The 259,587-nt window shown below is 43.6% G+C and overlaps 9 protein-coding genes, 1 long non-coding RNA gene and 1 pseudogene across 13 annotated transcripts; 5 read left to right on the forward strand and 6 right to left on the reverse strand.

Moving 5' to 3' along the window:
* The first annotated feature begins 4,742 nt into the window (after window positions 1–4,742).
* kcnc3a (potassium voltage-gated channel, Shaw-related subfamily, member 3a) lies at window positions 4,743–107,188 on the forward strand. Of its 3 annotated transcripts, XM_031827110.1 has the most exons (5): window positions 4,743–5,360; window positions 46,779–47,739; window positions 67,773–67,976; window positions 93,346–99,498; window positions 101,658–107,188. In XM_031827110.1, exons 1-4 carry the CDS (start codon window positions 4,743–4,745, stop codon window positions 93,489–93,491), a joined length of 1,929 nt encoding a protein of 642 aa, XP_031682970.1. In that variant the 3' UTR covers window positions 93,492–99,498; window positions 101,658–107,188. The 3 variants fall into 3 exon arrangements, with proteins under 3 accessions (XP_031682970.1, XP_031682971.1, XP_031682972.1); XM_031827111.1 differs by lacking the exon at window positions 93,346–99,498; XM_031827112.1 differs by lacking the exons at window positions 93,346–99,498; window positions 101,658–107,188 and adding an exon at window positions 70,778–71,060.
* Window positions 103,130–117,384, reverse strand: LOC109893143 (apoptosis regulator BAX). 2 transcript variants are annotated; one of them, XM_031827113.1, is made up of 7 exons: window positions 117,078–117,357; window positions 116,883–116,913; window positions 115,526–115,669; window positions 112,636–112,800; window positions 110,478–110,616; window positions 110,271–110,375; window positions 107,174–109,777 (listed from the first exon to the last, which is right to left on the reverse strand). In XM_031827113.1, exons 4-7 carry the CDS (start codon window positions 112,794–112,796, stop codon window positions 109,634–109,636), a joined length of 549 nt encoding a protein of 182 aa, XP_031682973.1. In that variant the 5' UTR covers window positions 112,797–112,800; window positions 115,526–115,669; window positions 116,883–116,913; window positions 117,078–117,357; the 3' UTR covers window positions 107,174–109,633. The 2 variants fall into 2 exon arrangements, with proteins under 2 accessions (XP_020341801.1, XP_031682973.1); XM_020486212.2 differs by lacking the exon at window positions 115,526–115,669 and having other exon boundaries at window positions 103,130–109,777; window positions 117,078–117,384.
* Window positions 117,385–117,411: 27 nt separating this feature from the next.
* aldh16a1 (aldehyde dehydrogenase 16 family, member A1) lies at window positions 117,412–131,657 on the forward strand. The gene is made up of 17 exons (XM_020486210.2): window positions 117,412–117,838; window positions 121,876–121,975; window positions 122,110–122,236; window positions 125,116–125,273; window positions 125,415–125,492; window positions 126,161–126,348; window positions 126,787–126,945; window positions 127,240–127,398; window positions 128,188–128,344; window positions 128,446–128,521; window positions 128,719–128,824; window positions 129,006–129,136; window positions 129,272–129,439; window positions 129,810–130,014; window positions 130,202–130,387; window positions 130,511–130,636; window positions 130,771–131,657. Exons 1-17 carry the CDS (start codon window positions 117,752–117,754, stop codon window positions 130,936–130,938), a joined length of 2,379 nt encoding a protein of 792 aa, XP_020341799.1. The 5' UTR covers window positions 117,412–117,751; the 3' UTR covers window positions 130,939–131,657.
* Window positions 131,658–146,302: 14,645 nt separating this feature from the next.
* Window positions 146,303–150,370, reverse strand: LOC109893145 (ferritin, middle subunit-like). The gene is made up of 4 exons (XM_020486214.2): window positions 150,029–150,370; window positions 149,590–149,736; window positions 146,926–147,051; window positions 146,303–146,673 (listed from the first exon to the last, which is right to left on the reverse strand). The coding sequence occupies exons 1-4, from the start codon at window positions 150,134–150,136 to the stop codon at window positions 146,518–146,520; spliced, it is 537 nt and encodes a 178-aa protein (XP_020341803.1). The 5' UTR covers window positions 150,137–150,370; the 3' UTR covers window positions 146,303–146,517.
* Window positions 150,371–158,526: 8,156 nt separating this feature from the next.
* Window positions 158,527–169,764, forward strand: LOC109893144 (ferritin, middle subunit-like; annotated as a pseudogene).
* Window positions 169,765–201,009: 31,245 nt separating this feature from the next.
* LOC109893147 (ferritin, middle subunit-like) lies at window positions 201,010–203,695 on the forward strand. Its single transcript, XM_020486216.2, has 4 exons — window positions 201,010–202,011; window positions 202,393–202,539; window positions 202,768–202,893; window positions 203,337–203,695. Exons 1-4 carry the CDS (start codon window positions 201,910–201,912, stop codon window positions 203,490–203,492), a joined length of 531 nt encoding a protein of 176 aa, XP_020341805.2. The 5' UTR covers window positions 201,010–201,909; the 3' UTR covers window positions 203,493–203,695.
* A 6,470-nt stretch (window positions 203,696–210,165) lies between these two features.
* Window positions 210,166–213,195, reverse strand: LOC116374429 (ferritin, middle subunit-like). The gene is made up of 4 exons (XM_031827115.1): window positions 212,703–213,195; window positions 212,207–212,353; window positions 210,935–211,060; window positions 210,166–210,490 (listed from the first exon to the last, which is right to left on the reverse strand). The coding sequence occupies exons 1-4, from the start codon at window positions 212,802–212,804 to the stop codon at window positions 210,335–210,337; spliced, it is 531 nt and encodes a 176-aa protein (XP_031682975.1). The 5' UTR covers window positions 212,805–213,195; the 3' UTR covers window positions 210,166–210,334.
* A 3,359-nt stretch (window positions 213,196–216,554) lies between these two features.
* Window positions 216,555–219,584, reverse strand: LOC109884797 (ferritin, middle subunit-like). Its single transcript, XM_031827116.1, has 4 exons — window positions 219,092–219,584; window positions 218,596–218,742; window positions 217,325–217,450; window positions 216,555–216,879 (listed from the first exon to the last, which is right to left on the reverse strand). The coding sequence occupies exons 1-4, from the start codon at window positions 219,191–219,193 to the stop codon at window positions 216,724–216,726; spliced, it is 531 nt and encodes a 176-aa protein (XP_031682976.1). The 5' UTR covers window positions 219,194–219,584; the 3' UTR covers window positions 216,555–216,723.
* Window positions 219,585–235,679: 16,095 nt separating this feature from the next.
* Window positions 235,680–238,228, reverse strand: LOC109884795 (ferritin, middle subunit-like). Its single transcript, XM_020476712.2, has 4 exons — window positions 237,705–238,228; window positions 237,207–237,353; window positions 236,851–236,976; window positions 235,680–236,383 (listed from the first exon to the last, which is right to left on the reverse strand). Exons 1-4 carry the CDS (start codon window positions 237,804–237,806, stop codon window positions 236,228–236,230), a joined length of 531 nt encoding a protein of 176 aa, XP_020332301.2. The 5' UTR covers window positions 237,807–238,228; the 3' UTR covers window positions 235,680–236,227.
* A 5,959-nt stretch (window positions 238,229–244,187) lies between these two features.
* LOC116374430 (uncharacterized) lies at window positions 244,188–246,792 on the forward strand. The gene is made up of 2 exons (XR_004210363.1): window positions 244,188–245,356; window positions 245,425–246,792. It is a non-coding gene; the product is annotated as an uncharacterized LOC116374430 (long non-coding RNA).
* A 6,968-nt stretch (window positions 246,793–253,760) lies between these two features.
* On the reverse strand, window positions 253,761–255,739 carry LOC116374428 (ferritin, middle subunit-like). Its single transcript, XM_031827114.1, has 4 exons — window positions 255,438–255,739; window positions 254,909–255,055; window positions 254,558–254,683; window positions 253,761–254,139 (listed from the first exon to the last, which is right to left on the reverse strand). Exons 1-4 carry the CDS (start codon window positions 255,537–255,539, stop codon window positions 253,984–253,986), a joined length of 531 nt encoding a protein of 176 aa, XP_031682974.1. The 5' UTR covers window positions 255,540–255,739; the 3' UTR covers window positions 253,761–253,983.
* Between the last annotated feature and the right edge of the window lie 3,848 nt (window positions 255,740–259,587).

The following is a 259,587-nucleotide window of genomic DNA, read 5'->3' on the forward strand; positions in this document are numbered from 1 at the left end:
GTGTGTGTGGGGGGGGGGGGCTTTCAACTCAGAGATGGAGAGAGGAGAGGAGGAGGGGGGTTTCAAACAGCACCGCCAGCAAAGTAACAGTCCTGCAGAAGCCAAAAGACAAAAGAACAGAAAGGGAGAGAGAGAGAGACAGAGAGAGAGAGAGAGGGAGACAGAGAGGGAGAGAGAGAGAGAGAGGCAGGGATGGAGGAGAAGGACATACAGAGGGGAGAGGAGGAAAGGAGAGATATGGGTGTGTGAAAGAGATAGGGAGGGAGGTAGTAAATGTGATGAGTGCAGTACCTTTACTGAGATGGTGGAAACAGAGATGGAATGATAGAGAGAGAGGGGGGGAGGGGGGAGAGAGAGAGGGAGAGAGCATGGGAAGGGCAGGAACATAAAGGAATGGTAAGAGGAGAAAGTGAGGGAGGAAGGAAAGCAGAGAACGGTTAAGAAGACTGGTTCTAATTCACCCAGTGAAATCTGATTATTTTATGCGGAACACGAGTGAGCCAGGGAGGGAAGGAAGGAAGAGAGAAAGAGGGAGAGGGGAAGAGGAGTAGGAGAGAAGAGAGCAGAGCTGAAGTGGATGGATTACTTTGAGTAGGTAAAGGACAAAATGTGACTACGGTAGAGTGACAGGGCCATTCAGAAAGCGCGGGAGAGAGAGAGAGTAGAGCGAGATTGGAGAGATAGAGAGAGAGAGAGAGAGCCTCATTCTTGTTTTCACTGCAGCAAAAGATCATTCACTTTTCCAGCATGGACCCGGTCCCCGCTCGCAGTGCGGCTCTACGACTGTGTGTGCGTGTGTGAGAGAGAGAGAGTGTGTGTGTGTATGTGCAGATCCAGATCCACGTAGTTGTGTGTTAACCCTCCATGTGTGTTATTAACTCCCTCCTCTGAATCTCTCTCTCCATCCAGACTAATATCACTCCATACTCTCTGTAGCATATCATCGTTCAGTAAAGGGCACATACACTGTATAGTGGGATAATGCCTAGACGAATTTCTGCAACTCAAAGTCATTAGCTTCTTTCTCGCGTCTTCTTTCGTCGACCCCTGTCTCTCGTCTCCTATTCTCATCTCCTACTCTCGTCTCTTTTCTTCATCTTCTCTCCTTCATCTCCTCTGATCTGCAAGAGCAGGAATAGTGAAAGACGGTTCTCCTGTAGGCTTTACTAGTGTGCTTCCCTTCATCCTCTCGTTACAGATCAGTGCAGATGAAGGAAGGAAGGGAGACTATTGAGATGCACCCCTCGTTGTACAAGGGCACTGCATAGCCTACTACAGTACACACACACACACACACACACACACACACACTGACTCTGCAAACACAGCGACGATATGAATAGGGCTCTGCTTACATACTACAACAGCAGTGTATCAGCTATATGAAGAGTTGCAGTAAGGAGACCCTGTGCTTGCATGTGAAGGTGCTGTAATAGCTACACACCAACGACTACACCAACGGAGGAATGTAGCCACATGATAAGCTAATCCAGTGTAATCAATGGCATTGCATCGCCACAGTAAGGGTTAATACAGTATCATCAGAATGTACTCAATCGACGACACGGCACGTTAGCCTTGCACTGAGCATGAGAGAGGGAGAGAAGAACAGAGGAGTGAAGAACAGAGGAGAGAGAGGGGAGGGAGAGGAGAGTGAAGAGGAAGAGGGAGAGAGATGGGTGAGAAAGAGGGAGAGAGGGGAAGAGTGAGTGCGTGAGAGAGAGGAGAGTGAGAGAGAGGAGAGCGAGAGAGATGAGAGAGAGAAGAGCGAGAGAGAGAGGAGAGCGAGAGAGAGAGGAGAGCGAGAGAGAGAGGAGAGCGAGAGAGAGGAGAGCGAGAGAGAGCGAGAGAGAGGAGAGAGAGGAGAGCGAGAGAGAGGAGAGCGAGAGAGAGAGGAGAGCGAGAGAGAGAGGAGAGCGAGAGAGAGGAGAGCGAGAGAGAGAGGAGAGCGCGAGATAGGAGAGAGAGAGGAGAGCGAGATAGAGAGGAGAGCGAGAGAGAGAGAGAGGAGAGCGAGAGAGAGGAGAGCGAGAGTGAGATGAGAGAAAGAGGTAGAGAGAACAGGGTGCATTAACTGTCTGCAGTCTTTTCTCCCCATTTTGTGCAGCTCAGCAAATAATCGTTCTGCCTCTAGCTCTCCTCTCCCCATCCTCGCACTCTCCCTCTCTCTTTCTCACTCCACTCTCCCCTCTCTCCCATTGGATAAGCCTGAAACTTGGAGAGAGCGAGAGAAGGAGGGATGGAGAGAGAGAGAGACGGAGGGAGGGGGCGTGAAACACTGTCATATTCATCTCACTCCTCTCTAATTGAAGAAAGTGTTTTAGTGAAATGGAAGGCAGGAGGACGGGAAGAGTGGGTCCATGCAGGGGGGAGAGAAAGAGGGGGGGGGGGGGAAGAGAGAAGAGAGGGTCCCATTCGTTATGTAATATCACATTAAAACGTTACCTCTCCCCAATTCAACATTGCCCTACCGGTGTGTCTGTGTCACTATTCCTCACCTTGTCCACTACAGACCGAGCACTAACGATAACACAAGGTTTCTCATGCAGTGCCCCTTATGTCATGCTCCATCTCATCAGTATCTAGTCACCTGCTGTCACTATAGTAACCTGCACCTCCTAACCTCCCCTCACCTGTCTCAGGTTCATTTGCTGTTGTCAAGTAGCCTATAGAATTGGTGAATTGGCCTGTTAATTAGCTGTGGTTTCAGTCACTATTGGGTGAATTATTTCTCTAACTAGCTTGTAGGTTTAGGTGTATTTACAGTTCCAGTCAAAAGTTTGGACACACCTACTCATTAAAGGGTTTCTTTATTTTTACTATTTTCTACATTGTAGAATAATAGGGAAGACATCACAACTATGAAATAACACATATGGAATCATGTAGTAATCCAAAAAGTGCTGAACAAATCAAAATATATTTTATATTTGAGATTCTTCAAAGTAGCCACCATTTGCCTTGATGACAGCTGTGCACACTCTTGGCATTCTCTCAACCAGCTTCATGAGGTAGTCACCTGGAATGCATTTTAATTAACAGGTGTGCCTTGTTAAAAGTTCATTTGTGGAATTTCATTCCTTCTTAATGCGTTTGATCCAATCAGTTGTGTTGTGACAAGGTAGGGGTGGTATACAGAAGATAGCCCTATTAGGTAAAAGACCAAGTCCATATTATGGCAAGAACAGCTCAAATATGCAAAGAGAAATGACAGTCCATCATTACTTTAAGACATGAAGGTCAGTCAATCTGGAAGATTTCAAGCAGTTTGAATGTTTCTTCAAGTGCATTTGCAAAAACCATCAAGCGCTATGATGAAACTGGCTCTCATGAGGACCGCCACAGGAAGGGAAGACCCAGAGTTACCTCTACTGCAGAGGATAAGTTCATTAGAGTTACCAGCCTCAGAAATTGCAGCCCCAAAAAAATGGTTCACAGAGTTCACATCGCAGACAAACCTCAACATCAACTGTTCAGAGGAGACTGCGTGAATCAGGCCTTCGTGGTCAAATTGCTGCAAAGAAACCACTACTAAAGGACACCAATAATAAGAAGAGACTTGCTAAGGCCAAGAAACACGTGCAATGGACAGTAGACTGGTGGAAATGTGTCCATTGGTCTGATGAGTCCTATTTTGAGATTTTTGGTTCCAACGGCAAGTCTTTGTGAGACGCAGAGTAGGTGAACGGATGATCTCTGCATGTGTGGTTCCCACCATGAAGCATGGAGGAAGAGATGTGATGATGTGGCGGTGCTTTGCTGGAGACACGGCCGTGATTTATTTACAATTCAAGGCACACTTAACCAGCATGGCCACCACAGCATTCTGCAACAATACGCCATCACATCTGGTTTGTGGGAGTATCATTTTTTTTTTCAACAGGACAATGGCCCAATGCACCTCGAGGCTGGGCGGCAGGCAGCCTAGTGGTTAGAGCGTTGGGCCAGTAACCGAAAGGTTACCTGAGCTGACAAGGTAAAAATATGTTGTTGTGCCCATGAACATGACAGTTAACCCACTGTTCCCCAGTAGGCCATCATTGTAAAGAAGAATTTGTTCTAAACTGAGTTGCCTAGTTAAAGAAAGTTTACATTTTAAAAAAATATTAAAAGGGGCTATTTTACTAAGAAGGAGGGTGATGGAGTGCTGCATCAGAGGACCTGGCCTCCACAATCATCTGACCTCAACCCAATTGAGATGATTTGGGATTAGTTGGACCACAGAGTGAAGGAAAGGCAGTCAACAAGTGCTCAGCATATGTGGGAACTCTTTCAAGACTGTTGGAAAAGGATTCCAGGTGAAGCTGGTTAAGAGTGTGCAAAGCTGTCATCAAGGCAAAGGGTTTTTCTTTATTTTTATTTTGAAGAATCTCTAATATTTTGATTTGTTTAACACTTGTTTGGTTACTACATGATTCCATGTGTGTTATTTCATAGTTTTGATGTCTTCACTATTATTCTACAATGTAGAAAACAGTCTAAATAAAGAAAAACCCTTGAATGAGTAGGTGTGTCAACTTTTGGACTGGTACTGTATGTATGGGGCACAAATGGTCTATGATCTATTTATATTTCAAAGATTTGACCCTTATCTGTAGATTTGACCGTCATGTTAAAAAATCAACACCATACTCAACCCTTTTCCACTCAATATTCGACCCCTCTCTATTTCCCTCTCCACAGACTCCTCCCCCCCCTCCCCTTGTGTTCTCTCTCTTTTCCTCTCCCTCCCCCTTTCCCCTATGCTCAGTTCGGTGTCAGTCTCCTCTTTCAAAGGACGCAAGGGTGGGAACAAGTCGCCCAACAAAGCATGTTACAGTGCAGACATGACTTGTCCGCCAGACAGCGAGAAAATCGTAATAAACTGCGGAGGGGTGCGACACGAGACTTACCGCAGCACCCTCAAAACTTTGCCCGGTACCCGCTTATCTTGGCTTACCGATCCGGACGCGTTTAGCAACTTCGACTATGACCCCAAAATCGACGAGTTCTTCTTCGACCGCCACCCCGGCACATTCACATTCATCCTCAACTACTACCGCACCGGCAAGCTTCACTGTCCCAACGATGTGTGTGGGCCATTGTTCGAGGAGGAGCTCGCCTTCTGGGGCATCGACGAGACGGACGTGGAGGCGTGCTGCTGGATGAACTACCGTCAACACAGGGATGCCGAAGAGGCGCTGGACAGCTTCGAGCAGCCCGAGCCAGAGGAGCCGGAAGACGACCTGGAGCTGACTGCGGACGGAGAGCTCAAGAGGCTGTGCCTGCATGAAGACGGGCGCAAGAGGAGCTGGTGGAGTGTGTGGCAACCCTATTTCTGGAATCTTTTTGAGGATCCATATTCTTCCAAGAATGCCAAGGTGAGTCCTCCTTCCAGCACGATACATGCTGTTGCGATGCTTGTATTGCGCTCTCTCTCTCTCGCGCGCGCTCTCTCTCTATCACACTCGTTATGTCATTTCCTCTTTAAAAAATGTTGCGGTCCCACAGAAGTCTATTGCAGGTGCACAGGAATATCAAAGTGTATTTAGAAGAGGGAGATCCCGCATAGTCTAATGCTTATTTAGGCTGTATATTCAATATCCCTGACCTATTTTATAATGGACGTCATGTGTACAGACTGCAGTCAATGAAAGTTAGCTGCTATGTCCAAAGTTAATACGATGATGAGGGAGGGTGTGTTCATTGTGTTTCTGTCAGAATGATTGTGATGTTCGCTTTGATAGTGAAGGAAAATTAGTTCGAAGAAAAACAAACTGACTGTCATAAACATCGGTTAGGGATTTCCAACAAGCAGCCAACTCAGACAAGTGCTGGTGTACTTAGAAATTGTTACTGGTTGGATATTGACTGATGTCGGCCAGAGTGTGTTATTTTCTCTATTTTTGTATAAATTATTCTATGTAGCACCACAGTACGTTATTACAGTTGTGTGGGGAGACCCTCTCCCATGCACCTCGTTCCCTCTCACGCAGTCACTTGGTCGGTCCTCCATTCCTATACGCTTCTCACCTCGTCCCTCTATCCTTCTCCATTTTTACGCATTATTTCCCCGTTACCACTGCGTCTCGAGCGTACTGCATCCCCCCCCCCCCCCCCCCCCCCCCACACACACACACAACACACACACACGCGCACACACTTTCCCACGCTTGATTAAATTGTCGTTCTTTGTGGACCTCTAGTGCCGACTCCGTCGTTGTCGTCGAGTGCATCACTCAATCTCGATTAGCGCATTGTCTCCTCGCGCACTCTCTCGTATTCCACACTGTTCACTCCCCTGTTGCGCATCTCTCTCTTTCTCCTTGCCTTTCACTCTCTCCATCCCACTTTCCCCCCTCTTGATCTCATCTTCATTTATCTCCTCACATCAATAACTTTTTCGCTTTAACAAGCCTTCTCGTGCTGCGTCCCTCCCCAGTCTATAGGCTACCTGCGTTTTGCGCACCCTGGCCGCGATTTTGGCGCATTTTAAGCAGCTAGTTTTGTAAACTACACTAGTGTCCACTTAGCTAACACCAGTAAAGTTAAAACCTAAATAAATGGATCATTAATGAATGGAACCATTGTCATGTTTGTGCCCACCACAGAAATTACTTCACTAACTCACCACTTTTCATTCTAATCTAGACCTAAACCTTTGACCATCCTCTCCTGCTGTTTAACCAACCTACCTGTTTGACCAACCTACCTGTTTGACCAACCTACCTGTTTGACAAACCAACCTATTTGACCAACCTACCTGTTTGACCAACCTACCTGTTTGACAAACCAACCTATTTGACCAACCTACCTGTTTGACCAACCAACCTGTTTGACCAACCTACCTGTTTGACCAACCTACCCGTCACCAACCTACCTGTAACCATTGAACTTGTCCTTCCTGCCAATCAACGTCTCCGCCTTGTCTACCGCAGTCTCAATCTATACAAGTGAATGGTTATTTTAGGCTTAGTTAGTTTAGGGTTTTTGTTGCCAACCAACATTATGAATGAAAGATTTCCTTGCCTCTATATGTTGATTGACCAATTGTCAACAGTTGCCTATCTCATTTTGCTTGTGGTGACATACACTAATGGAAAATTGTAAATGTGTACAGTAATTGTGTATTATCAACAGTAAAATACTTGAAAATGTTTTACTGCAGCACACTGTAAATTATGGGCATTGTGGGAAATGTATTTAGAATGGCACTGTAATTCCAATTTGTTGAGGATATATTTGTTGCACCCGTGAGTGAGAATGCTGTACCAATTTCACTTGTATGTAGTTATAGTGCCCCTTCAACTTAAAGTGTATAAGGGAGTGGCAGCAAGTCTTAAACCCTAATGGTTGAGTATTTTGCCATGTCCTGTAGTCACTGACAGTTTGGAAGCCTCTAGAAGTGCAAGTGATATAAAACACAATATTCATTAATATACTGTAATGTTTGTAAACACTTTACCTAGCAGCCAAACTGCTTGCACCAATCCCTTGTAATTACAGTTGGTGATTACAGTAAATGTAATTACAGTAAAATACTGTGAAATACAAACCCTTAAACTCGTTTAATTTTTTCATTCATTTATTCACTCTGATTACAGTAGCATTACCTTTTTAAAAGTACAAGACAGTGAATTTTACGGTATTGTACTGTGTGTCATTACACAGTACTTACTTTGATACTGACAAACCATATAGCCCATTTATCTTCAGTATGGTGGCCTTTGTATTGAAGGCTACCCACTTTTTTTCCCCTTCGAGGTGATAGGCTATCTGTGTGTGAAAACAGGGACATCAACAGGCCTGCACCTGTGACAAATGAACAAAGACACATCTGCATGAGTATTCAGGTAGGACCATACATCTGCGGAGATGAGAGAACATTCATAACCAGGAACTGTTGGCTGAAATGTGTTGACTGTTGAGGATGTGCAGGCCAGGCCTGTAACGTTACCTGTTACAACGGCTCACTTGTGGACACCTGCACCCAAACACAAATTAACACCTTCACGCAGGTAACACTGAACGCATGTGGTTCCCTTGGCAACAGGATGTATGCTATGCTGTATTCTGGCCCAGGCTACAGTAGGCTATTACAGGTATAGGCTTGACATATAAATATAATTAGTAGAACCAAGGTCGTTCCATAGAGAACACACAGACCTATTTAAGGTGTAAGGTGTCAAGAGAAGGCAACTAAGGGGTTCCGCTCTTGATTAAAAATGGGATAATCATCAATGGTCTGTATAGGGCTGATTGCTTCAGTTTAAGCCTGAGAGCTTCGTACATGGAGTGACGTTAGAATATTCACGGTCACACAACAGGCGTAATTTATACCAGAAGTTGTCCTGCGGGGGCGGCTATAGCTCCTTGTCCTTCTAAACGCAAGTCCTTGGTAGAATGGACATTCTAATCTATCCAATGGGGTGGGTATTTCGAGTTGTGTATCTGTTCTACAAAGTCTAACTATATGAGATGAACTTACCTGATGTTCTCTTCCTGGTGTGGTGGCCCTCTACCTGACCTCCAAGGATGCTGTCTTCATGGGAACACAATACTGCAGGCTTTTGTTTCCCGGAAGTTCGTTTTAGAGGGCGCATCGGACTTAGAGTCAGAGTTTACGTCCTAAAAGGCACCCTATTCCCTATAAGAGTGCACTTATTTTGGCCAGAGTCCTATTGACCCTGGACAAAAGTAGTGCACTATCGGGAATAGGGTGCCATTTGGGACGTAAACAGCGTGGCAGCTCCAGGTATAGAAGTTGCCCTCAGAAGCAGATCTGGGATCAGTTTACTGTCCTCCAATCCTAACCTTACCCAATAGGAGGAGGGAATGCAGATATAACCTTAGATCAGTGTCTAGGGCCAATGTCACCCTACCCCAGAGATAAATTACAGCTAGGTCTCTTCCCAGGCTTACTCAGCAGGTAGAGCTGCCAAGATAACCCTCCTGGTTTGGGCGTTGAATTTTCCACATTTGTCATTTATCCCCTCCGACTATAAAGTGAAGTTATTTCAGCATGGATTACTTTTACATTTACTTGAGTCATTTTCTATTAAGGGCATCTTTACTTTTACTCAAGTATGACAATCTAGTACTTTCCCCACCACTGTTTATAACACAACAGAAGTAAACCAATCACAGATGACTGTGTTGTTTACAAGACATTGTGAAGAGAATAAAGAGTGTTAGCCCAAGTGGGACGTGACTTTACACCACCACACACTTTGGAGGGAAGCGGAAGCACACCGTCACCTGTGCCAATATGATTAATCCACCCGGTAGTGGCTGTACTAAATGTAACTATAGCAGGGTCGCTACCACAATAAACCTCTTTCTCTCCTTCTCTCTCTCTCTTTCTCCCCCTCCTCATGCTTAATTGTCTCTAAAAATCCATATCCATTTACGGAGACAAAGCTGTGCCGTGACCCAGATTATTGTGTGTTAAAAGAGCATTTTCTGTCGACTGGGCACATCAAGACAGCGTATTGCCCGGGCTGCGCCTGTATGACTGGTCTCTGGTTTGGCCTGGTTGTTGAGACTGCATGCAGGGGAAAAAGCATTCGAATCCGTTCATAGCCCTAAATATCTCAGATAAACCACCCCCCCTGTCCTCCTACTGTCATTCAGTGACTGGATGTTGTAGATGCTTGTGTTGCTGTCTCTTTCAGGCTTCCTTTGTAACAGAGATGTTAACAGAGACGGGAATTAATGACTGAAGAATGAAAGCATGGTGAATCCTTGGTTTCAAGTGGAGTGAAATCTAGTTGAAAGGCGTGGTTTGCGGGTTTATAAATTAGCGAGTGCAAAAGTGACCTTGCCTGCATATTCCTAAAGGTTTGGAGTATAGTAAGATACCAGGGACCTCATTTATCAAAAGTGCACAAAACTACTCTAAAACTTTGCGCGCGCCAGTATTCCGGCTAAGGATGGTATTGATATATACATTTTTTTTTACTTGATGGGAAAGTGTGCATACTGTATCTCCACGCTAATCTCAGACCATGCGTATGCACACCTAGTGGTTGATCAACTGTACTGCAAGCAACAAGGTGTTTGATGCAGGGGAATTATAATAATGGTAGGCTCATAAAAGCATTCAAACCTAGGCGTAATGATAAAACAGATGCATTTCCTGTTACAAAGATCATATAGCAGCAAGTCGCCTAATATGTTTATTTTACTTGTATTATATAGGCCTGAATCATAATTATATTGCAGTGCATGTCTCTCTCTTTCTGACATGACTGGTTTATACCCGCTACACAACAAATATTCATCTTCTATTTAGTCATCGTTATTAGTAAGTAGACCGTGGGCCTATGACAGTCTTAGTAGGCTACAGTAGTGTTGTGCGATAGGAGCGCAACACCTGTTTAATCTCAGACCCTATAACATGTATTGATCATGTATTGATAAACAAAATATTGCACAACAATTCGTATTTTGTGTGGGCTGTAGGCAGCATTTATTTTTAAATTGTTCAATAGACAATCAGTCGAGCAGAATGCGCAGCCAGTGTTCCGCACTTGCTATAGGCGAAATTTTTTTAAATTAAAAAAAGAAGTCTTTGCAAAATATCAAAACATTCTGCCCACACCTCTACAAAAATGCACCTCTATTAAAATTGCCATTGCGCTGTGGAAACTATCATAGCCCAGTTCCAACATATCATAATCCCGCAGCAAATGAGGGAGTTTTTGTTACCATAAAAGGTGAATGAGGGGCGCTTTCCAGGCGGGTTTGTAGCGCTAGTTCATGAGCGCGCAAATATAGTATGACTGATTTGTCAATGATAGTAATGAGACCTCTTAACTTTTTCTACATTTTGTTACGTTACAGCCTTATTCTAAAATTGATTTTTTTTTTTATCCTCAGTAATCTACACACAATACCCCATAATGACAAAGCGAAAACAAGTTTTTAAGAAATGTTTGCAAACGTATTAAATATAAAAAACGGAAATAACTTATTTACATAAGTATTCAGACCCTTTGTTATGAGACTCGAAATTGAGCTCAGGTGCGTCCTGTTTCCGTTGATAATCCTTGAGATGTTTCTACAGTTTAATTGGGAGTCCACCTGTGGTCATTTCAATTGATTGGACATGAGGTGCTTCAACAAAGTACTGAGTAATGGGTCTGAACACTTATGTAAATGTGATAATTCTGTTTTTTATTTAAAATACATTTGTAAAAAATGCTCAAAACCTGTTTTTGCTTTGTCATTATGGGGTATTGTGTGTAGATTGATGAGGGGAAAAAACGATGTAATCCATTTTAGAATAAGGCTGTAACGTAACAACATGTGGAACAAGTGCAGGGGCCTGCATACTTTCCGAATGCACACGGTGTGTTTGATAAATCCCAATAATTTGTTGCACATGCAAATTGGTTGATACATGAGGCCCCTGACTTGTTTGTAACATAATACATGTTGTGGTCCTATATGGCTCAGTTGGTTAAAGCAACGCTAGGATTGGGGTTTTCAAATCCCGGCGCCACCCATGCGTAACATGTGTGCACACTTGACTGTAAATCGCTTTGGATAATAAACGTCTGTATTATATTATTATTATATGTTCTGAAAATGAAAGAAATAAAGGAAAACGGTGTGGAACGGAGAGGACAAAAGGGCTCTAGCACAGCATTGATTAGGCTACAAAATTGACTACAGAGTCCTCGATTCGGTTTGATAGTGAAAAACAGCATATCAGTTGGGGATGGCTTATTCTTTGCACAGCGGGTGAATGTCGTCATCGCTCTGCGGCGCCGACAGTGTATCCCACAACTCTTTATCATATACAACACACGACTTGTTTTATTATCACGGATGCAGGGCTGTGCGCTGGGTGGCTTATTTTCACCTTCTAGCCCACCGGAGCCCCCCCCCCCCCTCTCCTACTCTCTCTCTCTCTCTCTCTCTCTCTCTCTATCTCTCTCGTTGTGCTATAGCGTAGCACTGCGGTGCTGATAGTAGCTGACTTCGCGCCGATTTCTGCTGCAGCGCAGCACACGAAGCAGCGGTCTAAAAGGAGAGGAGAGGGGGAGGCGGAGAGATCGGGGGCTGTTTGTGCTAGCCCTTTTAAGACTTCGATCGAGAGTAAAAGCACTAAAACTATTGTATGGGGTCGCTTTTCCCCTCTTTCGCGTATTTGTTTTTTGCTTAGCCTTGCAATCTTGGATGTGCGTATCCGCTTATTGATTAATCCATATGTCTCCGTGGCTGTCTCCACCAAATGGTGTTATTTGCAAAGCGAAGCCCCCACTTTACGCAGCGAGTTGAGCTGCCCCCCCACACACACACAGACACGGAGAGAGGGGAGGGGGGTAATGCGGGTAGACGATAGCCGAGTACCCGCTGTTAGTGGCGATACCTGTCAAGCTCTAGAATGGTTGACTAGTCTCCTCTTTCACATCATGCCCGTAGAGGTTACCTCCTTTCGTGTACTACGCTTGCGCTGTTTAGTCAGTTTGAAGTATTCTGTCATATTTGTGTGTGTGTGTGTGTGCGCGCGCGCGCGCAGACTGACGGGCGTTCAATATCACACCTCTAGAGAGAAATTAACCCTCGTCCACCTTGTAAACTTCCCGAACGACCCTGGTCCAGTTTCACTCTTGTTACAATTACGACACACACACACTGTGCTTTTGAGAATGTGCTGCTACAGAGGTTACCCCAGATATCAGAGGGAGCGCTTGATATTTGATGACATGTCAGGAAAGAAAATCTGTTTAACCTCTGTGTGATCCAGCTCTGTTCATGTCACGCGCATCCTCACGCCTCTTGGCTGAAGACACGGTCGGTAGGTCATAGCTATGTTCCCCTCCCAGATATACCTGCGCTCGTGAGGAAAAATAAATAACATAACAAAAAAAAAAGTTAATTACTCTCTTTTAGTACTAGGCCTAACATACAGCGGAGCTGCGTATAGACCTGCTTGCTTGGTGTCACACTTTTGCCCCCAGCCCCAGTTAACACACCGGACTCCAATAATCAACGAATCATGATTTCCAGTTTCTAATGCAATTAGTTTAATCAGCTGTGTTTGCGAAGGATGGAGAAAAAGTTTGGCACAACACAGACCCCTGCGGCCTGGCTTTTTCATCCCTGCTCTAGTACCGGACAGCTCCACCCACACCTTCTGTATTTCAGCACTGGACAGCGATAGTCTGTTGGCCTATTTCAGCACTAGACAGCGCCTAGACCTCTCCATTTTACTACTTTACTCGCCTTTCTACTCGTGTGAACTAAAGTATCTGACTACATAATGGCTGCTCTTGCAATCTATTATGTTACAGCAATGCGACCAGACAAGTTGGTGTCACTTATAGCCTAGGTCTACTCAGTGTGTCGATTGTCGAGGACGCGTTTAGGTCACTGAGTTATATCATTCAGTTCACGCTGCCGGTCTCGAACACGTGTTCGAACTTCTCTGACTGACTCAAGTCTCCCAGGTCTCATTGTCTCCGTAAGACACGTCACTGAGGATCAGGGGAACATCTCAGCAAAGTTTATTCTCGAAACATATTGATCACTTTGTGTTATCCAACTCCAGTCCTCGAGTATCCCCAACAAACTATTAGCCTAAAATAAACAGTATAGTCTATTATACGTTTAGGGGCATCCGTTCTCCTAATGTTAATGGGCACACCCCCGGAAACCGCATAGCTTGCGAAATCTGTATTTTCTTTCTATCCATAGTGTAAAAAAAATGGCTAGCCTACTGCATGGCACATGCACAATACTATTCACCCAGGAATCAACTCATTGGTGACGTGGCCGTAGAGATCAAGAGCAAACACGTATTTGAGGACTTTGATGTGACGTGTTCCACTTTTTTTTTAAATGGGGCTAAATCATTCTTGTCTCGGTGTGTCGGTTGTCTCTTTCTCTCCCCAGGTGTTTGTAAACAATCTGTGAATAGGGGACCCGGGTGCCGAAAATAAACCGGCGTGTGTGAACTAGATTCCTTTGTACTGTATACGTCAAATGTGTGTCGTGCGCACTCCGACAGACTTACTCGCGCGCATGCTCGTGCCGGAAGGGATCTCACCTTTCTCCCGTCGGCAGATTTATTTATCACCAGTCCTCTGTGGAGGCATTGACCACTGGGAAACCTTTCATTCCCAGGCCGTATTGGTCTGTCTGTGGCCGACTTAAATGCTGCTTCTGCTGCGGATTGCCATTTCTGTGTTGTTCTTTAGTAAATGTAATGGGAAACGCATGTGACAGAGTCGCCTATTTGGAGGCTTGTTGACATTGCGTGAAAAACACGATCTCAAATTTCCTTGGGCATACAAATGTTGCACTCCACTCCTTTTACACCACCTTGCCGTTTTTCTGCTAAGGTTTCTGTTTGGCTGGATCCTATTTGTGATTCTGTCCCTCTACCGCCCCCCCTCCTCTTCTACCTCTAAATATAGATAGAAAAAGGGGAGATGGGCTGCATCTTTCCTCCTCTTTCCCATACTGACACGCACACCCCTCTTCCCCATACTGACACGCACACCTCCCCCGGTGGTTTTCGCTGGACGTTACTGCACCTCCATTGCACATTCCCATGCAGCAGAGTGCTTTGCAGAAGCAACCGGCCACCGTGTGCATCAAAACCGCCCGTGGTTCTCTCCCCTTTCTCTTTTCTTTTACCGATGTGCGTGCTGCCCGCCCTCAGCGGCCGGTTACTTGGCTTCCCTTACACAGTGCTGGCTGGTTTGCAGCGTGTACCCCAGCCACATTGTTTTCGCCCTTGTCGTCGTCGATTGTACCTGCTCGGAGTGTTTCGTGTGAATTGCATCCACTGCGGTGGCAGTGGGGCCCCTCCGCGGGGAGAGATGCGACAAACGTCGGGGGAACTGAAAGCTTTCAGCGCCGGTGTTCTCACATAGGGCCCAATCAAGGGGGCTTTTGAAGAAGAAAAAAATCGTTATTTGAGGGAACACTAACTAATTTAACTGTTTTTTTTTATGCATGGGAGGTAATCTACCTACTGGTCACTTTATGTGTAACCTGTTTTTGAAGTAATCTAATAAATAAAATAAAAAAAGTAATTTATTTACAGGCAAAATGCAGACCATTGACTGTATGTAGGTTTATGTTTGAGGTAGGAATCATATAGGGTTTTGGCCCTGTGTTTGCCATAACAATATTCTGTTGTATAGAAAACAGGCTATGGTGCTGCACCACAAAACGTAGATTTTTTTATCCTCCAGAATTGAGTAGCGGCAGGGACCACCTCCTATAGCCTTTCTGTCACACGCACACACACACACGCACGCACACACACACACACACACACACACACACACACACACACACACACACACACACACACCACACACACACACACACACACACACACACACACACACACACACACACACACACACACACACACACACACACACACACACACACATACACAGCAATGCACACACTCCCTATGCACATATGCACACACTTATAGTAACACATGCATACTGTACCTTTACATAATTGCATATTGTACATGCACACTCTCTCTCTCACTCACACACACACACACACACACACACACACACACACACACACACACACACACACACACACACACACACACACACACACACACACACACACACACACACACACACACACACACACACACACACACACTTTCTCTCTGTGTCAAGCCTTGCATCATCTAAATTTCTACCTCCCCTTATGTACATCCTGTTCCTCAGTGTCCTTTCAGTTCATAGAGGACTGTCCCCATTCAAATACTTTGAACATGCATACTTCCATCCTTCTTTCAGTTAGTCAGGGACTGGCCCTGTTCAAATATTTAAAATTTGTATCCTTCCAACCATCCTTCCTTCAGTAAGTCAGTATCTGGCCCCGTTCAAAAACTCTAAACATGCATCCTTTCTTCCTTCGTTCAGTTAGTCAGGGACTGGCTCCATTCTTAAACTTTAAACATGCACCCTTCTGTCATCCAATCATGCACTTCAGTAATAACCTCGAGAAACAGCTGAAAGGAAGGAGGCAGTCTGAAAGTATTGGAACCGTGCCCTGGAGTCAATGTCATGATAGCCGCGCTAGCCCACTGAGCTAAAGACTTGGTGTTTGCCTCTGGGAGCGAACACAAGTCTCCAAGTCCCAGGCAAGGTGACTTGTGTCACTAGAGTTTAGTTTGGCAAAATACCACCTCTCCATTCACCTGATAGGGGACAGACAGAGGAGAGCAGAGAGCCACGGGGTGCTGCAGTGCAGATGGATCTTCCCACTGAGCACACACTGGATGAATCAAAGTTGTTTGAACGTCATTTGTCAATTCATTGTGATGTGGAATTAACGTGAAACATACATTGGATTTGAAAAAAGTAATCAACCAGTATTGTTTTCATCTCATTTCAACCAGTGTTGTAAACCTTGAAATTAAGGTCAACTTCAACTTAAATACATTGACTTAACTTGACTAACAGGTTGTTACATCAATCTAATATCAACATAATTAGAACTGTATACGTTGAAATTGCGTTGAAAATTCCACGTAGAAATATATTCAATATGGTGGTTGAAGTAATGTTGAATTTCATATTTGATAAGACATATGTTATTTGACCTTGTTTCAATGTTGATAGTAAAATGCTATGTTTGAATCAACGTCATTGTTTCAATATTATGCCATCATCCAAAATAGAGGTGTATTGAAATAAAGACGTGAAGCCGCAGTCCAACAATTCCTGCCCGAACAGTGACTCCTACTGGTCAATGAGGTGTAAATGCATTTCAGTGAGAACAAGTATACCATCTGAATGCCTACCTCTATGAACCCTACTTAGCTTTGGCAACAAGCTGTGTTTGATTCAGCTGAGCTGTCATGTCAACACATTTCGACATTGATTAGCTTCCATACTCACTTGCGTAGACGACCTAAATAACATTGAATAGTTGAAAGTAACCCCTCTAACCTTTCTGACACCAAGCTGTATGTGAAAGTAAACTGGTGTGAGGTTGGGTTTACGTAGGATACATTAACATCTGATTTGCCCAAAGGACACCGTCATTTAAATACAAGTCAATGTATTTCAGAAGACGTTTGACCCCCATTTCAATGTTTACAACGCTTGTTGAAACGAGATGAAAACAGCACCGGTTGATGACTTTTTTTTTCAAATCGAATGTATTTTCCATGTTGATTCGATATCACAATTCGTTGACACATTACGTTGGAACAATGTTGATTCAACCAGTGTGTGCTCAGTGGGTTGGCTCTGGTCACTTTATGTGCTTAAACAGCTGATTTATGATCAGATCTAACCAGAACCAGTTAGAGAAAAAAAATACTATAAGTGGCCTGGGATCAGTTGAGGTATAATGTAAAGCGTAAAAGATAAGCCACAATAAGTTGTTACAAAAGGATTTCAGGTGAAGGGTCAAGCCAGTCATACAGGCTAGAGCTAAGGTATAGTGCTAGAGTTATAGCTTGTTAGAGAGACACTCAAACAACCTCTGAATTAACTTGATCCATTATACTGAAACGTGAGATGATACGTTGTAGTGTTTGACCTGAAAAAAAAACACCTCGGACAGCAACATTTGTCACATAAAAGGCAGTTTGGGCGTTTTTAATGTGTGCAAATGTTTTGTTCTTGTTCCTTCTATACTGCCTTTAATTCTATTCATAGGAACCATTATAGAGATAGTTTTTTCAATGAAAAGCACATTATCAATTCAATGTATTATTATCGAAAGGAGAGGTAGCAGTCAGGGCGTGTGTTCATGTGACACAGGGCTTGTGTCCCGCTGGTCTACATCCCCTGGGGGAAGGGGTAGAGGTAGGGTTGGGAGGGTGCCTTTCCTGTTGACCCTGAGGGAACACTCTTTCCCCTTTTCCTTCTCCTATTTCTCTTCTCTCTTCCTCTCCCCTCCTCCACTTCCCTTCCCTTCCCCTCCCCTCTTTCTCCCCCCTCTTCCGAACCAGTCTTCCCCTCTACCACTCAGTTCCCCATTTTCCCCCTCTTCCATTCTTTCCCTCCTCTCCTCCACTTCCCTCTTGCTCTCCTCTCCTCCCCTTTTCTCCCATCCTCCACTCTCGCCTTCCCCTCTTCTCCTTCTGGTTATAGGATGGTGGGATGATTCTCATCCTCTGGGGAGAGAGAGAACTGGAAGCTTTTGGAGATTTGTGGGATTTGTCAGGCAGATGTCAAATTCTCCTTACTTACTTACGGCCCTGTATTAGCCTCTTCAAATAGCCCTACAGGGCCCAGTTCAATCAAAACTGCTAACCAGGTTTCCGCGGTCAAGCAATGATGTGGCAAGAATACTTGAATTGTAATTGATTTGACACTTGAATTGTATATGTGTATTGATAAACTCAGTAAAACCATGTTTAGGCCTACATTAGAAACAAAATCAATCTTTAGAACGTATCAATGAACGTCAATAGGCCATATCAAACACAACTGCCTCCCATTTACCACAAAATGGTGGAAAGTAATTACCCCAGTTTCCCCTATACAATGTAAAGCACCTTGAGTTTGAGGAAACTGTTGTGTAATCTGTACTGTAAACACAAACCATGACCATTATAATGCAGCTGTAATTTCCCAGAAGTGTACCATGTGAGGTACTGCTGAAAAGGCCAGGCCTTGCATCCTTGATGAGTATTTATGGATCAGTGGAGATAAGTGAATGGCATTTGGATTACCAGTGGAGAAATTACACAGGAGTAGAGAATAGTTATTGTGGCCAAGCCCTTTGGCTGTGAGGCACACCTAGTCGAATCGAACATTGCCTAAGGCACAATGAATTGACAAGTAATACATTGCGCGCGCACACACACACACACACACACACACACACACACACACACACACACACACACACACACACACACACACACACACACACACACACACACACACACACACACACACACACACACACACACACACACACACACACACACACACACACACACACACACACACACCAAGTGATGGTTTATAGCATACAGCAATTCCCTTGCACCAACCTGCTCCGGATTCTCTCTCCCACAAGATTTCATTTTTGAACAGGGCAGGAGAAACTGATCTGAGGGAGGGAAAGAGAGATGGAGAGAGAGAGAGAGAGAGAGAGAGAGGAAGCAAAGGAAAGATGGAGACATCCTGCCTTTAAAACAGAACACAGACACACACACCACACACACATACACGTAATAAACCTCTCCGGCAATCTTTGTGCACCACGTCGATAACGTGATGATTTCCGTAAACCCTCTGTGTGTTCACGATATTGAAATCCCTCGTGGCACATTCCAGGCAAGAACAGAGTGTATCGATATGTGTGCATGTATGTGTGAAAATGTGTGTGTTTTGTATGTGAGAGTGTGTGTGTGTGTGTGCGTGCGCGTGCGCACTGCAGAGAAGAGGTCTGTGAGAGGAGGGAGACTCATGAAATGATGATGACGGTAATGCTGCAGAGCTCCGTATAGGGGAGGGAGAATGCGAGAGAGAGGGGGGGGGGGGGTGAGAGTGGAGAGAGGCTGGCGGGAAGGAGGAAGAGAGAGAGAGAGATGCGGCGGAGCAAGAAGGAAGAGGAGGAGGCGGCGAGGGGCTGACACTGCCTGGTAATGAAAGAGGGATGATTTGAGAGAGGAATGAAGGAGAGAGTAGCAATGGAGGGACGATCCTGAGCTTAGCAGTATCAAAGCACCTCAGGCCACAAACTGCTGGGGAAAAAGCCTACACGTGCAGAATTAAGGTGAATGGACAGACAGGGATACAAGACGAGAGAGAGAGAGAGAGAGAGAGAGAGAGAGAGAGAGAGAGAGAGAGAGAGAGAGAGAGAGAGAGAGAGAGAGAGAGAGAGAGAGAGAGAGAGAGAGAGAGAGAGAGAGAGAGAGAGAGAGAGAGAGAGAGAGAGAGAGAGAGAGAGAGAGAGAGAGAGAGAGAGAGAGAGAGAGAGAGAGAGAGAGAGAGAGAGAGAGAGAGAGAGAGAGAGAGAGAGAGAGAGAGAGAGAGAGAGAGAGAGAGAGAGAGAGAGAGAGAGAGAGAGAGTTGCCAAGAGGGATGGAAAGAGATGAATAGCAAAGTTCTGCATTTTAATATCTCTCTCGCTCCCTCTCTTTCTCTGTCAAAGTGTGGAGCGTGGGTACATTTACCAGCCAACCCAGTCAATCTCTGGGTGGCCCTGTCTCTGACAGTTTGGACACAGTTGGCCCGTGTGTGTGTCTGTGTTGTATTTAATGATGGAGAAGATTCCAGTGTGTCTTTGTGGAATATCGGCTGCTCCGCTCTCTGCTGACTGTTCCTGTACAAATACAGACGCTATGACTCAGTGCCCAGATCCTGTGTGTGTTCATTCTCTAGGACAATTATGCTTTTCCCCCATGCAGTGTGTGTACTTTACTACAGAACATATGTGTGTGGAGTGGTTGATCAAGTGTTGGAGATGAACAAGGAGAGAGAGAGAGAGATATATACAATAAGGGAGAAAACTGTAAAATACTGAGTGATGTGAGGGCACAGAGAGAGAAGAGAGACTGACAGAGGGAGGGAGAGCAGGAGAGGAGAGGCACATTTGCAAGGACAAACATGCATAGTGCACTGCAGTGATCAGGATTGAATACTAAGCAGAAAAAATGCAATGCCTTCTCTTTTCCTGGTTTCACCTCAATGGACAGGGTGTGTGTGTGTGTCCCGGCCAAAGAGAAAGGGAGTGTGTGTGGGTGTCTGAGTCCGTCTGCATGTGTGTGCGCAAGAGTAAGACCAGTTGGTGTGTGTGTGTATTCCTGTGTGTTTATGGCTTCCTATTGCACTTACTGTACTTTCCACAGTCTAATCCACTGGAATACAATGTACACGATAAGCACTCTCCAAGACATAGGGGTTAGTGCTCTACTTACCTGAAGCTAACATTACCCTCTATACTTCACTGTTCTTCAAGAGTTTAGCTACCTGAGGCTAACATTACTTCACTGTTCTTCAAGAGTTTAGCTACCTGAGGCTAACATTACTTCACTGTTCTTCAAGAGTTTAGCTACCTGAGGCTAACATTACTTCACTGTTCCACTTTGTTTTCAATCAAATTCCTATGGTGTTCCCGTCCCTCCGTCCTTCCAAATCTCCATCTTTAAGATGTCCTAATTTCCATGATTATTCCCAAGGCTGCTGGGCTTTATCTGTTCCCAGTCCCACGTGGGAGCATCTCCCTTCTCTTTCTGTCCTCCTCTTTCTGTGATTCTCATTCTGTCCTTCTCTTTCTGTCCGTCTCTTTCTGTCCGTCTCTTTCTGTCCGTCTCTTTCTGTCCTTCTCTTTCTGTCCTTCTCTTTCTGTCCTCCTCTTTCTGTCCGTCTCTTTCTGTCCGTCTCTTTCTGTCCGTCTCTTTCTGTCCTTCTCTTTCTGTCTTTCTCTTTCTGTCCGTCTCTTTCTGTCCGTCTCTTTCTGTCCGTCTCTTTCTGTCCGTCTCTTTCTGTCTTTCTCTTTCTGTCCTTCTCTTTCTGTCCGTCTCTTTCTGTCCGTCTCTTTCTGTCCGTCTCTTTCTGTCCGTCTCTTTCTGTCCGTCTCTTTCTGTCCTTCTCTTTCTGTCCTTCTCTTTCTGTCCTCCTCTTTCTGTGATTCTCATTCTGTCCTTCTCTTTCTGTCCGTCTCTGTCTGTCCGTCTCTTTCTGTCCGTCTCTTTCTGTCCTTCTCTTTCTGTCCGTCTCTTTCTGTCCTTCTCTTTCTGTCCTTCTCTTTCTGTCCTCCTCTTTCTGTCCGTCTCTTTCTGTCCGTCTCTTTCTGTCCGTCTCTTTCTGTCCTTCTCTTTCTGTCCTTCTCTTTCTGTCCTCCTCTTTCTGTGATTCTCATTCTGTCCGTCTCTTTCTGTCCGTCTCTTTATATCCTTCTCTTTCTGTCCTTCTCTTTCTGTCCTCCTCTTTCTGTGATTCTCATTCTGTCCTTCTCTTTCTGTCCGTCTCTTTCTGTCCGTCTCTTTCTGTCCTTCTCTTTCTGTCCGTCTCTTTCTGTCCTTCTCTTTCTGTATTTCTCTTTCTGTCCTCCTCTTTCTGTGATTCTCATTCTGTCCTTCTCTTTCTGTCTGTCTCTTTCTGTCCGTCTCTTTCTATCCTCCTCTTTCTGTCCTCCTCTTTCTGTCCTTCTCTTTCGGTCCTTCTCTTTCTGTCCTTCTCTTTCTGTCCTTCTCTTTCGGTCCTTCTCTTTCTGTCCTTCTCGCTCTCTTTCTTCATTTGTCTGCTCTTCCTCTTCGCTCCCTCGTCGTCCTCCTGCCCTTTCTTCTTATTCTCTCTTTCTTTCTGTCTGTCTTCATCTCCCTATCTGTCACTCAGACTCTCTCTCCCAGGGGAAACGCGTGTCCACTTCTAAGGGCTCATAATGTTCCCTCCTTAGGGACGACAGGAAGTAATGTCCACTCGGCTGCTAAGATGTCTCCACTGACTTCTCTCCAGGAATGAAGTCCTTTTAGGACACAGGGACACTCAGACCCAACGGGATATGTGAGAGTTCATTCCACTCTTTGGTAGCATCAATGCACACTCCTCGGGGCATGGGGATGTTCCCTCCCTATGTAGGGTACACTTTAGTCCCTGGTTAGTGAGGACTGAGCAGTAGTGTCATTACTGTTGAATGAGCTGGTTATATAAAAAATGGCCTGGATGTGTGGGACTGTCTCAACATCTATATGTCTCAATGGGCATGGACAAAACACAGTATATGGATCAGGGAGGGGGGGAGAAAGAGAATGGGGTGGGGGGGAGAAGAGAGAGGCGGGAGGGAGAGAGGTAGAACAGAGAGGGGGATAAAAGAGAGAGCTGGAAGAGAGAGAGTGGGAAGAGGGTTTGCTTGGATGGTTCGAAACGAACAGAATGGGGACCAGGAGGAAAATGTGGGAGTGTCATGATTTTTCAATTTCATTCAAGAGGAGGGTTTAGTATTTAAAAAAAAAAATCTAGTCCAGGGGAGGGGCATGTAATTTGTAATTGATGAAATTTCAATATTTCTCAGTGTTTTAGAATTAGTTGCGTAGCAGGCTTTTATCGATGTGTGCCTGATGCCGCCCCGAATCTCTGACTCTTTGCTGGGCGCGCAACATCAAGTGCACCTGTAGGCTATTTAGTGTGGTCTCAATCAAATGCTCCACAGGCTAAGGCCTAGGCTGCAGGAGCACAGAGCAAAGTTATATTCGTGAGAAAATGTACTTCCTTCTTTTGCACTGCGGGGAACGGCGTAATTAAAACTAGGCTGCCATGCTCTTGCTGATCGAAACCTGTTGGCTGTGTAGCTTTTAAAGTGGCAGTTCAGGAGGAGAGTCAAAGGCTTCTTTCCGAAATGGGTATATATTTATACTCCCCCAAAATGTTTATACAGTGCACGCAGACTAGCCTATTCTGTTCAGTTTGAGAGGGAAAGTACGACGATGAGAAGGAGGACCGGAAGTCAACTTTAACAGCTTGCTGCTACTATAATTGATTTGATAAAAAATAGGTTTCTCGCCCATGGTGGAACTACACTGAACAAAAGTATAAACGCAAACATGCAACAATTTCAACGGTTTTACTGAGTTTACAGTTCGTATAAGGGAAATCAGTCAACTTAAATGAATTCATTAGGCCCTAATCTATGGATTTCACATGACTGGGAATGCAGGTGTGCATCTGTTGGTCACAGGTACCAAAACAAAAAAAGTAGGAGCGTGGATCAGAAAACCAGTCAGTATCTGATGATCACCGCTTGCCTCATGCAAATGATGGTCACACCAGAGCTGATCAGGCTGTCGATTGTGGCCTACGGAATGTTGTCCCACTCCTCTTCGATGGCTGTGCAAAGTTGCAGGGTATTGGCCGGAACTGGAACACACGGCGGATGAATGGCACGACAATGGGCATTCAAATTGCCATCGATAAAATTCAATTGTGTTCGTTGTCCGTAGCTTATGCCTGCCCATACCATAACCCCACCTCCACCATGGGGCACTCTGTTCACAACGTTGACATCGGCAAACCGCTCACCCACACGACGCCATACACGCGGTCTGCGGTTGTGAGGCTGGTTAGACGTACAGCCAAATTGGAGGCGGCTTATGGTAGAGAAACGATCATTCAATTATCTGGCAACAGCTCTGGTGGACATTCCTGCAGTCAGCATGCCAATTATACGCACCCTCAACACTTGAGACATCTGTGACATTGTGTTTTGCAACAAAACTGCATATTTTAGAGTGGCCTTTTATTGTCCCCAGCACAAGGCGCACCTCTGTAATGATCATGCTGTTTAATCAGCTTCGTGACATGCCACATCTGTCAGGAGGATGGATTATCTTGGCAAAGGAGAAATGCTCACTAACAGGGATGTAAACACATTTGCGCACAAAATCTGAGCGAAATAAGCTTTTTTGTGCGTAAAGTATGGGACATTTCTTTTATCTCAGCTCATGAAACATGGGACAAACACGTTACATGTTCTATACTTTTTTGTTGTAAATTCATCAGAGCTACTGAGATATCGACCTCACAATAATCGCTAATTTGACTAACTTGCACTGTGTTGTTGAAACCATGAAGCGGATATCCGCGGCACAGTCAATCAGGCAGCTCATGGTGCTGCATCATGCACTCTAAATAGCCTACCTCCGTGTCTGTGAAGTTAGAACCAGGACTCGAATTGAGGGCGTATGAGTGTGCCATAGGCCTACCTTTTGGTTAAGAATATTGTTTTGTTCAATAAAAGCATAGGCATATCCCTTTATTAGCTTAAAGGGATCCTTCAAGGATTTGTACAATGAGGCCCTTTATCCTTTATCAGATGAAGTTGTGCGTACCATTTGCATGTCTCTGTGTCCAGTAGGAAGGAAGTTAGAGTTTTACCAACTAATGCTAGCGCTGGTTTAACAACTTCCTTCAAACGGCACACAGAGACATAAAAATGGTTCTCTACGTGTTCATCTGACTCTGGGGAAGTAGATACATGGCTTCATTCCCAAAATCCCGAAGTATCCCTTTAAGATTTTGAAGAGAATAAAACGATGATATGAATGGATCTATATTAGCGCTTTGGTCCTTGATGCTTTATGCCAGAAACAAGCTGTAAAAAAAAAAATAACTGGGAAAGAAGTGACTTTGAATGCGGACGTCTTTGTTTGGTTTCTATGACGTTCCTTGGCTGAGCTACAACTTTCTATAGCAGAAGGAGACCGAAATAGACTTTGCTTGGGAAGTAATCTAATTCTGTCGCTATCAATTGATTAAGCTATTCACTTTCTGTGCGGTAGAAGACGTTTAAACCCAGACAGCTTTTAGGGAAACACTTGTGACCTTCTCTCGTTGGTTTAAGCCAATGGAAGAAGAGTAGCCAGCAGTTAAAGCTTTACATTTTTCTGCGTCTGCAGGCCCTACTCTGTCTGGGGTGGAAAGGTAGGCCTACTCTGTCTGGGGTGGAAAGGTAGGCCTACTCTGTCTGGGGTGGAAAGGTAGGCCTACTCTGTCTGGGGTGGAAAGGTAGGCCTACTCTGTCTGGGGTGGAAAGGTAGGCCTACTCTGTCTGGGGTGGAAAGGTAGGCCTACTCTGTCTGGGGTGGAAAGGTAGGCCTACTCTGTCTGGGGTGGAAAGGTAGGCCTACTCTGTCTGGGGTGGAAAGGTAGGCCTACTCTGTCTGGAGGGGAAAGGTAGGCCTACTCTGTCTGGGGTGGAAAGGTAGGCCTACTCTGTCTGGGGTGGAAAGGTAGGCCTACTCTGTCTGGGTTGGAAAGGTAGGCCTACTCTGTCTGGGGTGGAAAGGTAGGCCTACTCTGTCTGGAGGGGAAAGGTAGGCCTACTCTGTCTGGGGTGGAAAGGTAGGCCTACTCTGTCTGGGGTGGAAAGGTAGGCCTACTCTGTCTGGGGTGGAAAGGTAGGCCTACTCTGTCTGGGGTGGAAAGGTAGGCCTACTCTGTCTGGAGGGGAAAGGTAGGCCTACTCTGTCTGGGGTGGAAAGGTAGGCCTACTCTGTCTGGGGTGGAAAGGTAGGCCTACTCTGTCTGGGGTGGAAAGGTAGGCCTACTCTGTCTGGGGTGGAAAGGTAGACCTACTCTGTCTGGAGGGGAAAGGTAGGCCTACTCTGTCTGGGGTGGAAAGGTAGGCCTACTCTGTCTGGGGTGGAAAGGTAGGCCTACTCTGTCTGGGTTGGAAAGGTAGGCCTACTCTGTCTGGGGTGGAAAGGTAGGCCTACTCTGTCTGGGGTGGAAAGGTAGGCCTACTCTGTCTGGAGGGGAAAGGTAGGCCTACTCTGTCTGGGGTGGAAAGGTAGGCCTACTCTGTCTGGGGTGGAAAGGTAGGCCTACTCTGTCTGGGGTGGAAAGGTAGGCCTACTCTGTCTGGGGTGGAAAGGTAGGCCTACTCTGTCTGGAGGGGAAAGGTAGGCCTACTCTGTCTGGGGTGGAAAGGTAGGCCTACTCTGTCTGGGGTGGAAAGGTAGGCCTACTCTGTCTGGGGTGGAAAGGTAGGCCTACTCTGTCTGGGGTGGAAAGGTAGGCCTACTCTGTCTGGGGTGGAAAGGTAGACCTACTCTGTCTGGAGGGGAAAGGTAGGCCTACTCTGTCTGGGGGTGGAAAGGTAGGCCTACTCTGTCTGGGGTGGAAAGGTAGGCCTACTCTGTCTGGGGTGGAAAGGTAGGCCTACTCTGTCTGGGGTGGAACGGTAGGCCTACTCTGTCTGGGGTGGAAAGGTAGGCCTACTCTGTCTGGAGGGGAAAGGTAGACCTACTCTGTCTGGAGGGGAAAGGTAGGCCTACTCTGTCTGGGGTGGAAAGGTAGGCCTACTCTGTCTGGGGTGGAAAGGTAGGCCTACTCTGTCTGGGGTGGAAAGGTAGGCCTACTCTGTCTGGGGTGGAACGGTAGGCCTACTCTGTCTGGGGTGGAAAGGTAGGCCTACTCTGTCTGGAGGGGAAAGGTAGGCCTACTCTGTCTGGGGTGGAAAGGTAGGCCTACTCTGTCTGGGGTGGAAAGGTAGGCCTACTCTGTCTGGGGTGGAAAGGTAGGCCTACTCTGTCTGGGGTGGAAAGGTAGGCCTACTCTGTCTGGGGTGGAAAGGTAGGCCTACTCTGTCTGGGGTGGAAAGGTAGACCTACTCTGTCTGGGGTGGAAAGGTAGGCCTACTCTGTCTGGGGTGGAAAGGTAGGCCTACTCTGTCTGGGTTGGAAAGGTATGCCTAACTTTTGGAAGTACCATGCTCAGCTTCATAATGAAGCCTCAGATTTATTTAGTTGCAAACAGGGACGGTTTCATTACAAACAAGACACGATGATTTGGCATTGGAGAAATATGATGCGATGAACACATAGGCCTTTCTCTCTGTCCATTCTTAGCCTTTCATTTTTGTCATTTGTGTGGTATTAAATAAAAAAAGATTCTGCTCAGGTCTCCAGTCATGTGAAATGACGTAGAATTGCATGACTTTTTTTACAAAAGGCGTATTCTTCTCAGACCTGCAAATACGATGATATAATAAAAGCATTGCATGAATCTAAAGAAGGTATTTCCCGCCCTCATCTATTTCCACAACCTTCTGGCCCCGGGACCCTGTGCTTATCAAAACTCCTTCATTGCCATGTGATGCTTACAGGACGAGGATCCATTTCTAAAACGGCACATTTAGTCTCTGGTCCATCCAAGAAGTGAGGGTAAACGGTAGGCATGTTTTCTGTTATCCAATTTCTGTTTTAATTATTACTTTGGGTATAGGGGATAGTCACTTGTTTTGTTTTTCAGGGAAGGTTTGGTTAAAGTATATTTTGCCGAAGGGAGAGCCTGTTGTCAAGCTATTGTCTTCAACGTTATGTATTGGACATTCACTTAGATAATTCAAGTTTATCCGTATTTGCTTTTGACGGAAAGAGAGGGAGAAAGTAATAGAGAGGGAAGAGAAGGGAGGGAGTGAGAGAGGGGTAGAGAGAGAAATAGAGAGATATACAAAGAGAGGTGGGAGAGGAATATATACATATATATAACACATCCTAGATCTGAATGAATGAAATATTCTTATTAAATACTTTTTTCTTTACATAGTTGAATGTGCTGACAACAAAATCACACAAACATTATCAATGGAAATCAAATTTATCAACCCATGGAGGTCTGGATTTGGAGTCACACTCAAAATTAAAGTGGAAAACCACACTACAGGCTGATCCAACTTTGATGTAATGTCCTTAAAACAAGTCAAAATGAGGCTCAGTAGTGTGTGTGGCCTCCACGTGCCTGTATGACCTCCCTACAACGCCTGGGCATGCTCCTGATGAGGTGGCGGATGGTCTCCTGAGGGATCTCCTCCCAGACCTGGACTAAAGCATCCGCCAACTCCTGGACAGTCTGGTGCAACGTGGCGTTGGTGGATGGAGCGAGACATGATGTCCCAGATGTGCTCAATTGGATTCAGGTCTGGGGAACGGGCGATCCAGTCCATATCATCAATGCCTTCCTCTTGCAGGAACTGCTGACACACTCCAGCCACATGAGGTCTAGCATTGTCTTGCATTAGGAGGAACCCAGGGCCAACCGCACCAGCATATGGTCTCACAAGGGGTCTGAGGATCTCATCTCGGTACCTAATGGCAGTCAGGCTACCTCTGGCGAGCACATGGAGGGCTGTGCGGCCCCCCAAAGAAATGCCACCCCACACCATGACTGACCCACCGCCAAACCGGTCATGCTGGAGGATGTTGCAGGCAGCAGAACGTTCTCCACGGCGTCTCCAGACTCTGTCACGTCTGTCACATGCTCAGTGTGAACCTGCTTTCATCTGTGAAGAGCACAGGGTGCCAGTGGCGAATTTGCCAATCTTGGTATTCTCTGGCAAATGCCAAACGTCCTGCGCGGTGTTGGGCTGTAAGCACAACCCCCACCTGTGGACGTCGGGTCCTCATACCACCCTCATGGAGTCTGTTTCTGACCGTTTGAGCAGACACATGCACATTTGTGGCCTGCTGGAGGGCTCTGGCTGTGCTCCTCCTGCTCCTCCTTGCACAAAGGCGGAGGTAGCGGTCCTGCTGCTGGGTTGTTGCCCTCCTACGGCCTCCTCCACGTCTCCTGATGTACTGGCCTGTCTCCTGGTAGCGCCTCCATGCTCTGGACACTACGCTTACAGACACAGCAAACTTTCTTGCCACAGCTCGCATTGATGTGCCATCCTGGATGAGCTGCACTACCTGAGCCACTTGTGTGGGTTGTAGACTCTACCACTAGAGTGAAAGCACCGCCAGCATTCAAAAGTGACCAAAACATCAGCCAGGAAGCATAGGAACTGAGAAGTGGTCTGTGGTCACCACCTGCAGAACCACTCCTTTATTGGGGGTGTCTTGCTAATTGCCTATAATTTCCACCTGTTGTCTATTCCATTTGCACAACATCATGTGAAATTTGTTGTCAATCAGTGTTGCTTCCTAAGTGGACAGTTTGTTTTCACAGAAGCGTGACTTACTTTAGTTACATTGTGTTGCTTAAGAGATTGCGTTAGAAGGCTCTCAAGTTCTTGAGGAGAACGAGGCTCAGCTCCTATGGAAGATGTTTTTATCAATGTGAGGTGATCTAACCATTCACAAGTACTGTTCAAAACCCACAACTATGACACACATTCTCTTCTCTCTCTCCCCGCTCCAGCCCACTCATTCTCTCCCTCCCTATGCACATATGCACACACGTATAGTAACACATGCATACTGTACCTTTACATAATTGCATATTGTACATGCACACTCTCTCTCTCACTCACACACACACACACACACACACACACACACACACACACACACACACACACACACACACACACACACACACACACACACACACACACACACACACACACACACACACACACACACACACACACACTATCCCCATACTATTAGTTATGAAAGTTTAGACACTTTAATGATCCATGCAAGGTTGATGTGTGCAGAGCAAAGTGTGTAGTGCACAATACATATTGCATAGTGTGCAGTCTGTAATGGAAAGTGGTGTATCGCAGACCAATGAGATGCTATACTTTTAACAGCACCAACAACAGGGGAGTGTATTGTGTTCATGATCATGGTAGCTCATCAGAATGGTTGTAGTGTTAAAAACATGTTAATGTGCTGAATCTGACTGGGCTGGATGGGAGTACACCCTGTGGTCTCTAGAATGACACCTATTTCCTTATTTAAAAATGTGTGCACTACTAAGGGAATAGGCACCCCACTGGCACCCTATACCCAAATGGCACTCACTGTGGAATAGGGTAGAGAGAGGTCATCACTGGGGCTCCAACTAATAAGACTATTAAGACTCATTCAGCTACAATTTCTGGGCTCTGAGTTTTCCCTGGACCTAGCCTCATTTGCTCCATCCATCCACCCCCTCCTCCACTCTTTCTCTGGCCCAGGACAGGGACCAGCTGCTGGGCCGCTGGGGTTCTCCTGGCCCCCGGCCCCTGTGGCTCCACCGCTCTGTGGCTTTGTAGCTCTGGCCAGTTCCCACTCCCTCTGGTTTGCTGAGAGAGAGAGAGAGATTTTTTTTTAAATTAACCAGCTTTTATTGGCACTATTCAAATCACACAGGAAACGGAATGAGCAAGATGCTGAGAGAGAGTCAAATGGGAGATTTTGAGAGGGAATGAGAGAAAGAGAAAAAGAGAGAGAGCGAGACGGAGAGAAAGCGAGAGAGATAAATGTATAGTCAGAGGGAGAGAGAAAAATAGAGAGACAGAGAGAGAGGGAGGGAGAGCTGGCTGGTATGGTGCACAGTATGTTTGTTCTAACCTCCTCCCTCCCCCAGATGGCTCTGATGCTGCTACTGATGATGCTGCGACTGGTCCCTGCGTCTACCGCTTCACCCCTCTCTCTCTCTCTCTCTCTCTCTCTCTTACCCTGCTCTCTCTCTCTCCCTCTTACCCTGCTCTCTCTCTCTCTCCTTCTCCCTCTTACCCTGCTCTCTCTCTCTCTCTCTCTCTCTCTCTCTCTCTCTCAAATTCAAAGGTCATTATTGGCATGGGAAACATATGTTTACAAAGCAAGTGAAGTAGATAATAAACATGAAACAAATGCAAAAGTTCCACCAATCTCATTCTCTCCTTCTCTTCCTCACGCACTCCCTATCACAGTTCTCACTCTCTGTTCCTCTCACACGTTGATGCTATTCACATTATCCCCCCTCCCCCCTCTTTCTCTTACACACTCTGGCTCTCGTTCCTCGCCCCTCCCCTCCTCTTGCAGGGTCTTTGTATTTCACACTAGTGGGATTCTCTCTCACGTAAAACCCCACTCAAACACACACGTCTCTGCTTGGTGTGGTGGATTCAATAGAGAATGCGTTGATGACCTCATGCACATTAAAGTGTCAGTAAGAGGTGGGCAGAGCCTTGCTGTCAATAATCAGTCACATCCCACACTAACACAGCCACTCCCACCACATAGACCTATACCTCACAGCACGTGGAAGTTACCCTGGGTCAGATATTCTTACATCTCTCTTGTAGTTGAGGTTAGCGTTAGTGGTCAAGAAATCTGATGTTAGATCTGTGTTTCTTTTGTTAGATAAACTTAGAATCCAATACTGTCCAAAAATATATTGTTTTAAAACTAGTACCACATGGATATCCCTCTACACATACTGGACACGGAGCTGTGCTGCTTTCATATTATAATGGGCAAAATAAAGCAGATGATGTCACAGTGGTTGAAGCAGAACAGACGATGTCACAGTGGTTGAAGCAGAACAGACGATGTCACAGTGGTTGAAGCAGAACAGACGATGTCACAGTGGTTGAAGCAGAACAGACGATGTCACAGTGGTTGAAGCAGAACAGACGATGTCACAGTGGTTGAAGCAGAACAGACGATGTCACAGTGGTTGAAGCAGAACAGACGATGTCACAGTGGTTGAAGCAGAACAGACGATGTCACAGTGGTTGAAGCAGAACAGACGATGTCACAGTGGTTGAAGCAGAACAGACGATGTCACAGTGGTTGAAGCAGAACAGACGATGTCACAGTGGTTGAAGCAGAACAGACGATGTCACAGTGGTTGAAGCAGAACAGACAATGTCACAGTGGTTTACAACCCACACCTCTCTCTCTCTCCCCCACAATGCATGGTTTATACCCCTCTCTCTCTCTCTCTCTCTCTCTCTCTCTCTCTCTGTCTCTGTGTGTGTGTGCATAGCCCTTTGTACTGGGGCGTTATTCAAGTCGTGACTGATACAGCTCCCTATGGTATTCTCCATTCATGCAGCTCTAAAGACCTGTAGCGATCTCTTTCTGGCAGGGCCTCCTTTCGGTTATGACTGTGATGTGCAGGAGCCCGGAGCAGGATTTGGCAGCTGGCTGTTCTGGCCGTTCAGAACAGAGCAGTAGTCATTGCACCAATCTCTATCCACTAGCAGAGCTGGAGTGAGCACATTTTCCCTCTATCTCCTTTCCTTTTTGCCTCCTCTTCTCCGATCTCCATCCTCCTCTCTTATCCTTCTTTCCTGTTTTAGCACAATGGCTCTGCTCGCAAGGTTCCTTTTGTTAGCCGCTGTCAATATCCTCAGACACGACACACACATGCACACGGTGTCACGTTCACACACGTTATGCAGTTTTGCACCGTGGCTTTGGGGTTGTTTGCACTCCTATGTACTGTAGCTACTGTACAGATGGATACTCTTTGTGCTATAGCCCTGTGACTATGCCACTGCTTCTCTCTCATTTCTCTCTCCTGCCTCTCCTCCCTCCCTGTTCCTCCTTGGGTATCCATTGGGTCCGTGTCATGAGAGAGAGAGAGAGAGAGAGAGAGAGAGAGAGAGAGAGAGAGAGAGAGAGAGAGAGAGAGAGAGAGAGAGAGAGAGAGAGAGAGAGAGAGAGAGAGAGAGAGAGAGAGAGAGAGAGAGAGAGAGAGAGAGAGAGAGAGAGAGAGAGAGAGAGAGAGAGAGAGAGAGAGAGAGAGAGAGAGAGAGAGAGAGAGAGAGAGAGAGAGAGAGAGAGAGGCAATACATTAGCGTGAAGCTCAAGTGCTCTGTCGCCCTCCTCCCCTCCCAATATTTTAGAGATATTACATCAAAAATCGTACTTTTACCCCAACAAACCCGAGGTTTTCTGCTTTGTCTTGTATGATCTGTGGATGCTTTTAGTTGATGGCTTCAATCGATTGATGTCTCATGAAAGACTTCTCCGCCACTCTTTGTTTTTCATCCTATCGATTTTGTGATGTGCTGATTCAGTGCAGCGATCCCGCTTACGCGCTGCTTACGGCCCAAAGCAATTAAATGTCCGGGCTAGTGATGGTTGTCGGTCTTTCTTCTGCTTTAGTATTTACTTGTCCCTCTGAGGTTTTGAAGGATGGATGCGTCGCTAACAGAGACAAATTCCTTTCCGGATTTTGCGCAGTTGGGTGGGAAACCTTGACATTTGACTGGTGTGAATGTGTAAGTATAGACTGCATCAGTGGTGGCTGGTGGCACTTTAAATCGTAGGATGGGCTCATATAATGTCTGGATTCCATATGTTTGATACGCTTCTGTTCATTCCATTCGAGCCATTACTATTGGCCGTCCTCCCCTTACCAGCCTCCGTTTGACCATATAGGCCTATATAGGCTACTATAGCATTATGGCAGTTTTCCCTTCATTTGCGAGCACAGTTGAAGCTTTTGGATATCTGTTCTAACCCAGATGTTAACTTCTCCCTGTCAGAAGCCTCTTTGTCAGGTAAAGGCCCAATGTAGTCGTTTTTATATCAAATCATATCTGGGTAACAATTAAGTACCTTACTGTAATAGATTTCCATTAAAATGTTCTTAACTATTTCTCAATCAAGACTTGTGCTAGGACTGTCTGGGAGTGGTCTGAGGGGAAAACTGAAAACTAGCTGTTATTGGCAGAGAGGTTTGGTCTATTAACCAATTTACCACATGGCGAAAGCCGAAACTCCTACCCATGCAAACCTGCTGATTTAAGAACGTCCTGTGTAGATTGTATTTTCAACCAATTCACTATCAGGAAATAACACTGATCAAATTTCTTCACACTTTTACATTGTTAGTTTCATCAGCTGTTATCATGCAATATGATACGAAACACAGGGGAAACTGAATTTTGACTACACTGGGCCTTTTAAAGGCCATCATCATACTTAATGCTTTATAACAATAACAATTACAATTCATAAATTCAATTCTGCCCAGACTGCTGCTATTGGTTCTTCATTTGATACCTCCCTTGAGACGGCCACACTGGGAAGAGCCAATCACGGCACTCTTGTCTGTTTTGAATTGTATGTCTTTTTGATCTAAGTGATCAAGGGTATTTGGATTGTAGATGGGGTGCATTCAGAAAGTATTCAGACCCCTTTACATTTTCCAAATTTTGTTACGTTACAGCCTTTTTATAAAATATATGAAATAAAAAATGTTCCTCATCAATCTACACACAATACCACATAATGACAAAGTGAAAACAGGTTTTTAGAAATACCTTATTTACATAAGTATTCAGACCCTTTGCTATGAGACTCGAAATTGAGCTCAGGTGTATCCTGTTTCCACTGATCGTCCTTGAGATGTTTCTACAACTTGATTGGAGTCCACTTGTGGTAAATTCAATTGATTGGACATGATTTGGAAAGGCACACAACTGAATATATAAGGTCCCACAGTTGACAGTGCATGTCAGAGCAAAAACCAAGCCATGAGATTAAAGGAATTATCCATAGAGCTCCGAGACAGGATTGGGTCAAGGCACAGATCGTGGGAAGGGTACCAAAACATTTCTGTAGCATTAAAGGTCCCCAAAAAACAGTGTTGGAACCACCAAGGCTCTTCCTAGAAGAGCTGCACAATCGGGGGAGAAGGGCCTTGGTCAGGGAGGTGACCAAGAACCTGACAGCGCTCCAGAGTTCCACTGTGGTGATGGGAGAACTTTCCAGAAGGACAACCATCTCTGCAGCACTCCACTAATTAGGCCTTTATAGGAGAGTGGCCAGACGGAAACCACTCTTCAGTAAAAGGCACATGACAGCCGCTTGGAGTTTGCCAAAAGGCACCTAAATGACTCACAGACCATTCATCTGGTCTAATGAAACCAAGATTGAACTCTTTGGCCTGAATGCCAAGCGTCACGTCTGGAGGAAACTTGGCACCATCCCTTTGGAGAAGCATGGAGGTGGCAGTATCATGCTGTGGGGATGTTTTTCAGCGGCAGGGACTGGGAGACTAGTCCGGATCGAGGGAAAGATGAACAGAGCAAAGTACAGAGAGATCCTTGATGAAAACCTACTCCAGAGCACTCAGGACCTTAGACTGGGGCGAAGGTTCCCCTTCCAACCGGATAATGACTCTATGAGTCCCATAGGGCGGCACACAATTGGCCCAGCACTGTCCGGGTTAGGGGAGGGTTTTGCTGGAGTAGGCCATCATTGTAAATAAGAATTTGTTCTTAACTGACTTGCCTAGTTAAATAAAGGTTCAAATTAAATCTTGTAAAGTCCGTGCACCCAAAGAATTGAGGCTGTCCAGAGGTCAAAAGGGGGTGCAACTCAATATTAGGGATGTGGTCCTAATGTTTTGTACACTCAGTGTATAGTGCTAATAGTATATATTAGTATTGGCTAGGTTTGGGTTACAGTATATTACATCACACTTATAGCTTAAAATTATTCAGCAGAATAGTGGGTCTAATGTACAGTATGTCAGCGTCCCCTCCCCAACTCAAAAGAAGCTGACGTCATGACCGTGTCCTTACAGTGACGAGAGTGTGTGTGTCCTTACGGTGTTGTGTGTGTGTGTGTGCGCCAGCGTGTGTGTGCATGTCCTTACAGTGGGGTGAGGCTGACCGGAGCGTCATGGAGGTGACCGGACTACAAATAGCTCCTCTTTACATTTGCATCACTTATTCCCCATGAGGTGTCAATAAACGCTGTGCCCTGCCTGGATGCTGCCTGCCTGGATGCTGCCTGCCTGGATGCTGCCTGCCTGGGCCTGGCTGTCTTCTGTCCTCTAGTCTACACTCTATGTTTTATGCTTTGGCCTCAACTGCACACCGGCAGTTGGGTTCGGTCAAGGTGTGTGTGTGTGTATTATGATTTGGTTCGATTTTTGTCTGTTTGTGTCTCTACACTCTTAGAACAAAAGTGCTATCTAGAACTTAAGCGTTCTTTGACTGTCCCCATAGGAAAACATTTTGAAGAACCCTTGTTGGTTCAAGGTAGAACCCTTTTGGTTCCAAGTAGAATATTTTTGTAGACCATGTGGAACCCTCGGAGGAAAGGGTTCTTTGCCTGTCCCCACAGGGGAACCTAAAATGGTTGTACCTGGAACCAAAAAGGGCTCTCCTATGGGGACAGGCAAATAACCCTTTTTTCTAAGAGTGTACTTAATCTCTTCACATTAAGACTTTCCGTGTGTGTATGTGCGTGCGTGTGTGTGTGTGTTTGTTTTACCCTGCCTCCACTTCTTACTCATGAACTGTACTTGCGTGCTGTGTTGTCTATTCAGACTGGAGGTGGTGGTGCAGTGCATTAGTGTTTAGCAGGCTGGGTTGTTTTAGGTAGCAACTCTAGTATCTCTCTCTCTCTCCCCCATCTCTCCTCTCTCGCTCTCTCTCCCCCTTCTTTCTCTCTCTCTCTCTCCGACTCAGTGCTACCACTCTGGTGAGTCCCTCCACAGCTCTGGGGCTGTCTAAGGTCTGGGGTATGAATAGAGCGCAGTGCTAATGCATGGCACACTGAAAAAAGGTAGGGGAGAGAGATGGATGGGGAGAGATGTGCCTCCTATGCACCCCACACTACCGTAGCACCCTAGGAACATGACAGGACTAGTTCCACCATACACAGATAGATGGTATTGTTTCTAGGTATCTTACTTTTGCCGTTCAGTTATAAGAATAACTAATGCACATGTGTTTAGATGAGCACACACACACACACACACACACACACATTCCTTCTCTCTCTCTACGCCTCTTCCCCCTGTACTCGGGCTCTGGTCTAGCCCATGTGTTGTGTTGTACTGCAATATTTATACAACTGCAATATTAATCCCATGTTCTTTCTTTGTATACGCAGAGAGTAAAGTTTTCAGCTCCTCTGTACTGTGGTGTACAGGAGTGTTGGTGACCAGTGGCTCGTCAGCACTCTTCATTTGGGACACTTCGGCCAGCTACAATGACATGGCGTTGGAAACCCCACCCCAGCTTGTTATTAGACAGTTTCATGGCACACCCTTCTATATGACAGTGCACCCTATATGACCGGTATTCACACCTAGGGTGCACTTAAACCCTGCGTCTCTCTTGCTACCTCTCTTGACTTTCTCTCTCTAGTCTAACCTGATTCCCCCCTCTCTCTCTCTCTCTCTCTCTCTGTCTCGCTCTCGGTTTCCCTCCCCCTCAGGGATGTTAGATCTGTGTTGTGCTGTATGCTCTGACTGTGATGACTTGTGAGCGGGGCTTGTCTTCATACAGCCTAATTGATGCTAATAGTCTGTTGTGATCTGCTGTCCCAAGCTCTCTTTCTCTCCCCCTTTACACCTCACTACCTCTTCTTCTTCTTCTCCCCCTCTCCTTCCCTTCTCTCATCACTCCCCCTTTCCTGCCACCTCTCTTTTCCTTTATCCTGTATATCGCTCTCTCTCTCTCCCTCTTTCACTCTGCCTATTTTTCCGTCTCCCCCTCTCGTTCACTCGCTCTCGCTGACCCTCCCTCTCTCGAGATTCCTCTCTCAAATGTTCTTTCTTTCTCCCACTATCTCTTTTTCTCTCTCCATTTTTCTCTCCCCCCCTTTTATCAGTACTCTGAAGTTTTTAACTGAGAGACCATTAATGAGAATGTTGATAATATCCACTTTTATGTGTTATTTTATGCACAAGCAGACGTGTGTGTGTGTGTGTGTGTGTGTGTGTGTGTGTGTGTGTGTGTGTGTGCGCGCGCGTGTGTTTTTGTGTGTATGAACTTCTTGATCCTGAGGCCACTTAGTTGCTTTCAAGAAGCCATGATGGCTTGTATTTTTGTTAAAAGGCATTTTTTAGGGGTGAACTCCAGATTGCCTAATGGCCAGTGTGCATGTCAGCGAACTGTGGAATGTTTCCAAGCGCATGTATTATTCAAACTAAACAATGGAAGGGTTAGAGAGGAGAAAGGGAGGAATGAGAGGAGTAAGACAGAAAGAAAGAGGAGTAAATTAAGGTGAAGGCACTAAGAGATAAAAAGGAGAGATAGTTACAACGATGAGGGAAGAGAGAAAAATAAAAGAGAGAGGAAGAGATGGCCGTCTTACTTTAAACAAACAACTTTGAAGCTCATTACTTTTTCTTTATAAATGATTGAAGCATCTATGGAGGTTTAAAGGTTTTATGAAGGGTTCCTAAAGTTTTTCTTTGATTAAAGTGGGCCAGAGATGGCAAAACAGAAAGGAAAATGTGTGAGGAAGAGAAGGAGAGGAGAGGAAGAATAGAGGAGAGGAAACTATAGGAGATCTGTGAGATTTGAGGAGGCATTAATGAAAATTAGGTCACTGACTTGAGTGAGTGAGGGAGAGGGCTAGATTGGAGGGGAAAGGAGAGAAAAGAAAAGAGAGCGAGAGATTAACTTTGAGGGAGTAGAGGGAGTAGAGGGAGGGAGGGAGTAGAGGGAGGGAGGGAGGGAGGGAGTAGAGGGAGGGAGTAGAGGGAGGGAGGGAGGGAGTAGAGGGAGGGAGTAGAGGGAGGGAGGGAGGGAGGGAGGGAGGGAGGGAGGGAGGGAGGGAGGGAGGGAGGGAGGGAGGGAGGGAGGGAGGGAGGGAGGGAGGGCAAAACAGAGAGAGCTATGGGGATGATGATGAAGCCTGTGCTTGTTTCAGATTTTGATTAGAAATAGTTTAGATAATAATGTGGGTACAATTAGACAGTCGGGGTAGGCTTGGGTGGTATACCGTATATAACATATTATTTATGTATTTGGAAATAGTCACGGGATGTTTTTTCAATACCGTTGAAACTATTTCTTCTATGTTTTTTTTTATACATTTGAATATTTGTAGCTACTTTTTAAGTAAATACCTCTGCAGTCAACATGTGCAATACATTCGGGGATAAAGCACACCGCGTTCTTCATTTCACCTGTCACATTATTTTTCATTAGGAAGTTTACCGGTAGTCCCCAGTCACATGGTGTTTGTTTACAAGCACACAATGATGAGAGACCGGAGCCCTGTGAGTCAATCACTGTTGTGCAGTAAGCGCCAGCTGATCTAGTTACAGTATGGAATTCACAACTAAATGTTTGCTAGATACAGTATCTTAATAGTTATAAGTTAACTGTCTAAAATGTGCTAAATTCTCTGCCGTTGTGAATTTGGTTTGCTAATTTAGTAGCTAGTTATCTAGATAAGTGGTGAGCTTCTTGCAAAAACAAGCTTCTCCCGGTAACGGCGGAGAATCCCCTCCTGTAACAAGAGCCTTGCAGTGTAATATTTGTTTTGTGCGTGCAGCAAACTGTGAGTAGCATTTTTTGTGTTAATTGTATAACGTTATGGCCTGGGATGTCTATCCTGCAAATAGTTTTGTCTGAGACTGTATAAAATGTGCTCGTTAGCATTTAGTTAGCATTTGCTATGGGAATTTACCTGTACTTGTTAGCATTGCTAACCTTCGGGTTTACTTGTGTTCAGTGCCAGTATTACGGAATATCCTGGGACGGTACAAGGTCAGTATGAAGCACAGGAGGTTTGTGGCACCTTAATTAGGAAGAATGGTGGAATGGTATCAAACACCCGGTGTCTCCAGGTGTTTGATACCATGCCATTTGCTTCGTTCTGGGCCATTATTATGATCCATTTTCTCCTCAGCAGCCTCATGTGGTATGAAGGTATGACAATCTGGATACCACCCAAACCTGATAAGGGGTGTCTTAGGAAGGATCACATTGTCTTTTCAAATACTCCTACCTGTCTCGCCTCTTCTGATAAGGTCTTTCTCAGCAGTTAGTGATTTTGATATGATTCAAATCAATAACTGTTTAGAAACACCACCGTCATGTCCATTGACAAACCTAAGACCTTTCAAATGTCATCTCTCATTCTTAAGTAATCCTGCTGGTCACTTTTCCAGGCAGACAGATCTATTGAGATCACACATTTATTTAGAAGACGTAACCACTGTAAATAATCACTTATTTATGAAGACAACAATTTATTCATCAGTGCCACCTTCATCTTATGTTTTAATTGAATCAGTCATTTCTCTCTCTCTCTCTCTCTCTCTCTCTCTCTCTCTCTCTCGCTCTCGCTCTCTCTGTGTGTGTTCTCTTCCCCCTCCTCCTCTACTCTGCTGCAATGTCGAGGGTTTCCATATTGGTGCAGTGTTTAAAGATGTCCTCAGACCATTGCAGTGTTCAGTATGATGCTCAGATCATCGTTCATAATGCTATGTGTGTAGTACTAAAGCACTGTTTCGGAAGTAGGATGAAATGTCTGTCTGTCATAGTGTGCTGTCTGTATGGAGATGTGCTCTGTATTCTGATTTGGAAGCAGAAGAGGTTTGTCTGTGTGTGTCTGCATCTGTCTGTGTGTGTGTGTGTGAGACTGACAGACTCACTGACTCACTGCTTGTGTGCGTGCGTGTGTGTGTGTGTGTGTATTAGAGCTCAGAACAATATAGTCTTGAAGACAACCCCATCACTTCAGTGTGACTGAAAACCCACTACTAAGTGTTCTCCTCCCAGCACTACCCTCGTCACTGTCACGTTTACATCCGGGTGCGGTAGACCAGGGCTGTGTCTGAAATGGAACCCCGTTTCCTATGTAGTGCACTACGTTTAACCAGGGCCCATGCATCCCCATTCTCCACCCTTCTCCCCAAGTGCGCATGTGCCCACTTCCCTGCATGCATTTAAAAGCATTGGATTGGTGTAAGCACTGGCTGGAGGAGTTTCCACCATTTTAAAACCCATACACTTCAGGAGAAGGGCGGAGGTAGAGATTTGGCCATCCCTCTGACTTGACCTTTACCAGAAGGGCTGTCTACCTGTCCATCAGTAGGTGTGTTGTTAGTCTGACTGGGTCCCACATGGCACCATTTTCCCTATATAGTGCACTACCTTTGACAGGACCCTGCACCCTAGTCCCCTACATAGTGCACTACTTTTGACCAGAGCCTAATGAGTCCTGGTCAACAGTAGTGCACTGTGTAGAGAATAGGATGGCATTTGGAACACAGGCGTACTGTATCATCTCAGGGACTCCCTAGGGAGCTTTAAGACACAATGTGCTCAATGAACCTACAGGGCTCGTTCAGCACACTCTCCTCCTGTGTCTGAAAATGTCACTAGCCATCAAATTCTTGCTTCCTTTATCATTGTTTCATCCGTTCTTCGCCTCCCTCTCAAAGCTTATTCCGGGAGGTCAGGGGGGCGGGACCTTTGATCCGTTCCTCTAATGAGGGGAAGGTGAAGAATTGAGGGAACAAAGATTTAGGAAATAAGGACTCAGGAAGTAAGGATTTGACGGCACAGTCATGGACTCAAGGTTAGGAGGATAGTAGGAGGCGTGTGAGCTACTAGAAGAGGGGAACATCTCACCCTGCAACTGCAAGGGCCAGGGGAATGGCAGGCTTTTGCTTCAGCCAAGGTTACATACACACACATACTCACACCATCTATCATAAAACATGCATGTCAAGGGAGGGAACCGTTAAATGTTTGATAAAGCAACAGAAAGAGAAAGATCCAATGGAAAGAGAAGCGAGATTTGCACACACAGACGAAAAAGAAAAAAAAAGTGTCCCCAAAAGTGGAGCTTGAGTGCAGGTGACATCACAGGCGACGGGCGGCGGTGTCTCTAGTCGGCACGGAAACGGGTCTCCTCATCATCAGCGTTTCCAGGCCACAGTGAGATGAGATGAGGCTCGTTAAATGAGTTCATGTTAATAGGCTGGGGGAATTAAGCAGCTCTCCCAGGAGTATCCAGACCACTCATTTGGGCTGTGTTTTGTTTGATTCTATTCCTCTGTTATGAGAAGATTGACCCGACTGCTGCTATTTGAGACACATCCTCAAAGACATCTATAATATAATGTACTGCATTAAGGGTAGATATACACTGGAGCCACTTGTCATTTTTGGCTGGGTTGGTTTGATAATGTCGGTTGAGCGTGTGTAGGCTTTTGTATTTTTGGAAATTAGAGTGATTTTGTTGTGTGTGTGTGTACCTGCGTGCCTGTATGTTTCAAGTTTGTGTTGTATGAAATGCAAGCTCCCTATCCAGATGTACGTGTTTCTCTCTACTGAGATCTGAGCAGGCATTTTGCAAGACGACTGTACTCTGCAGCCAGGGCTCTGGAAGGACCCCGATACGTTCAGGCAGCTTACTGCATAGACCAGAGAGAGAGGGAAGGTGAGAGAGAGAGAGAGAGAGAGAGAGAGAGAGAGAGGGAGACAGAGGAGGAGTGTGAAGGTATGGGAGAGCTAAAGATCTAGAAGTAGAGAGCGAGAGAGAGAGGGATTTTTGTGAGAAAGAAAGGGGAGGAGGAAGAGGATAGCGAGGGAACAGAGAGGGGAGGGCAACACTGCAGAGGGGGAAACAGCAGCAGCACCACACACACACACACACACACACGTATATAAGTGACTGTAATGACGTGTTACATAAAGGGAATTCATTGGGTGGCAGAGAGGGAGGCAGAGAGAGAGAGAGGCAGAGAGAGAGGCATATAGAGACAGAGGCTGGGCGATATGGCCTAAAAACAAAATCAAAGTTATGGGCGATTCACAATATATATATATATATATATCTTGATTTTTAAAACTGTTTTCTCTAAATAAGCTTTGTTGTACTATTAAAGGTAAAACACGCTGCATTTGAAACAGTGAGCAATACTTTAATGAATTCAGGGCTTGTGAACGTATACATTGGCTTCCTAGGCCTTCCACAATAATAAGACCCACTAATAATGTCATTATTTTATCAAAATATGTTAACTGTCTATGAAAATGCCCTTTTCATTGACACATTTTTACCAGAACCATGCACAATGCACATTCACTAATAATGATAAACCTGTTGTTGCAGGCACTATAGAGAATGAACACAGGTCTCATAAACAATCTCTGAAGCACAAGCCCACGTGTTAGTGAGTAGCCAGCTCATCTTTATATTTAACGTCTAGCCAACTTGGATCTATTTGCTTAACAAACAAGGTAGAACAGTTGAATTTTCATTAACACACCATTCTGTCTGTCTCCCCACGGTTTGAACAGCAGGCCAGCCTGTCCACTTTGTTCTTACGGTTTTGCTTTTGCATAATTTACTTTAGGTTTTGTACACCAGCTTCAAACAGCTTAATATGCTATATTTTTTTTGTTAATCGAAAAATATATTTGCACAGCTGTTTAAAATGGTACAATGATTACCTACACTATACTTGCTTGTTTTGTCACATGAACCGAAATTAGGCAAACTATTCGAATTTTAGCAACCAGGAAATGGAGGAGCGATTTCTGCATAATGCACCTTTTAAGTTTCCCTCTATTATTGGGTCCATATGAGCGATTCTGTTGGACCAAACCGCAAATGCAAATGGCGAGTAGAAACCGTATGTTGTCAGAGAGGAAGAAGTACATTTTCCTATTTGTTGTTCTCAGTGGCAGGGGGAGGAGTTTGGTGTTTGTGTGTAAATTGGAAAGTGCACAGTCACAGCAGAAGGAGTGAGACCAAAAAGACAACACGAGAACAAGTGGACATAAACCCCCCCATAAAGAAATACAGGCATTTGGAATATCGTGCTAAAACATACATTTGAATGATTCAAATTAATTTAATATATCGCTGAGCCATAGTTGAGGCTGGGTTGTGGATTGGTTAGGTTGAGCCTTGGTTGAGTTAATTTGGGTTGAGGTTGTGTTAGGTTTGGTTGAGGCTGGGCAGAATTTGGGTGAGGTTATGTTGAGTTGAAGCTGGGTTGAGGTTGGGTTGGGCTGGGTTGAGGTTGAAGCTGAATGGGTTTAGGTCAGTTTTGTGAGAGCGTGAGGTTCCGTGTGCCTGAGATGAACAGATACTGTTGGGCTCCTGAGTGGCGCAGAGGTCTAAGGCATTGCAGTGCAAGAGGTGTCACCGCGGTTGCTGGTTCGAATCCAGGCTGCATCACATAGGGCGGCGCGCAATTGGACAGGGTTTGGCTGTCATCATTATAAATAAGAATTTGTTCTTAACCGATTTGACAAGTTAAATAAAGGTTCAATTAAAAATACTATTGATCCAGAGGGGCTGATAGGAGAAAAGGCCTGGTACTTTAAACAGGCACGCCGGCTCAATCAATAGACATTTATCTATGTGAGAGCGAACATGACATATCTGTTTTCTTAAGGGTGGCCGTCCATTGCCCACAGCGTCGTAACTCACGAACCCCCATCTCTCTCTTTCTCTCTTCGTCTCCCTCTTCCTCTTTCCGCCACTCTCTGTCTCTACTGTACAGTCGCACTCCATCTTGAACCCACCGTTTTCTGCCTCCGCCTCTCTTTTCCCCTAGCTCTCTCCCTCCCTCTCTCCCTCTTTCTGTCTCAGTGCAGCTTCAATGAGATTGCAGCAGAATGCCCATACTGTATTAGCTGCATCTCTCTCTCATTTATGGTCTGTTGTTCATGGTGTCTGGCGCCACCTGTCTTCCGTCTCTTATCAGAAGCACAGTACCACTGCAATGACCCAAAACGCAGCACAGCCACCCTGTTTATTTACATTCACTGTCAGCTGATAGGCCAAATCTATGGGTCTATTCTCATTGACGAGAATTAAGGAGAATTTCGAGAGATTCTAGGAGGTATCTATTCTCGAGAGACATTATTATAATATTGCGTATTTCTCACGTCTGGAATGCAACCTCAGCACGACACTCGTTTTACAGTTGCTCCCCTCTAAGCAGGGGAGTGTAAACAGAATTACCCTTGAACCCAACATGCACATAGTAAAAATACTAATAGCAGAGCAATGTTTCTGAAACAGCTGAAATGTACAGACATTTTCATATTTTAAAAACTCGTTTTATTGAGTGTTCACCTGATATTGCATTAACCTGTCATATTCTAAAATTGTCGCCGTAGCTTTTACAAAGGGAAGCTCAACGGTGTCGACTTACATGATATAAAGAAAAATTTACTTTTATTTTCGTATGAGGAGGGGTGAACGTTCATGTTTGATATGCTAACATTACTCAGGAGCCAAGGACCTTACATGTTCTGTTTAAAGGTGAATCAGCACTGGAAGGCTCAAACTCCCATCTCAATTGCGGTACGGTTCTAGAAACATAAATCTCTCTTACTTTCACACCAAAAATAATTTCACAAATGTAAAATACACACTGGTTTTAACAGTTGCAGCAGACAGTATTTTTTCAGTGACAACACGTTTGTGGCGTCCAACTTCCGTTTGCACAGGGTATTCGGAGACGCATATAAATAATTGGCACAGGTAGTCCACTCTTTCTCCCGTAAACATGCGCTGTAACATGGACATATGGCTGTGTGTGAACCTTAACCCTTTTAAAGATGTCTAGTAACTTAACTTATTTTGTTATTTGTATTATTTCTCGCTGATTTGAAGTATACGTTACTTGTTTCCAAAACCGTACTACAAGCGATGCATGTTCATTTTTTAGAGGAAGCGCCGGACCTCTTAATAACAAAACTCCCCTGGTCAGAATATAACGTTACTATCGTCAGAAGGTGATAAGAGCAGTTACCGTCTATGAATGGGGTATTAGCCAACTAGCTGTGTTATTGTCATGCAAACGACATTTTAATGTGTGTACGCACGAGAAAATAAACCCTTTAATCGTCTGCACATGCGTGTGAATATGTTTGACAATTTAGCCTCAAAGTCATAAAATCGAAACCCACACTGCTAACCCTAATGCCGAAACCCAAACCTTAAATGAAGACCAAAAAGTTTTTTTTGAAGATCAATGGGTATTAAATTAATTGGAGTGACAAAATGTCTGACAAGACTGTTGTTTTTTTATGTAAAGATATAGCCTAATTGTATTCTTATCTGTAGTAGAAGCCTACATCCATACATGGCCAGTTATGTAAACTCGAGCATTGATTTATGCTGCAGATGTTCAATTGGTAATATAAATGTTTGTCTTCTTCTAATGCCTCTTAAGCAGGTGTACATTTATGAGTCTTGTCCTTGAGGCAGAACTGAGTGATTTCAGCTAATTTGGTGTGTCATCATATTGGTCTCTGACTTGTGGTCAGACTCGCTCAGGCGGAAACAAACAGAAATTTGCACCCATGCTAATTTGAATGTCATTGAAAAAACAGAAAGGTGTCAAATACATTTTGCGCAAACGTCTTTTCTGAATGTAAAAGTAATCCTAGAAGTAACCATCTAGTTTTTCAAAAGTATCTGTAATCGGATTACAATATTTTTGCTGGTAACGTAACGAATTGCGGTCAGAGTTTTTTTTTTTTTTTTTAGTAATCCATGTAATCCGTTACTCCCCAATCCTAACTGCAATGGTTGCTATGTGGTTTGTTCAGTTGACCTGCTGAGTTCATCAGAGTTTCTGTGTAATCGTTGGCGTTAGACCTAAAACTGTGTCAAACAGATCTATTCGTGCGTCTGGGAACATTGGTGTTTTTTATGTTTAAAAAAAAAATCTGTTTAGGTTAACCTCAGTTGCTGCATGTTTTCAGTGATACCAGTATGTGAATGACAGTCATCTGTAAATCCATGTGATCCTTTGGGTTAGGCTTCGGGGAGAATTCAATGAGCCCAAGAAACATAATCCTGTAACTGGCAACTAAGTAAAAAAAAAAAAAACTTGAACCTAACCATCTCTCTCTCCCTCTCTTCTCTCCTACAGTACTGTGCGTTCCTCTCCCTTCTGTTCATCCTCATCTCCATCACCACCTTCTGCCTGGAGACGCACGAGGCCTTCAACACCATCTACAACAAAACAGAGAACGTGACGGTGGACAATGTGACGCGCCAGGAGATCGTCTACGAGGTGGTGACCGACGGCTGGCTCACCTATGTGGAGGGAACGTGCGTCATCTGGTTCACCATCGAGGTCATGATGCGCGTGATCTTCTGCCCCTGCAAGAAGGAGTTCTTCAGTAGCACCCTCAATATCATTGACTTTATTGCCATCATGCCCTTCTACCTGGAGGTGGCGCTGAGCGGCCTGGATTCCAAAGCCGCCAAAGACGTGTTGGGCTTCCTGCGAGTGGTGCGCTTCGTCAGGATCCTGCGTATCTTCAAGTTGACTCGTCACTTCGTGGGCCTGCGGGTGCTGGGCCACACGCTCCGTGCCAGTACCAACGAGTTCCTCCTCCTCATCATCTTCCTCGCCCTCGGAGTGCTCATCTTCGCCACCATGATCTACTACGCCGAGCGCATCGGCGCCGACCCTGACGACCCTACGGCCGCCAAACACACAAACTTCAAGAACATCCCCATTGGCTTCTGGTGGGCCGTGGTCACCATGACCACTCTGGGCTACGGGGACATGTACCCCGAGACGTGGTCGGGGATGCTGGTGGGCGCGCTGTGCGCCCTGGCGGGGGTGCTGACCATCGCCATGCCTGTGCCCGTCATCGTCAACAACTTTGGCATGTACTACTCACTGGCCATGGCCAAGCAGAAGCTGCCCAAGAGGAAGGGCAAGCACATCCCTCGGCCCACCATGCCGGGCTCGCCCAACTACTGCAAGCCAGACGCCCTGGCCATGGCCACCGCCGGGCCGGGTATGGTGAGCTCAGGCAGCCTGGGGGGAGGGGACTGCCCTCTGGCCCAGGAGGAGATCATCGAGATCAACAGGACAGGTGGGTAGATCAGGGGAGGGAGGAGAGGGATGGAGGAAGGGAAGGGGAGGGGAGGAGAGGCATGTGTGTGTGTGTGTGTGTGTGTGTGTGTGTGTGTGTGTGTGTGTGTGTGTGTGTGCACGCACCTGTGTGTGTGTGGTGTGTTTGTGTGTGTGAGGATGCAGTATATTTGGAATCTATCTAGAGTGACTGACTGCTGGTGACCTGCAGCATCCCTCACACTAATATGACAATATTATGATCAAATTACACCGATCACTCTCTCTACATGATGTGGTGTCTCGGCTTGCGTCTGAGTCACATGTAACTAACCCAATGTATCACAACATATACCCCATGTCTGAATCACTGTACTGTAGTTAAGATACTGGAACAGTCTTAAATAGCACTCTGTCAGATTATGGTTCCCAACCATCACAATCCTCCCTTTCTACCATGACCGCATGTGTGGGTATGTGGTGTGTGTGTGTGTGTTTCCATCCCTCTCCAGTATGTAGAGTTAACCCGATTAGAGAGTGTGGGGAGAAATGAAGTGGATCTGTAACCATGTTAAATAGGGAAGCTGAGGCCACACACACACACACACACACACACACACACACACACACACACACACACACACACACACACACACACACACACACACGCTGATGAAGTCAGATAGACACTGTAACTCTGTATAGAGCAGGGTGATCCCATAATCTAACCCCCCCCCCAGCCACCCCTCCACCCTCATCCTTCTCTCTCTGCTGGGGAGCTCTCAACACGTCGGCTTTAACATTTATAAATATTTGGTTGGGAAGATTGGCCTGTCAAAACGCTGTTTGACAGTGGACAGAAAAGCAATTAAACTTGAAGAGGAGAGCGGGTGATGGGTGGAGGGTTGGGGGGGTGGATTGAGAGAAGGATTAGTTATGACAAGAGAGAAGTTGAGAAGCATGTAAAATGGCATTAGAGAGGGCCCCTCAATTTACACATGTAGGCTACTCAGAGCGAGACACACACACGCATGTACACACACACAAGTACTCAAGTACTGGAATCGGTGTTTGGCCTCCATTAAATATTGAGTACTCAAAATGTTCAAATGCAACTATTTAGCAGGTTACATTTAAAAGCGCTGACAGCATGTCTGTCAGATGTGAGTATGTCAAGGGCAGTGAATGTTAAAGTTGTGTATCAGAACAAGCAGTATTTGGAACAACCGATGGCATACCACAAGCTTTTTTCGCCTTCAGCCATGTTTAACGCAAACATGCCAATTCTGTACATTTGTTTTCATGAGAGTACTCGAATACAGACATTACCTTCAAATACCTATCCCAAAAACACGCTCTTGCGCGCGCACACACACACACACACACACACACACACACACACACACCATAGACTTTCAATCATTGAGCCAATGACTATACATTTAAAAGCGCATCTTGGCAGAAATATATATATATATAAAATATTACATCATATTTTTTGTAGCGGTGGCAAAACTGTAGCAGTGGTGGGCCACTGCTGCTAAAAGAATATGGGGAAACACTGCACTCACACACACTTACATACATTTGCACATCATATAGGCCTATTTCCCTCTTGCACTAGCCATCCACCCACACTAGTAATACATAGGTGTGTGTGTGTGTGTGTGTGTGTGTGTGTGTGTGTGTGTGTGTGTGTGTGTGTGTGTGTGTGTGTGTGTGTGTGTGCGTGTGTGTGTGTACATGCCAGTCCCGATCAGCTGGTGAGTTCACACAGCCGAAAGAGCTCCTTCTGTCAGCACAGCTTACAGCCCAGGAGAGGCGACAAGTGTAGCGCAGTTGTTAGTCCCGTGTAGCGCAGTTGGTAGCACATGGCTGCTTGCAGCGCTAGGATTGTGGGTTCAATTCCCACAGGGGACCAGTACCAAAAAAAGTATGAAAATACTCACTACTGAGTATTTTCTCACTACTGTAAGTTGCTCTGGATAAAGAGTGTCTGCTAAATGACTAAAATGTAAATAAGAAGAGACAGGAGAGAGGATTGGTGAGGAGAAGAGATTGCTACAAAATGTAACAAATACAATAAGAGCGGAGATGTTTTGAACCTGATCTCTTTCCTGTTACCTTTATCTACATTTCAATCGCAGTTTTGCTTTCTTTTACTCCATCTAGGCTCAGTCTGTTTGAAAGTTGTAGGGTCAGTTTCCGCCTAGTCCTAGACTAAGGCATGGTACCGACACTTTCCATTTGTACGGGCAGGGCAGTGTCGCTAAGCATGTTGTGTTACACTTTGTTTGTGTCAAGTGTTACAAGTTTTTATTACTTAGAGAGTTGTCATCAAACAAGTGGCAAAATCTAAAATCCTACAGGATCAAAGCAATCAATGTGTTAAAATCACTAGTTAACCAAGCAGTGACATCTGCCGGTTTCTACATGAAAGCCGAGAGAGGATGCATCTGTGCTGTGACTGACTGTCTAGACACTGATTGGGCCGACTAGCCTTGGATTCTCCTCCATGGTCAGGTTTTCCATCTGTGTTCCGGCAATCTACCGGAGTCTTCTGACTCCTTTCCTGCCTTGCTGTGCTGTGTGGTGGAAGCCAGAGGTCGGTATCTGCGCTGTGACATAACGTCTAGATGCGCTGTGCTTCCTAGCTCAGGATATCCCTGCTGGGTGGACTCTCCACCGGTGATTGGCCCGTCTACTGGGCCCAATGCTGCCCCACTGTGCGGTAGCATACTGCAAGGCGACTGGGCGCATTGACCATATCCACACACTGGGCGAAATCCCTGTCAGCACATTCCTGCAGCAGCTGTTGAACGAGCTAGCATTCCAAAATGCTGACCAGACCGCTCACGTGCGCCATCGTGCGCATGTTGATTTTGTCCACCCACAACAGATGCGATCAGGACACGCAGGTTGAAATATCAAAACGAACTCTGATCACACTATATTAATTTGAAAAGCATTAAGCTTGCTGTTGCTAGCTAATTTGTGCTGGGATAAACATTGGGTTGTTTTTTAAATTATTTAATTTTACCCCCTTTTCTCCCCAATTTCGTGGTATCCAATTGTTAGTAATTACTATCTTGTCTCATGGCTACAACTCCTGTACGGGCTCGGGAGAGATGAAGGTTGAAAGCCATGCATCCTCCGAAACACAATCCAACCAAGCCGCACTGCTTCTTAACACAGCGCGCATCCAACCCAGAAGTCAGCCGCACCAATGTGTCGGAGGAAACACAGTGCACCTGGCTACCTGGGTTGTTATTTTACCTGAAATGCACAAGGTCCCCTACTCCAACAATTAATCCAAAGATAAAAGGGTAAACCGAGTTAGTTTCTAGTAATCTCTCCTCCTTCAGGCTTCTTGTTTTTTGGACTTTATATGGCAGTTGGCAACCAACTTTAAGGTGCATTACCACCACCAACTGGACTGGAGTGTGGACCTCAGTTCATCTTTCAATCACCCATGTGGGTATATACTCCTAAAAACCAATGACGAGATGGGAGAGGCAGGACTTGCAGCGCATCAAGTGTGACAAATAGAACCAAGTTCTATTTTAGCACCTGGCAATGCCAAGGATTTTTTTTCCTGATGTCTTCAAATCAAAGTTTATTTGTCACGTGTGCCGAATAAAACAGGTGTAAACCTTACAGTGAAATGCTTACTTACAGGCTCTAACCAATGGTGCCAAAAAAAAGGTGTGTGTGTTTGTGTGTGTGGGTAAGTAAAGAAATAAAACAACAGTAGAAAGACATTTGAAAAAAGAGTAGCAAGGCTATATACAGACACCTGTTAGTCAGGCTTATTGAGGTGGTATGTAGTATGTACATGTTAAAGTGACTGTGCATATATGACGAACAGAGAGTAGCAGAAGCGCAAAAATGAGGGGTTGGCGGGTGGTGGGACACAATGCAGATAGCCCGGTTAGCCGATGTGCGGGAGCACTGGTTGGTCGGGCCAATTGAGGTAGTATGTACATGAATGTATAGTTAAAGTGACTATGCATATAAGATTAACAGAGAGTACCAGCAGCATAAAATAGGGGTTGGGGGGGAGGCACACAATGCAAATAGTCCGGGTAACCATTGGTTACCTGTTCAGTAGTCTTATGGCTTGGGGGTAAAAACTTTTGAGAAGCCTTTTTTGTCCTAGACTTGGCACTCCGGTACAGCTTGCCATGCGGTAGTAGAGAGAACAGTCTATGACTGGGGTGGCTGGGGTATTTGACAATTTTTAGGGCCTTCCTCTGACACCGCCTGGTGTAGAGGTCCTGGATGGCAGGCAGCTTTCCCCCAATGATGTACTGGGCCGTACGCACTACCCTCTGAAGTGCCTTGCGGTCGGAGGCCGAGCAATTGCCGTACCAGGCAGTGATGCAACATGCTCTCGATGTTGCAGCTGTAGAACCTTTTGAGGATCTCAGGACCCATGCCAAATCTTTTTAGTTTCATGAGGGGGAATAGGATTTGTCGTGCCCTCTTCACAACTTGGTGTGTTTGGACCAATCTAGTATGTTGTTGATGTGGACACCAAGGAATTTGAAGCGCCCAACCTGCTCCACTACAGCCCCGTCGATGAAAATGGGGACGTGCTCGGTGCTCCTTTTCCTGTAGTCCACAATCATCTCCTTAGTCTTGGTTACATTGAGGGATAGGTTGTTATTCTGGAACCACCCGGCCAGGTCTCTGACCTCCTCCCTATAGGCTGTCTCGTCGTTGTCGGTCATCAGGCCTACCACTGTTGTGTCGTCAGCAAACTTAATGATGGTGTTGGAGTCGTGCCTGTCCATGCAGTCGTGGGTGAACAGGGAGTACAGGAGGGGACTGAGCACGCACCCATGGGGAGCTCCAGTGTTGAGGATCAGCGTGGCAGATGTGTTGTTACCTACCCTCACCACCTGGGGGCAGCCTGTCAGGAAGTCCAGGATCCAGTTGCAGAGGGAGGTGTTTAGTCCCAGGATCCTTAGCTTAGTGATGAGCTTTGAGGGTACTATGGTGTTGAACGCTGAGCTGTAGTCAATGAACTGCATTCTCACATAGGTGTTCCTTTTGTCCAGGTGGGAAAGGGCAGTGTGGAGTGCAATAGAGATTGCATGATTGCATGATCTGTGGATCTGTTTGGGCGGTATGCAAATTGGAGTGGGTCTAGGGTTTCTGGGATAATGGTGTTGATGTGAGCCATTACCAGCCTTTCAAAGCACTTCATGGCTACGGACATGAGTGCTACAGGTCTGTAGTAATTTAGGCTGGTTGCCTTTGTGTTCTTGTGCACAGGGACTATGGTGGTCTGCTTGAAGCATGTTGGTATTACAGACTCAATCAGGGACATGTTGAAAATGTCAGTGAATACACCTGCCAGTTGGTCAGCACATGCCCGGAGCACACGTCCTGGTCATCCGTCTGGCCCCGCAGCCTTGTGTATGTTGACCTGTTTAAAGGTCTTACTCACGTCGGCAAAGGAGAGCGTGATCACACAGTCATCCGGAACAGCTGATACTCTCATGCATGCCTCACTGTTGCTTGCCTCGAAGCGAGCATAGAAGTGATTTAGCTCATCTGGTAGGCTCATGTCACTGGGCAGCTCGCGGCTGTGCTTCCCTTTGTGGTCTGTAATAGTTTGCAAGCCCTGCCACATCCGACGAGTGTCGGAGCCGGTGTAGTATGATTCAATCTTAGCCCTGTATTGACGCTTTGCCTGTTTGATGGTTTGTCGCAGGGCATAGCGGGATTTCTTGTAAGCTTCCGGGTTAGAGTCCCCCACCTTGAAAGCGGCAGCTCTATCCTTTAGCTCAGTGCGAATGTTGCCTGTAATCCATGGCTTCTGGTTGGGGTATGTACGTACAGTCACTGTGGGGACGACGTCATCAATGCACTTATTGATAAAGCCAGTGACTGATGTGGTGTATTCCTCAATGTCATCAGAAGAATCCCGGAACATGTTCCAGTCTGTGATTGCAAAGCAGTCCTGTAGTTTAGCATCTGCTTCTTCTGACCATTTTTTTTTATAGACCGAGTCACTGGTGCTCCCTGCTTTAATTTTTGCTTGTAAGCAGGAATCAGGAGAATAGAGTTGTGGTCGGATTTACCAAATGGAGGGCGAGGGAGAGATTTGTACGCGTCTCTGTGTGTGGAGTACAGGTGATCTCGAATTTTTTTCCCTCTAGTTGCACATTTAACATGTTGATAGAGATTTGGTAGAACTGATTTAAGTTTCCCTGCATTAAAGTCTCCGGCCACTAGGAGCGCCGCCTCTGGGTGAGTGGTTTCCTGTTTGCTTATTTCATTATACAGCTGACTGAGTGCGGTCTTAGTGCCAGCATCTGTCTGTGGTGGTAAATAAACAGCCACGAAATGTATAGCTGAGAACTCTTTAGGCAAGTAGTGTGGCCTGCAGTTTATTACAATATACTCAACTTCAGGCGAGCAAAATCTAGAGACTTCCTTAGATTTCATGCACCAGCTGTTGTTTACAAATATGCATAGACTGCCCCCCCCCCCCCTCGTCTTACCGGAGTGTGCTGCTCTATCCTGCCGGTACAGCGTGTATCCTGCTAGCTGAATATCCATGTCGTCATTCAGCCACGATTCCGTGAAACATAGGATATTAGTTTTTTATGTCCCGTTGGTAGGATATTTGTGATCGTACCTCGTCTAGTTTATTCTCCAATGATTGCACGTTGGCGAGTAATATTGACGGTAACGGCAGCTTTCCTAGTTGTCTTCTGCAGGTCCGGACGAGGCATCCGGCTCTTCTTCCTCTGCGTCGCTTCCTTTTGCGAATAATTGTGTTGTCTGCCCTGTGGGGTGTTTGGAGAATATCGTGTGAGTCCTGCTTGCTGCTGTTGTTGTTGTTGTTGTTGTTGAAGAAATCTTTGTCTAATCCGAGGTGAGTGATCGCTGTCCTGATATCCAGAAGCTCTTTTCTGCTGTAAGATACGGTTGCAGAAACATTATGTACAAAATCATTTACAACTATCGCGAAAACCCCCCCACATAATAGCACAATTGGTTAGGAGACCGTAAAACGGCGACCATCTCCTCCGGCGCCATCATACCATCTTGGCTGATTTCTTTTGATTTTCCCATGATGTCAAGCAAAGAAGCACTGAGTTTGAAGGTAGGCCTTGAAATACATCCACAGGTACACCTCAAATTGACTCAAATGATGTCAATTAGCCTATCAGAAGCTTCTAAAGCCATGACATCATTTTCAGAAAATTTCTAAGCTGTTTAAAGGCACAGTCAACTTAGTGTATGTAAACTTCTGACCCACTGGAATTACAGTGAATTATAAGTGAAATAATCTGTCAAAAAATATTTGGGAAAAATGACTTGTGTCATGCACAAAGTAGATGTCCTAACCGACTTGCCAAAACTATAGTTTGTTAACAAGAAATTTGTGGAGTGGTTGAAAAACAAGTTTTAATGACTCCAACCTAAGTGTATGTAAACGTCCGACTTCAACTGTATATGCAAATAAACAATGGTGTATGTATAGTCAGTAGTGTAAGTGAGTGGTCTCGTGTATAGATGTGAGCACGAGGAGTGTTGGAAAGATGCCAAAGCAAGCCGGACACAAAAACGCCACAACCAAAATCAAACAGTGTGTCTGCATGGAGAGAGCCTCTTCAATGATTGGGGAAGAGGTGTATTTATCCCGGGACACACCCGGGCCCAGGTGTGTCCCATTTCGCTGACGACCCTCCCGGCTCCGCCCACCGACATCCTAATAAAGAAAACCAGAGCAAAGAGAAAGGATACGGCAGACAGAGTGGAAGGGTCGTCACAGTAACCAAGGCACGAACGCTCGGGCACCCACTTGGTTTCTAACGCTACTAGACGTGTAGGCTACAGCATTTTTTAGGGCCTTTAAGGATTCAAAAGACTGACTCAGCATATTTTAAGTTTTCTTTTTGTGGTGGTGAACTGTTGGATTCAGTGGTTAAAATGGGTATTTTTGTACAAATGGTTTTAATTGCTGCGTACATGGGTTATGGCTTATTGTTTTTGATCATTCAGACTGTGCAATCTCATCTCCCTCACCCAGAGATACCGCTAGACTCTACTGTAACTGATGTTATAGCAGCTTTTATCTTTCAGAGGGATCCCATTGTGTTACCATTTGACTCCTACTGTGACATGCTCATAAAACATTTCCATCTACAGGGTTTGGTCTGGCTGAAAACGGTGTTTGTTGTATCAGATGACTGTAGTTTGGATGATTTGAAATCATCAAAGTGCAGAGAGATTTGAGGAAGAAACACATCACGGTGTTTTATTATTTGTCTGCTTTAGGTGTCAGGAAATATTCATCCAAACCCAGGCCCATTGGCTATGGATCAGGAAACATTCACCCAGGCCCATTGACTGGATCAGGAAATATTCACCCAAACCCAGGCCCATTGGCTATGGATCAGGAAACATTCACCCAGGCCCATTGACTGGATCAGGAAATATTCACCCAAACCCAGGCCCATTGGCTATGGATCAGGAAACATTCACCCAGGCCCATTGACTGGATCAGGAAACATTCACCTAAACCCAGGCCCATTGGCTATGGATCAGGAAACATTCCCCCTAGGCCCAGGCCCATTGGCTATGGATGACCTTCCCACTCCAAATGATTTTAAAACTAGATCAGGGTTGGGACTGATGCACATTAATGTGAGGAGCCTAATGCCAGAAATTGGCATGACAAAAGTCTAGGTTCACACTGCTGACCCAGATGTCTTTGTTCTGTCCGAGACCTGGCTTAAGAAATCGGTTCCAAATCAGTCTCGAGGCTTGGATGGTTATGATGTTTATCGCTGGGACTGGCGAAGTAAGGGGGAGGACGTATAGCCATCTATATTAGACAGATATGTGGCTACTGAGCTAAGGTCTTTATCTAAACCAAAACAGTTTGAGTTTTTAGCATTGAAACTGCAGTTATCGAAAGCTGTGAACTTAAGATATAATGGGATGTCGTATACCTCCACCTGCAAAAGTAGAATCCCTGGATTCTCTGGCTGAACTGATGCGTGGTTGGGGAGGAAATGATATGGTCCTATAAACTGGGACTGGTTATCTCCAAACTGTGCAATATACTGCATTTTACTCACATTATAAATGCAGTCACAAGACTCAGTCCAAAAGACATCTCTTAACTCAACACTTATTGATGTTATTAACAATCCCCATAAATACTCGGCCGTTGGTATTTTCCATAATGATTTAAGTGATCGGTGTGCAGTTGCTTGCGTTATAGACACCAAAAAGTGCCCCCTCGAGTTCATAGTCCAACTACATTTTACGCAGTTCTGTGAGCAGTCATTCCTGCAGCTTACGTCTGGAAAGCAGCCTGCGTCATGCCTTTACATAAGGGTGGAGGGGGTTATCCCTGTTGAATCACAATTGTCTCATATCTAAACTGTCTGCACTGGCAAATGTTTTGGAAAACCTGGTGAACTCGCAGTTGAAAGACTTTCTTTACAATAACTCAGTTTTATCTCAATTCCAGTCAGGTTTTTAGAGCCAAGCATAGTACAATTATTGCAGTAATTAAGGTTGTCCGTGATATTCTAGATGCTCAGGACAAGACAAATCACTGCCTTTTCACTTTTTGATTGACTTATCAAAGGCCTTGGACACTGTTGACCATGCCCTGTATAGACTAAAAAAGGTTGGTTTAAGTGTTGATTCATTGGATTGGTTCCAGAACTACCTTTCAGACAGAACACAGTGTGTAGCTCAGGAGGGTGTTCCCCAGGGCTCAATTTTAGGTCTGATCCTTTTCATTACAAGGTATATACAGTGGGGCAAAAAAGTATTTAGTCAGCCACCAATTGTGCAAGTTCTCCCACTTAAAAAGATGAGGCCTGTAATTTTCATCATATGTACACTTCAATTATGACAGACAAAATGAGAAAAAAAATCCAGAATATCACATTGTAGGATTTTTTATTAATTTATTTGCAAATTATGGTGGAAAATAAGTATTTGGTCAATAACAAAAGTTTATCTCAATACTTTGGTATATACACTTTGTTGGCAATGACAGAGGTCAAACGTTTTCTGTAAGTCTTCACAAGGTTTTCACATACTGTTGCTGGTATTTTGGCCCATTCCTCCATACAGATCTCCTCTAGAGCAGTGATGTTTTGGGGCTGTTGCTGGGCAACACGGACTTTCAACTCCCTCCAAAGATTTTCTTTGGGGTTGAGATCTGGAGACTGGCTAGGCCACTCCAGGACCTTGAAATGCTTCTTACGAAGCCACTCCTTCGTTGCCCGGGCGGTGTGTTTGGGATCATTGTCATGCTGAAAGACCCAGCAACGTTTCCCAGCAACGTTTCATCTTCAATGCCCTTGCTGATGGAAGGAGGTTTTCACTCAAAATCTCACGATACATGGCCCCATTCATTCTTTCCTTTACACGGATCAGTCGTCCTGGTCCCTTTGCAGAAAAACAGCCCCAAAGCATGATGTGTCCACCCCCATGCTTCACAGTAGGTATGGTGTTCTTTGGATGCAACTCAGCATTCTTTGTCCTCCAGTTTTTACCAAAAAGTTATATTTTGGTTTGATCTGACCATATGACATTCTCCCAATCTTCTTCTGGATCATCCAAATGCTATCTAGCAAACTTCAGACGGGCCTGGCCATGTACTGGCTTAAGCAGGGGGACACGTCTGGCACTGCAGGATTTGAGTCCCTGGCGGCGTAGTGTTACTGATGGTAGGCTTTGTTACTTTGGTCCCAGCTCTCTGCAGGTCATTCACTAGGTCCCTCCGTGTGGTTCTGGGATTTTTGCTCACCATTTTGACCCCACGGGGGTGAGATCTTGCATGGAGCCCCAGATCGAGGGAGATTATTAGTGGTCTTGTATGTCTTCCATTTCCTAATAATTGCTCCCACAGTTGATTTCTTCAAACCAAGCTGCTTACCTATTGCAGATTCAGTCTTTCCAGCCTGGTGCAGGTCTACAATTTTGTTTCTGGTGTCCTTTGACAGCTCTTTGGTCTTGGCCATAGTGGAGTCTGGAGTGTGACTGTTTGAGGTTGTGGACAGGTGTCTTTTATACTGATAACAAGTTCAAACAGGTGTTATTAATACAGGTAACGAGTGGAGGACAGAGGAGCCTCTTAAAGAAGAAGTTACAGGTCTGTGAGAGCCAGAAATCTTGCTTGTTTGTAGGTGACCAAATACTTATTTTCCACCATAATTTGCAAATAAATTCATAAAAAATCCTACAATGTGATTTTCTGGATTTTTTTTCTTCTCATTTTGTCTGTCATAGTTGAAGTGTACCTATGATGAAAATTACAGGCCTCTCTCATCTTTTTAAGTGGGAGAATTTGCACAATTGTTGGCTGACTAAATACTTTTTGCCCCACTGTTGAGAACAAGTTCTCATTTGCAACTGCGACCTGGCCAAGATAAAGCATAGCAGTGTGAGCATACAACAAAGAGTTACACATGGAGTAAACAATTAACAAGTCAATAACACAGTAGAAAACGAAGGGGGGGTCTATATACAATGTGTGCAAAAGGCATGAGGAGGTAGGCAAATAATTACAATTTTGCAGATTAACACTGGAGTGATAAAAGATCAGATGGTCATGTACAGGTAGAGATATTGGTGTGCAGAAGAGCAGAAAAGTAAATAAATAGAAACAGTACGGGGATGAGGTAGGTGAAAAGGGTGGGCTATTTACCAATAGACTATGTACAGCTGCAGCGATCGGTTAGCTGCTCAGATAGCTGATGTTTGAAGTTGGTGAGGGAGATAAAAGTCTCCAACTTCAGCGATTTTTGCAATTCGTTCCAGTCACAGGCAGCAGAGTACTGGAACGAAAGGCGGCCAAATGAGGTGTTGGCTTTAGGGATGATCAGTGAGATACACCTGCTGGAGCGCGTGCTACGGATGGGTGTTGCCATCGTGACCAGTGAGCTGAGATAAGGCGGAGCTTTACCTAGCATAGACTTGTAGATAGGGAAGACTCTGTTGACTCTGCAACTCTCCATCTGTATGCTGATGACACAATTATTTATCCTAGCGCATCTAATATTGAGAAGGCTTTTCAGGACTTACAGTTGGCTTTTGATGTTTTTCAAAGGCAGCTTTTCCAATTGAAACTTGTGCTTAATGCGTAGAAAACTAAATGTATGGTTTTCTCTTCCCTGAAAGTTAACAGATGGAGTCGCTTGCAGATTTGAACTATAAAAGGCCAGTAAATTGGTAGGGGCAACTCCTATAAGTACCTATGGATCTGGTTAGATGAAAGCTGAGAACACATTGATAACTTGACCAAGAAACTGAAGTTGGGTTTCTATTTTAGGAACAAATCTTGCTCAATGTTTTATTTTTATATATATATATATATATATATATATATATATATATATATATATACAGTGCCTTGCGAAAGTATTCGGCCCCCTTGAACTTTGCGACCTTTTGCCACATTTCAGGCTTCAAACATAAAGATATAAAACTGTCTTTTTTTGTGAAGAATCAACAACAAGTGGGACACAATCATGAAGTGGAACGACATTTATTGGATATTTCAAACTTTTTTAACAAATCAAAAACTGAAAAATTGGGCGTGCAAAATTATTCAGCCCCTTTACTTTCAGTGCAGCAAACTCTCTCCAGAAGTTCAGTGAGGATCTCTGAATGATCCAATGTTGACCTAAATGACTAATGATGATAAATACAATCCACCTGTGTGTAATCATGTCTCCGTATAAATGCACCTGCACTGTGATAGTCTCAGAGGTCCGTTAAAAGCGCAGAGAGCATCATGAAGAACAAGGAACACACCAGGCAGGTCCGAGATACTGTTGTGAAGAAGTTTAAAGCCGGATTTGGATACAGAAAGATTTCCCAAGCTTTAAACATCCCAAGGAGCACTGTGCAAGCGATAATATTGAAATGGAAGGAGTATCAGACCACTGCAAATCTACCAAGACCTGGCCGTCCCTCTAAACTTTCAGCTCATACAAGGGGAAGACTGATCAGAGATGCAGCCAAGAGGCCCATGATCACTCTGGATGAACTGCAGAGATCTACAGCTGAGGTGGGAGACTCTGTCCATTGGACAACAATCAGTCGTATATTGCACAAATCTGGCCTTTATGGAAGAGTGGCAAGAAGAAAGCCATTTCTTAAAGATATCCATAAAAAGTGTTGTTTAAAGCTTGCCACAAGCCACCTGGGAGACACACCAAACATGTGGAAGAAGGTGCTCTGGTCAGATGAAACCAAAATTGAACTTTTTGGCAACAATGCAAAACGTTATGTTTGGCGTAAAAGCAACACAGCACATCACCCTGAACACAACATCCCCACTGTCAAACATGGTGGTGGCAGCATCATGGTTTGGGCCTGCTTTTCTTCAGCAGGGACTAGGAAGATGGTTAAAATTGATGGGAAGATGGATGGAGCCAAATACAGGACCATTCTGGAAGAAAACCTGATGGAGTCTGCAAAAGACCTGAGACTGGGACGGAGATTTGTCTTCCAACAAGACAATGATCCAAAACATAAAGCAAAATCTACAATGGAATGGTTCAAAAATAAACATATCCAGGTGTTAGAATGGCCAAGTCAAAGTCCAGACCTGAATCCAATCGAGAATCTGTGGAAAGAACTGAAAACTGCTGTTCACAAATGCTCTCCATCCAACCTCACTGAGCTCGAGCTGTTTTGCAAGGAGGAATGGGAAAAAATGTTGGTCTCTCGATGTGCAAAACTGATAGAGACATACCCCAAGCGACTTACAGCTGTAATCACAGCAAAAGGTGGCGCTACAAAGTATTAACTTAAGGCGGCTGAATAATTTTGCACGCCCAATTTTTTAGTTTTTGATTTGTTAAAAAAGTTTGAAATATCCAATAAATGTCATTACACTTCATGATTGTGTCCCACTTGCTGTTGATTCTTCACAAAAAAATACAGTTTTATATCTTTATGTTTGAAGCCTGAAATGTGGCAAAAGGTCGCAAAGTTCAAGGGGGCCGAATACTTTCGCAAGGCACTGTATATACAGTTGAAGTCGAAAGTTTACATACACTTAGGTTGGAGTCATTGAAGCTCATTGTTCAAGCACTCCACAAATTTCTTGTTAACAAACTATAGTTTTGGCAAGTCGGTTAGGACATTACTTTGCGCATGACACAAGTAATTTTCCAACAATTGTTTACAGACAGATTATTTAACTTATAATTCACTGTATTACAATTCCAGTAGGTCAGAAGTTTACATACACTATGTTGACTGTGCCTTTAAACAGCTTGGAAAATTCCAGAAAATTATGTCATGGCTTTAGAAGCTTCTGATAGGCTAATTGACATAATTTGAGTCAAATGGAAGTGTACCTGTGGATGTATTTCAAGGCCTACCTTCAAACTCAGTGCTTTTTTGCTTGACATCATGGGAAAATCAAAAGAAATCAGTTAAGACTGTAGACCTCCACAAGTCTAGTTCATCCTTGAGAGCAATTTCTGAACGCCTGAAGGTGCCACGTTCATCTGTACAAACAATAGTATGCAAGTATAAACACCATGAGACCACGCAGCCACCATACCGCTCAGGAAGGAGACGTGTTCTGTCTCCTAGAGATGAACGTACTTTAGTGCGAAAAATGCAAATGAATCCCAGAACAACAGCAAAGGATCTTGTGAAGATGCTGGAGAAAACAGGTATAAAAGTATCTATATCCACAGTGAAACAAGTCCTATATCGACAACCTGAAAGGCCGCTCAGCAAGGAAGAAGCCTCTGCTCCAAAACCGCCATAAAAAAGCCAGACTACGGTTTGCAACTGCACATGGGGACAAAGATTGTACTTTGAGAAATGTCCTCTGGTCTGATGAAACAAAAATAGAACTGTTTGGCCGTAATGACCATCGTTATGTTTGGAGGAAAAAGGAGGAGGCTTGCAAGCCGAAGAACACCATCCCAACACCATCCTGTGCTTTGCTGCAGGAGGGACTGGTGCACTTTACAAAACAGATGGCATCTTGAGGGAGGAAAATTACGTGGCTATATTGAAGCAACATCTCAAGACATCAGTCAGGAAGTTAGATCTTGGTCGCAAATGGGTCTTCCAAATGGACAATGACCCCAAGTATACTTCCAAAGTTGTGGCAAAATGGCTTAAGGACAACAAAGTCAAGGTATTGGAGTGGCCATCACAAAGCCCTGACCTCAATCCTATAGAACATTTGTGGGCAGAATTGAAAAAACTTGTGTGAGCAAGGAGGCCAATAAACCTGACTCAGTTACACTAGCTCTGTCAGGAGGAATTGGCCAAAATTGACCTAACATATTGTGGGAAGCTTGTGGAAGGATACCCAAAACGTTTAACCCGAGTTCAACAATTTAAAGGCAATGCTACCAAATGAGTGTATGCAAACTTCTGACCCACTGGGAATGTGATGAAAGAAATAAAAGCTTAAATAAATCACTCTATTATTCTGACATTTCACATTCTTAAAATAAAGTGGTGATCCTAACTGACCTAAGACAGGGAATCTTTACTAGGATTAAATGTCAGGAATTGTGAAAAACTGAGTTTAAATGTATTTGGCTAAGGTGTATGTGAACTTCCAACTTCAATGAACTCTCTCCCGCTCTTTTATATATACACTGCTCAAAAAAATAAAGGGAACACTAAAATAACACATCATAGATCTGAATGAAATATTTTTATTAATTACTTTTTTCTTTACATAGTTGAATGTGCTGACAACAAAAATCACACAAATGTATCATCAAATTTATCAACCCATGGAGGTCTGGATTTGGAGTCACACTCAAAATTAAAGTGGAAAACCACACTACAGGCTGATCCAACGTTGATGTAATGTCCTTAAAACAAGTCAAAATGAGGCTCAGTAGTGTGTGTGGCGTCCACGTGCCTGTATGACCTCCCTACAACGCCTGGGCATGCTCCTGATGAGGTGGCGGATGGTCTCCTGAGGGATCTCCTCCCAGACCTGGACTAAAGCATCCGCCAACTCCTGGACAGTCTGTGGTGCAGTCTGTTGGTAGACGGAGCGAGACATGATGTCCCAGATGTGCTCAATTGGATTCAGGTCTGGGGAACGGGCGGGCCAGTCCATAGCATCAATGCCTTCCTCTTGCAGGAACTGCTGACACACTCCAGCCATATGAGGTCCAGCGTCTCCAGACTGTCACGACTGTCACATGTGCTCAGTGTGAATCTGTGAAGAGCACAGGGCGCCAGTGGCGAATTTGCCAATCTTGGTGTTCTCTGGCAAATGCCAAACGTCCTGCACGGTGTTGGGCTGTAAGCACAACCCCCACCTGTGGACATCGGGCCCTCATACCACCCTCATGGAGTCTGTTTCTGACCGTAAGAGCAGACACATGCACATTTGTGGCCTGCTGGAGGTCATTTTGCAGGGCTCTGGCAGTGCTCCTCCTTGCACAAAGGCGGAGGTAGCGGTCCTGCTGCTGGGTTGTTGCCCTCCTACGGCCTCCTTCACGTCTCCTGATGTACTGGCCTGTCTCCTGGTAGCGCCTCCATGCTCTGGACACTACGCTGACAGACACAGCAAACCTTCTTGCCACAGCTCGCATTGATGTTCTATCCTGGATGAGCTGCACTACCTGAGCCACTTGTGTGGGTTGTAGACTCCGTCTCATGCTACCACTAGAGTGAAAGCACCGCCAGCATTCAAAAGTGAGCCAGGAAGCATAGGAACTGAGAAGTGGTCTGTGGTCACCACCTGCAGAACCACTCCTTTATTGGAGGTGTCTTGCTAATTGCCTATAATTTCCACCTGTTGTCTATTCCATTTGCACAACAGCATGTGACATGTATTGTCAATCAGTGTTGCTTCCTAAGTGGACAGTTTGATTTCACAGAAGTGTGATTGACTTGGAGTTACATTGTGTTGTTTAAGTGTTCCCTTTATTTTTTTGAGCAGAGTATAATTATATATATATATATTTTTAAATGTAACCTTTATTTAACTAGGCAAGTCAGTTAAGAACAAATTCTTATTTACAATGACGGCCTACTGGTGAACAATGAGTTAACTGCCTTGTTCAGAACGACTTGTACCTTGTCAGCTCGGGGATTCGACTCAGCAACCTTTCGGTTACCGGCCCAACTCTCTAACCACTGCCGTTATTTCGAAAGGGTCTTGTTCAAAGCACTGTTTTTAATCAGTGCTGGATTATGGTGACATTGTCTATATGCGGACCTCAGCAAGTACCGTCAAATCTGGACACAGTGTATCATGGTGCTTTAAGGTTTAGTGCAAATGCTGGATCACTCAATGTGATCTGTATGCTTTGGTGCAATGGACCACTCTCTCCACCAGGAGGCTAAAGCACTGCTACACTTTTGTGTACAAAGCATTGATGGGACAACTCCCTTTGTATCTCTGTTCCTTACTGACCAGGTCAGTCACTCAATACAGTCGTCGTTCACTGTCACTGCTGTCTGTCTGTTCCTAAGGCTAGAACTGAGATGGGGAAACAGATATTTTTCCTATAATGCCCCTTCATCCTGGAACATGCTTCCAAAGACATTCAAGTTAGGGAAGTTAGTGTCCTTGCCTGTTTTTAAGGCTCTGATCGACCACACTGTTTGTGACAACTGCAGTTGTTTCTAATCTTCAATTGTATCTTTAACTTGTGACTCTTTTTTGTGTTTATTTAGTATTTTTCTGCAATATTCTATGTACACACTGCTATTTCCCTGTTTTGCCTTCTTGTCAGGTCGCCCTCGCAAAATAGTTTTTTTTACCTCAATGGTTCTGACCTGGTTAAATAAAGGTTCAATAAAAACAAATAGTCTAGGACTAAGCTTAATCTGTGTCTGGGAAACCAGTCTGAAGTCTAAGGACGTCCTAAATAGTAGGTCTTTTTGATTATGTGGGGAAAAAAATCTGTTTTTTTTATACTTTGTGAAATTTCAAAAATCCATTATACATGAAATGCCTGATGTCACAGTGATTTTGGCTTTTTTTTCTCTGAGTAGAATTCTCTGCACACAGAGAGAGAATTGTCTTTTCACACCCATGTGTGTTCGACAACAGCTGAAGATGAACGAATAGAAACGAGAACACGAGAAAGTAAGTAAGCTATATACAGGGTCCGTTCCAGGGGTCAGTGCCAATAGCATATTTACAATGAACAATATAGCCTGACCTGTTGCTTTAGTATTGTTTGGAGTCAGAAGTACTAAACCCGCACTCAAAAACAACGGCATCAAGGAAGATTAAAGATGGCCTTTTCTTTTTTCTAATATGCTGTCAACTGGCGCGTGGCTGTGTCCTTTTGATAAATAATGCAGGTATAAACAGGTAAATTAAACAGATATTTACAGATTCATCCAGAATATCACAGTGTTCAAACTGTGTAGCTATTTGGACATGAGATGGAGGAAGGTAAGAAGTGGTAGTCAAGGGGAGAGAAGGTGGTGAAGAGGGGGCAAAGAGGGAGGGAGGTACAAAGAGGTAAGGAGGGACAGACTGTATAGTGATCTTCGTACTTCGGTTTTGTAGTTGGTAGAGTGAGTGATCTTCACGAAGCCTCTTACTTTAATGAATCTTTGACCTCTTAATGTTCCGACGCCCCCTGGCTCCACTACCAGGTGTTGCTACAGCATCGTGTTATGCGCCTGTTTGAACACACACACACACACACACACACACACACACATGCTCACAGACATCTGCACGCACGCACGCTCACACACACACGCTCAATGACATATACTGTACACGCTCACATATACACACACCTCTCTCCCTCTCTTACCACTTTCACTCTCTCTGTAATATGCCATTTACTGAATGTCTCTCTCTCTTTCTCTCACACTCCCTCTCTCTCCTGCTCTCTTTACTCTCTGCAATCTCTGTTCCTTTCTCTCAGTCTCTCTGCCCCCTACAATCCCCCCCCTCGCTGTCTCTCTGTGTGTCGTTGTGAGGTTTGGCCCTCTGGGTTATTTCTGTAAATTGTTGAGCAGTAACTCACGTCAAATTAGATTTGACAGCTGTGTCGGAAGCTATAAGCACAAGTTACCCCGCAGCATCTCACCGTGAGTGTGTGTGTGTGTGTGTGTGTGTGTGTGTGTGTGTGTGTGTGTGTGTACTGCGTGTGTGTTTACTGTGTGTGCGTGTACTGTGTGTGTGTGTGTGTGCGTACGAGTGCGCATGTATGTGCATATCGACACTCTATAGTATCTCTGTTCCCCCTCCCTCTCTCTTCCTCCCCTTTCTCTCTTTCTCTCGCTGTCCCGCCCTCTCTCTTTTGCAGTGTGTGTGTTAATGTAATGATGCTCAGCTCAGTGTGTGCGTGTGTGTGTGTGTGGACCTGGTGAGGCTGGGCTCCTGCCTCCTCTCCTCCACTGCAGTGTTTTGGTCACATCACAGGACACTAATGTTCTTTTCTCCCCCCCCTTTGCCTCCTTTCCTTCTTCTCGCCTCACTGTCTTCACCATGTACAACCCGCACTCTCGCTTTTAACAATCTCATCCTCTCCTCTTCTATTCATCTTCCTCCCCCTCTCTCGTTCTCACACATCGCCCTGCTCTCTGTCTCCTTCTTCTTCCTGTCCTTCTCTACCTCCTTGTTCTTATTATCTCACCTTAAACCTAACTGCCACACCTTTCCCCATCCCCCCTTTTCCTGCTACTTGTTTCTTTCTCTGCCTTCTCGCCTCTCCATTTATCCCCCCTTCTTACACATTCTACCTCCTCCACTTCTCCTCCTCCTACCTCCTCTTCACTTCATCTCTCTCTCTTACCCTCCACATATTTCCTCTCCATCCTTTTACCTCTCCTTTTTCTCTCTCCCACCCTTCTCCTTCCCCCCTTACACCCCACCTATCCACCTTCTCTTTCTTCCACCGTACTTATTTCTCCCCCTCTCCCACCTCCTCACCCTTCTCTGTCGACTCTCCTTACCTCTTCTTACATGCCTCCTTGTCTTCCCCCTCCCTCCGATCCATCCCTCCCCTATCTTTCTCCTCCTTCCCCTCTCTCCCCTCTCTTCTTCCCCCTACCGCCTACCCCTCTCCCCTCCAGATTCCAAGCAGAATGGCGACGCAGCCAATGCAGCCCTGGCTAACGAGGACTGCCCCACCATAGACATGGTGCTTGGGGAGGAGAGGAGTCCTGCTGCTGGGGGTCTGGGCACCGGCGGCAGCCGTGAGCGCTATCCCCATGACCGCGCCTGCTTCCTCCTCAGTACCGGAGAGTTCCGTGCTACAGACGGCAACGTGAGGAAAGGTACGCCCGGGTCAGGCTCAGGGTCAGGGCCGGGGTCAGAGCCGGGGTCAGAGTCAGGGGCAGCGCTCCGCCATACTCAAGGGTTCAGTAGCTCGACACTCAGCAGCTCAACACTCACTGTGTGCTCATGACACTCCCATATACATGTGGCACATACACACACACACACACACACAAACACACACACACACGTACAGAACTATACACTTCAGAGCTGGTTCAAGTACCTTAGGTCAAATACTTTAATTAAACTCAACAGTATTTGAGGTGCGTTTGATTCAGCTTTGGGTTTGCTTTTGGAACTATTCTATTGGTTCCATCGTACCAGGCAAACGTAATCAAGTGTAGCTCTTGGAGGAATTTGGCTTCCAATTCCCACACACACACACACACACACACACACACACACACACACACACACACACACACACACACACACACACACACACACACACACACACACACACACTACGGAAACACCAGGTAGTTCCCTACCTCCTTCTCCTCTCCCCTAACCCCTCCCCCTCCTCATATTCCTCATAACCAATCATTTTGACTGACAGTCACAGACCCCACCCACAATATCCACATGCTGTTTTGAGCTGTCTCACTCTCCAAACCTTCCTATATGAACTGGGCTATGCCACATTATGGCATGAGTGAAATATCAATGGATTGATATTTTGTTGGCCCAGTTCCCACATGCTGTATTCAATTCCATTGGCACCCCACGTCTACTACTGTACATCTAAATGTGCTGCGGTGCTTTCCATTCCCGTTTGGGACGCTGGGGTTGTAAAATAACATGTAGGTATTATTGCCAGAGTTTGGTACATATCAATACAATATCAGTAGATATCAATAGTGGTCCATTGTAGCTCGGATGGTTGAGCTCGGCGGCTTGCATCGCCAGTATAGTGGGTTCCACCACCCATACGCAAAATGAATGCACACATGACGGCATGTCGCTTTGGATAAAAACATCTGCTAAATGGCATATATTATTACTCTATCATGAACCATATCGCTTTTCGACACATGGGCACTTTTACACGTACTCTATTTCAACCCACCAGGTTTAGGCTCTGTTTTTTTTCTTTTTTCTTCAGCTTTAATGCACATTTTCACAGATCTGTACAGTACGGTCGCTGACTGAATAGCTATCACACTGCATCTGGCTGTCAATCTGTCTTCTACTGCCTGTGGTCATGCTGTCTATCCTATCCTATCTATCTATCTATCTATCTTAGTATGTGGACACCCCTTCAAATGAGTGGATTTGGCTGTTTAAGCCACAGCCATTGCTGACAGGTGTATAAAATTGAGCACACAGTCATGCAATCTCCATAGACAAACATTGGCAGTAGAATGGCCTTACTGAAGAGCTCAGTGACTTTCAACGTGGAACCATCATAGGATGACACCTTTCCAACAAGTCAGTTCGTGAAATTTTTGCCCTGCTAGAGCTGCCCCGGTCAACTGTAAGTGCTGATATTGTGAAGTGGAAACGTCTAGGAGCAAGTGGTAGGCCACACAAGCTCACAGAATGGGACCTCATAGTGCTGAAGAGCACAGCACGTAAAAATCATCTGTCTTCAACTCACTACGGAGTTCCAAACTGCCTCTGGAAGCAACGTCAGCACAATAACTGTTCATCTAGAGCTTCATGAAATGGGTTTTTCATGGCCGAGCAGCCACACACAAACCTAAGATCACCATGCCAATGCCAAGCGTCGGCTGGAGTGGTGTAAACCCATTGGACTCTGGAGCAGTGGAAACGCGTTCTCTTGAGTGGTGAATCACGCTTCACCATCTGGCAGAGAACGCTACCTGCCCTAATGCTTAGTGACAACTGTAAAGTTTGGTGGAGGAGGAATCATGGTCTGGGGCTGTTTTTCATGGTTTGGGCTAGGCCCCTTAGTTTCAGTGAAGGGAAATCCTAACGCTACAGCACACAGTGACATTCTAGAGGATTCTGCGCTTCTAATTGTGTGGCAACTGTTTGGGGAAGGCCCTTTCCTGTTTCAGCATGACAATGCCCCTGTGCACAAAGCGAGGTCCATACAGAAATGGTTTGTCGAGATCGTTGTGGAAGAACTTGACTGGCCTGCAGAGAGCCCTGACCTCAACCCCATCGAACACCTTTGGGATGAATTGGAACGCCAACTGCAACCCAGGCATAATCGGCCAGCATCAGTGCTCGACCTCACTAATGCTCTTGTGGCTGAATGGAAGCAAGTCCCCACAGCAATGTTCCAACATCTAGTGGAAAGCCTTCCCAGAATAGTGAAGGCTGTTATGGCAGCAAAGGGGGAGACTAACTCCATATTAATGCCCATAAGGACGAGGATCAGTTGTCCACATACTTTTGGTCATGTAGTGTATCTCTCTATCTATCTATGGATATATCTATATTGTGGCTCTCATTCTGCCTCTCATTTATTGGTCATGCTTTCTTCCTCTTTGTCTCTATCTCCTCTCCACACCCTGTCGGCTTGCTATCGCTCCACCCATCCATTCATCCTCATCTCCCCTCCATGCTTTCTCAATGGACATGCATGCTCTTTTTCATTTACCTTGTACCACTCACCTGCTTCTTCTTTCACCTGACATCCCCATGGTTCTACCTCCAACAATCCAACCCCTTCCACCCGCCATTTTGAACCGCCACCTCAACCTCAACCTAAAACGAACCCCCCCCGCCCGGCCTGCCCCTGGCGTCCCCGATCCCTGGCGTCCCCGATCCCAAATACACTCCTCTACAAACCCCACTCCAACACTCCCCTCACAACAAATACCAGACGCTGCAGCGGCCAGCCCGGCATCCCCCCCAGGAGAGGAGTGGTTCAAGCCGGAGGGGCCTCTGCTACAGCAGGACCTCAATGCAAACTCCGCCTCCTCCTGGATCAAACCATAGCAATACAGAGGTAACACAAAAGACACATACAATGAAAGCACAATGAGCAAAAACACAATAACATGGCAAGCGTGCATCCACACACACACACGCACATGCACACACAAACACACACAAACCACATTAAAGCACACAAACACACACACAAAGTAACATGGTATCCCCCCCCCACACACACACTCTTGAAAGGTTGTATATTTAAGAATGCATGACAGTTAATTGCTTGTTACAGTAAAGCTTTAAGGTTTGGTTCAACATTTTCATGGTGGAATATGGTCCTAAGTGTAGGTTGGGAGGGTAAATGTGTGTGTGTGTGTGTGTGTGTGTGTGTGTGTGTGTGTGTGTGTGTGTGTGTGTGTGTGTGTGTGTGTGTGTGTGTGTGTGTGTGTGTGTGTGTGGGTGCGCGTGGGTGGGCGTGTGTGTGGGTGCGCGTGGGTGCGCGTGGGTGCATGTGCATATGTGTGTGTGCGCGTATGCGTGTGTTCGCGTGTGTGTCCGTGCATGTGTGTGGGTGTGCGTGCGTATGTGTGTGTTCGTGCATGTGTGCGTGTTTGTGTGTGTGTGCATACAGTGCCCTCTTGAATTATTGACACCCTAGAACAACACTGTTGGAACAAGAAAAGTCAGTGAAAACATGTAATTGTTATTTATCAGCTTGATCTTACACTCAAAATATCATATGAATCTGACCTTTAATTGAGTTAAAATTATTCATAGAAAAACATTTGTCATCAAGAAATACATTTTTTATTCAAAAACATGCATTATCACAATTATTGGCACCCCTGCATTTAGTGCTTTGTGCGTCCTCCCTTTGCCAAGATAACAGCTCTGAGTCGCCTCCTATGATGCTTGATGAGGTGGGAGAACACATAGGACGGGATTTGAGACCATTCCTCCCATATAGAAACTCTCCGATCCTTCAGAGTCCTTGGTCCTCGCTTGTGGACTCTCCTCTTCAGCTCACCCCACAGGTTTTTAAATGGGGTTTAGGGTCAGGGTACTGGGATGGCCATTTCAAAAGCTTGATTCTATGGTCCGTGAACCATTTTAGTATGGATTCAGAGGTATGCTTGGGATCATTGTCCTGCTTGGATGACCCAGTTTTTGCCTCCTGGTAGAGGCAGACAAATTTTGGCCTAAAATGTCCTGGTGCTTGATGGAGTCCATGATTGCCTTATATCCTAACAAGGTTCCCAGGGCCTTTGGAAGTAAAACATCCCCACAACATCACAGAACCACCACCATACTTCACAATGGGAATTAGGTTATTTTCTGCATGACCATGGCTCTTTTTACACCAAACCCACCTCTGGTGTTTGTTGCCCAAAACCTCTATTTTAGTCTCATCAGACCATAGAACCTGGTTCCAATCCAAGTTCCAATGGCATTTAGCATAGAACCTGGTTCCAATCCAAGTTCCAATGGCATTTAGCAAGGCGCTTGCGTTTGGGGTTTGGTGACAGCAGAGGTGGCAACCCTTCCAAATAACTTGTTGGCATGGAGGGGGTGTTTAATTGTAGTTTTGGAGAGTTGGTGGCCCCAAGATGTAACCGTCTTTGGCAATTCTCAAAACTGTGATTCCCTTGGAGTATTTTCAGGCTCGTGGCTATCTTTTTTTATAGCCATTGCCTAATTTGTGAAGGTCAACAACCTTTAATCTCATTTCATTTGTGTGTTCTCTGGCCTTTCCCATGTTGATGGATGACTAAGGGAGTTTAGCCAGTGTGTCACCTCATATTTATACCCCAGTGAAACAGGAAGTCATGGATGGACCACTTAAGACTTCCCAAATAGTCCGATGAAGTTCAAAAAGTAAAATATTAATCGAAACATACATGAATTAGATTTTGTTCATAAGAATTTCTCGGGGTGCCAATTATTATATATATATTTTTTTTTACAATTATAACTTAATTAAAGGTCAGAGTCATATGATATTTTGAGTTCAAGATCAAGCTGATAAACAACAATGACATTTTTTCCCACTGTCTTTTTTTCGTCATATTTACCGAGGGTGAGAATAATTCTGGAGGGCACTGTACATCAATGTATGTTTGGAAATGTATGTGTTTACATCTCCCCACATTTAACACAGTTCGCCACAACTATGGCTTAGCCTTTGGTCAATTTCATTCAGTTCAACTTCTGCACTTAACCTTACATTACACGCGCACACACGGACAGACAGACGCACAACCTTTAACCTCCTTTTCTGCTCTCTGGATGACCCCAAACCCCCCTCCCAGTCCCTGCAGACCAGTGTAGTCCTCTGTCCCTCTCTCTCCCCCACTCTCTCTATTCTCTCTCTCTCTCACTCGACCTTCTCTTTTCTCTCTCTCGCCACCAAAACGCCACAACCGTTTTCCACTGAGGGGGGAGATAAGGTGCCCTGAGCGAATGGGGTCGATTCGACCTACATGACTCATTGGATCCAATAGAGGGAGAAAGAGAGAATGAGAGAGAGAGAGGAAGAAAGAGAGGGGGCGCTGGGCTTAATTGTGCGATGGGAGGCTAAATGGCGTTATGTAATGTGATGTGAGCGATATGATGGCCACCTCCCTACCTCCCCCTCCTCATCTCCTCCCTCCCTCCCACCATCCATCCTTCCTTCCTTCCCCGAGACCTCGTCTGCAATCTCAGCTCCAGCCTCCACTCAAATTCACCGTCTCAGAACTCTACTCCTCCGCACACACAACACACAGGATTTCCCACCACATGTACTTGTAGCCTACCCCTCGACTCCCCGTCTTCGAGCCCTGTTACACATCGTAAACTGAACCCTTCATGACCCATTTGACCAATTAAGCCGCTACGTAACGCTACCAACATAACACAAGATTCTGAATGGGAGTGTGTGTGTGTGTGTGTGTGTGTGTGTGTTTGGCTGTGGATGTCCCTCTGTCCATCGGCTAGCGCTGTATGCGTGCGAAGGTGTGTGTGCGTTTGTGTGTATATCTGTGTGTTTGTGTCGGCTGCGATGCTAGCCCTCTGTTCTTTGCTATGCGTGTGTGTGTGTGTGTGTGTGTGTTAGGACCACCATGGAGAGGGGTGGGGGTGGGGTTGTGAGGGGGGCCATGTCTTCTGACGTGTCTGTTGTTGTTGTCTCCCTCCTCAGGTTGTGTCGTGTCATGCGTTTGTATGTCGGCTCTTGTTGCTCTGTGTTACACTTGTCTGTTTGTCGCTGTCCTCTCCCCGGTCTCTGTCCGTCCGTCTGTCGGTTGTTGTGTCCTGCGTTTTCCTTTGTGCTCCCGTTGTTTTCCTTTTTGGTTTTGTGTTGCCGTGTCCTCCTCTCGCTCCTGTGGCTCTTTCCTCTGGTACGGTCTCCTCTCTCCTTACTCAGAGACACCTGTACAACTGTCCTGTTTAGCAGTGTACCAACAGTCACACAAACAATACACAAATCCAAGGTACTGTATAATCCACACACAATTGGAGAATTCTGAAAAATAAACTGTGACTCATTTAAATCCAGATGATTGGACCAAATCAGTGTGAACATGTTTGTCTATATAAACTAGTAGCAGAGTAAAGGCCACTGGTGTGTACTGGTTCATTTCTTGAAGTGAAAGCTGGTTACTTCTCACTCTTTTCTGGAACTGACCTCCACTCTGAGGTGACCAGAACATTGTTTCATCACAGTACCAGGGGGGGAGCCCAGGCCCTCTGTGCTGGTCCAGGGTCAGTCCATTGGACCTAAATCCTCTCCATTCTCCTTTACAACCCTAAACCAAGACTGACTCTGGATCATATCTATGCCTGCTCCCTAATCCCCAACCACCACAAATGTCCCTATATGAGTGGCATTGACTCAAGATGTCAAGCTATCGTAGTCTATACAGCAGTAGATGTATGAATGTCAGTGGTTGGAGTGGGGGATGCATTTGGCTGTGCTGAAACACTGTTCCCGAGTCTAGTGCTTTTAAGGTGTGCTTCAGTCCTTTAGTGGGAGAGCACAAGGTCAGGCTAGATCAAAACGTAGAGGTCTAGTCTAGATACTGTACACACTTTGGGACTGAAAGACTTACCGGCACTGGGCACCCCTCCACACACGTAGTGTTACACGCAGACAGACTGGCAGACAGACTGGCAGACAGACTGGCAGACAGACTGGCAGGCAGACTGGCAGACAGACTGGCAGACAGACTGGCAGACAGACTGGCAGACAGACTGGCAGACAGACTGGCAGACAGACTGGCAGACAGACTGATTTACAAGCAGACAGACTGATTTACGAGCAGACAGACTGATTTACAAGCAGACAGACTGATTTACAAGCAGACAGACTGATTTACAAGCAGACAGACTGATTTACAAGCAGACAGACTGATTTACAAGCAGACAGACTGACAGACTTACAAACTTACAGATGGACAGACAGACGGACAAACAGACCGACTGACGGACCAACCATCAGACAGACACAGTGCTACGTGCAGTGCCAGGTAAGTGACTGTAGTAGCCGTACGGTCTGTGGTGACTAGCTGACTGGTGTTAGTGGTGTCAGAGTGTGTTGAGCCACAGCCCCTGACAGCCCTGTAATAATAATAACAAAAGCTTCCTCCACACTCTAAAAGCGAAAAAAGCCATCCTCCAAAGGCGCCCCAAAATGGCTGCCGGCCTTCCGCTTTTAAAGTGGGATATAGTGCTTTAAACCTCCCCTTCTTCCTCCTCCTCCTCCTGGCGCTTCTCCATTGTTTCTGTGCCCGGAGTGGTTCTGCTGGTTTATGGCTTTATTTTAATGTGGTTTATTTTACGACGCGTGCAGCTTTGACCTCTGTTGACAAATGCTAAAGTGCAGAGGTCAGGAAAGGTTAAAGCTTGGAGGGTTGGGCACCTTACGTCTGTTCCCTGCGTCCCAATATCTGCCCTTACTCCCGAAGTGTGCGCTTGTTCACTACCCTCATGGATTTAAAAGAAAAAGATTGGTATGCCTAAAACATATGGTGGAAACTCTGTCTAGAGCAAATCCAATGGTTACACAAGTCCAATGCTTTTCAAATGCGCTGGGGGAAAGCACAAGCGTACACTTCAGGAGAAAGGACATATTGGGAAGCAGCCTTTCTCTCCCTCTGTCTGTAATACTTTCCTCTGATAAATATTGTATAGTGTAATAGTGTAATTGGTGTGTTTTGAGGGTGTGTGTCGATATTGTGTTGTGTTTTATGTACATGTGATGTGTGTATAATTTGTTTTATTGGTGGTTATTATTTTCTTGTCTGTAATGTACTGTGGAATATATATTTTTTCCCACCTCCTTTCCTTCTGTCTTTACCGCTCCTCTTCTTTTCCTCTCTCTCTCTCTCTCTCTCTCTCTCTCTCGCTCTCCCCTTTCTCCTTATTTCCCACTGTTGCCAAGGAAACAGTGGAAGAGAGCATTCTGGGACTTTTGTGCAAAGCATTCTGGGTTAGATTATTAAAATGAATGATTGCATAATTCTTTCACTTTAATAATGTGTCAAATGTGTTGCACTATGTGTTGTAAGTAGTCAAATCCGATAATACTACATGTGGTCATCAAACCCTGCTCCCACGATGCACTGAGTTCACGTTGTATCATTATACTTTTTTATTCTACGGTCTTTGTTTATCATTTTAGTGTTTTGCTTTTTATTCTCATGTACTATTATTAATTCTAATGTATTATTTGTCGAAAGACCTCATCAAATCCAGAAGTGGCCTCTATCCCTATTAACCCTAGACAGACTGATCTGGGACCAGGGTGAATCCCCCTCCCTAAGGACTCCTAGTGGAGCAGAGTGCCTTTGTCCTGTAAGAGCTGATCTAGGACCAAAGTGTTCCCCTGGGGCTCTTACACCGAGAGCAGCTTGAGTGGCACTTACAGCCTGTCAGGCTCTGCTTTTAAAACACTGGAGTAGTCCAGGGTTGCTTCCGAAATGGCACCCTATTCCCTATGAAGATAACTACCCTCTATGTGCACTGGTCAAAAGTAGTGCACTATATAGGGAATAGGGTGCCATATGTGGCTGGAGTGGGTTCGTTTAGAATCTGGGGTCCGTACAATTCATCTCTCTCATGTGCGCTGTTCCAGTTGATCTCCTCTACCATTGATTTCCCCCCGTAGACACAAAGCACCACCGCCATTAGGCTGCTACTCTCTCTGTGCTGCACTCGGAATCATTGGACGGAAGGAGATGCCATTCCACAATGGTGTTCTCTCTCTCTCTCTCTCTATCTCTCTCTGCTTCTCACTTTTCCTCTCCCTTCTTCTCTTTGACACTTTGTCCCCCCCCTCCTCTTTGTCCCCTCCCCCACTCACATTTTAATTAGCAATCTCATGGCACCCATTTTGTTATTTAAACCAGGCTGTCTTGATAATCAATGGCCTTTTAGAATGGACTTTGATTATTGGCGGCAGACTTTGCCTGAGGTTTGCCTCAGGATCCCTATCGGTCTATATACCTTGGTATGTGATGCAGGGATGGTAAAACTGCAGATTAAAGACAAAGATAATATTGCATTTATATTGCTAATATTGACCATTGAACAACAGCTAATACAAAAAATAAATCCAATGCTGTACATGACCATATGCGCTCAACACCCCTAGATCTAAATCAACAGGATGTCTTTTAGAATCAGCAGGTGAAAATACTGTCTGCAAAATCAGGCAGAAACGATTATATATTATGTCAACACATAGACTGGGATATACTGCATGTGACAGTGACATAGAGTCCACATTATGTCAACACATAGACTGGGATATACTGCATGTGACAGTGACATAGAGTCCGCATTATGTCAACACATAGACTGGGATATACTGCATGTGACAGTGACATAAGAGTCCGCATTATGTCAACAAATAGACTGGGATTTACTGGTTGTGACAGTGACATAGAGTCCTGGAGGGTGTGGGTCTGTGCATGCTTGTGTATGTGTGTGTGTTATTTATTGTCCTATGTCGGTCATTAACGCCAACATGGAATCATTTCTACTGTATATACTCTGGTTATCCTCTGTATATACAGAATATATATGTGTAACATACATCTATGGGTTATGTTCATTGTAGCAGTGTTAGTACAACAAACTGTTTCCTGTTTCTTAGATTCCGTCCAATATTACCATAATACTAAACTAACCCTTTTCACCTCATAGAATATCTCTTTCTCTGTCTGTCCTGTCTCCCCCCCTCTATTTCTCTCCATCTTACTATTTTACCCTCTCTCTCTTCCACCCTCCCCCTTTCTCTCTCTTTCTCCCCCAATCTCTCTTTTCTGCCCTCCCTCCTCTCTCTCTCTCTCTCTTCCACCCTCCCCCTTTCTCTCTCTTTTCTGCCCTCCCTCCCTCCTCTCTCTCTCTCTCTCTCTCTCTTTCTTTTCCACCCCCATTCTGTCTCTCTCTCTCTCTCTTGTTCTCTCTATCCATCATGTGCCACTATCAAGGTACATGCAATATGCATTAGGAAAAGAACAGTTGGATTAGATTCTTCAATCAGGAGGAGATGTAGTAGGTTTATTCATTCATCTATAGTGCCCCTCTCCCTCTCCCCATCGTAAGTAATGTGTGTTCTGCATGTGTGTTCATGTATGGTGTCCATGTGACATAGCAGAGAGCTGGCCGTCTAGGCCTCAGCGTGGTCTCCTATGAATCAACTCCATGTTCTTTGGGGATAAGGTGTTTGTGTGTTAAAACGGGGTTCAGTTTGTCATGCTATGTCTAATACATACAGATTGCCTACTGTATGTATGGTTACTGTGCCAATTGTGTTGTCTGTCATACATCCATAAATGTGAAAAATGTGTTTCAAATATTGCCTCGGGTGATTACAAATCTACATGTTGCTTCGTAATGTGACATAACAATAATCAGCCAATGCAAATATATAATGCTTTGTATACAATATATAATACAAAAAAGTGGGAAAGTAATAAGAAACATTTATGCAAATTAAGATATTTAAACCTATTGAAAGAAAATGTACTATACTTTAGCAGTTTAAAACAATGTGCAGTATATGCATTTATTTAATACTACAGTGATAGACACTACAGTGATACCACAGTGATACTACACTAATACCACAGTGATACGATACTTCAGTGACACTGTACTACAGTAATACTACTACAGTGATACCACAGTTGTACTACAGTGATACTGTACCACAGTAATACTCCTACAGTGATACCACAATTGTACTTCAGTGATACTACAGCACACATATGATTGAACTCTATTGCTACAAAGGTATCTACTGCACAATACTGGAGTATATAGCCTATACAGTATCTGACAACTACCTGAGCATGCATATTTATTTACATCCACTACCAACGATCCAAACACTAGACGTACTACAAAATGGCCGCCATAACAAAGTATATAACAACTCTGATATTGGAAACCTTATCTGCATGTGGATTTGCACTGGGGGAAATATTTGCCCCCTTGTACCCCCTTGTTTCCCTCAATCCCCTCCCCCTCCCCCTCTCAGACTAACTTCCATGTTCCGTTCCATCCCATCCCCAGGACATCCCCAGTCATTGCACCTGCGTAGCATAACTAAAGTTTGACCTGAGGTACGTACAACCGACTAGCTTCCTGCCCTCCTCCTCTGTAATACAATCTTCACACTATCAAGCCGTCCCGAACCATACTGAACCATACTGAACCATCCTGAACCATACTGCGCTGGCTCACAAATCTTATTTTCACATTGTCCATTCCAGCTGAGTTCCAGCAACTGTAGTGGATGCGTAACCACTAACCAGGCCAGCGCAGTACAGCTTGGTTTGGCTCGGCTCTGTTTGGCTCGGTAGTGTGAAAAGGGTACAGGAGGAACGAGCTGGTATGTCACGGCTTTGGCAGGAACAGTGCTGTATTCTGCTGCATTAAACAACCAGGCTTTGCCATGAAGCCCTGTAGAGTGGCGTGAATGTGTTCAACCTGATATATGTAAGGATTTAATGCAAGAACGGAGTAGAATGACGTCCATTAGCTTTTACAAATCTAAACGTTTTTAATAGTCTGAGATCTAATAGCATTGATCATCTTTGATAGTGAAGCAAAATGCATGTTTCCCAAGCTAGAACGCTTCGGCAATTGATATTGTGTGACCTCACAACTTCTTGGCCAAACTATAGATTGCATACCAGCAGGCCAGCTTCAATTCATCTTGTTTTATGGCTTGTGTGTGTGTGTGGGTGCGTGCGTTCGTTTGTTCGTTCGAGTGTGTGTGTGTGTGTGGTAGTACAGTATGCATTTGTGTCAAGAATTAAGCTATGAAACAGAGTGCTAATCAAACAATAGGAGTTCCTGATAAAGACAAAAAGAGATCATATTTGTACCGTTAATTGGCAAATGTATTATTATTATAATTATTATTATATTATTTAGCACTCTTTGTTGATATTTATGGTTTGACATTTTTTTTGCGATAATTTAATGAACCATTTTTGCTTGTACTTCTATCTCTCTCTCTCTCTCTCTCTCTCTCTCTCTCTTTCTCTCTGTCACCCTCTAGTTGTAAGGTGCATGTTGCATGGCGTGTTGGGTGCTGTGAAGGAGGTGATCTGGGTAACGTTAGATGAACAGTATGGCTAATGACTATTGGCCAATCAAATTGTCACTACCAACCACACATTCGCCTATCTATCCATTGTATTTACACACAGCCTAGTTCTAAGACATTATATAGGTCCAGGAGTTTTGCCCAGACCACCTGATCCGACCAAGAAATTCCCAAGGCTCTAGTTCAGAGTTATATAACGAGGGCCCAGAGTTTTCCCCATCCCTGTGACCTGACCAAGGTAAGCCTCCCGGCCCTGACTCATGACATTACAATTCAACAAATGAGTCATTACGCTTGGTATGGCTGGATTCCGTCCAACGGTCACCAGCCGTTACCAAAGGCTACCAGTGTTTACTCATGGTTACCACGTTGTTCTTTCCCACCTCAACCTCTCCTGAGCAGGGCCTTTGTCCCTATCCCGGTCCTGTCCTGGTCTCAGTGAGCTGAGCTAAGCGAGGCTTCGTTAAAAAAAAAAACATGTCATTACTGTAGGACACGATAGGCAAACTGGTTGGGGGGGTATCGAGCTCAATCAACCCCCCCCCCCACGGCTTGTGGAACCCTGCGTGCACACACACTCTTCCTAACACACTCTTCCTAATCAACTAAGAGCTGCAGGGCTGGGATTGATGAGGGCTGTTACAAGGGTCGACGTCTTGAACACGAGAGTTTGAATAGAGAAAGACCAACGCAGGAGGTTATCCTACACAGCTATGCACTGTACCTTTGAATAATAATCATGTGTGTACTGTATCCTACACCTAAAGTCATGCTAGTCAGATCCATGTGTAAAGATATGAAAACGGCAATTCATGCTAATGCATAAATATACTGTAATTAGAGAGTAGACACATGCACATATATTTACACATCATTCATTTGACACATTAACAGTACATGTTGTGAATCCAGAATCCTGGAAATGACTGTACCCTCAAACAGGCACACAAACCATTAAAACACACACACACACTCTCTCATCACACCCACTCGGCCAAAGAGGAGTGGTCAGGTTGTGAGGAACACGATGACCCAGATCTGTCGCATAGCTGTACTACCCGGGCAGTATTACTCAGCATGCCTCCTGTTCACAGCACCAGCCCATGACTGGGTGGCTCCTATAGGCTATGCATTAATGTAAGAGCCTGGCGTCAAACTGATTGACTAGCTAATCCAGCCGCAACAACATTAGCCCAGTGCTCCCCAACCCCAAACCTGCCCCATCGGTGTGGTGTTCTAAGTTCTAAATTCCAGACAGAGGCACAATCTGTTTTCTGGAAAGGATGGAAGTACAGTAATGGTATTAACACCTGGTAATTGTGATAGTAATTCAGCGTTGTATTATTTTGTTTTGTGTTCTTTTCAGATTTTGTATTGTTTGTGATGACCCATGTTTTGTCTCTCATTTTGTTTGTTGGTTTGTGTCACTGTGAGGAGTGGGATGGGAGCCTACAACCTCTCCCCGTGCTGTTGGCGACTATGGCCCGCATTTAATCAACTACAGATATTGAAAGAAACCGCGCTACCTGCAGAAAACAAAAATCAGCATAGGCCAGCTTTCGTTGCATTTCCTCTGGTGACCAGCCTTCGTTGGGTTTTCTCTGGTGACCAGCCTTCGTTGGGTTTTCTCTGGTGACCAGCCTTCATTAGGTTTTCTCTGGTGACCAGCCTTCGTTGTGTTTTCTCTGGTGACCAGCCTTCGTTGTGTTTTCTCTGGTGACCAGCCTTCGTTGGGTTTTCTCTGGTGACCAGCCTTCGTTGCGTTTACACTGGTGACCAGCCTTCGTTGCGTTTTCTCTGGTGACCAGCCTTCGTTGCGTTTTCTCTGGTGACCAGCCTTCGTTGCGTTTTCTCTGGTGACCAGCCTTCGTTGCGTTTTCTCTGGTGACCAGCCTTTGTTGTGTTTTCTCTGGTGACCAGCCTTTGTTGTGTTTTTGCCAGTGACCAGCCCAATCTGACAAGGTAAAAATCTGTCATTCTGCCCCTGAGTAAGGTAGTTAACCCACTGTTCCCCAGGCGCCGAAGACGTGGATGTCGATTATGGCAGTCCCCCGCACCTCTCTGATTCAGCGGGGTTGGGTTAAATGCGGAAGACACATTTCAGTTGAATGCATTGTTGTACAACTGACTAGGTATCGCCCTTTCCTTCGTTGAGTTTTTGCCGGCGACCAGACTTCGCTGTGTTTTTGAGACTGATGACCAACATAAGCTGGTCACCCGCAAAACCAGCATCAAGTCACATTATGCTGGCTTGAAAAGGAATTTATAATTCCTATTGGAATCTAGACTAAATAGTGATATCCAATAATTGGACCATTCATTCATTCACTCACTTTCTATGCAAAAATGTAGATATTGAAACAAACAATTCTAAAGACAGCAATAGAGCATGCTGGGAAATATGATAATGATGGGTGTGGTTTCGGAGGCCAGCTGGACCAGCATACACACAAAGAAAAGGTTCTTCAGGGGTTCTTTGTCAGGGGTGATGTGTGTAACACGGCATATCAGGAAGGGTTCACTACTGTTGTGATGGTTGTGAAGAACCACCATGTTTTCCGTTTATGCTATAAAATGCACTGTTAAAAGTTTGTTATTTTACGGTACACTACAGGCTACTGCTTGCAGTAAAAGTAAGGTAAACAACAAGTTACTCAAGTTTTTCTGACAAATTATTATAATAATTTTTTCACCTTTATTTAACTAGGTAGGCTAGTTGAGAACAAGTTCTCATTTACAACTGCAAACTGGCCAAGATAAAGCAAAGCAGTGCAACACAAACAACACAGAGTTACACATGGGATAAACAAATGTACAGTCAATAACACAATAGAACAATCTATATACAGTGTGTGCAAATGTAGTAAGATTAGGGAGGTAAGGCAATAAATAGGCCATAGTGGCGAAATAATTACAATTTAGCATTAACACTGGAGTGATAGATGAGCAGAAGGTGAATGTGCAAGTGGAGATACTGGGGTGCAAAGGAGCATAAAGAAATTATAACAATATGGGGATGAGGTAGTTGGGTGGGCTATTTATAGATGGCCTGTGTACAGGTGCAATGGTCGGTAAGCTGCTCTGACAGCTGATGCTTAAAGTTAGTGAGGGAGATATAAGACTCCAGCTTCAGTGATTTTTGCAATTCGTTCCAGCCACTGGTAGCTAGAGAACTGGAAGGAAAGGTGGCCAAAGGAGGAATTGGCTTTGTGGGTGACCAGTGAAATTTACCTGCTGGAGCACGTGCTATGGGTGGGTGCTTCAATGGTGACCAGTGAGCTGAGATAAGGCGGGGCTTTACCTAGCAAAGACTTATAGATGACCTGATGGGTTTGGCGACGAATATGAAGCAAGGGCCAGCCATCGAGAGCATACAGGTTGCAGTGGTGGGTAGTATTTGGGGCTTTGGTGACAAAACAGATGGCACTGTGATAGACTACATCCAATTTGCTGAGTAGAGTGTTGGAGGCTATTTTGTAAATTACATCGTCAAAGTTAAGGATTGATAGGATACCCTCGTAAAAACGGACTATGTTTGGCAGCATGAGTGAAGGATGCTTTGTTGCGAAATTGGAAGCCGATTCTAGATTTGATTTTGGATTGGAGATGCTTGATGTCTGGAAGGAGAGTATACAGCCTAACCAGACACGTAGGTATTTGTAGTTGTCCACAGAACCATCCAGAGTAGTGATGCTAGATGGTCGGGCGGGTGCGGGCAGCGATCTGTTGAAGAGCATGCATTTAGTTTTACTTGCATTTAAGAGCAGTTGGAGGCCACGGAAGGAGTGTTGTATGGAGGTTTGTTAACACAGTGTCCAAAGAAGGGCCAAAAGTATACAGAATGGTGTCGTCTGCGTAGAGGTGGATCAGAGAATCACCAGCAGCAAGAGCGACATCATTGATGTATACAGAGAAAATGGTTGGCCTGAGAATTTAACCCTGTGGCACCCCCATAGAGACTGCCAGAAGTCCGGACAACAGGCCCTCCGATTTGACACACTGAACTCAATCTGAGAAGTAGTTGGTGAACCAGGTGAGGCAGTCATTTGAGCCAAGGCTGTTGAGTCTGCCAATAAGATATTAAGGTGTTATTGCTGTAAGATGACAGTTTGCTGCTGAATGTTGGTTACTTGAGACTATACCCAACTGGGGGTTTGAACTGGTTGTTAATGACCTGAATGACCTGCTAACCCCACCAGGTCTGTGGGCATAACAGAGATTGGCCACAGAGAAACAACAAATGTCAGTACATATAAGTGTCTTATATCGACTGAAAGCTTAAATTCTTGTTAGTATAACTGCACGGTCCAATTTACGGTAGATATTATTGCGAAAACAAATGCCATGCTATTGTTTGAGGAGAGCTCCTAACAACAAAACACTTTTTTCACCGCGATAGGTTTGATAAATTCACCTCTGAAAGTGAAATGTGTGCTTACATTCTGAAATCTTGCTCTGATTTATCATCCAAAGGGTCCCAGAGATAACATGAAGTGTCGTTTTGTTAGATAAAATCATTTTTCATATCCTTAAGGTCCATATAGCATGCACAATCGATTTTGTATTTCCACTGGTTCAATTTGCAAAGAAAGGAATCTGTGAATCTGTATTCCTCAGAGATCCTAGAATGTAACAAGACTTCACTATATCGTTAGGGGTGTAGTACATCCTATAGGACACCATATTTGGTCAGAGAGCGATGCCTTCATGGCACGCTGATGATGCGGGCGGTCTTCACTTGAATGACTGTATCTTTGTCAAATAAGCACCAATCGGGGTCAAATAAAGCCAGTTAGATAGCCAGTGAGCTGGGCTTTACGGGAGTATCTGGAAACCCTGTGTCTGTGGCAAAATGTAGGTGCTACCCTTTTGAGATAGCATGCCTTTTCCTTTTGGACCAAAATTATAAGAATATTCAGAGTTATGAAGTTATGAAAACTGATTGTTTTGCAAATGTTGAACGTATAATAAGGCAACTAATACTGGAAAAGCTAATTCAAAGTCCAAGTATACAGATTTGACAATATTCTTGCAGAAAAATGTAATATGATTGCAAATGTCTTTCACGATTTGCCCATTTATACCTAGGTGACATCACACTAAATGTCCTGCAGCTTGCTCATACTTCAAGTTATGCGTCTGAACATACACTGCACATACACTGCTGCCATCTTGTGGACACCATCGGAATTACAACCAGAGTGAATGCTGGAACTGGGACTTTTCTCTTGCATTTCAAAGATGGTGGTAGAAAAAAAATCTGTTGTTTTGTTCTTTGTAATTTCTTCTACCAGATCTATTGTGTTATATTCTCCTACATTCAATTCACATTTCCACAAACTTCAAAGTGTTTCCTTTCAAACGGTACCAAGAATATACATATCCTTGCTTCAGGGCCTGAGCTACAGGCAGTTAGATTTGGGTATGTCATTTAGGCGGAAATTGAAAAAAAGGGGGCTATCCCTAATAGGTTTTAAAGAGCTGCACTGTTAAGATGTAGCGGCAGGGTAGCCTAGTGATTAGAGCGTTGGACTAGTAACCGAAAGGTTGCAAGATCGAATCCCTGAGCTGTCCTTCTGCCCCTGAACAGGCAGTTAACCCACTGTTCCTAGGATGTCATTGAAAATAAGAATTTGTTCTTGATTTACTTGCCTAGTTAAATAAAGGTTTTAAAAAAAGAGGTTACTGTGCATTTCAGTAGTGATGAGAATCCGACGCTTTCTGAAGGCTTTGACACTTTCACCAAATAGTGCTGAAAAACACTTCATTATCTGTTCACAAAGTTGCATCTCCTGGTCAGCAATAAATAGCAGCGTATGATTATCATATCATATAAAGTCTTTCTTTCTCTAATGTTTTCATCAAAACCCCTATAATCAGTTGGAATACCAGCCTCACATCTGTCATCATGCTTCAAGTTTACTATTTTTCATAATCTGAATCTATGACATTATTTAGGATGCTGAAGACAGAAGCTTATACTATACCAAATAAAACAAATGATTTGAACACCAGTGTAGAAAGTGTGGTTTCACACAAAACAATTTTCTAAATAGTGTGCCTTCAACAGGATTTGACCTCATACCCTCACATCCCTGAATTGTTCCCTACTCTACCTGATAAATTACTGGTCAGATTAAAATATTTGTACAAAATCATTACTATATTTGTAATTAAAGTGTCCAGTAGAGGTCAATGTTTGAAAGCAGCTTAGAATCGAAGAAAGCACCGGAACCACAGCGAAATCACTGGGATCTCTCATTTTGAAACTTACGGATTGAAAAAAGCACGGAGTCGAACGAAGCCTCGGACATCATTGTTGACGTACCACTGTTAAAGGGATGCACGCATCGGCACACTGCTTCGAAGTTAGCTGCTTAGCAATTTCAACGCATGCCTCGGGGCTCCGGTACCAAACGTAGCATAACTACATTTCACAGTAACTTAATGGAAATGAGTTTGGCTCGAAGTTGCTTTGAATTCTGCGTTACCTAATTGGCAACCAGTTAAAAAATCACAGTAACGTAATAGCCAGTAACTTCTAGTAACTCACTGACAACTAACTGCCAGTAACTTACTGGCACCTTAACTGGCAACCTAACTGGCAGCCAGATGTCAGTAAGTTATTGTAAAGTGCACAGGAACTTAATTGCAGCCAGTAGCTCACTGTACCTTCCCTGAACCTTTCTGATTACAAGATAGCGTATAACATTAGGTGACAACTACTCAGCATTCTTTGTGGTGAGCGCACTTGGGAACCAGCCTCACCTGGCCTCAACCTCTTGGTTGGTAGCAAACTGACCGTCCTGTCACACCATCAGGTCAGTGAGCATGACAGAGGTCGTCCACAGTAAGTTACTGTGAATTGTACAATAACTGCTTGCAGCAAGCTAACAGTAAGTTAAGGAAAATTAAACATGAACTTCCTGATGAAAAACGGCCATTAAGTTACTGGGAAATGCACAGTAACCTCTTAACAGCGCAACTCTTGATTGTCACAAGCTCTTACAAAGATGTAGAACTGGGACCGGACAAATGAGGCGCTCAACCTTCATCTTCTTCCATGATGTCATGCACAAACAAACGTTTAAGGGCATGTCGTTACCTACTGTGCTGGAATCAATCATGATCTGTCCAATTCTGTACTACCACGAAAATAAAAACCAGATAAATCCCTACTAACTTCTTCCTCACCGACTCCCAAAACCCCCTACCCCATTAAACTCGACCTATATAATACTGAAACACTCCACCCATAGGATTGTTCAGCAGTAACATCCCCCAATGTCTCTTTTGCGGTCTCCACAATAACCTTAAACGGCAGGGTAGCCTAGTGGTTAGAGCGTTGGACTAGTAACTGGATGGTTGGAGGTTCAAATCCCTGAGCGGACAATGTACAAAACAGGCAGTTAACCCACCCTTCCTAGGCTGTCATTGAAAATAAGAATTTGTTCTTTAACTGACTTGCCTAGTTAAATAAAGATCAAATAAAAACCTGGCATTAACCTTAAACCTGTGTTCTCCCCCCGCACAATTACAACACTTAACCTTCACATTGCTCCCACATTCACCGTAATCATGTTCCCCTCCACACTTGACACATCTTGTCCTTCCTTTACATGTCCCATTCTTTGACATTTAAAACACTGCAATGGGGACGGGACAAAATCTCTGACATTGAAACTAAGGAATCCTCTCTGTACTTTCCCAGGCATAACCTTCTCAAACCTGAGCAGCAATGATAGGCTTCACTTCTTTGACCCTCTTTCCTACTGATCAACCTTTTGGCCTCAATCACTCTTCCTCCCCTTCACATGTTCTTTAATATTATCTGTGGACATAGATATCAGGACTACAGTGATGACTCCCCTCAATGTAGCATAATCACCAGGGACATGGCTTTTAATCTTCTTCCCATTTAAAGCTTTTCCATTTTCAGAATCTTGTCTTGCTGAGCCTGTCTACCACACAATATTAACAGTCTACCATTTCCAACGAACCAAGCTAATTTGACCTACATTTTTTCTCTACGGCATTAGTTAGTCAGGTAGGGTGTGAATGAGGCCCTGTGGTCTTTCCACTCCGACTCATTATTACTTTTGCTTCCTACCTTGGAGCTCTTTATGCTTTCTTTACTAAACGCGCCGCTGCTTTCAGTATCATGATCTCTCTTCTTCCTATGTCTTTCCACTACAGACCATTTCAGGTCCTTGACCCTCATCCTCCCGCTCCATACCATCGGGACTGACACCCATATTTCTTTGCCTTCCAGCACAGCTGTTGCATCATCAACTTTTTCTCCATTTCGTCTGCACTACTCGCCACCATTCCGACTCCTAGACACCACACATTACACCTAGATGATTGCACCGTTTTTCAATGTCTGCACTCATTGAGCAGCACACTGCACTATGCGATAGTTCTACCTCCTCAACCTTCATCAACATAACGATAAAACCTCTTCAACTGGTACAATACTTCCACTAACAATTGGCAGAAATACAACATATTTTAGACCATGCCCCCCAAATATGCTAATTTTCCCCGCCAGCACATTGCCCCCACATACATTTCAATGTGCAGTGAAAGTAAGGTAAACAACAAGTCATTTAAAAAACAATTACACCTTAAATCAACTGTAAAAAAGCAATAATTGAAAGTTAACACGCACAAAATGCGTATCAGCCAATGAAAAGCGTTGATTTAATTGCATGTGACCGAATGCTAAGTTGTAGCTGGTCCCATCAGATAACATGGTACAAATGAACCCTATGCGAACTTCAACAGGTGGTACTGATTATGTCCTGGCACAGGTGCGTCAGACAATTAAAATTGTCGAAGCAGTTGGAAGTGTCCTTGAGATAACTAATTCTAACAGCATGTTCATGTTCATCAAAGCAATTATCACATGTATTTGACTGACTGGTCAAATTGCTCTCTGTGTCAAGTGCCTAGTCCACGTAATTGTTGCAGATTGTGGCAAGGGTTTGAATCTCACATGAGTTTCCCCCATTTGAAATGTTGATTTACATGTATTGTGTTAGTGTGCAGTGCTTGAATTGGACTAAAATAGGTGCCGGTACTCATTTTGGGTGCCAGTACTGTTTATATTTAAGTGCAGGAACTGTACAATACTTTTGAGCTAATATTTTATAAGGGTTGCAGTAGAACATTTTGAGGTGCCGGTACTCAGTTCTGGTGAGCTCGTGCCCAAGTGTTATTGTGTTGAAAAGGGACGTCTACAGCCAACAGCTTGAAAATGAAGATTATGAATGAATTTGAATATGGAGCTACCTCTTTCTTCAGCCTTGCCCACAAACACATACAAATCGTATTGCATCGGCTATATTACATGGTCGTGTACACGTAAATGTAGGGCCACAACATTTTATAGGCTACGCGTTATTAGCATCATACACTTCATCGCATGCGTTTTGAATCGAGCATCAAGGACCGGCAGTGAACAGGTTTATGTTGTTGTAAGGACCTCATTTATATTTTCCCCGCGAAAGCACATGGATGTGTGTGAAACTCGTAAACAACAACGTGTGGTGTTCGTTTTAGCTAGTAGCCTAATCAAAGATGCATCAGTGCAATATTGGCACACAACATTTTGTTACAGTAGTAAACCTTGAATTTGCAGGTTTAAAATATCCCTCTAGTGGCCAGGGTTGACCTATTTTAAAGAAATGACATTGGTTGGTCGATATAAAGTCTAAGATCGTTCATAGGCTGATGAAGAAGTTGTGCCAGGACATAATCAGTACCATTTGTTGAGGTTAGCATAGGGCTAACGTGTGCCATGTTATCTGATGAGACCAGCTACAATTTAGCGTTGATGTTCTTCATGAGAGGGTTCTAATTGGAACTCAAAAGGTTTCCCCTACAGAGACAAATCAAAGGGTTCTACATGGCATCCAACAGTCATTCTGAAAAGTACCTTTTCTCTCATGGCTAACTACTGTACCAGGAAGTTTGAAAAGACAGGATGAGTGGGCAGGGAGCTTATATTCATGAGCTCGCTTTGACTGACAGCTCTTTGAAACTCCTATGTCAAGCAACTTGGCTGCAGTGAGCAGTGTTGCAGTAAAATCCTCTCAAACTAATTTAGTGGTTCACTAAGCAACTCAAACAACATTGAAATTGCATTAATGATATAATTTTTTTAAATATATATATACATCTCCCGTTTGGCATGTCTCTTGTGATGCGGTTCACAGCTGCACTGACGGATTTGTTGACTTGACAACTGCATCGCGGTTTTGAACGCCCCCTCATCTTCTAAACCATGGCAGTCATTCTGAATGCAGACTGTGGGAATCCTCTCTGGTTAGATTCCAATAGGAATTATACTTCACTTTGTAAGTCAGCATAATGTGCCTTGATGCTGGTTTTGATTTAGCTGATGCTGGTTACCAACAAAAACACAATGAAGGCTGGTCATCAGCGAAAACACAATGGAAACACAACGAAGGCTGGTCTGCCAGGATAACCAGCTAGACCATGCTGGTCAGACCAGTTAGATCCTACTGGTCGGCCAGCAGAACCCAGACCATGCTGGTCAGACCAACTTGACCAGCATCTGACCAGCACTGACCAGTATAGACCAGCATGAACCAGTTTGAAATGTATGCCGGTTTTTTTTCAGCACGGCTGCAGTTTTCATTCAGACTATTGATGCTGTATTTTAAGGGTAGATGTGGTTTTACAAAATCAAAATATCCAATGACAATGTCTGTGAGACGGCGTAAACCACAGCGTGGTTGACCTTTTATCTGTGATTGATTGAATCGGATCCCAGGTTTATGTTTGATGACATGTGATGTGACTGCCTTTCCGCCCTCATTCATTCCTAACCCAGGGCCACATTCTCTATTATCAGTAATGATGAACAGAAAAAAAAGTCCTTCATGACAACAAAAACAACACAAAGAAAGTACACATTAGGAGGAGATGTGGCTGCTTTGAGTTTAGAGAACAGAGGATGGTCAAACCGATCCTGTTATGCCACCTAACCTGACAATTATACTGCTTGGTCAGATGTGTTGAGGTTTATATCCACTTTTTCCTCTAAATTGTATCTTGGAAAAGAGCGACTCACTCTTAAAGGTGGGGTGTTAGATTTTCGCTTGCTTTTAAAGGGGTGGTGTTAGATAACGGTCATGTTCCCCTGCTCAGACGTTGCTGACGGCACAGTCAATGACGTGGCATGCAACCATTGGTTGATGCATGTAATGTCCGAGCATAGTAATGTGACTTTTCGATCACTCTTAAAGGGATGGTGTTAAATTTTGGCTCACTCTTAAAATGTGGTATTGGATATTTGGCTCACCCTTGAAGGGGTGTTGTGGGATTATGGCAGATGTAACAACATCTTGAGCTTGTGTCAAACCTTGATCTATTTTGCTCTACCTGGTCATTCTCCAGGGTATTGACATCTGTTCTCTAAAAATGTCAAACAGACCTACACAAGTTGTAGGAAATGCTGAGGAAGTAGTGGCAAAAACGGCATTCTGAACGCCATCGCAATCACTAGTTGGGAGTAATGCAAATTCGAACACTAATCTGGCATAATAATATGTGCATAGAGGCTCTCCACAACATGAAAAGGTGCAAAAACTGTGTTTTATGTTTACGTTCTACTACATCCCTGGGGAAGAAGGTAGCCTTGGACCATGAGAGGGAATATGGGCCTGCATTCACAAACCGTCTCAGAGTCGGAGGGCTGATCAAGGATCAGGTCACCTCTGCACATTCAAATATTATCCTATTCATTTTATTCGTTATGATGTAGAAGGTCAAACTGACCCGAGATCATTACTACTGTGACGGGGGCTCCGAGAGGAAGGTGTAAATGGTGAATAAGGGGAGGCAGCCAGGTTCGGTTGGGCCCGGTGAAGCTGTCAGTGTTTTATTAAGGTCTTCCACCACACACGCACGCACGCACACACACACACACACACACACAATAAATGTTCTGCTGATGTTTCTGTTCCCAAATCCTGACGACTTCACCAGGTCCAAGTTGGTCACGTTGTTGTTATTCTGGGGAGGTGCTGAATAGAGCTTTGACTGTATGTACTGTTGCCCTGTCCGTCTGTCTGTCCCTCTGAAGTCCGTCTGTCTGTCTGGAGGATTAGAATTCCGTGTTGGAGGCTAAAACATCTGGATGCCGAGTCTGCCCTCTCTCTTTCTCAATATCTCCCTTTTTTTCTGAGAGACACATGAGTGTACTTCCCTCTCTTTGTGTATGCCAGAGGGAGCTAAAAGTCACTGGAGCTTGACACCAGCTGTTTTATCCATCAGTACTCTCCCCCCTACTATATTCTACTGTACTCTACAGTGCTGTAATCTACTGTGCTGTACTGTGTATGCTGACACTACTGACAGAGAGCACCATTTTGTATTGATGTGGCAAAACTTTGATGCCATATTTTCATAACTCATTTTCCTGTTTTGTCCTGTCTCTCCCGTCTGTCTGTCTTTCTCTCTGTCCCTTGTCTGTGGCCTTAACACTTGATTTGGATTTTTGGTTTGACTGTTGATTTGGTATGATTTTATTTTATTGTTTTTGTTTTTGGAAACCTATTTATTCATAACAATCGCTATTCCTTGCTATTTCTAATCCATCATATATTTTAACGCGACATCTTTCTCTGTCATCCAAATGATATCCATATCCTCCTTAAACATGAAAAAATAACATAATAATCATTAAAACATTTAAATTAACCACAAACATTTATGCAATTTTACTTTATTTTGTACCAAATGTCCTGCATTTAAACTGTTTTTAACCCTAAAACTACTTTTCCCAAAAACACCACTGTTAACTTCTGTCACCTCTCCGGTAAACCCCTTGACCTCTAACCTAATGTAACCCTCTAACTATGATAACACGGTCACCACAGCGACAGGCTATGAGAAGTCTCGCAGCCTCAATAACATTTCGGGCATGTCAGGAGCCCCCATGCGCCTCACCCCCATCACCAACCCTTTCGAGCCCCCGGGAACCAACCTCCGCCGCTGTCACTCCCCCATCCCCTCCATTTTGTAGCGTCATGATGTGGAGAAGCAAGCCAACAAGTCAACTACAGAAGGAGCATCAGGAAAGAGAGACATACCAACACCACTGTAATCCTAGTGCTCCCATTTATATTAGTCCAATAGTGATAATGATAATGAGCTGTAGGGGGTGCCATTTAGCCACATGTAATAATGCTCTATATTGAAAGCCAGGTAGAGGGGGACATGCAGTGTATAAGAGACTTAGAATGAAGAGAAAAAATATCCACTATGACTACATGCACTTTCCCACCACATGCGATGTGCAATATGTTAAGCCGAAGCAAAAATGTTAAGAGGTATTCAGCGTTAGTCTACAGCAATCTAACGCCTGTTGGAGCAATGAGAACACACATCACCACACACACATACACTCTCCCTCGCTCTCTCTCTCTCATACACACACACACGTATACTCTCACACACTTGCCTTATTAACAGGGATTGAGTGTAGGTTAGTGATTTGGACTGATAAATAATGTAGTGAGCTACAATAGCAGGCCTCCCTGTATTATAGTAAATGTGTGCTGTTCTTGCACTCCGTATTGCCACTAATCCTAAAGAGCTCCTTAGTCAAATGAGACTTGTTCTGATACTCTACACCCCCACACGACATCAAGCCTCAACAGCAAACCCATCCACTCACTCACACACACGCATCGCTTGTATTTGGGATGAGGAACACACTTACAGTAACTAACACCAACAAAATATCGAATATATATTAAAATGCATGCATTTGTTTTTTTTGAAGAAGAAAAAAAAATCGCACAAAGAAATTCTTATATTTAACAGAAAATCTTTGAAAAGAAAAAGAGGCAAGCCCAAAGTAAGAAAATTATTTTTTAGTAGCACCCATAAAACAAGCCATGTACTGGTTAGTGTAGATCTCCCAGGGGAGATGACTCAATGGACCGTTAAATGTGTTTCCGTGTGCTGAAAGTAGACTGTATCACACACACAGGCACACACATACACACACTTATAGAGACTCACGACCGATCAAACAGCAATGTATCATTTTAAAAGCTGGGGGTGCTAGAGAGTTGTACTATACTAGCATTCATTCACTACTACAGTTATTATCATTATCATTATTGATGTTATCAGTGCCATGTAGAGAGCTGGAGAGAACGCAAAGCGTTCTGGGGCTTTTGTGCAATACACAGACTCTGATGAAAGCCTGAACAACGGCCATCAATGTTTTAAAGAAGATATTCCGAATAGCATCCTAACCCACAGAGAGGGAGGACATAACAAACTATTTTTATAATGGTTTTGAGGATTAAAGGGCAGAAGGGATGGATTCTCTCTTCTTTCTCTAGGGGGCGGGGTTAGGTGTGGTAGAGAAGATGGGGTGGGGGTGGAACTCTCATTCCCATTGGTCGGGAGCAGTGAAAGGGGCCATCGAAGCAGGGATCGGTATTTCTCATCATTGACCATATACCGGCCCTACCCGCCCTCCCTGCCCTCTTGTATGCAGGTGCATGAAATGAAGCTTCTTTCTCTTTTTCTAAATATGGCTCCTCAGAAATCAAATCTGTACACATATCAAACTATACCTTTCAGTCTGCACATGTCAGTGTCAGGAGGGTGTGGCTATAATCAGAAGTGGCTTCGGGTTACCCGTTAGACAAGAGATCAATTTCGGTCTTTTTCCATCTTCATCATCGATCTCCCTTCACTTCCTCAATCCTTTGTTGTCTTCCTGTATCGAGCATTTCACCACATCGCCACACTCACAATGACTCCTATGATTTGAGTGTAGTGATTTTTTTTTCAGTTTTCTTTTTCTCTTTTGTCCTTTTTGACCCCCCCCACCCCCACCCCCCCCACCCCCCACCTCTCCCGGTCCTGGCTGCTGAACCATCGCTCCTCACAATAAAAGAGGGCACCGTGAATGGAGGATGGACTGACAGCGCTTGGTAGAAGAACAGAACGAAACAATGATCAAATTAACAAAAAAGGCAACATACATATATAGAAATATGCAATGTATAGAAATATATTTGTATCTATGTATAGTTAATCCTATGGAGATATGCTGTATATCTGTGGCGTACATGGGACTTGTGTGGCTTTGAGCACACAGACATGCATCTACCTTTGGTCCAAGATGCAAGAGTGCCAATTTATCAGAAGGGAGGGGGGGGGGGGGGGGGGTGTTGAAGGAGGACAAATGTTTTCCCTCCATACCAGACATCAGAAAAAAAGAGACCAAAACTTCCTAAAATCCCAATTTCTTTTGACATTTTGTTGAAATCTAGAAGATGACGAGGTTATAGTGACAATGTTTTAAAAAATATATATATATCTTGATATACCCAATGTCGATATTTTAATTATTGTCACTCTTATGGATTGTATATTTTCATTTTAGTGGTTGATTTACAGAAATGTTTATTTTTGTATTTTCCGATGTTACTGTCGATTTTATTATTGATATTTATTGGCATAGAATGTTGCCGCCTATTAAGGTAATGCGTATGTCTCTAACTGTTCGTATCCAGTTCAGTTGCTTGAAATGTGTCTGTTTGATTTGACGTGATTTTTTTTTTTGGGGGGGGGGGTTTGACCTTCCCATCTCTCCCCGTCCTCATTTCTCACTCTGCCACCTGCTCCTCTCTCGCTAGAGACAGAGGGTTGTGTAAGGACTGAAGGTGAAATCTTTTCACATTTCGTAGAAATGGCATTCTCTATGACTCACATTAACATTAGCCTTATACAGGTGTGGACTGTATACACTCTAGATAGTGTTAAGCTAAAAAAGCTATTAGGGCAACCTCGCTCAGCGATCGAAGCAAAAAAAATACAATTAGACAAAACCCTTAGATAATTCAAAGCTCCGGACTCGTTCGGTTGAGAACTGTGTCCTCTACAGGCTCAAGTGATGCTGTGAGTAGGTTTGACGTTTTATTAGTATAAAATATGAACTGTTGTTGTGAGTCACGTGACATAACTCCATATCTGCATTTCATATCTGCACATATCCAATAGTAGCCCGAGTGCCAGCTGATTTGTGCTCTATTACCAAGTCCTTGTCACTCATTGTCACATCAAACATGTCATGTTTAGCTTGCCAATGACATAGGAGTTGGCTAGACAGCACAAACAGATCTGGGACCATGCTAATTCAATAGTAGTGGGTGAGAAATCCGAAAAGCCTTCATCTGTGTAGTTTGAGGTGGGAGTGACAGGGAGGGTGAAAGCTTGACCTATAACTATGGTTGGGGTGGACTCCATTTTGATTGCAGTCAATTCAGGAGATGCATTGAATCTCAATTCATTCATTGAAAATCGGTTGTTATATTAAATGTCGGATTTGTTTCAATGAATGGTTTGGATTTTTATTCACCTCCAGAGTTGATATAATATAAATGGAATTCACCCCAACTTGCACTAGTACTCTACACCCAGAGTAATATATATGATAATATAGTTATATATGGTAGTACACACAGATATATTCCCTATACATGGTTTTGTTGACACCCAGACACCAGTCTACAAACTACCAAATCTATTTTTTCTAATTGTCTCTCTTCATCCCTACATCCCTCCCTTCCTCCCCCGTCTTCTCCTTTGATCTAGTGCTTTGGGATTTTGTTCTTGTATTATAGAAATTCTTCTTATACCTGTTATTGGTCCAAATGTTCTGTACAGTTGTAAAGTTTTGACTTATTTCAGTCTTCATGGGGTTTCCATTGCAAGCAATAAGGGATTGATATGTCTATATCCATTATCAAGGAAATGTGATTTGAGAAGACATCAGATTTGATCATAAGCTTAATGAATGTGTATATATTTACTGTATATATTAAGTGCATATGAATGTGTATATTTCTATACACATAACATATAGACTAACAGCATGCTATTAGGGAAAAAAGCACTCGCCCCTCACAGTTTTGCCTGAGAAGAGTTGGGCTTATATATGCATGCTAAGATGTTCTAGGGTGGAAGAGACCATTGGTACCCTAATGGGGAGGGGGTTTGGGAAAGTTTTATTTTTTAAGGATTCGGAAGGGTAACCAGTGGTCTTGTGTAGCCGCTCTGTTATTTCTTATAGACCTTACTAGACTAACTGGTAACAATAATTACTTTATGATTTATCATTTTTGTTATCTTTTTACAGAGAACTATTCTGAGAGCTCAGTGCTTCTCAGGTATATGCAAAAAGAAGCAGTAACTGTGAATTAATACTAGAGAAAGAAATCGACGACTTCCTTTTTCCATGTTAATCAGAACACGTCCTCAAACCTCCCTTTCCCTCGGTGAAAACCACATCGGCCAAAGCCCACCCAAACCTTACCGACTTTTCTACACACTTCCTCTCCTCTCTGTTCTCCCTCTCTCTTGTTCCATCAATCCATCCTGTTCTGTCTTGTCCCTCTCTTGCTTGAAATATCCTGAGATACAGTACATACCCAACATTTTATGGGTTTAACGTTTGAAACGATACGATAACCTCCACTATGTGGAGGGAAAGCTCACACAACTTTTGCATTATTAGTGACATTTTTTGTTGTTGATAAACTAATAACCTGTAACCTGGGATATAATGTGCATTACTTCGTTTCGCTACACCTTGTGGTTACATATTAGGACAGTTATTGAGTCATAGCAAATAGAAAAACTAACCTTGACTGTCACGAACAATCTACAAATAGACTATACTTGCCCTCTGGTGGTAGAATTCACACGTAACCAACCGTAGGCTACAGACATGGATGACTCATTGTTGAGCAAAAATGCTTATGCTACTTCCTTGTGCATCCTGCACATTCTTTAAACTTAGGTCGCATCTGAAATGGCACCCTAGTCCCTATACCGTGCACTACTTTTGACCAGAGCCCTATTATAGGGAATAGGAATATTCAATACCCACTGGGCACAACGTGGAATAGACATTGAATTAACATCTGTTAACATCAACGGGTAGTGAATCCCCCCCCCCCCCCCCCCCCCCCCCCCCCCATTGTCACTGGGACAGGAGGGTGCTGCTCTTTGACAAGCAGTAGGAGGTGAGCATGTGACATTCTAGAATGGATCAGTAGAGGTTGTTGTGATAGGTGGTTATTTTGCTCATTTTTGATGGTTTAGTTAGTGGGTTCAGTTAGTTGAGTGATGTTCAGGTCTGTGTATCATAGCATATTTTTGTTCAATCATTGCTTCAGACACTTTTTTTTTAACCAATCCTAAGAAAGGAGAAGGACTTTTAAGATGCTGAAATGGAGGATGTTTTGTAGTCTAGCCAACAACTGACGTAGAAATTAATTGAATAATATCATCAGTGCAATGTTTTTTTTGACGACACCTCTGTCTTCCCCCTTTTCCACGTTTCCCCTTCCGCTCTCTTCATCAGTCTCCCTCCGTTCACAACTCAGGTATATCTCTCTCTGTGTTGCTTTAAATCAGTGCTTCCAGACGTAATGTCTATCAGAGCCGAACAGAGAGAAGGTTTGAAATGTTTTGCTTCCTCTCTACTGTATGTATGGACTTGTAAATATTGTATGTGTCCTGTGTTCTCATCCCAGCTCACCTATGTACCCTGTTATGTGATTCTGAGGTTGTTTGGTCCCTCCACTCTCCTCTCTCTCTCCGACACACACGTTTCACCCCATCTCAACCTATCCACTTTCTCCTATCATTTTTTTGTATTGGTATTTTGAGATGTGCTATCTCTACTGCTTCCATTACAAAACCCAAAACTGAAACAACAGACTTTGGGGAAATTAAAAGTCCCATAAATGTTAAAGTTTCATCTCCCCTAAAAGTGGATTACAAACGTCTCCCCAGGATAGGAGTGGACAGAAAAAAAGGACAGAAAGACTGTCAGATGTTACATATAATGTTTGTTTTTTTGGGGGGGGGGGAGTAGGAACTGTATATTTAAAAAAAGGATTGTCATCAAATGAAGAACCATGAAATGGAGGACAATTTGGGGAAGAAAGAAAAAAACTAAATGAGAGGAGGAAGTAAGCTGATCACTTCTCAGTGTAAGAATGTGTTTTGTGTTCTGTGTGCTGTTTCGCTCTGTGCTTCGTGTGCTGTGTTTTCGCAGTGTGTGTTTGCGTGTGTGTGTGTGTGTGTAACAGTGTTTTGTGTTGTGTGTGTTTCTGTGCTTCGCTCTGATTCATGTCAAATGTTTTCCTCCATGTTGCCTATCTGTTTGTGTAGGCTGTAGGATACATACAGTACTTTCAGAAAGTATTCATACCCCTTGATTTATTCCACATTTTGTTGGGATACAGCCTGAATTCAAAATTGATTCAATATTTGTTTGCTTCTCATCCATCTACACACAATACCACATAATGACAAAGTGAACCCTGTTTTTAGATTTTTTTTGTTGCAAATGTATTTAAAATAAAATACAGAAGAATTTAATTTACGTAAGTATTCATACCCCATGAGTCAATACATGTTAGAATCCTTTTTGGCAGCGATTATAGCTGTGAATCTTTCTGGGTAAGTCTCTAAGAGTTTTGTACAACTGGATTATACAATATTTGCAGATTATTATTTGAAAAATTGTTCAAGCTCTGTCAAGTTGGGTTGTTGATCATTGCTAGACAGCCATTTTCAAGATTTTCAACCTAATTTAATCCAAAACTGCAGGCCAGTCAGGAACATTGAATGTTACCTTGGCAAGTAACTCCAGTGTATATTTGGCCTTGTGTTTTAGATTATTGTTCTGCTAAAAGGTGAATTTGTCTCCCAGTGTCTGTTGGAAAGCAGACTGAACCAGGTTTTCCTCTAGGATTTTGCCTATGCTTAGTTCTATTCCATTTATCCCCCCCCCCCCCCAAAAAAAAACAAACTCCCTAGTCTTTGCCGATGACAAGCATAACCAAAACCAGATTGCAGCCACCACCATGCTTGAAAATATAAAGAGTGATACTCAGCGATGTGTTGGATTTGCCAAAAACATAGCATTAATTTCTTTGCTAAAATTTGTGCAGTTTTACTTTAGAGCCTTATTGCAAACAGGATGTATATTTTGGAATATTTTATTCTGCATAGGCTTCCTTCTTTTCACTCTGTCATTTAGGTTAGTATTGTGGAGTAACTACAATGTTGTTGATCCATCCTCACTTTTCTCCTCTATCAGACACATTCAACTCTGTAACTGTTTTAAAGTCACCATTGGTGACTCTCCGGAAACTGAGTTAGGAAGGATCCCTGTATCTTTGTACTGACGTTGTGTATTGATACACCATCCAAAGTGTAATCAATAACTTCACCACGCTCAAAGGGATATTCAATGTCTTTTTTTCACCCATCTACCCATTTGGAAAACCTCCCTGGTCATAGTGCTTGAAATGTACTACTCGACTGTGGAATCTTACAGATAATTACCGCGATGAGGTAGTCATTCAAAAATCTTGTTAAACAATATTACTGCACACAGAGTGAGCCCATGCAACTTATTATATGACTTGTTAAGCAAATGTTTACTCCTGAACTTATTTAGGCTTGCCATAACAAAGGGTTTGAAGACATTTTAGTATTTCATTTTGAATTATTTTGTTTAAAAAAAAATGTAAACGTAATTCCACTTTGACATTATGGGGTATTGTGATGTCATTATGGGGTATTGTATGTAGGCCAACAAAATGTGGAAAAGTCAAGGGGTATGAATACTTTCTGAAGTGCTCTCAAGTCTTGGTCTGTGTTAAGCTAAACTAACATTCCTGGTGGGCTGTAGTCCTGTGTGGGAATGACCTCCAAAATCACTGACTCAGTCCTTTTGGCTGGAAAAGCACCCTATTGGACTATGACTAACCAAAGAATTAAGAGGTAGGTGAACACCAGCAGACTAAACAGCCCACAAGGACTGAAACCACCCACGCCAATTGTATTGGTCTTTCGTTTGCTTTATCCACTGTCGACCAGGTGAATCATTTGCTTTGAACAGTTGTACTCATCATAAGTAAACCCATCCAGTCATACAATCAAACACCTGGACTATAACTATTGAGAATGTTTAAATGAATTCAAACTCCCATTCAAGCTCATGTTAGGTTAATCGTATCAACTAAACTACCCTGGATCATGTAGGTTTTTAAACATCCAGTCGTAGCTGGTTGATATTTTAGGTTTGCTGGAACTTCCACTGATTCTTATCCTTGTTTCTCTCCTCTTTTTTTTCCAGTGTTGAGTTTCTAAAATTCCCCTTCCTGTCCAAGAAGAGGAACAACCATAGGACACAATTCACCCAGAGCTCCCTACTGGATTCACTGTGGGCTGGAGGAATACGTAACCGGAGAGAGAGAGAGAGAGAGAGAGAGAGGGAGAGAAAATAGGAGAGAGAGCGAGAGAAAGAAAGAGAACTGAAGGTGATGGTGATAATGGGCGGATGATAGAGGACAACGAGAGTCAAAGAGATTGTTCATCCCTCCGCACCAGAAGCATCCTTCGTTCCTGTGGACTCCTCAATCAGCACCATGCTGTAGAAAACAAACTCCAGACCAACATAACAGACTGAAACACATACCTTATGTCAGCATACTTTACCGTGTCTTATTATACTAAGTTTATTGACATTGAAATCCCAGACAAATTATAAAAGAAACAAACAATAGAACAGAATGCCCCTAGGAAAGAGCCAAAGAGTTATGGGACAGTAGGACATTGTTCCACAACTTGGTTGTCATCCTACTGTATCATAGGCAATGCATGCTCTTAACCACTGTCAAATGTTCCCTTAGACAAATGACATGTTACTGGCTCTCAGATACAGTATATTCAATTGTTTTTAAATCTTCCTATTTGGTACTTCAAAGATCGGACATACAGTACGGTAGGCAACATAAACAAACTGCTGCAGTGGTCTGAGATTACTCAACACAGTCAGTGTGGATGTGACTACAGAAAAGGCGAGCCAGGTGCTAGCCAATGGCAAAATACATTGAAATAACAGTCATTTTACTGCTTTGCAGCCAAACACTATGCAAAGCTAGGAGGCCGAATGACCATTGCGTCCAGTGACTCCTGAGTCGGCCCACTATGGTGACGCTACCTGCTTATGTAAAGTCAGTCACAGCTGTTGGACTGTTTTCAGTGATTGACAGCCCTTCTCTTACCCTCTCACAAGAGACACACTTCAGAAGATACTGAATGATGGACCACAATAGTAGAGCTACCAGTTATATAGTATACCAGGCCATTGGTCATTTCATAGAAACCTGCACATAGGTCTGACATACGATACACTCCCTGACTGACTGATGCTGACTCGTGTTGCATGAGAGAGGGTGTCGGCTGACCCTAACAGACCTACTCATCGACCACTTTGAAGGATTTGGGCCTAAAGAAAACCAGAGTGTGTGCACTGGAGAGTTGAGGAGGACGCCAAAGGAGAGAGACACTGGAAGCATGACCGCAATGCGTATGCCAAGAACGCCAGCGACTGCTGGGAAAACGAGGACATACGTTGCCCTCTCTTTCTCGCTCTCAATCGCTCCCTCTCTTTATCTCCAACCCTCTGCATCTCAGCATTGCTGCTCCTCCTCCGTAGCAAACTGCATGGCATGATCGAAAAAAAAACCTGAGGAACGAAACGTAGAGAACAAAAAGGATGGAGAGAGAGACCAGAGAGACTTTATTTTTTAAACCAAACAATCATAGTCACATCAACCTTTTTCAAAAAGATCCAATTGGTAACTATTTGCAAGTGTCGAGATAACAAACGGTCAACTGCACGTTGAGAGAGTGGCTTACTGTAAAGGTCTTTCTCCTTTCTGTAGAAAGGATGAAGGTCAAAGAGCACTGCACCCCTGGGGGGGGGGGGGGGAATCACAAGGAAGTGCGAGAAAAGAGCGGGAAGAGAGTGAACTTTGATAAACAATTCCGGGAAAAAAGTGAAAATGCATTTTTATTACTTTGTTTACCAGCATGACTATTCTGCATGAGTATACTTCTGCAAGCCCTAACCCCACCCCCCCTCCCTAAAAAAGAGGGGTAGGAATTGAAAAAAATGTACAAAATCGAGACGAAACAAAAAATATTTATGTTATATGCAACTCATTTTAAAAAAGAGCAGGATTATATTAAAAAAAAATCTATATTTTGTTTTGGGATAAAAAAAAGGAATAACGAAAAAAATATATAGGATTGCAAGATACACATTGAACAATGTTGTCTTGGACAAATAAGATAAACACACACCACAAAATCTACCAGAGATGAACTGTGCGAGGAACTTCCCCTGATACTACAACTACTCTACTACTACTTTGATGACAACTCTTCTCCCTCTCTGCTACTTCTTCTTCTACTGCTCTCACTCTCTGGTCCTACCGCCCTGATTGCGCCCCCTGCTGCCAATTCACTGTCTTCCACCCCACTGTCCATCCAGGTCCCCTCTCCACTGTCTTGTCTGCATAACTCTGTTTAGTTGGACTGTGCTCAGATCCAGTGGGTCATAATTACTAGGATCCAAACGGGCCGGGAACGGACTATACCTACACTTGTCTAACAAGTTTTCCGCTGCAAACCTGTTTGCTACGGTGTGCACCAATGAATACGACCATGTTGGACTCGGTTTTTTTGTTCTTTCAGTCTCGTGCTCAAGGTGGGAGATGGCAGCTTCACCACGGGACGCGGTTGTAGACTCTATAAGGTCTCGGCTAACTAAAGCAGTTTAGCGATACCTAGCAGAGATTAAACCTCACCCCGTCCCCAGGCTAAAAAACCCACTGCTCATTGGGAGAAAGTATCTGATCTGGTGAACGAGATTAGCGATGACCTAACACACAACAAATAACATGGATTGGATTGTGTAACCCAATAATACTGTAGCTCTGACCCTGTACTGTAGCTAGCACCTGTAGCACTGCGCTGACTGGCCATAGATAGCGCCATATTAGCTCAGCCCTGATATTGTAGCTATACAATGCGTAGCTTTGTGCTGCTATGACATAATGTACTGTAGGCATATCTCCCTGATTATGGGGATGGTGTATAACATGTCGTTGTGGCATTTAACCCCCAACTGCTGCTGGTGCCCCCGGCGTTGGTGAAGCAGCCATCTTTGCTCCATTTCCCAGGTGAGGATAGCATATTGGCCAGGAAAACTGCTGTTCAAAGATGCGTGAAGGGAACGCCAAAACTGTCTTATCTATTCTATTCTGTCATAATGAGCTTTGTTTGCGTTTCTGTTGATGAACAAAAGCTCTCGTTGACCTTCCACTACCCCTGCCTGTTTCGCAGTATGGCTGTATGCATCGCACCTGGGGGGGGGGGGGTCAAATACAATTTGGGTCACATTCATTTGCATATTGCTCGTTTTAGATTTTTGTCTCAAATGAGTGTTAACTTGTGTTCACTTCCCAAAACTGTTCCTTTGTTTTTGTTTCTTTATTTGTTATTAGGCAATGATGATGATTTTGATGATGTTCCAGAGAGGCTGGGGGCTAACTACTGAGAACTGAGCAACTAACTATGCAAGAGTTTGACTGTAGCATACGATTAACTTCAGTGTTTCATTGTGCCAAAGGAGTTCAGTGTGTTGGGTCTGTTTGTCTGTTGTGTGGGAGGGCAAGAATGGGGTAGGGTAAGGATGGAAAAAGGAGGCAGCTACTATATCTAGCATGGTGCATTGTTTACTGAAATGAGTGGGGGTTAAAGTAATTAGAATAGGGGCCCCCCTGAAGATCTCTGGAGTTTGCTACTCAGGATATGTCCCTGTACTCACAGTTTTCATTTGATACACTGGATCTCTGTCATTTATCACCTTATGTCTGATTCCTCCCCCTTTTCCTTCTCAACCCCATTCCTTTCACATTCATTCCTTCTCAACACCTGCCTACTCCTTCTCTCACTCTCTCCCTTTCCAAAAAAGTTTATTATGGCACGATGTAATGATTTGAAATGATAGAGATAAGTAACCATAGATTATGGAAGGACGCATCACTACTAGACATTTCATTCTGAAGATGGAAATGATTGTTTGTGAGGTAGAGAAGGAGAGGGATCGGGTGCAAGGTGGATGGGAAGAAGAGGAGATGGGCACAACTGGCTTAGATACAGATAAAGACAAGAGGTGAATGGATCATACCCCTCCCCCCCATCAACCTTCTGGTAGCACACCCCACACAGACACGTTAAATGGAAATGTAGACGTTCCATTTAAAATGTCGGGGGGGGGGGGGTCTAGTGTCAGAGCAATAATTTGTTCCAAACCCTCGATTTTGTGGGGGAGTCCAATGCCATTTACCTATACTTACTGTCAAAGCAAGCTTACCACCTGTAAAAAAGAAAAGAAAAAAAGGAACCTGTTAAATACTTTATTCTGTATTGTTTTCATCTTGATTTTAAAGCATGCATACACATCTAGTCTCTCTGAGTTTTGGGATGGGTTTTCACAAAACAGGTGGTGAATATACTGTGAATAACCGCCATCTTGTGTGAATGACTGTACTACCACTGTGTCAGTAGGAATGTGTGTGTGTGTGCTACCAGAAGACACGTTGTTCAGGTGGGGGTGTGTGTGATCCTCCTCCACGCCCACTTGAGAGGATTGATAGCTCAACACTTGCATAACTTTACTTGAAACCCAAATACAAAACATATCAAGAAAGGAGCAGAGTAAAGCCAGAAACCCCACTGTCATATATTCTTTCCCAGTCTTTCCTCCCTCTCATCCCCCTCTCTTTCTCTCCCTCCTCCACACATTTTTGAGGAAGAAGCTCTTTTTGCATCCTTGTTCTTGTGTTTTTCTAACATATTGTTTGAAGTTGAATTCTAATGCATGCGCGGGAGAGAAAAAAAAAGACGACTTAACTTATTTGTGAATGGCCAGAATGAAGTAACTCTCTTTTCGCCGGCAATCTCTGTCTTCCTCTTTCAGTCAGTGGTGAGATGATGGGGGGGAATATGCAAACTGAAACACTCTTTAAAAAAAAAAAGTCTATATCACTGTTTTATGTTCATTTTTTTGTTGTCATATTTTTTGTTTACTGCAGTGTGTGTGGCTTGACTGAATTGGTAGAAATACACTGGCTATCTTTCTATGTGTATTGCGCTTGGAAGGAAAGGGAGGTGAAATAGGCTCAGTTTCATGAGTCCGACATCTTTCCTAATACACATACAACCGTTTGGGAGATCTCAGCAGTGCTAGTAGCATTGTGCCAATCTGTCCATTCTGTTCCATTTGTACATGTCCCTCTGTCTTTTGCATCTGTACATCTCTATATATCATTCAGCCTGTCACTTCTTCTGTCTATAACAGTAGATGTATCTCTTATTCTACCCCTCTAGATACAGATACGTCAATATCGTTGTTTTCTGTTAGTTTTCCTTATTTGGTGTTTTGACTTAATTTCTTATAATTTGGTGCCTTGTTTACTCTTCTGTCTGATTCATGTTGTCGGTGATTTGTGTTATGAATTTTACATTTGAAAGAACATTGCACTACTAGCACCAATGCAGCTAATGTTTCTATTGGTCCTGCCAACTGTTGTGACTACATCGCCGCTAAGCGAATAAGGCACTGGGTGCAGCCATGCCACTTTCCTATCAGGGGAGAAAGAGAGGGAAGACAGAGACGGGAGAAGAGAAGGTTACTACAATAACACTGAATGGGGTTTATGCTATAAAGACTGATGCTGGATACAATTTTAATGTCATAACACAGAAAAAAATGAAATAATCAAGAACTGTATAAAATATATTTCAATGGAATGTTTATTATTTACCTTTTATATTTTTGAAATGTGTAAAGAAAAAATATGAATAAACAGTAATAATTTAACCAAGTTTGTGAAAAAAGAGACTTAAACACAGTTCTATTGTTAAAAGTATGAAAGTTTGAAAGTGAATGCTAATTAAACTTAAAAACTCTTCTCCATTACAGATAGGAAAATAAAACAAGAATAATGAAATGAAATACCCACAAAATTAACTGGAAAAAACAAATCCAATTTAAAGAGAAAACGTCAAAAACGCTATAAAAATATTAAAAGCTTATGCCAAAATTTTCTATTTGTGTCCTGTGCATTTTTTTGTACATTTAGCTAACAATTACTATCACGACTGATATTTTGGAGCTGACTGACTGACTCATGCTGAGGACTTTTAGGGGTAATAGTTAACATGATTATTGCAGAACAAACATCGTCAACTCATATTTATTTTGTTTATCCTAATAAAATGTCCCATTTAATACATTACATTCAAGTCAAACGTCCCAGACGTTTTTTTTTCTTATCAAAATACATGTTTCATACATTTTCATAAACTTTAAAAAAAGATTCAATCGGTATTCATGTGTTATTTCTGTATAATATTGTATTGAAAAATGACCTTTCTGTTAAAACCAATCACATAACATGATGCTTGGCTGTCTGTTATGCTTACACTCACACTTACATTCTCATTTCAGGCACAGATACCCTGGTCTAGCAGGATACCAACAAACATGATGATATACCCTTAAGGACAAAAACACATGATTTCACATGTGAAATTTCCACATTTTGCACATATAACATTTTATTTCACATGTGAAACCATGTGGTTTTGGAACACTTCATATGATATACATTTTTGTTGTTGCAGTTTCACATGTGAAAATCACATTTTCACATTTGAAATCATATTTACACGTGAAATAACTGTTCACATGTTGAGCTGAAATTTGCACATTTGAAAACAAAACAGACATGCGACCTCAGTTGTTCTCATGTGAAACCATTTGTTCACATGTATTCAATATACCACCCTTTCATATGTGAGAATATCATGTTTTCACCTCACATGTGAATTGCAGTTTCACATGTGAAAGACTTTCAAATGTTGTGAGGTGTAGTTTCATAGTATCACTTGTTGATATTTTGCAATTTCAATCACGTGTTGCTTTAACATGTAGTCACATGTTATCACATTAACTTCCCATAAGATCACATGTTAAACACGTGATCACGTGAAATTCATGTATTTTTTCCCCGTAAGGGTAGTGAGACAAAATGTACTGAGCTCTGCCCCAACACTTTGGTTTCATTAACTGTAGGTCAATATATACAGTGCCTTCAGAACGTATTCACACTCCTTTGTGATACATCCTGAATTTAAAAATGGATTACTTTGAGATTGTGTCATTGATCCACACACAATACCCCATAATTTCAAAAGTGGAATTATGCTTTTAGATTTTTTTTATACGAAGTAATAAAAAATGAAAAGCTGAAATGTCAAGTCAATAAGTATTCAACCCCTTTGTTATGGCAAGCCTAAATAAATTGTGCTTAACAAGTCCCATAATAAGTTGCATGGACTCATTGTGTGTGCAATAATGGTGTTTAAAACAGAATAATTTGCCACACCAACATTAGACAACTACACAGAAACCCCTAAAATGACTAAAATAAGTCAATTAAATCAAATGAGAGAAAAGTCAGATTAACTGATGACTAAAATAGCAGTGCAGATGACACTCTTTTGCTAAGTGCAGAGATGTATAGAGTATTTTGTGTAGATCATTGACAAAAAAAATGTATTAAATGTGGAAAAAGTCCAGGGGGTGTAATAACTTTTTGAAGGCACTGATAAAAAGGAGTTTTATTTTATTTAAGCCTTATTTTACCAGGTAAGTTTGACTGAGAACACGTTCTCATTTACAGCAACCACCTGGGGAACAGTTACAGGGGAGAGGAGGGGGGGGATGAATGAGCCAATTGTAAACTGGGGATGATTAGGTGACCGTGATGGTATGAGGGCCAGATTGGGAATTTAGCCAGGACACCAGGGTTAACACCCCTACTCTTACAATATGTGCCATGGGATCTTTACTGACCACAGAGAGTCAGGACATGTTTTAATGTCCAATCCAAAAGACAGCACCCTACACGGGGGAATGCCCCCAATCTTTGCACTGGGATCTCTCTTTTTTTTCTTCTTTTTTAAAATATTTTTTACCAGAGAAAAGATTGGAGAGCCAGTAGGAGCCAACACCACTTTCAGCAGCATCTGGTCATCTTATTTATCCTGAGCAAACCAGAAGGTAGGTAACTAATAATACATAGACTACGTAAACAAATGTATTTGTGTGTGTGTGCACGCCCACGTGTTTGCGTGTCATGTCACACAATTGCGTTTGAACCGGAGTGGAACTGTGTGTGTGTGTGTGTGTCAGGTCCTCCTGGCCAGTTTCCAGGTGATAACACTACCCAGTATGACACCTCCGAGGAAGACCAGGATGAACGCTGAGGACCAGGTGCTCATAGGGGACATCTTCTCCACCTGCACACGCGCCAGCTCAGTAAAACTGTTAATCTGGGTAGAGAAAGATGGGAGAGAAAGAGTGGGAACAAATAAAGATGAGGAGAGAGGGGAAGAAGAGAAAGAGGAGAAAGGAAAGGGGGGAGAAATACAATGGAGAGAAGAAAGAGGGCAGAAAGAAAGAGAAATCAATGACAATCCAAGTTCTGTTTTCTCTAACAATAGTTAAAACCACAATTTATTTTTATGTAACCTTTATTTAACTAGGGTTGTCAGTTAATAACAAATTCTTATTTACAATGACGGCCTACCCCGGCCAAGGCTTGGCCAATTGTGCACTGTCCTATGGGACTCCCAATCACAGCCGGATGTGATTCAATCCGGATTCGAACCAGACTGAATCTTGCACTGAGATGCAGTGCTTAGACCGCTGCGCCACTACTCTACAACCAATACCAAGTTTATATCAATATAGAATATTGCCAATTTGGTTTATTTTAATTACAAAAACACTTGTGAGCAGCCTCTGATGGTATCCATAGCTTACCCATCCTCCATGTTTCTGGATCCAATCCAGTAATTTGCTTCTGAAGTACTCCAGAGTCCACTTCAGAATGTCCTTCACTAACTGGGGGATATTAGCAATCACCACCTAACAGAGACGAAAAGAGTGATTTAAAACACACACACGCTCACTGATAGCTATTATTATTAGATGTACAGTACAAAGTAACAAAAACAATGTATAACATACCTTGACGGCTATCCTCCCTGCTACGTAAAACAGCACAGCAATTCTCTCCCAGGTGATTTGACTGTCCTCAAATACCTTTTCTACCAACTTCCAGTAGCTGGTCTGGCTGGTCATTTTCCCCACCATTCCATCTATCGCACTGGAGGTAGGGTAGGAATTAGACGACTGACTTAGACCTTTGTAAACTAACACACAGATAGATACACATACAGTACCAGTCAAAAGTTTGGTCACACCAAACAGCCACCCTTTTCCTTGATGACAGATTTGCACACTTGACATTCTCTCAACCATCTTCATGAGGTAGTCACCTGGAGTGCATTTCAATTAACAGGTGTGCCTTCTTAAGTTAATTTGTGGAATTTCTTTCCTACTTAATGCATTGAGCCAATCAGTTGTGTTGTGACAAGGGGAGGGGTATACAGAAGATAGCACTACTTGGTATTATGGCAAGAACAGCTCAAATAAGCAAAGAGAATCCACAGTCCATCATTACTTTAAGATATGAAGGTCAGTCAATACGGAACACTTCAAGAACTTTGAAAGTTTCTTCAAGTGCAGTCGCAAAAACCGTCAAGTGCTATGATGAAACTGGCTCTCATGATTACCGCCACAGGAAAGAAAGACCCAGAGTTACCTCTGCTGCAGAGGATAAGTTCATTAGAGTTACCAGCTTCAGAAATTGCAGCCCAAATAAATGAGTTCAAGTAACAGACATCTCAAAATCAACTGTTCAGATGAGTGTGTGTATAAGGCTTTCATGCACAAATTGCTGCAAAGAAACCACTACTAAAGTGGAAATGTGTCCTTTGGTCTGGAGTCCAAATTGGAAAGTTTTGGTTCCAACTGCCGTGTCTGTGAAACGCGGTGTGGGTGAACGGATGATCTCTGCAAGTTTATTTCCCACCGTAAAGCATGGAGGAGGAGGAGGGTGTGATGGTGTGGGGATGCTTTGCTGTCTGTGATTTATTTAGAATTCAAGGCACACTTAACCAGCATGGCTACCACAGCATTCTTCAGCGATACGCCATCCCATCTGTTTTGTGCTTAGTGGGACTATCATTTGTTTTTCAACAGGACAATGGCCCAACACACCTCCAGGCTGTGTAAGGGCTATTTTACCAAGAAGTAGGGTGATGGAGTGTTACATCAGATCACCTGGCCTCCACAATCACCCGACCTCAACCCAAATGAGATGGTTTGCGATAAGTCGGAACGCAGAGTGAAGGAAAAGCTGCCAACAAGTGCTCAGCATATGTGGGAACTCCTTCAATACTGTTGGATGCCAAGAGTGTGCAAAGCTGTCATCAAAGCAAAGGGTGGCTATTTGAAAAATCTCAAATATATTTTGATTTGTTTAACACTTCTTTGGTTACTACGTGACTCTGTATGAGGTATTTCAAAATGTTGATGTCTTCACTATTATTCAACAATGTAGAAAATAGTAAAAATAAAGAAAAACCCTTGAATGAGTAGGTGTTCTAAAACTCTTGACCGGTAGTGTACTCTAAATTCATATTTGTTTACCTACCCAGCAAACCAAAATTGGTTCCCAGAACATTCATTAGGCAAATGTTCTCATAACACAAAAATTGTCCAGTTGTGCTGATGATTATAGAGTGTTTGTATAAAACATTTGCCCGATGTTGCAAGAAAGTTCCCAGAATACATAAAGTTTTTGTTATTACATTACCTGGAAATCTAATGAGAACATTTGGGGAATGTCCTGTTGTGATTATTACAAATGTTGTGCACAACATTTTAGTGAATGTTAGGAGAACATTCCAACCTCCGAAAGGTTGCAAGTTCGAATCCCCGAGCTGACAAGGTACAAATCTGTCATTCTGCCCCTGAACAGGCAGTTAAGCCACTGTTCCTAGGCCGTCATTGAAAATAAGAATTTGTTCTTAACAGACTTGCCTAGTAAAATAAAGGTAAAATGAAAAAATAAAATTAATTTAAAAGATTTTCTGAAGAGTAAAAGGCTAATGTTAGATAACGCCCTAACTAGAACTTAATGTGATTCTTAGATAATGTTATTGGAATGTTCCCAGTTTGCTGGGTAGTCTTTGCATCAAGTTCATCAACGTAAATTCACAAGAAGAACAGTTTGAGAAATTGAACAGGTACTGTAAGACACAAAGCAATGGCAACTGACTCGTCCAGCTTCCCGTCCTTCTTGACGGCGTCTCCGATGGTCCGTATCATCATAGCTAGCTGTGACACAATCTTCTGCTCCTGATCACTCTCCACCTCCTGGGTTTTTGTGGAGACCACTACCGGAACGTCTGATGGCACCTCATCCAGCTGCTCCTGCATCACTCTGGGGATGAGAGAGCATTCTGGTCCAGAAACACTCCTTCTTAGAGAGCACATAGCTGGGGAGTGGGGCTGGGGCGGCAGGTAGCCTAGTGGTTCGAGCGTTGGACCAGTAACCGAAAGGTTGCTTGATCGACACCCACTTGCTGACCAGGTAAATATCTGTCGCTCTGCCCCTGAACAAGGCAGTTAACCCACTGTTCCTAGGATGTCATTGTAAATAAAAATGTGTTCTTAACGGACTTGCCTAGTTAAATTAAAAAAATTGCGTACTGTGTGTCAAACTAAACTACTGTTGTCACGACACACAGTTCTTCCTTGCACTTAGCTGATAATGTAGAGAATACATCATTTTTTGCTGTCTGTTTTGTCAATTCCCAACCCCATGGAAAGTGCACACACATACACATCCAAGCAAGAGGATGGAAGCAGCCAGTGGTATTAAGACCTTAAGTAAAAATACTTTAAAGTACTACTTAAGTAGATTTTGGGGGCATCTGTACTTTACTATTTATATTTTTGACAACTTTTACTTCACTACATTCCCAAAGAAAATAATGTACTTTTTACTTCCATTCAGACACTTTTCAAGAGAACATCCCTGGTTCTCTACTGCCTTTGATCTGGTGGACTCACTAAACACAAACGCTTTGCTTGTAAATGATGTCTATGTTAGTGTGCCCCTGGATATCTGTAAAAACAAAAAAATTTAAACACACAAATTGTGCCGTCTGGTTTGCTTAAAACCTGGTATGGCTGCTGTCCCCGTACAGGGACCAACATCAGGGGAAATTTCAGAGTGACAACTAAAAATAAAATTTCGTGACATTAAACATTCTTGAAAATGCAAGTGTCTTACACCCTTCAAAAGATTAGAATCTTGGTAATCAAACTACATTTTCCTATTTAAAATAGCTATTACAGAGAACAAATCCCATGCGTTTGTTTGAGAAGAGCAATCAAGAACAAACATTTTCCACCATGACAGTTTTTAGACTTTCACATCTTTCACATCTGCGCTTTTAACGGACCTCTGAGACTATCACAGTGCAGGTGCATTTATACGGAGACTTGATTACACACAGGTGGATTGTATTTATCATCATTAGTCATTTAGGTCAACATTGGATCATTCAGAGATCCTCACTGAACTTCTGGAGAGAGTTTGCTGCACTGAAAGTAAAGGGGCTGAATAATTTTGCACGCCCAATTTTTCAGTTTTTGATTTGTTAAAAAAGTTTGAAATATCCAATAAATGTCATTCCACTTCATGATTGTGTCCCACTTGTTGTTGATTCTTCACAAAAAAAATACAGTTTTATATCTTTATGTTTGAAGCCTGAAATGTGGCAAAAGGCCGCAAAGTTCAAGGGGGCCGAATACTTTCGCAAGGCACTGTATATATACACAACAATGGCCAGAGTTGAATGGAACACCTTAGTGACTGTTCCCTCTGCTCTATACAATCAATACATATCTGTTTATTTTATGTGATGATAAAAGGCTCATACAATACAAATCTTTTTTAAATGTTTTCTTTCACAGTGATGGCGACTCCGACTGGGAGGCCCCGGTGCCAAGCTGCCCGCTCTACCTGTGCCCCCAGTGGTGTTCATATGCCACAGTTCATTACTGCAGGCATGACTGTGCCTCAGAGCCAAAAGGGCACAGCATGGAGGCCTCGTTGTGTTCTGTGTCGCATGAAATGCACCACTTGTTCAGTTCGCCTCTGCTTTACATCAGAAAGAGACTGCTATGGGACATGGCACAGGTAGCAAAATATTATGACGAGGACTTCCAAGGGGTGTGTACTGGTTTTTTCAAAATATTTATTTTCTAATATTTTTTAAAACATTTTTCTGTGTGTGTGTGTTAGAATTGCTTTTTGATGTGTTGTATATAGTTATTTGCACTGCTGTATATAGTTATAGGTCATTTCACCAATTCGGCCACTTGGGTACATTTGGGCAACTTGTGTGGGACACCTGGGTGACTTCATGCTAAATGTCATGTAGCTCACCCATTCCTGAAGTTATCAGTCTCAAGCTTTAAATTATCTCCAGCATCCTATCTGACTGTGTGGCTATTCTAGTGCATGTGAAAGATGATACTACAACAATAAAAAACGTATGCTCTTTCTTTCTCTTTTCTTCCACCAGATCTACTGTGTTATATTCTCCTACATTCAATTAACATTTCCACAAACTTCAGAATGTTTCCATTCAAATGATACCAAGAATATGCATATCCTTGCCTCTGGGGCTGAGCTACAGGCAGTTAGATTTGGGTATGTCTTCAGGCGGAAATTGAGAACAAAGGGTTGCAGCCATAACAGGTTTTAATATAAGGAATTTGAAATTATTTATATTTTTACTTTTGAAACTTACAGTTGAAGTCGGAAGATTACATACACATAGATTGGAGTCATTAAAACTCATTTTCAACCACCCCACAAATGTCCTGTTAACAAACTATAGTTTTGGCAAGTCAGTTAGGACATCTACTTTGTGCCTGACAAGTAATTTTTCCAACATTTGTTTATAGACAGATTATTTCACTGTATCACAATTCCAGTATTTCAGAAGTTTACATACACTAAGTTGACAGTGCCTATAAACAGCTTGGAAAATTCTAGGAAAATATGTCATGGTTTTAGAAGCTTCTGATAGGCTAATTGACATCATTTGAGTCAATTGGAGGTGTACCTGTGGATGTATTTCAAGGCCTACCTTCAAACTCAGTGCTTCTTTGCTTGACATCATGGGAAAATCAAAAGAAATCAGCCAAGAACTCAGATTTTATTTTGTAGACCTCCACAAGTCTGGTTCATCCTTGGGAGCAATTTCCAAACAGCAAAGGACCATGTGAAGATTCTGGAGGAAACAGGTACAAAAGTATCCACAGTAAAACGAGTCCTATATCGACATAACCTGAAAGGCCGCTCGGCAAGGAAGAAGCTACTGCTCCAAAACCTCCATAAAAAAGACTATGGTTTGCAACTGCACATGGGGACAAAGATCGTACTTTTTTGAGAAATGTCCTCTGGTCTGATGAAACAAAAATAGAACTGTTTGGCTATAATGAGCATTGTTATGTTTGGAAGAAAATGGGGGAGGCTTGCAAGCCGAAGAACACTATCCCAACCATGAAGCACGGGGGTGGCAGCATCATGTTGTGGGGGTGCATTGCTGCAGGAGGGGCTGGTACACTTCACAAAATAGATGGCAACATGAGGAAGGAAAATTATCTGGATATATTGAAGCAACATCTCAAGACATCAGTCAGGAAGTTAAAGCTTGGTCACAAATGGGTCTTCCAAATGGACAATGACCCCAAGCATACTTCCAAAGTTGTGGAAAAATGGCTTAAGGACAACAAAGTCAAGGAATTGGAGTGGCCATCACAAAGCCCTGACCTCAATCCTATAGAAAACTTGTGGGCAGAACTGAAAAAGCGTGTGCGAGCAAGGAGGCCTACAAACCTGACTCAGTTACACCAGCTCTGGCAGGAGGAATGGGCTAAAATTCACCCAACTTATTGTGGGAAGTGTGTTGGAGGCTACCTGAAATGTTGGACCCAAGTTAAACAATTTAAAGGCAATGCTACCAAATAATAATTGAGTGTATGTAAACTTCTGACCCACTGGGAATGTGATGAAAGAAATAAAAGCTGAAATAAGTCCCTCAACTATTATTCTGACATTTCACATTCTTAAAATAAAGTGTTGATCCTAACTGACCTAAGACAAGAATATTTTACTAGGAGTAAATGTCAGGAATTGTGAAAAACTGAGTTAATGTATTTGGCTATGGTGTATGTAAACTTCTGACTTCAACTGTAAGTATATTTTAGCAATTGTATTTACTTTGATACTTAAGTATATTTAAAACCAAATACTTTACTCAAGTAGTATTTTACTGGGTGACTTTCACTTAGACATGAGTCATTTTCTATTACTGAAGTATGATAATTGGGTACTTGTCCCACCACTAGAAGCAGCACAGGGCCAGCCACAGCTTTACAGCTAGGTGTCTCGATATGATGCGTCTCTGGTTATTTTTGAGTATCTGTAAAAGTGAAACTCACCTATTCAGCAGGACCTCTCCTACTCTGTAATCTGTAGAACAAATAAAACATTTAACCAAAAGCAGCTTAGATCTAAACCACAAATAATTCTGAATGTAAAATAGAACAGAATCATGATAGCTAGCAATGACAATGTACTGATAACTTGGTAACATTGTTGCAGTGATGAGACATTGCACTGGCAGACATAGCTACCTGATGTCTCTGCACACGCCATTGGCAGTCCACACACAGCCAGAACGATACCTAGCTACTATCAACGTAACTTCAGAAAACTTGCAGTATCGTAATTGTAGTTCTTCTCTTATAACATAACACTATTCTAGCTCTATTTGACAGACGATAGTTGCTGCTGTTTTATCTATATTAAGAAAATATTACATTCCTTCGAGATAATATGCAGAATCTACAAGCGCAAGAAATAAGAAAGACCAAAAGACGGTTAGAAGACCAGACAGCAAAACGAAAGTGGATAGCAGCGACCAGAGACAATCGGCGCATGCGCATTGTCAACACGGGTCCATACGCTAATGTGTCCGTGTAGAAACTGACTACCGTACACAACATGGTAGCTAGTTGATTTTTGTCCGGTTAGTTAAAGCAAAGATGGCAGCGACGAAGCTAGTAAAGTAGGGGGAGTTAGTGCGACAGAGCAGAACAATCTTTCTTCATTCAACACGTTGCAGTTCGTCGTTGGGAACTTTTATTTTGATATCTAAACTCTCAGACCACAGATTTAGCAAAGCTAGCTAGCATTATTTCTGGTTAACACGCTGACGGACGACAGAGCAAGCAAGCCAGTGTCTGATGTATAGTATTCTAATTGATGATCAATACAAGTTAAAAGTTTCTTCTTGTAACATTGTGTAATGGCTGGCATTACCTCCAAGACAATACACGACATCTTTCAATCTATGGAGTACGGACCGAGTAGTTCCAGCACTGCTACTGCTCAGGTAAAAATAAACAAAAACATTTATTTGCTGCACAAGAGTCGAGATAATGGTTGCATACGTCTAAGTAGTAGTAAGCCACATACCTTCGAGGTCAATTTACTCGAAATAAAAAATATTTTGTTAGAGTTTCACCCATGTAATGACTTAACCTCTCTCTCGTCACGTTTCACATCATGTTTTAGATAATAGGATTTATGTTTGCTGGCTATTACCATGTGAAGTCTATTACGGTAACTAACTCAAAGGCAGTCATGTGAGATGTGGTCTTGGGGATCAAGTTGAATGGAATCTTCTGTAGAAAACAGCAGTCTCCCTGACTCTTTCAACAGCTAACCACCTAACATGTCCAGATTACGTTTCAGAAATGTCTTTTTTGCTAGATTATGTGCAGTATGATGTGCTTGGAACTAGTGACAAGTGTATCCTGACCTCCCTACTCTGTGTTGGAGGTGTCTGTCTCTGCAGCCAATCAAATGTGACCACAGTTCAACTCAGAACTGGTCTCGTTCATGTCTACCTGTCCAGATTTGAATAGGCCTACATTATAAGTAGGGCTGACCCCAATTAGTTGTCTGGTCGATTGTTTGGTGGTTAGGCTGTTAGTCAACCAAGATTGTTTTAGTCGAGCAGTAACAAATATATACAGTACCAGTTAAATGTTTGGACACGCCTACTCATTCCGTTTTTTAATTTTTTATATATCGTCTCTTCACTGTTGACGTTGAGACTGTTTTTTTGCGGGTACTATTTAAAGAAGCTGCCAGTTGAGGACTTGAGGTGTCTTTTTCTCAAACTAGACAATAATGTTCAAGGACTTTCTAGGTGGCCCCAAACCTTTGAACGGTTGTGTGTGTGTGTGTGTGCGCGTGCGCAGTTGAAGTTGGAAGTTTGCATACACCTTAGCCAAATACATTTGAACTCGGTTTTTCACAATTACTAACATTTAATCCCAGTAAAAATACCCAGTCTTAGGTCAGTTAGGATAACCACTTTATTTTAAGAATGTGAAATGTCAGAATTATAGTAGAGAGAGTGATTTATTTCAGCTTTTATTTCTTTCATCACATCCGGGTTAGGCCGGTAGGGATATCCTTGTCTCATCGCGCACTAGCGATTCCTGTGGCGGCCGGGCGCAGTGCGCGCTGACCTGGTCGCTGGGTGTACGGTGTTTCCTCCGACGCATTGGTGCGGCTGGCTTCCGGGTTGAATGCGTGCTGTGAAAAGAAGCAGTGCGGCTTGGTTGGGTTGTGTTTCGGAGGAAGCATGGCTCTCGACCTACATCTCTCCCGAGCCCGTAAGGGAGTTGTAGCAATGAGACAAGACCGTAACTACTAACAATTGGATACTACGAAATTCGGGAGAAAAGGGGGATAATAATAAAAACATTAACAATTAAACTTTCTGACGTTACATTTGTTCCTTTTCTCCCTAATTTGGTTGCATAGGTCTAAGTAGTAGTAAGCCACATATTTCGTTCCAATTTCGTTCTGACCCACCAGAGTCTCTGGTGGCACAGCCTAGCACTGCAGTGCCTTAGATCACTGCGCCACCCGGGAGACCCGTGGGTCAGAAGTTTACATACACTCAGTTGGTAGCATTGCCTTTTAAATTGTTTAACTTAGGTCAAACGCTTCGGGTAGCCTTCAACAAGCTTCCCACAATAAGTTGGGTGAATTTTGGCCCATTCCTCCTAACAGAGCTGGTGTAACTGAGTCAGGTTTGTATAGCTGACCACGACTCCATTTTGTTGATCCCTGCCTACAGACAGAAACTAAAACAAGAAGCTCCCATGCTGAGGTCTGTCCAACGCTGGTCCGACCAATCTGATTCCACACTCCAAGACTGCTTCCATCACGTGGACTGGGATATGTTTCGTATTGCGTCAGACAACAACATTGACGAATACGCTGATTCGGTGTGCGAGTTCATTAGAACGTGCGTTGAAGATGTCGTTCCCATAGCAACGATTAAAACATTCCCAAACCAGAAACCGTGGATTGATGGCAGCATTCGTGTGAAACTGAAAGCACGAACCACTGCTTTTAATCAGGGCAAGGTGACCGGAAACATGACCGAATACAAACAGTGTAGCTACTCCCTCCGCAAGGCAATCAAACAAGCTAAGCGTCAGTATAGAGACAAAGTAGAATCTCAATTCAACGGCTCAGACACAAGAGGTATGTGGCAGGGTCTACAGTCAATCACGGATTTCAAAAAGAAAACCAGCCCTGTCACGGACCAGGATGTCTTGCTCCCAGGCAGACTAAATAACTTTTTTGCCCGCTTTGAGGACAATACAGTGCCACTGTCACGGCCTGCAACCAAAACATGCGGCCTCTCCTTCACTGCAGCCAAGGTGAGTAAAACATTTAAACGTGTTAACCCTCGCAAGGCTGCAGGCCCGGACGGCATCCCCAGCCGCGCCCTCAGAGCATGCGCAGACCAGCTGGCTGGTGTGTTTACGGACATATTCAATCAATCCCTATCCCAGTCTGCTGTTCCCACATGCTTCAAGAGGGCCACCATTGTTCCTGTTCCCAAGAAAGCTAAGGTAACTGAGCTAAACGACTACCGCCCCGTAGCACTCACTTCCGTCATCATGAAGTGCTTTGAGAGACTAGTCAAGGACCATATCATCTCCACCCTACCTGACACCCTAGACCCACTCCAATTTGCTTACCGCCCAAATAGGTCCACAGTCGATGCAATCTCAACCACACTGCACACTGCCCTAACCTATGTGAGAATGCTGTTCATCGACTACAGCTCGGCATTTAACACCATAGTACCCTCCAAGCTCGTCATCAAGACACTACAATATCCTGACTTTGTTGTCCTTAAGCCATTTTGCCACAACTTTGGAAGTATGCTTGGGGTCATTGTCCATTTGGAAACCATTTGTGACTAAGCTTTAACTTCCTGACTGATGTCTTGAGATGTTGCTTCAATATATCCAGATAATTTTCCTTCCTCATGATGCCATCTATTTTGTGAAGTGCACCAGTCCCTCCTGCAGCAAAGCACCCCCACAACATGCTGCCACCCCTGTAGCTTCACGTTGGGATGGTGTTCTTCAGCTTGCAAGCCTACCCTTTTTCCTCCAAACATAATGATGGTCATTATGGCCAGACAGTTCTATTTTTGTTTCATCAGACCAGAGGACATTTCTCCAAAAAAGTACGATCGTTTTCCCCATGTGCAGTTGCAAACTGTAGTCTGGCTTTTTTATGGAGGTTTTGGAGCAATGGCTTCTTCCTTGCTGAGTGGCCTTTCAGGTTATGTCGATATAGGACTCATTTTACTGTGGATATAGATACTTTTGTACCTCCAGCATCTTCACAAGGTCCTTTGCTGTTGTTCTGGGATTGATTTGCACTTTTCGCACCAAAGTACGTTCATCTCTAGGAGACCGAACGCATCTCCTTCCTGAGCGGTATGACTGCTGCGTGGTCCCATGGTGTTTATACTTACGTACTATTGTTTGTACAGATGAACGTGGTACCTTCAGGTGTTTGGAAATGGCTCCCAAGGATGAACCAGACTTGTGGAAGTCTACAATTTTGTTTCTGAGGTCTTGGCTGATTTAATTTTCCCATGATGTCAAGCAAAGAGGCACTGAGTTTGAAGGTAGGCCTTGAAATACATCCACAGGTACACCTCCAGTTGACTCAAATGATGTCAAATGATGATCAGAAGCTTCAAAAGCCATTTCATTTTCTGGAATTTTCCAAGCTGTTAAAGGCACAGTCAACTTGTAAACTTCTGATTGTGATACAGTGAAATAATCTGTCTGTAAACAATTTGTTTGGCGAGTCGGTTAGATGTCCTAACCGACTCGCCAAACTATAGTCTGTTAGCAAGAAATATGTGGAGTGGTTGAAAAACAAGTTTTAATGACTCCAATCTAAGTGTATGTAAACTTCCGACTTCAACTGTGTGTGTGTGTGTGTATATATATACATACATATCATTTCCCTATCCTCCATTGTATAGCCTACTCTCTCATACACACTGATGTAAGCTCTATCTTTCCTCAGGCTTGGCTTGAGTCTCATTCTCGTGCTCTCGGTTTGTTCATCGATGGAAAGTTTGTCCGTTCTGCAGACAGACAGACATGCAATGTGACCGACTCTTCAGGTAAAAAGAGAACCTACAGGGGAGCTATCCCTTTAATTTAACATTGTTGTTCTATCTATATCTCTCGTCCTCCACTGCATAAATGCATCATCAATAAAATACTATTTCGACATTTTCTCCCACTCCCTCCCTAGGTGGTCCTGTGTGTAGTACTGTGTGTGCTGTGGATGAGGATGCATCCCTGTCTGTGTCCTCTGGGGCCAGTGGCTTCAAGGCCTGGAGTGCTCTCCCCTGTCATCTGAGAGCCAAGACTCTACTCCGGTAGCTACACACCACGCCTTTACCTCTGTCTAGGGTCCACTGATACACACTACACCCCTTTACCTCTGTCTAGGGTTCACTGATACACACTACACCCCTTTACCTCTCTCTAGGGTTCACTGATACACACTACACCCCTTTACCTCTGTCTAGGGTTCACTGATACACACTACACCCCTTTACCTCTGTCTAGGGTTCACTGATACACCCCTTTACCTCTGTCTAGGGTTGACTGATTCACCCCTTTACCCCTGTCTAGGGTTGACTGATACACCACTTTACCCCTGTCTAGGGTTGACTGATACACCCCTTTACCCCTGTCTAGGGTTGACTGATACACCCCTTTACCCCTGTCTAGGGTTGACTGATACACACTAATAATACTTAATGTAAAGTGCTTTTCTCACCTAAGACGCTGAAGAAAATAATACAAAATAAAATCATAACAATCAGAAACGCAGAACATTGTAAGCAGACCACAATCAAAGCTATATACAGGTGTCGTCAGGAGAACAGAATTAACATAGGTCTTTGAAAGCTTTTCTGAACAGCTCAGTCTTTAGCATGTGCCTTAAACGAGGCCGGAGACTCTCCAGCCCTGACAGTGACTTGAATGCTGCATTGAGGTCCAGCACTATGAGGGTGCTGGCAGCCCCAGAGTCGTCATTCATGAGTCGTCATTCATGAGTCGTCATTCATGAGTCGTCATTCATGAGTCGTCATTCATGAGTCGGGCATTCATGAGCTGTGTCCAGCTCTGATGCCCAGCTGGAAGGGCTCGAGTAGGTTGTGAGTGGCCAGATGGCGTTGAAGTTGGCTATACACAGCACGTTCGATAAGCTTACTCAGAAATGGCAGGTTGAAGGGTCAGAACCAGGTTTTTTAAGTACTGGTATGACTGCAGCGAGCCTGAGCTGAGGAGGGACACATCCAGTGGTGAGGAACGTGTTGGATGATTTCCGTGAAAGAAAGGCTCCAGGGCAGGTGAGCAAGTGGTGGGCCTCATTTGTTCTAATCAGCTTGGTTACATCAGCTGCAGTGACTGTGGAGAACCTTGACTCGGGGAGCAGAGGACCAGCTCGATCAACTACAGGGGCTGGAGAGGACAGAATGGTGGTGTTGACGTTTTCGCTTTGGAAGCACAGGTGTTGATTGGGGAGGCCGAGGCCGGAGGAGCTTGCTCCCCAGTAGGAGAGCGCATCCAATAGTTTCCACTGCCGTTGCCGATCAGCTGGGAGTAGTAGGATGTCTGAGCTTTAAGGCCTGTTTGTGGTCTTTCTGATGTCTCTCAAACATCTGCACGTGTACAGTTAGCCCACTTTTCTTATACTGCCGCTCTAGACGACGGCCAGTTGCTTTGAGAGAGCGTAAGCGCCTCGGTGTACCAGGGAGAAGATATGGGGGAAGACGTTTTCAAAGGAGCAACTTCATCAAGTTTGGAGGCCAAGGCAGTGTCGTATCGAGCCACAGAGTGAGTAACTGGCAGGTTGGGGATGGATTCAGTAAGCTGGGCTGTGTTTTTATAGCTTTAAGACTCCTAACCCGAAAAGAGTGTTTCTTGGGCTGGGTGGGGCAGAGGAATAGCTAGGGAGAAGGTGATGAGTTTGTGGTCGGACAGGCCTGGCATAATTCCATCCCGTTTGGCCAGATCCACGCCTCTGATAACAGACCAGCTCTAGTGTATTGGCCTTTTGTTGTGGGTGGCAAAGTCCACATGCTGTTCGAGTCCAAAGTTCTCCAGAATATCAGCCAGGTCAGTAGAGAGACTGCAGTCAGGGGAGTCGACATGTATGTTGACATCACCAAGCACCAGCATAGCAGGGCACAATACTTAGGAGTGCTCGTAGCTCGGATAGTTCAGCAAGAAAGTGACAGTTGAGCTTTTGGAGGCCGATTTCTATTTTTTTTATTTTTTTTTTTATTAGAATTATTATTTTTTTTTTTAATCAACACAGCCAGTACTGACGCAGAGCCAGTGATCTTGAAAGCCACGCATTCGAAAGAGGAGACGGCTGTTACTGGAGTAGACTTCACAATAGTCAGTCCTGTAGATTCACGGCCAAAACCTCCACCCCATCCGGACGTGAGAGGGCAGTCCAGGTCGGTGTAGCCAGTTGCGGCGCATTGGTTGAGGGAAGATTTACTCATTGCCCTGACGCCAAGTCTCAATGAGGCAGAAAGTCCAGGCCTCTTATCAGTGACCACGTCATTCAGCAGTAAAATGACAATGACTTTTTGGGGAGTTGCCCAGTGTCCTTCATCATCCAACTCCGATGTGCATGTTCTACTGCACTCATTAGGACTGCACACAGTAGATGTTTGTTAAATAGTCTGGTACCCGGGTCCCATATTGAAGGAGGCTGTTCTCCAGCTTTTCACACAGGGTTGTTTTAATATGTGCAAAACGTCCGTGGAATCATAATAAGGGAAGGCGTGCTGCCGTTTCTGAATCTTTTGGTGCCCGACTTCGGTCCCGTCCGTGGTAGACGAGTTGAGATGACGATCTCGCTAGTCTGGTATTGGCTAGTTGATCGGAGAAGGAGCCAAATGTGTCCGCTAATTTAACAATGATGATAAAACCTTTTTAGAATGAGATTCCTGTCTTCTATACCGGATAAGCTACAACAACAAGTTGATAAACAATGCACATTTTAAAAACGGAATAATTCCGGATCATTTTGCAGGAGTAAACTACCAAGGCTGGCACGAGGCGCCATCGCAACCATAAACACTACACTACAGACCACAATTTAATATCAATTCATTATGCCGGGCAAATTCAAGATGGCATTTTGAGAAATGCTCTGTATTATCTGTATAACGTCTGTCTCTTCACGTGTGCTTGCGTGTGTATGTGTGTGTGTGTGTGTGTGTGTCAGGTTGGTGAGTAGCCTCCAGAGACACGGTCAGTGTCTGTCAGAGCTGTGTGACCTGGCCCAGTCTCCCAGTTCCCCTTCAGCACTGGTCAGACTGCTGCAGTACTACTCCGGCTGGGCTCAGCTCAGAGACTCACTCATTCCCGACTGGACACCACGTGGTAAGGCCATGCGTAGCGTGTGTTTGTAAGTGGATCTTTATCCACGCGTGCATGGACGTAGTGGAGATCTTTCCTTGAGTGTTGTACAACTGTGATTGTGAAGTGTGTGTGTGTTGAATTGACTCTGTTTGTGTATTTCAGGTGTGGTGGTAGTGGTTGTCTCTGACGACTGTTCTCTCTACTCTCTCATGCTGAAAGTCTTACCTGCACTGGCCATGGGTATGACACACACACACACACACACACACACACACACACAGGGAGAGAGTTACAGAGGGAGAGAGAGAGTTACACAGGGAGAGAGTTACACAGGGAGAGAGTTACAGAGGGAGAGAGAGAGTTACACAGGGAGAGAGTTACACAGGGAGAGAGTTACAGAGGGAGAGAGAGAGTTACACAGGGAGAGAGTTACACAGGGAGAGAGAGAGTTACACAGGGAGAGAGAGAGAGTTACACAGGGAGAGAGAGAGAGTTACACAGGGAGAGAGAGAGAGTTACACAGGGAGAGAGAGAGAGTTACACAGGGAGAGAGAGAGAGTTACACAGGGAGAGAGAGAGAGTTACACAGGGAGAGAGAGAGAGTTACACAGGGAGAGAGAGAGAGTTACACAGGGAGAGAGAGAGAGTTACACAGGGAGAGAGAGAGAGTTACACAGGGAGAGAGAGAGAGTTACACAGGGAGAGAGAGAGAGTTACACAGGGAGAGAGAGAGAGTTACAGATCCAGGCTATCTAATCAAAATGACCAAAGGTCAATTTCCTAGAAAGTCATGGGGGGGGAAAAAAGTTTCAAAACGGACCCTGTCACCTTCTACCCTGACAAAGATTCCCTTCGGGAAGGTAAAGCTTTACTCTACCATTTGTGACCTTAACGTTTCTGTTTCCCAGGCAACGCAGTGGTGGCGATCCCTGGCATGGGGACAGCGCCTCCTGTTCTGTTATTGGCTCAGCTGTTTGTGGAGGCGGGACTTCCTGCGGGGGTGCTGAATGTGGTGACGGGCAGCGTTTTGTCGCTGGGTTCTAAAGTGGCTCAAAACCCGCACGTCAGCTATGTCACTTACAGTGGCAACAAAAAGGTGGACACACAAAATAACACACACACACACACTCGAACCAATGTGTTAGTCAGTAGTGCTTATGCATCCCTTTTGATGTCTGTCTCCTGTATGCATCTGCTCCTGCATCTTCTTACTAGCTCTCTGATCGCTTCTTTATCGAGGAATGTTTTCACTTGCTATGACTGTGATAGGCGGTTGTTTTATCTACCCTAGTTGAAACCACTTGACTGTAAGTCGCTCCGATAAGAGGGTCTGCCAAATGACCAGAATTCTACGTAAATGTAATGGGACTGCAATTAGCTGTGTGGCGTGAACGTTTTCCATTTGCTTACGGCAGTGAATTTGACAGTTGTCCCGTGACAGTCGTGTGCGTGTGCTTTTGATTGAACTTCCTCTTTTCTCTCGCTCACACTAACTAGTAACTTCCCTCCAATCTCTTCTTTCCTTCTTCTTCAGGATGGAGAGATTTTGTGCAGGGCCACAGCAGGCATGGGTGTTCCCGTCTCTCTCTCCCTCTCCCTCGGAGCCACCTGTCCCTTCATCATCTTTGAGTCTGCCGATATCGACAGTGCCGTGGATGGAGTGATAGAGACTGCCTTTAAGAAGAACAGAGAGGTGGAACAGATGGCTTTCTTTTCTCACTCGTTTTTTTTTTTTTAAAGCCAAATCATTGAATGAATTGAGAGATTCCGGTGAAAGAACAAGATGCAATCCGATCCATGGCCACAGGTGGTCAGTGTTGTACAGTATGACTGATCTGTACCTCTCCCTCGCTCAATTTAAAAAAATATATATTTAAAGCCCCCATTTAAAGCAACCTCTCGCTGACTCAGTAGGCCTATATGACTTATCTGAACAATAGACCAATAAAATAACCTGCCCCCCCCTCTCTTTCTCACCCTTTCTCAGTGCCAGTGGATGCTGTGTGTCCAGGAGTCAGTGTGGGACAGTGTTGTAGCCCGTCTGAAGGTTCGGATGGCAGGGATGAAGAGTGTTCCTCTCCTGGCCGAGGGGGACCGAAAGCTGGTGGACGCTGCAGTACAGGAGGCCCAACAGCAGGGGGCCACGGTCAGTCAAGATATTTCCATTTAACATTTTAGTCATTTAGGAGACGCTCTTATCCAGAGTGTCTTACATGAGCAATTAGGGTTAAGTGCCTTGCTCAAGGGGACATCGACAGATTTTTCACTTTGTCGGCTTCGGGATTCAAACCAGCGCTCTTTTGTTTACTGGCCCAACACTCTTAACCACTAGGCTACCACGTACACCGAGTGTACAAAACATTAGTAACACCTTCCTAATATTGAGTTGGACCCCCTTTTGCCCTCAGAACAGCCCCAATTTGTCGGGGCATGGACTCTACAAGGGGTCAAGCGTTCCATGACGATTCTGGCCCATGTTGACTCCAATGCTTCCCACAGTTGTCAAGTTGGCTGGATGTCCTTTGGGTGCTGGACCATTATTGGTAACACACGGGACACTGTTGAGCGTGAAAAACCCAGCAGCATTGCAGTCCTTGACACACTCAACCCGGGTTCGCCTGGCACCTACTAACATACCTCGTTTTTAAAGGCACTTCAATAGTTCATCGCACCTGTTCACTCTCTGAATGGCACACATACACAATCCATGTCTGAAAGCTGAAAAATCCTTCTTTAACCTGTCTTTTCCCCTTCATCTACTCTGATTTTGAAGTGGATTTAAGAAGTGACATCAATAAGGGATCATCGCTTTCAGCTGGACTCACCTGGTCAATCTATGTCATGGAAAGCGGAAGTGTTCCTAATGTTTTGTACACTCGGTGTACAAACTAAATTGTAAATAAATGGTAACCTAATTGTGTTTTGCTTGTATCAGCTGATCCAGCCGTGTCCCCCGTCCTCCTCCGGTGCTGCCTATCCCCCCACGGTGTTGTGTGGAGTAGCCCCCTCCTGCACCTGTGTGGTGACCCCATCCCCCGGCCCTCTGTTGCCCCTCCTCTCCTTCAGGAGCCACGGGGAGGGTGTCACTCTGGGTAAGGAGGACCACACCATACTGTTTCTATGACCACACCACACTCAAACACCAACCACTAATGAAACACTCATCTATCCATCTGTTTATCTGTCTTGACAGGGAACCACAGCCCTCACGGCCAGGCTGCCTCTCTCTGGACTGAAGACCTAACTCTGGCTCTGGAGGCTGCCAAGAGGTACAGGACACACACACGCACCCACTATCTTGGTCTCCCAATATTCATCTCAAGTCACCATGGCTGAAAACATTTAGTGTGGTGTGTTCTTACTGCGTTAGATGTATAATTCCTATCACCCAGAAGCCACCTGACAAAATAATGGACTATGAGATATAACACACCTTATTAACCCTTCCTCGAACCTCTCTCCCCAGCCTGTCTGTGGGTGCAGTGTGGGTAAACTCCCACTCTGTGATGGACCCTTCCCTGCCTATCTCTGGCCACAAGGAGAGTGGCAACTGCATCGATGGAGGGAAGGAGGTATGGACAATAGCCATGTTCTGTCCCTGTCCAGAGGGAATTTAGTTGATAATGCGTGTAATTATCCAACCTTTTCTGATATTCACACATGCCTTCTAGAGTGTCGGGCTATAGGTTGTTCGTAGACAGTGTGCCTTATGTCGGAGTGTCTCCTAAATGACTCTTTCCTTCTCTCTTCCAGGGTCTGTTCCAATTCCTCCGCCCTTCCTCCTCGCCTCCTCTACCCCGCTCCTCTCCAGCCTCTGTTGATTACTCCAAGTTTGGAACGGCGGCATCAGCAGCCATCATTCCAGAGGGATCTAATTCATCCAGGTGTGTGTGTGTGTGTGTGTGTGTGTGTGTGTGTGTGTGTGTGTCTTCATTACCTCTTTTAAATTTGCCTTTGTACTTATTCAGTGACTTGTAATGTTCTTAATTCCCTCTTTTCCTCCCTCCTGTTTCTATCAGTACCCCTCGTTCCTATCTGCAGTATGTGGGGGGGAAGCAGTGTAAGTCTGAGTCTGGCAGCAGTGTGTGTGTCCTGGCTCCAGGGGGAACTGTTCTCGCCTACTGTCCCGACGGGGGAAGGAAAGACGTTCGCAACGCCGTGGAGGCGGCCATTAAGGTCCAACCTGGGTAAGCTCTGCTCTAAGCTGGATGTCAACCGACCAAACGTCACCGACAGTGTCGTCAGGGCGTTGCCGTTCTTGACACAAACCGGTGCGCCTGGCACCTACTACCATACCCCGTTCAAAGGCACTTACATGTCTTGCCCATTCACCCTCTGAATGGCACACATACACAATCCTTGTCTTAAGACTTAAACATCCTTCTTTAACCTGTCCCCTCCCCTTCATCTACACTGTTTTTTTAAGTGGATTTAACAAGTGACATCAATAAGGGATCAAAGCTTTCAGCTGGACTCACCTGGTCAGTCTGTCATGTAAAGAGCAGGTGTTAATAATGTTTTGTGTACTGTGTATATTTTCTCTCGCTCTCCTGACAGTTGGATGAAGAAAAGCCCTGTGGCCCGAGCTCAAAGCCTCTTCTCTCTGGCTGAGACCTTGGAGCTGAAGAGGCGGGACATGGCCGTGTCACTCCACTCCCAGACAGGCCTCTCATTGGAGAAGGCGGACATGGAGGTAGAGCTGAGCATCGCTCAGCTCTGTGATTGGGCCGCTCGCTGTGATAAGGAAAGGGGCGGAGTTCCGGTGAGAATTTATGTATTCTGTCCTAATAGTAGTAACGTCTGTATAATACTAGTGGCTGTTTGTGTTCAACACTTACTCACGCACCCCCAATGCTCTGGCTGGCACACAGGCCACCACCAACAGCCTCTCCACTTCAGGAGGTCATACTGTATTTAAAGTGTCTCTTCTCTAACCTCCTTTTCTCTAGTCCGTCCCACAGTCCGGTTCGGCTCTGTCCATCCCCGAGGCTCTAGGAGTGGTGGGTGTGGTTCTCCCTGACTCCTCCCCCCTCCTCTCTATGGTCTCCCTGCTGGCAGCTGCTGTTGCCATGGGAAATGCTGTTATCATGATGCCCAGTCCAAAGTACCCCCTGCCTGCTCTAGAGTTCATCCAGGTGAGTTCTGTCCTGCCCCCTGACATTTTGATTCAACTGTGTACTTGTGTGCACACGCTTGCTTGTTTATGCTGTTGCGTGTATGTATTTTTGCCCAAACACATCTGTTCCCTGTCTCTCTAGGTTCTCCAGTCCTCAGATCTTCCAGGAGGCGTGGTCAGCATTATAACTGGTGGCAGAGATCAGCTGACCCAGGCTCTAGCCAATCACAGTGTCATCAAGGCCATATGGTACTGGGGGAGTATGGAGGTGTGTATGACCCCTGTATACTCACACAACAACAAATAGCACTTAATTGCATTCCAGTAGAGTATATAAATGAGCTGTGTTATATCTCTCTCTCACACACACACACACACACACACACACACACACACACACAGGGTTGCCAGTTCCTACAGCACACGTGTGCCAGCCCTCTGAAGAGCCTGTGGCTTCACTGCCAGGAGAAGGATGGAGGGAGAGACTGGGCCCAGCCTCATGCCTCACTCCAGGAAGAGATGTGGAGACAGGCCGTCCAGTGGAAGAGTGTCTGGATCCCCACTGCTTAGAGAGGGGGGGAGGAAGAGGGAGGGAAAGAGACAGATGGGAGACAGTAGAGTGAGAGATTAAGTATATTAAAACAATAACATTTATTTGAATTGAAGGGGGCGGGGGGTTGTAAGGGTCATTCTTAGTCGCGTTCTGGGAATGATTTTATGTAACGCACTTGACTATGAAACCTTCTAGGCTGTTCCAGTGGTTTCCTCCCATCAGAGGACTGTATACTGATGACTCGGTGGTAAATAACACCAGATACATAGAGAGATGTTATAACCTGTATGGATCACTGACTTCTACCTCCAGTGCTCCTATGCCTGGTCTGATGCTTTAATAGCACTGGCGGTGATGCATTCTCTACAGGAAGCCAGCTTTAGTCAGCCAACAATGCCTTCATAATTTTGCCTTACTGTATGTTATCAATAAGGGATTGAGGAAGAAAGAAAAAAAAGTAGATTTCTGCCCCCCATGAGAAGTTAATACAGCTGTACCGATTATTAGTACCGTATTATGTTAAACTGTAGTAGTGTTCATAATCACAAAAGTAGACATTCCTTTTGTGGGGATCTTCAATCGTGCCGGGCCTACTGTGTCAGAACGAGTAGTCTTCACGTTTTAGTCTTATTTTTTTTATGTCCAATTAGACATTTTGAAATATATATGATTTAAAAAGATTCTAAATAATGTACCTCTGATGTTCAAAAGCCCTAATAAAAAGATAATAACCTCATATCTTGTGCTCTCTTTTTAAGGAGTAGGCCATCATGAGATTGCTTTTTCTGGAAGTGATTGTATGACTGGCATGTGTGTAACTTGCAGGAGGTCATGAATATATATTTTTTTACCTCAATTGTATACCGTGATGAATTTAAACTGTTTGTCGCTAAATCCGGCACGACCTGGGACCATGTAAAAACAGCCAGCTGGAGTTTGTCTGAGCCCTCAGCTGCTATGAATTTAATGCTGAGGCTACATGCAGGCACCCTAGTCTGATGGCATTGTCTCACATTTCATTATTGTGTTGATAGTGCATCCTTTACGGTTATAATTGTGTAATACAAGGACAGTGCCTTTCCCACAAAGTGGTCATTTCCAGGCCTAGTGCTTTATCATAGCCTTATAGCATACCTGCCATGGCTAAGGCTAGCTTCAGGCTCTACCTGAGCCTGCTTATTATACTTAACAAAAATATAAACGCAGCATGCAACAATTTAAAATATTTTACTGAGTTGGTTTGTATAAGGAAATCAGTCAATCTGTAACGGCTTTTCTCTTCCTCTTCTGAGGAGGAGTAGTAGTAGGAAGGATCAGAGGACCAAAATGCAGCGTGGTATGTATCCATAATGTAATTTAATGAGAATGAATACAAAAGAACAAGCGAATCAAAATGAAAACTGAAACAGTCCCGAATGGTGCAAACACTGAAACGGAAAAATAATCACCCACAACTCAAGGGTGAAAACAGGCTGCCTAAGTATGGTCCTCAATCAGGGGCAACGATTGACAGCTGCCTCTGATTGAGAACCATACCAGGCCAAACACAGAAATCCCAAATCATAGAAAAAAGATCATAGACTGCCCACCCCAACTCACGCCCTGACCATACTAAAACAAAGGAACTAAGGTCAGAACGTGACACAATCGAAATAAATTAAGGCCTAATCTATGGATTTCACATGACTTGGCAGGGGTGCAGCCATGGGTGGGCCTTATTACATACACAAATACTCAGCATAACCCTCTATAGTTGCCTTGTATACTTAGTATACCAAACATTAGGAACACCTTCCTACTATTGAGTTGCATCCCCTATTGCGCTCAGATCAGCCTCAATTCGTTGAGGCATGGACTCTAAAAGGTGTCGAAAGCATTCCATAGGGGTGCTGGCCCATGTTTACTCCAATGCTTCCCACGGTTGTCTCCAGTTGGCTGGGGTGCTGGACCATTCTTAATGCACACGGGAAGCTGTTGAGTGTGAAAAACCCTGCAGTGTTGCAGTTCTTGACACACTCAAAACGGTGCACCTGGCACCTACCCTGTTCAAAGGCACTTAAATCTGTCTTGCCCATGGCACACATACACAACCCATGTCTCAAATGTGTCGAGGCTTAAAAATATTTATTTAACCTGTCACCTCCCCTTCATCTACACTGATTGAAGTGGCTCTAACAAGTGACATCAATAAGGGATCATAGCATTCACCTGGTCAGTCTGTCATGGAAAGAGCAGGTGTTCCTGATGTTTTGTACACTGTGTATAGTCTTGTTTGTGTACGATTTGCATGCATCTCTTTCCTCCTAGAAACCGCACACCTATCTGAATATGTACCAAGTAAACTGGGGTGCATTAAGACCCACACAGTATACAAAACAATAACACCTGCTCTTTCCATGACAGACTGACCAGGCGAAAGCTATGATCCCTTATTGATGTCACTCGTTAAATCCACTTCAAATCAGTGTAGCTCAGGCCTCTCCATCCCTGTTCCTGGAGAGCTAATCTCCTGTAGGTTTTCACTCCAGGAACAGGGATGGAGACCCCTGGTGTAGATGAAGGGGATGAGACCACTCAGAGGGTGAATGGGCAAAGGGTATGGTAGAAGGTGCCAGGTGCACCTGTTTGTGTCAAGAACTGCAACTCTGAGTTTCACGCTCATCAGTTTCCCATGTGTTTTAAGAATGGTCCACCACCAAAAGGACAACAGCGGGAGGCATTGAAGTCAACATGGGCCAGCATCCCTGTGGAACACATTGTGGAGTCCATGCCCCGATGAATTGAGGCTGTTCTGAGAGCAAGGCGGTTGCAACTCAGTATTAGGAAGGTGTTCCTAATATTTGGTACACTCTGTGTATGTGTGTATTTGATTAGAAATGACTTCCCTACTGTAAAGTGCCACACAGCTACTGGCCTTCTGTGGCTTACACCACGCAATGCTACTCAATTCCTCATTTGAATGTGGGCTCAATTCCTCATTTTGTGCTTGAAACCCCCTGCTGCCAATTACACTTTTGGTTGGTCCTGAGACAGAAGTTTGTGAAGGGGAAAAAGGCTTATAAAGAAGAACAGAGGCGCAATACGTCATCACTCTTTTTCTATCTTTTGTGTCGGTAATGAGGAAATATAGAAATATGGCCAACAATGTCCTCCACCTAATTTTTACAAAGTAATCTGTAACAAATATAATAATATTGTATAGTGGCCTATTCCTCTCGAGGCATGTAAAAACTGTTTGCCGCTAAATCTGGTAAGACCACGTAAAAACTTCTTGCTGGAGCTCATCTGAACCGTTGGTTTCTGAGCCCTCATCCTCTATGTAGTTAATGCTGAGGCTACATGCAGACACCCTAGTCTGATGGCCGTCTCTCATTTCATTTTTGTGCTGATAGTGCATCATTTACTGTTAGAATTGCTACAAGGGCAGTGCCTTTCCCACATTCTGGTCATTGCCAGGCCTAATGTTTTATTATAGCATTAGCCTTATAGCATAACTGACATGGCTGTCTTCAGCCTCTATCTGGACCTGCTTACTTTTCAGCCATCCGTGTTCATTGACATGTGATTCAGGCACTGCAATCATGCGTGTTTAGCTTTTGGGCCCTTCAATCAGATTAGCTTTAGCTGACATTCGTATAGCGGTTGTTTTGGCAGCGTGAGAGGTGGAATTGTGCGTTGGTAGAACTGGCATTATAACTAAACTATAACTATAACTGAACTGGCATTAACAGAAATCCCATGCAGCCTTGTTCTCCACAATGAAACCGGGGAGGAGACTGTGGATTCGTTTTCGTCTGTTAGTATGTTAGGTCACGCGATATCAGACAGCACTTGCCAATTTTGATGAAACTTGTATGAATGATGTGTCTTGCAATAGTGGTTTGACATTTACAAAATTACACAGATTGGTCACATGGTGGCGCTATAACAAGAGATTGAAAATGCAAATGCAAAAAAATCAAAGGTCACGCCCTTCACCCCATTTGACCTAAACTCATGAAATTTGGTAATCAATCTCCTCACAAGGAACAAATTTGACTCCGTGACCCATAAGGTCCACCCTGATGGATTGTCTGCCATTTTGAATTTGATAAACACTTAAACGCTACTCTTCTGGCACCGAATGACCGATCTGCACAAAACTTGGACAAAGGTCTCTTAATGCAATATTTCCTAGACTAGTACCTAAAACAACATGGATGCTACTGGCCAATAAACATTCACATGGGTGTGGTCTGGTACATCAATCAGTCAAGAATATTTCTATTATAACAACAATTGGTATACGTTGTCATGACTGGCCTGTGAGGATCAGCTCTACAGAGATATCTCTACCTCCCGCAGAGGAGGAAAGGTATGGAGGTGGGGGGGTTTTATGACCTCACGCCCGTCGTAAACTAAGGCGGCAGACCAACTCCTTTCTGTCCTCTAATGCGAGAGATCGGAATGTCCTTGTGCATTAGGGAGAATCTACTGCCCAAAAATACAGAACATCAAACAAATGGGACAATCTATTTAATCATCCGAATAGATGGGAATTATGATGGGTGGCATATGAAAATTAATGTCTATTTTATGGTGCTAATAAAAGTTAAGAGGATGTTATAATGAAAACATAATGAAAACCCCGTTCCGGTGCGGGGCGAAGTACCCACTCCGGTCGTGAATCCGCCAGCATCGGTGGCGGCTCTGGTGTGGGACTTTGCCCCCGCCCAGACCATGGGTCCGGCCATGGAGCCGGGTAGAACGCCGTGCCCGGACTGGACCTCGGCACAGAGGAGGGCCCTGGCCATGGAGCTGGGTTGAATGCCGCACCCGGACTGGGCACCGGCGCAGACGAAGGCTGCGGCCATGGAGCGGGACCGGACGCCATGCCTGGACTGGGCACCAGCGCAGAGGAAGGCTCCTGCCATGGAGCTGGACCGGATGCCGTGCCCGGACTGGACATCGGCGCAGAAGAAGGCTCCGGCCATGGAGCTGGACTGGAGAGGAACACTGGAGGCCTGGTGCACAGGTGCCACCGGACTGGTGGCACACTTCAGGGAAAGTGCGAGGAGGAGACACAGGACGTACCGGACTGGGAAGGCGCACTGGAGGCCTAGTGCGTGGAGCCGGCACAGGTGGTACCGGACTGGTGACACACACTTCAGGGCAAGTGCGAGGAGTTGGCACAGGACTTCCTGGGTTGTGGAGGCATACTGGAGACCTGGTGCGTGGAGCCGGCACAACTAGTACCGAACAGATGACAACCTTTGCACGGTGAGTGCGGGGAGCTAGGACAGAACGTACTGGGCTGTGGAGGCGCACTGGAGACCAGGTGTCGGGGGGCAGGCACACATGGTACCGGACATATGACACGCTCCTCAAGGCAAGTGCGGAGAGCTGGCACAGGACGTACTGGGCTGTGGAGGCGTACTGGAGACCTGGTGCATGGAGCAGGCACAGTTTTTACCAGATTGCTAGCACTCTCCTCAGGACGAGTACAGAGAGCTGACTCGGCTGGCATCAAACAGATAACACGCTCCTTAGGGTGAATGTTGTGCATTATACACCAACACAACAACTCTCTCATTTTCTCTCCTCCAATTTCTCCATCAGCTCCCTGACGGTCTCTGACTCTCTCCGTTCACTCTCCTCCAATTTCTCCATCCTCTCCCAGACTGGCTCTGGTTCACTCCTCTGCTCCGCCGACCACCCCGTGTGGCCCCCCCCCCCAAAATGTGGTCTGTCTTTTGGGCTTTCTATGTGGCCGCGAACCCCAGCGTCGTCGATGTCCTCCCTTCTCTCCTTGCGTCTGCCGCCAAGGAAGGCGATCTTGTCCTGCCAGGATTTCCTCCCAAATCCAAGATCCCTTCCCATCCAAGATCTCCTCCCAAGTCCAGGATACCTTCTCCTCCTGGGAACGCTGCTTGGTCCTGGTGTGGTGGGATCTTCTGTCACGATCGTCGTAACAACATTCGGACCAAAGCGCAGCGTGATATGGGTTCCACATGTTAAATGAATGAAACGCACAAAAACAATAAAGAAAGAACGAAACGTGAAGAACATGAAGTGCTCACAGGCAACTACACATAAACAAGATCCCACAAAACACAGTAGGTAAATGGCTGCCTAAATATGATCCCCAATCAGAGACAACGATAAACAGCTGCCTCTGATTGGGAACCATACCAGGCCAACATAGAAATACACACACTAGATCACCCACCCCAGTCACACCCCGACCTAACCAAAATAAAGAATAAAAAGGCTCTCTATGGTCAGGGCGTGACAGTAGTTGACAAACAATCTATCAAAGTTGATCACATTAGCCTCCAAATAACTACACCAAAATCAGTAGCTACATACAGTGAGGGGAAAGAAGTATTTGATCCCCTGCTAATTTTGTACGTTTGCCCACTGACACAGAAATGATCAGTCTATAATTTTAATGGTAGGTTTATTTGAACAGTGAGACAGAATAACAACAACAAAAAATCCAGAAAAACGCATGTCAAAAATGTTATAAATTGATTTGCATTTTAATGAGGGAAATAAGTATTTGACCCCTCTGCAAAACATGACTTAGTACTTGGTGGCAAAACCCTTGTTGGCAATCAGAGGTCAGACGTTTCTTGTAGTTGGCCACCAGGTTTGCACACTTCTCAGGAGGGATTTTGTCCCACTCCTCTTTGCAGATCTTCTCCAAGTCATTAAGGTTTCGAGGCTGACGTTTGGCAACTCGAACCTTCAGCTCCCTCCACAGATTTTCTATGGGATTAAGGTCTGGAGACTGGCTAGGCCACTCCAGGACCTTAATGTGCTTCTTCTTGAGCCACTCCTTTGTTGCCTTGGCCCTGTGTTTTGGGTCATTGTCATGCTGGAATACCCATCCACGACCCATTTTCAATGCCCTGGCTGAGGGAAGGAGGTTCTCACCCAAGATTTGATGGTACATGGCCCCGTCCATCGTCCCTTTGATGCGGTGAAGTTGTCCTGTCCCCTTAGCAGAAAAACACCCCCAAAGCATAATGTTTCCACCTCCATGTTTGACGGTGGGGATGGTGTTCTTGGGGCCTCCTCCAAACACGGCGAGTTGAGTTGATGCCAAAGAGCTCATCTGAACACAACACGTTCACCCAGTTGTCCTCTGAATCATTCAGATGTTCATTGGCAAACTTCAGACGAGCATGTATATGTGCTTTCTTGAGCAGGGGGACCTTGCGGGCGCTGTAGGATTTCAGTCCTTCACGGCGTAGTGTGTTACCAATTGTTTTCTTGGTGACTATGGTCCCAGCTGCCTTGAGATCAAGGCAGCATGGCTCCAGCAGCATGTCGGCACCGACCTCGGGGATGACCCAGAGGGCGAGGTGCAGGGCGATCCGGATGGAGACGGTGGAAATCTCGTAGCATGGAAGGATCCAACACGTACTCCACCGGAACCCAGCATCTCTCCTACGGACCATACCCCTCCCAGTCCACGAGGTACTGAAGGCCCCTCACCCGACGTCTCGAATCCAGTATGGAACGAATGGAGTACGCCGGGGCCCCCTCGATGTCCAGAAGGGGTGGAGGAACCTCCCGCACCTCACTCCTGGAGTGGGCCAGCCACAACCGGCCTGAGGAGAGACACATGGAACGAGGGGTTAATGCAGTAATCGGGGGGAAGCTGTAACCTGTAACATACCTCGTTCACTCTCCTCTGGACTTTAAATGGCCCCACAAACTGCGGACCCAGCTTCTGGCAGGACAGGCGGAGGGGCAGGTTTTAGGTCGAGAGCCAGAGCCGGTCCCCCGGTGCGAACACCGGGGCCTCACTGCGGCGACGGTCTGCACCAACTTTCTGGCGCAGCACGGCAGGCTGAAGGTGGACATGGGCGACGTCCCATGTTTCCTCCGCACGCCTGAACCAGTTGTCCACCGCAGGAGCCTCGGTCTGACTCTGATGCCAAGGAGCCAGAACCAGCTGATACCCCAATACACACTGGAAAGGACATAGGTTAGTGGAGGAGTGCCATCTCTGCCCAGGGCACAAACGCTGCCCACTCCCCAGACCTCAAAAACCTACCCACATCCTGATTAAGTCTCTTCACCTGCATATTACTCTCGGGTGAAAACCTGAGGTAAGGCTGACCGAGACCCCCAGACGTTCCATGAACGCCCTCCAGACCCTCGACATGAACTGGGGACCCAGATCAGACACTATATCCTCAGGCACCCCATAGTGCTGGAAGACGTGAGTAAACATGGCCTCCGCAGTCTGTAGGGCTGTAGGGAGACCGGCAAAGGGAGGAGACGACAGGACTTAGAAAAACGATCCACAACGACCAGGATCATGGTGTTACCCTGTGAAGGTGGAAGATCGGTTATGAAATCCAGCGACAGGTGTGACCACGGCCGTTGTGGAACGGGTAAGGGTTGTAAATGACCTCTGGGCAGGTGCCTAGGAGCCTTACACTGGGCGCACACCGAGCAGGAGGAAACATAAACCCTCACATCCTTAGCCAAAGTGGGCCACCAGTACTTCCCACTAAGACAGCGCACCGTCCGACCGAACCCAGGATGACCAGAGGAGGGTGATGTGTGGGCCCAATAGATCAGCCGGTCGAGGAGCGCAAACGGAACGTACAGAGGCCCGGCTGGACGCTGAGGGGGAGCGAGCTCTGCACGTGACGTCCGCTCAATGTCCCCGTCTAGCTCCCACACTACCGGCACCAACAAGCAAGAGGCGGGGAGTATGGGAGTGGGATCCATAGGCCACTCCTCTGTCTCATACTGCGGGGACTGTGCGTCTCTACCTGGTCTGTACGAAAGGGTGAAAACAAAAGGGGTGAAAATCATGGCCCACCTTGCCTGGCGAGGGTTCAGTCTCAGGATTCCCGAATGTACTCCAGATTGCGGTGGTCAGTCCAGATGGGAAAAGGGTGTTTAGCCCCCTCAAGCCAATGTCTCCATGCCTTCTATGCCTTGACAACAGCCAACAGCTCCCGGTCCCCCACGTCATAGTTTTGCTCCTCCGGGCTGAGCTTCTTCAAGAAGAAGACACAGGGGCAGAGCTTTGGTGGCGTACTGGAGCGCTGAGAGAGCACCGCTCCTATCCCAGTCTCGGATGCGTCCACCTCCACTATGAACGCCAAAGAGGGATCTGGATGGGCCAGCACGGGCGCCGAGATAAACAGAGCCCTTAGTTGCCCAAAAGAACTGACCACTGCAGACATACAGGACCCCCCTTCAGCAGTGAGGTAATGGGAGCAGCCACCTGACCAAAACCCTGGATAAAGGTCCGGTAGTAATTGGCAAACCCTAAAAATTGCTGCACCTCCTTTACCGTGGTGGGAGTCGGCCAATTACGCACGGCTGAAATGCGGTCACTTCCCATCTCCACCCCTGATGTGGAAATGCGATAACCTAGGAAGGAGACGGCTTGCTGAAAGAACAGGCATTTCTCAGCCTTGACTTACAGGTCATGCTCCAACAGTCGTCCAAGTACCCTGTGCACCAAAGACACATGCTCGTCGCGTGTAGGGGAGTATATCAGAATGTCATCGATATGCACCACTACAACCTGCCCGTGCAGGTCCCTGAAAATCTCATCTACAAAGGATTGTAAGAATGATGGAGCATTCATCAACCCGTACGGCATGACGAGGTACTCATAATGCTCTGAGGTGGTACTAAACGCCGTCTTCCTCTCCCGGATATGCACCAGGTGGTATGCGCTCCTGAGATCCAGTTTTGTGAAGAAGCGCGCCCCCGTGCATTGACTCAATCGCCGTGGCGATAAGAGACCTCAATAATCAATGCACGGGCGCAGACCTCCATCCTTCTTCTTCACAAAAAAGAAACTCGAGGAGACAGGTGAAGTAGAGGACCGAATGTACCCCTGATTCGAGACATATGTCTCCATAGCCACCATCTCCGTTGCGACAGGGGATACACGGGACTCCTGGGAAGTGCAGCGTCTACCTGGAGATTTATCGCACAATCCCCCTGTCGATGGGGTGGTAATTGAGTCGCCTTCTTTTTACAGAAGGCGAGAGCCAAATCGGCATATTCGGGGGGGATGCGCACAGTGGAGACCTGTTCTGGACTTTCCACCATAGTTGCACCAACGGAAACCCCTACACACCTCCCCGAGCACTCTCGCGACCACCCCGTGAGAGCCCTCTGTTGTCATGAAATGGTGGGGTCATGACAAGCCAACCAGGGAAGGCCCAGTACCACGGGAAACGCTGGAGAGTCAATGAGAAAGAGACTGATTCTCTCCTCGTGACTCCCCTGCATCACCATGGCCAGGGAGATAGTGGCTTCCCTGATTAGTCCGGACCCCAATGGTCGACTATCCAGAGCGTGAACTGGGAAAGGTCTAACCACAGGAATAATGGGGATCACTAAACAAAGAGCGAGCGCTCTGTCAATAAAATTCCCAGCTGCGCCTGAATCAACGAGCGCCTTATGCTGGGAATGCGGGGAAAAATCAGGAAAACAAATAGGTACAAACAGTTGGACAACAGAGGACTCTGGATGAGAGTGGTGCAGACTCACCTGGGGTGACGCCAGAGTGCCCTGCCTGTTGCCTCGACTCCCAGACGAACCAACCCGGCACCGACCGGCAGTGTGCCCTCTGCGGCCACAGATGGTGCACGAACTGGAACTATAGGCGGAAATCCCAGGGGGGACGGGGGAGACACGATCCCCCCCATCCTGGGAAAATATGATTTGTCCCCCCCAATATATCACTGTAAACATAACTATGTCATTTCAATAATATTAATAATACGCAATGAAAGTACTTGTGCTGATTATAGACACTTAATAGCGCTTTTTTAAGTTTCAAAAGATTGCGACCCCCCACCCCTTTCTTCACAATGGTTTGATCCACTGCCAGTTCTTTAGCTGGCAAGGTAATAAAGGGTTCGTATCTACTGTCCGAAAGGCACTCAATGCACGTAACTGACGTGAGGTTAATCCAGTCAATCGCGCCATATCAATGTTTCTTTTTAAAATGTTGGCAGGATTCACACACTAGCTGAATTTACAGAGCTAGCGCGCAAACTAAAGCAAACATTGACTATCAAGCTAGGTAGTACCTATTCCATTTATGTGGCGTCGTCAAAGATGGAATCTTTGCTATCGTCAGTTTATTCCAAGATCAGCATGCTGCTGTCGTGTTTCAAAGTCCCTGTGATAAGGTTAGCGATAAACTGAACAGAACTACACCCTCTTCTACCATTGTCTAAAATATATTTAATGGTCTCGTTGCAAAAGCTAAATTGTCGCCAGGGAACTTTTTTTATTTTTTATTTTTCATTTCACCTTTATTTAACTAGGTACATACTGGACTGATAAGGAACAGTGCTATAACTATTATTATTAGTAGTAGTATTATAATGATTTAAACATTTGAACAAGTTGGGACAACCCTTCAGTTAACTACTGTACCTATCAATTATCCAGTAGAAGTGATTATGGTTCCTCAATATACATTTAACATATTACAACGTAGGCTGTGTTACAGCACTACTTTTGGTGTCCCCTTCAGGAATGAATTGCTCTTGAGAAAATTCAATGTAATTGTCCCCTCCAAAGTTGATATCAGATTTTCGCGCCTGACTGGTGGGCGCTGGTCCACTCCAGAGGTCTCCCTGAGAGGCACGAGATGAGGGAGGACACCCTCTCTCTTCCCGAGGGAGCCGGGTAAACGGTGTCCAGGTATAGGTCCAGCTGTAACAGGAAACCCTGGCAACATGCCGCCTTCCCATCATACACCCCGGGAAGGGCGAGACGCATCCCACTGGGACCGGTTGCAGGAGGAGTGAGTAGTGGAAGTTCAGTTTGCATTGTTGAAGGCGCTGGAGGACCACCCTGTCTCTCCCAGCGGTCCAGGGTCTGGATAACTTGATCCATGATGGCGCCGAGATGGTGGTTCACTTTCACTTGCTCCTGGATGCGCTCCTCGACCCCTATACCAGGGGTATCTGTTCCTGCTGACTCCATGACGGGACGTGAATTCTTTCAGGGGGGTTTAACTGGTGGCAGGAAAGTCAGACGCAGGAGAGCAGAACTTGGTGAATAGCAGGAGCAGTTAAATTTATAAAACGAATGGCTTACAAAACAACAAACACATGGGTACAAAACCTGTAGCGCACCAGTAAAACATAGCACAAGTACTTACAATAAACAATTCCCGACAAGGACATGGGGGAAACAGAGGGAAAATATACAACATGTAATTAAGGAATTGAAACCAGGTGTGTGCTAAAACAAGACCAAACAAATGGAACATGAAAAATGGATCGGCGATGGCTAGAAGACCGGTGACGTCGACCGCCGAACACCGCCCAAACAAGGAGAGGAACCAACTTCGGCAGAAGTTGTGACATAAAGGATAAGTTTGCTTGTTTGAAACTCATCACTGACAACTTTAGCATTTTAGGTAACCTTTCCCCTAATCTTAAACCTTTAATCTAAATCCTAATCTTAACCTTAGACCTAACCCTAACTTTAACCCCTAGCCTAGCTAACATTAGCCACCGACCTACTGTTAGCCACAACAAATTGGAATTCGTAACATATCATATGTATTGCAAATTCCTAACATATTGTACAATTTGCAGTTCGTAACATATTATACGAAAAGGATGATGGACTTCCACAAATGAAAACATACCATACAAAACATATCATACTAATTAGAGTATCCCAGATTTACTACCCCTGAGTCCAGGTTGTTCTAAGGTTGTTCTAAGTGACCTTGTTTTAGCAGAAGGGCAAACAGAGCATTAAATTGCATTTTACAAAGTATTTTTTTAATGCAAATCTTTTCAGTAATGTTCAACCCAGAGAACATGTGTTAAGTTGTCACGACCGGGTCCATCATGTGACCAGCCGCAAAAAGTTATAAACAGAAAGTGATACTGTAAATAGTTATCCATTACATAACTCTCAGTGCTAGAGGTGTCACTACAAACCTTGGTTCGATTCCAGGCTGTATCACAACCGGCCGTGATTGGGATTCCCACAGGGTGGCACACAATTGGCTTAGCGCCGTCCGGGTTAGTATTTGGCCGTGATAGGCCGTCATTGTAAATAAGATTTTGCCTAGTTAAATAAAAAAATAACAAATTCTTATTTTACAATGACGGCCTACCCCGACCAAACTCTCCCCTATCCCGGACGATCCTGGTCCAATTGGTTCCCGAGTGGTGCAGCGGTCTACGGCACTGCATCTCAGTGCAAGAGGTGTCACTACAGTCCCTGGTTCAAATCCAGGCTGTATTACATCTGGCTGTGATTGGAAGTCCACTAGGGCGGTGCAGCATTGACCCAGTGTCATCCAGGGTAGGCCATCATTGTAAATAAGTTCTTAACTGACTTGCCGAGTTAAATAAAGGTAAAAACTATATAATTATTTAATTCAGAAACATTTAAAAAAATGTTTTAAACACTTCTTTGCAGCTTTTGATGTTATTGATCATAATCTGCTGCTGGAAAAAGAAGTGTTATGGCTTTACATCCCCTGCTATATTGTGAATCTAGAGTTACCTGTCTAACAGAACACAGAGGGTGTTCTTTAATGGAATCCTCTCCAACATAATCTAGGTAGAGTCAGGCATTCCCCAGAGCAGCTTTCTAGGCCCCTTGTTTCTATCTTTACTAATGACTTGCCACTGGCACTGAGTGAAGCCTGTGTGTCTCTGTATGCTGATGACTCAACACTATACACAGCAGGTGTAATCACTGCAAACCTTAAGAGCTGCAGTCAGTTTCAGAATGGGTTGCAAGAAATAAGTTAGTCCTAAATACATTAATTTAAATAACTGAAGGCATTGTATTTGGGACCTAAAATTTAAACACTAAACCTCAACAAAATCTTGTAATGAATAATGTGGAAATGTAACATGTTGAGACTAAACTCATTGGAGTTACCCTGGATGGTCAAAACATATTGATACAGTAGCTAAGATGGGGAGAGGTCTGTCCATAATAAAGCACTGCTCTGCCTTAACTATCAACAAGGTAGGTCCTTCAGGCTCTAGTATTGTCGCACCTGGACTACTGTCCAGTCGTGTGGTCATGTGCCACACACAAACTACTAGCACACAACTCAGACACCAATGCATACCCCAGAAGACATGCCACCAGGTCTCTTCACAGTCCCCAAGTTTAGAACAGACTATTGGAGGTGCGCAGTACTACAGAGAGCCATGACATGGCTACTATTCCACATCAAGTGACTCAAGCAAGCAGTGAAATATTTAAACACAACATCATCAAACACACACATGGATTTCTTGTTGTAGATATGTGGTAGAGTAGTGGCCTGAGGGTCAACATGTTGTGAAATCTGTTTCGAATGTAACGTTATTGTATCAAACTGCCTTTATTTTGCTGGACCCTGGGAAGAGTAGCTGCTGCCTTGACAGCAGGTAAAAGGGATCCATAACACAAATGTTTGTTCAGGTCAAGGAACATGTCATTTAGTCAGGTGCCATCTAGTGGCCTTTTGGGTACTTCAGATTATCACAAATCTCAAGCCCTCCGTGTGCCCTTATCACATTTAAAATAGAATGACAAAGCTGCAAAATATTACCCTAAATGAAAACGATAACTTTTTAAAAACATTTTTTTTTAAATGTACTCATATTTTATGGTTGTAAATGTAGGTGGCAGTTGTGTAAAGAAAAATGGATGAGTGGCAGAATTATTGAAAATGCCATTGTTGATCAAACAATTCATGCCATTTTCCCCTTCAACCACCTGGTATATCCACTAGAAACCCATGTACTATATGGACACATGAAAAGTAGCAATATTTTCAGTTAAAGTATAAATTACCAAAATTAGGCTGCCTGTTAATTACAGAAGACTTCAGTAATTTTGGTAAATTACCAGTAGCTTTGCAACCATATGACAGCTTCAATAAGCCCTTTATGGTGAACGAGGGGCATTGTGATTATTCAGTTAGTTTGCTGGTAGGAGAACTATTGGGCATCACCAACTGAAACAATTAGTCAAGATTTAATTTCTCAGTAAGAGCCAAACTTCATCACTAGAGAAATACGGCATATGGATTTACCGCGAGGCTGTCTAATAACCTGTTGAGATGCACAGAGTTCAGCTCTCCATTGACTGTAGTTACCCATTTCACTTTTATGGGTAGAGTTGACAGTTGGGCACTTAATTGACATGGTGTCTGTCACATTTCTTGTAATAGTGCCCTCTGTGGTGAGACGTAATGTCCTTTATAAAACCGCATGTTGAACTTCTCCTATTGTTATGACCCTCAGCCACTAGGAGGTCTCCAATTGTCAGTATTTATCACTAGTATGAAGATGCTTAGTAAGACGGAGCAAAGAACCTCAATAGACTGATACAACATCCATTACTACAGGTCAACACTTAGAAAACAAACTTTAGTGATCTTTTTTTATTGTTTTACAAGATGCCTTGCCTCAAATACAGTAGTGTTGTCAACAAAAACATACCAATGTCACAGCTGTGTTACACTGCACCAGTTTAACACTCTTCCCTCCCTATAAATATAAAGCCAGTAGGATTTATCAGAGAAGCCAGGATTCCTGGTCTGAGGCTGGAGGCCCTAGCCTGGAAGTGGTTTAGCTCTGGCCTCCCAGGGTGTGCTTGTCAAACAGGTACTCTGCCATCTTGTTGTTGACAGCATCCATCTTGGTGAGGTTAGTGACGTGGTCTCCCAGCTTCTTAATGGCCTCCACCTGCTCTTTCAGGTAATGGGTCTCCAGGAAGTCACACAGCTAAAGAGGGAAAACAGGTCAGACAAGAGAATGACTACATACTACTGTAAATACAGTAACACACAGGAGCCTGGTGGTAATGGCATAAGTGTAGATAATGAGGTGTTTGCAGCTGTCTAACTCCTGCATGAGCTGCATTGTGTGCGTGTGAAGAGGCAGGTCACACAATCCTGTGTAATTAGGTAGCAGAGCGACAACAACCCGATCATCTCCTGAGACTGTACCTGTATTCTATGTGATGATATTACTTACATGGGGGTCAACCTTGTCAGAGGCAATCTTGTGCAGGTCCAGCAGGGACTGGTTCACATTCTTCTCCAGCTGCAGAGCACACTGCATGGCCTCCAGCCCATTGCCCCACTCATCACGATCTGGCTTCTACACAGGACAGTGAACACAGAAGGGTTATGGACTGCTAGCAGATGTTTCAATACATAATTCAATGTCAACAGTTAAATCAAAATCTGACAAACTGGAACCAATGTAAAACGATCAAGCTGAAGTCATTTTAACAGTCAATATGAACCACATAAGCTGGAGTTTATGAAGCACATCATGGGTCCGGTGTGGCTCAGTCGATAGAGAATGGCGCTTGCGACACCGAAGGTTCAGAACCCCAGCTCAGAACACACAACTCCTCAATCCTTCTCACGGATGGGCCATTGCAGCAGACAACCACATAGGGTTGACACTCCTATCAGCTTAAATAATTTTTAACAAGTGGCTCCATTGGGCAATGGAGTGGAAAAACATTGCCTGGAACAGAGAGTTCAGTTTACTGCACAGTCCCCAGACCTCAAACCAATAGAGAATCTTTGGGATGAGATGGAACGGGCTGTTCACAGCATGACTATCGCCGCACAATCTGCAGCAGCTGCCTGATGCCATCGTGTCAGCATGGACCAACATCCCTATGGAACATTTGACACCTTGTAGAATGCCCCAAATAATTCAGGCTGTTCTGGAAGCAAACAGGGGTCTGAGTAGATGTGTTGAACCACTTAATTTGCACTCACTAGACCTTATTGCGACACACTACATAAGCCCACACACAAGCATAGTCACTTTAACCCTTACCTACATGTGCGTACTGTCAACTACCTTATACCCCTGCACATTGTCTCAGTACTTCTTGTATTTTTCCTTGTTATTCTTTGCGTTACCATTTCCTTCTGTATTTAGCAAGTATCTCCTTAACTCTGCAATGTTGGGAATAGTCTCGTAAATATGCATGTCACTGTAAATTCGACACCTGTTGTATTCGGTGCAATTGACCAATAAAATTTGCAGTGAGCAGATATTATATTAACATTGAAAGAGTTTGGAGTAGATTTGGTTACACCCCTCGTGCTCTTTCAGTTCAGCGGTTATGACGGAATGGAGGCAGTGTGTTCAGGCTAGAGGTCGACCGATTAATTAGGGCCGATTTCAAGTTTTCATAACAATGGGAAATCTGTAAATAAGTTACACACCTTTATTTAACTAGGCAAGTCAGTTAAGACAACATTCTTATTTTCAATGACGGCCAGGAACGGTGGGTTCAGGGGCAGAACGACAGATTTTCAACTTGTCAGCTCGGGAGAACCAATCTTGCAACCTTACAGTTAACTAGTCCAACGCAATAACGACCTGCCTCTCTCCTTGCACTCCACAAGGAGACTTCCTGTTACGCAAATGCAGTAAGCCAAGGTAAGTTGCTAGCTAGCATTAAACTTCTTATAAAAAAACAATCATAATCATTAGTTAACCACACATGGTTGATGATATTACTAGATATTATCTAGCGTGTCCTGTGTTGCATATAATCTGACTGAGCATACAAGTATCTGACTGAGCGGTGGTAGGCAGAAGCGTAAACATTCATTCAAACAGCACGTTCGTGCGTTTTGCCAGCAGCTCTTCGTTGTGCGTCAAGTATTGCGCTGTTTATGACTTCAAACCTATCAACTCCCGAGATGAGGCTGGTGTGACCGAAGTGAAATGGCTGGCTAGTTAGCACGCACTAATAGCGTTTCAAACTTCACTTGCTCTGAGCCTTGGGGTGGTCATTTCCCCTTGCATGGGTAACGCTGCTTTGATGTGGTCGCTGTTGTCGTTGTGTTGCTGGTTCGAGCCCAGGGAGGAGCGAGAAGAGGGACGGAAGCTACACTGTTACACTGGCAATACTAAAGTGCCTATAAGAACATCCAATAGTCAAAGGTTAATGAAATACAAAATGGTATAGAGGGAAATAGTCCTATAATAATTACAACCTAAAACTTCTTACCTGGGAATATATATATATATATATATAGCTTTCATATGTTCTCATGTTCTGAGCAAGGAACTGAAACGTTAGCTTTCTTACATAGCACATAATGCACTTTCACGTTCTTCTCCAACACTTTGTTTTAGCATTATTTAAACCAAATTGAACATGTTTCATTATCTACTTGAGGCTAAATTGACTTTGATGTATTATATTAAGGCATAATAAGTGTTCATTCAGTATTGTTGTAATTGTCATTAAATATTATTTATTAATCGGCCGATTAACCGTATCGGCTTTTTTGGTCCTCCAATAAATCGGTATTGGCGTTGAAAAATCATAATCGGTCAACCTCTAGTTCAGGCCTAAACAGTCAGGACATTATCTCCTCTGGTCACCTTGCTCTAATACCAGGGAGCCACACAGGGCCTGCCTTACAATGAACTCAGTATTAACATGAATGACTACTCATCCAAAACAACTTCACAGTATTAGAAAAAATGTCCCTAGATTGACTGTAAAGGGTTCTTTAGACTTCTTGCCATAGATTAACCACTTGGTTCCAGGTAGAACCTTTTCAACCAGAGAACCCTCTACGAAGATGTTTACGTTCTTTTTTGTTGCGCAGTATACAAAGTAAATGTGTTTCTCGGCGGTCAGGCGCTCACCTTGATGTCCTGAAGGACAATGCGTCCACCTCTCTTGTTCTGGAAGGAGAGTAGCTTGTCGGCGTGCTCCCGCTCCTCGTTGCTGTTCTCCTTGAAGAAATGCGCGAAGCCACGCAGAGCCACATCGTCACGGGAGAAATAGAAAGCCTGGGTGGACAGACAAGTGTGTTTAGAAACAACTGTCAAACAGGACGCATTCTATTAGTGAGGATCTAAACATGATTGACACAGCAATATGATCCGGAAAATCATTAGCCGACTTTTTAACCTGCCAATTAACCTGTCAAGGAGATACGCTCTGTCCAAGGATATATTTATGAGCTTTATTTGAATGATACGTCTACCTAGGCGTACAGAAAAAACACTTAAGCCCAGGCATAATAATAATAAAGTAAAGCAACAAACTGTTCCTCTTGGTAGCCAATTACAGTCCCCTTACCATTGAAGTGTAAGTATAGGAGGCAAACATCTCCATGTTGATCATCCGGTTGATTGCAACTTCGCAATCGTGGTGATAGTTCTGGCGGACCTGAGACTCCATTTTCATTTTATATCAAAATTAACCGTACAAATACAGAGAATCTCAGATTATTTTACTAAGACAGTTGAAATAAGTGTTACGTTATCAATCCGGAATGTTATATAGCGCGGGCAGAAGTGTTCCGTTCAATCACTGTTGAAGCAAGAAGTTCTTCATGCGTCTTCCCAGAGTTGTGAACTGGAAGGAGCCCTGTTCGCTCTATTTATTGTTCCAAGCGGACCGCGTCAGTGAAATCCACCCTCTTCTTCGATGAGATTTAATGGCAGGTTGTCATCCAGTACATGTTGCATTACCGCCACCTACTAGACTGGAGTATAACTCCCTTATACTTTGCTTTAAAAAAAAAAAAATTAACAACCACAACAACAAAAAATACAACAAATACACTACCATCTAACACTACACTCACAAAAAAATAAAAAATAATACCATACTCCACTATTTGCATCTATTTAGTCGTACTTCAGGCCAACAGCATTGAAAGGATGGAACACCACCACTTAACACACCCTGTAACTCAAAATAAATCAAATCAAATTTTATTAGTCACATGCGCCAAATATAACAGTTGAAATGCTTACCACCTCCGATACTTCGCCCTCATTCACTTCCATTTCTCCTCCTGTCTTCAACTCACTCTGTTTACACGTTCTACCATTCTTCTTTAACAAACCATCTCATTTTATCCCACCATTTTTAACCGACTCAAGCTCACCCTCTTCCTCCCTCTCTCGCTTAGACCTCCTCTGCCTCTCTTTTCCCCTCCATTCTTCTTCCGTATTCCAAGTCAAATCAAATCCAATCAAATTTTATTTGTCACAACCTTACAGTGAAATGCTTACTTACAAGCCCTTAACCAACAAAGCAGTTTTAAGGAAATACATAAAAAAGGAAGAGATAAGAATAACACATAATTAAAGAGGAGCAGTAAATAACAATAGCTGGGCTATATGCAGAGGGCACCGGTACAGAGTCAATGTGCGGGGGCACCAGTGACGAGGTAATTGAGGTAGTATGTGTATGTAGGTAGAGTTATTAAAGTGACTATGCATAGATAATAACAGAGAGTAGCAGCAGCGTAGAAGATGGGGGGGTGGGGGGGGGCAATGTAAATGGTCTGGGTAGCCATTTGATTAGATATTCAGGAGTCTAATGGCTTTGGGGTAGAAGCTGTTTAGAAGCCTTTTGGACCTAGACTTGGCGCTCCGGTACCGCTTGCTGTGTGGTAGCAGAGAGAACAGTCTATGACTAGGGTGTCAGGAGTTTTTTAACAATGTTTGGGGTCTTCCTCTGACACCGCCTGGTATAGACGTCCTGGATGGCAGGAAGCTTGGCCCCGGTGATGTACACGCTCTGTAGTGCCTTGCGGTCGGAGGCCGAGCAGTTGCCATACCAGGCAGCGATGCAACCCGTCAGGATGCTCTCGATGGTGCAGCTGTAAAACCTTTTGAGGATCTGAGGACCCATGCCAAATCTTTTCAGTCTCCTGAGGGGGAATAGGTTTTGTCGTATCCTCTTCACAACTGTCTTGGTGTGCTTGGACCATGTTGGTTTGTTGGTGATGTTGACGCCAAAAAACTGATCCACTACAGCCCCGTCGATGAGAATGGGGGCGTGCTCGGTCCTCCTTTTCCTGTAGTCCACAATCATCTCCTTTGTCTTGATCACATTGAGTGTAACTCCCCTTCTGATAATACTGCACTTCTCCTGACATACATCTTGCTCTTGCCTTGTCAAGGGGCACCATTTAACCAGCTGTCACAATTTCCATTCAATCAGCAAAAACCCCTCGGGCTTCACACAATCCAATTGTGCACCGCCCTATGGGACTCCTGATCACGGCTGGTTGTGAAACAGCCCGGGATCGAACCAGAGTCTGTAGTGATGCCTCTAGCACTGATATGCAGTGCCTCAGACCGCTGTGCCACTCGTGAGCCCAATATAGTCAATCAAACTCAAATACCAATATTTTTCTGTATTACCTTAAACTCTTGGTCTAACTCTAACAGTTCAGAAACTCACCACCAAACCCTTCACGCAGGATTGAGACAGACATTTTGGCTTTTGTAGAAATGGTATTTGATATACACCTTTCGGTTTCAAATGACATAGTGTAGTTGACAAATGGTCTATCAAAGTTGATCACATTAGCCTCCAAATAACTACACAAAATCAGTAGCTACATACATCTAACCATACATAGGTTATTAAGCTAAAACTGTGAAGTGGAAAACGTTTTACAGCCAATGAAAATCAAAGACGACAGTTATAAAGTAACCTTCCTAACAACTTCAGTTCACATGACCTGATCTTCCACAACTGTTGACAGGGTGCTTTCAGGGTGCTGGGTTATGTAGTTGAAACGTCAATGGTATTGATAAGAACTAGGTCTTCTGGGGCAGTATGCATCAAACGTCTCAGTGCTGATTTAGTTTCAGTTTTTGTCTTTTAGATCATATTGAATAACATTACATCTAATCCTATTCTGACAACAGGCTTGATACCTTTATACAGCCCCTGGTCTGTACTGGCCTAGTATGTAAGGTAGTGCCTCTACTCCAATTGTTTGAGAACAGAACCACCTTTTTCCCAATATGTAACCCAAAACAGGATCTATCAATCAGTTTGTCATATCTACTATCTAGGTTCATTGTTTGTTGAAAAATGATAAAGCTGCTTCAAATGGGGGTACGGGTCTTCAACAAAGATATTCCGTGAAGTATGCACCCTGCTCTCTGTTACTATGATCAACTGTTCCAGACTGAACCTCACTTTATAGTGTAATGTTTTCATTATGAGCGCAAAGGTTTGGAGGCAATGAGACAAAGCCTCTTCAGAATGTTGGGAGTGACAGTAGACTTATGCTGAAAATTGTGCGACAAAAGGGCTGTGACATACTTGGAATTCTTTCTTTTTGGTGAAAATGACATCACTTTTGGACTAAATGATGTCTCATGCTTAAAGGATAAGTTTGCTTGTTTGAAACTCATCACTGACAACTTTAGCATTTTAGCTAACCTTTCCCCTAACCTTAAACGTTTAATCTAAATCCTAACCTTAACTTTAACCCCTAAACCCTAGCCTAGCTAACTTTAGCCACCTAGCTAACATTAGCCACCTAGCCACCGACCTAACGTTAGCCACAACAAATTGGAATTCGTAACATATCATATGTATTGCAAATTCCTTACATTTTGTACAAATTCCAATTCGTAACATATTGTACGAATTGCAGTTTGTAACATTTCATACGAAATGGATGATGGACTTCCACAAATGAATACATACCATAGAAAACATATCATACTAATTGGAGTATCCCAGATGTACATTTACTATGTTACATCCTGGTTGTTCTAAGTGACCTTGTTTTAGCAGAAGGGCAAATGTTGTTCTGCCCCTGATGAACAAGGCAGTTTACCCAATGTTCCTAGACTGTCATTGAAAATTAGAAATTGTTCTTAACTGACTTGCCTAGTTAAAGGAATAAAATAAAATGACAGCTTTGCACAATCTTGGCATTCTTTCAACCAGCTTCATGAGGTAGTTACCTGGAATGCATTTCAATTAACAGATGTGCCTTGTTAAAAGTTCATTTATGGAATTGATTTCATTCTTATTGCGTTTGAGCCAGCTGTGTTGTGAAATTGGGAGGGGTGGTATACAGAAGATAGACCTATTTGGTAAAAGACCAAGTCCAAATAACAGCAAGAACAGCTGAAATAAGCAAAGAGAAACGACACTCTATCATTACTTTAAGACATGAAGGTCAGTCAATGCGGAAAATTTAAAGAACTTGAACATTTCAAAAACCATCAAGCGCTATGATGAACCTGGCTCTCACGAGGACCGCCACAGGGAAGTGGCGTGATGTGACTTAACGTTAATCAAATGACTGTTATGTATCGAATCAACTTACTAGGTTTAATTGCTACTTGATTAAATAAATTCATAAATTAACAGTCATGTATTAATCATTACCTCAAATCAGTTTCATAATTCTGAACTTTACATGCTCCTTGCAAATGCACAAACCCCAGCTTACTGATCATTCCGTACAACCCAAATTGATTTTAATTATTTATTTACTAACTAACTAAATGATAACACAGGATACACACACATGGTATAGGTTATTGATGATAAACTTAATACGATGAAAACAGGTCCCTTGTGGACTAACACCAACATGACTGCTTGTTTATCAAAAGAGGGTGGAGTAGAGAGAGGAAAAGGGAGAAAGAAAAATAGACAACACTATGCTCACAGTAATCATAATACTTTGCACCCGACATGCCGCCCGTTTGAAGTAAGAAATAATACATGTATTTACGTGTTTGAATGTCTTCCTTCGTCGTTTATCTCTGTTGGACCCAGGCCAACCATCAGTCGCAAAAAGTACTATGATGAGTAATATGCGTGAATCGGGCCTTCATGTTTGAATTGCTGCAAAGAAACCACTACTAAAGGACACCAACAATAAGAAGAGACTTGCTCGGGCCAAGAAACACGAGCAATGGACATTAGACCAGTGGAAATTTGTCCTTTGGTCTGTAGTCCAAATTGGAGATTTTTATTTCCAACCGCCGTGTCTTTGTGAGACGCAGAGTAGGTGAATTGATGATCACTGCATGTGTATTTCCCACTGTAAAGCATGGAGGAGGAGGTGTTATGGTGTGGGAGTGCTTTTCTGGTGACACTGTCTGTGATTTCTTGAGAATTCAAGGCACACTTAACCAGCATGGCTACCACAGCATTCTGCAATGATACGCCATCCCATCTGGTTTGGGCTTAGTGGGACTATCATTTGCTTTCCAACAGGACAATGACCCAACACACCTCCAGGCTGTGTAAGGGCTATTTGACCAAGAATGAGAGTGTTGGGGTGCTGCATGAGATGACCTGGTCTCCACAATCCCCCGACCTCAACCAAATCAAAGAGTGAAGGAAAAGCAGCCAATAAGTGTCCAGCATATTTGTCTGTGCCCAACAATGTTTGTACCATGATTTTTGCTGCTACCATGTTGTGCTGCTGCCATATTGTTGTCATGTTGTGTTGCTGCCATGCTATGTTGTTGTCTTTAGGTCTCTCTTTATGTAGTGTTGTGTTGTCTCTCTTGTCGTGATGTGTGTTTTGTCCTATTTTTAAATTTAATTTATTTACATTTTTAGTCCCTGCCCCCATCCCCGCAGGAGGCCGTTTGCCTTTTGGTATGGCGTCATTGTAAATAAGAATTTGTTCTTAACTGACTTGCCTTGTTAAATAAAGGTTCAATAAAAAATAAAAAAATGTAAAAAGCATATGTGGGAACTCCTTCAAGACTGTTGGAAAAGCATTCCAAGTGAAGCTGGTTGAAAGAATGCCAAGAGTGTACAAAGCTGTCATCAAGGCAAAGAGTGGCTATTTGAAGAATCTCAAATCTCCTTCTCTGGTTCAGGCTGTTGAAGAGCTCCAGACTGCTTTTCAGTCACTGCAGGCCTCCCTTTATGGTCTAAAACTGGTCTTGAATGTACAAAAAAATTAATTCATGACCTTTACCAGAGCTAGAACTCTGCCAGAGAACATTAGCATTGTCACACCTGGAAGCTAATCCATTGAAAAAGTGTCATTCTACAAATACCTACAGTTGAAGTCAGAAGTTTACAGACAGCTTATCCAAATACATTTAAACTCAGTTTTTCACAATTCCTGACATTTAATCCTTGTAAAAATTCCCTGTTTTAGGTCAGTTAGGATCACTACTTTATTTTAAGTGAAATGTCAGAATAGTAGTAGAGAGAATCATTTATTTAAGCTTTTATTTCTTTCATCACATTCCCAGTGGGTCAAAAGTTTACATACACTCAATTGGTATTTGGTAGCATTGCTTTTAAATTGTTTAACTTGGGTCAAACGTTTTGGGTATCCTTCCACAAGCTTCCCACAATAAGTTGGGTGAATTTTGGCCCATTCCTACTGACAGAGCTGGTGTAACTGAGTCAGGTTTGTTGGCCTCCTTGCTCGCACACGCTTTTCTCAGTTCTGCTTACAAATTTTCTATAGGATTGAGGTCAGGGCTTTGTGATGGCCACTCCAATACCTTGACTTTGTTGTCCTTAAGCCATTTTGCCACAACATTGGAAGTATAGTTGGGGTCATTGTCCATTTGGAAGACCCATTTGCGACCAAGCTTTAACTTCCTGACTGATGTCTTGAGATGTTGCTTCAATATATCCAGATACTTTTCCAGTCTCATGATGCCATCTATTTTGTGAAGCGCACCAGTTCCTCCTGCACCAAAGCACCCCCACAACATGATGCTGCCACGCCCGTACTTCACAGTTGGGATGGTGTTCTTCGGCTTGCAAGCCTCCCCCTTTTTCCTCCAAACAATGCAATGGTCATTATGGACAAACAGTGCTATTTTTGTTTGATCAGACCAGAGGACATTTCTCCAAAAAGTACATTATTTGTTCCCATGTGCAGTTGCAAACTGTAGTCTGGCTTTTTTATGGCGGTTTTGGAGCAGTGGGTTCTTCCTTGCTGAGCTGCCTTTCAGGTTTTGTTGATATAGGACTTGTTTTCCTGTGAATATAGATACTTTTGTACCTGTTTCCTCCAGCATCTTCACAAGATCCTTTGCTGTTGTTCTGGGATTGATTTGCACTTTTCGCACCAAAGTACGTTAATCTCTAGGAGACAGAAAGTGTCTCCTTCCTGAGTGATATGACGGCTGCGTGGTCCCATGGTGTTTATACGTGCATACTATTGTTTGTACAGATGAACGTGGTACCTTCAGGCATTTGGAAATTTCTCCCAAGGATGAACCAGACTTGTGGAGGTCTACAATGGTTTTTTTCTGAGGTCTTGGCTGATTTATTTGGATTTTCCCATGATGTCAAGCAAAGAGACACTGAGTTTGAAGGTAGGCCTTGAAATACATCCACAGATACACCTTCAATTGACTCTAATTATGCCAATTGGCCTATCAGAAGCTTCTAAAGCCATGACATCATTTTCTGGAATTTTCCAAGCTGTTTAAAGGCACAATCAACTTAGTGTATGTAAACTTCTGACACACTGGAATTGTGATACAGTGAATTATAAGTGAAATAATCTGTCTGTAAACAATTGTTGGAAAAAGGACTTGTGTCAGGCACAAAGGAGATGCCCTAACCAACTAATTTAATCTAATGCTCTCTCTAATTCTCTCTTTCTTTCTTTCTTTCTCTCCCTCTCGGAGGACCTGACCCCTAGGACCATGGCTCGGGACTACCTGGCATGATGACTCCTTGTTGTCCGCAGTCCACCTGGCCGTGCTGCTGCTCCAGTTTCAACTGTTCTGCCTGCGGATATGGAACCCTCACCTGTTCACTGTGATTACTATTATTTGACCATGCTGGTCATTTATGAACATTTGAACATCTTGGCCATGTCCTGTTATAATCTCCACCTGGCACAGCCAGAAGAGGACTGGCCACCCCTCATAGTCTGGTTCCTCTCTACGTTTCTTCCTAGGTTTTGGCCTTTCTAGGGAGTTTTTCCTAGCCACCGTGCTTCTACACCTGCATTGCTTGCTGTTTGGGGTTTTAGGCTGGGTTTCTGTACAGCACATTGATATATCAGCTGATGTATGAAGGGCTATATAAATACATTTGATTTGATTTGATTAAGGGGTGCCCATGGAGCTGGGGATCAGAAATGTCCCGTGCGAGAGAAGCAGGTTGAGGTTTCCAGGGTTAGAGTAACGTTAGTGCAGAAGTTGTCATATGCTGAGGCAGTTAAGAGGTAGAGGAAAATGGGTCAAGGGGGAGAGATCCAAAGAGGAGGGGTGTGAGTAGTAGATCTGTACCAATACAGAGGGATACCAACAAGTGATATATTTTTCAGTAAGATTGGAAATGTTTGGCATTTATAGTAATGGTATTTGGGTGTGCGAGACTTGACATCAGAATAGTTTTATCTCTTATCTCTTATTCTTATCTGTATTTTTTTTAACTGGACAGTCGGTTAGGGGCTCGTAAGTAAGCATTTCACTGAAAGGTCTACAGCTGTTGTATTTGGCCCAGGTGACTAATAAAATTTTATTTTATTTTATTTTGGGTTACAGGGTGTGTTTAAGTGGTGATGTTCCATCCTTTCATGCTGTTGGCTACGACTAAATAGATGTAAATAGTGGAGTATGGTATTTATTATATATTATATGTTGGTGTAGTGTTAGATGGTAGGGTATTTGTTGTATTTGTGTTGTTGTGGTTGTTGATTTTTTTTTAAATAAGCAAAGTATAAGGGAGTTATACTCCAGTCTAGTAGGTGGTGGTAATGCAACATGTATTGGATGCCAACCTGCAGTTAAATCTCATCGAAGAAGAGGGTCGATTTCACTGACGCGGTCCGCTTGGAACAATAAATAGAGCGAACAAGGCTCCTTCCAGTTCACAACTCTGGGAAGACGCATGAAGAACTTCTTGCTTCAACAGTGATTGAACGGAACACTTCTGCCCGCGCTATATAACATTCCGGATTGATAACGTAACACTTACTTGAACTGTTTTAGTAAAATAATCTAAGGATCTCTATATTTGTACCGTTAATTTTGATATAAATGAAAATGGAGTCTCAGGTCCGCCAGAACTATCACCACGATTGCGAAGTTGCAATCAACCGGATGATCAACATGGAGATGTTTGCCTCTTATACTTACACTTCAATGGTAAGGGGACTGTAATTGGCTACCAAGAGGAACAGTTTGTTGCTTTACCTAGTATTATTATGCCTGAGCCTAAATATTTTTCTGTACGCCTAGGCAACAGCTTTGAGGTAGACGTGTCATTCAAATAAAGCTCATAAATATATCCTTGGACAGAGCGTATCTCCTTGACAGGTTAATTGGCAGGTTACCAAGTAGGCTAATGATTTTCCATATCATATTGCTGTGTTAATCATGCTTAGATCCCTCAATAATAGAATGAGTTATATTTGACATGTGTTTCTAAACACACTTGTTTATCCACCCAGGCTTTCTATTTCTCCCGTGACGATGTGGCTCTGCCTGGCTTCGCGCATTTCTTCAAGGAGAACAGCGACGAGGAGCGGGAGCACGCCGACAAGCTACTCTCCTTCCAGAACAAGAGAGGTGGACGCATTTTACTCCAGGACATCAAGGTGAGCGCCTGAGCGTTGAAAAACACATTTACATTGTATACTGATAGATTCCAAGAACACAGGATGAGATGTTACTATCCTTTGTGCAAGCACTTCCAAGAGTTAATGAACAGTGAGCCTGGTGAAATTTGGGGAGCGCATCGTCAGTAGTGTACCTTTGGTTCCTAGGGTGTTTCGGCCTTTCACACTATACACCCTCCCCAAAGGCGGCCAGCGACAGGGTGATCAATCCTACGCTTGCGTCCCATTCCCAATTAGTCATAGGAGTTGCCTTGTTGATGATAGCCAACATCCCATGGGACTATGCATGGCAGGGGTGTCCTCCTCCCTGAGTCAAGCATTGCTGACCGCATACCTCCTGGCCCTCTCACTTCGGGGCCCAGCTGGGGTCTTTCCTCTTCATCCAGAGCCACTGACTGCTGCCTTCTGCCGCCTCCGATACAGCTTTGATTGCCGAACGCTGGCTCTGGCCCTTAATTCCAAGGTCTCTAAGCAGTCTGGTTGTAGATGTTGCCACAAAACCTCTGCAGCCCACCTCCACTGGTCGGACTTCTGTGTTCCAGCCATGATGCCGTGCTTCGGCAGCTAGATCGGCATAGCGCAGATGCTTTCGCTCATAAGCCTCATCTACTGAGTCCTCCCAGGGTACTGTGAGCTCAATGATGAAGACCTTCTTGAGCGAACGGGACCAGAGCACCATGTCAGGTCTTAGGGTGGTGGTTGCGATCTCCGGAGGAAACACAAGTTGCCGGCCAATGTCAGCTAGCATTTTCCAGTCGTGGGCCAAGCGCAGCTGGTCTCGCTCTAATGGTGTCGAGCCGCGCTTCGGTGGTTTAGCCCCTTCGCGGACAAAGTTTGTCCGTAAGGGGTGTGATGCTGCTGGGGGTGGTAGGGAGTTGGTGGCAGCTCGCTTGTCCTCCAGGGCGGACGCAAGGTTTTTAAGGACTTGGTTGTGACGCCAAGTGTAGCGTCCTTGGGTGAGGCTTGTTTTACACCCCGTGAGAATGTGCCTGAGGTTGGCTGGCATGGAACAGAGGGCACAGTCCGGATCTTCACCATACCATTGGTGAAGATTAACTGGAGTTGGAAGGACGTCATATGTTGCTCTGATGGAAAAGCTCAACCGCCTCGCTTCCATGGCCCACAGATCCTTCCAGCTGATCTTCCTCTTCTCCACACTGTCCCATCGAGTCCACTGTCCCTGTTTGGCAAGAGAGACTGCCTTGGCCCACCTTGCAGCCTCCTCCTGATGGCGTACTTCCTGCACTACCATCTTCCGCCGCTCTGGTGCAGTGGCCTTACTCCAAGCAGCACGGCTAGTTAGCCCAAGGCCTCCTCTCCCTTGCTGAACATGACCCACAATGTCAGCATGTCTGAGGGCTGCTGTTGCCTCCTGGACTGCTTTTCCTGGCCTCCAGTTGCCAAGGTCGGCGCGTTGTTGCTCACCACTGGGTCTCGAGATTCATTCAGTGTCATCTGGAGCCTGGTTTTTGAACACTTGAATTCCTCTGTTAGACTGGTGAGGGGCAGCTTGAGGACACCATCTCCATAGAGGCCGATGGTGGTAAGGCATCGTGGAACTCCGAGCCACTTCTTTAAGTAGCCTGTGACTCCTCTTTCCATCTTCTCCACTGTTGAGATTGGAACCTCATACACTGCTAAGGGCCACAACACCCGGGGTAGGAGACCAAACTGCAGACACCAGGCCTTTAACTTTCCAGGTAGCTGGGTGTTGTCGATGGACTGTAGGCTACTACTGATGTCTTTGCGCAGCTGTTGCACCTGGTCTTTGTCCTTCAGGCTTGCATCATACCACCTTCCAAGGCTTTTTACCGGCTGCTCAGACACTGTTGGGATTTGGTCATCTCCGATGAAGAATTTCAGGTCAGAGAGTACTCCCTTCACAATCGAGATGCTGCGTGACTTGGATGGTTTAATCTTCATACGGGCCCAGCTGGTGTTCTCCTCGAGTTTTCTGAGCAGTCTCCTGGTGCATGGGACAGTGGTGGTCAATGTTGTAATGTCGTCCATGTAGGCTCTGAGTGGAGGGAGGCGGAAACCAGAGTCGACTCGCTGTCCACCAGCAACCCATTTTGAGGATCTGATGATAACCTCCATTGCCATTATGAATGCCAACGGAGAAATGGTACATCCTGCCATTATACCTACATTCAGGCACTGCCATGAGGTGGTGAAGCAGAACTGCAGATCCTGGAAGTACGACTTCACCAGGGTTGTGATGGTGTCCGGTATGTGGAAAAATCTGAAGGTAGACCACAGGAGTTCATGGGGCACAGAGCCAAATGCATTGGCGAGGTCGAGAAAGACTACATGGAGGTCCCTTTTCTTCACCTTGGCCATTTGGATCTGGTGCCAGATCATGCTGGAATGTTCCAAGCAGCCAGAGAACCCTGATATTCCTGCCTTCTGTACAGATGTATCGACGTACGCATTCCTTTGCAGGTACTCGGCCATCCTCTGGGCAATGACCCTAAAGAAGATTTTACCCTCGACATTCAGTAAGGAGATTGGGCGGAATTGGCAGATGTTCACTGCATCCTTCTCCTTAGGGATCAGGACCCCGCCTGCCCTACGCCACACTTTGGGTATTATCTTATTTTTCCAAGCTGTTCTCATAAGCCTCCAGAGGAACCTCAGGACGTCTGGTGCGTTCTTATACACTTTGTACGGGACTCCATTTGGCCCCGGGGCTGATGCTGTTCTTGCCCCTCGAACTGTGTTTTCCACCTCTTTCCATGTCGGAGGGCTGGTCTCAATATGATGTTCCGGGTTCAATGGATGGGATATCTGATGGGATGGCCAGATGTTCATGTCGCTTTGAGTCAAAGTTTGTTTCTCAGGTGCTCCTCTAGGTCTTTCTTTGTTGTTTTTAGAGCTCCACTTTTTTCCTTCGTGAAGAGACTTTTAAGGAACTTGAAGGGATCTTTATAGAATCGAGTTCTAGTTTGTTCTTTCTTCCTTCTGCGTTTCCGTAGGTTCTCTGCTCTACGGAGGGATGCCAACCGGGTTTTGATATCAGCCTGAAGTGCCTCTATGCCCTCCTTCTCCACTTCCGAGGCCTTCTTCCACTGTTTCTTAAGCTGTCGCCTTTCTTGAACGAGGCGCTTGATTTCTTGTTGCCTCCTGGAAACTGGTGGGGTTGGAACCTTTCTCCCGCCTTTTGCCTCTTCCACTCCAAATCTTTCTGTCCCGTACTCATAGATAATGTCCCCCATCCTCTCCAACTTCTTCTCCACTGTGCCTCGAAGTTTCTCGAGGGTCAAGGTAAGGTCAGTATTCACTGATTCCCACAACTTCTTGTCACTGGCGCCGGGCCACTTCACATATGGTCTGTGCCCTGGTAGTCTCCTCTCGACTGCAGGTATGGGAGGCTCGGTGAGTTCCACTCCTGTTGGTTCCACCTCAGTTGTTACTTCGCTGCTTGAGTTTACGTCCTCATGGATCTATAATGTTATTACAGGTTGCACATGGTATACACTTTCCATCCAAATGCTTACTTGCAGGCTCCTAGTCTTCATAAGGTGTCATGCGCTACTATGAATGATCATAACAGGGCGAACACTAACTGTACATGTATTTCAGTGGTATTTCATCAGTGGTACTGATGCACTGCAAACTATGGTTTGCGTCCAGTTGCTGTGCTTCATTCGACTTACCCAAACACCCCTTCTTCCCCTGGTGGATCGTCAACCCATGGTGTGATGTAACTTTCCTCCAACCACAGACACATACCTGCATCTGTTTTGTGGCCCGCTGTTGCAGCAGAACTTGTGACAGTTGCTGTGGTGTTCTCTTGTGCTGTGCTCTCATTACTCGTAGTCGTTTCCGGTCCAGTCGTTACCATGTTGTCAGCCGATGAGTCATCTTCCGCCCCCGCTCTCGCAGACTCTAGGGGTATTCTCGTATGTTGACTTTCTGTAGCTAAAGCAGGTGTTTCCAACACTGCGACGCATGGGGAAACTACAGAAATGGGAAGCTACCCCATGACTGTCCCAGTGGGGTCTATTCCCTCCTGTCAGCAGTCTCTCCGTGCCGCCACAAGGACTTTCCCCTGTTGTCAGCTGATCTTTCTCAGCAGTCACTGGACAAGTCCAGATATTCAGATTCCAAGAACACAGGATGAGATGTTACTATCCTTTGTGCAAGCACTTCCAAGAGTTAATGAACAGTGAGCCTGGTGAAATTTGGGGAGCGCATCGTCAGTAGTGTACCTTTGATAGCAAAAAGAACGTACATTTCTTCGTGGAGGAGGGTACTGTGGTTGAAGTGGTTCTTGTCTCAGTTGAAAAGGTTTTACCTGGAACCAGGTGGTTGATCTATAATCTATGGCAAGAAGTCTAAAGAACCCTTTATAGTCAATCTAGAGCCTTTTTTCTAATACTGTGAGGTTGTTTTGGATGAGTAGTCATTCATGTTAATACTGAGTTCATTAAGTTAGGCCCTGTGTGGCTGCCCTGGTATTAGAGCAAGGTGACCAGAGGAGATAATGTCCTGACTGCTTAGGCCTGAACACACTGCCTCCCTTCATAACCACTGAACTGAGAGCATGGGTGTAAACTCTCCCAATGTTAATAAATGATCACTGGCCAATTTCAAATTGTATTGGTCACGTGCACTGACTACAACAGCTGTAGACTTTACGGTGACATGTGTACTTACTAGCTCATTCCCAACAATGCAGAGTTAAAGATAAATATTTGCTAAATGGAAATGGTAAAGAATAACAAAGCTTTATTCAAGTACTGAGACCATGTGCAGGGGTACAAGGTAGTTGAGAGAATACAGTAGTTAAAAGTGACTATGCGATCAGGAGATGTCACTGGTGTCAATATGCGTGTGTGGGCTTACAGTGGGGCAAAAGAGTATTTAGTCAGCCACCAATTGTGCAAGTTCTCCCACTAAAAGATGAGAGGCCTGTAATTTTCATTATAGGTCCACTTCAACTATGACAGACAAAATGAGAAGAAAAAAAATCCAGAACATCACATTGTAGGTTTGTTAATGAATTATTAGCAAATTATGGTGGAAAGAAACTTTTGTTATTGACAACTTAATCTCAATACTTTTATATACCCTTTGTTGGTTATGACTGAGGTCAAATGTTTTCTGTAAGTATTCACAAGGTTTTCACACTGTTGCTGGTATTTTCCTCCATGCAGATCTCCTCTAGAGCAGTGACGATTTGGGGCTGTTGCAGGGCAACACGGACTTTCAACTCCCTCCAAAGATTTTCTTTGGGGTTGAGATCTGGAGACTGGCTAGGCCACTCCAGGACCTTGAAATGCTTCTTACGAAGCCACTCCATCGTTGCCCGGGCAGTGAGTTTGGGATCATTGTCATGCTGAAAGACCCAGCCACGTTTCATCTTCAATGCCCTTGCTGATGGAAGGAGTTTTTCACTCAATCTCACGACACATGGCCCCATTCTTTCCTTTACATGGATCAGTCGTCCTGGTCTCTTTGCAGAAAAACAGCCCCAAAGCATGATTTTTCCACCCCCATGCTTCACAGTAGGTATGATCTTTGGATGTAACTCAGCATTCTTTGTCCTCCAAACACGACTAGTTGAGTTTTTACCAAGAAGTTCTATTTTGGTTTCATCTGACCATATGACATTCTCACAATCTTCTTCTGGATCATCCAAATGCTCTCTAGCAAACTTCAGACGGGCCTGGACATGTACTGGCTTAAGCAGGGAGACACGTCTGGCACTGCAGGATTTGAGTCCCTGGCGGCGTAGTGTTACTGATGGTAGGCTTTGTTACTTTGGTCCCAGCTCTCTGCAGGTCATTCACTAAGTCCCCCCCCCCCCCCCATGTGGTTCTGGGATTTTTGCTCACCGTTCTTGTTATCATTTTAACCCCACGGGGAGTGGAGCCCCAGATCGAGGGAGATTATCAGTGGTCTAATATGTCTTCCATTTCCTAATAATTGCTCCCATAGTTGCTTTCTTCAAACCAAGCTGCTTACCTATTGCAGATTCAGTCTTCCCAGCCTGGTGCATGTCTACAATTTTGTTTCTGGTGCCCTTTGACAGCTCTTTGGTCTTGGCTATAGTAGAGTTTGGAGTGTGACTGTTTGAGGTTGTGGACAGGTCTTTTATACTGATAACAAGTTCAAACCGGTGCCATTAATACAGGCAACGAGTGGAGGACAGAGGAGCCTCTTAAAGAAGTTACAGGTCTGTGAGAGCCAAAAATCTGTAGGTGACCAAATACTTATTTTCCACCATAATTTGCAAATTCATTAAATCCTACAATGTGATATTTCAGGATTTTTTTTTCTTCTCATTTTGTCTGTCATAGTTGAAGTGTACCTGTGGTGAAAATTACAGGCCTCATCTTTTAGTGGGAGAACTTGCACAATTGGTGGCTGACTAAATACTTTTTTGCCCCACTATGTAGTGTGTGTGGGGGTATAGACTTGTGAGTGCAAAATAAGTGGTTAAACCCATCTACTCAGACCCATGTTTGCCTCCAGAACAGCCTGCATTATTTTTGGGACCTTCTACAAGGGGTCAAACATTCCACAGGGATGTTGGTCCATGCTGAAATCAGGCAGTTGCTGCAGATATTACGGTGATGTAGTCATGCTGTCAACAGCCCGTTCCATCTCGTCCCAAAGATTCTCTATTGGTTTGAGGTCTGGGGACTGTGCAGTGAACTTAACTAGCTGTTCCAGGCAATGTTTTTCCACTCAATTGCCCGCTGGAGCCACTTGTTTTTAGCTGATAGGTGTAGAGGTCGACTGATTAACTTCCGCGATGCATATAAGGCCCTCCCCCGCCCTCCTTTCGGAAAAGCTGATCACAAATCCATTTTGTTGCTTCCTGCCTACAGACAGAAACTAAAACAAGAAGCTCCCGCGCTCAGGTCTGTTAAACGCTGGTCCGACCAATCTGATTCCACGCTTCAAGACTGCTTCGGTCACGTGGATTGGGATATGTTGCGCATTGCGTCCAACAACATTGATGAATACGCTGATTCGGTGAGCGAGTTCATTAGAAAGTGCATTGATGTCGTTCCCATAGCAACGATTTAAAAAAATCCCCAAACCAGAAACTGTGGATTGATGGCAGCATTTGTGTGAAACTGAAAGCGCGAACCACTGCTTTTAACCAGGGAAAGGTGACCGGAAACATGACCGAATACAAACAGTGTAGCTACTCCCTCCGCAAGGCAATCAAACAAGCTAAGTGTCAGTATAGAGACAAAGTAGAGTCACAATTCAACGGCTCAGACACGAGGTATGTGGCAGAGTCTACAGTCAATTACGGATTACAAAAATAAAACCAACCGCGTCACGGACCAGGTTGTCTTGCTCCCAGGCAGACTAACTTTTTTTGCCCGCTTTCAGGACAATAGTGCCACTGACACGGCCTGCTACCAAAACCTGCCGACTCTCCTTCACTGCAGCCGACGTGAGAAACATTTAAACTAGTTAACCCTCGCAAGGCTGCAGGCCCAGACTGCATCCCCAGCCGCGTCCTCAGAGCATGCGCAGATCAGCTGGCAGATGTGTTTACGGACACATTCAATCAATCCTTATCCCAGTCTGCAGTTCCCACTGGACTTCCTGACGGGCCGCCCCCCAGGTGGTGAGGGTAGGTTACAACATCTCAACACCGGGGCCCCACAAGGGTGCGTTCTGAGCCCTCTCCTGTACTCCCTGTTCACCCAAGACTGCGTGGCCATGCACGCCTCCAACTCAATCATCGAGTTTGCGGACGACACAACAGTGGAAGGCTTGATTACCAACAATGACGAGACGGCCTACAGGGAGGAGGTGAGGGCCCTCGGAGTGTGGTGTCAGGAAAATAACCTCACACTCAACGTCAACAAAACAAAGGAGATGCTTGTTGACGTCAGGAAACCGCAGAGGGAGCACCCCACTATCCACATCGACGGGACAGTAGTGGAGAGGGTAGTATCAAGTTCCTCGGTGTACACATCACGGACAAACTGAATTGGTCCACCCACACAGACAGCGTTGTGAAGAAGGCGCAGCAGCGCCTCTTCAACCTCAGGAGGCTGAAGAAATTCAGCGTGACACCAAAAGCACTCACAAACTTTTACAGATGCACAATCGAGAGCATCCTGTTGGGCTGTATCTCCGCTTGGTACGGCAACTGCTCCGCCCACAACCGTAAGGCTCTCCAGAGGGTGGTGAGGTCTGCACAACGCAAACTACCTGCCCTCCAGGACACCTACACCACCCGATGTCACAGGAAGGCCATAAAGATCAAGGACAACAACCACCCGAGCCACTTCCTGTTCACCCCGCTATCAACCAGAAGGCGAGGTCAGTACAAGTGCATCAAAGCAGGGACCGAGAGACTGAAAAACCACTTCTATCTCAAGGCCATCAGACTGTTAAACAGCCACCACTGACATTGAGTGGCTGCTGCCAACACACTCACTCAACTCCAGCCACTTTAATAATGGGAATTGATTTAAAATATCACTAGCCACTTTAAACAATGCTACTTAATATTATGTTTACATTACTCATCTCATATGTATATACTTTCCTCCACACCATCTACTGCATCTTGCCTATGCCGTTCTGTACCATCACTCATTCATATATATTTATGTACATATTCTTTATCCCCCTACACGTGTGTGTGTATAAGACAGTAGTTTTGGAATTGTTAGTTAGATTACTTGTTGGTTATTACTGCATTGTCGGAACTAGAAGCACAAGCATTTCGCTACACTCGCATCTGCTAACCATTTGTATGTGACAAATCGATTTGATTATAATTTTTCAGCGCTGATACCGATCATTGGAGTACCAGAAAGTCGGTAGAAAAAGGACGATTCATTTGTAATGACAATTACAACACTGAATGAACACTTATTTTAATTTAATACGTCAATACAATAATTTTTGCCTCAAATAAATGACATTTTCAATATGGTTTAAATAATACAACAAAAAAAGTGTTGAAGGTTAAAGTGCAATGTAAAAAAAAATTTGGGTTAAAGTTCCTTGCTCAGAACATATGAAGCTGGTGGTTCCTTTTCACGAGTCTTCAATATTCCCAGGTAAGTTGTTTTTAGGTTGTAGTTATTATAGGACTATTTCTCTACCATTTGTATTCCATATACAGTGGGGAGAACAAGTGTTTCATACACTGATTTTGCAGGTTTTCCTACTTACAAAGCATGTAGAGGTCTGTCATTTTTATCATAGGTACACATAGGTATCATAGGTAAATCAATCCAGAAAATCACATGATTTGTAATTAATTAGCATTTTATTTCATGACATAAGTATTTGATCACCTACCAACCAGTAAGAATTCCGGCTCTCTCAGATCTGTTAGTTTTTCTTTAAGAAGCCCTCCTGTTCTCCACCCATTACCTGTATTAACGTCGTCTGCTGTAATAGCCCATCCGTGAGTAGGATCGCACAGTTGTGTGTTCTGAGCTGGGGTTCTGGAAACCTTTGTTGCAAGCGCCATTCTCTATCGGCTGAGCCACACCGACCCATGATGTGCTAGATTTTATGAAGCACATGTGGTTTTTCATAGTGACTGTTAAAGATTGTAATTTTATTTTTCTGCATTTTCCTGTTTGTCAGATAAATATAACTGACTTTTAATTATGTATAGAAACATCTGCTAGTAGTCCTTAACCCTCCTGTGTTCTCTCTGTCCTGTGTAGAAGCCAGATCGTGATGAGTGGGGCAATGGGCTGGAGGCCATGCAGTGTGCTCTGCAGCTGGAGAAGAATGTGAACCAGGCCCTGCTGGACCTGCACAAGATTGCCTCTGACAAGGTTGACCCCCATGTAAGTTATGGTGGAACCGCACATCGCATGTATGTATCACATAGAATACAGGTACTGTCCCAGGAGATGATCAGGTTGTTGTCGCTCTGCTAACTAATGATGCATGATTGTGACCTGCCTCTTCACGCACAAACACACACTATAGTCCACAGTCTCATGAATGCCACTATACACAATGCAGCTCATGCAGGAGTTAGTCAGCTGCAAACACCTCATTATCTGCACTTATGCCATTACCACCAGGCTCTTGTGTGTTACTGTATCTACAATAGTCTGTAGTCATTCTCTTTTCTGACCTGTTTTCCCTCTTTAGCTGTGTGACTTCCTGGAGACCCATTACCTGAATGAGCAGGTGGAGGCCATTAAGAAGCTGGGAGACCACATCACCAACCTCACCAAGATGGATGCTGTCAACAACAAGATGCAGAGTACCTGTTTGACAAGCACACCCTGGGAGGCCAGAGCTAAACCACTTCCAGGCTAGGGCCTCCAGCCTCAGACCAAGAATCCTGGCTTCTCTGATAAATCCTACTGGCTTTATATTTATAGGGAGGGGAGAGTGTTAAACTGGTGCAGTGTAACACAGCTGTGACATTGGTATGTTTTTGTTGACAACACTACTGTATTTGAGGCAAGGCATCTTGTAAAACAATAAAAAAAGATCACTAAAGTTTGTTTTCTAAGTGTTGACCTGTAGTAATGGATGTTGTATCAGTCTATTGAGGTTCTTTGCTCCGTCTTACTAAGCATCTTCATACTAGTGATAAATACTGACTATTTGAGACCTAGTGGCTGAGGGTCATAACAATAGGAGAACATGCAGTTTTATAAAGGACATTACGTCTCACCACAGAGGGCACTATGACAAATGTGACAGACACCATGTCAATTAAGTGCCCAACTGTCAACTCTACCCATAAAAGTGAAATGGGTAACTACAGTCAATGTAGAACTTAACTCTGCATCTCAAAAGGTTATTAGACAGCCTCGAGGTAAATCTGTATGGGGCTGCAGCGTAGCCTAGTGGTTAGTGTTGGACTAGTAACTGAAAGGTTGGAAGATCGAATCCCTGAGCTGACAAGCTACATCTGTCTTCTGCCCCTGAACCAGGCAGTTAACCCACTGTTCCTAGGCCGTCATTGAAAATAAGAATTTGTTCCTGACTTCCCTCGTTAAAGGTTAAACAATTTATCTAATGAGAAGTTCAGCTCTTACTGACACAATAAATCTTGACTCATTTTGTTTCAGTTGCTAATGCCCAATAGTTCTCCTACCAGCAAACTAACTGAATAATCACAATAGTAATCCTAATGCCTCTCGTTCACCATAAAGGGCTTATTGGAGCTGTCATGGTTGCAAAGCTACTGGTAATTTATCAAAATTACTTTGGTAACCTATACTTTAACTGAAAATATTGCTACTTTTCATGTGTCCATATAGTACATGGGTTTCTAGTGGATAGACCAGAAGGTTGAATGGGAAAATAGCCTAATTAAATGTTTGATCAACAATGGCATTTTCAATAATTCTGCCACCATTTTTCTTTACACAACTGCCACCAACATTTTACAACCATGAAATACTGACAAAGTAAAATTGAGTACATAAAATTAAAGGTAATGGTTTTCACTAAGTTGGTTTATTTAGGGTAATGTTTTGTCTTTCTATTGTGAAGTTAATTTTCCACGTGATAAAGCCACACAGAGGGCCTGAGATTTGTGATAATCTGAAGTACCCAAAAAGGCCACTAGATGGTACCTGACTAAATGACATGTTCCTTAATTAACAAACATTTGTGTTATGGATCCCTTTAACCTGCTGTCAAGGCAGCAGTTACTCTTCCCGGGGTCCAGTGAAATAAAGGCAATTCTGTACAAAAAAACGTTACATTACAAAACCGATTTCACCACACACTTGTTTTCCCTCAGGCCACTACTCTACCACATATCTACAACACAAAATACATGTGTGTCTATAGTGAATGTGTTTTTATATTTTAGATATGATGTTACTTGATGTGGAATAGTACCTGGTGGACCTGGTGGCATGTCTTGTGGGGTATGCATTGGTGTCTGAGTTGTGCTAGTAGATTAAACTGACAGCTCGGGGCATTCAACATGTCAATACTTCTCACAACAAGTAGTGATTAAGTAAATCTCTCTACTTTGAGCCATGAGAGATTGACATGCATATTAATGTTAGCTCTCTGTGTACATTTAAGGGTGAGCCGTGCTGCCCAGTTCTTGGCCAATTGTAATTTTCGTAAGTCCCTCTTTGTGGCACCTGACCACACGACTGGACAGTAGTCCAGGTTCCGACAAAACTAGGGCCTGCAGGACCTACCTTGTTGATCGTTGTTAAGAAGGCAGAGCAGTGCTTTATTATGGACAGACCTCTCCCCATCTTAGTTATTGTTGTATCAATATGTTTTGACCATGACAGTTTACAATACAGGGTAACTCCAATAAATTTAGTCTACTCAACTTGTTACATTTCCACATAATTCATTACAATATTTAGTTGTGGTTTAGTGTTTAATTTTAGGTCCCAAATACAATGCCTTTAGTTTTTGAAATTAATGTATTTCAGACTAACTTATTTCTTGCCGCCCATTCTGAAACTGACTGCAGCTCTTAAGGTTTGCTGTGGTAGCTGATGTGTATAGTGTTGAGTCATCAGCATACATAGATACACAGGCTTCACTCAACGCCAGTGGCAAGTCATTAGTAAAGTTAGAAAAAATAAGGGGCCTAGAAAGCTGCTCTGGGGAATGCCTGACTCTACCTAGATTATGTTGGAGAGGGTTCCATTAAAGAACACCCTCTGTGTTCTGTTAGACAAGTAACTCTAGATCCACAATATATTTGGCGATGTAAAGCCATAACACATACGCTTTTTCCAGTAGTATCCATGCATTGATATGTAAGCTATGTGTGTCTTTAAAAAAATATATGTAGTTGTGTCCTTGAGCTGTTCTTGTCTATTGATGTCGTGTTATGTTTCATGTTTTGTGTGGACCCCAGGAAGAGTAGCTGCTGCTTTTGCAACAGCGAATGGGGATCCTAATAAAATACCAAATTGGGATTGTTTGGGATGAGTTGGACTGCAGAGTGAAGGAAAAGTAGCCAACAAGTGCTCAGCATATGTGGGAACTCCTTCAAGACTGTTGGAAAAGCATTCCAGGTGAAGCTGGTTGAGAGAATGCCAAGAATGTGCAAAGTTGTCATCAAGGCAAAGCGTGGCTACTATGAAGAATCTAAAATCTATTTGAAATATATCACTTTTTTGGTTACTACATGATTCCATATGTATTATTTCATAGTTTTGATGTCTTCACTATTATTCCACAATGTGCTAAATAGTACAAATAAAGAAACACCATTGAATGAATAGGTGTGTCCAAACTTTTGACTTGTACTGTATATGCTGCGATAGTCTATGTGTGGGGTGACTGGTGTAATTCTCCTGTCTTATCTGTATGCTCTCTCCTCCCCTCCCCCGTCCTGGAGGAACTGAGCCCAACGCCCATTCCTCAGAACTACCTGGCCTGAAGACTCCTCAGTCCACCTGGTTGTGCTGCTGCTCCAGTTTCTGCTGTTCTGCCTGCAGCTATGGAACCCTGACCTGTTCACCAGACATGTTACCTTATCCTGCTGTTTCGTTTCTCCTCTGTCTCCATCTACCTCTCAACCTCTGAATGCTGGGCTATGAAAAGTTAACTGACATTTACTCCTGAGGTGCTGACCTGTTGTGTCCTCTATAACCACTGTGATTATTATTTGACCCTGCTTGTCACCTATGAACGTCTGAACATCTTGAAGAACGATCTGGCCTTAATGGTCATATACAGTGCATTCAGAAAGTATTCAGACCCCTTGACCTTTTTCTACATTTTGTTAAAGAAGTTAAAGCCTTATTCTAAAATAGATTAATAGTTTTCCCCCCTCATCAGTCTACACACAATACCCCATAATGACAAAGCAAAAACAGGTTTTTAGACATTCTTGCTCATTTATAATGATTTTTTTTTTATGGAAATATTACATTTACACAAGTATTCAGACCCTTTACTCAGTACTTTGTTGAAGAACCTTTGCAGCGATTACAGCCTAGAGTGTTCTTCAGTATGATGCTACAAGCTTGGCACACCTGTATTTGGGGACTTTCTCCCATTCTTCTGTGCAGATCCTCTCAAGCTCTGTCAGGTTGGATGGGTAGCGTCGCTACAGAGCTATTTTCAGTTCTCTCCAGAGATGTTCGATCAGGTTCATGTCCGGCTGGGTCTGGCTGGGTCACTCAATGACATTCAGAGACTTGTCTCGAGCCACTCCTGTGTGGTCTTGGCTGTGTGCTTAGGGTCGTTGTCCTGTTGGAAGTTGTACCTTCGCCCCAGTCTGAGGTCCTGAGCACTCTGGAGAAGGTTTTCATCAAGGATCTCTCTGTACTTTTCTCTGATCATCTTTCCCTCGATCCTCACTAGTCTCTCAGTCCCTGCCACTGAAAAACATCACCACAGCATGATGCTGCCATCACCATAATTCACCGTAGGGTCGATGCCGGGTTTCCTCCAGACGTGAAGCTTGGCATTCAATCCAAAGAGTTCAGTCTTGGTTTCATTAGACTAGAGAATCGTTTTTATCATGGTCTGAGAGTCTTTAGATGCATTTTGCCAAAATCTAAGCGGGCTGTCATGTGACTTTTACGGAGAAGTGTCTTCCGTCTGGCCACTCTACCATAAAGTTCTGATTGGTGGAGTGCTGCAGAGATGGTTGTCCTTCTGGAAGGTTCCCCCATCCACACAGAGGAACTCTAGAGCTCTGTCAGGGTGACCGTCGGGTTCTTGGTCACCTCCCGGACCAAGGCCCTTCTCCTCCAATAGCTCAGTTTGGCTGGCCGGGCCAGCTCTAGGAAGAGTCTTAGTGGTTCCAAACTTGTTCCATTCATGAATGATGGAGGCCACTGTGTTCTTGGGGACCATCAATGCTGCAGACATTTTTTGGTACCCTTCCCCAGATCTGTGCCTAGACAAAATCCTGTCTTGGAGCTCTATGAACAATTCCTTGGACCTCATGGCTTGTTTGTTTTTTGCTCTGACATGCACTGGCAACTGTGGGACCTTTAATATACAGTTGTGTGCCTTTCCAAATCATGTCCAATCAATTGAATGTACCACACGTGGACTCCAATCAAGTTGTAGAAATGTCTCAAGGATGATCAATGGTAACAGGATGCACCTGAGTCTCATAGCAAAGGGTCTGAATACTTATGTAATAAGCTATTTCTCGTTTTTGCAAACATTTCTAAAAACCTGTTTTCACTTTGTCATTATGTGGTATAGGGTGTAGATTTATGAGGGGGAAAAGAATTCTATTCATTTTAGAATAAGGTTGTAACGTAATAAAATGTGGAAAAAGTCAAGGGGTCTGAAATCTTTCCGAATGTACTGTATCATACTAAATGGCGGGATTCAAACTGACATCCCAAATCCTACAAATTTCCCCTGATGCCCTTGTGCACAGTCATTTCACAACATTTCTTAATATAATCAGGGGAGAAACACACCAAGAAAGAACCTTTGATGGCCACTGTTAAGAGGAAGATCCCAGCTTCCCATGAATCTTACATTTATTTCTGCTTTTAAAAATAAGTGAACTGCACCATTTTAAAACCTAAGTTTTTAGAAACAGCTTGGTTTAGACATTACAGGGGGTATATGTATACAGCAATGCATTGCTAAGCCATGCTAGCATCGCCCAGAATGGCTTGCCAAGTGTTTGTTAGCAAGCTAACACAGGCTAGGTATCAACAGCCAATCCAGTAGGAGTTGGAAACTATAGTGAGCTTCTTTTGGTCAATCGTGCCATGATCTTGCAGAGTATTAGCATAAACTGCATGGTTGCATCCAGTAAAACGGAACAGTGGGCAGCATTGAATTCAACGGACACGGTAAAGTGCTGAACAAACAAATTAAAAATGGTAATTTCCCCCAGAGGGCTAAATGTATTTTATTTTAATTTAATTTATTTATCTAGGCAAGTCAGTTAAGAACAAATTCTTATTTACAATGACGGCCTACCAAAAGGCAAAAGACCTGTCACGACAAGAGAGACAACACTACATAAAGAGAGACCTAAGACAACAACATAGCATCATAGGCAGTAACATGAGTCCGCTGTAACAGATAGGCCTACATTATTCAGTTTTTATACATTCCTGGCTGAGTACCAGTGGAATGTTTGGGACAGTCAAGTCACCAAAGGGGTGCACATTTTTGTTTTTGCCCTAGCACTACACAGCTGATTCAAATGATCAACTCATAAAAAGGCTTTGATGATTTGAATCAGCTGTGTAGTGCTTGGGAAAAAAACAAAAAATTGCACCCCTTTGGGTCCCCAGGACCAGGATTGAGAACCACTGATCTAGCTAATGATTAGCATACTGGGGTAAATGTAGATGGTCAACCCCATGCAACAGGTTATCATGCTTATTGCTAAATAACACACCTGCCGGATAATATGGACTGATATGGTATTGAGATCATTTCTACAAAGTAAAATTATATTTTAGATGGTGTCAAGCATAATTTTATTTTCACTCATTTTGGAGTAATAAAATTAGTCTAAAAAGTCCAAAGAAATTAGCCTCTCTGTTTCCAGGTTAGACCAACACAATACTTTTATTCATAACAGAATCTTCAGCCTATTAGGACTGGACATGAATTCCTATACAACGGATGGGTCCCATTATGTCTGGCGAAAACCAAACACTGCATTCCACAGTAAGAACCTCATACCAACGGTCAAGCATGGTGGTGGTAGTGTGATGGGCTGGAGATGATTTGATGCCTCAGGACCTTGATGACTTACCTTAATAGAAGGAACCATGAATTCCGCTCTGTATCAGAGAGTTCTACAGCAGAATGTCAGGCCATCCGTCTGTGAGCTGAAGCTGAAGCTCAGCTAGGTCATGCAGCAAGACAATGATCCAAAACACACAATCAAGTCTACATGGAAATGGTAAAAAAAAAACAATACATTTGACGTTTTTGGAATGGCTTAGTCAAAGTCCAGACCTAATCCCAATTTAGATGGAGTGGCCGGACTTGAAGTGAGCTTGAAAACCCAACAAATTACGCTGAGTTAAAGAAGTTCTGCATGCAAGAGTGGGACAGAATTCCTCCACAGCAATGTGAGAGACTGATCAACAACTACAGGAAGCATTTGGTTGCAGTCACTGCAGCTGAAGGTGGCAATACCAATTATTGAGTGTAAGGGGGCAATTTCTTTTTCACACAGGGGAATTGGGCGTTGTGTAACTTGGTTAATTAAATCAATAAAATGAGTATCCATTTTTTTGTTATTTGTAAACTCATGTTCCCTTTATCTAATATTAGGTTTTAGTTGAAGATCTGATAACATTCAGTTACAAAAACACGCAAAAATAGAGAAAATCATCATTTACGGCACTGTATATATACACTGAGTGTATAAAACATTAAGAACAACTTCCTAATATTGAATTGCAAACACCCCTTTTACCCTCAGAACAACTTCAATTCGTTGGGGCAAGGACTCTACAGGGATGCTTGTTCATGGTGACTCCAATGCTTCCCACAGTTGTGTTAAATTGGCTGTATGTCCCTATCTGAGGTGGATCATTCTTGATACACACAGGAAACTATTGAGTGTGAAAAACCCAAGGGGTTTGGTGGTGATATTCTAAACTGTTAGTTAGACCAACAGTTTAACGTAATATTGAAAAATATTGTTACTTGAGTTGTGATTCTGATTCTGATTCACAGCTAGCTAGCTGCTATCCGTGTGACTATCGGCCTTCGTCGATTCCGGAGCAAACATCAATTATTCCGGAGCTAGCAAGCTCCGTCAATCACTCCTGAGTTCCATCAATCACACCTGGGCTGCAGTCACCTATCCGGACCCGTTTTACTGCCTTCGCGGAGCCCCACCGGGCCTTCACAACTGGACTGCCGACGTTATCTACCCGAAGGAGTTATTCGGCTGGCTCCTCCGTCGCGACGTTACCTGAACGCCCATCTGCGGCCTGATAACCGTTAGCTGTCTTACCGGCTGCTATCTGAATAGACAATCGGACATTTTTTTTTATTTTTTTTAATTTTATTATTATTTTTATTATTATTATTATGTTTTCTTCTTGGGCCTCTATAACTATATCTATTGTTTTTATTTTTGTTGTTGTTGTGTGATTTGGATTAATCCCCTCTACCACACGGAACCCCACTAATCTACTGACGGAACGCAAGAGGTAGCTAACAACAGACCTCCATCCTATGCTAGCTTGCTACCGATGCCCTGGCTAGCTGTCTAAATCACCAACCAACCTCTCCACTCACCGGACCCTTTTGATCACTCGACTAAGCATGCCTCTCCTTAATGTCAATATGTCTTGTCCATTTCTGTTCTGGTTAGTGTTTATTGGCTTATTTCACTGTAGAGCCTCTAGTCCTGCTCACTATACCTTATCCAACCTATTAGTTCCACCACCCACACATGCAATGACATCTCCTGGTTTCAACGATGTTTCTAGAGACAATATCTCTCTCTTCATCACTCAATACCTAGGTTTACCTCCACTGTATTCACATCCTACCATACATTTGTCTGTACATTATACCTTGATGCTATTTTATCGCCCCCAGAAACCTCCTTTTACTCTATGTTCTAGACGTTCTAGACGACCAATTCTCATAGCTTTTAGCCGTACCCTTATTCTACTCCTCCTATGTTCCTCTGGCGATGTAGAGGTGAATCCAGGCCCTGCAGTGCCTGGCTCCACTCCTATTCCCCAGGCGCTCTCTTTTGACGACTTCTGTAACCGTAATAGCCTTGGTTTCATGCATGTTAACATTAGAAGCCTCCTCCCTAAGTTTGTTCTATTCACTGCTTTAGCACACTCTGCCAACCCGGATGTTCTAGCTGTGTCTGAATCCTGGCTTAGGAAGACCACCAAAAACTCAGACATTTTAATTCCAAACTACAACATTTTCAGACAAGATAGAACTGCCAAAGGGGGCGGTGTTGCAATCTACTGCAAAGATAGCCTGCAGAGTTCTGTCCTACTATCCAGGTCTGTACCCAAACAATTTGAACTTCTACTTTTAAAAATCCACCTCTCTAAAAACAAGTCTCTCACCGTTGCCGCCTGCTATAGACCACCCTCTGCCCCCAGCTGTGCTCTGGACACCATATGTGAACTGATTGCCCCCCATCTATCTTCAGAGTTCGTGCTGCTAGGCGACTTAAACTGGAACATGCTTAACACCCCAGCCATCCTACAATCTAAACTTGATGCCCTCAATCTCACACAAATTATCAATGAACCTACCAGGTACCTCCCCAAAACCTTAAACACGGGCACCCTCATAGATATCATCCTAACCAACTTCCCCTCTAAATACACCTCTGCTGTCTTCAACCAAGATCTCAGCGATCACTGCCTCATTGCCTGCATCCGTAATGGGTCAGCGGTCAAACGACCTCCACTCATCACTGTAAAACGCTCCCTGAAACACTTCTGCGAGCAGGCCTTTCTAATCGACCTGGCCGGGGTATCCTGGAAGGATATTGATCTCATCCCGTCAGTAGAGGATGCCTGGATATTTTTTTTAAATGCCTTCCTAACCATCCTAAATAAACATGCCCCATTCAAGAAATTTAGAACCAGGAACAGATATAGCCCTTGGTTCTCCCCAGACCTGACTGCCCTTAACCAACACAAAAACATCCTATGGCGTTCTGCATTAGCATCGAACAGCCCGCGTGATATGCAGCTGTTCAGGGAAGCTAGAAATCATTATACACAGGCAGTTAGAAAAGCCAAGGCTAGCTTTTTCAAGCAGAAATTTGCTTCCTGCAACACTAACTCAAAAAAGTTCTGGGACACTGTAAAGTCCATGGAGAATAAGAACACCTCCTCCCAGCTGCCCACTGCACTGAAGATAGGAAACACTGTCACCACTGATAAATCCACCATAATTGAGAATTTCAATAAGCATTTTTCTACGGCTGGCCATGCTTTCCACCTGGCTACTCCTACCCCGGACAACAGCACTGCACCCCCAACAGCAACTCGCCCAAGCCTTCCCCATTTCTCCTTCTCCCAAATCCATTCAGCTGATGTTCTGAAAGAGCTGCAAAATCTGGACCCCTACAAATCAGCCGGGCTAGACAATCTGGACCCTTTCTTTCTAAAATTATCTGCCGAAATTGTTGCCACCCCTATTACTAGCCTGTTCAACCTCTCTTTCGTGTCGTCTGAGATTCCCAAAGATTGGAAAGCAGCTGCGGTCATCCCCCTCTTCAAAGGGGGGGACACTCTTGACCCAAACTGCTACAGACCTATATCTATCCTACCGTGCCTTTCTAAGGTCTTCGAAAGCCAAGTCAACAAACAGATTACCGACCATTTCGAATCTCACCATACCTTCTCTGCTCTACAATCTGGTTTCAGAGCTGGTCATGGGTGCACCTCAGCCACGCTCAAGGTCCTAAACGATATCTTAACCGCCATCGATAAGAAACATTACTGTGCAGCCGTATTCATTGATCTGGCCAAGGCTTTCGACTCTGTCAATCACCATATCCTCATCGGCAGACTCGACAGCCTTAGTTTCTCAAATGATTGCCTCGCCTGGTTCACCAACTACTTCTCTGATAGAGTTCAGTGTGTCAAATCGGAGGGTCTGCTGTCCGGACCTCTGGCAGTCTCTATGGGGGTGCCACAGGGTTCAATTCTTGGACCGACTCTCTTCTCTGTATACATCAATGAGGTCGCTCTTGCTGCTGGTGAGTCCCTGATCCACCTCTACGCAGACGACACCATTCTGTATACTTCCGGCCCTTCTTTGGACACTGTGTTAACAACCCTCCAGGCAAGCTTCAATGCCATACAACTCTCCTTCCGTGGCCTCCAATTGCTCTTAAATACAAGTAAAACTAAATGCATGCTCTTCAACCGATCGCTACCTGCACCTACCCGCCTGTCCAACATCACTACTCTGGACGGCTCTGACTTAGAATACGTGGACAACTACAAATACTTAGGTGTCTGGTTAGATTGTAAACTCTCCTTCCAGACCCATATCAAACATCTCCAATCCAAAGTTAAATCTAGAATTGGCTTCCTATTTCGCAACAAAGCATCCTTCACTCATGCTGCCAAACATACCCTTGTAAAACTGACCATCCTACCAATCCTCGACTTTGGCGATGTCATTTACAAAATAGCCTCCAATACCCTACTCAACAAATTGAAGGCAGTCTATCACAGTGCAATCCGTTTTATCACCAAAGCCCCATATACTACCCACCATTGCGACCTGTACGCTCTCGTTGGCTGGCCCTCGCTTCATACTCGTCGCCAAACCCACTGGCTCCATGTCATCTACAAGACCCTGCTAGGTAAAGTCCCCCCTTATCTCAGCTCGCTGGTCACCATAGCATCTCCCACCTGTAGCACACGCTCCAGCAGGTATATCTCTCTAGTCACCCCCAAAACCAATTCTTTCTTTGGCCGCCTCTCCTTCCAGTTCTCTGCTGCCAATGACTGGAACGAACTACAAAAATCTCTGAAACTGGAAACACTTATCTCCCTCACTAGCTTTAAGCACCAACTGTCAGAGCAGCTCACAGATTACTGCACCTGTACATAGCCCACCTATAATTTAGCCCAAACAACTACCTCTTTCCCAACTGTATTTAATTTTTATTTATTTATTTATTTTGCTCCTTTGCACCCCATTATTTTTTATTTCTACTTTGCACATTCTTCCATTGCAAAACTACCATTCCAGTATTTTACTTGCTATATTGTATTTACTTTGCCATCATGGCCTTTTTTGCCTTTACCTCCCTTCTCACCTCATTTGCTCACATTGTATATAGACTTGTTTATACTGCATTATTGACTGTATGTTTGTTTTTACTCCATGTGTAACTCTGTGTCGTTTTATCTGTCGAACTGCTTTGCTTTATCTTGGCCAGGTCGCAATTGTAAATGAGAACTTGTTCTCAACTTGCCTACCTGGTTAAATAAAGGTAAAATAAAAAAATAAATAAAAAAAATTGGGGTATATTGGCCAAATGATCAGGAAAGTTGTTGGTGTATTTTCCTTCCATCATTCATCAGAAACAACCATATTACAGCCATTTGTTTAAAATGCTGTCACATTCTGACCTTAGTTCCTTTGTTATGTCTTTGTTTTAGTATGGTCAGGGCATGAGTTGGGTGGGTTTTCTATGTTCGTTTTTCTATAATTTGGGATTTCTGTGTTCGGCCTAGTATGGTTCTCAATCAGAGGCAGCTGTCAATCGTTGTCGCTGATTGAGAATCATACTTAGGTAGCCTGGTTTCACTTTTGAGTTGTGGGTGTTTGTCTTCCGTGTCAGTGTTTGTTACCACGTTTGTTTATGCACGTTTATTGTATTGTTCCAGTGTTCTGTTGTGTTTGATTAAACATTATAGACACTTACCACGCTGTGCATTGGTCCTCCAATCATTCTCACTACTCCTCCTCAGAAGAGGAGGACGAGATCCCTTACAGAAACACCCACCACCAAAGGACCAAGCAGCGTGGTAACGGGCAGCAGCGAGATCAAGACTCCTGGACATGGGAGGAGATTCTGGACGGCAAGGGACCATGGGCACAGCCGGGAGAATATTGCAGCCCCAAGGCAGAGCTAGAGGCAGCGAAAGTCAAGAGGCGGCGTTATGATGAGGCAGCACGGCAGCGTGGCTTGAAGCCCGAGAGGCAGCCCCAAACATTTCTAGGGGGTCACACGGGGAGTGTGGCGAAGTCAGGTAGGAGACCTGCGCCAACTTCCCGTGCTTACCGGAGAGTGAGAGGGACCGGGCAGGCACCGTGTTATACGGGGGAGCGCACGGTGTCCCCAGTACGCGTGCTTAGCCCGGTGCGGTACATTGCAGCGCCTCGTATCGGCCGGGCTAGAGTGGGCATCGAGCCAGGTGGCAGGCTCGGTGCTCAAGAGCTCCAGTGCGCCTTCACGGCCCGGTCTATCTGGTACCACCTCCACGCACCAGCCCTCCGGTGGCAGCCCCCCGCACCAGGCTGTCTCTCTGTCTGGTCCCTACAGGTGCTCACGCCCGTCCGGCGCTGCCGGAGTCTCCCGCCCGTCCGGCGCTGCCGGAATCTCCTGTCCATTCGGGACCCATTTCTAGGGTCCCCAGTCTGAGGTCGGGGGCGAGGGTCGCCGTTCGAAAGAGGCCACGGAGGCGGTTGAGGAGGTGGACAAAGACTAGGGTGGAGTGGGGTCCACGTCCCGCGCCAGAGCCGCCACCACGGACAGACACCCACCCAGACCCTCCCCTATAGGTTTAGGTTTTGCGGCCGGAGTCCGCACCTTTGGGGGGGGGGGGGGTACTGTCACGTTCTGACCTTAGTTCCTTTATGTCTTTGTTTTAGTATGGTCAGGGCGTGAGTTGGGTGGGGTGTCTATGTTCGTTTTTCTATAATTTGGGATTTCTGTGTTCGGCCTAGTATGGTTCTCAATCAGAGGCAGCTGTCAATTGTTGTCCCTGATTGAGAATCATACTTAGGTAGCCTGGTTTCACTTTTGAGTTGTGGGTGTTTGTCTTCCATGTCAGTGTTTGTTACCACACGGGACTGTTTCGTTTATTCACGTTTATTGTTTTGTTCCAGTGTTCTGTTGTGTTTGATTAATAAACATTATGGACACTTACCACGCTGCGCATTGATCCTCCGATCCTTCTCACTACTCCTCCTCAGAAGAGCAGGACGAGATCCCTTACAAATGCCTTAGTAAGTTACATAGTTTATGTTACAACTGTTCTCTCCTTCTTACCTTTTTTTTCCTGGTCTCAGCAAGTTTTTGCCCACTCACCACCGCTCAAGTCATGAGACCAAGTCGCCTTCCACCATTGTCACGGTGATAGCGGAAAATAATGGCCTTCAGGCCAAAGATGGTGGATAAATGAAGGTAGTTCACTCAGGCCTTTTACCACTGTCTGCTGAAGGGGAGGGGGGTTCTCAATCAACACCAATGCGATTAACGGTCTGCTTTGTCCTTGACTTCCATTGAAACAGAACCATTGAGGGAGTGAACATCTTGCTTCCTCTTCTGTCTGTGCTTGAGACTCCAGAATGCCGAGTCACAATGACAAGGCAGAAATACAGCCAGGGCAGAGCCTGAGTCAGTCCATACTGTAGTAGAACCAACAGGAGGTTATGACAGGAGAAAGAGTGGGAAGGAGGGAGAGAAATAGGAATAGAGGGGGAAAGAGTACAGACTAAAAACGCTGTGTCACCCTTCAGAAGAGTTCTGTAACGGTTAATCATTTATAGTATTACTATCACTTCTGTTTATAACTTTAACTTAAGAACATTCTTAGTTTGCACAATATAATTGTAATGCTAAGAGATGGATAAAACTGTACAGAGTGGGTACCTGGAGGAAAACAGGGGAGGGTCATGCTTTTTCTATTTCAGTCAAGGGGAGGGTTTAGGATAAAAAAAAAAAAATCTAGTCCAGGGGAGAGTCATGAAATTTGTAATTGATGAATTTTCAATATTTCTCAGTGTTTTAGAATTAGTTGCTTATTAGGCTATATATCGATACCCTGATTCCACCCTGATTCCACTCTGCTGGGAGTGAAATATGGCTACAAAGTGCATCCTCAGAGAAGCACAGAGCAAAGTTATATTTCTAAGATAGCTGCTAGGATAGCGTAAATAAAACTAGACTGTGTTACACACTGCAATGGATATTCCAACCCTGAGGCCTGCTCTGTCCTTGCTGATCAAAGCCTTTTATATTGCTGCCTAACCAATGCTGTGCTGTGTAGGCCCTACAGTGGCAGTTCAGGAGGAGAGTCAAATAATTCCTCAGAAAATAATTTTTGATTAAGGCCTTGTCCAAAAAATTCAATATCTTGCGCGTAGACTAGCCTGTAGCCTATGTTCTTGTAAGGGGTGCGTACTGGCGGCAGAGAAGTCAGACACAGGAGAGCAAAAACTGTGTTTCCAAACGGCACAGTTCAATAACAACAAAAAAACACCAGAAATCAGAACAATCAAATAATGGGTACATAACCTGATGCACACCAGGACAGATACAATACACAACATGGAATTGATGGGATTGGAACCAGGTGTGATGAAGACAAGACAGAATCAAAGGAAAATTAAAAGAGGATCAGCGATGGCTAGGTCGGTGACTTCGACCACCGAACACCGCCCGAAATAGGAGGGGGACCAACTTCGGCGGAAGTCGTGACAGTTCTGTTCTGTTTGAGAAGGAGAGCGTAAAGACGAGGACCGGAGGTCAACTTTGATAGCTTGCTACTACTATAATTGATTTTATGAAAAACAATATGTTTCTTGCCCATGATGTATTTATCCAAGTTATTGACATCACAATAAGCCAGATTTTAGTTACTTACATTGTGGGGCTGAAACTTGAAGCAGCAGCACAATCAATTGGAAATGGACAGCTGATGGTGCTGAAAATCGGCAAATTGGAGTGGGAATAATTCAGTTAAACCGTCTTCATTTAATTAGACTTTACTAACAACAAGAGTGCTTCGTGTTGGAGCCTATTTCTTCATATTTAAGAAACAAGCGGTAGCTCTACCTGTTCGACAGAGAGAATTAGGCTATAGGCTGCTATATCCATAGATTTGTCATTCAATTCCTCCACCCACCATGCACTCTTTAAATAGTCTCCCTCCAAGTCAGTGAAGGGCTGTGAAGTTAAAGCCAGTACTGGAATTGAGGGGGTATGAGAGGGTATGACATAGGCCTACCTTTTATTAAAGAAAATGGCAAAAAGGAGATGCCTACCCAATGTTATCTTAAGATTTGTAATAAAATAAAAACAGATCCGATTACATACAGTGATCTATAACAGCACTTTGGTCCATTATGCTTTATGCTAAAAACAAGCTGAAAATACCCTGGGAAGACTTGACATTGATGCATATGGGAATATCATTGTTTAGTTTATTTGACATTCAGAGTCTGAGCTACAGTCTTCTATAGCGGAGAAGGCAAAAAAATGTAATTTGCTTGGGAATCTAATAATCTAGTAATCTAATTCTGTACCTTTAGATTGATTAAGCTATTTACTTTCTGTACAAAATATGTTTAAACCCAGACAGCTTTTAGGGAAACCCTTGTAACCTTCTGTTGTTAAAGAAGAGTAGCCATCTGTTGAATCTGACATTTTTCTACGTCGGTAGGCCTACTGTCTGGGGTGGAAAGGTAGGCCTACTGTCTGGAGTGGAAAGGTAGGCCTACTGTCTGGAGTGGAAAGGTAGGCCTACTGTCTGGAGTGGAAAGGTAGGCCTACTGTCTGGAGTGGAAAGGTAGGCCTACTGTCTGGAGTGGAAAGGTAGGCCTACTGTCTGGAGTGGAAAGGTAGGCCTACTGTCTGGAGTGGAAAGGTAGGCCTACTGTCTGGGGTGGAAAGGTAGGCCTAATGTCTGGGGTGGAAAGGTAGGCCTACTGTCTGGGGTGGAAAGGTAGGACTACTGTCTGGGGTGGAAAGGCATGCCTACTGTCTGGGGTGGACAGATAGGCCTAACTTTTGAAAGTGCCAAGCTCAGATTCCTAACAGGGACAGTTTCGTTGCAAACCAGACACACTGATTTGGCATTGGAGAAATATGATAATGATGTAAATATTGGTGGGGCAAAACATGTAGATGCATGCTGGCAAAGCAACTACACAACACAACATAACACTAAACAATACATTTATTGCACTTTAACGGTGGCCAAACTGTTAGGGCCTACATAAAGCTGTTCCAACAGCAGTCCCACCACCTTACCACTACTACACCTGGCAGCAATATAGTTCATTCAGCCTCAATTACTGCCTTTAAAAAACACATATTTGATATGGTTGATTTGCCATATCAGTCGTTTCTACTGACAATTGAGAAGTACAAATTATGGCATAAGGGGACGACGAGCGGATAAGAGGCAATCCGTAATTTCGATTAAGACATTAATGTGCGAGGTATGATGAATGTGGTCAATATAACTATTTGTACAGCACTTTTGAAATGTACAGTGACAGAATTCAGAACATGGGCCGTTCTTACAGTATTCTCCCTGTGCACCAAGTCAGAACCACAGGATAAATAAAGGGGGCATATAAGCAGACAATGAAAGCTGTGACAATATTTGATGATGACATGTCTCTAAAACAGGATATAGGCTACATGTGCACCACCAAGTCAGAACAGTAGGCTAAGTTATGAGGGGGAAAAGGACCCAATTATTAGCGGAAGGGACATGGGCTACTAACAGCTTACTACACAAGATACACTTGGTATTACCTTCTTAGCTACAGTATGCATATCTCCCTGGCATGTTACATATTACACATTACAGACATATTACATACATCATTTATGCCTTTCTGGACTCACCTGTTTGTGCTGTGCTCACATGAACAGTAAGGTGGTGCGGCGGTCCTTCGTGGGCAAATTTTGTCATCAAACTTCGTCATCAAATTCTGGAATTATCTGGATTTATGGTGCTTTCAAGACAACTGGGAAATCTACAAAAAAATCAAGGTTGAATCATGAAGTCAGTGATCTTCAGGTTGGAGCTCTAGAAAGATGCCTGAGTTCCCGACTTGGAATTCCAAGTTGGATGACCGTTCCAAACGTATTTTCTCAGTCGGAGCAAAGTTTTTTTCTGAGTTCCCCATTGTCTTGAACTCACTGAAGTCTGAGTTTTCCCTGTTCCAAGTTTCCAGTTGTTTTGAACTCAGCCAATACATAGCCAATGTTGAATGTTTATCCTTTTAAGCTTGGAAAAGAGAACCTTAAACCCTGACTTGGACCACACACCAACTCCACTGAATAGTAGGCTAGTGATTGCTTTGCAATGCTTGCAGTTAGCCACTGATTCCTTACAAACCACTCATTGTTGAAATTGCAATTACCAATTTGTTGTGCAATGTTTATGTCTAATTGCTGATGAGCACCGATACGTTTTATCTATCATTTCTCTTCAGAATTTCCTGCATACGACAAGGGTTGAAAAGGATTTGCTAGTAGATTGTCAACTTCATTCATGATGATGATTGCTAGCTTGCTAACGAAGATTTTGAAAGTATGATGTTGACATGATCAGTCCAATCAAAGCTACGGTAGATATAACGTGATTTGATATCATATTATCTGTGGCCAATGACCTTGAGCCTCCTCAGATGAGCACTTCTTATGTAACTACATGGTAGCACCCAAGGGGCTTGAATTTCCGAGCTCTCCAATAGATTTTGCTGTCCCCATGAGTGACAGAACACTAAGCCAATCACGGCACAAGAAGAGAACACTACCAATCCCTACGCTCTGTATTTCCTGGCTCCCCCACCACCACCACAGAAAGCTAGGCTGAAACACCTGCATTTTGGAGGTGCCTTACTCAAGAAAGCAAAACAGAGACCATGTTTGTATGTGGTTTTATTAACTTAATGATTTTTCTTTTTGGTACATTGTTTGCAAACTGATATGTGACACGTATTAATGCCAAAGAGTTACATAGAGTTGCATGAAATGTTTATAAAGGCAGCAAATATTTCTTGGACCTGCAAATACGATGATAGATTCATGCAATGCTTGTACTATAATTTAGATCTTTCCACCCTTACTCTTGTCCATAGGGGTCTGTGAAAACTCAACCTTCTGGCCCGCAGACCTCTGCGTTATCTACATTCCTGCGCTGCCATGTAGTGCTGACAGGTGCCATGTAGTGCTGACATGTGACATGTAATGCTGACAGGACGAAGAACAGTTTCTGAAACGGCATATCTAAGGCTCTGGTGTCTCCAAGAGGTGAGGTTAAACTGTAAGGATGTTCTGTTATCCACTTTGTTTTAATCTTTTTGGGGCGGTTTATTGGAGTGTCACTTATTTTTTAATCAAGCATTCAGTGAGGGTTTAGGTAAAATATAATTTGCTGAACGTAGAGACATCCATTTCCATTTCAGAGATGTCCGATTATCTCTGTGTAACCCTTATTATAAATAACGTTCACTCCTGAAGTCGACCCTTCTGCTAAAACAAGGTCACTTTGAATGAGTAAGGGTTGCAGCTGACCAGCAACAGTTCATGAGGGTTTCTGCTGACTAACAACAGTTCATAAGGGTTACTGCTGACTAGCAACAGTTAAGATGAAAGAAATTACAGGTTCGTTGGTCCTTTTGTGATACTATGCAAATGACTCAAGATCTCAATCCTCCTGATCTGAACCATGGATTACAATCTCTCCTGGCCCATAGACTAGGTTTACTGTCATGGTAAGGATTTATAGCTAGGCCTATATGCTTTGGTTTAAAACAACAAACTTATCCTTTATGCATGACACATAATTTAGTTCAAAAGTGATGTCACTTATTGCAAAGAAAAAGAACGCTAGGTATGTCACAGGCCTTTTGCAATACCGGTTTAAGCATACAGTAAGACTGTCACTCCCTAAAGTCTGAAGGGGCTTCGTCTCATTGTCTCCAAAACTTTGTTTGCACACATAATGAAAACATTAGGCTATAAAGTGAGGTTCAGTTTAAGAGTTGGTCAAAGTAACAGAGAGCAGAACACACACTTCAAGGGCTTTCTATGTTCAACCACCATTTCCCCGTTAGAAGCATCATTATCATTTTAAAACAAACAATAAACCTAGATAGTAGCTATGACAAACTAATAGAGACGGTTTTGGGTTACATACTTGAAAAAAGGGGATTGTGTACTCAAACAACTGGATTAGCATACTTGGCCATGACAAACTAGGGGTCGTTTAAATTTTGTTGTCAGAATAGAAGTGCTGATATAGAATCAGGTCCTACATGGTCCTGTCCATGTACATATGTATTGATTTCTTTTGACAAAAAACATGGGCAAAAACTATTTACAACCTAACATTTACATACTGTAATGTATACGCAGGGAGTCAGGAAGCAGGTGCAGAAGGAGAGTTTAATAACAATGATGCAAGGTAAATGAACAAAATAGGGGATGCGTACTGAACATGAAAACAGAACAATACTGCCTAATGACTGAGGCTACTGAGGGCTAAATAATGGGATGGTAAATCAAGGCGCCGGAAGCACTTGTCGACTGCAGGGGCCTCGGTCTGTCTCGGAGTCCACGGAACCCGGGCCGGCTGATTTCCCAGGATGACCTAGAAGGGAGTCAGCCCAGTGTAGGAGTGATGAAGTGAGTTCTGACTGTACTCCGCCTAGGGAAAGAACCAGGCCCACTCCCCCTGTCGGTCCTGGCAGTGACTCCCTAGGAACCTCCCCAGCTCCCAGTTGGTCCTTTCTACCTCCCCGTTGGACTGAGGCCGGTACCCGATGTGAGATTGGCCTTGGCCCCCAGCTCATCTCCACGGTCGGAAACGATCGGAAACTTCCTCCGGAAGGCCATAGTGCCAGAAGACCTGCTGAAACAGTGCCTCAGCGACCTGGATAGCGGTAGGGAGACCATAGAGAGGGTAGCGAAGATCAGTAGCGAAGTCTATGGACAGATGGGACCCAGCCCGCTGAGGCAATTGAAGGGAAAGTAGTTTTCCTGCTGGAGTGTGCCGGGGTGATTTGGTTGGGCACATATGGAGCAGGAGTTGACATAGCGGGCGACATTCTGCGCAAAGGTGGCCAACAGTATTTATCAGAGAGGGATTGGATTGCGTGGGTGATACCTGGGTGTCCAGCGGTGAGGAATGTGTGCGCCCAGGACAACAGCTGATCTCTTACCACCATGAGGAAGTAGATGCATTATGGAGTGCAGGTAGCAGGAGCGGGTTTCCTCTCCAGAGCCTGGCGGATGTCACATATTCAAAAAAGCACATCACCCAGAAAAGTATGGCATCAAGATATGAGTGGCCTGTGATGCACAATCCAGCTACACTTGGAAGATGCAAGTCTACAGTACATAGGGAAGCCAACCGGTGGAGGCCCGAAGAAGAACCAGGGGTTGGGGGTTGTGCTTGATGTGACAGATGGACTGAGGGGGCACAATGTCACGTGTGACAATTTCTTCACTTCTTATGAACTCAGCCAGCAGCTCCTGAAGAGGAAGATCACCATGGTTGGCACAGGTAGAAAGAACAAGCCTGAGCTCCACCCTAATATCCTCGCAACAAGGGGGAAAGAGGCCTTCTCATCAAAGGTTGCCTTCACCCCCACCATCACTCTAAGAATGTGGTCCTCCTGAGCACACTGCACAAAACGGCTGAGATCAGTGATCGTGAGGACAGGAAGCCAGCCATCATCCTGGACTACAACCACAACAAAGGAGGTGTAGACAACCTGGGCAAGGTGATTGGAACTTACAGCTGCAAGAGGATGACTGCCCGCTGGCCCCTGGTCATCTTCCAAAACATCATTAATGTGTCCTCATACATTGCCTTCGTGATAAGGAACAAGATCAACCCTACCTGGATGCCTGATAAGCAGAACAAGAGGAGGGTGTTCCTGGAGCAGCTGGGAAAAGCACTTGTAACCCCATACAATCAAAGAAGGGAGCGCCTCCCCCGCACAGCAGCCTCTGCAGCGCTTGTGAAAGCTGTTCAGGGGGCTGAATCTTGTCCTGATCCACCTGAGGCTGCAGCTGGGCCAGGCAAGACGAGATGCCAATTCTGCCCCCCAAAGAAGGACTGTAAAACAAATACTATGTGCTGCACATGTGAGAAATACATCTGCAAAGTCCATGCACACACACTTGCATACTGTCCTACATGTGCTAATTGGAGTTGGTTGATTTATGTTCTTTATGTTTTTGTTTTGTATCTATTATCTTATTTCATTCATATTTATTGTTGTTGTTTATACACCTTGTGGGTGGGGGCAAAGGTTAAAAATGGGAGAAGACTAGCATTTTGTAGTTGAATTCCTCATTGTACAGTACATAAGAATATATCACTATGTTGACAAAAAAGTTCAAGACTTATTGTTTCCCTTCAATAAAATACATTCAAAACTACTTTCTGCACATTTCTGCTACTTTCTTAGGCTATACAAGTGCTATCTCTTGCCAATAATATTACGTTTATACCTACGCAGTACCTTTAGCAATAATAATAATAATAATATTAATGAACCTCTACTTTAGTAAATAAAACAATTAGGACAGTTGTAATAAAACAAGTGGTGTCCACTGATTAAACGCAGTCTTTCTGCTGTGTGAAGAGGGAAAACCCGGATAATCAAAGGTTGTGACACATGACAGTTTGTTCCTTTGGCAGAGAATACAGCCTCACGTCTTCTTGGGTGTGACACTACAGGCTTTGCACAGCTGTATTTGGGGTGTTTCTAGAATTCTTCTCTGCAGATCCTCTCAAGCTCTGTTAGGTTGGATGGGGAACATCGCTGCACAGCTATTTTCAAATCAAATCAAATTTTATTTGTCACATACACATGGTTAGCAGATGTTAATGTGAGTGTAGCGAAATGCTTGTGCTTCTAGTTCCGACAATGCAGTAATAACCAACAAGTAATCTAGCTAACAATTCCAAAACTACTACCTTATAGACACAAGTGTAAGGGGATAAAGAATATGTACATAAATATATATGAGTGAGTGATGGTACAGAGTGGCATAGGCAAGATACAGTAGATGGTATTGAGTGCAGTATATACATATGAGATGAGTATGTAAACAAAGTGGCATAGTTAAAGTGGCTAGTGATACATGTATTACATAAAGATGCAGTAGATGATATAGAGTACAGTATATACATATACATATGAGATGAATAATGTAGAGTATGTAAACATTATATTAGGTAGCATTGTTTAAAGTGGCTAGTGATATATTGTACATCATTTCCCATCAATTCCCATTATTAAAGTGGCTGGAGTTGAGTCAGTGTGTTGGCAGCAGCCACTCAATGTTAGTGGTGGCTGTTTAACAGTCTGATGGCCTTGAGATAGATAGAAGCTGTTTTTCAGTCTCTCGGTCCCAGCTTTGATGCACCTGTACGGACCTCGCCTTCTGGATGATAGCGGGGTGAACAGGCAGTGGCTCGGGTGGTTGTTGTCCTTGATGATCTTTATGGCCTTCCTGTGACATCGGGTGGTGTAGGTGTCCTGGAGGGCAGGTAGTTTGCCCCGGGCGATGCGTTGTGCAGACCTCACTACCCTCTGGAGAGCCTTACGGTTGTGAGCGGAGCAGTTGCCGTACCAGACGGTGATACAGCCCGACAGGATGCTCTCGATTGTGCATCTGTAGAAGTTTATGAGTGCTTTTGGTGACAAGCCAAATTTCTTCAGCCTCCTGAGGTTGAAGAGGCGCTGCTGCGCCTTCTTCACGATGCTGTCTGTGTGGGTGGACCAATTCAGTTTGTATGTGATGTGTACGCCGAGGAACTTAAAACTTACTACTCCACTACTGTTCCATCAATGTGGATAGGGGGGTGTTCCCTCTGCTGTTTCCTGAAGTCCACAATCATCTCCTTAGTTTTGTTGACGTTGAGTGTGAGGTTATTTTCCTGACACCACACTCCGAGGGCCCTCACCTCCTCCCTGTAGGCCGTCTCGTCGTTGTTGGTAATCAAGCCTACCACTGTTGTGTCGTCCGCAAACTTGATGATTGAGTTGGAGGCGTGCGTGGCCATGCAGTCGTGGGTGAACAGGGAGTACAGGAGAGGGCTCAGAACGCACCCTTGTGGGGCCCCAGTGTTGAGGATCAGCGGGGTGGAAATGTTGTTGCCTACCCTCACCACCTGGGGGCGGCCCGTTAGGAAGTCCAGTACCCAGTTGCACAGGGCGGGGTCGAGACCCAGGGTCTCGAGCTTGATGACGAGCTTGGAGGGCACTATGGTGTTAAATGCCGAGCTGTAGTCGATGAACAGCATTCTCACATAGGTATTCCTCTTGTCCAGATGGGTTAGGGCAGTGTGCAGTGTGGTTGAGATTGAATGGTCTGTGGAACTATTTGGGCGGTAAGCAAATTGGAGTGGGTCTAGGGTGTCAGGTAGGGTGGAGGTGATATGGTCCTTGACTAGTCTCTCAAAGCACTAGTCGTTTAGCTCAGTTACCTTAGCTTTCTTGGGAACAGGAACAATGGTGGCCCTCTTGAAGCATGTGGGAACAACAGACTGGGATAGGGATTGATTGAATATGTCTGTAAACACACCAGCCAGCTGGTCTGCGCATGCTCTGAGGGCGCGGTTGGGGATGCCGTCTGGGCCTGCAGCCTTGCGAGGGTTGACACGTTTAAATGATTTCCTCACGTCGGCTGCAGTGAAGGAGAGTCCGCATGTTTTAGTTGCGGGCCGTGTCAGTGGCACTGTATTGTCCTCAAAGCGGGCAAAAAAGTTATTTAGTCTGCCTGGGAGCAAGACATCCTGGTCCGTGACTGGGCTGGTTTTCTTTTTGTAATCCGTGATTGACTGTAGACCCTGCTACATACATCTTGTGTCTGAGCCGTTGAATTGAGATTCTACTTTGTCTCTATACTGACGCTTAGCTTGTTTGATTGCCTTGCGGAGGGAATAGTTACACTGTTTGTATTCGGTCATGTTTCTGGTCACCTTGCCCTGATTAAAAGCAGTGGTTCGGGCTTTCAGTTTCACGCGAATTCTGCCATCAATCCACGGTTTCTGGTTTAGGAATGTTTTAATCGTTGCTATGGGAACGACATCTTCAACGCACGTTCTAATGAACTCGCTCACCGAATCAGTGTATTCGTCAATGTTGTTGTCTGACGCAATACGAAACATATCCCAGTCCACGTGATGGAAGCAGTCTTGGAGTGTGGAATCAGATTGGTCGGACCAGCGTTGAACAGACCTCAGCGCGGGAGCTTCTTGTTTAGTTTCTGTCTGTAGGCAGGGATCAACAAAATGGAGTCGTGGTCAGCTTTTCCGAAAGGAGGGCGGGGCAGGGCCTTATATGCGTCGCGGAAGTTAGAATAGCAGTGATCCAAGGTTTTTCCAGCCCTGGTTGCGCAATCGATATGCTGATAAAATTGAGGGAGTTTTGTTTTCAGATTAGCCTTGTTAAAATCCCCAGCCACAATGAATGCAGCCTCCGGATAAATGGATTCTAGTTTGCAAAGAGTCAAATAAAGTTAGTTCAGAGCCATCGATGTGTCTGCTTGGGGGGGAATATATACGGCTGTGATTATAATCGAAGAGAATTCCCTTGGTAGATAATGCGGTCGACATTTGTTTGTGAGGAATTCTAAATCAGGTGAACAGAAGGACTTGAGTACCTGTATGTTGTTATGATCACACCACGTCAAGTTAACCATGAAGCATACGCCCCCGCCCCTCTTCTTACCAGAAAGATGTTTGTTTCTGTCTGCGCGATGTGTGGAGAAACCAGTTGGCTGCACCGACTCCGATAGCGTCTCTCCAGTGAGCCATGTTTCCGTGAAGCAAAGAACGTTACAGTCTCTGATGTCCCTCTGGAATGATACCCTTGCTCGGATTTCATCAACCTTGTCAAGAGACTGGACATTGGCGAGAAGAATGCTAGGGAGTGGTGCACGATGTGCCCGTATCCGGAGTCTGACCAGAAGACCGCTCCGTTTCCCCCTTTTACGAAGTTGTTTTTTTTGGGTCGCCGGCTGGGATCCATTCCGTTGTCCTGGGTGAAAGGCAGAACACAGGATCCGCTTCGCGAAAGTCATATTCTTGGTTGTACTGATGGTGAGTTGACGCTGCTCTTATGTTCAGTAGTTCTTCTCGACTGTATGTAATGAAACCTAAGATGACCTGGGGTACTAATGTAAGAAATAACACGTAAAAAAAACAAAAAACTGCATAGTTTCCTAGGAACGCGAAGCGAGGCGGCCATCTCTGTCGGCGCCGGAATTGCCCCTTGGATACAAATTTTCAGGTCTCTCCAGAGATGTTCGATCGGGTTCGGGTAGGGGCTCTGGCAGGGCCACTCAAGGACGTTCAGATACTTATCCCGAAGCCACTCATGCGTTGTCTTGGCTGTGTGCTTAGGGCCGTTGTCCTGTTGGAAGGTGAACCTTCGCCCCAGTCTGAGGTCCTGAATGCTCTGGAGCAGGTTTTCATCAAGGATCTCTCTGTACTTTGCTCTGTTAAGCTTTCCCTCGATCCTGACTAGTGTCCCAGTCCCTGCCGCTGAAAAACATCCTCACAGCACGATGCTGCAACCACCATGATTCACCATAGGGATGGTGCCAGGTTTTCTCCAGATGTGACGCTTGGCATTCAGGCCAAAGAGTTCAATCTTGGTTTCATTAGACCAGATTATCTTGCTTCTCATGGTCTAAGTGTCACGCCATGATCTGTTTCACCTGTCCTTGTGATTGTCTCCACCCCCTACAGGTGTCACTTATTTTCCCCAGTGTATTTATCCCTGTGTTTCGCGTCTCTCTGTGCCAGTTTGTCTTGTCAAGTCAACCTGCGTGTTTTTCCCGTGTCCCTGCTTTCTTATCTCTCTTTTGCTTGTCCTCCCAGTTTTGAACCTTGCCTGTCTGCCACTCTGAAACCGCCTGCCTGCCCTGACCTCGAGCCTGCTTGACACTCTGTACCTCCTGGACGCTGACCTTGTTATGATCTTTTTGCCTGTCCATGACCCTTCTCTTGCCTGCCCCTTGGATACTAATACATATCAGAGACTGGAAACATCTGCCTCCCATGTCTGCATATCGCCCTGTGCCCTTATACTAAGAGTCCTTTAGGTGCCTTTTGGCAAACTCCAAGTGGGCTGTCAAGTGCCTTTTACTGAGAAGTGGCTTCCGTCTGGCCACTCTACCATAAAGGCCTGATTGATGGAGTGCTGCAGAGATGGTTGTCCTTCTGGAAGGTTCTCCCATCTCTACAGAGGAACTAATCGCCTTAAAATAGATTTTTTTTTGTGACAATATTCTGAACAAATATTGTAATCACTGCTCTGCAACATATGCTTCAACAATGAATGTACAGTGCCTTGCGAAAGTATTCGGCCCCTTTGAACTTTGCGACCTTTTGCCACATTTCAGGCTTCAAACATAAAGATATAAAACTGTATTTTTTTGTGAAGAATCAAAAACAAGTGGGACACAATCATGAAGTGGAACGACATTTATTGGATATTTCAAACTTTTTTAACAAATCAAAAACTATTTATTTTTCAGCCCCTTTACTTTCAGTGCAGCAAACTCTCTCCAGAAGTTCAGTGAGGATCTCTGAATGATCCAATGTTGACCTAAATGACTAATGATGATAAATACAATCCACCTGTGTGTAATCAAGTCTCCGTATAAATGCACCTGCACTGTGATAGTCTCAGAGGTCTGTTAAAAGCGCAGAGAGCATCATGAAGAACAAGGAACACACCAGGCAGGTCCGAGATACTGTTGTGAAGAAGTTTAAAGCCGGATTTGGATACAAAAAGATTTCCCAAGCTTTAAACATCCCAAGGAGCACTGTGCAAGCGATAATATTGAAATGGAAGGAGTATCAGACCACTGCAAATCTACCAAGACCTGGCCGTCCCTCTAAACTAACCAATACTGCCTGAGACATCTTTGCTGTATGTCTCAATACTCAATATATGGTGTTCTTTGTTTGAATGTATGTGCATGAAACGTACATTATGGAAAACAAGTCTGAAACTCAGTCATAATTAGTAGTAGAATCATGGATTGGCAACAATTTGGCAGCTTCAACTTTTAGAAGATTAGCAGGATAGTTAGGCTAATAATTTCAACCACCTACAGTAAATATATTCACGTAAATATATTTGAAACTCAAATACTCAATTCTATAATCCTGCAGATTCTTTATCATTCTCCAACGCCTAGAACATTATGCATGCCTAGTTTATAAACCTCCATTCTAGCATACATGACACACATCTTTATCTACACGCTTTTATTTGGCTTTCTAATCAAAGTATATGATTGAATGTTTCTTTAAGCCTGCAGCAAATAAAACACTAGCCTCATGAGCAGGCAATTTGACATTTACAGTAGCAGGCTAGGCTAGTCAAACTAACATTGGCTAGCTTTAAAAAATGTTTTGTCTAAATGGTGAACGGAGTTACCTCTTCATGGGACAATTTGTTTTGCATGCTGCACTTTTCAAGTGCACTCAAAAACAGATGTTTAACTCAAGCAGTTTGAGTTTTCAGACCTCACTTGAGGCTGTGTTTACATCCTAGATAGAAACCGTGTTAAAATATACTTTTTATGGGAACATGTGCAAGAATTGAAGGTGCCAACAAATGTTATAGTTATTATAAGAATGTTTTCCTGTCATATATATGAAATCTGCTCCTCCCTCGATGGGGATCGATCATCTTCACATTTTTCCGGCTTCCACCCACAACCTATAGTTGCATATTTGAATTAGTACTTGAGAGAGTAGCCACCCATTCACATTCTATTCCATATTCTGAGCCATAGGCCTATCCAAGCCTTTACACTTATTAATGTAGTTGGTCCAAAGTTGGCATCGCGACACTCACTTTTAATGAATTGATACTGCAATTAAAGTGTGTAATCTTGTCAGCAGTTTCTTGACTTTGAGTGCCTCGACTCCTATAAAGTTAATTGAGTATTAGACATTAATTCTGTGCCATATTCTGGTCTAGTGGTAATGCTGCTGACTCTGGACCACACATGGCCCTTTGCTGCATGGATTCAAACCCTGTCTACGCTTCCTATCTGTATTCCTCTACCTTTCTGTCCCCCCCTCTCATTCATAACTTGATATCTCAATATAGAGAGAGAAAATACTAATATATATAAAGAATATATTCATTTCAAGACCATGTATTGCTCATACATGGTGAAAGGAACATAAATAGAATAATGGGTTTTGACATTGGTGGGGACTTTCTGAACTGTTATAGTTAGACCAACAGTTTAAAGTAATACAGAAAAATATTGGTATTTGAGTTCTGATTGACTAAATTGACAACATTTTCAGGAAAGGTGTTGTATTTTCCCTTAAATTCACAGAAACAACCATTCACAGCTATTTGTTTAATAATGCATTAGTAAGTTACACAGTACATGTAAGGTGCATATAGTATATAGTACATATAGTATATGTTCCTGCTGTTCTCTCCTTCTTCCCTTTTTCCTTTTCTTCAAATCTGGTATCAGCCGGTCTTCACCCATTCATCACCCCTCATGTCTGTTTCTGCAGTCACAAAGCGGCGCCTCCGTCCACCATTGTCACTGTGATAACAGAACAGAACTACCTCGAGACAAACAATGGTGGATAAATGAAGATAGTTAACAGAGGCTGTTTACCACTGTCTGCTTAAGGAGGTGGCTCCTTAAGCAGACAACAATGTGATAGTGGTCTGCTTAGTTAATTGACTTCCATTGTGGGGAAAAAGGAAGGAATGGGCTGTCTCGCTTCCTATTTTGTCTCTGCTTGAGACTCCAGAATGCTGAGTCACAATGACAAGGCAGAAATACAGCCAGGGCAGAGCCTGAGTCAGTCCATACTGTAGTAGAACTGACAGGAGGTTATGACAGAAATAAGCAGGGGTGCAAATTTAACTGGGGACCTGCGGGACATGCACCCCCCCCCCCCTACAGTTTTATAATTGGAATGTGATACAAAACGAGGCAACGGTGTGCTTTAGGACCATGCGGATAACTCCGAACAGTCGGTTAGGCTGTTTGCAGTGTTTATGCGACCCCCCCCAAAATATAAATACATATGTTCCCACCATATCTTAAACCAATGTTGCTCCCCTGGTAATAATAGTGGGAGGGAGTGAGCAGTATGGAGAGAGGGGGAGGGGGAAAGAGTACAGACTAAAAACACTGTCACCCTCCAGAACTTCAATAGAAAGAGTTATATAACGGTTCATCCTTTACAGTATTACTTACTGTTTATAACTTTGTGCAGCTGGTCACATGATGAACCCGGTCGTGACTTTAACAACTTAACACAGGTTCTCGGGGTTGAACATTGCAGAAAATAATTGCACAAAAAATAAAAACACATTTTTGCCAATTTCAATTTTAATTCTATGTTTGCCCATATGTTATTCACTGTGTTCTAAAAGGCTAAACTGATCCTAAATCGGCACTCTTACGCTGAGAGGCTTGATGCATACTGCCCCAGAAGACCTAAATTGTGTTCCTATACCCATTCTAACATACAGTATAGTACATACTGTACTCAGTGCAAGCAGCATTGTTCAGGTTTGTCCGGACTAGGCTGTCATTGAAAATATGATTTTGTTCTTCACTGACTTCCCAAGATAAATTAAGGTTACATTTGAGTATACATTAACAGAAAGAAAAACTAAGTTGAGCTTACTAGCGCATCGACTGTCTTCCGGAAGCTGATGCTGTTGCTATGCAACCTCTTGCTAGCTTGTTAGCATAACAAATTACTAGCTAAACATCACACGATTCCGGGTGTGTTTGTAAATTCAATCTGAAGTGCCAGAGTGCGCTCTGGGCGTTCGTAAATTCAGAGCGTTGTCAGATTGTCCGTTTGGAAATTCAAAGCGTTTCGCATTCTGAGCGCTCAGAGCCCACACTGGACGCTCTGGCCGAGGAGTAGGGTTGATCCGAGCGTTTTGATTCCACAAAAGCAATCAAGCACCCAAGCTAACTGGCTAACTTTGGCTAGCTTGCTAGCTACTTCCAGACACAAATGAGAGAACACCTCAATCTGACCATTTTACTCGCCCTAGCAGAGCTGGTTAGGCTGTTTTCATGTTATCCAGAGCATTGGTGACTGTAACTGTGGTGCTGGCAAAAAAATGTATTATGCTTTTTTTGCAGACGTTTACTGACACCGGTTATATTCAACGGGTGGTACGGTTGTAAAATTAATCAATTAATCTGCGCTTTGGTACACTCAGATGAGAGTGCTCTGAAATTGGAGTAGATAGCCAGAATGAATTAACAATGTCCATTGAGAACGCACAATGACTATACCACTTAGCTAAGTCTGATGTATAAATAGCCAACTAGATTTGCGTTAGGTAGCTAGCTAACATACCGGTACATACTGCTGTAATGATATGCTACACGGATCGAAAGGTTAGCGTAGCAAAGAAATTGTAACGTAACTTGTTTGAAAATTCATTACATCGCTGAACATTTGTCATAATTAGTTAAAGCAATGAATTTGTATCTGCTCTCGTCTGACTTCGGCACCATACTTTCTGCCATTTTCTTAAAATCTGAAAACATTGTAAGGCCACGCCCGTTTTCTGAAGAATTGCATTTTGGGCCCTGAAAGCACGTAAATAATGTCCACTGCTTGTATACTTTGTATTTTGGCTAATTTAGTATGACATCCGGGAACTTCTGGCATACTAACTATATCCATACTATGACCAGTAAACATACTACATACTCCACTTACATCACAAGTAGTATGGTTAGTATGAGCATTCGAACACAGCTCTAGTTCTTATGAATACCAATGACGTTTCAACTACATGGCTGTATTGAGCAATAACCAGCACCCTGAAAGCACCCTGTCAACAGTTGTGGAAGATCAGGTCATGTGAACTGAAGTTGTTAGGATGGTACTTTATTACTGTCGTCTTTGATTTTCATTAGCTGTAAAAAGGTTTCCACTTCACAGTTTTAGCTTAATAATCTATGTATGGTTAGATGTATGTAGCTACTGATTTTGTGTAGTGATTTCTAAGGCTAATGTAATCAACTTTGATATACCATTTGTCAACTCGAATATGTCATTTGAAACCGAAAGGTGTATCATCAAATACCATTTCTACAAAAGCCAGCCTTTCTTTCTCTGTCCACTACTTTATTCCCATACCTCGTATTGAAAAATTAGCTGACATAAAAAAGTGTGATAACCCCTACAGTTTTTCTTTTGACTGCATTCTAGAAAAGGTAAATAATTAAGCTGCATGTGCTATTGAAACATGTGCTCTTAGAGAATGAAACAGACGTTTACAGAACTGCGTCTGAAAGTTCAATTCCTTTAATATTCCAAATCAAAAGTAGACTATTTCTCAATTAGCCTAATATTAGAATGAGTGTTCAAATTCTTCCTTTTTTCTTCTAAGGATATAACACACACACACATTTTTCAACAATAACTTCTGTAGTTAGACCTGCACTGTAGCATTGCTTTTGGCTGATACTACTGCTTTAGATGTTTCCAATAGAATGTTACTTTGAAATAAACAAAGTAAAAACGGATCGAGATGAAGAGGTCAAGGCGAGAGCATTTACTCCGCCCAAAATATGTCTGCGTGAGATAAGCCCATTTTTTTCAAATTACTTTAGGATTATGATCGAATAGAAGTTTCGTAATGTTTAAGCTTTTACAAATGTACTGATATAAGTGGATGCATGTGGCATTCCGGAAACTTTGAGAAAAATTCGGTTTATTTGTGCGTGGTGTTCACACGCGTACCTCCTCTGTCATTGGCTAGAATGGTCCCACCTGATCTTGCCTGTCTTCATTCGTTGAGCACATGTATTTCCATTGAGTGGTCACTCGGCTCTCTTGTCAATATAATAAATACTCTTTGCTTTAGGTCATGTGTATGAGTGGGCTCGTCTTCAAATGACCCGCCTAGTTCCTGTTGAAATTCTAAAGGTGATTGGCTACGCTCTGTGAGGGTGGATTTCACTGACGCATTCCGTTTGGAACAATAAATAGAGCGACCAAGGATCCTTCCAGTTTACAAGTCTGAGAAGACGCATGAAGAAGTTCTTGCTTCAACAGTGATTGAACGGAACTCCTCTGCCTTCGTCCAGCATTATCGAACATTCCGGATTGATAACATATCACTGACTTGAACTATAATAGCAAAATACTCTAAGAAACTCTACCTTTAATTTTGATATAAAGAATCTGCCGAGATGGAGTCTCAGATCCGCCAGAACTATCACCACGATTGCGAAGCTGCCATCAACCGGATGATCAACTTGGAGATGTTTGCCTCCTACACCTACACCTCAATGGTACGGAGTCTACCAAGATGACCGTTCTGTTGATTTACCTGTGTTATTATGCCTGGGCCTAAATGTCTTTTCACTTTACTCTTCTGTATGCCTAGACAATTAATAGCCAATATCAACTCCGTGAAGTACATTTGAGTTGGCTAGGCTATTAAGAGCCTTCGGGTAGATATAGCATTCAAATGAAGTTGGGAATCTATCCTACCTCTGTCAGAGCACGTAACAACTCCTTGACAGGTTAAATGTCACGTTACCAAGTAGACTACAAACTAGACTGATTCATTCCTATATCATCAAGCTTAGTTGCCACAACAAGATCAGAATGCTGTCATGTTTGTCATATTTTTTTATTCTAACTACAATGTTTAATGTTTATCCACCCAGGCTTTCTATTTCTCCCGTGACGATGTGGCTCTGCCTGGCTTCGCGCATTTCTTCAAGGAGAACAGCGATGAGGAGCGGGAGCACGCGGAGAAGCTACTCTCCTTCCAGAACAAGCGAGGTGGACGCATTTTACTCCAGGACATCAAGGTAAGCCCTTGAGCATAGGAAACACATTTTAGATTGTAGACTGATAAATGTTTTTACTCCATGGAGGAAAGTGTCTCCAGCGTTAAGTTGATCTAGAGAACCTGTAGTCCTGAACATAGTCTCTAACCACTGAACTGAGTGTGAGAAGTGTAACTCTGTTCACTTTATACTGACCTTAACGTCTGCTAGTAGTCCCTAACCCTCCTGTGTTCTCTTTGTCCTGTGTAGAAGCCAGAACGTGATGAGTGGGGCAATGGGCTGGAGGCCATGCGGTGTGCTCTGCAGCTGGAGAAGAATGTGAACCAAGCCCTGCTGGACCTGCACAAGATTGCCTCAGACAAGGTTGACCCCCATGTAAGTTATGGTGGAACCACATGTATGTATCACATAGATTACAGGTACTGTCTCAGGAGATGATCAGGATGTTGTAGCTCTGATAATTAATGACACAGGATTGTGTGACCTGCTTCACACGCGCACACAATGCAGCTAATGCATAAGGGGCCGCAGGCTGTCTAGTGGTTAGATCGTTGGGCCAGTAACAAAGGTTGCTGCATTGAATCCCCTAGCTGACAAGGTAAAACTATTCTGCCCTTGAACAAGGCAGTTAACCCACTGTTCCACGTTAGGATGTCATTGTAAATAAGAATTTGTTCTTAATTGACTTGCTTCGTTTTAAAAGATCAAAGCTGGAAACAAATGATCTGTCCTATGCCATTACCACCAGGCTCTTGTGTGTTACTGTATCTACAATAGTCTGTAGTCATTCTCTTGTCTGATGTGTTTTCCCTCTTTAGCTGTGTGACTTCCTGGAGACCCATTACCTGAATGAGCAGGTGGAGGCCATTAAGAAGCTGGGAGACCACATCACCAACCTCACCAAGATGGATGCTGTCAACAACAAGATGGCAGAGTACCTGTTTGACAAGCACACCCTGGGAGACCAGAGCTAAACCACTTCCATCCCCAGGCTACGTTCTCCAGCCTCAGACCAGGACTCCTGGCTTTTCTGATCGATCCTGCTGGCTTTGCATTTGTAGGGAGGGGAGTGTTAAACTAGTGCAGTGCAACACAGCTGTAACATTGGTGTTTTTGTTGACCATACTACTGTATTGGAGGCAAGGCATCTTGTAAAACAATAAAACGTTTCACTTAAGTTTTTGTTGGGATTTTTTAAGTGTTGACCTGTAGTAATGGATGTTGTATCAGTCTATTCAGGTTCTTTGCTGTTTTACTGAGCATCTTCATACCAGTGATAAATAGTGACAATTCTAGACCTACTAGTGTCTGAGGGTCATAACAATAGAAGTTTAACATGAGTTTTATAAAGGATGTTACCTCTTACCACAGGGTGTCCTTTACTGTATCTTATAGTGCCATGTCAATTAAGAGCAGAAATGATCAACTCTAGGGTCATAGGGGTTAAATGGTTACCTACAGTGGATTTACACCTTCACTCTGTGCATCACAAGTTTATTAGACAGCCTAGAGGTCAATCAAACCTGTTAGCCAGCTGTTATGGTGCTTTAAAAAAAATTAAAACATTTAGTGATGGAGTTTTGCTCTTACTGACACAAAATTAACCTTTACTCATTGTGTATTTCAGTTGGTAATGCCCAATTGTTCCCCTACATCAAATAACTGAATGCTCCAAATAGTGATGGGTCAAGCCTCTCGTTCATAAGGGGCTTGGTCACAGAGCTACTGGTAATTTACTGAAGATGTTCATTTTGGTAATTGATAGACAAGCTTAACTTAAACTTTAACTGGCAGAGATTGATAGACATTGTTCATGTGTCCATACAGTACATGAGTTTCAAGTAGACCACTTGGTTAAAGGGGAAATAGCCTAATGAGAAGTGTGTAATCAGCAATTGCTACATTTCTTTTCACAACTGCCACCAACATTTAAAACCAAGAAGTATTGACATGGTAAAATTGAGTACATTTTTATGGTAATGGTATTCACTAAGTTGGTTAATATTTAAGGTAAAGTTTCACAACTGTCTTTCTATTTGAAAACATTTAACATGTAAAAAGGCCATAGAGGGCCAGAGTTTTGTGATAATCTGACATACCCAAAAAGGCCTTGAGCTGGCATCTGATTAAATTGCATAATCCTTAATTTACCAACATTTGTATTTATGGATCCCTATTACCTGATGTCAAGGCAGCAGTTACTCTTCATGGGGTCTGGCAAATTAAAGGCAGTTCTGTACAATAAAATTAACATTACATTCCAAAACAGATTTCACAACACATTAAGATTTGCCCTCAGGCCACTGGTCTACTGCCACATCTACAACACAAAATCCATGTGTGTCTATAGTGCAAATGTGTCTCCACAGTCCCCGCTGTCCCATAAATTGTATTTCTATCTCATTTTAAATCTGATTTTACTGCTTGCATGAGTTGATGTGGAATAGCAGCCATGTCATGGCTCTCTGTAGTACTGTGCACCTCCCATAGTCTGTCCTGGACTTGGGAACTGTAAAGAGGCCTGGTGGCATGTCTTGTGGAGTATGCATTGGTGTCTGAGTTGTGTGCTCGTAGTTTAAACTGACAGCTGGGTGCATTCAACATGTCAATAATTCTCACAAATACAAGTAGTGATGAAGTAAATCTCTACTTTGAGCCATGAGAGATTGACATTTATAATATTAATGTAAGCTCTCTGTGTACATTTAAGGGTGAGTCGTGCTGCCCAGTTCTTGGCCAATTGTAATTTTCCTAAGTCCTTTTTGGTACCTGACCACATGACTGGAGAGTAGTCCAGGTGCGACAAAACAAGGGCCTGTAATAACCTTCTGTCGTGTCTTTGGCTATGCCATATTAAGTGATATGACATGCTATTCTATAAAATAATTTCTCCGTAATTAATATTACCTGATTGAGCTAATCATGTAAATGTAATTAACTAGAGAGTCAGGGCACCACGAAATAATATTTTTTGAGCTGTTATCTTCAGAATAAACTCTTAAAGAACTAGTAATATTTTACATCAATATAGCAGTCAATATTAATCGTCACCTTAATTCAGTCTCATCTGAAAGTTGTAAATTCTTGGTTATCTTCACGAACCCTGGCTAACAAGTTGAATCAGCAATCCAAAATTGGGTTTAATTATTTATGTACTAAATACCTAACTAATCACACAGAATTACATACACAAAGAATTAATTATACCTCGATTACAAATTACGTCATAAAGGAAAACGTCCCTAGCGGGCGGAACAGATATGACAGCTTGTTCCACAAAAGAAAAGGGTCTGGGTGTGAGTGAAAGAGCGGGAAGACTGAGTAACAAAGGAAGAAGCTGTGCTATCATAAATACAGTATCTTATGCATTCTAAATTACCGCCCATTTGGAAAAAGAAAATGCAATAAATATTTACTCTGAGCTGCGCTTCGGTAGGTTGGTGGTAGATGGAAGGCCGTGTTGCCCAACCTAGTCCTTTGTCCTTTGAAGAATGTCTCTGCTGGTAATTTGGATACGTTGTAGTAACGTCATTGTGTGGTAGATGGAATACTCTGTCTGTTCCTTCCTAACCTGCGTTTGCAGCTGCTGTTGCTAACTCAACGGCTAGGAGGTATCACTTCTGTAGTGAATAAGAGTTCAAAGTTCATACCATTCACAACCAAAGCTCACGATGATGTTGGCTTCGTTCTGTAGTTATTATCTGAACCATTCTGACATCGGACCGTCGTCCTCACATCCTCGGAACAGGAGGTTATAATGTCGTCAAGGCTTTATATACAGTGCCTTGCGAAAGTATTCGGCCCCCTTGAACTTTGCGACCTTTTGCCACATTTCAGGCTTCAAACATAAAGATATAAAACTGTATTTTTTTGTGAAAAATCAACAACAAGTGGGACACAATCATGAAGTGGAACGACATTTATTGGATATTTCAAACTTTTTTAACAAATCAAAAACGGAAAAATTGGGCGTGCAAAATTATTCAGCCCCTTTACTTTCAGTGCAGCAAACTCTCTCCAGAAGGCATTGTATTTGGGACATAAAATTAAAACACTAAACCCTGAACCTCAACTAAATCTTGTAATGTATAATGTGGAAATGTAACAAGTTGAGAATAAACTAATGACATGGCAAAAACATATTGATACAACACTAGCTAAGATGGGGATAGATCTGTCAATTTATAAAGCACTGCTTTGCCTTAACTCTATCAACAAGGTAGGTTCTACAGGCCCTTGTTTTGTCGCACTTGGACTAGTCCAGTCATGTGGTCAGGTGCCACAAAAAAGGACTTAAGAAAATTACAATTGGCCCAGAACTGGCCTGCACAGCTCACCCTTAAATGTACACAGAGAGCTAACATTAATATGAATGTCAATCTATCATGGCTCAGTATAGAGGAGAGATTGACTTCATCACCACTTGCATTTGTGAGAAGTATTGACGTGTTGAATGCACCCAGCTGTCAGTTTGAACTACGACCACACAACTCAGACATCAGTGCATACGCCACAAGACATGCCACCAGGTCTCTTCACAGTACCCAAGTACAGGACAAACTATAGGAGGTCCACAGAACTGCAGAGAGCCATGACATGGCTACTAATCCACATCAAGTAACTCATGCAAGCAGTAAAATCATATTCAAAACCATAAAAACACAACATATACACTATATACACACACATGGATTTTGTGTTGTAGATACGTGGTAATAGAGTAGTGGCCTGAGTGGGAACCCTTAGTGTTTTGTGAAATCTATTTAGTAATAAGGTTAGTTTTATTGTATAGAACTGCCTTTAATTTGCCAGACCCCATGAAGAGTAACTGCTGCCTTGACAGCTAATAGGAATCCATAAATACAAATGTTGGGAAATTAAGGAATATGCAATTTAATCAGATGCCATCTGCCTTTTTTGGGTACATCAGATTACATCTCTTGCCCTGTGGGTGGCTTTGTGTAACATATATTTTCAAATAGAATGACAAAGCTGCAAAACTTTACCCTAAATATAAACCAAGTGAATACCATACAAACGTACTAAATTATTTTACCATGTCAATACTTTGCACAAAGAGAAAAGTTATTGAAAATGCAATTGCTGGTTAGACAGCTCCCATTAGCCTATTTTCCCCTTTAACCAAATGGTCTGGCCACCAGAAACTAATTTACTATATTGATATTAAAATCAATATTCTTTTCCATTCAAGTGTAAGTTTAACTTGCCTGTTATTTACCTAAATGAGTGTTCAGTAAAGTAACAGTAGCGTTGCAACCATATGACAGCTCCAATGAGACCCTTATGGTGAACTAGATGCTTGTAGAATCATTACTATTTTGAGTATTCAGTTCACAATTTGCTGTAGGGGAACTATTGGAGATAATGTGTTTATTTCAGTTGGTTGAGTGAAGTTGTCGGTAAGAGCCGAACTTCCCATCACTAGAGAAACGTGCCATAACAGCTGGCTAACGGTTTTGATTGACCTCTAGGCTGTCTAACTTGTGATGCGCAGAGTAAAGGTCTACATCAACTGTATTTAACCATTTAACTCCTATGGAGCTAGAGTTGACATGGCACTATTACAAGATACAGTAAAGGACACCCTGTGGTCAGAGGTAACATCCTTTATAAAACTCATGTTTAACTTCTATTGTTATGACCCTCAGCCACTAGTAGGTCTACAATTGTCAGTATTTATCACTGGTTTGAAGATGCTCAGTAAAAGAGCATTGAACCTGAATAGACTGTTACAACATCCATTACTACAGGTCAACACTTAGAAAACAACGAACTTCAGTGATATTTTTTAAAATTGTTTTAAAAGAAGCCTTGCCTCCAATACAGTATTGTTGTCAACAGAAACATCAATGTCACAGCAGTGTTGCAATGAACCAGTTTAACATTCCACTCCCTGTAAATGCAAAGCCAGGAGGATCGATCAGAGAAGTCAGGAGTCCTGGTCTGAGGCTGGAGGCCGTAGCCTGGGGATGGAAGTGGTTTAGCTCTGGCCTCCCAGGGTGTGCTTGTCAAACAGGTACTCTGCCATCTTGTTTTTGACAGCATCCATCTTGGTGAGGTTGGTGATGTGGTCTCCCAGCTTCTTAATGGCCTCCACCTGCTCATTCAGGTAATGGGTCTCCAGGAAGTCACACAGCTAAAGAGGGAAAACAGGTCAGTGGATGGAATGTTTTTCAGTGGCAGGGACTGGGAGACTAGTGAGGATCGAGGGAAAGATGAACAAAGAAAAGTACAAAGAGATCCTTGATGAAAACCTGCTCCAGAGCATTCAGGACCTCAGACTGGGGGCGAAGGTGCACCTTCCAACAGGACAACGACCCTAAGCACACAGCCAAGACAACACAGGAGTGGCTTCGGGACAAGTCTCTGAATGTCCTTGAGTGGCCCAGCCAGAGCCCGGACATGAACCAGATCGATCATCTCTGGAGAGAACTGAAAATAGCTGTGTAGCGATGCTCCACATCCAACCTGACAGAGCTTGAGAGGATCTGCAGAGAAGAATAGGAGAAACTCCACAAATACAAGTGTGCCAAGCTTGTAGCATCATACCCAAGAACACTTGAGGCTGTAATCGCTGCCAAAGGTTCTTCAACAAAGTACATGTAGTAACCAATAGAAGTGTTAGACACATCAAAATATTTTACATTTTAGATTCTTCAAAGTAGCCACGCTTTGCCTTGATGACAACTTTGCACTCTAGGAATTCTCTCAACCAGCTTCATCTGGAATGCTTTTCTAACAGTCTTGGAGTTCCCACATATGCTGAGCACTTGTTGGCTGCTTTTCCTTCATTCTGCAGCCAAATCACCCCAATATGGTAATTGGTATTTTATTAGGATCCCCATTTGCTGGTGCGATAGCTCTTCAATACTTCTTGATTGTAAATGTTGGTGGCAGTTGTGAAAAGAATATAGCAGCAATTATTGAAAATGCAATTGCTGATTAGGCCATTTTCTCCTTTAACCAGGTGGTCTATCCACTAGGAACTCATGTACCATATGGACACATTAACAATGTCGATGTATATTTTTTCCATTTAAAGTTTAGCTTGCCTGTCAATAACAGAAATGAAAGTCAACCAGTAAATTACCAGTAGCTCTGCGACAATTTGACAGCTCCAATAAGGCCCTTATGGTGAACGAGAGGCTTGAAGACTTAGTATTTGCAGCATACAGTTCATAATTTGCTGTAGGGGAACAATCGGGCATTATCAACTGAAACAAAATGAGTACATATTTTTTAGGTGTCTGTAAAAGCCGAACTTCCCATCACTAGAGAAATGCACCATAACAGCTGGCTAACAGGTTTGATTGACCTCTAGGCTGTCTAATAAGCTTGTGATGCACAGAGTAAAGGTCTACAGCAACTGTAGTTAACCACTTCAAGCCTATGGAGCTAGAGTTGACAGTTGGTCCTTAATTGACATGGCACAACTACAAGATCCAGTAAAGGACACCCTCTGCGGTCAGAGGTAACATCCTTTAGAAAACTCAAGTTAAACTTCTATTGTTATGACCCTCAGCCACTAGTAGGTCTACAATTGTCACTGGTATGAAGATGCTCAGTAAGACAGAGCAAAGACTGATACAACATTCATTACTACAGGTCAACACTTAGAAAACAACCCTCAGTGATATTTTTTTATTGTTTTACAAGAAGCCTTGCCTCCAAAATACAGTAGTGTTGTCAACAGAAATGTCACAATGCACCAGTTCAACACTCTTCCCTCCTGATAAATGCAAAGCCAGGAGTCCTGGTCTGAGGCTGGAGGCCGTAGCCTGGGGATGGAAGTGGTTTAGCTCTGGCCTCCCAGGGTGTGCTTGTCAAACAGGTACTCTGCCATCTTGTTTTTGACAGCATCCATCTTGGTGAGGTTGGTGATGTGGTCTCCCAGCTTCTTAATGGCCTCCACCTGCTCATTCAGGTAATGGGTCTCCAGGAAGTCACACAGCTAAAGATGGAAAACAGGTCAGAAAAGAGAATGACTACAGACCATTGTAGATAGTCACACACAAGAGCCTGGTGGTAATGGAATAAGGGAAGATATGAGGTGTCTGCAGTTTATTATTTAACTAGGCAAGTCCGTTAAGAACAAATACTTATTTACATTGGCATCCTAATGTGGAACAGTGGGTTAACTGCCTTGTTCAGGGGCAGAACATATTTTTACCTTCTCAGCGCCGGGATTCAAACCAGCAACCTTTGTTAGCGGCCCAAAGCTCTAACCACTAGACAACCTGCTGCACTTTTTGCAAACCTACGCATTAACGGCATAGTGTGCATGTGAAGCAGGTCACAATCATGTCATTAATTAGCAGAGTTACAAACCCCTGATCATCTCCTGGGACAGTACCTGTATTCTGTGATACATACATGTGGTTCCACCATGACTTACATGGGGGTCAACCTTGTCAGAGGCAATCTTGTGCAGGTCCAGCAGGGCCTGGTTCACATTCTTCTCCAGCTGCAGAGCACACTGCATGGCCTCCAGCCCATTGCCCCACTCATCACGTTCTGGCTTCTACACAGGACAGAGTGAACACAGAAATGTTAATGACCACTAGCAGATGTTAAGATGAGGATAAAGTTTAGTTACACCCCTTACACTTTCAGTTCAGTGGTTAGAGGCAGTATGTTCAGGACTGTCTCTGCCTGGCCAGTTCCCCTCTTTCCACTGGGATTCTCTGCCTCTAACCCTATTACAGGGGCTGAGTCACTGGCTTGCTGGGGCGCTCTCATGCCGTCCCTGGAGGGGGTGCGTCACCTGAGTGGGTTGATACACTGTTGTGGTCATCCTGTCTGGGTTGGCGCCCCCCCCCTTGGGTTGTGCCATGGCGGAGATCTTTGTGGGCTATACTCAGCCTTGTCTCAGGATGGTAAGTTGGTGGTTGAAGATATCCCTCTAGTGGTGTGGGGGCTGTGCTTTGGCAAAGTGGGTGGGGTTATATCCTTCCTGTTTGGCCCTGTCCGGTGGTGTCCTCGGATGGGGCCACAGTGTCTCCTGACCCCTCCTGTCTCAGCCTCCAGTATTTATGCTGCAGTAGTTTATGTGTCGGGGGGCTGGGGTCAGTTTGTTATATCTGGAGTACTTCTCCTGTCCTATTCGGTGTCCTGTGTGAATCTAAGTGTGCGTTCTCTAATTCTCTCCTCTCTTTCTCTCGGAGGACCTGAGCCCTAGGACCATGCCCCAGGACTACCTGACATGATGACTCCTTGCTGTCCCCAGTCCACCTGGCCATGCTGCTGCTCCAGTTTCAACTGTTCTGCCTTATTATTCGACCATGCTGGTCATTTATGAACATTTGAACATCTTGGCCATGTTCTGTTATAGTCTCCACCCGGCACAGCCAGAAGATGACTGGCCACCCCACATAGCCTGGTTCCTCTCTAGGTTTCTTCCTAGGTATTGGCCTTTCTAGGGAGTTTTTCCTAGCCACCGTGCTTCTACACCTGCATTGCTTGCTGTTTGGGGTTTTAGGCTGGGTTTCTGTACAGCACTTTGAGATATCAGCTGATGTACGAAGGGCTATATAAATAAATTTGATTTGATTTGACTCCAGGTTCTCTAGATAAACTTCCTCCATGGAGGAGAGAGTGTGTGTACAAGTGGTAAGACATTTTCTATCAGCCTACAATCTAAATGTGTTCCCTATGCTCAGGGGCTCACCTTGATGTCCTGGAGTAAAATGCGTCCACCTCTCTTGTTCTGAAAGGAGAGTTGCTTGTCGGCGTGCTCCCGCTCCTCGTCGCTGTTCTCCTTGAAGAATTGCGCGAAACCTGGCAGAGCCACATCGTCACGGGAGAAATAGAAAGCCTGGGTGGATAAACATAAAAACAGTGAGTTTAGAAAAAGAAAAAAAACATGCCAAACGTGACTGGGCGTTATGTTCTTGTTGTGGCAACTAAACTTGATGACAAAGGCACGAATCAGTCTAGTCTGTAGTCTACTTGGTAACCTGCCAATTAACCTGTCAAGGAGTTGTTACGCGCTCTGTCCAAGATAGATTCCCGGCTTCATTTGAAAAAAACACTCAAATATGCACTTCACGGAGTTTCTTGGCTATTAATTATCTAGGCCAACAGAATAAAAAGGTGAAAAAGAGGCATTTAGGCCCAGGCATAATACAGGTAAAACAAAACGGTCATCTTGGTAGACTCCTTACCATTGAAGTGTATGTGTAGGAAGCAAACATCTCCAAGTTGATCATCCGGTTGATAGCAGCTTCGCAATCGTGGTGATAGTTCTGGCGGATCTGAGACTCCATTTTGGCAGATTTTCTTTAAGGTCTAAATGAACGGTACAAAAATAGAGTTTCTTCGACTATTTTGTTATTAAAGTTCAAGAAAGTGCTATGTCAACAATCCGGAATGTTCTATGATGAGGGATGAAGGCAGAGGAGTTCCGTTCAATCACTGTTGAAGCAAGAACTTCTTCATGCGTCTTCTCAGACTTGTGAACTGGAAGGAGCCTGGTTCGCTCTATTTATTGTTCCAAACGGAATGCGTCAGTGAAATCCACCCTCACAGAGCGTAGCCAATCACATTTAGAATTTCAACAGGAACTAGGCGGGTCATTTAAAGACGAGCCCACTCATACACATGACCTAAAGTGAAGATTATTTATAATATTGACAAGAGAGCCGAGTGACCACTCTAACAATGGAAATGCTTGTGCTCAACGAATAAAGACAGGCAAGATCAGGTTGGACCATTCTAGCCAATGAGAGGGCAGGTATGCGTGTGAACAACACGCAGAACTAAACATATTTTTTGTCAATGCCACATGCGTCCACATCTAAAGCAGTAGTATCAGCCAAAAGCAATGCTACAGTGCAGGTCTAACTACAGCGGTTATTGTTGAAAAATGTGTGTGTTTGTTATATCCTTAGAAGAAAATTGGAAGAATTGGAACATTCATTCTAATATTAGGCTAATTGAGAAATAGTCTTTGTCTATATTTGATTTATGATATATAAGGAATTGAACTTTGAGACATAGGTCTGTAAACTTCTGTTTCATTCTCTAAGAGCACATGTTTCAGTAACACATGAAGCTTAATTATTGACCTTTTCCAGAATGCAGTCAAAAGAAAAACAGTAGGATTTATCACACTTAAGAAAAAAATATAAATTACATTTTCAGTATGAGGTATGGGAATACAGTAGTGGACAGAGAAAGAAAGGCTGGCTTTTGTAGAAATGGTATTTGATGATACACCTTTCGGTTTCAAATGACATATTGTTGCCGTCAAATGATATATCAAAGTTGATTACATTAGTCTAGAAATAACTACACAAAATCAGTAGCTACATACATCTAACCATACATAGGTTATTAAGCTAAAACTGTGAAGTGGAAAACTTTTTACAGCTAATGAAAATCAAAGACAACAGTAATAAAGTAACCTTCCTAACAACTTCAGTTCACATGACCTGATCTTCCACAACTGTTGACAGGGTGCTTTCAGGGTGCTGGGTTATTGCTCAATACAGCCATGTAGTTGAAACGTCATTGGTATTCATAAGAACTAGAGCTGTGTTCGAATACTCATACTAACTGCACTAACCATACTGCTTGTGATGTAAGTGGAGTATGTAGTATGTTTACTGGTCATAGTATGGATATAGTTAGTATGCCAAAAGTTCCCGGATGTCATACTAAATGATCAATTTTAAGTAAATGGCGGAAAATTTGCAGCCGAAGTCAGACGAGAGCAGATACAATTTCATTGCTTTAACTAATTATGACAAATGTTAAGAAAATCTTCAGCGACGTAATGAATTTTCAAATAAGTTACGTTACAATTCTTTAGCTACGCTATCCTTACGAATCGCATAGCATATCATTGCAGTAGTATGTACCGTTATGTTACCTACCTAACATAAATTTAGTTGGCAATTAAGACATCAGGCTTAGCTAAGTGGTATAGACATTGTGCGATCTCAATGGACATTGTTAATTCACTCTGGCTATCTACTCCGATTTCAGAGCACTCTCATCTGAGGGTACCAAAGCGCAGATTAATTGATGAATTTACAACCGTAACACCCATTGAATATAACCGTTGTCAGTAAACGTCTGCAAAAAAGGAGTAATTCAATTGAACCTGAATAGACTGTTACAACATCCATTACTACAGGTCAACACTTAGAAAACAACGAACTTCAGTGATATTTTTTAAAATTGTTTTAAAAGAAGCCTTGCCTCCAATACAGTATTGTTGTCAACAGAAACATCAATGTCACAGCAGTGTTGCAATGAACCAGTTTAACATTCCACTCCCTGTAAATGCAAAGCCAGGAGGATCGATCAGAGAAGTCAGGAGTCCTGGTCTGAGGCTGGAGGCCGTAGCCTGGGGATGGAAGTGGTTTAGCTCTGGCCTCCCAGGGTGTGCTTGTCAAACAGGTACTCTGCCATCTTGTTTTTGACAGCATCCATCTTGGTGAGGTTGGTGATGTGGTCTCCCAGCTTCTTAATGGCCTCCACCTGCTCATTCAGGTAATGGGTCTCCAGGAAGTCACACAGCTAAAGAGGGAAAACAGGTCAGTGGATGGAATGTTTTTCAGTGGCAGGGACTGGGAGACTAGTGAGGATCGAGGGAAAGATGAACAAAGAAAAGTACAAAGAGATCCTTGATGAAAACCTGCTCCAGAGCATTCAGGACCTCAGACTGGGGGCGAAGGTGCACCTTCCAACAGGACAACGACCCTAAGCACACAGCCAAGACAACACAGGAGTGGCTTCGGGACAAGTCTCTGAATGTCCTTGAGTGGCCCAGCCAGAGCCCGGACATGAACCAGATCGATCATCTCTGGAGAGAACTGAAAATAGCTGTGTAGCGATGCTCCACATCCAACCTGACAGAGCTTGAGAGGATCTGCAGAGAAGAATAGGAGAAACTCCACAAATACAAGTGTGCCAAGCTTGTAGCATCATACCCAAGAACACTTGAGGCTGTAATCGCTGCCAAAGGTTCTTCAACAAAGTACATGTAGTAACCAATAGAAGTGTTAGACACATCAAAATATTTTACATTTTAGATTCTTCAAAGTAGCCACGCTTTGCCTTGATGACAACTTTGCACTCTAGGAATTCTCTCAACCAGCTTCATCTGGAATGCTTTTCTAACAGTCTTGGAGTTCCCACATATGCTGAGCACTTGTTGGCTGCTTTTCCTTCATTCTGCAGCCAAATCACCCCAATATGGTAATTGGTATTTTATTAGGATCCCCATTTGCTGGTGCGATAGCTCTTCAATACTTCTTGATTGTAAATGTTGGTGGCAGTTGTGAAAAGAATATAGCAGCAATTATTGAAAATGCAATTGCTGATTAGGCCATTTTCTCCTTTAACCAGGTGGTCTATCCACTAGGAACTCATGTACCATATGGACACATTAACAATGTCGATGTATATTTTTTCCATTTAAAGTTTAGCTTGCCTGTCAATAACAGAAATGAAAGTCAACCAGTAAATTACCAGTAGCTCTGCGACAATTTGACAGCTCCAATAAGGCCCTTATGGTGAACGAGAGGCTTGAAGACTTAGTATTTGCAGCATACAGTTCATAATTTGCTGTAGGGGAACAATCGGGCATTATCAACTGAAACAAAATGAGTACATATTTTTTAGGTGTCTGTAAAAGCCGAACTTCCCATCACTAGAGAAATGCACCATAACAGCTGGCTAACAGGTTTGATTGACCTCTAGGCTGTCTAATAAGCTTGTGATGCACAGAGTAAAGGTCTACAGCAACTGTAGTTAACCACTTCAAGCCTATGGAGCTAGAGTTGACAGTTGGTCCTTAATTGACATGGCACAACTACAAGATCCAGTAAAGGACACCCTCTGCGGTCAGAGGTAACATCCTTTAGAAAACTCAAGTTAAACTTCTATTGTTATGACCCTCAGCCACTAGTAGGTCTACAATTGTCACTGGTATGAAGATGCTCAGTAAGACAGAGCAAAGACTGATACAACATTCATTACTACAGGTCAACACTTAGAAAACAACCCTCAGTGATATTTTTTTATTGTTTTACAAGAAGCCTTGCCTCCAAAATACAGTAGTGTTGTCAACAGAAATGTCACAATGCACCAGTTCAACACTCTTCCCTCCTGATAAATGCAAAGCCAGGAGTCCTGGTCTGAGGCTGGAGGCCGTAGCCTGGGGATGGAAGTGGTTTAGCTCTGGCCTCCCAGGGTGTGCTTGTCAAACAGGTACTCTGCCATCTTGTTTTTGACAGCATCCATCTTGGTGAGGTTGGTGATGTGGTCTCCCAGCTTCTTAATGGCCTCCACCTGCTCATTCAGGTAATGGGTCTCCAGGAAGTCACACAGCTAAAGATGGAAAACAGGTCAGAAAAGAGAATGACTACAGACCATTGTAGATAGTCACACACAAGAGCCTGGTGGTAATGGAATAAGGGAAGATAATGAGGTGTCTGCAGTTTATTATTTAACTAGGCAAGTCCGTTAAGAACAAATACTTATTTACATTGGCATCCTAATGTGGAACAGTGGGTTAACTGCCTTGTTCAGGGGCAGAACATATTTTTACCTTCTCAGCGCCGGGATTCAAACCAGCAACCTTTGTTAGCGGCCCAAAGCTCTAACCACTAGACAACCTGCTGCACTTTTTGCAAACCTACGCATTAACGGCATAGTGTGCATGTGAAGCAGGTCACAATCATGTCATTAATTAGCAGAGTTACAAACCCCTGATCATCTCCTGGGACAGTACCTGTATTCTGTGATACATACATGTGGTTCCACCATGACTTACATGGGGGTCAACCTTGTCAGAGGCAATCTTGTGCAGGTCCAGCAGGGCCTGGTTCACATTCTTCTCCAGCTGCAGAGCACACTGCATGGCCTCCAGCCCATTGCCCCACTCATCACGTTCTGGCTTCTACACAGGACAGAGTGAACACAGAAATGTTAATGACCACTAGCAGATGTTAAGATGAGGATAAAGTTTAGTTACACCCCTTACACTTTCAGTTCAGTGGTTAGAGGCAGTATGTTCAGGACTGTCTCTGCCTGGCCAGTTCCCCTCTTTCCACTGGGATTCTCTGCCTCTAACCCTATTACAGGGGCTGAGTCACTGGCTTGCTGGGGCGCTCTCATGCCGTCCCTGGAGGGGGTGCGTCACCTGAGTGGGTTGATACACTGTTGTGGTCATCCTGTCTGGGTTGGCGCCCCCCCCCCTTGGGTTGTGCCATGGCGGAGATCTTTGTGGGCTATACTCAGCCTTGTCTCAGGATGGTAAGTTGGTGGTTGAAGATATCCCTCTAGTGGTGTGGGGGCTGTGCTTTGGCAAAGTGGGTGGGGTTATATCCTTCCTGTTTGGCCCTGTCCGGTGGTGTCCTCGGATGGGGCCACAGTGTCTCCTGACCCCTCCTGTCTCAGCCTCCAGTATTTATGCTGCAGTAGTTTATGTGTCGGGGGGCTGGGGTCAGTTTGCTATATCTGGAGTACTTCTCCTGTCCTATTCGGTGTCCTGTGTGAATCTAAGTGTGCGTTCTCTAATTCTCTCCTCTCTTTCTCTCGGAGGACCTGAGCCCTAGGACCATGCCCCAGGACTACCTGACATGATGACTCCTTGCTGTCCCCAGTCCACCTGGCCATGCTGCTGCTCCAGTTTCAACTGTTCTGCCTTATTATTCGACCATGCTGGTCATTTATGAACATTTGAACATCTTGGCCATGTTCTGTTATAGTCTCCACCCGGCACAGCCAGAAGATGACTGGCCACCCCACATAGCCTGGTTCCTCTCTAGGTTTCTTCCTAGGTATTGGCCTTTCTAGGGAGTTTTTCCTAGCCACCGTGCTTCTACACCTGCATTGCTTGCTGTTTGGGGTTTTAGGCTGGGTTTCTGTACAGCACTTTGAGATATCAGCTGATGTACGAAGGGCTATATAAATAAATTTGATTTGATTTGACTCCAGGTTCTCTAGATAAACTTCCTCCATGGAGGAGAGAGTGTGTACAAGTGGTAAGACATTTTCTATCAGCCTACAATCTAAATGTGTTCCCTATGCTCAGGGGCTCACCTTGATGTCCTGGAGTAAAATGCGTCCACCTCTCTTGTTCTGAAAGGAGAGTTGCTTGTCGGCGTGCTCCCGCTCCTCGTCGCTGTTCTCCTTGAAGAATTGCGCGAAACCTGGCAGAGCCACATCGTCACGGGAGAAATAGAAAGCCTGGGTGGATAAACATAAAAACAGTGAGTTTAGAAAAAGAAAAAAAACATGCCAAACGTGACTGGGCGTTATGTTCTTGTTGTGGCAACTAAACTTGATGACAAAGGCACGAATCAGTCTAGTCTGTAGTCTACTTGGTAACCTGCCAATTAACCTGTCAAGGAGTTGTTACGCGCTCTGTCCAAGATAGATTCCCGGCTTCATTTGAAAAAAACACTCAAATATGCACTTCACGGAGTTTCTTGGCTATTAATTATCTAGGCCAACAGAATAAAAAGGTGAAAAAGAGGCATTTAGGCCCAGGCATAATACAGGTAAAACAAAACGGTCATCTTGGTAGACTCCTTACCATTGAAGTGTATGTGTAGGAAGCAAACATCTCCAAGTTGATCATCCGGTTGATAGCAGCTTCGCAATCGTGGTGATAGTTCTGGCGGATCTGAGACTCCATTTTGGCAGATTTTCTTTAAGGTCTAAATGAACGGTACAAAAATAGAGTTTCTTCGACTATTTTGTTATTAAAGTTCAAGAAAGTGCTATGTCAACAATCCGGAATGTTCTATGATGAGGGATGAAGGCAGAGGAGTTCCGTTCAATCACTGTTGAAGCAAGAACTTCTTCATGCGTCTTCTCAGACTTGTGAACTGGAAGGAGCCTGGTTCGCTCTATTTATTGTTCCAAACGGAATGCGTCAGTGAAATCCACCCTCACAGAGCGTAGCCAATCACATTTAGAATTTCAACAGGAACTAGGCGGGTCATTTAAAGACGAGCCCACTCATACACATGACCTAAAGTGAAGATTATTTATAATATTGACAAGAGAGCCGAGTGACCACTCTAACAATGGAAATGCTTGTGCTCAACGAATAAAGACAGGCAAGATCAGGTTGGACCATTCTAGCCAATGAGAGGGCAGGTATGCGTGTGAACAACACGCAGAACTAAACATATTTTTTGTCAATGCCACATGCGTCCACATCTAAAGCAGTAGTATCAGCCAAAAGCAATGCTACAGTGCAGGTCTAACTACAGCGGTTATTGTTGAAAAATGTGTGTGTTTGTTATATCCTTAGAAGAAAATTGGAAGAATTGGAACATTCATTCTAATATTAGGCTAATTGAGAAATAGTCTTTGTCTATATTTGATTTATGATATATAAGGAATTGAACTTTGAGACATAGGTCTGTAAACTTCTGTTTCATTCTCTAAGAGCACATGTTTCAGTAACACATGAAGCTTAATTATTGACCTTTTCCAGAATGCAGTCAAAAGAAAAACAGTAGGATTTATCACACTTAAGAAAAAAATATAAATTACATTTTCAGTATGAGGTATGGGAATACAGTAGTGGACAGAGAAAGAAAGGCTGGCTTTTGTAGAAATGGTATTTGATGATACACCTTTCGGTTTCAAATGACATATTGTTGCCGTCAAATGATATATCAAAGTTGATTACATTAGTCTAGAAATAACTACACAAAATCAGTAGCTACATACATCTAACCATACATAGGTTATTAAGCTAAAACTGTGAAGTGGAAAACTTTTTACAGCTAATGAAAATCAAAGACAACAGTAATAAAGTAACCTTCCTAACAACTTCAGTTCACATGACCTGATCTTCCACAACTGTTGACAGGGTGCTTTCAGGGTGCTGGGTTATTGCTCAATACAGCCATGTAGTTGAAACGTCATTGGTATTCATAAGAACTAGAGCTGTGTTCGAATACTCATACTAACTGCACTAACCATACTGCTTGTGATGTAAGTGGAGTATGTAGTATGTTTACTGGTCATAGTATGGATATAGTTAGTATGCCAGATTAGCCAAAATACGAAGAAAACAAGCAGTGGACATTATTTCCGTGCTTTCAGGGCCCATAATGCAATTTTAGATTTTAAGAAAATGGTGGAAAATATGGTGCCAAAGTCAGATGAGAGTGGATACAATTTCATTGCTATAACTAATTATGACAAATATACAGCGATGTAAGGAATTTTCCTTACGAACCGCGTAGCATATCATTACAGCAATATGTACCGTTATGTTAGCTAGCTACCAAACTCACATTTAGTTGGCAATTAATACACCAGGCTTAGCTAAGTGGGAGAGTCATTGTGTGTTCTCAATTAACATTTTTAAGTCACTCTGGCTATCTACTCCGATTTCAGAGCACTCTCATCTGAGTGTGCCAAAGCGCAGATTAATTGATTAATTTTACAATCGTAACACCCGTTGAATATAACCGGTATCAGTAAACGTCTGCAAAAAAAGCATAATTAAATTGTTGCCAGCAACACAGTTACAGTCAACAATGCTCTGGATAACATGAAAACAGCATAACCAGCTCTGCTAGGGCGAGTAAAATGGTCAGAGTGAGGTGTTCTCTCATTTGTGTCTGGAAGTAGCTAGCAAGCTAGCCAAAGTTAGCCAGTTAGCTTGGGTGCTTGATTGCCGTTGTGAGGTCAAAACGCTCGGATCAACCCTACTCTTTGGCCAGAGCGTCCAGTGTGGGCTCTGAACGCTCCGAATGCGAAACGCTTTGAATTTACAAACGGACAATCTGACAACGCTCTGAATTTACTAATGCCCAGAGTGTGCTCTGGCACTCCAGATTGATTTTACCAACACATCCGATATCGTATGATGTCTAGCTAGTAATTTGTTATGCTAACAAGCTAGCAAGAGGTTGCAAAGCAACAGCTTCCGGTAGACAGGTGAAGCGCTAGTAAGCTCAACTAAAGTAGGGTGACCAGACGTCCCCGTTTTTGGTGTCCTGTCACCATTTTTGGTGTCCTCGGCTGGAGCTGTCCTCGGAAATGTCCCCGTTTTTAGGGAAATGTCCCCGACCTCGTAGGGTAAATTGAATACTCCTGCACTAGATTGTGTAAGGCAAAACCTGCACAGAAAAGGAAACAGGCAAGTGCACAAAAAAAAGGCAACAGGCAAATGCACAAACGCCAGAGAAAACTCTGAAATACATTTTTATTTACTATCTATCTGTGTTTTCTATTGTATTTCTAGAACCATTTGCAACTGGAAATGGACATGTTTAGGATAACTGGTTTCCAGATTTGGGAACAAAAAAGGTACTGCCAATACCAGGTTAGTTGTAAAGTCTATTACAGTGTTTTGATTAGGCTTACCTGTAATGTCCAGAAATGCTGGATAACAACAATCTTTGGTTATATCATATTTAGTGTAGCTACAAGCTATGGATTTTTTGCCATGGGGCAGAGAGAATTTTTGCTGTTTTAGAGCTCAGGGATTCTTAAAAGATGGGACAATCAACTTTTTTTCTACAAATATTTGTCTTAATTTTAACAAAATGTGAAGATTATATTTTGACACACCAAAGTATCAGCTATTAACACCATGTAAAGGAACAACCTCCTATTTTTTCATTAAATGCAACTAAGTGGATATGGTCAATTTCATCAGACATCAGACAAAAGGCATTTAATTTGTACAATTATTGTCCAACAAGTGTTTAAAGGCGTTGATTATTTAATGCTAACATTAGATTATTCATAAATGTGTAATACACATCTCCAAACATTTTTGTTTTGTTTTATTGCCATATTACATGCTCCAGAGCTAATTTTGCTAGCAATCTGGCATGGTTTTCTAGATTTTGAACATAAAATAACAATTATAAAGCTAACATTATCCATTAGGTCTAGCACAGCAAATACATTAATTGTTGAAGCATATGTTGCAGAACAGTGATTACAATATTTGTTCAGAATATTGACAAAAGAAAATTAATAATTTCAAGGCGGTTAGTTACTCTGTATAGATGGGAGAACCTTCCAGAAGGACAACCATCTCTGCAGCACTCCATCAATCAAGCCTTTATGGTAGAGTGGCCAGACGGAAGCCACTTCTCAGTAAAAGGCACTTGACAGCCTTTGAGTGTTAGGTTTAGTTTTAGCCTTGGAGTTTGCCAAAAGGCACCTAAAGGACTCTCAGTTTAAGGGCACAGGGCGAGACCTAGATGCAGACAAGGGAGGAAGATTTTTCGAGTCTCTGATATTTATTAGTATCCAAGGGGCATGCAAGATAATGGTCATGGACAGGCAAAAAGATCATAACAAGGTCAGATTCCAGGAGGTACAGAGTGGCAGGCAGGCTCGAGGTCAGGGCAGGCAGTATGGTCAGGGCAGGCGGGTTCACAGTCAGGGCAGGCAAGGGTCAAAACCGGGAGGACAAGCAAAACAGTTCACAGGGTAATTACAGGTAATGATTAAAATATTCCACCCTGAAACCATATAATTGTATGAAATGTATTAGAATCATAAAACTATAATCTGATGATGGGTGTAATTTTAGTCAGAATTAGAACAAGGACCTTTTGCTCTTTTTTAGTATGTAAGCAGGGTGCAAGTGGGAAACAAATGATAAGAGAAGCTATTGACAGACAAGTTGTACTACTGTGTTCCTTACAGGACATTCTGTCTCCACCCGTGGAGGGGAGAAACTGTTAGGCTTGCAGAAGATTATGAAACATGTTGCAGATTAAAGAAACAATGTATCTGTATAGTGGGAAAACACTGACTGTCTGAGCAAGGCGTAGCTTAAGATTTGAACTTGTTTGTGTGTGTGTTATAAAGACTGTGTTTGCATTTTTGATTTCAGAACATTCTCTGAATAAACTGTACGGACCTTTTGCATTAGCTGAGTCTTTGCCTAATTATTATTAAACCCAGGGTCTTACAAATCTCGGGGATTGGGCAAAGATTATTGACTGTTAGGTATTATCATTTGGGATTGAAAATTCTCCTGACAGTTAAACACACTGGTTGACTTGACAAGGCGAACTGACACAGAGAGATGGGAAACACAGGGATAAATACACCGGGGAAAATAATTGACACCTGGAGGGGGTGGAGACAATCACAAGGATAGGTGCAACAGATCAGGGTGTGACACTTAGACCATGACAAATAAGATTCTCTGGTCTGATGAAACCAAGATTGAACTCTTTGGCCTGAATGCCAAGTGTCATGTCTGGAGGAAACCTGGCACAATCCCTACGGTGAATCATGATGATGGTGACAGCATCATGCTGTGAGGATGTTTTTCAGCGGCAGAGACTGGGACAATATTCAGGATCGAGGGAAAGCTTAACGGAGCCAAGTACAGAGAGATCCTTGATGAAAACCTGCTCCAGAGCACTCAGGACCTCAGACTAGGGCGAAGGTTCACCTTCCAACAGGACAACGACCCTAAGCACACAGCCAAGACAACGCATGAGGGGCTTCGGGACAAGTATCTGAATGTCCATGAGTGGCCAAGCCAGAGCCCAGACCCGAACCCGATCTAACATCTCTGGAGACCTGAAAATAGCTGTGCAGTGACGTTCCCCATCCATCCTGACAAAGCTTGAGAGGATCTGCAGAGAAGATTTCTAGAAACACTAAAACTAACACTCAAAGGCTGTCAAGTGCCTTTTACTGAGAAGTGGCTTCCGTCTGGCCACTCTACCATAAAGGCTTGATTGATGGAGTGCTGCAGAGATGGTTGTCCTTCTGAAAAATGACCAGGGGGCAGCAGGCAGTCATCCTCTTGCCGCTGTAAGTTCCAATCACCTTGCCCAGGTTGTCCACGCCTCCTTTGTTGTGATTGTAGTCCAGGATGATGGCTGGCTTCCTGTCCTCACGATCACTGATCTCAGCCGTTTTTTTGCAGTGTGCTCAGGAGGACCACATTCTTAGAGTGGTAGTGGGGGTGACGGCAACCTTTGATGAGAAGGTGATGGGTTATTGCAAGGATAGATGGTGGAGCTCAGGCTTGTTCTTTCTAATTGTACCAACAACGGTGATCTTCCTCTTCATGCGCTGCTGCCAGAGTTCATAAGAGGTGAGGAAATTGTCACACGTGACATTGTGCCACCTTAGTTCATCTGTCACATCAAGCACAACCCCCATCCCCTGGTTCTTCTCTGGGGCCCCACCGGTCGGCTTCCCTGTGTAGACTTGCATCTTCCAAGTGTAGCTGGATTGTTCTTCACAGGCCACCCATATCTTGATACCAACCTGAAGATCACTGACTTCATGATTCAACTTTATTTTTTTTGTAGATTTTTCAGTTGTGTTGATAGCGCCATCAATCCAGAGAATGCCAGAATTTGATGACAGTTTGATGACACATTTTGCCCACGAAGGACCGCCTCATGTGAGCACATCACAAACAGGTGAGTCCAGAAAGGCATAAATTATGTATGTAATATGTCTGTAATATGTAATATGACAGGGAGATATGCCTACTGTAGCTAAGAAGTTAATACCAAGTGTATGTTGTGTAGTAAGCTGTTAGTAGCCCATGTCCCTTCCGCTAATAATTGGGTCCTTTCCCCCCTCATAACTTAGCCTACTGTTCTGACTGAGCCTAATTCTGTCTGTCAAACAGGTAGAGCTACCACGTGTTTCTTAAATAGGAGGAAATAGGCTCCAACACAACGCACTCCTGTTGTTAGTAAAGTCTAATTAAATGAAGACTGTTTAAATGAATTATTCCTACTCTTATTTGCCAATTTTCTGCACTATCAGCTGTCCATTTCCAATTGATTGTGCCGCGACTGCTGCTTCAAGTTTCAGCACCACAATGTAAGTAACTAAAATCTGGCTTATTGTGATGTCAATGACTCAGATAAATGCATCATGGGCAAGAAACATATTGTTTTTCTTCAAATCAATTATAGTAGTAGCAAGCTATCAAAGTCGACCTCCGGTCCTCAAATGCTCTCCTTCTCAAACTGAACAGAACATAGGCTATAGGCTAGTCTACTCGCAAGATATTGCAATTTTGTCACGTTCTGACCTTAGTTCCTTTGTTTTTGTCTTTGTTTTAGTATGGTCAGGGTGTGAGTTGGGGTGGGTAGTCTATGTTCCTTTTTCTACAATTTGGGATTTCTGTGTTTGGCCTGGTATGGTTCTCAATCAGAGGCAGCTGTCAATCGTTGTCCCTGATTGAGAACCATACTTATGTAGCCTGGTTTCACTTTTGAGTTGTGGGTGATTATTTTCTGTTCTTTGTTTTATTTCACCGTTCAGGACTGTTCGTTTGTCGGTTTATTGTATTTGTTTGTGTTTACTATTCTTATTAAATACGAATATGAACACATACCACGCTGCGCTTTGGTCCTCTTCTTCCACCACAGTTGACCGTTACAATTTTTGGGACGAGGCCTGATCTAAAATAATTTTTGGAGGAATTCTTTGACTCTCCTTCTGAACTGCCACTGTAGGCCGACACAGCACAGCATTGGTTAGGCAGCAAAATAAAAAATTTTGATCAGCAAGGGCAGTTCAGGCCTCAGGGTTGGAAAATCCGTTGCAGTGTGTAATGCTGTCTAGTTGTATTTACGCTATCCCAGCAGCTATCTTAGAAATATTTGCTCTGTGCTTCTCTGAGGATGCACTTTGTAGTCTGTAGCCTGTAGGCTATGAATAATTTGACTGAGACCACGCTAAATAGCCTATAGGCACACTTCATATTTCATGCCCAGCAGAGAATCAGGTGGAATCGGGCATAGATATATAGCCTAATAAGCAACTAATTCTAAAACACTGAGAAATATTGAAATGTCATACATTTCAAATTACATGACCCTCCCCTGGACGAGATTTAAAAAATAGTAAACCCTCCCCTTGACTGAAATTGAAAAAGCATGACCCTCCCCTACTTTCCTCCAGGTACCCACCCTGTCCATTTTTATCCAACTCTTACCATTACAAAGTAATCGTACTAACTAAGTGTCAGCGTCGTGTCTATAGGTGGCAGGGAAGTCAGGCGCAGGAGAGTCAAAATGAAGTGTAAATGGAGTTGTAGAGAAATGCTAATTCTTATGTAGGTGACCAAACTATTGTTGATAAAGGGCTACAACTCAGAGTTGAGCCTGTGGGGTCCCCTACAGGATAGCTCCCGCATTACACTAATGGCCAAAACCAGCGCACACACATGATCTCCGTTGTCTCTGAACGTTGAATGCCCGAAGAGGATTCTACGATGACGGACAGACTACTGAGCCAATGGCGGAAGACTACAGACTACACCCCAGCTGAACCAATCCAAAGATCCGATCTTCCAGAATCAACCTACTTTCTTTTCTATATAATAGTGGTGTACTGATTGTAACGGCCTCTTCTTCGTCTGCGCTTCCGTACGAACCAGCGGGAGAGCCGTAATTACGCTGTTCTAGATATCTTCACTCTGAATAAACTGTAGCTTGTCATACAATTTACCACCTTGTCTGAATCGATCCTTGACCGACTCGTCCGTCTACATATCCAATTACTAACAGAAATGGTAGCAGAGTATAGTTTACTAACGATCCAGTCGAAGTGAGTTGATTTGGGTGTGGAGAAGGCGAGTTGGGGAAAGGACGATTCATTAAATAAATAAGAAAGACGGGTGAAGACTTTCGGGGGAGGGCAACAATTCTGCTCAACTCGGAAAACTGATTTCAAGGTGCACCATAAAAAAAAATAAGGTAAGCAAAAGCCTGTTAAATCAAACTTTGCATATTGTCGAATAGTCTGTCCAAATTTTTATCAGTTTTTCCGAGTAAGTATGAATTCTTGTGTAAATTTATAATTTGCTGACGAGTCGAAATAACAGTGTACGTGAACATATGTAGTAACGAACCGGCGACGGCCAGTGTGATTTAAATCATTGATGAGATATCAGTAAGGGGATAGCTAATTACTATTCATTAACTCTGGCGCCGAGGGGACAAATTGTAATTTTGGGACCCGTGACCCGGTCAGCACAGTCTGCTAGCTTTCAATGATGAGTGATCACTGTTTTGTCTTTGATAGTTCCGATAGGGGTCGGGAATAGAGATCAGTAGGGGATAGCTAATTACTATTCATTAAATCTGCAGCCGAGGGGACAAATTGTAATTTTGGGACCCGTGACCCGGTGTGGTTCAGTCTGATAGAGATTCACCGATAGGGGTCGGACATGTGTAATAATTCTGATAGGGGTCAGCTCGATAGGGATCAGGAATAGAGATCAGTAGGGGATAGCTAATTACTATTCTTCAAATCTGGCGCCGAAGGGGATAAGTTGTAATTTTATCCTGTGGTCCGGTACGGCTCAGTCTGATAGAAATTCACTGATAAGGATCGGCTTTCAGGGGTCAGAGATATAACGTGCTGTTTTGTCTTGTTTTGTCTATTTGTAACTGTTTATGTTATGTTATGTTAAAATGCAATGTGGTTGTAATTGTTTCCATTAAGATTGTTGGTGGTTAGATAGAGGGAGAGAGAGAGAATTATAATAAGGGATATTGGATAAATCCGAAACTTCTATATTGTATGTACCTATGTTAATAGGTACATGTATACATGTATAATCAGGAATGAAATGACTGATGTATAATTGAAATAATATCTGAATATAATATTTAAATATTGAGACTAAATAGTCGAATAGATCCCTTGGTTGTGCGCTCCATAATGCTATACAAACCCATGCGGTTTTTCTCAACCTGAATATACGAAGGAGAAGCTCTGAGATAAGGCAGAGCACGAGCAATAGTGTCTCTTCGAATACCTCGTGGGCATTAATCAACGTCGGGCGAAGTATATGCTAACTATATTCAGATAGAAGGAGAGAATTTCGATTAAAACTACGATTAAATTCCGATTGAATTAAATTAAATTACGTTTAAAGCAAATTCACAATGGCGAACCCCAATACTCCAAAGCTGAGGTTTAATGAGTTCCTAGAACAAAAAATTGAATATAGATCAGGGGGACAGGAACAATGGAAGCCTATAAAGAAAGTTTGGGAGGGATTGAAGTTAAAATGGACACAAGCAGGTTATCTAGGGGGGTGGCCGCCAATAGGGGCCCAGCTGAAAACAATGGAATGTGAGTTGAGAGGGACGTAGCAGGAGGCCAGAGACAAGGAAGTTGAAAGAAATAAAAGCCATGTATTTAAGAACCAAGGGACCAAACAGAGAATGAACAGAAGGCGGGGCCATTGCGTCTCCCACTGGTCTGCTTACTGGCGTAAATGAAGATTTGTAAGAATCAAATCCTGTGCATGAAACACGCTTGATATTCAGTCGGGGACTAATATCGATATGAATGAGGTCGGGGACAAAGCGAGTGTGGTACATGAGGTGTTTCAGTTGGAGCTGGAACCGATGAGAATGTTGAAAAAGTCGCAGGCTTGCTGATGAGAGTTATATCATAGAATATTGAGGGGGGTGCATGACTGTTGGAAAGAGTGTTAAACTCTATTAACGCAAATTTCTTTTTGCGGATTTATATTATGAGGTTTGAACTATACTAATGTTGTAGAATTACATAATCAACATCTGAACATACTTACGTTAAACATTAATTGAGCCACTGAGTAATAGATAAGCTGTACACTAGGTACGGGGCGAAGGGTGTGGTCGATGTAAGACGGGAGTGGTGTTCTAACCAAATTATTTAGTTATTTTAATTCATTTACACAAGTACTTCCCGGGTATTGATTTTGGTTTGATTGTTCAGATAACATCATTGAAATTAAACAGGAGGTCAAGGTATACTAACATTAGAATCTGTCATTATGGAGAACAATGAAAGGCCCGCAGAGTGGATTGCAGGCTGAGGTTTTTATGTTAAAGGGACAGTGCACATTTATCACAGTTGTGTGTGTCTGTCTAATGGCTGGGTATTTAAGAAGTATTTTGGGGAGACAATTTGGAGAAACACGAATAAGACATGAAACATCGAGACAAATTATTTGAGTTTGAGGGGATTATCATAATTATTAGGTTTTGTTTTTGTAGTAAATGTTTGGGTTAAGGGGATTTCCATGTTCCCAGAGACATGATATTTTAAAGAGGCACGCTCACATATGGAACCTTTATGAGTTTTTTATTTTATGAGTTTTAATTACACAAGTAATTTTTATTTTATTTTAAGGATAAAGGGTTCTTTAATATGTCTAATATGGTATGGAACACGAATGTGGGGGGATGGTGTAACCCGTGACCGGATTTCATGGCTCTCTCGGGTGGTCTGATCAGCCACAAGGGGGTGCCATTTGAATAATACATTTGTGGTCATGGGTAATACTGTTTAAAAAAAAATAAATGACCAAAGTTTTATCCGGTATCTTACATGTCAATAAACAATAAAGTGTTATCCTGTTTTTGCTAAGTGACACCCTTGTGGGTGTCAAAAGGGGGACTTAAATTTCACACCATTTTTTTTTAATGTTCTGTTTTTGAATGAGCTGTTCTCTTTTGACATGAAGGTATTTTAAACTCTGTGACTGTTATATGATTCATTGCTGAATTTTTGTTCACACCCTGGGGGGTGTGAAAAAGAGGGATTATTGGTTCCTGTGTTTTACATTATAGCCATTACCATATATATGATTGAATATTATCTGCTGTTGGCTTGTGTTGATGTATGCAAGTGTTATGCAACATAGCTGACTTGAAACATTGTTAAAAGTGTCAGGGCCAGGGGACTTTCTCATGCTGAAAATAAAATATATATACAGAAGGGAGGGCACATTCAGAGCGTGGGGTTGCGAGAACAAGCGTTTTTTTTGTTGTTGTTAGATAACAGGAGCCAGGTGTGTGATAACGGTATGGAGCATGAGAGCCTGGCTGCAACTTCTCTTATGACATTCCAGAATCGCATTGCAGTAGATATGCTACTGGCGGAGAAAGGTGGAGCTTGTACTATGTGTGGTGAACAGTGTTGCACTTTCATCCCTAATAACGCAGCCTCCGATGGTAGCTTGACCATGGCCCTAGAAGGTTTGAGGACGCTTAATGGTAAAATGAAATCTCATTCTGGGATGGATACCTCGAGGTGGGACTCCTGGATGAGTGCGTTTGGTAAATATAAAACCCTGGTGTCCTCCATTTTGGTATCCATTTCGGTGTTCGCTGCCATTTTAGTTCTCTGTGGATGCTGTTGCATTCCATGCATCGGTTCCCTTGCCACTAGGGTTATCTCTAGAGCCATTGACCCTTCCTCCCCTTCCCAGATGTTTCCTCTGCTGGATAAAGACCTACATGAATTCGAGGATGAGGAGGAGAGTGCCTATTTAGGTTTACATTATATCTGCTGTTGCCTTATGGGGATGTATGTATGTGTTATGCAAGTGGATAATTCCGCCTGACTTGCCTAGTTTAAGTCACATCTCTTTGGAGATGTGAAGAGAGGGAATCACAACTTTTTCCTGCGGGAAAAAAGTTGGCTTATGTAGACAAGCATTTACTTTTATTTTGAGCTGTTGTTCTCCGCTCTGTAAAATGAGGGTTGTAAGTTCCTAGGTGGCTGGTAGCCAACTTAGTACATAGTGGGATTGAATGGAGAACATGATGTAATACATATCTATTTCTGTTTAATACCGTGCCTTATTTCATAGTCCCCTTGGGAGAAGTTTCTCTTTGTGTCTGGATCCAGTTAGGTTGTGTCACGTCTCTGGTGAGACGTGAAGAGAGGGTTTTGTAGAGAAATGCTAATTCTTATGTAGGTGACCAAACTATTGTTGATAAAGGGCTACAACTCAGAGTTGAGCCTGTGGGGTCCCCTACAGGATAGCTCCCGCATTACACTAATGGCCAAAACCAGCGCACACACATGATCTCCGTTGTCTCTGAACGTTGAATGCCCGAAGAGGATTCTACGATGACAGACAGACTACTGAGCCAATGGCGGAAGACTACAGACTACACCCCAGCTGAACCAATCCAAAGATCCGATCTTCCAGAATCAACCTACTTTCTTTTCTATATAATAGTGGTGTACTGATTGTAACGGCCTCTTCTTCGTCTGCGCTTCCGTACGAACCAGCGGGAGAGCCGTAATTACGCTGTTCTAGATATCTTCACTCTGAATAAACTGTAGCTTGTCATACAATTTACCACCTTGTCTGAATCGATCCTTGACCGACTCGTCCGTCTACATATCCAATTACTAACAGAGTCTTTTCATAAATGTCAACAGAACATGCTCCATAACACTAAAAGGTACAGACATGGAAAAACATGGGTACGAGGACCCGTCGCGCACCAACATAACACAATAACAACACTGACAATAAAAACAATCTCTGACAAAGACATGTGGGGAAACAGAGGGTTAAACACACAACAGGTAATGAATAGGATTGAAAACAGGTGTGTGGGAAGACAAGACAAAACCAATGGAAAATGAAAAATGGATCAATGATGGCTAGAAGACGCTAGAAGACGCCGAGCACCGCCCGAACAAGGAGAGGCAACGACTTCGGCAGAAGTCGTGACACTAAGAATGTTCTTAAGTTAAAGTTATAAACAGAAGTGATAGCAATACTGTAAATTATTAACAGTTACAGAACTCTTTCTCTTGAAGTTCTTCTTCTGAAGGGTGACACAGCGTTTTTAGTCTGTACTCTTTCCCCCTCCCCCTCTATTCCTATTTCTCTCCCTTCTTCCCACTCTTTCTCCTGTCATAACCTCCTGTTGGTTGTACTACAGTATGGACCAACTCAGGCTCTGCTCTGGCTGTATTTCTGCCTTGTCATTGTGACTCAGCATTCTGGAGACCCAAACAGAGACGGAAGAGGAAGCAAGATGTTCACTCCTTCAATGGTTCTGTTTCAATGGAAGTCAAGGACGATGTAGACCGCTTTCGCATTGGTGTCCCCCCCCCCTCCTCCCCTTCAGCAGACAATGGTAAACGGCCTGATTGAACAACTTTAATTTACCCACCATCTTTGGCCTGAAGGCCATTCTTTTCCACTATCACCGTGACAATGGTGGAAGGAGACTAGGTCTCATGACTGTGGAAACAGACTTGAGCGGTGATGAGTGGGCGAAAATGTGTTGAGACCAGAAAAAAAGGGAAGAAGTAGAGAACAGCAGTAACATACTCTGTAACTTACTAAGGCATTTTAAACAAATATCTGTAATATGGTTGTTTCTGATGAATGTTGGAGGGAAAATATACCAAAAACTTTCCTGATCATTTGGCCAATATACCCCAATCACAACTCAAGTAACAATATTTTTCAATATTACTTTAAACTGTAGGTCTACCTAACAGTTTAGAATATCACCACCAAACCCCTTGGTTTTTCACACTCAATAATTTCCTGTGTGTATCAAGAATGATCCACCTCATATAGTGATATCTGGCCAATTTAAAACAACTGTGGGAAGCATTGGAGTCAACATGAACCAGCATCCCCGTAGAACGCTAACGACACCCTATAGATCGAGTCCTTGCCCCAACGAATTGAGGCTGTTCTGAGGGAAAAAGGGGAGTTTGCAACTCAGTATTAGGAAGTTGTTCTTGATGTTTTATACACTCAGTGTATATATACAGTGCCGTACAAAAGTATTTCCCCCTTTCTGATTTTCTCTATTGTTGCATATTTTTGATACTGAATGTTATCAGATCTTCAACCAAAACCTAATATTAAATAAAGTGAACATGAGTTTACAAATAACACAAAAAAAATATACTTGTTTTATTTATTTAATTAACCAAGTTACGCAACACCTAATTCCCCTGTGTGACAAAGTAATTTCCCCCTTACACTCAATAACTGGTATTGCCACCTTAAGCTGCAATTACTAAAAACAAATGCCAAATACCATATCGGTCCAAATTATCAGGCAGGTGTGTTATTTAGCAATAAGCATGATAACCTGTATTATGGGGTTGCCCATCTACATTTACCCCAGTGTGCTAATCATTAGCTAGATCAGTGGTTCTCAAACCTAGTCCTGGGGACCCAAACGGGTGCACATTTTTGTTTTTGCCCTAGCACTACACAGCTGATTCAAATCATCAAAGCCTTTTGAAGAGTTGATCATTTTAATCAGCTTTGTAGTGCTAGGGCAAAAACAAAAATGTGCACCCGTTTGGGTCCCCAGGACTAGGTTTGAGAACCAGTGAGCAAGATCATAAACTCAAAACATTATCTTGTTGCTAGCAACATAGACTATTGCTGACTTGACTGTCCCAAACTTTCCACTGGCACTCAGTCAAGGATGTATATACACTGAATAATGTAGGCCTATCTGTTACAACGGACTCCTGTTACTGCCTACCATGCTATGTTGTTGTCTTTGGTCTCTCTTTATGTAGTGTTGTGTTGTCTCTCTTGTCGTGAAAGGCCGTTTGACTTTTGTTAGGCCGTCATTGTAAATAAGAATGTGTTCTTAACCGACTTAGTTAGCATAGTTAAATAAAGATTAAAAATAAACAAAGCACTTCTCTGCAGCTTTTGACAATATTGATCATAATCTGCTGCTGGAAAAAGCGTAATTGTTATGGCTTTAGATCCCCTGCTATATTGTGGATCTAGAGATACCTGTCTAACAGAACACAGAGGGTGTTCTTTAATGGAATCCTCTCCAACATAATCTAGGAAGAGTCAGGCATTCCCCAGAGCGGCTGTCTAGGCCCCTTACTTTTTCAATCTTTGACTTGCCACTGGTGTTGACTTGCCACTGGCGCTGAGTGATGCCTGTGTGTCTATGTATGCTGATGACTCAACACTATACACATCAGCTACCACAGCAGGTGAACTCATTGCAACACTTAAGAGCTGCAGTCATTTTCAGAATGGGTGGCAAGAAATAAGTTAGTCCTAAATAAAGGCATTGTATTTGGGACATAAAATTAAAACACTGAACCCTGAACCTCAACTAAATCTTGTAATGGATAATGTGGAAATGCAATAAGTTGAGAATAAACTTCTGTCATGGTCAAAACATATTGATACAACACTAGCTAAGATGGGGATAGATCTGTCCATAAAACACTGCTCTGCCTTCTTAACGCTATCAACAAGGTAGGTTCTACAGGCCCTTGTTTTGTCGCACCTGGACTACTGTCCAGTCATGTGGTCAGGTGCCACAAAAAAAGGACTTAGGAAAATTACAATTGGCCCAGAACTGGGCAGCACGGCTCATCCTTAAATGTACACAGAGAGCTAACATTAACATTATGTCAATCTCTCATGGCTCAAAGTAGAGAGATAGACATTATCACTACTTGTATTTGGGAGAAGTATTGACATATTGAATGCACCGAGCTGTCAGTTTAAACTACTAGCACACAACTCAGAAACCAATGCATACCCCACAAGACATGCTACCAGGTCTCTTCACAGTCCAAGTCCAGGACAGACTATGGGAGGTGCACAGTACTACAGAGAGCCATGACATGGCTACTATTCCACTTCAACTCATGCAAGCAGTAAATTAAGATTTAAAAATACAACTTATGGGACAGCGGGGACTGTGAAGAGACATATGCACTAGAGATACACACATGGATTTTGTTTGGTAGAGTAGTGGCCTGAGGGCAAACCCTTAATGTGTTGTGAAATCTGTATTGTAGTGTTAGTTTTATTGTATAGAGCTGCCTTTAGTGTTCCAGTCCCCATGAAGAGTAACTCCTTATCACAAATCTATGATCCTGTGTTGCCTTATCATGTAAAAACTTTTCAAATTCAATGAAAGTTGTGAAAGTTTACCTAATTTAGAGAAAACATACTTCTTGGTTGTAAATAATGGTGGCTGTTGTGAAAAGTTGCATGTATTAAACATGCCATTTAGACACTTCTCATTGGGCTATTTTCCCCTTTAACCAAGTGGTCTACTTGAAACTCCTCTACTATATGGACACATTAACTGAAAATATATTGATAGACATTGTTAAAGGTAACCTTGTCTGCCAATTCCCAAAATGAAAGTGTTCAGTAAATTACCAGTAGCTTTGCAACCATTTGACAGCTCCAATAAGCCCCTTAGTAATTCTACAAGCCTCTTGTTCACCCTATTTCAAGCATAGTTCATAATTTGCTGGAGGGGAACTATTGGGCATTACCAGCTGAAATAAGAGTAAAGATGAATTGTGTCAGTAAATGCAAAACTTTCCATCACAAAAACAAAAAAAAGACTATATCAACTGGCTAACAGGTTTTTATTGACCTCTAGGATGTCTAATAAACTTGTGATGGCCATAGTAAAAGGTCTACATCAACTGTAGGTAACCATTTTCCTCCTATGGCCCTAGTTGACAGTTGGGACCTTAATTGACATGGCACTATTACAAGACAGTGAAGGACACCCTGTGGTCAGAGGTAACATCCTTTATCAACCTCATGTTAAACTTCTATTGTTATGACTCTCAGCCACTAGTAGGTCTACATTTGTCACTATTGATTACTGGTATGAAGATGCTCAGTAAGACAGAGCAAAGAACCTGAATAGACTGATACAACATCCATTACTACAGGTCAACACTTAACACCTTTAGTGATATTGTTTAATTGTTTTACAAGAAGCCTTGCCTCCAAAACACAGTAGTGTTGTCAACAAACACCAATGCTACAGCTGTGTTGCACTGCAACAGTTTAACACCCCCCTCCCTATAAATGCAAAGCCAGTACGATCTATCAGAGAAGCCAGGAGTCCTAGTCTGAAGGCCGTAGTCTTGGGATGGAAGTTGTTTAGCTCTGGCCTCCCAGGGTGTGCTTGTCAAACAGGTACTCTGCCATCTTGTTTTTGACAGCATCCATCTTGGTGAGGTTGGTGATGTGGTCTCCCAGCTTCTTAATGGCCTCCACCTGCTCATTCAGGTAATGGGTCTCCAGGAAGTCACACAGCTAAAGAGGGAAAACAGGTCAGACAAGAGAATGAATACAGACCATTGTAGATACAGTAACACACAAGAGCCTGGTGGTAATGGCATAAGTGCAGATGAGGTGTCTGCAGTAAATTTTTTAACAGGGCAAGTCTGTTAAAACACTTATTTACAACAGCATTTTAATGTGGAACAATGGGCTTACTGCCTTGTTCAGGGGCAGAACATATTTTTCCCTCGTCAGCTCCGGGATTCAATCCAGCATCCTTTGTTACCGGCCCAAAGCTCTAACCACTAGACAACCTGGCGGCCTTTTTGCAAACTTACGCATTAGCTGCATAGTGTGCATCTGTGGACTATTGCGCGAATGTGAAGCAGGTCACAATCCTGTGTCATTAGTTATCAGCGCAAACCCCTGATCAATTCCTGAGACAGTACCTGTATTCTATGTGATACATACATGTGATGTGTGGTTTCACCATAACTTACATGGGGGTCAACCTTGTCAGAGGCAATCTTGTGCAGGTCCAGCAGGGCCTGGTTCACATTCTTCTCCAGCTGCAGAGCACACTGCATGGCCTCCAGCCCATTGCCCCACTCATCACGTTCTGGCTTCTACACAGGACAAAGTGAACAGAAGTGTTAACGACAACTAGCAGATGTTACGGTCAGGATAAAGTAAACAGAATTACACCCCTCTCACAGTTTCAGTTCAGTGGTAAGAGGCAGTATGTTTAGGACTACTCCAGGTTCTCTATATAAAAGTTGCGCTGGAGACACTTTACGCCATGGAGTAGTCATTTATCGGTCTACAATCTGAATGTGTTTGATGCTCAGGTGCTCACCTTGATGTCCTGGAGTAAAATGCGTCCACCTCGCTTGTTCTGGAAGGAGAGTAGCTTGTTGGCGTGCTCCCGCTCCTCGTCGCTGTTCTCCTTGAAGAAATGCACGAAGCCAGACAGAGCCACATCGTCACGGGAGAAATAGAAAGCCTGGGTGGATAAACAAAACAGCATGGTTAGAATAAAAACATGCCAAACGTGACTCGGCATTCTGTTCTTGTTGTGGAAACGAAACTTGATAAAAAGCATGAATCAGTCTAGTCTGTAGTCGACTTGGTAACCTGCCATTTACCCTGTCAAGGAGTTGTTACGCGCCCTGTCCAAAGTAGGATAGATTCAAGCTTCATTTTAGAGGATAAAAACTCAAATATGCACAACAGAGTTTCTTGGCTATTAATTATCTAGGCCAATATAATAAAAAGCCAGGTGAAAAAAAAGGTATTTAGGCCCAGACATAATACAGGTAAATCAACAAAACGGTCATCTTGGTAGACTCCTTACCATTGAAGTGTAGGTGTAGGAAGCAAACATCTCCAAGTTGATCATCCGGTTGATGGCAGCTTCGCAATCGTGGTGATAGTTCTGGCGGATCTGAGACTCCATTTTGGCAGATTAATTTATATCAAAATTAAGGGTACAAAAATAGAGTTTCTTCGACTATTTTTCTATTTTACTTCAAGAAAGTGTTATGTTATCAATCCGGAATGTTCGATAATGCGGGACGAAGGCAGAGGAGTTCCGTTCAATCACTGTTGAAGCAAGAACTTCTTCATGCGTCTTCTCAGACTTGTGAAGTGGAAGGAGCCTTGTTCGCTCTATTTATTGTTCAAACGGAATGCGTCAGTGAAATCCACCCTCACAGGGCGTAGCCAATCACCTTTAGAATTTCAACAGCAACTAGGCGGGTCATTTGAAGACGTCTTCCCACTCTTACACATGACCAGAGGCAAATATTATGTATTCTACTGACAAGAGAGCCGAGTGACCACTCTAACGATGGAATTACATGTGCTCAACGAATGAAGACAGTGAAGGTCAGGTTGGGACCATTATAGCCAATGATAGGGCAGGTACGCGTGTAGCAACATGCACAACTCAACGTTGTTTTTCTCAAAGTTGCCGGAATGCCACGTGCATCCACATATATCAGTACATTTGTAAAAGCTTAAACATTACGAAACTTGTATTCTATCAAAATCCTCAAGTAATTAGAAAAAACGGGCTTATCTCACGCGGACAGATATTGGTTGGAGTAAATGCTCTCGCCTTGACCTCTTCATCTCGGTCTATATTTTTTTCGTTGCTGCTTTGTTTAATCAAAGTAACATTTTATTGGAAACAACTAAAGCCGTAGTATCAGACAAAGGCGACGCTACAGTGCAGGTCTAACTACAGCGGTTATTGTTGAAAAAAGGTGTGTGTGTTATATCCTTAGAAGAAAATAGGAAGAATTGGAACACTCATTCCAATATAAGGCTAATTGAGAAATAATGTATGTCTACATTTGATTTAGCATATAACAGGAACTGAATTTTGAGACACAGTTCTGCAAACTTCTGTTTCATTCTCTATAAGAGCACATGTTTCAATAAGAGCACATGTTTCAATAGCACATGAAGCTTAATTATTGACCTTTTCCAGAATGCAGTCAAAAGAAAAACTGTAGGGTTTATCACACTTAAAAAAAATATCAATTCAATGTTCAGTATGAGGTATGGGAATACAGTAGTGGACAGAGAAAGAAAGGCTGGCTTTTGTAGAAATGGTACATACGTCTAAACATACATAGGTTATTAAGTTAAAACTGTGAAGTGGATAACTTTTTACAGCCAATGTAAATCAAAGACTACAGTAATAAAGTACTGTCCTAACAACTTCAGTTCACATGACCTGATCTTCCACAACTGTTGACAGGGTGCTTTCAGGGTGCTGGTTATTGCTCAATGCAGCCATGTAGTTGAAACGTCATTGATATTCATAAGAACTAGAGCTGTGTTCGAATACTCATACTAACCGCACTAACCATACTACTTGTGATGTAAGTGGAGTATGTAGTATGGTTATTGGTCATAGAATGGATATAGTTAGTTTGCCAGAAGTTCCCGGATGTCGTATTAGCCAAAATACGAAGTATACAAGCAGATGTACTGTGAGGATTCTTTACATACAATAGAAATAAGATGAAACATTTTTATGTAATTAATTTCATTATTCTTTTGGCCAAATTTCATATACACAAATGTACATTTACAAACAGAAAACCACATTTTCATACCCTACAAAAAGAAATTGAACTGTATTTTAAGACGGTTAAATGCTCTACTAACAAAAAAGCTGTTAGAATTGTAAGTATATGCATGTCCCTTAAGGTCCTTGTGTAATTGTAATGTGATATTGTACCCCCTAGCTCAATTGTCTATTGTTTGTAATCTATGTATGCTTGTGTTCCCTCATGTGATTTATATATTGATTTGTTGTTAATAAAAACATTTCTTTTTATTTTAAATAGTCCGCTGCCCCATTCGGGAGCCCTATGAACTGATAGTATGCAGTATGTACTCCTTAAGTATGTAGTATACAGTATTTTAGTATGCGTATTCGAACACAGCTTATGTCTTCTGGGGCAGTATGCATCAAGCCTCTCAGAGTAAGAGTGCCGATTTAGGATCAGTTTTGCCTTTTAGATCACATTGATTAACATTACATTGATGGCGAAGCTCCTCCCCCCAGCCTCCACTGATTTATACAGACCCTGGTCTTTCCTGGCCTAGTATGTAAGGTAGTGCCTCTAATCCAATTGTTTGAGAATAGGACCCCATTTTTCCTAAAAATGTAAACCAAAACAGGCTCTATCTATCAGTTTGTCATAGCTACTATCTAGGTTCATTGTTTGTTGAAAAATTATGAAGCTGCTTCAAATGGGGGTAAGGGTCTTCAACATAGATAATCATTGAAGTATGTGTCTTGCTTTCTGTTACTTTGATCAACTGTTCTACACTGAACCTCACTTAATAGCGTAATGCTTTTATTATGAGTGCCATCAAAGTTTTGGAGACAATGAGACGAAGCCTCTTCAGACTGTTGGAAGTGGCAGTAGACTCATGCTTAAACCGGTGTTGCAAAAAGGGCTGTGACATACTTGGCATTCCTTTTTTTTGCGAAAAGGGACATCACTTTTTGACTAAATTATTAACAAAGTTAATTAACAAAGTATTAAGTAAAGGCTTTGAATACCAGTGGTTGAAAAAGTACCCAAATGTTATACTTTAGTAAAAGTAAAGATACCGTAATAGAAAATGACTCAAGTAAAAGTGAAACTCATCCAGTAAAATCCCACTTGAGTAACATTCTGTATACTCCCCTAGTCCTAATGGTAAAAAATGCCCTGCCTTCACTAAAAATAAAGCAGCTTCATTGAATTTTAAACCCAAAATCTATTTTGCATGAAGTAACAACCTATCATGTGTCACAAACTTTGTGAATATCTGGGGTTTCCCTCTTCACACAGCAGAAAGACTGCATTTAATCAGTTGACACCACTTGTTCTTATTACACCACAACTGTCATAATTGTTTTCTTTAATAAAGTAGAGTATTATTATTATTATTATTGCTAAAGGTACTGCGTAGGTGTACATTTTTTTGCAAGAGATAGCACTTGTGTAGCCTAAGAAAGTAGCAGAAATGTGCAGAAAGTAGTTTTGAATGTATTTTATTGAAGGGAAATAATAATAGTCTTGAATGTTTTTGGAAACATAGTGATATATTCTTATATACTGTATAATGAGTAATTAAACTACAAAATACTAGTCCTCTCATTTTTTTAACCTTTGCCCCCACCCACAAGGTGTATCAACAACAATGAATAAGAATAAAATAAGATCATAGACACAAAACAAAAACATGAAGAATATAAATCAATCAGCTCAAATTAGCACATGTAGGACAGTATGCAAGTGTGTGTGCATGGACTTTGTAGATGTATTTTTCACATGTGCAGCACATAGTATTTGTTTTACAGTCCTTCTTTGGGGAACAGGACAAAATTCAGCCCCCTGAACTGTAGAGGCTGTTGTGTGGGGGAGGTGCTCCCTTCTTTGATTGTGTGGGTTACAAGTGCCTTTCCCAGCTGCTCCAGGAACACCCTCCTCTTGTTCTGCTTATCAGGCATCTAAGTAGGGTTGATCTTGTTCCATATCACAAAGGCAAACTTTGATGAGAAGTCCTTTCTCTCCCTTGTAGCGAGGAGTGCAGGGGGGAGCTCAGGCTTGTTCTTTATAACTGTGCCAACCATGGTGCTCTTCCTCTTCAGGAGCTGCTGGCGGAGTTCATAAGAGGTGAAGAAATTGTCACACGTGACATTGTGCCCCCTCAGTCCATCTGTCACATCAAGCACAACCCCCATCCCCTGGTTCTTCTCTGGGCCCCCACCGGTCGGCTCCCTGTGTAGACTTGCATCTTCCAAGCGTAGCTGGATTGTGCGTCACAGGCCACCCATGTCTTGATGCCATACTTTGCTGGCTTGCTGGGAATATACTGCCGGAAAGGACAGCAACCTTTTGACAAAAGAGATTACTATCAGTAATAAGTATCAGTGTCACAGAAAACAGTGACATAAATCAATGATATTACAGGTATGGAGGAAACCCAGACCTCTCTTATGGCCGCCAGTTTGTCTCCCATACGTCTTGCAGGTCTTTTCTCACGGTTATCAAATCGTAGCATTCTTGAGAAAGCGTGGAAGACTTTCAGTGGCATCGTGGCATTGAAAATCGCCCTTCCACTCTCTGCATCCCAGGGACTACATGTAGCTTCGTCTCGGGACCTATACACACCAGCTAAGATTATCAGCCCTAATTAGGCACACAGATCAATCTCATCCATCCTTTTCCAGTTGTCTCCATATTTACGGAAACCCTCCAAATTTGTCATTTCCAGGATGATTTTTTCGATGGCTGGTGTGATGAACATGTAGAATGTTGAGGCGATGTCCTGGGCATGGGCAACTGCATGTCTAGTGGGCCCTGGGGTCGTCCTTATGACATTTTGTGCTGCCATCCTGCCCTGGTTGTCATATGGTGACAAGGACCATGTTATTTTGCTATTCTTTGATAAAAATGTCTCTCTTTCAGCTTGGGGGATTTCTTCATTGGAAGATGATGCATCGTGCTCTGGGTTGTATTCTTCCCATTTCCTTCTTCAGATTAAAACAAAAAAGTTCAATAAGTAGCAGACATAATCTCAATGTCTCATTGTGTGTGTGTCTTTGTGGTTTATGTGGTGTGTAAATGATTGTAAAACTGCCGGGTCAAAAATGACCCTAAGACAATCTTTGTACCCTAGTGGTGTACAGCTTTCATGGAAATATTTGTATTTATTTACGGATGTTGCAACCCTCAGACATTCTTTACAAATGAAGCATGTATTTTGTATGTATCAGAGGAAGTACAGATGACAGGTGATGTTCTTTTGATAATTGTGTGAATTAGACCATTTTCCTCTTCTGCTAAGCATTCAAAGTGTAATGAGTACTTTTGGGTATGTATGGAGTAAAAAGTATATCATTTTCTTTAGGAATGTAGTGAAGTAAAAGTATAAAGTTGTCAAAAATATAAATAGTAAAGTACAGATAAGTCGTACTTTCAAGTATTTTTACTTACGCACTTTACATCACTGCTGGATACTTAAGTAAATGTGATATTTCAATGTTTAGTTGTGAATACATTTGCTAACATTTCTTAACCTGTTTTTGCTTTGTCATTATGGGACATTGTGTGTAGATTGATGGGGGAAAAAACTTTAATACATTTTAGAATAAGGCTGTAACGTAACAAAATGTGGAAAAAGTCAAGGGGTCTGAATACTTTCCGAATACACTATATGATACCTAAAAGCTTTTGGAGATCAAAGCAATGTTGAGGGAATCCTATTTGAGTTAGAAAAAGATACGCATGTGATAAGTAAGATTTACAAAACCTTGCAGAGAGCCGATCCGACTCACAATCTATGGAGAAAAAAAATATGAACTATTGGAACCAAGACTTAAAAATAACTGATATTGGAACAAGATGGAGAGTGTGTTGACTATAAACAGAAACAACATAACACAATTTGAAGTCATATGGGGTAGAGTTTCATAAGAATTAGAAACAACATTGGGTGTGGATACATTGGGTCTGAGCAAGTGTGATGTCATATATTTTTGTGGAAATATATGTATGTCATGCCTCCACATCGTTACGCACACCTGGACTTCCTCATCAACTTGATCATCTTCCCTTTTATTTAGCCATCAGTAGCCTCAGTCATCAAGCATTATTGGTTTGTTTTCCTGTTCAGTACATATCCCCTGTTTTGTTAATGTTGCCTTGCTCTCTCTTTCTGCATATGCTTCCTGACTCACTGTGTATACACGGCAGAATACTTCCTCTCAATATGGAAGCAGTAGAGAAGAAAACCATCATCCAGAAGGTCTGGGAACAGGGTCATCTACTCCACCGGAACACCACGACCAGTTGGCGCAAGTGGGTACGGCCATGGAGGAGGTCCTCGGCATTCTCCACCACCTCGATACCACTAGCATGGCTCTCCATACCCTATCAGAGGTCCTCGTACCACAGGTCGTCACAGTGAGCCAGTCCACCAGCCTACCCAGCCGTCCACCCAGGTCAGCGATGACGTACTGTCCCTTCTGGGGAAGTATGACGTACTCCATCGAAATGCCGTGGCTTCCTACTCCAGTGCTCCCTCTATTTCGCCCATCAGATGGGAGACCCCACCACCGAGAGGTCCAAGGTTGCCACGGTCATTTCCCTGCTGATCTGGCGGGCGTTGGCGTTGGCTACGGCTGTCTGGGAGAGAGGAGAGGAGGAGCTTGGTTCCTATGAGTGGTTCATGGTTCTGTTCAGGGCGGTCTTTGACCATCCTCCAGAGGGCAGAGAGGGAGGTGAGCAAGGTGCCCAGACTGCTGCGGAGTATGCCCTCATCTTTTGGACTGTGGCAGCCTCCAGTAGATGGAATGAGCCGGCACTCCTCATTCTCTTCTGGAGAGCCTGAACCCATGGAGGTACGGGCCACACACCTTTCCTAGGCAGAGTAGCATCGCCAGAGACAGCTGGGGCTCTGTCCCTGTTGCGGCCAGGAGGGGCACCAGCTTCAGCGTTGTCTGGTGTGTTGCAACTCAGAGTTAGGGCAGAGACGATTACCTCGTAATCTTCCATCTCCAGGGTAGGTGTGAGTTTTCCATCATCGTTTTCCACCTTACCCTTTCTGGTTCCCATTTTACTGGCTGGCTGTCCCTCAAGTGTGGTCTCTACAGCTCTAATGGACTCCGGGGCCGCAGGGAACTTCATCGCCCAGGACTTGGCTTACTCCCTGACCATAAATTGGCATCCGCTTTCCTCTCCTTTTCCAGTCCAAGCCCAGGAAAAGCAACCATTGGGATCCGGCATAATCACACACATTACAGCACCACTCACCCTCACCATGGGACCCATGCACCAGGAAAGCCTTCCCTTCCTTATCATAACTGCACAAAGTCATCATCACAAAGTCATCCTTGCCCCCCCCCATGCCTCCAATGTCATAACCCCACCATCTCCTGGTCGAGGATAAAAATCACTGCCTGAAGACCTTCTTTCCTGTAACCTGTGGTTCCACACCAGTTGAGAGTCCCGAAAGTGCCCTCCAGCCCATCAGTCGGTCCTCCCGTATCATTGGCCCTGTGATTTGTGACGTAGATGTGGACATCCGGCAGGCTCTGGGGAAGGAATCCCCTCCTGCTACCGGCACTCCAGAACGCATCTATGTCACCACGGGGGTAAGAGATCGGCTGTTCACCTGGGCACACGCATTCCTCGCCTCTGGACACCCAGGTATCACTTGCACTATCCAATCCCTCTCTGAAAAGTACTGGTGGCCCACCTTGGCGCAGGGCATCGCCTGCTATGTCAACTCCTGCTCCATATGTACCCAAACCGAATCACCCCGGCACGCTCCAGCAGAGAAACTACTTCCCCTTCCCGTGCCTCAGGGCCCTGGTCCCATCTGTCCATAGACTTCGCTCCACAAGGAACTTCCAGCTCCGCCTGCCCTCCCGGAAGCTGAGCCCCCCAGTTTGTGGGGCCCTTCACGGTCCTCCGAAGGGTCAATGAGGTAACTTACCATTTTCAACTCCCCACCAAATACCAGATCTTAACCTTTTGTCATGTTACCCTCCTCAGGTCGGTGGTTCCCGGTCCACTGGCTGATGCGTCCCCCATGACACCACTCCACCTCAACTGAACATTGATGGGACCCCTACCTATGCCGTCAGGTCCCTATTGGACTCCCGACGTCAGCTTCAGTACCTGGTGGACTGGGAGGGGTGCGGTCCAGAGGAAAGCTGTTGTGTTTCGGACGACGACATCCTAGACCCCAACATTGTCCAGGATTTCCATCTCCGCCTTCTCATTGCCCTAGGGCCGTCCTCCTGGTCGGCATCTTCGGGAGGGGGTACTGTCACACCTACTCCCGCTCCCTCTCTCCAAAACCGGCTCTATAAGTCATAGCTACTATCTAGGTTTATTATTATCATTTTTTATTATAACCGGTGTTGCAAAAGGCCTGTGACATACCTAGCGTTCTTTTTCTTTGTGGAAATTGTTAGTTTTTGACTAAAGAATGTGTAATGCTTAGGAGAGATGGTAATCCATGATTCAGATCAGGAGGATTGAGATTGTGAGTCATTTTCATAGTCTCACAAAAGGACAAATGTTCCTGTATTTGCTGTCACCTCAACTGTTGCTCGTCAGCAACAACCTTATGAAGTGTTGTTAGTCAGCTGAAACCCTCACTCATTCAAAGTGACCTTGTTTTAGCAGAAGGGTCGACTTCAGGAGTAAACGTTATTTATAATAAGGGTTACACAGAGAAAATCGGACATCTCTGAAATGGAAATGGATGTATCTACCTTCAGCAAATTATATTTTACCTAAACCTTCACTGAACGCTTGATAAAAAAACAAGTGACACTCCTCATGCCCCAACAATTATTAAAACAAAGTGGATAACAGAACATCCTTACAGTTTAACCTCACCTCTTGGAGACACCAGAGCCTTAGATATGCCGTTTCAGAAACTGTTCTTCGTCCTGTCAGCACTACATGGCAACGCAGGAATTTTGATAGCGGACAGGGCTGCGGGCCAGAAGGTTGTGTTTTCACAGACACCTATGGACAAGAGTAAGGTTGGAAAGATCTAATTCATAGTAAAAGCATTGCATGAGTCTATCATCGTATTTGCAGAAAAATTTGCCATTATAAACAATTCATGCAACTCTACGGAATTTTACATATTAGCAGAATATTTTTTAATATTACACAAATTACTCAAATTACAGGCTAAGAATGGACATGGAGATAGCCCTATGTGTTCATCTTATCCAGTGATGACCTGTCATTCAGGGCAGCTTGGTTTTTCATGTTTAGCTTTGTTTGAGCCTCACCTATTTTGCATGTTAATCTGGCAATATGTGTCACATATCAGTTTGCAAACAATGTACAAAGAATAGAAAAGAAAAAACATTAAGTTAATAAAACCACATACAAACATTGTCTCTTCTTTTGCTTTCTTGAGTAAGGCACCTCCAAAATGGAGGTGTTTCCACCTAGCTCAGTGCTTTCTGTGGTGGTGGTAATGTTCTCTACTTGCACCATGATTGGCTCAGTGTTCTGACGCTCATGGGGACACTACGTCAAAGAAAAATGTATGGGGAGAGCTCGGAAATTCAACCCCCTTCGGTGCTGCCATGTAGTTACATAAGAAGTGCCCATCTAAGAAGGCTCAAGGTCATTGGCCACAGATAAAATGATGTCAAATCACGTTATATCTACCGTAGCTTTGATTGGACTGATCATGTCAACATCAAACTTTCTACTGGCAAATCCTTTTCACTCCTTGTCAAATGAAGGGAATTCTGAAGAGAAATTATAGATAAAACGTCGGCCATTGGACATAAACATTGCACATCAAATTGGTAATCGCAAATTCAACAATGAGTGGTTTGGAAGGAATCAGTGGCTGAATGCAAGCATTGCAAAGCAATCACTAGCCTACTATTCAGTGGAGTTGGTTTGTTCGAAGCTTAAAAGGATAAACATTCAACATTGGCCATGCCAATGGCTGAGTTCAAAACAACTAGAAACTTGGAACTGGGAAATCTCAGACTTCAGTGAGTTCAAGACACCTGGGAACTCAGAAAGCTCAGACTGGGAAAATACGTTTTGAACGGTCATTCAACTTGGAATTCCATGTCGGGAACTCAGGCATCTTTCTGGAGCTCCGACCTGAAGATCACTGACTTCATGATTCAACCGTGTTTTTTTGTAGAGTTTCCAGTTGTCTTGAAAGCACCATAAATCCAGAGGATGCAAGACTTTGATGACAAAATTTGCCCACAAAGGACCGCCGCGCAACCTTCCTGTTCATGTGAGCACAGCACAAACAGATGAGTCCAGAAAGGCGTTGCATGCTGCTGCATAAATTATATAATATGCCAGGGAGATATACATACTGTAGCTAATAAAGTAATACCAAGTGTATGCTGTGTAGTAAACTGTTAGTAGCCCATGTCCCTTACTCAAATAATTGGGTCCTTTTCCCCCTCATAACTTAGCCTACTGTTCGCACTTGGTGTTGCACATGTAGCCTAAAGCCTGTTTTAGAGAAATGTCATCAACAAATATTGTAAGAGCTTTCATTGTCTGCTTCTATGCCCCCTATGTTTATCCTACGGTTCTGACTTGGTGCACAGGGAGAATACTGTAAGAACGGCCCATGTTCTTAATTCTGCCGCTGTACGTTTCAAAAGTGCTGAACAAATAGTTATATTGACTACATTCATCCTACTTCACACATTAATGACTTTACCGAAATTACGCATTGCCTCTTAACCGCTCGTCGTCCCCTTATGCCATCATTTGCGCTTCTCAATTGTCAGTAGAAACATCTGATTTGGCAAGTCAGCCATACCAGCTATCTGTTTTTTATAAAGGCAGTAATTGAGGCTGAATGAACTGTATTGCTGCCAGGTGTAGCAGGAGTAAGGTGTTGAGCCTGCTGTTGGAAAATCTTTATGTAGGCCCTAACATTTTGGGCACCGTTATAGTGCAATTCATGTATTGTTTAGTGCTTTGCTGGCATGCAGCTACTTTTCTTTTTTTTGGGGGGGGGGGGGGGGGGGTTTACCCCACCAGTGATCTTATCATATTTCTCCAATGTCAAATCAGTGTGTCTTGTTTCCAACGGATCTGTCCCTGTTAGGAATCTGACTGTAGTACTTTCTTTCAAAAGTTAGGCCTAGCTTTCCACCCCAGACAGTAGGCCTACCGACGCAGATTTTTTTTTTGATTTAACAGATGGCTACTCTTCTTTAACAACAGAAGGTCACAAGGGTTTCCCTAAAAACTGTCTGGGTATAAACATCTGTTGTACACAAAGTAAATAGCTTAATCAATGGAAAGTGACAGAATTAGATTACTTCTCAAGCAAATTACATTGTTTGCCTCCTTCACTATAGGAGATTGTAGCTCAGACTCTGAATGTTAAAGAAACTAAACAATGACATTCCCATATGGATCGAAGTTACGTCTTTCCAGGGTATTTTCAAGTTGTTTTTTGCATAAAGCATAACGGACCAAAGTGCTGTTATAGATCACTGTATGTAATTGGATCGGTTTTATTTTATTCCAAATCTTAAGATAACAATGGGTAACGGACCAGAGTGCTGTTATAGATCACTATATGTAATCGGATCTGTTTTATGGTAGCCATTTTCTTAATGACATTTTCTTCAATAAAAGGTAGGCCTATGTCATACCCTCTCATACCCCCTCAATTCCAGTACTGGTTTTAACTTAACAGTCCTTCACTGACTTGGAGGGAGGCTATTTAAAGAGTGCATGGTGGGTGGAGGAATTGAACGACAAATCTATGGATATAGCAGCCTATAGCCTAATTCTGTCTGTCAAACAGGTAGAGCTACCTCTTATTTCTGAAACAGAAAGGAAGAAATAGGCTCCAACACAAAGCCCTTTTGTTGTTAGTAAAGTCTAATTAAATGAAGACGGTTTAAATGAATTATTCCTTCTCCAATTTGCCTATTTTCAGCACTATCAGCTGTCCATTTCCAATTGATTGTGCCGTGACTGCTGCTTCAAGTTTCAGCACCACAATGTAAGTAACTAAAATCTGGCTTACTGTGATGTCAATAACTTGGATAAATACATCATGGGCAAGAAACATTTTGTTTTTCTTGAAATCAATTATAGTAGTAGCAAGCTATCAAAGTTGACCTCCGGTCCTCAAATGCTCTGCTTCTCAAACTGAACAGAACATAGGCTATAGGCTAGTCTACGCGCAAGATATTGCATTTTTTTGGACGAACAGAACATAGGCTATAGGCCTACACAGCGCAACATTGGTTAGGCAGCAAAAAAAACGGTATTGATCAGCAAGGGCAGAGCAGGCCTCAGGGTTGGAATATCCGTTGCAGTGTGTAAGCAGTCTAGTTTTATTTATGCTATCCCAGCAGCTATCTTAGAAATATAACTTTTCTCTGTGCTTCTCTGAGGATGCACTTCGTAGCCTGTAGCCTATAGGCTATAAATCATTTGATTGAGACCACGCTAAATAACCTATAGGGACACTTCATATTTCACAACCAACAGAGAATTTCAAATTACATGACCCTCCCCTGCACTAGATTTAAAAAATAGTAAATCCTCCTCTTGACTGAAATTGAAAAAGCATGACCCTCCCCTTTTTTCCTCCAGGTACCCACCCTGTACATCTTTTAGCATTACAAATTAATCGTACTAACTAAGAATGTTCTTAAGTTAAAGTTATAAACAGAAGTGATAGTAATACTATAAATGATTAACCGTTACAGAACTCTTCTGAAGGGTGACACAGCGTTTTTAGTCTGTACTCTTTCCCCCTCCCCCTCTATTCCTATTTGTCTCCCTCCTTCCCACTCTTTCTCCTGTCATAACCTCCCGTTGGTTGTACTACAGTATGGACTGACTCAGGCTCTGCCCTGGCTGTATTTCTGCCTTGTCATTGTGACTCAGCATTCTGGAGACCCAAACAGAGACGGAAGAGGACGCAAAATGTTCACTCCCTCAATGGTTCTGTTTCAATAGATGTCAAGGACTATGCAGACCACTATCGCATTGGTTTCTATGGAGTACCCCACTATCACCGTGACAATGGTGGAAGGAGACTAGGTCTCATGACTATTGAAACAGACTTGAGCGGCGAAGAGTGGGCGAAAACGTCCTGAGACTAGGAAAAAAAGGGAAGAAGTAGAGAACAGTAGTAACATACTCTGTAACTTACTAAGGCATTTTAAACAAATAGCTGTAATATGGTTGTTTCTGATGAATGTTGGAGGGAAAATACACCAACAACTTTCCTGATCATTTGGCCAATATACCCCAATCACAACTCAAGTAACAATATTTTTCAATATTACTTTAAACTGTAGGTCTACCTAACAGTTTAGAAAATCACCACCAAACCCCTTGGTTTTTCACACTCAATAGTTTCCTGTGTGTATCAAGAATGATCCACCTCAGATAGGGACATACAGCCAATTTAACACAACTGTGGGAAGCATTGGAGTCAACATGAACAAGCATCCCTGTAGAATGCTTTCGACACCCTGTAGATCGAGTCCTTGCCCCAACGAATTGAGGTTGTTCTGAGGGAAAAAGGGGAGTTTGCAATTCAGTATTAGGAAGTTGTTCTTGATGTTTTATACACTCAATGTATATATACAGTGCCGTACAAAAGTATTTCCCCCTTTCTGATGTTCTCTATTTTTGCATATTTTTGATACTGAATGTTATCAGATCTTCACCCAAAACCTAATATAAGATAAAGGGAACATGAGTTTACAAATAACAACAACAAAAAAGATTTACTTATTTTATTTATTTAATTAACCAAGTTACGCAACACCTAATTCCCCTGTGTATCAAAGTAATAACTGGTATTGCCACCTTAAGCTGCAATTACTAAAAACAAATGCCAAATACCATATCGGTCCAAATTATCAGGCAGGTGTGTTATTTAGCAATAAGCATGACAACCTATATTATGGGGTTGCATGGGGTTTCCCATCAACATTTACCCCAGTGTGCTAATCATTAGCTAGATCAGTGGTTCTCTATCCTGGTCCTGGGGACCCAAAGGGGTGCATATTTTAGTTTTTTTCCCAAGCACTACACAGCTGATTCAAATAATCAAAGCCTTTTGATGAGTTGATCATTTGAATCAGCTGTGTAGTGCTAGGGCAAAAACAAAAATGTGCACCCGTTTGGGTCCCCAGGACTGGTTTTGAGAACCAGTGAGCAAGATCATAAACTCAAAACATTATCTTGTTGCTAGCAACATAGACTATTGCTGACTTGACTGTCCCAAACTTTCCACCGGTACTCAGCCAAGTATGTATATATACTGAATAATGTAGGCCTATCTGTTACAACGGACTCCTGTTACTGCTTACCATGCTATGTTGTTGTCTCTCTTGACGTGAAAGGCCTTTTGCCTTTTGTTAGGCCGTCATTGTAAATAAGAATTTGTTCTTAACCGACTTAGTTAGCCTAGTTAAATAAATAAAGATTACAAATAAATAAAGCACTTCTCTGCAGCTTTTGACATTATTGATCATAATCTGCTGCTGGAAAAACGTAAGTGTTATGGCTTTACATCCCCTGGCTTTACATCCCCTGCTTGTGGATCTAGAGTTACTTGTCTAACAGAACACAGAGGGTGTTCTTTAATGGAATCCTCTCCAACATAATCTAGGAAGAGTCAGGCATTCCCCAGAGCAGCTGTCTAGGCCCCTTACTTTTTCTATCTTTACTCATGACTTGCACTGGTGCTGAGTGAAGCCTGTGTGTCTGTGACTCAACACTACACACATCAGCTACCAGAGCAGGTGAAATCACTGCAACACTTAAGAGCTGCAGTCATTTTCAGACTGGGTGGCAAGAAATAAGTTAGTCCTAAATACATGAATTTCAAAACTAAAGGCATTGTATTTTGGACATAAAATAAAAACACTAAACCCTGAACCTCAACTAAATCTTGTAATGGATAATGTGGAAATGTAACAAGTTGAGAATAAACTTCTGAAATGGTAAAAGCATATGGATACAACACTAGCTAAGATGGGGATAGATCTGTCCATAATAAAGCACTGCTCTGCCTTAACGCTTTCAACAAGGTAGGTTCTACAGGCCCTTGTTTTGTCGCATCTGGACTACTGTCCAGTCATGTGGTCAGGTGCCACAAAAAAGGACTTAGGAAAATTACAATTGGCCCAGAACTGGCCTGCACAGCTCACCCTTAAATGTACGCAGAGAGCTACAACACATACCGCCAGGTCTCTTCACAATTCCAGGACAGAGTATGGGAGGTGCACAGTACTACAGAGAGCCATGACATGGCTGCTATTCCACATCAAGTAACTCAAGCAAGCAGTAAAGTAAGATTTAAAACCATAAAAACACAATTACATATTCACTATAGATACACACACATGGATTTTGTGTTGTAGATGTGGTGGTAGAGTAGTGGCCTGAGTGGGAAGCATTAATGTTTTGTGAAATCTTTTTAATGTAAGGTTAGTTAATGTATAGAACTGCCTTTATTTTGCTGGACCCCATGAAGAGTAACTGCTGCCTTGACAGCAGCTAATAGGGATCCATAAATACAAAATGTTGGGAAATGAAGGAATATGCAATTTAATCAGATGCCATCTAGTGGCCTTTTTGGGTACATCAGATTACAAATCTCTGGCCCTCTTTGTGTAAAATGTTTTCAAATAGAATGACAAAGCTGCAAAACTACCCTAAATATAAACCAAGATAGTCAATACCATACAAATGTACTCAATTTTACCATGTCAATAATTGGTTGTATAAAGAATAGTTGAAAATTCCAATGCTGAGTAGACCATCTTCCCCTTTAACCAAGTTGTCTAGCCACCAGAAACTCCTTTACTATATCTTGAAAACAATATTTTTCAGTTCAGGTATTAAAGTTCAATTTGCCTGTTAATTACCAAAATGACAGCGTTCTGTAACTTATGGGGAACTATTGGGCATTACCAAATGAAATAAATAAGTGGAGATTTGCCAGTCAGAGCCAAACTTCCCATCACTAGAGAAATGTGCCATAACAGCTGGCTAAGTTTTGATTGACCTCTAGGCTGTCTAATAAACTTGTGATGCACAGTGTAAAGGTCTACATCAATTGTAGGTAACAGTTTCACTCCTACGGCGCTAGAGTTGACAGCTGGGTCCTTAATTGAAATGTCCTTTACTGTATCTTGTAATAGTGCCACCCTGTGGTCAGAGGTAACATCCTTTAAAACTCATGTTTAACTTCTATTGTTATGACCCTCAGTCACTAGTAGGTCTGCAATTAAATATTTCTCACTGGTATGAAGACGCTCAGTAAAAGAGCAAAGCACCTGAATAGACTGATACAACATCCATTACTACAGGTCAACACTTAGAAAACAGAAACAAACAAACTTTTTTTATTGTTTTACAAGAAGCCTTGCCTCCAAAATACAGTAGTGTTGTCAACAGAAACAATGTCACAGCAGTGTTGCAATTCACCAGTTTAACACTCTCCCATCCCTATAAAAGCAAAGCCAGGAGGATCTATCAGAGAAGCCAGGAGTCCTGGTCTGAGGCATGAGGCCATAGCCTGGGGATGGAAGTGGTTTAGCTCTGGCCTCCCAGGGTGTGCTTGTCAAACAGGTACTCTCCCATCTTGTTTTTGACAGCATCCATCTTGGTGAGGTTGGTGATGTGGTCTCCCAGCTTCTTAATGGCCTCCACCTGCTCATTCAGGTAATGGGTCTCCAGAAAGTCACACAGCTAAAGAGGGAAAACAGGTCAGACAAAATAATGATTACCGACTATTGTAACAGTAATTACAGTAACACACAATAGCCTGGTGGTAATGGCATAAGTGTAGATAATGAGGTGTCTATTTTTTAACGAGTCAAGTCCATTAAAACACTGCTTTACAATGGCATCCTAATGTGGAACAATAGGTTAACTATTGCAGCTCTGGGATTCAATCCAGCACCCTTTAAGGCCCAAATCTCTAACCCCTAGACAACCTGCCACCCCTTATGCATTAGCTGCATTGTGAGCATCTGTGGACTATTGTGTGCGTGTGACGAAGCAGGTAAACAATCCGGTGTCATTAGTTATCAGAGCTACAACAACCTGATCATCTCCTGGGACAGTACCTGTATTCTATGTGATGTGTGGTTCCACCATAACTTACATGGGGGTCAACCTTGTCAGAGGCAATCTTGTGCAGGTCCAGCAGGGCCTGGTTCACATTCTTCTCCAGCTGCAGAGCACACTGCATGGCCTCCAGCCCATTGCCCCACTCATCATGTTCTGGCTTCTACACAGGACAGAGTGAACACAGAAGTGTTAAGGACTACTAGCAGACGTTGAGGTCAGGATAAAGTGAACAGAGTTACACCCCTCACAGTTTCAGTTCAGTGGTTAGAGGCCGTATGTTTAGGACTACAGGTTCTCTCAATCAACTAAACTCTGTAGACACTTTCCTCCATGGAGGAAAAACATCAGTCTACAATCTAAATGTGTTTGATGCTCAGGCGCTCACCTTGATGTCCTGGAGTAAAATGCGTCCACCTCTCTTGTTCTGGAAGGAGAGTAGCTTGTCCGCGTGCTCCCACTCCTCGTCGCTGTTCTCCTTGAAGAAATGCGCGAAGCCTCGCAGAGCCACATCGTCACGGGAGAAATAGAAAGCCTGGGGGGATAAACAAAACATTGTAGTTAGAAAAAGGAAAAAAACATGACAGCATTCTGTTCTTGTTGTGGCAACTAAACTTGATGATATAGGGATGAATCAGTCTGTTGTCTACTTGGTAACCTGACTTTTAACCTGTCAATGAGTTGTTACGCGCTCTGACAGAGGTAGGATAGATTCAACTTCATTTGTATGCTATTTCTAACTGGAGGGTCTTAATAGCCTTGCCAAGTAAAACTCAAATGTACATCACGGAGTTGAGATTCTTGGCTATTAATTGTCTAGGACAACAGAAAAATCAAGTGGAAAAAAAGCCATTTAGGACCAGGCATAATAATACACAGGTAGATCAACAAAACGGTCATCTTGGTAGACTCCTTACCATTGAGGTGTATGTGTAGGAGGCAAACATCTCCAAGTTGATCATCCGGTTGATGGCAGCTTCGCAATCGTGGTGATAGTTCTGGCGGATCTGAGACTCCATCTTGGCAGATTTTCTTTTATATCAAAATAAAAAGTAAAAAAATAGAGTTTAAACTATATTGCTATTATAGTTCAAGTAAGTGCTATGTCATTAATCCTTAATGTTCTATAATGCGGGACGAAGGCAGAGGAGTTCCGTTCAATCACTGTTGAAGCAAGAACTTCTTCATGCGTCTTCTCAGACTTGTGAACTAGAAGGAGCCTTGTTCGCTCTATTTATTGTTCCAAAAGGAATGCGTCAGTGAAATCCACCCTCACAGAGCGTAGCCAATCACCTTTAGAAATTCAACAGGAACTATGCGGATCATTTGATGACGATCCCATTCCTCAGGAGTGAATGTAACATTGTGTGTTCTCATGAATTCTTGATAATCGTATAGTTGGCCATCATTGTTCAATAATTGTTTAATCCAAATAATGTTGTTGTCAAACCAGTCTTTTTGATATGGACCCTGATTTAACTTTCATTGTTAATTTGTTGATCTTTAATGGAAGATTTGTTAAAGCTTAAACATTACGAAACTTCTATATGATCAAAATCCGCAAGTAATTTGACACTGTTATATACCTCCACACAAAAATGTTTTTATCTCACGCAGACAGATTGGGGGTGGAGTAAATGCTCTTGCCTCGACCTCATCTTAATCTGTTTAAAAATTGTTACTTTGTTTATTACGAGAGTGGATAAATTTACTTGTTTTGACTAATTATGACAAGAGTTAAGAAAATGTTGAGAGGTGTAATGACTTTTCAAATAAGTTACGTTACACGTTATGTCTGATGTTGGCTGACAATTTTTGAGCTACGCTATCCTTACGAACTGCATAGCATATCATTACAGCAGTATGTACCAGTATGTTAGCTAGCTACCTAACGTAAAGTTAGTTGGCTATTAATACATCAGGATTAGCTAAGTGGTATAGTCATTGTGCGCTCTCAATGGACACTGGAAGTAGCTAGCAAGCTAGCCAAAGTTAGCCAGTTAGCTTGGGTGCTTGACTGCCGTTGTGAGGTCAAAATGCTCGGATCAACCCTACTCCTCGGCTCTGAACGTCTGAACGCTCCGAGGGCGAAACGCTTTAAATTTACAAATGGACAATCTGACAACGCTCTGAATTTATGAACTCCGAGAGTGTACTCTGGCACTCCAGATTTAATTTACAAACACACCCGAAAACGTATGATGTCTAGCTAGTAATTTGTTATGCTAACAAGCTAGCAAGACGTTGCATAGCAACACCATCAGCTTCCGGTAGACAGGCGAAGCGCTAGTAAGCTCATCTAGAAGTTTACCGTTCTTTTACAGTATACTCAAATGTAACCTTTTATTTAACTAGGCAAGTCAACAAATTCGGCCTACTCCAGCCAAACCCGGACGATGCTGGGCCAATCACAGCCAGATGTGATACAGCCTGGATTCAAACCAGGTACTAAAGTGATGCCGCTTGCACTGGGATGCTGTGCCTTAGACTGCTGCGCCACTCGGGAGCCCTAGACCACTGCGCCACTCGGGAGCCCTATGAACTAATAGTATATAGTATGCAGTATGTATGTAGTATACAGTATGTTAGAATGGGTAATCGGACACTACTTAGGTCTTCTTGGGCATCAAGCGTCTCAAAGTAAGAGTGCCGATTTAGGATCAGTTTAGCCTTTTAGATCACATTGAATAACATCACATTGATGGGGAAGCTCCTCCCCCCAGCCGCCACTGATTTTACAGCCCCTGATCTTTCCTGGCCTAGTATGTAAGGTAGTGCCTCTACTCCAATTGTTTGAGGACAGGACCCCCTTTCTCCTAAAATGTAAGCCAAAACAGGCTCTATCTATCAGTTTGTCATAACTACTATCTTGGTGCAATGTTTGATGAAAAATTATGAAGCTGCTTCAAATGGGGGTAAGGGTCTTCAACATAGATAATCCTTGAACTATGTGCCCTGCTTTCTGTTACTTTGATCAACTGTTTTAGACTGAACCTCAGTTTATAGTGTAATGTTTTCATTATGAGCGCAAACAAAGATTTGGAGACAATGAGTCGAAGCCTCTTCAGACTGTTGGGAGTGACAGTAGACTTATGCTTAAACTGGTGTTACAAAAAGGGCTGTGACATAGTTGGCATTCTTTTTTTTTTGCGAAAAGGGACATCACCTGTTGACTAAATGATGTGTCATGCTTAAAGGATAATTTAGGGTGAGCATATAAGGCGAACGTCTAGCATCACAAAGGTTGCCCTTTAACCTAACTCCTAACCTTAGACCTAACCTTAACCCTTAACCCCTAGCCTAGCTAATTTCAGCCACCTAGCTAACGCTAGCACCTAGCCACCGAGATAATGTTAGACACAACAAATTGGATTTCGTAAGATATCATATGTTTAGCAAATCGTAACATATTGTAAAAATTGCAATTAGTAAAATATAATACGAAATGGATGATGGACATCCACAAATTAATACATACCATACAAAACACATCATACTAATGGGAGTATCCTGAATTTACTTTTACTATGTTACGTCTACCCCTGAGTCCAGATTGTTCTAAGTGACCATATTTTAGCAGAAGGGCAAACATAGCATTAAAAATGAAAATGACATAGAATTGTCTTCATTTTTTTATGCAATTCTTTTCTGTAATGTTCAAAACCGAGAACCTGTGTTAAGTTGTTAAAGTCATGACAGGGTCCATCATGTGACCAGCTGCACAAAGTTATAAACAGTAAGTAATACTGTAAATGATTAACCATTACATAACTCTTTCTATTTAAATTCTGAAGGGTGACACAATGTTTTAGTCTGTACTCTTTCCCCCCTTCCCCTCTCAATTGCTCCCTCCCACTATTTTTACCAGGGGCGCAACATTGGTTTTAGATGTGGAGGGGACATATATATTTATATATATTTTTGGTCAAATAAACACAGCAAACAGCCTACCCGACTGTTCGGAGGCATCCGCATGGTTCTAAAGCACACCGTTGCCTCGTTTTGTATCACATTCCAATGATAAAACTGGGGAGGGGACAAAAATGCATGTCACCAGTGAAATTACCAGTGAAATTAGCACCCCTGCTTATTCCTGTCATAACCTCCTGTTGGTTATACTACAGTATGGAATGACTCAGGCTCTGCCCTGGCTGTATTTCTGCCTTGTCATTGTGACTCAGCATTCCGGAGTCTCAAGTAGAGACGGAAGAGGAAGCGAGACAGCCCACTCCTTCATTTCCCCCCCCCCCCCATAGGAAGTCATCGCACTATCGCATTGATGTCTGCTTAAGGAGCCACCTCCTAAATCAGACAGTGGTAAACGTCCTGAGTTAACTATCTTCATTTATCAACCATCGTTGGTCTCGAGGTAGTTCTGTTCTGTTATCACAGTGACAATGGTGGAAGGAGGCAGAGTTTTGTGACTGCAGAAACAGACATGAGGGGTGATGAATGGGCGAAGACCGACTGATACCAGATTTGAAGAAAAGGAAAAAGGGAAGAAGGAGAGAACAGCAGGAACAAACACTATACTATGCAATTTACATATACTTTGTAACTTACTAAGGAATTTTAAAACAAATAGACGTGAATGGTTGTTTTTGGTGAAATTAAGGGAAAATACAACAAATTTCCAGAAAATGTTGTCAATTTAGTCAATCAGAACTCAAATAGCAATATTTTTCTGTATTACTTTAAACTGTTGGTCTAACTATAACAGTTCAGAAAGTCACCACCAATGTCAAAACCCATTATTCTATATACACTGCTCAAAAAATAAAGGGAACACTTAAACAACACAGTGTAACTCCAAGTCAATCACACTTCTGTGAAATCAAACTGTCCATTTAGGAAGCACCTCTGATTGACACATTTCACATGCTGTTGTGCAAATTGAATAGACAACAGGTGGAAATTATCGCAATTAGCAAGACACCCCCAATAAAGGAGTGGTTCTGCAGGTGGTGACCACAGACCACTTCTCAGTTCCTATGCTTCCTGGCTGATGTTTTTGGTCACTTTTGAATGCTGGCGGTGCTTTCACTCTAGTGGTAGCATGAGACAGAG

The sequence above is a fragment of the Oncorhynchus kisutch genome, linkage group LG6, assembly GCF_002021735.2.
Source record: "Oncorhynchus kisutch isolate 150728-3 linkage group LG6, Okis_V2, whole genome shotgun sequence".
NCBI lineage: Eukaryota > Metazoa > Chordata > Actinopteri > Salmoniformes > Salmonidae > Oncorhynchus > Oncorhynchus kisutch.

Bases quoted from the DNA above. Each gene is read 5' to 3' on its own strand.
- kcnc3a (XM_031827110.1), top strand. From the start codon at position 4,743: ATGCTCAGTTCGGTGTCAGTCTCCTCTTTCAAAGGACGCAAGGGTGGG. The intron at 5,361-46,778 runs GTGAGTCCTCCT...TCTCTCCTACAG, and splicing joins ATTCTTCCAAGAATGCCAAG to TACTGTGCGTTCCTCTCCCT. The intron at 67,977-93,345 runs GTACGCCCGGGT...CGGTCACCACAG, and splicing joins AGACGGCAACGTGAGGAAAG to CGACAGGCTATGAGAAGTCT.
- LOC109893143 (XM_020486212.2), bottom strand. From the start codon at position 117,099: ATGGCGTGTGCAGAGACATCAG. The intron at 110,376-110,477 runs GTATGTTATACA...CGTCTCTGTTAG, and splicing joins CAGGGAGGATAGCCGTCAAG to GTGGTGATTGCTAATATCCC. The intron at 109,778-110,270 runs GTAAGCTATGGA...TTCTCTACCCAG, and splicing joins TCCAGAAACATGGAGGATGG to ATTAACAGTTTTACTGAGCT.
- aldh16a1 (XM_020486210.2), top strand. From the start codon at position 117,752: ATGGCTGGCATTACCTCCAAGACAATACACGACATCTTTCAATCTATG. The intron at 125,274-125,414 runs GTAAGGCCATGC...TGTGTATTTCAG, and splicing joins TCCCGACTGGACACCACGTG to GTGTGGTGGTAGTGGTTGTC. The intron at 130,388-130,510 runs GTGAGTTCTGTC...CTGTCTCTCTAG, and splicing joins CTGCTCTAGAGTTCATCCAG to GTTCTCCAGTCCTCAGATCT.
- LOC109893145 (XM_020486214.2), bottom strand. From the start codon at position 150,136: ATGAAAATGGAGTCTCAGGTCCGCCAGAACTATCACCACGATTGCGAA. The intron at 149,737-150,028 runs GTAAGGGGACTG...CTGTCCACCCAG, and splicing joins CCTATACTTACACTTCAATG to GCTTTCTATTTCTCCCGTGA. The intron at 146,674-146,925 runs GTAAGTAATATC...TTCCCTCTTTAG, and splicing joins CTGACAAGGTTGACCCCCAT to CTGTGTGACTTCCTGGAGAC.
- LOC109893147 (XM_020486216.2), top strand. From the start codon at position 201,910: ATGGAGTCTCAGATCCGCCAGAACTATCACCACGATTGCGAAGCTGCC. The intron at 202,012-202,392 runs GTACGGAGTCTA...TTATCCACCCAG, and splicing joins CCTACACCTACACCTCAATG to GCTTTCTATTTCTCCCGTGA. The intron at 202,540-202,767 runs GTAAGCCCTTGA...TGTCCTGTGTAG, and splicing joins TTTTACTCCAGGACATCAAG to AAGCCAGAACGTGATGAGTG.
- LOC116374429 (XM_031827115.1), bottom strand. From the start codon at position 212,804: ATGGAGTCTCAGATCCGCCAGAACTATCACCACGATTGCGAAGCTGCT. The intron at 211,061-212,206 runs GTGAGCCCCTGA...TGTCCTGTGTAG, and splicing joins TTTTACTCCAGGACATCAAG to AAGCCAGAACGTGATGAGTG. The intron at 210,491-210,934 runs GTAAGTCATGGT...TTCCATCTTTAG, and splicing joins CTGACAAGGTTGACCCCCAT to CTGTGTGACTTCCTGGAGAC.
- LOC109884797 (XM_031827116.1), bottom strand. From the start codon at position 219,193: ATGGAGTCTCAGATCCGCCAGAACTATCACCACGATTGCGAAGCTGCT. The intron at 218,743-219,091 runs GTAAGGAGTCTA...TTATCCACCCAG, and splicing joins CCTACACATACACTTCAATG to GCTTTCTATTTCTCCCGTGA. The intron at 216,880-217,324 runs GTAAGTCATGGT...TTCCATCTTTAG, and splicing joins CTGACAAGGTTGACCCCCAT to CTGTGTGACTTCCTGGAGAC.
- LOC109884795 (XM_020476712.2), bottom strand. From the start codon at position 237,806: ATGGAGTCTCAGATCCGCCAGAACTATCACCACGATTGCGAAGCTGCC. The intron at 236,977-237,206 runs GTGAGCACCTGA...TGTCCTGTGTAG, and splicing joins TTTTACTCCAGGACATCAAG to AAGCCAGAACGTGATGAGTG. The intron at 236,384-236,850 runs GTAAGTTATGGT...TTCCCTCTTTAG, and splicing joins CTGACAAGGTTGACCCCCAT to CTGTGTGACTTCCTGGAGAC.
- LOC116374428 (XM_031827114.1), bottom strand. From the start codon at position 255,539: ATGGAGTCTCAGATCCGCCAGAACTATCACCACGATTGCGAAGCTGCC. The intron at 254,684-254,908 runs GTGAGCGCCTGA...TGTCCTGTGTAG, and splicing joins TTTTACTCCAGGACATCAAG to AAGCCAGAACATGATGAGTG. The intron at 254,140-254,557 runs GTAAGTTATGGT...TTCCCTCTTTAG, and splicing joins CTGACAAGGTTGACCCCCAT to CTGTGTGACTTTCTGGAGAC.